This window comes from Leopardus geoffroyi, chromosome D4, assembly GCF_018350155.1.
Source record: "Leopardus geoffroyi isolate Oge1 chromosome D4, O.geoffroyi_Oge1_pat1.0, whole genome shotgun sequence".
Classification (NCBI taxonomy): Eukaryota; Metazoa; Chordata; class Mammalia; order Carnivora; family Felidae; genus Leopardus; species Leopardus geoffroyi.
In genome coordinates, this window is record NC_059342.1 from 55,189,016 (window position 1) to 55,390,873 (window position 201,858).

A 201,858-nucleotide genomic window follows, 5' to 3' on the forward strand; every position below is an offset into this window, starting at 1 on the left:
CTATTGGACCCCTGGCTCTGCCATAGGAAAAGCCTGGTGGCAAACCTAATAGGGGATGATGGACCACGTGAAGAAGAAAGAAGGGGGTCTAGCTGACAGACCGCCAACCTCCATAGACTTAGCCACTTAGCAAACCTGCAGCTTACCACAGACACATGCAGCCCAGCAAAACCAAAAACCTGACCAACTTAATCTAGCTCAAATTGCCAAGCCACAGAATCATGAGCTCAGTAGTCATTCTTTTTTTAAGCCATTACGTTTTGGAGTAGTTTGTTTTGCAGCAATAACAAATACATCCTTCCATTAATGATATAAAAAATATCATTGTGATATTTAAAAAAATAGCTATGAAGTCATGAGTCTGATATGCTACTAATATATTTTCCTAACATATAATAAAATGAATATGTAGTTATTAAATACTCTCACAAATTAAAGAAGTTGGGAAAAAGAAGATACTATTCCAGGCAAGGCAGATGGTCAAGAGGACATTTAGAGAGGAGAGGAAATTTAACTAGATTTGGAAGAATACGTAGGATGTGACTGCATAGAGATCAGCCAGGACAAAAAATTGGATTAGGGAGGAAGAGGATATGCTACAAATATACGGTGCATTTGTGGGACAGTGAATAATTCAGCTTGGTTAAGACACTGTTTTGTAAAGTTCTAAATCTGGAAAAAAGAATTTGGTTTTGAGAAAAACTTTAATGGAAACTAATGCTTTAAGCTGAAAGCCAAAAAAAAAAAAAAATAGCCATCTGTTCTTTCAAGCTGAGACCAATGTATTTCAACACATTCTAACCTCACTTTTAACCTAAAGGAGTTGATTTTTAAGGATCACCACTCTCTTTTAGTCTTTTTTCATCGTAAGGAACAGAGAATGACTTGCCATTCCTACATTAAATGATTTAGACCCAGTATAAGGTAGATTCTAGAGCCGGTAATAAGGTAAACGGAAAATGCCAGGGACCAAAAGTTTGGGCACCAGCTGATGCTCTTATGCAGCAGCTAATGAGCTGTGTTACTTTGAGCAAGTGATATGTCTCTGGATCTCAGCCTCCTTATTCATCAAACTCATAGGGTTAAACCAGATGATCTCTAAGATCCTTTCCAGCTCTAAAATTCTGTCATTCTCTGTCACAGCTCCAGCAAGACAAGCAGTCATCAAGAGATGCTCAAATTCATGGCTGATTCAGCCCATTGGCAGGAAGGGCTTCTGAGTTCTTAAGGACAGAACATAATGTGGTCTCGGTTTACCAAGCCCCAAGTGATGCTCAGTGTAAACAGCACAGTGTAACTCAGGATCTTGTGTGTGTGTGTGTGTGTGTGTGTGTGTGTGTGTGTGTGTGTGTGTTGAAGTGAGGGTGAATAATCATAAAGTTAGGGTCTTATGACTCTATTAAAATTAGTCAGTCTGTAAGATTGTCAGGTCTCTAAGAAGCACTTAGATATTACTGGCGATTGATTCACACTTTGCCTGCAAATACTGTGGTCAGGGTCAGCAAATTTCCAAAGCCAGAACATCCTTAAAGGTCCTGGTGACCTTGTCTTGGCAATTCAAAACAGCATTCTGTCACAGCACTCAAAACAAAGTCCAGTGTCACTGGAATGAATGATAAATGGGAAAGGAGGAGGAGAAAAGAAACCATCTTAAAATCACCACTTATTCAGTATCTATTCATTCAATCTAACCCTTTCTTGATTCTAGGCGCTGTTGTAGGCGTTGGGGATATAGCAAGGAACAAAACCAACAAAAATCCCCACCCTTATGGATCATACAATCTGTTCCCAACTATTCCTTCTTGAAAAAGCCACGACATGTATATTATGCACACATCTGTTTGTGATCTGTTTGTTGTTTGCTGTCTTTTGCTTTCTTTGAGACAGTTAAGAGTTGGCAGAGTTGGAGATCATTTTCTGGTGGGGATGATTGGGGGACTGAGAACATCTGAAGGATACTTGCTTGGTTCTAAAACCTTGACTTAACTCATTTGGGCATTCAGTCACTAATAGAGTGAAAGAACCAGATACAGAGAACCAACAAAAGCTAGGCTCTGCAGTTTTAAAACAAGTAAATAAACCAGATTCTCTGCTCCAAAAATACTCACAGCTTAGCTTTCCCTAGTAAGATAAAGAGACATGAAAATACATATTTACACTTATATGATCTATCTACAGGAGGGTACACAAAGAGGGGAGTAGGTAACTCTGCTGGGGGAAGCTTCAGGGACCTCTTCCCAAAAGAGGTTCTATAACCTGGATTTTGAAGAATAAGTATAAGTCTTGTTGCAGACTAAGAGGACAGCAAGTGCACAGGGAGGGTGGATGTATTATGTTTGGAAAGTGGTGGTGGTTCTGTGTGGCTGGAGCAGTCATTCTCTACCTTGTTGCACATGAAGATCACCAAGAGAGCCTTTCCAACTACAGATATCTTGACCCTACCACTAGATTCATTAAATCAGAATCTTTAGGGGTAGAGCACAGGCTTCCATTAAAGTTTAAAATTTAAATTTTAAAGCTCTTCAGGCTCTAAACAACTCTAAACCACAGCCAAGGGAGAGACCTATTAGGCCAAAATAGCACTTCTCAAATTTTAATGAAAATTAAAATAGGTTGTTAGTCCCTTTGACTTGACTTCTCCTCGGGCCATGGCCTCCTGGGTCTTCCCTCCTTGAGTTTGAGCACTGCATTCCAGCATCATCTCCATTTCCATGCCACACCCTATGCCCGCCTCAAGCAGGATACAATCCTCTGGTCCTTAGCTTGTCCAGAAGGAGGTACTAGAAAGAAAGAGCTGAGAGTCTGTAAGTCTGGCTGATAGTGACTTGTTAGGTGACCAAAACAAACTCACCTCTGTAGGCTTCAGTTGTCTCATTTATTTAATCCAGTCTCAGGAATTGGATTAAACAATCACTAGGAAACCCAATATAAAATTCTATAATTGCTATAACCGAAAGCATTTACTGAACATGATTACTTTATTGAAAATATATTGTGCAAGATTAATCCTTTTTTCCCCTGGATATAGAAGTTTATTATTTATTTATTTATTTTTAAATGTTTTTATTTATTCTTGAGAGAGAGAGAGAGAGCCGGGGAAGGGTAGAGAGACAAGGAAATAGAGGATCTAAAGCAGGATCTGTGCTGACAGCAGAGAGCGGATACGGGGCTTGAACTCACAAAGCATCAGATCATGACCTGAACCAAAGTCATCCATTTAACTGACTGAGCCACCCAGGCACCCCATGAAGTTTGTTTTTTAAAACACAGAACCTGTCTTTATAAGCTCTAATATCAAAGTGTAGAAAGATAAGACTTTTGAAATGTTAACTAATGCTTTGCCCCCAGATCTCTCCCCTCTGCCCTTCTCTCCTATTCCAGTAGGTAGGCAATCCTGTGCTTACTGCCTTGGGGAGTTGTGACACATTTGAAAGCAGAAATATGGTGTCTTCCCTGTTTTGATTTCCTTAAGTCTAAGCCTTTAGGGCAGAGGCTGCAAAATGGTGGCCCGAGGGGCAAAACTAGGCCATGGAAAGGTGTTTGTTTTTTGTGGTGTTTTTTTTTTTTTTTCATCCTCAGTGGCTTGCTTTCAAAACGAATTAACTGCCAACATTTAAAATCAGAAAGGTTTACAAAAAGTGAAAATGTCCAGCTTCTTCTTGAAAAACAAATCAGAAGACCTGGTAAATTTGGATCTCAAAGAGAGGTCCAAAGCATCCTCTTTCCTAGATCAAAGGGTCCTGGAAAGAAGCAAGACCACAGAGCCTTAGCTCTGGCAGGCAGAGCCACACACAGCCCCAGGGACTCACCAAGAAGATAGCAGGGAGGTCTGCCAGGACCTGGACCAGAAGATAGAAAGCTCAGTGGTAACACATGTGGTCCCACAGCCAAAGACTCAATGGGATCAAGGATGGATCTCAGCATATGACTTTGTATACAAGTGACATAAAAGACAGATATCTCCCATTACACCCATCTCAGTCCCAGGTAGGTGCCTTGGTTCTAGGTAAGCACCCCAGAATTGACACACAGTCAGTCCCCTAGGACAGAGAGAGAAACAGAAAATCCCAAACACAGAGATTAAGTCTCTGCCATATGGAAGAAATAGGGGTTCAAAATAGAAAATAATTTGCATTTTAGAAAAGTAAAAGAAATGCATATTTCATGCATATCTGTTTGGGACTGAGTTATGTGCCCATTATAAAAGACAGTAAAGACAGTAGGATTTTACTTATATACTTGTTTTCTTTTACCATATACTTGTTTTAAAAGATGTACACACACCCTTTAAAAAATGACATCAGATATGGATGAGAATACTGGTAAGAGAAAAGAACAACTATGGCTGAATCTTCTTTTCTAGAATGAGACAAAAATATGGTTCATTTCAAAGAGTTTGGAGATGGATTTGCTCTGTACACTGGTGGTCCTTCATATGATTGGATCATAGACTCCTTTGAGTAGCTTACAAAAGATAGAGACCTTTTGTCCAAAAAACATACATAGACACCAAATTGTGTGTACAATTCCAGGGCTTCAGAACTCATCCCCCTTTGGAAGCTCACCATGGACCCTAGGATACAAAACCCTCCCCACAGGGGCTACCTATGCCTACCACTCTCCCTGTCCCCATTTTCCTCCAGAAAGTTTCAGTGAATAAAAGAAAATCCTCAGCCTATTTGGAATACAAAGAAAACTGCCACCCACAGTCTGCCACCCTGACACCCTCACCATCTGCAGCCATTTAAAGCGCTTGCCCATTCTCAACCCCTGTGGAGCCATCCTGCACGGGCCTCCTTTTGGAGGTCAAGTGGGTTCTGAGCTCTGCCCTGAGCACCCTTTTTGGGACTGCCTGACCAACACATGTTATAAATAGAAGGGGATGAGTGCTCACCTCACTTCTGGCAGGGGATGCTTAGATTTGCTGCCTGTCAGGAAATTTACTCTGAACACAAAAGTATCCTGGGCAAGAGATGCTCAACCAGAAAGGGTGCAGAAGCATGTGGCTCGAAGGTGAGGCAGAGAGCACACTGTGCCAACTGGAAGGCATGGCACACTTCAGTTGACTCAGCTAATGCAGGCCTCAATCCAGCCACCAACACCACATTGATGAAGCCTCCTTTGTGGGAAAACTGCTTTGGCTTGATGGCACCATGGAGAAAGACAAAGAGGCTAGTGACACGAGTCTGGTCACGGAGGACCCACTCACCCATCACACACATACAGCAGGCGCTACTGTGCATCAGGCCCTGGGCCAGGTACTCTGGAACCCCAAGTGCACCCACCTCCCTGCCCTCCAGGAGCACATCCACCCTGCAAGAGGGTAGGGCCAGACAATCCCCATGTCATGTACTCAGTGTGGTCAAGGGTGCCCCTGCCTCCTCCAGCGAGTTGCTTTCCCCTCTAGAGCCCATTTTCTTACTTGCAACATGAGAGTGTCAGACGTGAAGATCCAGAAGGATCTCTTCCAGGTTGTAAAAATTCTCTGGTTCCTTTGGCCTACATACAAAGCTTTTGCAGAGAATTTTATTGCTATCTTTGAACCACTAGATGGCAATTGTACTTAGTTGAGGAGGAATGCTGACTTAGAAGGATCACTGTTTTAAAAAAATGGGTTGCTTAAGGAAGCAAGGAATTATATAGGGTTAAACAGATGAAATCGAAATGTAAAGCAGCTAATAGTGTCTGCTATCTGTATGATAAAATATGCTTAAGCAGTTATCAAACCAATATATCTAACTGGTCTGTGCTGATTCAGCAGGCACTTGTTTCGAGGCTGTGGTTTGGGAGCCGGCAGCACAGTGCTCTGCACTGATGTCAAGAGACCTACTTCCAGTCCCAGCTGCTCTTCTATGAGGCTGTTGGACTTCGGTGAACTGCTCATCCTCCCTCTGCCTTGGTTTCTGCATCTTTAAAAAATGTTCTTATATATTTTTTATGTTTATTTTTTATTTTTGAGAGAGACAGATAGACAAACCCAGCATGAATGGGGGAGGAGCAGAGAGAGAGAAAGAGAGAGAGACAGAGACAGAGACAGAATCTGAAGCAGGCTCCAGGCTCTGAGCTGTCAGCACAGAGCCCAACGCGGGGCTCAAACCCATGAACCGTGAGACGATCTGAGCTGAAGTTGGATGCTCAACTGATGGAACCACCCAGGCACCCCTTTCAAAAAATTTTTTTTAAGTTTATTTATTTATTTTGAGAGAGACAGAGATAGCACAAGTGGGGGAGGGGCAGAGAGAGGGAGACAGAGAATCCCAAGCAGGCTCCGCACTGTCAACTTGGAGCCTGATGTGGGGCTCGAACTCACAAAACCGTGAGATCATGATCTGAGCCGAAACCAAGAGTCAGACACTTAACAGACTGAGCCACTCAGGCGCCTCTCTGCATCTTTAAAAGGAGGAGAAGATCAGCCATACTCCGTGAATTAAGCCCTAGGTCTAGCAGTCTATGATCCTCCAGATAAGATATGCCAGTTAATAAAAGATTTCCAGCACTAAATACGGATGAGAAATTCCAATATTGTTGACCCCTAGGACAAGAGAAAGAAGTCTTACAACCACATACACATTTTGAACACAACATGCTGCCACCATCATTTGAGGCAGCCTGGGGAGTATATGCCCCTGGCTGGTCAAAGCGGTCTTTGCCAAACTAAGGTAAGCACCCCTTCAAACCTGAAATTGGCTTCTGCTCGAGGGAGTGTGCAACAGACCCAACTTGTGTGGCAGACAAACCACCTCATTCATGAGCAGTCAAACAGCTTCCATTGGAAGTGGCAACGGAAAGCCTTCCGGCCTCTTTCCCAGGCTGCTGCCATTTTGTTTCTCTCATTTGTTACTCCACACTGGCTTTGTTTCATCCCACACCCCTTCCCTGGGGTGCATCAAGGTTCACTCTGGTGGAGGGAGGCACCCAAGGCTCCCAAGAACAGAAAATATCCCTTGTTAGTGCCCATAGCCACAAACGAGTTAGCACCCCCAGTCTAAAGCCCTTTCTCCTGATGTGGTCTATTGACTGTGTATCAGAATCAGTCATGTTAAAAATGCACATTCTGACCCTACCTAGATCTGCTGTGGGGAAGCCTAGAATAAGCATTTTCACAAGCATCTGGATGAGACTGAAGTTTAAACCTCATTGCCTCACAACAAAGCCCTTCATCAAGATCAAGGTTACCTGAACTACAGACAACTTAGTGGAATTCTAGGCACAGAAACTGGAATAAGGGCTAACAGAGCGTGATTGCAGAAGGCATATGTGGTATTTGTTGAAACAGAAAAGATGTCAGAGAGAGGTTTGCCATGTGGGGCTTCTCTGAGAGGCAGTGCTTTTGTAGAGTCTGGGCCTGCTTGCTTTCTTTAAATGTGAAATTCACATTTTCCTTCCCAAATTCATCACAATGAGGGGCAGCAACTCACCCTAATTAGCCATCTCACAAGAGACTGGTAAATAAACTAGAATGTTATGTCATTAATTACAAGGAAAGACAGAACTGCTAAGCAAACTGGAATATTCATGTCAGCAAGCCAGGGAGTTGCTCTTTTTTAGAAAAGTCTACATAGGAAGGCAAATTACCATTAGCAGGTGGTTTGATGAGCGTGGACTAAAAGCATAGGAATTAGATGACATTAATGTCAGGAGACACAACCTTCACCAAAGGAAGGGAGATAAGGAAGGGAGATAACAGGCCTTCCTGCCATTTAACTACGTCCATTTAAAACCGACGAGACACTGTCCCTATTTTTAATCTTGTAGGAATACACTTGGCAAAGGAACTAGAATCTTCTGTGTGGATAGCCCCAATGATAAATCCTTGCTCTTTTTTGAGGGGTGCTATTTTTCCTGAGACCTTGGTGGCCATCATATGTGTCAACTCCATCTTTATTCCGTTTAGTTATAAGACAACTGAATAGGATTCTTGAGAAGCACTTTAGTCCTCCTGACTAATAAAATGTCTTAGGGCAATTTTCTCTGCAAATAGGATTCTAATTCATTACCCATATTTTTGTTTGCATCTTCAACCCAATCTTCAAACTTCCTAAACACATACTTGAGCAAAATGAGGCATAACAAATGAAATATTTTTGTTCTTACTGAACTATGTTCAAATTACTCACACACCTGATACTTAACATCTCTTCTAATTTACAGCAGAAGCAGCCTTAGATGGAATGGAGGCCACCTATGCCTTATTTCCATGCAATGCTCATCTAACCTAACCTGTACAGATCTAACTGAGTTTCGGACTCAGTTTCCAGTCTAGGTCACAGTGGTATGCACAGCCTCTCCAGCATTCCATGGGTCCACTTTGTTGCCATTAGTCACTTGTCATGTCGGATCTACTGATGTGATCTGTCCTCTCGAGGTTTATAGGTTAAATTTTTCCAAAATCAACTTATATTTAGGGGAAAGTACAAAGCCAGAGAAAACACACATACTAAAGGCTTGATTATGCTTGTAACAGCTGCTGTGACTGCTGAAATAGAAAACACTGGCGTCTTTCCCAAGATCCTGTATTTAAAATAAAAATATAATATCACTGTACATATAAAATGATTAAAGTATTAGAGAAATAATACTCTTAGACCTGGTTCACATTTTCCTATTTCAATGAAGAGAATGGGATTATCACATAGAAGAGAGCCTAAGGCATAGATAATACGAAATAAATAATTTACCAGACATTTGTATTTTCATTTGTAATGCACTTTTAAATTTTACACTACAATGTGGAAATAGAAGTAAAGTGTTTTGAAAAACAATTTTTAATGGAAGCATTCTCTGACCATACTATCCTGTCTTTCCAGATCTTTCCAACCCTCCTCTGACTCTATCTATTCTCTGATCTTCACAAGATCTTCAGCAACATGCATATTTAATTTTATCTCAGCCTTTCACTTTACATCAGTCCTTTCCTGCTTCATCTTTCCCTCTCCTGCCCAGATCCCATGGTTCATCACTTCAGCTACTTTCTACCTAGAAAACCCAACTTCTTCATCCCTTTGCCCTGCTGTTATTTCTGTTTTATAATCCCCAACCCTGGATTAACCCAAACATATTTAACTTCTCCAGCTCTGCACACTGGTAGCAAAGCATTAAAGAAATACACATGGCTGGGTGGATTGGTTCTACTGTAGGTTTAGGATTTCCAGTCTCATCTGGTCTCCAGTGCTTCTGGTCAAACTTGTCTGTTTCCCTAGTCAGTTTCCTTTTTCTCTTCTTCTCCATGGTACATCCAAACTTTTGCCACTTTTCTAATGCTCCTTAGCCCACCTCAAGTATCCCCCACTTTATTTTTTTGTAATTTTTTAAAGTTTATTTATTTATTTTGGGGGCACCTGGGTGGCTCAGTTGGTTAAGTGTCTGACTTTGGCTCAGATCGTGATCTTGTGGTTTGTGAGTTCGAGCCCCACATCGGGCTCTGTACTGACAAGCTCAGAGCCTGGAGCCTACTTCAGATTCTGTGTCTCCCTCTCTCTGCCCTTCCCCCACTTGTGCTCTGTCTCTCCTCTCTCTCTCAAAAATAAGTCAACATTAAAAAAATTAAAAGTTTATTTATTTTGAAAGAGAGAGAGAGAGTGAGAGAGGAAGAGAGCAAGCCAGTGGGGGGAGGGCAGGGAGAGAGGGGGACAGAGGATCCGAAGCAGGCTCTGTGCTGACAGCAGAGGGCCAGATGCAGGGCTCAAATTCATAAACCATGAGATCACGACATGAGGCAAAGTTGGACATTAACCTACTGAGCCACCCGGGTGCCCCGTGCCCTACTTTCTTTAACTGATGAGATTGAAATGACCAGTATGAGGTCCCTCAGGTCTCCACCCCCCACTCACAAGTTTATCTGCACCTATATCCATCCTTCCCTAATGACTTGGAGGATGTGTGCTTCAAGGCCAATATTCACCACAGTTCTCTTGAATTTACTCTTCCCCATTTCCATCCAGGAATTTGTTCCACCAATGATTCATTTGTTCTATTTCTTCAACTTCTTCCTTCTGGTTTCATCATATCATCACTTAACCATGTTCAAGTCTCTTCTAAAAAATAATAAATAAAATTCCCACCATCCTGCCTGCTTTCTCCAGGTATCACTGTATATATTTTTCTCTTCACCTCCAGGCCTCTAGAGTCATCTCCATTCAGCTTTGCCACTTCTTTGCTGTCCATACTATCCTGCATCAAATATGATTTGGCTTCCGTCCCAAAAATCCACAGGAACTTCTTATCCTAAAGTCATCAGTGACTTTCCCATTGCTAAAGCCAGTGGGGTAGCTCATTCTTTCATACTTGACTTCTCTGAAATATTTGGCAACACTGTCTGCTTTCATTTTTGAAATTCTTTTCTCTAATTTCCTGTAGGTATATAGGCTATAGATATTCTGATGATTCTCAAACCATATCTCCAGCCCAACCCCCTGCCTAGAGGTTCAGACTCCCATGTTGAACTGAACACTAAATTCCTCACCTTGATCCAGAGGCAACATATCCAAAATGGGTCTCATTTATTTCTCCCAAAAGCCCTTCCTTCTGTGTGTCCCCAGTGGCCAAGTCAGAAGCCTGGCAGTCATTCTTAATCTCCCCCCTCCAAAGACCATCCTTACAGCCAATGGTTGCCAAGTTATTTCTATTCTACTTTTTAAAAAGAAGGCCTCATTTCTGACCTACCTGTTAAAAGAATCAACTGACGGGGCGCCTGGGTGGCTCAGTTGGTTGAGCGTCCGACTTCGCTCAGGTCACGATCTCACTGTCCGTGAGTTCGAGCCCCGCATCAGGCTCTGTGCTGACAGCTCAGAGCCTGGAGCCTGCTTCGGATTCTGTGTCTCCCTCTCTCTCTGGCCCTCCCCCCGTTCATGCTCTGTCTCTCTCTGTCTCAAAAATAAATAAATGTTAAAAAAAAATAAATAAAAAATAAGTAAAAAAAATAAAAGAATCAACTGACTATTCTCCTGCTTCCCATCTCACCCTAGATCAATCTTGTGTGGAAATTAGAATTCTGCAGCTTTCAATCTGCTCTTCATCTATAACTTCCATTCACTGCACGAAAACATTGGGCTTGGGGAGAATGAACCCAGCTGTAGTGAAGGGTGCCAAGTGTCAAGCTGATTCCTTTTTCAATATTTGTGTTGAACAGATGAGATTTTTTTTTCCAACTATAATCATCTTGAATTATGCATCTGTGAGCTGCTTTAAGCAGAAAAGTAAAAGAAATAAATGTGTAAATGTTCAGGAGAAGATTGCGCCATGAAAATCACCATAGTGAAATCATTTGGTGGGAATATGCCAGGTTCTTATAGTAAGAATAAAGCTCATCAGTTCTCTCTGAAACGGAGGGACTTGAGGTACTAAACCACAAAACCCCATCTTTGTGCTCCAATGAGAAATGAAGATAAATCAGAGGACAACAATGTGTCTGCCACTCCTTCATCAGTCTTTCTGACACATATGGATAGGTAGTCACTCCACCACTCAGAGCCCTACTCTGGGTCATCATGATGCATTTTCCAAGAACTGGGTCATCATCATGCATTTTCCAAGAACCATCTGGAAGGTGTTTTGGAAGAGAAAGGCCTAGAAGTCTTCAATGTTTATGAAACATCACATGTTAATTAGATTCAAATTATTATCTCTGAAAAATTAAAAGAGGGGCAAAAATGAACTAAATACCATCCAAGATTCATTCCAGCTCAAAATTCTGAAATCTCCTTAAGTCACTGTTTTTTAACTTTGGTGACAGTGGGGGTGGAGGAGGTGCTACAAATTCCTTTGAGAAGCCAGCAGAAAAGAGGGATTCTCTTTTCTGGAAGATATTTACATACACTCACACACACACGCACACATGCACACATACACAACTTTATGTATAATTGCAGAGATTTCATACAACCCAGTTTAAGACCTCCTGTCTATCTCTGTGCACTGATTAGGCATGAATTTGAATATGACCAAAAGATTTTCTTATGTAATCAGATAAATATAAGATTGCTACCCAGTACCCTCCCCCCCAACTCAAAGTGCCCAGCCTATCAAACCGATTCCTCTTCCATTTCTAGAGGACTCTTGCCATGGATTTCCCTGGGGTGCCCAGCTCTCAGCTCAGCAGAGAATACTGCTCCTCAGCTAGGCCTATGTGTCTCAGACAAGAGCCTTTGAAAGATTTGGTCCTTCTCCTATCGTCATGCCCACATCCATGGGCCTGGCTGCATTGTGGCACTGGTGGGCTTTCCTTTCCAGTCAGACCAGTTGAAACTGGATGAGAAGTGGGACATAGAAGGTCAAGATGGTTCAAGCTGCCCATTTCCTACAGACACAAGAAAAAATTGGTCTGGTTTGCCAGCAGTTTGAGTCAGAGATGGGTGCCTAGATAAAGAGAGAATTGGTGCCATTAAAATGAAGGTTTTAAGGGTTTTAGAGGTGCTGGCCATTGGGCTGTATGAGCAAGACCTATAGAACTGGAGCTTGTATCATGAGGCGAACACTGTAGTTAAACGTTTCTCACAATTAAATGTTCTTGGTACTCAGATCACTCCACATCTTTGAAAATGTGGGATGGTACTTGGTATTTGGAAAAGCATCATTTTCACTACTTTATTATCACCATTGCCATGTAGGCTCCTATCTCTCTGTCACCAATACCCACTCTGATTTCCCCACATCCTTCACTTTCTGGGAACTCCCCTCTACATGATTTCCTAATGGCTGTTTATTTACCACTTGCATTTCCCTACCATTTAAAAGCTTTTTCAAGAACTTCAACAAATAGTCACAATTTCATCTGACTCCCTTCTAATTCCAAGCCATGAGAAAATGTTTTGCATGTCATAACGACTAGATAAACATGAGCTGCAATTTCCCCAACTGATGAGAAAGTCCAATTTTGTTTCATGTTATTTCTGCAGAATCACAGAAAACAAAAGGCTGGCAGAGTTCCATGGGGGAAAATAAGAATTTCAGCAGTTTTATCTAATTCCATTACATCATCATTTTCCAAACTCACCAGTTGTCATACCATATTGCAAAATGTCACCAGCAATTTCACTATCTCATATATTATGGAGAAAAGAGAATTTTGTTGGGTGCCTGGAGAGAAAGCAGAAAAGGAACTTGTACAAGAGAAGTGTCACATACGGTCATGCATACACTTGCCTCCAACAAATTCTGATAGGTGCAGAGAAGATTTTGACAAAGTGTTTTCATTCATAACATTTATTTTTTAAAAAGAACAAAACTGCCAACTTGAGTTTGCATTATTGAGCTACCACATGTGTTTGGTATATTGTGTAGAATACAATACTCATAAAATAGACACTTCTTATGGATCTCAAGAGTAGGGCCTATCTGCCTGGAGCTCCCTACCTCCCCGCCCACACACACACACACACACACACATACATTTTCCTTACCTGGTTCATCTGAGGGCATTCTTCATGTTTCACCAGATTGGACAAGTGATTATAAGCCCAATGTGGGTGGAGAAGAGACTCCACAACTGAGGTTGTGCCAACCTGTTTTGAAAAGAGGAGGAATAGTGAGAAATTAGCAAGCAAAAGTTTTCAACAAAAACTATGTCTTTCTCTTCCTGTTCTAATCCCCAGGATGCTGAACACTAAACCATTACTTATATATGTAAGCGGTAAAGCCATATAGGAGTTGAGAACACAGAATGCTTGGATTTGGGACCCCTAGTCCCAAAGGTTACTACCTATTACTATCTCACAGATTTCAGGTAAATCATTTAATTTCTTTTTGTATCAGTTTCTTCATTCCTAAAAAGGAGAATCATAATCATCATCATTATCATCATCTCTGAGGAATAAATAAGATGCATAATAAAGGAGTTATATGGGCACTACCTTGTGTCTAGAACATAGTATGTACTATACAATTACTTGCTATTCTTGCCTCATATGTGTTTTTTTTTAATGTTTATTTTTGAGAGAGAGCATGCGCGAGGGAGGAGCAGAGAGAGAGGGGGACAGAGTATCTGAAGTGGGCTCTGTGCTGACAGCAGACAGCCCGATGTGGGGCTTGAATCCACTGTGAGGTCGTGACCTGAGCAGAAGTCAGATGCTTAACCGACTGAGCCACCCAGGTGCTCCTCTTGCCTTATATGTTTAAACTGTTTTACTGGAACAGGATAAGCTTTTGAATTATAATCGCCATCTCTTACAAATATACTTCATTCTAATCTGGGACTCCTTCCCCTTTCAGTCACTGGACCAACACTATCAAGAGGGGAAAATGACACTGGGAATAATCCCTTGGGAAGAACACTTACAGAACCAGCTTTCTCCCCCTGATGCCTGAGAAAGGATTAAAAAACTTATCTGGTTGGGGCGAGTGGGTGGCTCAGTTGGTTAAGTGTCTTACTTCAGCTCAGGTCATGATCTCACAGTTCATGAGTTTGAGCCCCATGCCAGTCTCTGGGCTGACAGCTCAGAGCCTGGACTCTGCTTTGGATTCTGTGTCTCCGTCTCTCTCTGTCCCTCCCCAGCTCAATCTCTTTCTCTCTCTCTCTCTTTCAAAGACAAATAAACATTAAAAAAATAAACTTATCTGGTCTGAGGTTGGAGGGAAGAATTAGAAGGAAAGCAAAAGAGAAGAGTTTGATGATGGCATCTGAAGAGGGTCCTTGGACTTTAACATGATCCCCCAAGACTTCCTATAAATGAAGAAACAGTAGAACCCCCAAACAAGAGTGAGGACCTGAGAGCAGAAAAGATTCTGCCCTGAATCCCAACTGAACTTAGTAGTGCTATCTTCACAGAACAACCTACCATGGCATAGCAGTAGCTGAGCAGAGATGGTTGCAGATGGTGTTGAAACAGGGAAGACCTAAAATATCCCCATTGGGTTTGCCACTGATCAGAAAGGTGTGGGAGCAATAAAGTTCCAGTGTGCCACAGAGGAGTGTGGGAAAGTTTCACTGGGGAAAAGAGAAAGCCAAATTAAAGGGACATACAGTCCTGCTGCAAGGACGCCCCAGTAGAAGTAGAGAGGAAAGTATGGCTAGACGTTCAGTTAGGAACTTGGTATTTCAATAGATGCCTGCATGGCAGGATAGCAGTACCTGAGCATAAGGGGAAGTTTTGTACATTCAGTGGCTATCAGTGTGGAAAGGTGCCAATAGCCAGATGTCTGATTCTCTTCCCGTAGATGCTGTGATGCTACATAAGGCCCCTGGATCTTAGATGCCAACTCTGAGTTTAAGGGTGGGATCAGAGAGGACAAAATCCTGGATTAACTCAAGTATAAGCCTGAAATGAATGGTTTTACCTAAGAGTAATCAAGATTAAATTTTCTGCCAGGTAGTAAAATGGAGCTTGAAATAGAGAATAACCTAAGTTGCAGAAAAACGAAGAACACAAGGACTGAAAATTCATACTTGCTAACTTATCAAAGTTAAAACAGCTAGGATGTATGTTCTAGATCCCTGTAAATTGAGTAACCAATGCCCCACATTCCAAGATGACATTGGTAATTCTGCTTAGGCAGTCTGAAATTTTGCTACTTTCTTTCTGAAAGAAGTCCCCTGTGTTGATAGCCTGCTAGAAATGGCAGGAAAAAAAAATAACAAAGCAAGATATAATATGGTAACAGAGAAAGTAAGTCTATGCTACTTATATGAAATTAATGAGTGACTATATGGGTCCCATTGCAATTAAGAAAAAGGCAAACAGCCTGGTGGATAGAGCCCTGATTTCAGGTCAGGGGTCCTAGCTTCAAATCCCAGCCCTCCCCTTTTACTTAACTGTGTAATCCTGGGCAAGCAGTTTAGTGCCTCAGAACCTCAGTCTCCTCATTAAAGGTGTCTCTCCAGATTGACATGAAATGAAAGCAGATACAGAAAGTACTCTTGCATAGCCAGAGTCATGGTAGATGCTCAGTGAGTATCTGCTAAAGAAAAAAAGCCCTTCCTCCAACTCCTTTATTTCCAAACCTGAACAGATTCTTCCCACAAGTTTATAGTCCTGTGTACCAGGCATACTTCCACCTCTGGCTGGGGTCTTACCCTGAGCAGATGGATGACCCAGAACTAGTTGCCCCACACTAATTTGACTAATTTGACTGTTATTTGATCTTTAGATTCTGGGAGCCCTGCTCCCTAACCCTGAGAACCCAACACCACCAGCACCCTCACACATGCACTCACTCACTCTTCACCCCTCCCTCAACAGCTGTGCCAGGGAGGTAGCAGCATGCCAGGGGTGAAACCTGTCCTATGTGGCTGGCGCAGCTGCAGATGTCTCACCCCCAGGGACATCTCGTGACCAAGAAGGGACAAACTAGCTAAAATAAACAGACCAAGAAGGGACAAACTAGCTAAAATAAACAGACAGGTTTGGCTTTATAATTAAGCCTGAGCAAAATTGTGCAGCAACATCCTCTTGTTCAGTTTAAGTGGTGTTCCAGGACCAGGGGACTCTGTGGAAGAAGCAGAGACAATGAACTCCACCTTCCATAATAAAAGGAGCAGAATCTTGGAAAGGAAGTAGCACTTTTAAAAGGGTGGCTCTTTGCAAACATCCTACGGCTGGTGGAAAGGAAAGAGGGGGTGCAAAGGGAAAGAGCCAGAGATGGAGAGGGGCCCTAAGGGCTTTACCGGTGGGAGGCTTCAGTGCCTTCCTGACAGCTTGATGTATTTCAGTGCCAGAAACTGCTGACCATACCCTTTCTGTTTAAGTTAGCACATTTTGTTGGCTTCCTTGTAGGCATTAAGTGATTCTTTTCTAGCTCCCATCTGTATTCACTTTACTCCCTTTAATACACTTATGTCTCGGTCCATTCTTATTAATGAAGTCAAAATGTCCTGTTGTCAAGGATTTCAGGGTGGGCTAAAAAACAAACAAACAAACAAACAACCCAACTGACTACAAAGAAGCAGTGAGGGCAGCTGGAGTTGCACCAGGAGGGAGGGATAAATTCAAGCTGCACTCCATGAAACCTGGAAAACTCCATCAGCTTTTCCAGATTCTCTCCAGCCTCCACATCCCCAAGGACCTCATTGTCCCTAAAGAAAGCTATTAGTGTGCATAGACTAATGAGACCCTTCAGTCACTGGAACGGGAGAGACACAACAGGGAGTCCATTTCTGCACACTTGGCAATAGGCTGCTGGAAACACCTGGTCCTTCTCTCCACCCCCCGGGCTCCAGTCAGGGCAGTGCTGGCTCCTTCAATCTTGGCTGCCCCAGGGCTTCTCCTAGAAGAGACACTCCTGAGGAGTCAGAAGACTCCTTTGGTGGGTCCTAGCTGCCATCTGGGACTCCTGCTCCTATCCAGGGGACACTGTATCACAGTTTCACCCTTGACAATGGCTTTGGGGGAGGTCTTCTTGGAAGTGAAAAGGAGTTATTCATGAAAACCAAGGTAAAGACACTAATGGGGATCCATTGTTTACTTTGGAAATGAGGAATTATTCTCAGGTTATGGTGGTGGGGAAGGACACATAACTGTTAGGGCAGCCCTTGTTTAAACATGGATTCACTTTCATAGACTAAACACATTTAGTGGCTACTCACACTTCCTCTGATAGAAACCAATCCTGTGCACAGGAAAGAAGCTATGTAGCAGCCCCTCATCTCTCTGTGGGACCTCACTCCCCAGAAAGCACCACAAGGCACCACTTGGCAGTTTCCTCTCGGGATAGCACCAGGTCATCTCCACCTCCACAGAACATGCACCATGAGTTCTAGTCAAGACTTTGTAAGTCTCAGGAGTCACGGCATCCACACAGTGATGCTATGATTCCAGAGTGACTATCTCACAATTCTGGGCAGGGCAGAGGGACTTACAAAAACAACACAACTTTAGTCTCTCCAGGAGCATCCTGCTCTATTACAGTTTTTACTATGATTAATCAAAGGGTATTCAAGGCTTGTTTATAGCTTCTGTTAGCTGGGATAGTGAGAGTCTCTCCCTGAGGAAGCATCCATCCTTGGCTGAAGATTAGCTCCTGGACTGGCATAGATTCTCCCAGGTAATTGTGTGCATACAGCCAGCCTTCTGCAGTGAGGCCCAGCTCCTCTGTTCTCCTCTTTGTCCTAAATCATAGCACAGGCTTAAAAACAACCAAAAAAAGAGGCTTAGACTACACAGCACACACAACAGACATGCACATGCTGTAGGTGGCATATAGAAACCAGGGTCCTGCTGGGCTGCTTCAGCTGTACTCATGTACCCCAAGAAGGGACAGCAATCTCCCTGAGCTTCACCGGTGAGGAGAGACTCAGGCACCCAGCTCTCCAGCTCGCCCAGAACTCTGCTAACTGCTCCAGTGTGTCACCTGTTCAAGAACAATGCTTGCCCCCTCCTCCTTTGGGTGCTTTGTTTACTGGTTTCCCCGAGGTCAGCTGACATAGAGCAAAACTTCCATCTCAGAGGAGGCAAACCTGCTAAGTGCGTCCAACTAGAATGCCCAGGGTCTTTTTTCTCCACCCACAGCGTCTTTCCTCTGAGGGCTAGGAAAAGCCACCCTCCACTGGCTGCTATCTGATGTCCACACCAGCTTCCTACTCCAGGTTCTTCCATTCTAAGGTGGGTTTAGTACTTTCCCTGTCATGGACGAAAGGTGTCTGAATGTAGCCATTCAGGGTTATATCACACTTCATTTGTTTCTGCATTCACTCTTTCATCAAATGTAGTAGGGTTCCTAGTTAGAAGCAGGGCAGTGGTGGTAGAAGTAAGACCACAGATTCAGAAATTTTTGAATGTTGGCTTTTGCACTTACTTAAATTACATGCTGCAAAAAATGGGAGAAGCATGTATCAGCCTGAAGCTGGGTGCCTGCTTCACTTCAGCTCAGTTCTGCACACACCAGTGTTTCCTGGGTTCCCTGTTTACATTGAGCCTTTTCTCCTTTCTAGAAATTGTTTTGGAATTCACAGGGGAGAGAGGCCCTTGTGTTCATAAGTAAACAAACTTACGCATTGCACTTGAAAAGTAACCCAAGGGTATATTTTTGTAGCCGGGGAAATAACAGTAAACAAAGACAAAATATACATCTGAAAAGAGATTCAGATACACATTTGGAAAGAAAAGGAGACACTCCATTCCTTCAGAAGAAGGATGGGGATATGGCAGAGGTGGTAAAATACTACACATACTTGTATTCATTGAGTTTCTAACTTTTAGAATACATGACACAGACTTCTTCCAAATTTTGGAGTGTTGGGGTCCCTGTTACAGCATGGGAGGCACTCCGGGGGGGAGATACAGTTCTGGACCTGGGGTCAGGCTCCAGCTGACTACAATAATGATGCTGAACACAGAGAGCAAGACCCTACCATCAATAGGCTCACAGCCCAGAAAGGCAAATTCTCAAAACAGAAGCACAAATGTCTGACAGGACATTTGACGCTTGCTGTGCATCAGAATCACTGGAGACACTGTAAAAACAAAAACAAAAACAAAAACAAAAACAAAAACAAAAATAAAAACAAAACGGTCATGCCTGAGAGGCACCCAGTCTCCTGAATCTGAATCTTAAGTTTGGTTATCATCTCTACTGCCAAGATTTGCTAAAGCCTCCACACAACACAACTCCCTCACCCATGTGCCTGTACGTGCTTCCATGCTAGATTTTATCACACTCCTCCTTACCTATGCGTCCACCTGCACTCCAGGTCCTGCTGGACTCCGATCCTGGCAAGTCACATAAATACCTATCATATGACTAGAAGGTGCTTTTTTTTTTTTTTCCTGAAAATGGTTGGATATTCAAAATTAAACTTAATAGTTAAGTTTTTACATTAATGATTGGAATCATATGTGATATTTCCTTATTAATTGGGATCCGGGCATCCCATTTATCACTCCAGAATTTAGAAGGAAATTTCCTGAGACAGACTCATTAGTTTAGGTAGTGACCGTGGCCTAAATCTTTTTCAGCAGTGGGATTGAAAGGTGAGTCTGGGAAGGGGAGAGCTGTCAGGCTCTGACTTTCTTTCTTGGCCAGTGACTCACATGCACCTGCCTCATGACAAGGGGGCCAGAGAGTACATGGGACACTGTAAGCGTCACCCAATTACCAATTTTCACATTTCAGAAAGACCTAGAAATAGGAAAACAACAGACTATGATAAGCCCTAAAACCATATCACATCTCTTTCCATACAGTTTATTCTCAATTGCCAATGTCATCAGCTGTGTCACCAGACAGTGACATATACTAGTTCTCCTCAAAACCCCTCTAGTAGAAAATGTCCCACGGGGTCACCTTCTCAGTCAGCTGAGTCAGAATCACAGAATTCTGGAAATGCAAACCTGACAGTGATCTTCCTAATAAGAGGGGAACTGTTAATATTTCTTGAGTACCTACTATGGGCCAGCCACTTCATGTATTTTATTTCATTTAATCCTCACATTAACCCTGATGTGTAGGTTTTGTTGTTCTCACACATTGGATGAAAAAACAGGCCTGGGAAGGTGAAGTGATCTGTACAAGGTCACGTATCTAGTGACCCAGATCCATGTAACCTATAAGCCCCAGTTTCTCAAAGTGGAGACTGTATACAAGACAGTGTGCCTACAGTCAAAAGAATCCACATAAAAACAACACATCCTCTGAAGTTCCAGTTTTATTCAATGGTAAATAATTTAAAAGGCCATTTTCATTAAAGCAAACATGCATTTATGATGGAGGGGGAATACAGATTTGCACAAAATGCAAAGATAAAACATGAAACTTTAGGAAAATTCTTACTTGTGGCAAGCTACTTCCGCTTCTGCCTCCCAGACCCCAAGGACTCTTACCATATGCCCCAGCCAGGAGGAAGATTCCCAAAGATTTAAAAGCAGAGTCATAAGCCCAGACAGAATTTAGGAAAGGCACCCTCAAGGAAAAGATGGGGGAATGGCTTGTCATTAAAGAGCAAAGAGTAGTGACTCCATTTTGTAGGGAGATTCAATTTCAATATCCATCACTAAAGGAATATAAATCAGATAAGGCCATTTGTTGTCAAGACCCTACCCACCTGAGTGATGTTCTCAAGAGGCTTCCAAAGGTGTCCAGTCAGGAAACAAGAATCTACACTCAATGAATGAGCCAGTGACAACCCCTATCTTCCCCAAACTCCCCCAACAGGCACACACACACATCACTTCTTGTCTCCATCTCTCTCACACCCAGACCTTCCTGCCCCTAAATCCTAGGGATCTTTTTTTCAAACACACACAGAATCATCTTTGAGGTGGTTGCAATCATCAAGGATCTGATTTTAAGCTAGGTAGGCCAGCCTATGCTCTGTTGAGGCTTGAATTCTTCCAGAGAAGTTAATCAGTGAATTTTGAAAAGGATGAAAGGATGGACTCTAGCCAGGCCCTCAGCCCAGTAGAGCTGGGCACAACTTCCTGGCATCCTGACATTAGTTGAAGTTAATAGGCTTAACTAAGAAAACCACTGACAAAGGCAAAACAGAGCATTGCCTGGCTGAGTTGGAAAGGAGACCTGACCCAAGGAAAGAGTAGTGGCACCACATCTACAAACCCATTGCAGCTAGTCTGCAGCTAACCCATGCTCAGCTCCCTAAATTCATCTGCTCCCTGATTCTACCGACCTACTGGTCTTTGCCATTCCCTTTGACTGGGAGGCTCTCTTCCTCACCCATTGCCTGACTAATTCCTACTTACCCTTTAGGCCTCAGCTTCAATGCCACTTCTTCCAGGCAGATTTCCCTGATTCACTCCAGCCTAGCAACTTCTTGTTTACTCCCATAACACCCTGTATTTCCCCCATCCTAGTGGTTATCAGACTGCATTATACTTGTCTATGTACTTACTTGTGAATGCCACAAGGGCATGAATCCTAAAAGACAATGCCCCGCACATGGTTAAGTGCTCGATGAATGCTTTTTAAATCAATGAATGTTAAAGATACACTACAAGTCCTCAAGGATGCCCATTGGGTCACAGGAATACACTTTTCTAACAACCCAGCCACCTTGAAAGCAGACAGCAGTAAGAGGGTGCTTTGGAAAGGGCTGACAAAGGAGAGGAGCCCAGCAATTGAGTATCTCCCATGTGTACTGAGGACACAGAGATAAAACAGAAATGGTCTTTGCACTGGAGACACTCACTCTAATGCAGGAAACTATTAGGGACACAATAGTAAGGACAGATTGTTTTTGGTACAAAGCTGAAATGGAGACAAATATGAAAACCAAACTGGGTGAGCAATGCCTTTGCTTACATACTAATCTTACTTCTTAGAATGTCTCACTAGACAAATATTTTAGAAGGAAATATTAATGAGAACTCTGATATATGTAAAATGCTGTTTATTCGTAAAATAGTTGAGAGTCAACAAAACTCTTTCATATGTATCATTTTATTTCATTTTACTCATGTGTCAAATATTTCAGGGATGCTTCTTTATACTACACTAACATCTACTATTTGGCTACTTGGGAGGGTTCAAAGATAACTACCTTTAAGGAGCTTGGAGTCACATGGAGGAGATAACTTATAACTGTAATTTAAGGCAGATAGAGACAAGAGCTGGGTAAATCAGGATTATTTCTGTTGTAAGTGACTCAATCTGGCTGAACTAACAAAGGAATTATACTTCTCACATAATGAAAATCCCCAGGGATATCTTTATCCAGGGGCTGGAATAATGTATACCAGTCCCTTCTCTCAATCTGTTGGCTTTGCCGTATGCTGGGCTGGCATCACTCTCAGGCTCCATCATGGTAGCTACTCACAATTTCTGGCTCAAATCTTCTAAAACCTGATTTGACCTAACAATAGAGCTTCTCTTCTCCCACAGGTGCTAATGAAAATCATGGCCTGATTATCCTTGGCCTGAGTCATGATCATGTACCCTCTCATGAGCCAATCACTGAGCCATGGAACAGAATTAGCTAACTGATAACCCTAGGTCACATGTCCCTCCTGTAAGCAGGTGTGGGGTCAGGCCCAAACAATGGGCTGAAAGGAGAATAAATCTTGAGTAGTCAAGTGTCATTAACAACAGTCTGATCAAATGCTTGAGACTTAGTCCTAACAACAGCTTTGTGTTTTCACGCATTTTACAAATGAGAGAGGTGAGACTAGTAAAAGCAAGAACAGGACTGGGATCTGGTCTTTTGGCTTAGTTCTGTGTCCCCTCCATTTGTGTTTGTTGGAATGTGAGATGTGACAATACTTCTTTGGGTGAGACATTACAAAACATTCACAAACATCATAAAACATTTCACATCCATGGCTCTAATACCAGTGACACCTGCCTCCCATCACTATGACAACTAAAACTGCTCACACACATTTTCAAAGGTCCCCTTAGGGGGCAGCACCTCTCTCGCTTGAGAAAAACTGAATGTTACCCAAGTGAACCTTATTTATTATCAGGAGTTTCATCTTTCTCAAAGTTCCTAAATGGAAACTCTAACATTTGGCTTCAGAGATAGACTGAGCTTTTTATTGAACATCCCTTAAAAATTCTCTAGTCTAACCCTGTAGGCCAGCGGTTCTGGTCTAGAGGACAAGGGATGAGTAAGGATGGCAGGAAAAGGATGGGCAAAGAATGTGCTCCAGGAAGGTGAGTGGAAAGGATTGGAGGTGGTAGGTCTTGGTTTCCCATTAATGCTCCTCTGCTTCAGATACTAAAACCATAGAATTAACACATTTTTATCATCAGGATTCAAGCAGTTTCTTAGGAAAGACAGTATTATCTTCCCTTAAGATAAGAAATTATGGGCTTGTGGGAAGTAGAGTGTTCAATTCTGAATAGTACCCACTAAAAAAGATATTGCCAAATTGATCTGCACTTTGATGGAGCAAACAGGATAGGTGGGAATTTGAAGCCAGCTCTTCACACAGAGAACACCTTCAGGAATAGGCAAAGTTACACCTGGGAAACACTCAAAATGTGACAAGAAAATTGGCCTCCTGAGATACTGAAGACAATCACCCAGGAATAGACTTGGAATCACCTTATACAGCCCAAATAGGCAGAACCAGGTCTGATAGAGGAACAGAAAACACATGAGCAATGGGAGATGTCTAATAGCAAAGTGAGTCATCTGGTAAGGTAGTAAGTTCTCCACTGCTGGAGGCATCCAACCACACCCTGAGATGATGAAGTGGGTTTGAAGTTTAGCCTCTTAAATGTACTCAAGAAACACAAAATGGATAAAGTTTTAGTGCCCCACACACTGCTAACAGAGACTACATAGAGCGTGTGGGTTTTAAGTTATGCTCAGTTTCTACTAGAATAATAGTACCTCTTCTCCCCTATCCAAAAAGCCTATCAGAACGTAAGTGTGAGAGACATTATTATGGGATAATTTTTTAGTCTGTTCTAATTAACAAAGGCAAAAAGGACATCTTTAACAAACTTGCATTCTTTATTGATAATGTAATACTTTTATCCAAGCAAGTAATCACTTGGTAACTACTGGCCTCAGCAGTCGCACTAGATGATCTCTAAGGTTTGTCCAACCAAAAGTTGAGTCTAAACCTAAAACTCCATGGGCTAGAGCACCTACAGGGTGTTTGGTAACCCTTACCCACAGGACTTCTGGCAGGTATGACATGTACTATTGTGCTTCTGGGTATCTCATGGGTAACTAGAGGCCCACAAACACACAAAGGTTAAAATGACTTTACACGTCCCCCTAGAATTGCCAGGGAAAGTGGTAGCAAGTTTTAGAAAGAAATTGTGACCTCTCTGTGTCACTCCTTTGTCTGAAGAAATACCAGTCGAGACAGCTCTCTTTGTAAAGGGTCATCTCTGTCCATTGGCTGGGCTCTGAGACAGAAAAGATGTTTGGCATTACCAGCTTCCAGCAGTGAAGCCATTTTAAATAAGAAATGCTATGAGATTGTGGGGTGCCAGATCAGATATTACAGAGGCTGGAAAACTCGCAGTTTACCTGGAAATTCCAACATAAGGACCTTTCCCAATCTTTGATCTTTGAAGCCACTGGAGCCGAGATACCTGGCCATTGCATACTTTCATGACATCAAGTCCCTATGAGTGGAAACATTCTTCTATTGGGGCGCCTGGGTGGCGCAGTCGATTAAGCGTCCGACTTCAGCCAGGTCACGATCTCGCGGTCCGTGAGTTCGAGCCCCGCATCAGGCTCTGGGCTGATGGCTCAGAGCCTGGAGCCTGTTTCCGATTCTGTGTCTCCCTCTCTCTCTGCCCCTCCCCCGTTCATGCTCTGTCTCTCTCTGTCCCAAAAATAAATAAACGTTGAAAAAAAAATTAAAAAAAAAAAAAAAAGAAACATTCTTCTATTTTGTACTATAGGATTTGACACGAATTCTAGGTTGCTGCTTTGGTGAAATTACAAAAATGGATATTTCTGGGGGACCCCAGGGACATTAGAGATTGTTGGAATCAATGCATAGAAATGTGGAAAAGTGGGTCTTAGTCTTTGTCAAGAGGCTCAGAGAGTAACTGTGCCTTATTCTCTTTGTTCTCACCAAGAAACAAGTAAATACGTTACTGCCACCATTGTCCCTTCCATCACATCACCAAGGTCATTTTTTCTGCTATTCAGAATAAAGTGGCTTCATTGTTGCCTAGTTGCAAGGGCTCATGGGAGGAAACATTCCTCCAAAGAGATCTATAACCTTCTAGGTGGTGTTATCCCCATTCTTATTACCGTGGTTAGACTATGTGCTGCTCTTCTTTTCAAACCTCTGCTGCAGCACCACCATCATCAACATGTATTTTGTGCCTACTCATCCTCATGCAAATTAAAGCAGAGGTATTGCCTGGCTCTCATGGTGCTTACCAAAAGGCTGAGCAAAATGAATATTCGCCGTCATGCATTCAGAAAAAATATTTACTGAACACAATATGTGCTTGCTTGGTATCTCAAGTTGATTCTACTTGTCTTGTTTCCAGATGAATTACCTTTCTATTATGTTAGTTACCAAATATTCCAAATAAATGTAGAGGCAGAAGCTTCATAAAAATTATAAAAATAAGGTGACATATCTCAGGATCCTATAGTCAACTCTTTCTCCCTTCTTTATTCACTCTATACTTCTTGGAGTGTAAAATGTCCTTTCATGATCATAATGATCACTTAAAGTCTACACCATCAGTCCATGTACCAATGCTGAATTTCAGACCTGAATATCCAACTACTAGCCAATCATCTTCAGAAGTCTGGCAAGAAATCAGATTCATGATGTCCCCAAACCAGAATTCAACATTTGACAACTGCTGACCTCTCCTCACTTCCCCCTCACTTCCCTTACCAACAAACCAGTTTTCCTCCATGTACTTCCAGTCTCAGCAGGTGGTACCAGCATTGGTCCCTCAGAAACATCACTGTCCAACTGGACTCCTTTTCCTTCACCTTCCACCTTAAATCAGACAACATCTCCTACATTTGAACTACCAAAAGAGTCCTCACAACTCTTTTTCCCTTTCATTCCCACAGTCGCCACTGAGGTCCCAGCAATTCTCACCCACACTATTTCTCTGACTGGTATCTTGGCCTCTAGTGAAAAAACCTCTGCATGATTTTTCTAATACACCAATCTGATCATGTCAGCCTCCACCTGTCTCCCCCATCAAATACTTCCAAGTTTCCTCATCCCTTAAGGAGTAACATCCAGGAGGGATCTAACCTTGCATTTTCTCCCATTCTCCCTGCATTTAATCTCTGTTTTGGATTCATTCATCTTTACTCATCTCCATATTGCATATTAGCTCTTGCCACTATATCTTTGCTCTTGTTTCCTCTGCCTGATTCTTCTCCCACTTCATCCATCTGGTAAATTCTTGTTTGTGATTTAAAATCCATGTTGTGCCACCTTTTCCTGGAATCCTTTCCTGACTCTCCTCTCCTTTTTGTCTCTGCATCATACACCTGCAGTGTCTATTCTTATCCCACCATTGTCACTGTAAATCCTCTAGTAAGCCATGAGCTTCTTGAGAGCAGGGATTGTGCCTTAGTTCTCCCTGCCTGCTTGGTTCTGGGTACTGAGCCTGGCAAACACTAGAAGCAAATGTCTCTTTGTAAGTATAAAGGAGATGCTCTCAAGTAGACTCCAAAGGGGAGGGAGGGAGAGAGAAGTATGGGTTTTTGTTTTTTTAAGCCATCAACAATGTTTCTCATCCTTTAAAGATCAAAGTTTAGATTTATCCATGAGGGCACACTATTCCTTTATTTCTGGAAAACTTTAATGATCCTTTATGCAAAAGTGAGCTGTGATCCTCAATTGCAATGGGAGAGCTTCCAGAGACAATGTGGATCTAACCTGTTCTACACGAAAATAATAAGTGGTAGTCTTATGAAGAGGCATCCCTCAGATTATCATGCTACTGAGATACTGACCATAAACTGAGAGTGAGGATGAAATGGGGTGTTTCCCTGAGTCAGTGGAGTAGGGATCTGGATCATATAGGCAGGAACTCGGCAAGAGCACTCATTTTGTAGGGATGCAAACTGGCTTAGCAGCACGGGCACAGGCTGGTTGTAAGGGCAGAGATAACCAGGAAGGGATCCCTGTAGGAGAGCATGGCCAAAGGACTTGATAAAAGACGCCTATGGTGTCCAGTTGTTGTTTTTTTCCTGTGGTATCTATCCATTGTTAAGGCATCCCTAACTCCCTGTATCATTCTATCACCCTAGTCTCCTATAAAGTTTTGTGAAATGTCACAGCCCCATCTTAACTAAACTCTGGGGGAATTAATATAGTGGCCAATGTCTACTGTCATAGAATAAACACAAAGACCTCCAAAATAGTCTAAAATAGAGACAGAGTGTATTACCCACCAGGTAAAGAAGAATCACATTCCTTAAGAAAAGTCAGTGAGTCTCCTGCAAGCTGAAAGTGAAAGGGACAGGTACAATATGGAGACAGGGAAGTTTTTTCAAATTTCTGATTAGTTCAAAAGTGGATTGTACAGTCTCTCTTCAGACTGGCTACTTTTCTGGTTTAGAATTATTGAGACACAGGTATGGTTCGAAACAGGTTTGGAATGGGCTGCATTAGGCTCTTAGGGGTTCCAGTGTTGCTCACTGGGCAAATTTGAATAGGCATGCTTGAGGCTTGGTGAAATTTTTATTTAATGTTTTTGTTGGAGTAAAACAGTACACAGATAGTTTATAACAGTCTGAGTTTTGACACAGAAAGTGGCCACAGTTCAAGGTCAGATGTCAGTCCAAGGTGACAAGCAACAACCAGGGTAAATTACGAAATGTTTCAGTGTTCCTGAGAAATTCCTACGGCACCCTGGAGAGGCTTACCTGGTAGAATATTAGGGACTCAGATGATGGATATTTGGCTATTAAAAGAGAGAGACTTCTGAACTTGGAGCGACTAGGGCTACCAGGGTTCCTGAGTATCACCCCCAATTAAATTACCTTGAAACCCAGTTCCTCCCTACAATTAATAATATTGACTCTTACCTTTGTATCAGTTGAACTCAGGGAAAACATCACAGCAGAGTTAAAGGTGGGAAACTGGATCTATTCTGCATAAAGACAATCATGCTCTGAGTTACACACCAACACCCACAGATGCCGGTTTTGTCTACTTAAGCAATGCAAGGCTTCCATAATTTTCTTTAAAAAATATTATCATTTCCTTTCCTTGAAAAATTACCAGAGGTATTGTTCATTTTTTTTTTTCAACACAATTGAAATCGTACATGGTAGGGAAGTTTTTAATTAGTCCATTCCGAGCAGGAACTGTGTGTGCTCACTGCAGTAGAAGCCTAATAAATTACTTCATAATCTCAACTGGAGGCTTTGTGTTGGAAAAGACTCATTAGTTTGCACCAGCAGCCAGCACCTTCCTGTGAAAGGTCTTAGAAACATGCTGCAGTAGGTGTAGAACTTCTGGGGCAGTGAAAACAAACAGGCCTGCATAGTAAGGGAAGCCATGCACATCCAAACTTCAGTGTCTGGGGACAAAAGAACTTTTGGAAATTGCATGCCAGCCCCTTCTGTCCAGTCCACATTTTCCTGCTCATAAAGCTTTTCTCCCCCATCCTCCCCACGAAAGGCTTGTTTACTTGCCTCTCCGATCATCCATATGTGTGTATATATATATATATATATATTAGTGTGGAGAAATCAAATGCTTGGAAATATTTGTCCCAGACTAGTAAGGCAATGCTTATACAGTTCTGTTGAGATACACACACACACACACACACACACACACACCACAGATAGATACATAACACCAGTGGGCAAAATGTTATTAGCCCAGCTGATTATAATAGTTCCTCTCAGGGGGAGCATAGGATTTGATATGTTAGTAAGTCACTTGGAGGAAAGGTTGAGACCCCAAGAGGCATGTTCTAATGATAAAAGATGTTCTCTAAATTGCTTTCTAAGGAGAGAGGGTTTTGCTGATCTCAGGGTTCTAATATTGTTACACCCTGGTGGTTTCGTAAAGAACTTTGGTTGATTGTTGGGGTAGAATTGCTCTACAAAATAAAGACGTGAGAATTTGAAACTGCAGGTGGAGGGTTCAGGGAGAGAGGTGTGAACCAAGAAAGCCAAGCTTCCTAAGCAAGAAAGGAAAGAATGAAAAATGTACTTCTTAGCAGAGCAGGAGAGGTGAGGTGTCTTAGGGGGATTTTGAAGTTATTTGCTATGGCATGTACATGATAAACTCCTCCCTCCATTTACCCTAGAAAACAGTTTCCCAGAAGCAGACCCTGAGGCTAGGATTCCTGTGCAAGGGGCTTATTAAGGAGGTGCTCCCAAGGGAGATGAAGAAGGGAACAGAGAAAATGAGACAGGGAAGAGGGAAAAGTCAAGCTAAAATATGATCCAGGCAAAATCCAGCAGCCTGACTCCACAGGGGAACTCTGGAGTGTAAGTACAGCTCAGTGTTGTCCCCAGTGGTTGTAAGGGAGCTGGGCTCTCACACTCCTGTACCTGTCAGTCATTGGTTAAGGGTGGGGTAGAGGAAGGGATAAATTCCCAAGCACTTCTGGAGACAGTGTCCACTGAAGAAGAATTGCACAAGGTGTTGCATGCAAGAAGCCCTAAAGGGGTAGGGAAGGCAGAGCACAAAATTGTAAAAGAGGAACTGAGGAGATCTGATACAACATTGATAGTGTCCACAACATAAATCTATAATAAAGTCTACATTTGCTCATCATTGATAGTGTATGAATCCATTCTTTGTGGTAATTTAAAAAAAAAAAAACCCAATACATGCATTCAGGTCAAAATCTTTAGGGAATGAAAGCAGACTGTCCTTGTAGGTGCAGAGAATGAGAAACATCTGACATCTAGGTCTACAGGCTTTGGGAACCAATCTTACAATTGCATCCAAATATATTATGTATACTCATGAAGCTATACTGCTAATGCTATATTGAGGGAATTCCTGTTATCAAAATGTGATTTCTATGTGGGAGGTGCATGTATTCACATCTCTAATCATTTCTGTTAGTAAAATGTCCATTGCTCCTGCTTGCCCACCTAACACAGACCAGCTCCAGCCCCTGGCTCCAGCTTTATCTCAGCCAAACTCCTGCCATGAGCTGATCCTCATCCACACTCCATGCCACTCTGGCACAGTGCCCACAACTAAACCTTAACATGCACCAGGCACGGAGCCAATATTGGTTATGGGTGACACTTAATCCTAACAATAATTCCATGCCTTAGGTATTACTTTATTTCACAAGTGAGAATTCTGCGCTTGACTAGGTAAAGTCCAAGTTCTCCAAATGGGTAAGGGGGTAGGGCTGTATTTGGACACATGACCTGGTGACTGAAGAGTCAGTACTTTTAGCTGCTGTTCTCCCTTCTCCACGGATATTGCCTCCCCTTCTAAAGCCCTTTCCCCATTTCAGAATGTCAAGACAAAATTCCAATGCTATATCTTCCATAAAGCCTTTTAAATTAGGCAGAATTCTTGGAGGGAAGGGATAGAAATCCAACAAACAAGAAAAGGAAAATTATTGGTTTGAACATTTGGGAAAAATACTGGCATGGTCTACATGTTCAAAGGGATTGCCATAGGAACCAGGGCTTAATAGGGACTTAATGCAGGTAGAATCTTCATTCTGCCTGTATAGTTTATTCAACACCTCTCTCCCAGCCCAATAACTCCAGGAATATGAGATACCTGTCTCTGTCATTATCCATTTATCAACCCAGAAAGGTCCCTGATTGCCCCTATTTGGGTCATATGCTTAACCCCTGCCTTAATCTCAAAGTTCAAGGGAATGGAGTATTATGGTCAGTGAGACCAAGGAGATTGGTTTGTTACATGAGGAAGGGGGTGGGAGAAAACCACTCTGACCAGTTCACAACAATTGCTCCTACACTTCATTATATTTCTATAAAGATCCAGACAGAATTACTCTGTTCCACTTTCACTGGCATAAAACAACCATTTATCTCACTCACAGACTCTATGGGTCAGGAATTTGGATGGGATACAGCAGGGATGGCTTCCCTCTGTTTCACAGCATATTAGGCTGTAGATAAAAGACTTGAAGCCAGGGGTTGGATTCATCTGAAGGTTCATTCACTCACGTGTCTGGCAGTTGATGCTGGCACTCAGCTTGAGGTTCAGTTCCTTTCCACATGGCCTCTCCATGTGGTCTCTCTGTGTGAGATAGTTCAGGTTTTCTCACAGAAAGGTGGCTGGTTTCCAAAGCTGAACATCCTGTGAGAGAAAGCCAGGTGTGAACTGTATTGCCTTTTCTAACCTAGCTTCAACCTGCCGCTTTCAATTTGTTGGAGCCTCACAAGCTTGCCCAGATTCAGGGATTGGGGAAGAGACTCTACCCCTTGATGAGATGTGGCAAAATTCTGGAAGAGAATGTGGGACCTGAATTATTGCTGTAGACATTTTTGGAAAATACAGACTGCCACACATTTTTCCCTGTGAATTCTCTTTGTCACATCTTCCCTAAATTATTATAAACTCTATGAGATATTCATTTTTGTATTTCTATGCAGTGCCTTGAGCAAGACCCTACACACAATAGGTCTTCAAAATATGTTGGTTGGCTAAATATACCTAACATAATGGCATCAAAGTTTTCCCACCAACTAACTGTGACTGTGAGAAGAAATACAGCAACATCTCTGAGACGGTTCATAAGCTGAGAACATTTCACTAAGTTATGGTTTCTAAACATTCTGGCTTAGCAGAAAATTACAAATAATTTTATTCAAATTATATCTAATGCAGAATCCCAGTATGTAAAACACATTTGGGGCGGGGGAAGACAGGTGTGGAGAAGAGGGAACCCTGGTGCACTATTGGTGGTAATGTAAATCAATACAGCCACTATAGGAAACAGTATGGAGATTCCTCAAAGACTCAAAAGTAGGGGCACCTGGATGGCTCAGTTGGTTAAGCATCTGACTCTTGATTTTCGCTCAGGTCATGATCCCCCAGGGTTGTCGGATCAAGCCCCATGTTGGGCTCTGTGCTGAGCATGGAGCCTGCTTAAGATTCTCTCTCTCTCTCTCTCTCTCTCTCTCTCTCTCTCTCTCTCTCTCTCGTAAAAAAAAAAAAAAAAACTCAAAAGCAATACTACCATATGATCCAACAATCCCACTTTTGGGTATATATCCAATGGAAATGAAGACAAGCTCTTGAAGAGATAGCTGCATTCCCATGTTAATTGCAGCACTATTCGAATACCCAAGATATGGAAATAACCTAAGTATATGTCAACAGATAAATGGATAAATAAGATGTTGTATGCATATACAGTGGATTTTTATTCAACGATAAGAAAGAAGGAAATGCTGCCTTTTTTGACAACATGGATGAACCTTGAAAGCAGCATGCTAAGTAAAGTAAGTCAGACAGAGATAGATAAATACTGAATGGTATCATTTATATGTGGAATCTGAAAAAAACAAACTAATAGAAACTGAGACTAGAATGGTGGTTACCAGGGGCTGAGGAGGAGAGAAGGGTCAGTGGGGGAACTGGGGAGACGGTCAAAGAGTACAAACTTCCAGTTACGAGATAAATAAGTTCTGGGGATCTAATGCATCTAATGCATGGTGATTATAGTTAATAATACTGTACTATATATTTGAAAATAGCTAAGAGAATAGATCTTAAATGTTCTGAACACACACACACACAAATGGTATTTATGTGATGTGGTAGAGGTGTTGGCTAAAACTGTGGTGGTAATCATTTACAATATGTAAGTAAATCAACATATGGTACAATGTTATATGCCAATTATATTTCAATAAAGCTGGTGGAGAAGGAAAAAAAATAGAAATGCTCTTTTTGAAGCAGGTATAAGAGGACTGGAGACCTCCCCACTTTTCTCTCCTCCCCCCCCCCCCACCTGGCTGCCATCTCTTTTGATATTTTTAATCTTCTAGAATCTCTTCTAGAGTCTATCCCTTTTCTGAAGAACCTCAACCTCCTCCCCTTCACCACCACTCTCCCAGTCCATTTGGTTCACACAGAACTGACCCCAGTGTTCTAAAGATGGCAATGTGACCCAGACCTTCCCAAGAAGAGTCACCAAGATTGGTTTGAAAAGGAGCACATGACCCATTCAGGGTCAATGAGACCCAATTGTAAGACTTCTTACTGAAAATATCAGGAAGGAAGATCGTCTTTGTTCTGGAGTTGCTCAGCCAATAGAATAAAAGCCTAAAGCTCTTGCTAGCCATCTTTGTGGCTTGAGAGGAGTCTGAGAATGAAGTTGTAAAACAGAGGGAAGATGAAACTAAGAGACAAGAATGAAAAGATTAGAGCATCTGAATCCAGGCATGTCTGTTGCTAATATTAACCCTGGATTTTTCCAATTTGAATTGTGTTTGTGTCACTTCTGAATGAAAGAATTACAGCAAATACCCAGAACTGAAGGTTCTATGGAACACAGTTTTAAAAGCACTACAGTAGATTATCTCTAAGGCCCCTTGCCTTGCATGAGCCTCTGGAGGTATAGATCTTTCAGCATTTCACCTTTTGTCACTATAGCACTATAGCATGGGAAATGCATTAGTTTCTCAGAAATTATAGACACGAGGACACCAGGAAAATGCTTGTGGACACACACAAGGCTCACTTATGATCCCATCTGGCATTTGCTCTAAGGCAACCCAAACTTTCTGTTTCTAGGATTGAACTTAGTAGATACAGAAGCGTTTAATCATACATAAATTCTATATTAAAAAGCCATATATCTTCTGTAGGAAGAACTGCATCAATGGACCTCCAAAATTTTGTTAACTGTGGAATCAGGAGAGCAGAACATGTACTTAAATGTCCATTTTAGCAGAAGAAAAGGAAGAGACTCACCAACCAAATCTGACTGGCTAAATGTGCTGGTTTCTGCCACGCCCTTAGCAAAGACTGGTTCACTCATCCATGGGGGATGAGGGGGTGGTAGTCTCTCACACACACTCTTAGACATGCTTTAGGAGTTGAAAGCAAACCCTGGTGCTTTTTAGTACTTCTATTAAGATTCCTGGAATATGTCTTTGAATTTTTCGCACCCTACAGGGGGCCATTTATAGTTCTATATCAAAAACATGGAACCACATCAAAACCACAAATGAATCTTGCAACCCAGTCAATGTTGACCACTGCAGGATCTGATGTCTTTGGCAAAGGGTGTTATTCCAGCCTATCTTAGGGCTCAAAGGAGTTTTGGTGCTGAGTCACGCAGTTAGTCAAGTTGGATGCTTTGCCTGTGCACGATACCGTCTCTACTCGTTTTCCTGTACTTATTTCAAAGACACTTCATAATACAGGAAGATTACCACGAAGATGATTTCTAAATGGCATTTAAATAGGAGCCCATACTCTTTTTCTGTGCTTTTCCTAAGTTACCTTTGTACCGTTTCTATCTGCAAACGGTATCGCAGAAACATCTGTGTTTTAAATTGAGTCCCTATCACTTGCAAGAATTCCTCTCTTTTTTCTCTGCTGCCTCATCTTGCCTGGAGTCAGACTCAGTTATGTCACAGTCATTTTCAGGAATGCAGAGAATGCTGCCAGAGGCTCAGGATTAGAACTTTCCCATACAGAACAATATCATTTTCAGGGCAATTGCTGTTAGAATCATACACCTCAAAGTGAACATGAGGAGGAAGTGATGAGGCAAGAAAGGTCCAGAGGCTCAGCTTCAGGAGCCTGGTATAGAGGCTCCTCTCACTCATGAAAAGGGACTAGGCAGGGCCCAACACATAACAGGTACTCAATAAGTGCCAAATGCATGAATGAATTGGTGACTAGAAGGATGACATAAAACGTGCAATTTTACCCTCTTTGGTGATTTCACATAGAAGTCCAATAGTGGAAGAGGGAGAAATGATATTTGATCACCTGTTGTCTCTGTGGGGATAAATGTGAGGATACAGAAATAATTTCCTAAAGATTATTATCCCAGATCATTACCTTACTGATGCTTAGAATCAAAGAACATCAACATTGGAAAGGACCTTATGTGAAAAAATTTTCTTTTAAATATCTACAATTGGCCCTGAAATTCTCTAAACTGCGTTTTTATGAGCATATTGTAGAATATTAAGAGGCATTTTTTTATTTTATTGTATTTTCAATATATGAAGTTTATTGTCAGATTGGTTTCCATACAACACCCAGTGCTCATGCCAAAAGGTGACCTCCTCAATACCCATCTCCCACCCCCCATCAACCCTCAGTTTGTTCTGTTTTTAAGAGTCTCTTATGCTTTGGCTCTCTTCTACTCTAACAAGAGGTATTTTTTGGAGAAAGAACTACAAGTTTTGGAAGCAACATGGAAAACAAGAAAATAGGCATCTTACTGCCAGATTCTCATTGTTTGTTTTTTTTTTTTTACAAACAATATTTATCATTTAAAAAGTAGAGGTCTGCATCTTCCCTCCCCTCAGGCACAACTTGTCTCTCTCATAGGCTTTATTGGCTATTGTTTATTATAAATCTCCAAGGGGCAATAAAGTGAATAATGTCTATCAAACTTTTTTTTAATGTTTATTTATTCTTGAGAGAGGGAGACAGAGCATGAGTGGGGCAGAGGCAGAGCAAGAGAGGGACACAGAAAGGCTCCAGGCTCTGAGCTGTCAGCCCAGAGCCCAATGTGGGGCTCGAACTCATGAGCCGTGAGATCATGACCTGAGCCTAAGTCAAACACTTAACCGACTGAGTCACCAAGGTGCCCCTATCAAACATTTTTAACACAGAATCACTTCTTTTAAAATTTCTCCTATTGCTATTACAAGAGTCTTTGATACATGCTTTTGGAAAGGCTATCCTACAACAAAATTCCGATTATATATTTCTTTTTATTTCATCTATGGATATATTCAGCAAAGGAATAATCTATTCTCTTCCTCTTCTTTTTCAAGCTCTTTCCTTCCTAATAACATAATACTAAGACTGTATTAAAATATTTTGGCTCTCCCTGAGTTATTTAATTAAATATGAATATATACAATGGACTACTACTTGGCATGAGAAAGAATGAAATCATGCCATTTGTAGCAACGTGGACGGAACTGGAAGGTATTATGTTGAGTGAAATAAGGCAGTCAGAGAAGGACAGAATCATATGTTTTCACTCATATGTGGACCTTGAGAAACTTAACAGAAGGCCATGGGGGAAGAGAAGGGGGAAAAATAGTTACAAACAGAGAGGGAGGGAGGCAAGCCACAAGAGACTCTTAAATACAGAGAACAAACTGAGGGTGGATGGATGGGTGGGGGTGAGGGAAAAATGGGTGATGGGCATTGAGGAGGGCACTTGTTGGGATGAGCACTGGGTGTTGTATGAAAGCCAATTTGACAATAAATTATATTCATTAAAAAAAGAAATATGAATAAAAATACCATCAGCTTTTTTTAACTAGCAAAGATTATTCTAATGTTCATATGGAAGAACAAACAAAAACAATGATGAGATAAAGAAGATAGGGGTTGTCACCATCACATGTCAAAACATATTATAAAGATAAAATAATTAAAACTATGTTGAACCCACAAACGTATGGCCAACTAATCTTTGACAAAGCAGGAAAGAATATCCAATGGAATAAAGACAGTCTCTTCAGCAAGTGGTGCTGGGAAAACTGGACAGCAACATGCAGGAGAATGAACCTGGACCACTTTCTTACACCATACACAAAAATAAACTCAAAATGGATGAAAGACCTAAACGTAAGACAGGAAGTCATCAAAATCCTCGAGGAGAAAGCAGGCAAAAACCTCTTTGATCTTGGCCGCAGCAACTTCTTACTCAACACGTCTCCAGAGGCAAGGGAAACAAAACCAAATAATGAACTACTGAGACCTCATCAAAATAAAAAGCTTCTGCACAGTGAAGGAAGCAATCACAAAACTAAAAGGCAACTGACAGAATGGGAGAAGATATTTGCAAATGACATATCAGATAAAGGATTTGTATCCAAAATCCATAAGTAACTTATCAAACTCAACACCCAAAAAACAAATAATCCAGTGAAGAAATGGGCAAAAGACATGAATAGACACTTCTCCAAAGAAGACATCCAGATGACCAACCGACACATGAAAAAATGCTCACCATTACTCATCACCAGGAAAATGCAAATCAAAACCACAATGAGATACCACCTTACACCTGTCAGAATGGCTAACATTAACAACTCAGGCAACAACAGATGTTGGCGAGGATGAGGAGAAAGAGGATCTCTTTTGCATTGTTGGTGGCAATGCAAGCTAGTGCAGCCACTCTGGAAAACAGTATGGAGGTTCCTCAAAAAACTAAAAATAGAACTACCCTACGACGCAGCAATTGCACTACTAGGTATTTATCCAAGGGATACAGCTATGCTGTTTTGAAGGGACACATGCACCCCCAAGTTTATAGCAACACTATCAACAATAGCCAAAGTCTGGAAAGAGCTCAAATGTCCATCGATGGATGAATGGATAAAGAAGATGTGGTATATACATATATGTATACAATGGAGTATTACTCGGCAATCAAAAAGAATGAAATATTGCCATTTGCAACTATGTGGATGGAACTGGAGGGTATTATGCTAAATGAAATTAGTCAGAGAAAGACAAAAATCATATGACTTCACTCATGTGAGGACTTTAAGAGACAAAACAGATGAACATAAGGGAAGGGAAACAAAAATAATATAAAAACAGGGAGGGGGACAAAACAGAAGAGACTCATAAATATGGAGAACAAACATAGGGTGACAGGAAGGGGTGTCAGAGGGGGGATGGGCTAAATGGGTAAGGGGCATTAAGGAACCTACTCCTGAAATCATTGTTGTACTATATGCTAACTAATTTGGATGTAAATTTAAAAATAAATAGATAAATAAAATTAAAAAATTAAAAAAAAAAAAAACCAAGTTGATGCTGGCACATGACCACATCAGCAGATAATAGTGGAACAGAGTAAAAAGCCCAGAAATGGACCAAATATGCAGGACACGCACCTGAAATCAGTGGGGAAAATGTGAGTCACGCACTATACAGAATTGGGACACTGAGTAGCCATTAAGACAAAAATAAAGTTGGATCCATACTTAACATTTTATGCCAGAATAAATTCCAAATGTTCCTAATGGGCAAAAGATTTAAGTGTAACAAATGAAATCATAAAAGCACTGAAGGGAATTATGGAATAATTGTTTTATAATCTTAGAGTGAGAAAGACCTGACTATCATAAAAACCCAAAAGCCATAAAAGAAATGAATGAAAAATTTGACTACAAAAAAAAAAAAAAAAAATTGAAGGTTCTACATGGCAAAACCCAACAAACTGGGAAAAAAGTTTGACAGAGGAAGAGTCAATTCCCTAGTGTAGATGAGCTCCAACCAATCAAAAAAAAAAAGACTAAAACTGCAATAGAAAAAATAAACAAAGGATATGATCACTCCACAGGGAAGGAAATATACATCTCTTAAAACATCAGAAAACACAATCAACCTCCTCCATAATAAGAGATTCAATATAAACTATAGTGAGATATCATTTATCATAGTATGTATACTAAACTCTATGTAGAGAAAAAGGTTAGAGGGGAGAACGCAGTAGGTGCTGGCATATACATAAAATACATCCGCAGGGGCACCTGGGTGGCTCGGTGGGTTAAGCTCTTGATTCTTAATTTTGGCTCAGGTCATAATTTCACAGTCGTGGGATGGAGTCCCATATCGGGCCCATGCTAAGCACTCTCTCTGCCCTTCTTTCCTGCTAGCATTCTCTCTCTCTCGCAAAATAAATAAACACTAAAAAAAAAGAAAGAAAGAAATCTTAAAAAAAAAAACAAAACATAAATCTGCATATTTGCCCAAGAAAATCTTAACACTGTTGCTTGTAGGGAAACCTGGTAGGTGAGAGACAAGGAAAGAAGAGAGACTTCACTGTCTTTTTTTTTTTTTTTTTTGTACCTTTAGAATTTTGAATCATGAATGACTTTGAAATGTGAAAACAATAAAGAAAGAAAATTGGAGCTTAAAAAAAAATCTATTTTTATTCTCTTTTTTCTACTCCAGGTTCAGCTATGGTTGACCTCTGCCACTGTCCTCCTCTGGCTTCCCTGGCTCCTTTAAGAACTGTAAGGGCAGCTCAGTCTTCATGATACCCAGGGCTGGTTTCATAGCTCACAAAATGAAAGTTGTTCTCAGAACATCTCCACGTGATTTCAGAACACATTTTAATGTGATGTTTCTGACAGAGCAGCTTTGGCTTCATTTAGCAGAATATTTGAGCATTTTAGTCTAAATACAGCAGTTGGATTCCTAGAATAAAGAGTAGTGAAGGGATGCAAGTATGGAAAATGTGGGAAGAGACTGGTTTTCTAGGTGCACATATTAAGTTTAAAAATTGTAAATTTAATTTCATTTTATTTTTTTTAATGTTTATTTATTTTTGAGAGAGAAAGAGACAGAGTGTGAGAGCAGGGGGGGGGCAGAGAGAGAGGGAGACATAGAATCTGAAACAGGCTCCAGGCTCTCAGCTATCAGCATAGAGCCTGTCGCGGGGTTCAGACTTGGGAATGGCAAGATCATGACCTGAACCGAAGTCAGACGCTTAACCAACTGAGCCATCCAGGTGCCTCTGTAAATTTTATTTTTTACATAATTCTTCTGATTAGACTTTACAACATAAGTCATATTTATCTCAACTCAGATTATATGCTTTGCTTTTTGTTTCTTAACTTTTATCTGATAAAATCTGATTACTTTCCTCACAGCACTGGGTGAAGAGCGTAGGATGTTAGAGTGAAGGGTATTGTTTGGCATAAATAATCTGCTTGCTAGGTATTGAAGGAATACCAGGTGACCTCCTTCCCTCTGTATTTGACCCCGTTGCCCATTTCTGGTAGGATTCAATACAACAGTCCATTTCAGACTCTGAAAAGACATGTGGGATCAGGATAGTTTCTAGTAACATATATTAAGCCCCCCAGGAGGTAAAGAGAACTAAGGGGAGACTCAGAATAGCAGAGGCCAAACTGGCTTATAGTCTTAGGAAATAACATGAGAGCTTGCCAGCATAATGAGGGCAAGTAATCCAAACTCAGTTCAACCAAACAAAATTACAAAAAGCTATACAGGTTAAGCCTCCCTCCACAATACACAATTATGTTGTAGTTCAACCTCCCATTTTAAAAAGCAAAACACATCATTTAACGGCCATTCTCACCTCCCAGTCCAACTCTCCCTGCATAACTATAATAATCCCCAATCTTTCAAGCAACAAGGAACCAAGAGAGAAAAGAGATTTAAAACAGCAAGCACAAGCTTTGTTTCCAATGTGAAGGAAACACATCTAATCATTCTTCTTGTGGACATCTCACATCCTGTGCTATTCAGTACCTGCCTTTGACATTGGAAGTGTCCTCAGGTGGATCCAGACTTTCCTGACATTTTGAAACATATCAAATAGGTCCATATCAACTATGGTATTTCTTCTTTTATCCAATGTTCACATCTCATTTGCAAATCACAACTGTTTGAGAAAAAAATCCTCCAAAAAAAAAAAAAAGACAGTTTGGAGTCCACCGATCTAGACTATACAAGCACTATAACGGGAAGGCAGATAATGACAGAATGGCCTCACCCACAGGTAGGGTCCTGTGGGACTTAGAGAGCTCCAAGCCCTGAGGATGGAAGAACATAATCTGCTAAGAGTTTGAGATAGTTGGTGACCTCAGATCCCCTGCTCTCACCACTATCCCCCTATTGAGTCTCCCCTCAAGTATTTGAAGTATTCCCAACAGGATGAACACTGTTAGTACTGATGAGAATTCTACTCTCTTTTTCTCTTGTTCCCAGGTAAAGGATCTTCCCCCAAAGGAAGCCATTTTGGAGCAAATACCACCAGTTCTCTCCCTCCTTACTCTAGTTCTTCCATATGGGAAAGTCACTTATCTGATTGATGAAATGGGGATATCCTGACTTCAACTGGTTCACATTCCCCAGAGAGTGGGGCCCTGATGTAGAATGAGAACAGTGGGGGCCTTTGCCTTCTTGTTTTCTCTGTTTCAGACTTGCTCTGAGCCCATGCACAGTGGGTACCTGTGCTTCTGATCTGCATCCAGGAAGCAACCAAGTGCATCTCTGTTCTCTGGCTCCAGGTTTCCAGCTTGCCTCCCCCATTCTGCTCTTCCCTTTTTTCTGGGATGCTCTCTCTTTCTCTTGCATTTGATAAGATATGAAGTAGGCTCCCTTCAGGCACCTGGCAGGGTATGTGGACCTGGAGTTCTCTGCGTAGATTCATCCTTTCCGTCAAATGAGTCCTCAGGTCTAGGCTGAGGTGGAAGGGAAGTAGCAGGAAGTTTCACTCTGCCCCAAGTCCAAGCTGTGTTCTCCAATGTGATGGATTAGAAGCCCTTTATCTTGGACAATACATCTGATATTATACTTTAAGTTAAGACACTAAAAAAGTGTCTATTTCTAGAATTGTTAGCATACAAAATGGGAAAGAGGTTAGTCTCCCGATAATCTCCAGCACTCACCATAAAGTTTGCACACTTGTGAGATCCTTTTGCCTTAAATGGATCATGGTGCTCTCCTGTCCACCTAGCAAGGGTATATGGGTATATTAACTGCCCCAGAATTATTGGAAAGAGAAAAATTATGGTCATTATATTATAGTTTAGTGCTTCCAGCAGGAGGCCTGTGTGAGTATCAATAACCTAACCCGGGAAGAAGGTAGGCATTGGAGTCAGCCATACTTCAGTTTGAATTTTAACTCTTCTATTTACTCTATAACTCTGGACAAGTTATTTAAGTTCTCTGATCTCATTTCCTCATCAACAAATGGGAATAGTAATTCTTTTCCTGTGGTTTTTTTTTTTTGTGTGTGTGTGTGAATTAAATTAAATCATATACATTATCATATCATATGAATTAAATTAAATCATATACATCAAGTGCTTAGCATATAGCCAGTGCCCCCCAAATTAAGCCTATTAATATTTCTATGTAGCTATAACTGGTAACACATGGGGTTCTCCTTGGGTCTGCTCCTCTATATTTATTCCAATAGTAATATCTGCAATCTCAAATACAGAGCTGTAAACCCAGAAGACCCAGCCTCTGCTTGCTAAGCATGTGGGGCTATAACCCATCCCCAATAAAGAAGAGGGTTTCTCCTAACAGCAGGGGATGGGGAATGTAGCAAGTAAGCTTGAAATCTATGGGTCTTTGGGTGGTGGTGTAACTCCTGAGAGAGCCTGGCACAGTGAGGAGGGGTTGCTGAGCCAGGGACAGCCTTTGGCAACAGCATCAAGGAAGAAAGACAGCTGAGGGGGTAGTCACTGGCAGCTGTAAGGTGTGGGAGGGCAGGTTGGCCATTGCTAAAGCACCAGCAGTAATTTCTGAAGCAGTTGTGGTGTGGCCTATTTGCCAACTAAGGCTATGCTTCTGGAGCAGCTCAGCATGGCCTTGGCCTGGACCCTTTTCAGATGGCAACAGCTACAGCAGTGAGATCCGAACTACTTCAGAACCAGTGATGGGTACCACTGATAGGAGTTCTGTCTGTGTGGACCACAGGGAGGACAGCTCGGGGATAGGGGTGTGGTAGTGGTGGTTAGCAGCCTCACAGTTTGTTTCACAAGTGTATTCATTTTTTAGCACTGCTGTAACAAAGTACCACAAACAGGGTAGCTTAAAAAACAACAAAAATGTATTTCTTCACAGTTTTAGAGACTAAACGTCCAAGTTTAAGGTAACAGCAGGGTTGTTTCCTCCCAAGAGCCAGGAGGGAAAAATCTATTCCCTCTCCTGGCTTCTGGTGGTTTGTCGTCAATCTTTGGTGTTTTTTGGCTTATAGTTGCATTACCATGATCTCTGCCTTCATCATCACATGACATTCACCCTATGTGCATGTCTATTTCTGTGTACAAATTTCCCCTTGTTATAAGGACTCTAGTCATACTGGATTACAGCTCACCCAAATGACCTTATTCTAACTTGATTACTTCTAGAAAGATCTTATTTGCAAATAAGGTCATATTCTGAGGTACTGGTAGTTAGGACTTCAACATATCTCTTTGAGGGTCACAGCTCAACCCATAACAATAAGATAGCCTCAGAGGCATCAATGGGGTCCTTCTTGGAATTCTGTGGAGTTATCCCTTAGACCAGAGAATTACATTCTTGGGGGTTCTATTCCCATCCCATTGGGGAGATAGTGTACCCAGGCATTTAGACAGGCATGTACCTGTGCACTGTAGGATCAGCATCTCTGGCTTCTATCCATCTGATATTAATAGAGGCCCCTCCTCAGCTGTGACAACCCAAAATGTCTCTAGATATTGCCCCCAGTTGAGAACCACTGCTTTGGATAATGAGATAGTTGAGCTATTTCAACCATCAAAACTTAAGAACCATCTGAAACAGATAAAAAGAGTAACACTCAATGAAGCTATCTTCAGATGGTCACCAACTCTAATTCTAAAAAGGTTTTTTGGGGGAGATAAATTCCTATGCAAGGGGTTAATCTGATTATCAATTATGTCTACAATCATAGCAGCCTTGGACAAAATAGACTCTGCTCTAGGGATAAGACAGGAAATTTTGTGGAGACCTCCCATCTTTAGACTATAATTGGTTGATAAACCACATGTCAAGAACCATACAGGTAAGAGTACAGAGATGTGGAGGGTTTGTGGGGTCTTGTTAATGGTTCCTTTATCACAGGTCTGCCCAGGTTACTCCACAGTAAAGTCCTGGAAGCTTGGAGGAATAGTTACTAACAAAACAACCTAGCATTTACTGAGAACCCCACTGGCACAAGGCATTTTATATATAGTCATTTTACTTCCATTATCTTATTTTTAAAAAGATTTTAAATAATCTCTACACCCAACGTGGGGCTCTAACTTTCAACCCTGAGATCAAAAGTTGCAATTTCCATCAAATGAGCCAGCCAGGCACCCCCATTATCTTATTTAATCCTCACAAAAATCTTAGGAAGGATTATTATTATCTTCATCTCACAGATAAGAAAACTGAGACTCAGAGAGATTAAATACACAAGTTCCCACAGCTAGTAAGCAGCAGATCCTAGGTATGAATCCAGATGTGTTAGCTCCAAATCTCATGCTCTTTCTGCTACATGAAACCTTCAGGAAAAGTGGACGTCCTGGGACCACTCATTTCATGATAGTCTCAATCGAGCCTTACCCAGCTACATGATTCCTCCAAGATGGCAGAGAGTCCATTCCCCTAGGCAGACTCTAGGTCAGAAAACCACACGTCCCCAGGTTCGATAAGCCTCAGCAAGGTCCTAATATCTCTATCCGGGAAAGGGGATTGGAACAGTCTTCTTAGAACTGATTCCTTAAGGGATCTGGGCCAACAGAACTGCTAGAAACATTCTTAAGGGAAGATGCAAGAACCTCCTGCTCTCCAGCTCCTTTTTCTGGCTTCTAAGGGATAGGAATTTTTCAACTTTATAAACCAATCATCACTCACCTGGACAGTGAATCACCTAGCAGATAAATCACATTCCATCTGTGTTTTTAATTAGACCAGTGTTCTCACCTTATAGAGTAAGTACATCAGAATCACCTGGAGGCTTTGCAAAACACAAATTACTGAGCCCCACACCTGTAATTTCTGATTTAGTAGCTCTGGGATTGGACCTGATAATTTGAATTTCTAACAAGTTCTTGGTGGTGTTGATGCTACTGATCCAAAGGACCATACTTTGATAATTACCTTATTAACTCATGGATAGAGAAGACCACTTCATGGTACTTAGAGACAAAGTTCCTCTACCCTTTCTTCATGCCAAGGCACATATTCAGACAAGTTTACTTTATGAATCCAAGTTACGTCTTCACAGCCCAATAGAACTTAGGAATTCAACAGAACAGGATGAGGAGAGCTTAGGGCAGGGAATCCATCCTACAGGAATGACCTCCTCCTTACAGTGGGGTTCTTCTATTTCCTTTGGGGGATCCAGAAAAACCAAGACATTCTTGTCCAGCCATGTAGCAGCATTTCCCACTTGCAGAGCTGAAAGGCCATCCGTCATGATTGCCCCCTTCCCAACTCCCTGCCAGCACCCCTCCCCAGAACAACTCTCCTTCAACAACTTTCTAGTTAGGAACAGGGTGTTGTTCTAGCTTGCTGCCCATCTTGAAAACACACAGGGACCCATGAAGGGACACATGGATCAAGAAGCAAAGTTATAACTACTGTTATATAGTCTGTAGGCAGAGGGCCAGTAACTCTTGCTGGAAAGAAAATCATTCAGAGAGGCCAGCAAAGCAAGTGTCAATACATGGGTCAGAGACCCAGGAGTCAAGGATGATATTGACATATGGCATTTAAATGCCCCTGTGTTGAGTCCTTTGGAAATCCTAGGACTAGTCCTCTGCCATCTCTCTTCCTGATAAATAGGGACAAGATGCTAAGCTGACACTAAAGGTGTCCAAACAGGGATTCAAGTTTTCAGGACTGATAAAAGGCCCAGTCTTTTATTTCAGTTGGACATCAAAGGTACACCCACAATGACACATCATAACCTGCTTGGCTTGTTAAAGGTATTTTCATCATGTCATCAGAGATTCTGAATTTGCTCTGCTGGAAAATGGCTTGCAGACAAATTTAAGTAAAAATCTCTGTTATCTAGATATCCATAACCAGTCTACCCATAAGCCAGGGAATTCTTCCTTCAAGTGGTATCTTGAGGTATGAAGAACCAGGTGAAAATGCCAGAGGCTACGGTATAAAACTTTGAAAGGATGGAGCAGAAAGCAAATCCACAGACTGAAACAGACATGCGTGTGCCAAGGGCATAGGTTAATATTACCATCATTGAAAGCAGTGTGGAAAATCAGAGAGATGATTTAATCATACTCTGGCCCACTGGTATTGAGAACAGAGGCAAGGCAAGAAGAGTGTCAGCTTTGGGGAGCCTGGGTGGCTCAATGGGTTAAGCATCCCACTTCGGCTCAGGCCATGATCTCACGGCTCATGGGTTCAAACCCCACATAGGGTTCTGTGCTGACAGGTCAGAGCCTGGAGCCTGCTTTGGATTCTGTGTCTCCCTCTCTCTCTGTCTCCCCGCCCCCCCCCCCCCACCCCCAGTTGCACTCTGTCTCTATCTCTCTCTCATAAATAAATAAACATTAAAAAAAATTTTTTTTTAAGAATAGTGTCAGCTTTAATACTGGTCAAGCTGGATTTAAAAGTAAAGCTGTTTAAAGAAGATGCCTCCCACTACATACTTCCAGGTCTGTTTGTGGGGTTCTGATGTGAGACAGCTGGGTCTGCAGAATAGGTACCTCCCCAACCTACAGTGTGGAGTGTCACAGAGCATCTAACACCCACAGATTGCAGGAAGAATCACAGAGAGAAAAAGTCTCTAGGCTGCCACTAAAACAGTGATATCCAACCAGGCTGCAGGTTAGAATTATGTGAGCTTTTAAAACCTCTGGTATCTAGGCAATACCGATTGCCTCGGAATCTTGAGGTCAGACCAGGCACTAGTACATACTTAAAAGCTCCCAGGTAATCCCAGTGTGCAAGTGAGGCTGAGAAACAGTGCTCTGGGGCTAGCCCTTAACCCAGGTGTGTTTACAAAAAGGAAAGTTGAAGCAGAAAAAGAGAATGTGCATGGTCTTGGGTAGGCAGTCCTCACAGATTGGGTCAAGATCAGCAGAAACTTTTCCTCTGTGAGTCTCTTCAATCCGGTAAGTCACCCTTGCCAGAAGAGGAAAGTGAGGGGGAAGAGACAGGCAGGGGCCTTCTCCCCATGATGTCTGTCAGCAAAATGCCTACTCTGCAGGCCAAGGCAAAAGTATGGAGAGACAAAGAGTATGCCAGCCCACCTAACAACAGTCACAACAGCTACGTTGACTCAACTCCCACTGTGCACCAGGAGCAGTTCCATCTACTTTTGTACATTTAAACTTTGGAACAATCCTGTGAGGTAGGTCTAATTATCCCCATTTTACCAATGAGGAAATGGAGGCTTGGAGAGGTTAAGTCACTTGCCAAGTTGAGGGAAGTAACTGAATCACAGTGCCGGTTCGTCTGGCTGTGGAGTCTATACTTGTCCTGTCATACACAGCTAGTTATTCTTCTACAGAACAGAGAGAGAAACAGAATCTCCAGAGAGTTCAAACTGTGTGTGTGTGCGTGCGTGCGTGTGTGTGCACGTGCGTGCACACGTGCACGTAGCAGGGTGAGGATCTGTACTTCATTTGGGTACTTCAAATGCTGTAATTCTTCTTTTAAACACCCATACATATACCCATAAAATATTGTCTTTCCACTAGACAAGGCACACAAAATTTGGGTGTAGTAGTCTACCTAGGTAACTGGAGTGATGTTCTGTGTGTAGAAAAGTCTATGATGTCAAATGATGGGCTAAGTCTTCCTAGTGCCAGGAATTTACCCAACCAGAACTCCATTAATATTGGTGGTTTTCCTCTTGCTTTTAGGGGCTGCAAAAGAAATGCTGGGTTTTTTGTTTGTTTTCTTCTGTTTTGTTTTGATTTTTTAAATATTTAATTTTGAGAGAGAGAGAGAGAGAGAGAGAGAGAATGGTAAGGAGCAGAGAGAGAGGGAGACAGAGAATGTGAAGCAGGTTCCAGGCTCTCAGCCATCAGTGCAGAGCCTGATGTGGGGCTTTGAATTCACGAGCCGCGAGATCATGACCTGGGCCAAAGCTGGACGCTTAACTGACTGAGCTACCCAGGTGCCCCTAGAAAATGGTATTTGAAACCAAGTTGTGGGCACCAGGGTGGTATTGATATACATTTTTTTTGGTAATCTCTTTAATATCTACTTTAAAAGAACACAGGTGTATTCTCATACCTGCTTTTGTATTCAATTTGTTATGATACAATCTTTTTTTAAAAAATTTTTGGGGCGCCTGGGTGGCTCAGTCAGTTGAGCATCCGACTTCAGCTCAGGTCATGATCCATGAGTTCGAGCCCCATGTGGGGCTTTGTGCTGAAAGCTCAGAGCCTGGAACCTGCTTCAGATTCTGTGTCTCCCTCTCTCTCTGCTCCTCCCCTGTTCATGCTCTTCTCTCCCTGTCTCGAAAATAAATGAAAACATTAAAAATTTTTTTAATGTTTAAATGTTTATTTATTTTTGAGAGAGAGAGACAGACAGAACATGAGTGGGGGAGGGGCAGAGAGAGAGGGAGACACAGAATCTGAAGCAGGCTTCAGCAGCTGTCAGCACAGAGTTCGATGTGGGGCTCAAACCCACAAGCTGTGAGATTGTGACCTGAGCCGATGTCAGACGCTCAACAGACTGAACCACCCAGGTGCCCCAAGAAATGCCATGTTATATAGATTTTCCCTGAATCTCTTCTCGGCTTTTTGGCTAAGATCAAGTGTATATATATTTTCCCTGAAGCTTCCTCGAGTGTGAGAGTCTTGCCATTTGGGTAGAGATTTCATCATCTGGGCCCCCTGCCAACTACAATGGAATCGCTCAAACCTCCAGGCTGTTGAAAGCTCCTTGTCAAGGACCTGTGGACACTCTGTTTTGCCAAAGGGTATGCTGTTTGCAAGTCAGCAAAAGGAAGGTTTCTGTACTTCTCAAATGTCCTAGCAGAAATACAATATCTGTGAAGGAGACCCTGCGCAGGATGACTTGAGACACCCACTTGGCTTTCTCACAGAAGAGTCAATGTGTATAATATCTGTGTCACTAATCACATCATCATAACATAACTTGTGCATCTGACGAGATAGAAGGCAAAGAAAGAGCAAGAAGCAGTACAGGATGCCATGGCCCCAGAGTTTAGGGAGACGAGTTTAGGACCAGGATGTCCACAGGTTTTCGGCACTTGTCCCGAGTTCTAAAATCCATAATAATGTTGCAGTGAGAGGGTATAAGCTTGGATGTGATTCAAGCATGAGTTAATAACCAAGGAGTCTTCCATCAAAACAATTTTTCTTTTTGTCAGAATCCTTCATAATGCCCCAGTTTCATTGATGTCATTTTTGATGTCAAAATGATGTCATTTTGGTGGAATCAAATTTCAAACAGTTCAGAATTAGAGAATTGGTTACATTATGCTTCAGTTACAAGGCCAGTCACTACAGAGGCAAGCTTGTTAGTTTCCCTAGAGGTAACCAGGGTAACAGCAGGAAGCAGGTTAGGAACTTCCAGCCTCTTGGTTCACAGTCTTGAACATAAAGTGACGAAGCAGCAAGCCCTGAAGTTAGTCAGGGGTATGTCCAGTACTTTTAAAATTTAATTCCAAATATTGTCTGTAAAAAACAATTGTAGAGCCTCTGGATAAGGCTTTCACTTCTGGCAGACAGACTAGGGTAGATCACTTTAACTCGGGCCTGCGCTGCAGTTTTGTAGAGCCTGATCCATTTCTGGTTTGTTCTTACTCCATGGATATGGTACTTGAAGATCCCAGCTAGCATCTTGGACTGTTTATCAGGGTCTCTTCTCCTTGGAAGACCCTGAAATCCGATTTGCATCTCCCCAACACTGTGAGAAAGCTCTACTGAGGAACTTTACCACTTTCCAATCAGTGAATACCTCAAGGGGAGAAGTGGTTCAGATGGTCTCACTTCCCTGCAGGATTTCGGCCTCTTGAATTACTGTGGTCTCTGTAGCCCTAAACTCCCATTTTCATCCCCCACCCCACCACCACCATGAGAAACTTATGAAAGTTCTGCTCAAATTCTCTGCCCCTTACAAGTGCCTTGATGCTTGGTTTCTCAAGCTCTCTGTCCTTGCTGCTCCAGAATCAAGAAGAAATGCCTTGAAGAGAAAAGCACTTTAGAATATCAGGCTCATCTCAGTGAGTTCCCCTTCTATCCAGAATTTCGTCCAGCCCTGGCTATCTTCATACCTCTCCAAAGCCTTCAAATGCTCTTTTTTTGTTCAAAGGAAATATTTTTTTTTTCCAAAGGGAAATTTGGTTGGCAATACACTAGTCTACTATTACCAGAATCCCAAACTAAGTCTTTTATAGTACATTTCACAACTGTTTTAAACTGTAGGATCCTGTAGAGCAAAGGTTCTTGACCTAGAGGATGACAGGAGTTCTACAAACTTGTGAAGTCCTGAAATTGTATGTAAAATTGCATCAATGTGTGTAGATATCTCCAAAGGGACACATGACCCTAAGAGTTAAGGACCACTGCTATAGAGTATCCACAAATACTTAGCTGGTATTAAATATAAATCTCTTTGTATTAAGTAAACTTATTAATTACCTATATTGGATATCTAATTTATTAAATACCTAATTTAACATAGGTCTTGTCCAAGAAAATGGCTCTCTATACCTAAATACTTGATTTCAAACCAATAAATATTTTTCTATTATAATTTTCTTTTTCTACCATTAAATAACACCATCATAATAATGCCATAGACCTCTTTAGCACTTGAATGAAGCTCATTTCTAGAATTGCAGTCTAAATTTAGAGAAACCTACCCATAAGACTGAGGTTTGTCTTTTTTCTTTTTTAAGTTTATTCATTTATTTTGAGAGAGAGAGTGCACACATGTAAAGGAGAGGCAGAGAGAGAGAGAGAGAATCCCAAACAGGTTCTGCAATGGCAGTGTGGAGCCTGATGCAGGGCTTGAACCCACAAACAGTGAGATCATAACCTGAGCTGAAACCAAGAGTCAGATGTTTAAACCACTGAGCTACCCAGGTGCCCCAAGACAGGTTTTTCTGCAGGGCTGTCGGACATAATAATATCCAGTACAGGACTATCGTGGTGGTAGTCCATTATGCATCTATGTTTCCTTTATGAATCAGGTAAAGGTTGTTTTCTCTTGATAAGTGAACTATGCTTTATTTTCATAGCTTAAGATAATAAATCTTTTGCATTATTACTGTGTATCCACTTTAAACTCATTGGACTTCTTTTGGATAGGCTCTTTAGAGATTTGTTGTAGAAAACATAACTGCACACAAGTCTCTCCTCATCTTCTTTACTTGCTTGGAAATCACCAAATAAGATTAAGTTATGAGGTTGTGAGTCCACTGAAGATCAGCAGATTCACACAAAAGACAAACTGAAAACAAGCAGAACATTTCCATAGACTGTGTCCTGAAGAAAAATGCACTCTGGAGAACAAGGCTAAGAGGAGAACACATTTTTCCCCCTTAGGTCCTTGAAAGTTTCAAAATGCTATAATGTCTCATACCCTTGCCTTGCTCTGAGCACTCTGCCTTCCAAGGACCCCTGGCCTAGTGTAGGGCTCAGCTGGTAGCCGGGGTCCTGCTGCATTGGACAGATTCACCTCTTCCCCACTCAGCTCCACCTCCCCCACCACAAAATGACTGCCTGCCCTTCCTCAACCCCTTGTCGCATTCAGACCATCTCACTGGAACCTCAAAGAATCTCATCCCTCAATCAGGGATAAAAAGAAGAGCCAGGAAGCTATCGTGGCAGCACTGGAATAGCACCTGGCACATAATAGTTACTTGAAGAGCATCTGAATGAAGGAAGGAAACAAATGAATGTGCAAAGAGACCAAGAAGAAAGTGAAACTCAGGAGCTGGTTACTTGGACAGTGGCTCCTACTCCCCCTCCATCCCCAACCTCCTCTCTGCTAAAAATCCTTCAGACCTAGGTGAGTTCTCATCCTAGGATTTGGTTCCCTTATAAATGCCATGATCTCCTTGCCTCCTTGGTCTGGAAGAACGTCAGGCTTCTAGTTTTCTAGGTCTAGCTCTCAACTGTTCTCTTAGCTTGGCTCTGATCCTATTCAGGGTTTACCCTGCATGCTCACTAGTAATTCCAGATCTAGATTTCTGAAGGCATTTCTTAAATATAAAATGTTTCCTGGAATTATACTAAATTCTCTAGGATATTTCACTATGTAGTTTTTCCCTTATAGATCTGGATATAGGCATTCAACATACATTTGGGGCCTGGAATCATAGAGACTAAATCTATATTTTAAAATATATTCCTCTGGGATTACTCAGAGAAAATCACTGAGTGACACTAGACATTGGAGAGTTTAAAATGAATAATATGTGAAGCTTATTTTCAAGAAATTAACCATTTTTATGCCACAACAGAATTACTCATATTCTTTTAGTTGCAAGTGACAAATGCAATTTTTTTTAATTTATAGGACTGAATCATTGACATTCCTGGCTGAAAGTCAACTAAAACCAGGAAGAAACTGCTACTAGGACATCCCCTTGAGTTCTCAGCTCAGCCTCTCTCAGTATGCCAGCTTTCTTCTCTTAGTCTTCTCCAAGTCACTGGAAACATGACTATTAGCAGCACCCAACCAACTTTGTCACCACACATGACCAAAAAACAATCCCAGGAAAGGGTTCTAATTGATCCATCTTGGGTCAAGAGCCCATTCCCAGAAAAATCAGTGGGTGTGGCAGTGGGACAGGTAGTATGTTTGGCTCCACTTGGATCAAATGTCTAGCTCTGGCCATCGAGCAGTGACCAGAAGACTGAGAACTATAAGAATGCAGCATATCTCATTCAAATTGTATGTCTGAAGTAACTCTTGGCATATAAAACAAACATCCACTGCTACTTCCATAGGACCAAGTTCCTTTCACCCTTAGAACATTCTAAGATGGGTACATTTCCTAGAATTCTAGTGCTATTTATTTTTCAATGGGCTATGACATTTTTCAAATATAGATGCTTCTGATTGCAGAGAAAAGTCTGGATCTTTTCACTGTGAGGACTCCTCTGTTCTCTAAACTTGCTCACTATCTGTCTAGAACCCTCCTGGTCTAGGATGCTAACCACTGACTGGTCAAATCTCAGTTTTCTGGTCTTAGGAATGAAAATGTAAAAGCAAGTGTTCTTTTATCTGGTGGGCAAAGTTCCATCTTCAAGCCCCTGAGGTGTCTCATGGATGCTGGTGCAGTGGCAGCCTGTGAATGACAAGGAGATAGCAGCTCTGAGCTCTGGCCAGATGCCACTGGCCAGGTTACTTCTCAAGAAGTACTTACACTTCAGAGAACACAGGTAGGATCATGGGATGAGAATGCACACTTGAGTTGTGAAATGCCATGTAGACATAGGATGGCTGTTAATAGAAGTCTACCTGTGGTCTTTTCTAGAGCTTTATAGGTTAGCCAATTGGCCTCATACCCAGGAGTTCTCTCCATTTTTAGGCCCCACACTAACCTGTTATGCCCATAGCTGACTTAAATCCCTGTGATCTTTGGGGTTAGGGGTAGGGAGTAGATGGCCACTTTTGCCCTTAATCTGAAGTGGGCTAAGCCTAGTCATGCCCACTGTTCCCATGGTGTAGGACTTGGTCCGTGCCATTTCAGGACTTACTGCCTTAGAATGAGCAGGGAGTGGGAGGGTGAGGAGAGAAAGGAAATGTTTCCCATCTGCTCAATCTGGAGGACACTGAGAGATCAAAATTTTGGCACAAAATGTTACCTTAGGAGAATGACAATTTTTAATTTTTAGTAACAGAAAAAGCTCTAGACTGGGAGACAAGGGACCCAAGTTTTACTGTTGACTCAGCCACTAACTAGCTATTTGAAATCTTGAGATTGTAATTTCACCCTCATTTTCTTGCCTGTAAAATAGTGATTGGATTCAGTAAATTGTATATTCTTCTTCCAGCTCTAACATTCAGTGATTTGGATGCCTGTGCACAGGAAGGAATGCGGTACCAAAAAGGAGGGATATGGAGACTCTGCCTAGACCTATGGTTCTTGAGCTTGACCATGGACCCCTCAGAGAGAAGGCACAGAATTTTTTCAAGTGATTCTTAAATCCATACATAAGCCAAGCATCATCTGTTGACTGAATAAAAGCATTTCACACATATGTGTACTATTTTTAACTTTACATAGGTGCTACTGGGATTAATTAAATGCCAATTCATTTTAAAGGTAAGTGTTCTGCATTATAAAATATAAAACTGTTTCAAATAACAAACACCAAAAGAACAGCTATCATTATTCTTGGGGAATTTTGTTTGTTTGTTTATAAGAGTCCTTCCTAACAAATAGAGAATCTCTGATGAGAAGTAAAACTTATAGTATGGAGAGATTGTGCCTGGGGATGTATTAACTACTGCCTTTTGATTGTAAAATATTAAAGCTAACTTACCATTAGATAAAATTCTATTTAGCTTTTAAATCCTAACTTCAATATTACCTCCTTTATCAAGTCTCCTGGCTGGGTCCCACATACTGCCCCATCCCAACAAGATTAGATATATCAGCCATGGACCTAGAAAGAAATACTGACACAGTCAAATAAAGATGATTTGACAAAGACTTAATAGAGGATTATTTACTCAGGGATGAGCAATTTATAGGGAAAATACAAGGGCTACTGCAGCACACAGGGTATTAAGAGCAGGACTGTTACCACCAGAGGTGTGACAGGCTAAGGGAGGAGTGGTTGTTGCAAATGGTGTGAGAGAGTCCTAAGGAGAGGGCAGCCTTGAGTGGAGCTGTAAGTCTTGTTGGAGGGATGCAGCCAGCCCAAAGCCACAGTGCAGGGAGGAAGCTAGGGGAATAAATACCCAACTCGTTCTCCTTCTCTAACCCTGTCATCTACTGCTGCCTGTAATAGACCAATGCAACCAGAGGCTGGAAGACAAGGGAATCTATTGATATGGCTCATTCAGGTCAGCATCCCAGGGCAAAGCGTAGAGTAAAGAAGAGCACAAAAGTGGACCTGTAGAAGCACATAGGAGAGACCCCACTCAGTTACTCTTTTCTGACCTCTCACAGGACTCTGCACTTACCCTCTTTCTAGCACTTTCATATTCAGTGGTAATTATCTGTTGACATTTCTATCTCCCTCCCATACTGTGGTTTCCCTATGGGCAGGAACCATGTCCTGCTCACTTCCACAGTGACAAAACCAAGCACAATGTACATCCCTAAGAAATATTTGTTGAGTTTCAATTTGAGGCAATGGTTTTGAAAAACAAGTGCCATATGGCTGGTATAGGTGGCATCTGCTGATGCTGCTGGGTGTTCCTGGGACCCGTGGGTCCTGGAACACAGCTCCATTCCCAGAGCACTACATGAGATGAATGGAGAAAATCACACTATTCATGTGTTTGTGAAGCTGAGGCCAGTGAAGGAATATGTCAAACCTCTTGACTGAAGCTTTTATAATTTTAACACAAGTGATTAAGTCTCTAACCTCATGGAAATGATCTGAATTTTCTGAAAGTTTTTGCAGGGCAACTTTTTTTTTCTTATTTCAAAGTGTCTCCTATTAAATTACCCTCTCTCATTTCCAGAGTCACAGAACATTGGAGGGACTGGGGATAGCACATGTGAGAAAGTCTTTGTGCCAAGTTGTCTCAGATTCTGGAACAGGAAGGCCCTGCTCCAAACACGGTTCCCACAAGATACAGTGCTCCAGAAGAAGCTCCAAGAGGTTGAGGAACAATGGGATTCTGTGGACAGAGCTCTGCCCATCACAGGTCTATTCACACCGACTGATGAATTCACACCGGCCTTCTTTTCCTAAACCCTTTTCCACACATTCAGGTTGGGGAAGTTTGTAAATGGGATGCAGATTTCCGGTACAATGATTTCTCCCTGGTTTCTGGCCCAGAACTTCAGCTGAGAGAAATGAGTCAGTGCCCTTCTGTAACCCAGACCCCAGCCATAAGCTGGGAGCACAAGCCCCACACATATATTCTCAAGAATAATATTTCAAAATGCTTTAAATTCCTAAGATTAATATTTGGTCACATGGCAGGAAGTGTCATATAAAGGTAAGAAAGAATCCATAATTATTCGGTGGTTCTGTGAGATGATGGAGGGAAAATGTTTGATGTAGGTGGTTCACGAGCTCCTTATGGATGGGTGTTGCCCAGAAGTGAAGAGAGAGCTGCTCAGTCTTTCCTTTTGTAGATCACAGCTAATATACCCACACAAAGCCTTCTTCTCTAGTCTACCAGACACTGGAGTCATGGTTATAGTGGTCAAATTAGCAATACTCTGATCAAAGTATACTATGATCAATTGCCAAAATGCAAAGGACAAGCCGAAAATGAGATAGTTGTGTGCACAGAAGATGGAGGGATAGACTGTTACATATAGCATCAGAATATTAGCCAGTGGCCAGAAAATACAGAAAGAAACTCCAGACATAAATTCTTTTCCCATCTAGGTGCAGAGGGGCACAAGCTCTATGCCCTTCTAAACAGAGGGAAGAGGGGCACCTGGGTGGCTCAGTCGGTTAAGCGTCCAACTTCAGCTCAGCTCATGATCTCACGGTTCGTGAGTTCAAGCCTCACGTCAGGCTCTGTGCTGACAGCTCAGAGCCTGGAGCCTGCTTCGGATTCTGTGTCTCCCTCTCTCTCTGCCCCTCCCCTGCTCATGCTCTGTCTCTCTCTGTCTCAAAAATAAATAAAACATTAAAAAAGTTTTTTTTAATAAAATAAAATAAACAGAGGGAAGAATCAAGCCCAAACCTGAAAAAGAATCTGAAGGGGAAAGTTCATAACTGCTTTCTTTGAGGCACTGCAGAATCTAAGTAGTTAGAACCCAGATGCCCACCTAAAATTAAGAAGGTAGAAAAAAAGAAAACAGAAAGATAACAGTGGGAAAAAATGTACTGGAGAAGATGAGCCAAGAAAAACAGTGGTTCTTAGAAAAGATTAATAACATTGATAAGCTTTGATAAGATGATTAAGATGAAAAATGAGAAAGCACAAACAAGCAATATGAGTAATGAAAAGTGGGGCATAATTATGATGTTGTGGACCTTGAAAAGGTAATAGGAGTATATTTTTAACTATATCATGCCAGCAAATTTGAAAACGTATATGAAATAGACAACTCCTTGAAAAATATAACTTACCAAACTAACTCAAGAAGAGCTAGGGGTGCTTGGGTAGCTCCTTTGGTGCAGCATCCTACTTAGCCTCAGGTCATGATCTCACAGTTTGTGGGTTCAAACCCTACGTCAGGCTCTGTGCTGACAGCTCAGAGCCTAGAGCCTGCTTCAGATTCTGAGTCTCCCTCTCTCTCTGTCCCTTCCTCACTTGCGTTCTGTCTCTCTCTCTCAAAAATAAATAGTTACAAACAGAGAGGAAGGGAGGCAAACCATAAGAGACTCTTAAATACAGAGAACAAACTGAGGGTTGATGGGGAGGCAGGGGAGAGGGGAAAATGGGTGATGCACATTGAGGAGGGCACTTGTTGTAATGAACACTGGGTGTTGTATGTAAGCAATGAATCACAGGAATCTACCCCCAAAACCAAGAGCACACTGTATACACCGTATGTTAGCCAAGTTGACAATAAAGTATATAAAAAAAAAAAACATTTAAAAAATATACATTAAAAAAAGAAAAGAAAAGCTAGAACACGTCCTATAACCTTTAAGAAATTAAATCAGAAGTCAAAAATCTCTCTTTCTCAAATCCCAGATCTATTAACTTTACTGGCAAGTTTTATTGAACTTTTGGTAAAGTCAATAATATCATCATGCCCCAAAATTTTCAGAGTATATAATAAGACTTATATAACCATGATTCTGAAACCTGAGAAGAATAATGAGAGAAAAAAAACTTTCTGGTTAATATCATTCATGGACATGTATGCAAACTTTTTAAATGAAATATTAGCAAAATAAATCCAGCAGGTTATATTTAATCCAGGAATATGAAATTGATTTGTCATTAGAAAATCAATTAAAATAACATCACATTAATAAAGTGGAAAAAATTCACAATGATTATTTCAATAGTTGCACAAAAAAAGCATTTGACAAAATTCAATGTCATTTTATGACCAAAAAAAAAAAAAATACTCTTTGCAAAATAAAAATAGAAGGATACTCTATTGATCTGAAAAGTTTATTTGAAAAAAAAAAACTACAGTAAATATTTTTCTACATGTGAACTATTGAATGCATTCCTTTTGAAATGGGAACAAGAAGACAAGGAAGCCAGCAACTACAGCATCTATTCAACATTATACCAGTGTGGAAGGTTCTAGCCAGTGTGGAAAAGCAGGGAAATCAAAATAACAAGTATTGGGCAAAGAAAAACAAAACTGTCATTATTCACAGATAAGGTAATTGTGTCTTAGAAATTCAAACAATTCTATAAATCTTTTTAACTAATACAGATGTTAGGAAACATCAGACACAAAATCAATTCATAGAAATCAATGATGTTTTGATACATTCAAAGAAACAGAAAAGAATTAAATATAATTTACAATGGGATTTTAAGTCCCTCGCAAAAATGTGTGAGACTTTAACAGAGACAACTACACAAACTTAATTAAAATACATTAAGAGTATCTAAATAAATGGAGAGATAGAGAAGATTCATGGATTGAAAGACTGTATATTGTAAATATGTAAATTCCTCAAATTTATCAATAGATTTAATGCAAATTCTGATTAAAAATTCTATATGTATTTGGTAGGACTTGACAAGCTGATGCTCAAATTCATGTAAAAATGCAAAAAATAGCCAAAACATTCTTGAAGATCAAGGTGAAAGAATTTGCTCCACCAGAGATATCAAGATATTAAGCAAGAAGAGACAATGTCACCAGGGAATTAACAAAGCACCTAGAAGCAGACCTACTTATACATGGATATCTGATATATGATAAAAGTAGTATTATGATGGAGAAACGATAAGTTTTACAATAAGCGGTGCTGGGATAACTTAGTATCCATGGGGAAAAACATGAAATTGAATTCCTATCTCTTACTATATACAAAAATAAATTCCTGGTATATTAAGACCATAAATGTCAAAGTCACTTAGAAGAATAATTTGAAAAGAAAATATAGGACTATCTCATGACTTTGGACTAGAAAACAACTTCTTTTTTTTTTTTTTTTTTTAATTTTTTTTTCAACGTTTATTTATTTTTGGGACAGAGAGAGACAGAGCATGAACGGGGGAGGGGCAGAGAGAGAGGGAGACACAGAATCGGAAACAGGCTCCAGGCTCTGAGCCATCAGCCCAGAGCCTGACGCGGGGCTCGAACTCACGGACCGCAAGATCGTGACCTGGCTGAAGTCGGCCGCTTAACCGACTGCGCCACCCAGGCGCCCCAAAAACAACTTCTTAATAAAAAGCACTAACCATAGGGTGCCTGGGGGGCTCGGTTGGTTGAGCGTCGGACTCTTGATTTTGGCTCAGGTCATGATCCCAGGGTTGTGGAATTGAGCCCTGCTGCAGGCTCTGCACTGAGCATAGATCCTGTCTAAGATTGTCTCTCTCTTCCTCTGCCCCTCTCCCCTGCTCTCTCTCTCTCTATCAAAATTAAAAAAAAATTTTTTTTTAAGCACTAAGCATAAAATAAAATACTGACAGATTTGCTGACATTATAATTAAGTGCCCCACATCTGGATGGCTCAGTTGTTTAAGCAGCCAACTTGGGCTCAGGTCATGACCTCGTGGTTTGTGGGTTATGACCCACATCCGGCTCTGTGCTGACAGCTCAGAGCCTGGAGCCTGCTTCGAATTCTGTGTCTCCCTCTCTCTAAAAACTGGATAATAGGGGCGCCTGGGTGGCTCAGTCGGTTAAGCGTCCGACTTCAGCTCAGGTCACGATCTCGCGGTCCGTGGGTTCGAGCCCCGCGTCGGGCTCTGGGCTGATGGCCTGGAGCCTGCTTCCGATTCTGTGTCTCCCTCTCTCTCTGCCCCTCCCCCGTTCATGCTCTGTCTCTCTCTGTCTCAAAAATAAAAATAAAAGATTAAAAAAAATTTTTTTTTAATAATAAAAAAAATAAAAACTGGATAATAAAACATTTTTTAAAAATTTACATTTGCATACTTGCAAATACTTTACAATGCAATGTTCATGTTATATTATTAAATAAAAAACTGGGAAATATATATGTTTATTACAAATATCCCAACTGTATACCACAGCTGTTGAAGACCTGGAAATAAATAAATCTCTATGCCTCAGTGGCTTCTCAGCATAGTAGCAGAACCATGATCAATGTACATTTTCTTATTATATTTTTCAATGCTTATGAAATCATTCAAACTTTATGGGAGTAAAAATAAGAATGACACCTCCCACAAAATGAGGAATTCTAGTAATCCCTGCACTTTCCTTGACTGGCTTCACTTTATCATTCCTGTTCTTTTCATCATAGCTACCAGAAGTTAATTTCTGTAGCACACGGTATCCCAGGCTTTTCAGAATAGACTCTGATAAAAATTAAATCAGAACCACTTGAATTAGTTCTCAGACATGAATAGTATTGCCAAGCCCTCGGTTTTGGTGCTCAAATGGGAACTGTCAGTCAGAGAGGGAAAGGGGCAGAGGAGACAGAGAGTGATGAATTGAGGTGTCTTGCAGCCTCTCTACTTTGAATCACAAGATACTAAGAATTTGGCAGTGTGGACTTTTTCTTCAGGTCATCTACAAATGTTCCTTCTCTTCTGATTCATAATTGGAGGAAGTTAATTCTAAGACCCATGGGAAGTTATAGAGGGGGAGGGAAAGGCAAACTGCTGTATAACCTAATAGATTAAGAGCTTGGGCTCTGGTATCAAACTTTTTCACTGTGTGACCTTGTACAAGTTCCTTCATCTCTCCATGCCTCAGTTTCCTCATCTCCAAAATGGGGACATAATAGTGCTACCTCACAGGGTTGTTATGAGAATTAAATGAAATAATATATGTAAGGTGCTTAAGCACAGAGCCTAGCTCATCAAAAGCACTCAGTGAACAACAGCCATCTCCATTGCCATCTGCATGAGGCATTCACACGTGCCATAGCAGATGCTGCTATGGGCCAGCACTCTCTTAAGAGTTTTACATACATTGACTATTTAATACCACACCTAATCCTCATGATACCTGCGAATTAGATATTATTATCCCCATTTACAGATGGGGGGAAAAAGTCTGAAGTCTGCAGCGTGCCCAAAGCCACAGAGTTCCTGGAGATCAGAGCAGATTGTCCCCAAACCTATGACTTTAAGCTCCCTCAAGACCTTCTTCTTAGTGGGTGTGCTTTGGGGATGGTTGGAGCTGATGATGGTTAAATTGCCTCACCCTAAGGGGCCTGAGTGACCTACCGCACAATCTGGTGAAAGAGAGGAAACAGAAATTGGAGAAAGGCATTTTCCCCAAGGCTTACAGAAAATCTGCCCCCCCCCCCAAATCACTCCAACTAGGATATGAATCCTCCAAAAACTTCATTTTATACCTGTAAGGAATGTCATTTCCCCCAGTGCCCTCACCCAGACTCAAGCACATCCTCAAATCCCTGGAGTATTTATGCAAAAGACTCAGGAGTTCAGGGGGGTTCTCCTGGGCTGCCTTTTCCCCCAAGGAGCAGACATTGCACAATAGAATTAATAGGCTGCAGGTTTCATGAGCAGCGAGACTAACATCTTCTGCTAATAATCCCGTGAGTGATTTGAGTTCCCATTGGGCTATTACTCATAGCGAGACATAGTCTCAAAAGCACTTGGCTGATCTGAATTAATTAAGCCATATAAACCTCCTGAGAGGCAGAGAGAAAACCTAGGAAGAAAAAGAATTGGGAGAAGAATGGCAAAGTGTTGCCTGATACTGAGATGAGCCTCCCTAGTGGACTGATAATATTATAGCAAGTAAACCTCACCAGCATAGCCAGTGAAACCCCAGGAAAAATTACAAGTCATTTGTAACAACAGAAATTACCATTGACAGTGATTAGAATACTAGGAACTTAAAACACTCAGAGCTCAAAGGGTCCTTAGAGGTCATCTGGCACAATACCGCACTGTACGACTGAAAAAGCCAGCCACTTAGATGGATGAGAACGGCAAGCAGACCTGCTGATTCTCAGGACTCTTTCCTGCTGCTGGTGATGAGCCTTCCGGGACCTTTGACTGATACTCCCTGCAGCAGGGGGGAGCTGTGCTCAAACCAACTCCCCCCAGGGCCAGGGGCCTCAAAGACTCCAGGTGCTTCACAGAGATGTCTTTAAAGAGCCGCCCCAAATGACAGACTACTCTGCACTCAAATACAAAGTATTTGTCACCCAATGACAAAGCCACTCCCTTTGGTCCATTAAAAAGGAGAGCAAGAGGGGGGTGAGGTGAGGTCCCTCTGCTATAGCACAGTCCACAAGGGCGTCTAGCTGCACCTTGGCCGAAATACACTTCTCGATAGGATGCCAGAAGACTGAGAGACCACTGTGTCTTCTGACCCTGCTTCTGGAGAGCCCCAGCCCTTCCAGCAATTTCTGCTGGCATTCACCCACATCCTTCATGTGATACCCATTAACACATTAACCTTTCTAGACCTTCCCTGTGGTTATTTTTCACCAAATACATAAAAACTATCTTTCCCTGTAAGTATACAGAGATAAACATTATCTTTTCTAATGACTGCATGGTATTTTCCTGCAGAGGTACATCAGGATGTAATCAGCCAACCTTTCTTTGTTGTTTCTGATTTAGGTCCTTCTAATTTTTCACAATTAAAAACAATAGAGCAGTGACCAATTATACAAACACCTTTGCACACTTGCCTGATTATTTCTTTAGGCCAAATTTTTATAAATGGAATTGCCAAGTCAAAGAATATGGACTTTTAAAAGATTTTTTATATAATCTGCCAATTTTTTTCCCAAAAAAGTGGTGTCAGAATAGGTTCCCACAAGATTTCTGAGGTGATCATTAATAATTTCAGATAGTTTTCTTGCTTTTCATTCAGCTGCATTCCAATAGAAGCTAATAGCCAAGTCAAATGCCAAACAGTACATTTACCAGAAGTCTGAAAAGGTTGGACAACTTTCTGTAAATGGTGATAGTTTTAAAGAAATGAGGAGAGGTCATCCCTAGAAGCATTGAGATAAACGGGCTTTTTCCTTTTCTTTATTTGAGAGCGTGCACGAGCGAGGGAGAGGGGCAAAGGGAGAGAGAGAGAGGGAGAATCTTAAGCAGGCTCCATGTTCAGCACAGAGCCCAACACAGAGTTCAATCCCAAGATCCTGGGATCATGACCTGAGCCAAAATCAAGAGTCAGACACTCAACCATCTGAGCCACCCAGGTGCCCCAAGGAGCTTTTTCTTTATTATGCATCTTAATTTTGATAAAGATGTCATTTTGTTTTTATAAATTTTCAGTTTGGGATACTGATCATTTCTGCATGGCAAAATTATGAGATATTATTATTCTTTATTTTCCTTATCTATATTTTCTAATATTTTTACAATGTCCTCATAATATTAGCACCGGTTTCTCACCTTTGGCACCCTTGACATTTAGGCCAGATAGTTCTTTGTTATCGAGGGCTATCTTACAAGGCATGGGACATTTTGTAGCTTCCCTGGCCTCTACCCACTAGATGCCAATAGTACCCCCTGGTCATGAAAACCAAAAATGCCTCTAGAGATTTCCATAAATCTCCTGGGAGTCAAAATTTACCCCAGTTGAGAACTGTTGCACTCATGTAATAGACAATACCAAAAATAATAATAAACATATATATTATGTTTATGTATACTACTCTGTGCCAGATGCCATTCCCAGTGCTTCAGGAGTATTATCATGTTAATTATTTTCAACAATCCTTTGAGGTGGATACTATTATTATATCCAATTTACCAATAAGGAAATTCAAAATGGAGAGGTTGAATAACATGCCCAAGTTCACACAGCTAGAAAGACTGGAATCCAGTTGACTCCAGAGCCTGTGCTCATAATCATTTTTCTAAAGCTGCTTCCCACTGAAACACTTTTTTAAATAAATTTTTTAAAGTTTATTTATTTATTTTTGAGAGAAAGAGTGCACACAAGCAGGGGAAGGGCAGAGAGAAGAAGAGACAGAATCCCAAGCATGCTTCACAACATCAGCACAGACCCTGATGTGGGGCTCAAACTCCTGAACAATGAGATCATGACCTGAGCCAAAATCAAGAGTTGGACACTTAACCAACTGTGCCACCCAGGCACCCCCCCACCACACTGAAACACTTTTAAAGACTTTTTAGCCATTTAATTTTGTCCAGAAAATCTTATAAAATGTTCTCAAACACATACAATAATACAATGAACATTCATAAAATTATGACCTAAATTTAATAATGATCAAGATTTTGCCATACTTGATTCATTTGCTTCTTCCTTATTTCCATCTTTCCTTTCTTCTTCTCGTCTTTTCTCTCTCCCTCCCTTTTTCCTTCTCTCTCTTTTTCCTTTATCCCTTTCTATTATATCATTTAATCCTTTATATAGTTCTAAAAAAGATGGATATTTTCTTACATAGCCATAATGCCCATCACACCTAACAAGGTTAACAACAATTCTTTCGAATCAATCCATATTCACATTTCCCCATTATCTCAAAAATGTCATTTTAATTCTTAAAAATGTCCGGCTTTGGATACTGACTGAGAAGGGATGAAGCAGTGCTTCTCTACATATTGTGTACCAAAACTAAAAGGAAAGCGTAGTCATACCAGTACATTTCATAGGAACTCTCTACATGGTTTGGGCTGAAAATGAGAGGAAAACACCCAGCCACAACTACAATAACGATCTTATTGCTGGTTTTGGGATATGAGTCCTGCCATGAGAAAGAACATAGTTGATTATTAAAGTTAATTTTAATAACAGCAGGAAACTGGGGCTAGCCTTCAGAGTTTCTCTACTCAGCTTTCTCAATGCATATTTATGATTTAATTTTAGTGCTTGTTGATTTACTTCCATTAGCCCCTAAAACCCTGACTCTTTCTTTCTGTTGTCCTTGAAACACAGTAGAAATTCCTCACAAGTCCGTGGTTAAGGACCAGCCTCCAAGAGGGTGAAGACAGCACAAATTGGTCTTATTTTATCTGAAGGCTGGAGGTTGAAGAGGGAACAGGATTCTTTGGAGACCAGTGGGAATCACTGCTACTCCTTCACCCCACACTGCCACCTGCTGGAATGTGTTAGGGGCAACAAGAAGAACCTTCCTTAAAGTAGTTTCTTATGGCTGCTGGGACAGATTGCCATGAATTTGGTGACTTAAAAGAGTATATATATACATACACACACACACACACACACACACACACACACACACACACAGCACACATTTATTCTTTGTTACAATTATGGAGGTCAGAAGTAAAAAAAAAAATCACTGGTCTAAAATCTAGGTGTTGGCAAGGCAGCACTCAGGGAAGAATCTACTTTCTTGCCTTTTCTAGCTTCTAAAGCTGCATTCCTTGTGCATCTTGGTTCCTGGACCCTTCCTCCATCTTCAAAGCCAGCATAAAATATCTGCCCTGGTGGTTACATTGCCCTATTCTGTCACAGGCTCCTTCTGCCTCCTTCTTATAACTTTTGTGATTACATTTGGAGCCCATCAGAATAATCCATGATAATTTCCTCATCTCACAATCCAGAATTAAACACATTTGCAAAGCCCTTCTGCTATATAAGGTAACATTCACAGGTTCAGGAACTAGGACCTGGATATCTTTGGAGGCCATTATTCAACCTATCACATTCCTCGTAAGCACAACTCATTCCAGTAGTAACATCACATATATTTTGAGACCACAAAGCCTTTTACATGTGTTTTTCATTTGATTACCACAAAAATATTTCAAGCTGGGCAAAGTTTGGGTTCTCCCAGAAGCAAACACTGAGGCAGGGAATTAAGTGTATGTGGTTTATTTAAGAGATGATCCTAGAAGCACAGGAAGAGAATGGAGAAGTGAGAAAGAGAGGGTAAGGTAGCCAATAAAAGCTGTGGAATCAAGCCAGTTACTACTGTGGAAAACTGGAGCTCTGTCCCTTGGAAGACAGTATAGAGACCTCAATTATCCAGCCAGGGGCTGAAGAAGCTGGAGCTTACCCAACTCCGCCATGCAGCCTTGACTGAGGGCAATTCTAGAGCATTAACTCTCTGGCACTTCCAGCTTTCCCTGCCTTTAAGGCTGGTATTCTCCTAATGCCAGAAGAAGACCTCAGGATCACAGATATCTTCAGAAAGCAGCCTAAGGGGGGAGATGGATGCCCAGAACATTGGCCAAGGCACTAGCAGTATTTGCTATGATCTCATTTACCAGTGAGACTCATTTATTCTTTTCACCAAACATGTTCTGACTGCTTGCTTACTCTGGGCCAGACAGCATGCCAGGTGTTGGAGCTCACAAATAAATGTACAGTGTGTACAGATATGTAAAAAGACAAATTAACATACACTATGGTAAGTGCTATGCCAGAACTATAAGTATTTGTTCCTGGCACATAGGAGCTTATAATAAAAATTGATTTTTTTTATTAACTTGTTTTATTTCTTATTTTTTAAAATTTACACCCAAATTAGTTAGCATATAGTGCAACAATGATTTCAGGAGTAGATTCCTTAGGGACCCTTACCCATGTAGCCCATCGCCCCTCCCACAACCCCTCTAGTAACCCTCAGTTTGTTCTCCATATTTATGAGTCTCTTCTGTTTTGTCCCCCTCCTTGTTTTTATACTATTTTTGTTTCCCTTCCCTGATGTTCATCTGTTTTGTCTCTTAAAGTCCTCATATGAGTGAAGTCATACGATTTTTGTCTTTCTCTGACTGACTAATTTCACTTAGCATAACACCCTCCAGTTCCATCCACATAGTTGCAAATGGCAAGATTTCATTCTTTTTGATTGCCGAATAATATTCCATTGTATATATATACCACATCTTCTTTATCCATTCATCCATTGATGGACATTTGGGCTCTTTCCATACTTTGGCTATTGTTGATAGTGCTGCTATAAACATGGGGGTGCATGTGTCCCTTCGAAACAGCACACCTGTATCCCATGGATAAATGCCTAGTAGTGCAATTGCTGGGTCGTAGGGTAGTTCTATTTTCAGTTTTTTGAGGAACCTCCATACTGTTTTCCAGAGTGGCTGCACCAGCTTGCATTCCAAAAAAATTGATTTTTAGAAATAAAGTATTAAAAGCACAGGGGGCACCTGGGTGGCTCAGTGAGTTAAGCGTCTGACTTTGGTTCAGGTCATGATCTCACTGCTTGTGAGTTGAAGCTCTGTGTTGGGCTCTATGCTGACAGCTTGCAGCTCAAAGCCTGCAGCCTGCTTCAGATTCTGTCTCTGTCTTTCTGCCCCTCTCCAGCTTGTGCTCTGTCTCTTTCTCTCTCAAATACAAATAAATGTTAAAAAAAAAAAAATTTTAAAAGATAAACAAAAGCACAGAAGACCTGTGTCTGGAGGACAAATGTCCCTCTCCATCATTAGAGCCAAGCACTCAAATAAGGCACTGACATAAAATAGGATTAAAAACAAAACAAAAACAAAAACAACAACCAAGTGACTGAGCCAAGGTAATCTGGCCTGTGAACAGCCGAACCAGGACAAGAATTCACATTTTCTGACTCCAAGGCCAGAATTTCTTTCACTCCACCCAATGGTCTCTAGGAGATAAGACTTCACACGTATCAGAAAGCCCAGTACACAGTAATTACCCAATGTCCTGGTAAAATGGAAACAGCGCATTTTATTAACCATGAGAAAGGGAAAACATAATCCACCACAGGAATGGGAAGGGACTTTTCTTAAGAAGAAAGCCTAAAATTTTTGGTAAAATATTTTAATCACCTCCCAAAGGCCCCACCTCCTAATACAATCACACTGGGGCTTAGGTTTCAACATTTGAACTTGGGGAGAGAGATGGGGACATAAACATTCAGTCTGTGGTACCACTTCATTCCAAACTTGCCAAACCAGCAGAACATGCTTCCTGTGAGAAGGGCCAGAGCTGAATCCTTATTCCTATGGGCAGCTTGCTTCCAAGAAGAAGAACAAGCCAAGCATGCTCAGTTATTCTTCCCAAACTTACCATGTAGATAAGGAACTCACCTCTTGGATGTGGTGCGAGGCCAAGATTATATTAGGAAAAATGCCTCACTATGGAAACCAGGAGTAGGGGGAAAACCCTTCCTCTCTAACTCTGTGATTGGGAAATGGAAAACCATCAGGCTGAGGTTATTCCTTTCTCTCAAGGTATGGTGTTATTTCATCTCAACTTCTCTCAGGGCATCTGCTTCAGTCCCTTCATGTTCCCCTGGCTCCTCTTCTTAGTTTCTTCCTCACAGCCTGACATGGTGGCCTCGCTCCTTAAGTTCACTATTCAGTTCCCCAAAACTGACACACTTACTCTCTCAGTATCCCCCTTCCAAACTTAAAGAAGATCAGAATGGCTCAGCCCACTGATTTTTTTTTTTTTTTTTTTTTAGAATTTTCTCTTTTCTCTTCTCCTGAGTTGATCTTAATTCCACTCTTCTCTTTTGTCCTTATCATCTCCATGTACCTGGTCTCAGTTCCTGTTTTGAGTTTGCCCTACTCCTGTGGCCCCTAACTCAAGCTTTATAAGAGTTATCAAACCCCCTCTACTCTCTCCTTGTCCCCCTCAATGTGGACTCAGTTCTTCCTGAGGCGGGGGGGTGGGGTGGTTTTACCAAAGGTCTCATCTTATGACTCTTTCTTCCCTATCCAAATTGCCTTGGGCACCTGCTCACCCCCACCCCTCCTCCTCCTCTGGCCTGGCTTGACTCATCATTTTTTTTAAGTTTATTTATTTATTTTTGAGAGAAAGAGAGAGCAAGTAGGGGAGGAGCAGAGAGAGAGAGGGAGAGAGAGAGAATCCCAAGCAGGCTCTGCATTGTCAGCATAGAGCCCAATGTAGGGCTCAAACCCATGGACCATGAGGCCATGATCTGAGCCAAAATCAAGAGTCTGATGCTTAACTGACTGAGCCACCTGGCTGCCCCTTGACTCATCTTGTAAAGCCAGGCTGCCCAAGATTCAAGCCAGTAGTTGGTCAACATATTCAGCAACTAAATTAGGAAAGCCCACTCATACCAACAAGACTCACGGGAGGCTATCTATAACCAGAAAGCCACTTTGCTGACTTACAAATGGAGATGTTACTTTCCACTCACTCAAATATTCATGTCTATAGAAAGATCATAGTGGAAATTTGAATTAGTGATAATAAGGAATTATTGACAATTTTTAGGTTGGCAAAGTGATACATCTTAAGACTTATAATTTACTTTAAAATAATTCAGGATGAAAAGTAAAGTATAAAAATTAAAGGAGGCAACCATTTTGGAAAATAGCTTGGCAGCTTCTTATAAAGTTAGAGTTACCATATGACTCGGTAAATCTACTCCTAAGTATTTAGGAAAGTATATGTGCACATAAAAATACATACATAAATATTCATAGCAGCATTGTTTGTAATGACCAAAAAGTTGAAATAACTCAAATGTCCGTGAACTGACAAATAGATAAAATGTGGTATAACCATACAGTGGAATACTACTTGGCAATAAAAAGGAACAAAGTACTAATACTTACTAAAACATGGATGAACCTCAAAAACATTATGCTCAGTGGAAGAAGCCAGACACAAATGAACACATATGGTATGATTCCATCTGTACAAAATATTCAGAATCTATAGAGACAGAAAGTAGGTTAGTGGTTGCCTAGAAGCGGGGGTGGGAATAAGGAGTGACTGTAAATGAGCATCAGGTTTCTTTTTAGGGTGATGGGAATGTTCTAAAATCAGATTGTGGTGAAGACTGTACAACTCTGTAAATATACTAAAATTTCTTTGAGTTGTATGCTTTAAATGGGCAACTATATGGAGTATGAATTATATCTCAATAAAGCTATTTTTAAATAAGGAAGGAAGGAAGGAAGGAAGGAAGAAAAGGAGAGAGGGAAAGAGGGAGGGAGAGAGGGAGAGAGAAAGGAAAGAAGGAAAGATTTTTGTCAGCCATGATGGTCTAGCCTTCATAGTACCAGAATGTCAGAGAAGCCAAAATCATCAGAATGTTGCTATGTGAGAGAAAGGTGGAGGTCTTGAGAAAATTTTAGATGCAAGAGATCCTGTGAAACCTGATAAACCACCCCTTCCCTGTAGCCCCCAGCTTTCCTCTGAATAGTGCTGGATAAACATAGCAAATGTCTGACCTGTTGGTTCTCTCTTTTCTTTGGTTGATGGTGAATATCGCTCTCTAGTTACTCTCTGTGTAACAAGGAAATATGATGGGAGCTGCTAGTATTTTTTCTCTAAAAATATATCCAAACTGCCCAAATTATTTTATTTATTTATTTATTTATTTATTTATTTATTTATTTATTTAGAGAGATGTAGAGGCAAAGAGAGAGAAGCAGAGAAAGAATCCCAAACAGGCTCCACACCCCCAGCGCAGAGCCCAGTGCTGGGCTCAAACGCATGAACCACGAGAACATGACCTGATCCGAAAACAAGAATAGGACACTCAACTGACTGAACCACCCAGGCACCCCTAAACTGCCCTAATTATGAATTTTAGTGTTTTCAAAACTCTTCAGTCACAAATATTCAGACAAGCTCTTAGTATTATCTCATAGCTGAATACTTTTTCATTGGGTATGAATTCTTTAACACTTAAAGGGTAATCTTATTTCTGAAGTGTTGGAGAACCATCACTCTCAGGCCTGCTTATCTCTTGCAGCATATTGAGGTGCAGCATTATCAGGGATTTTTGGCAAGTCTAGGTAGACTATATGCATTTCTTCATCAGTTAGATTTCACCATTTTTCTGTCTCTCTGTCTTGCCTGGCTTTCTTCTTATTTTCCAGGACTGTGGTAGAATTAATCTCAAATTAATTCACACAAATTTCTAAACTCATTTCTAGACTTTGGAGGCCTGAGGAAGAATAGGTATATGTGCCAACTTGATCCCATTTGCAACTTAATTTATCATGACTGTATAACATCCCAGTGTGTTGATGTAACATTATTTTTATAACCATTTCATATTTTCCCATATTAAAATTAACATCGTAGTCCACATCCATATATATAAATCTTGGCATATGACTCTAATCAGTTCTAAAGAAATCAATTTAATGTATGTTGAATAAAATAACAAAATGAGTTGGTGATCTCTGGGTTTTTAGAAATACACATATTATCAAAAGTTTAAACATGTCAGTGTATTATGTTTAATCTGAGGACACGAGAATAAGAAAATCAGACCAATCTTTAGTTTGGGTATCAAACCACATCAAAATTCTCTACTCTCAGCTCTTCATGATTAATTTTCTAATCCTTTCTTTATTCCTTTACCAAAGACTCTGAACAGAATCAAAAGAAGGACAATATGGAGAAAGATCTAAGCTGTTGAATAAGCTCTGTCCTGGAGAGCAAATGGATGTTTGGCTGGAACCACTCAGATACCTAAAAGGTTTTCATCTTTGGAACCATTAATCTAACACTTTAATTTGCACCAGCTTTATTTTTTAACTTAAGAAAAGATTTGTGTAAATTCTAGGCTCTCTTTGTACTTTGAACTGTGTTCTGCACAATCTAATGAACTTTAATGAGCTGCCAGAGTTTTTAAAACTCTGTTAATTTAGCAATGGAAAAACAAATGAAGCTACTTTACATCTTTGAAAGTCCCAAGTGAAATAAAGAAAGTTAGAGGTATAAATGTAGGCTTTAACATGAATAGATACTTCTCTAAAGAAGACATCCAGATGGCCAACAGGCACATGAAAAGATGCTCAATGTCGCTCCTCATCAGGGAAATACAAATCAAAACCACATTCAGATATCACCTCACGCCAGTCAGAGTGGCCAAAATGAACAAATCAGGAGACTATAGATGCTAGAGAGGATGTGGAGAAACGGGAACCCTCTTGCACTGTTGGTGGGAATGCAAATTGGTGCAGCCGCTCTGGAAAACAGTGTGCAAGTTCCTCAAAAAATTAAAAATAGACCTATCCTATGACCCAGCAGTAGCACTGCTAAGAATTTACCCAAGGGATACAGGAGTACTGATGCACAGGGGCACTTGTACCCCAATGTTTATAGCAGCACTCTCAACAATAGCCAAATTATGGAAAGAGCCTAAATGTCCATCAACTGATGAATGGATAAAGAAATTATGGTTTATATACACAATGGAGTACTACGTGGCAATGAGAAAGAATGAAATATGGCCCTTTGTAGCAACATGGATGGAACTGGAGAGTGTGATGCTAAGTGAAATAAGCCATACAGAGAAAGACAGATCCCATATGTTTTCACTCTTATGTGGATCCTGAGAAACTTAACAGAAACCCATGGGGGAGGTGAAGGAAAAAAAAAAAAAAAAAGAGGTTAGAGTGGGAGAGAGCCAAAGCATAAGAGACTCTTAAAAACTGAGAACAAACTGAGCGTTGATGGGGGGTGGGAGGGAGGGGAGGGTGGGTGGTGAGTATTAAGGAGGGCACCTTTTGGGATGAGCACTGGGTGTTGTATGGAAACCAATTTGACAATAAACTTCATATATTGAAAAATAAAAAAATTAGAAAATAATTAAAAAATAAATAAATAAATAAATAAATAAATAAATAAATAAATGTAGCCTTTAATAAAGATCTTAGTTACTTCCCAAGAGGTAGAAAAGATGGGAGGAGTTAAGGAGGAAATGTGAACACAACCAGATAAGTCAGAAGTTCTCAATAAATATTTGTTAAATAAATGAGTCAGAATTATAGCCAAGAAGTAGGAGATGCAGGGAATCAGGCCTCTAACCAGGTGCATCAAAACAATCATGTGTAAGTCAAAAGGGGGATAAATAGTATATTTTTTATTTTCTAGGCCAAAAACAGGGTTATAAGAAATCTTAAAAGTGATTAGTATAAATTTGAAAGAAACTTCAAAGTTCAACCCCAATTCAACATGAAAATCTATTTGCTTTCTTTCAGTTTCATCTTTTCCCAATTTACTCCATATCCTTTCCCTCCTGTGAGGAAGTACTAGAATGAGGAAGGGGCAGGATGAATTTAGGGACAACTTAGAGTTAAGAAAATTTGAATTTGTTCACTTAGTCTTTCAAGTCTTCATGAATCAACAACCATTTATTCAGTGCTTAATATCTGTAGGAGACTATTCTTTTATTCTTAAAATTACTTTTTCTTATTAATAAGAGTAGAAATTTTGAAAAATTCATACATAAAGAAAGAATATAATAACAATTATTAAACATTCCACCACCTAGAAATAGCCACTGTTCATATTTTGAGAATATTTCCTTTTGTTTTTTTTTCTATTCTGATTTCTTTAGCAATCAGGATCCTATTAAATATAGATTTTTTTCAAGTTATTTCAACAGAATTTTTTTATTAGTAGTTTTTTTCATTAGCCTTATATTGAGATCATTTTCATGGGTCACTAAAAAATCTTTAAAATATAATTTTATGGATGAATAATATTCCCTCAACTGAATACGCAATATTTCCTCTGGATGCACTGTACTATACATAACCTTTCCTCTGTTATTGGACACTTCAATGCTTTCCAGTGTTTTACTACTAATGTACATAAATAGTTTTTATACCACTGATTATTCCCACAGGAAAGACTGCTAGAATCATAATGCCTGAGCCAAACAGATCATGAGAAGCCCTACAAGCACTATCCAATAGAATGCTCTGTGATGATGAAATGCTTTATATATTTGCACTGTCTGGTATGGTAGCCAATCACCACACATGACTACTGAGCACCTAAAATGTGGTTAGCACAACTGAGAAACTGGATTTTTAATTTCATTTCATTTTAATTAATTTAAAATTAAATAACCTCCTGTGGCTAATGGCTATGGTATTGGACAATGAGCTGGTCTAAAGTCGTAATTTGTTTGACTTTCAGAGATTTCCACAAAGTAGCCTCTATTCTGTTTCCATAGTATGGAGTTCAAGAAAGTACTCACCAGTTGTGTGGGTGAGTAGAGTACAAGGATAATAATGATTTCGTTCATGCTTCATGAACTGTACTCTGCTGTCATATCAGGTGGTCTCAGCAGACTTGAGGCCAGGTTATGATCATGCCTGGATCTGATTCATGAAAATAAGCCTTATGTATATATGGTAAACCTAGAGAGAAACTCTTTTGCTTCTAGAGAGTCAGATGTGACCCTCCCTTACTCAGACACCACCATCCCCACCTGTGTGCCCCCTAGTGAAGCTGTGGGGACCTCCTTATACACCTTGAGATAAGTAAATACCAATTAATTTATTTAGATAGTGCCTGGGTCTGTTCTCCCCATCAATACACACCAATTATTGACATTTTTCAACATAATGATCTTGTAAAAGGTATGAACTTTTTTAAGGCTCTTGCCATATCTGGACACGTTTCTTCCACTCCAAAATTACCAGGGCGCCTGGGTGGCTCATTTGGTTAAGCGTGGGATTCATGGTTTCAGCTCAGGTCATGATCTCACAGTTTCGTGAGTTCGAGCCCTACATCAGGCTGTGCACTGATAGCACAGAGCTTGCTTGGGATTTCTTCTTTCTCACTTTCTCTCTCTACCTCTCCCCAACTTGCACTGTCTCTGTGTCTCTCAAATAAATAAATAAACTTAAAAAAAAAAAAAGAATTATTACCAATACATTCCCACCATCAACATACACAAGTGCTCATCTTAGCACACCGTCCCCTAGTATTGGTATTATTTTTTATATTTACAAAATTAATGGATAAAAAAGGTCATTTAAATTTACATCTTACATCTTTACAGGAAAAATGCTAAGAGACCTCCCATCTCTTAAAAAGTTTTCTCTTAACGCAGCGTGTGGGTGGCTCAGTTGGTTAAGCATCTGACTCCTGATTTCGACTCAGGGCATGATCTCGCTGTGAGTTCGAGGCCCACATGCTTGGGCCACGATATGCTAGCCATATCCCAGCAGCTCCAGAAATTATTATCTCCAGCTCAGATTTCTCTCCCAAAATCCAGACTTGCACACCAACTCTATCAACATTGTCAAAGTTCGACATATCAGGTTAACATGTCCAAATCCAAGTTCTTGATTTCCCACTTCAAATCTCAAGTATTGGAATCATCCTTGATTGCTCAGTTTCCCTCACATCCCAAATCTATCAGTAAATACTGTCAGCTTAGGTTAAGATACATCCAGAATCTGACCCACTTCTTGCCACGTGTTATGACCCTGGTCTGAGTCACTATCATCTCTCACCTGGACAGTTGTAAAGCATCCCAACTGGTCTCCCTGCTCTTGAACTGCCTTAAGTCTATTTTCTATGCACAGCTAGGAGCCTGTCAAACAGTTGGGACTTCTCCTTCCTTTCCCCAAAACCTCCAACCGGCCTGTTTCTAACATGTGTGAGTTTCTAGGCAAAAATAAAGTGAATGCTGCCTTTCTCTTCCCATCCCTGGTTCTATTCTAAACCATGAAAGGGCTGACAGACAGAGTCTAGACATCCCATCTTGCATACCAGAGCTTTATCCATACTCAAAACACAGTGGTCCCTTAGCTATCCCACAGGCCTAGGGATGTGCACACCTTCACAACACTTGGGAGGATGGACTTAGCAAAGAACTATGCACAAGCTCTGGAAGCAGGTATGGACTGTTTGGGCAGGGGATTCTAGGTTTCCGGGTACCTATCACATGGTCTAGAAAGGGCAGGAAGGTGTGCGGGTATGGCACATCACTTTGGTCTATAAAGAAGGGCATAGCGAAAGGAGCCAAGGGAGTATCTTCACTACAGTGAAGGCCCAGTGCAGGGCCTCTAGCTGAGTTGCGTGGATTCAATGAATGGGGAATGTCCTAAATAGAGGCTACCTTATCAGCCTGGATCCCAGAGTGAAGACAACATGGAGCAAGGCTGCAGCCGACCCATCATAAACATGCAGTATGAGAATACAGCCCTTGAGGTCTGGAAGTCTTTCGTTGCCACGGCACAATCTATCCTGTCCTGCTAATACACCCATCTCAACTCTGTGAATGTGAGTTCTATAAAGGCAGACCGTATCCTGTTTGACTTGTATCCACAGCACAGTGCCAAGCACATAATACTCAAGTAATACTGCATAGACACAACCTTTCTGGATTTCACCTGTACGATAAAGGTGGTTAGAGTAGATATTTTACAAAGTATCTTCAAATTCCAGCATCCCATGATTTCTATAATTTCAGAAATAAAAGGTTCTGTATTTCCTTCTCAAATACCCACATGCCAAAGCCTCATTCCAACCTGAATTTCCTTTCTTTTCTGATGAAAAGCTTTTGTACATAGCTGTATATGGTTACAGCATTACAAGAACTGCTTAAGGCTTTAAAATCCTAGTCCAATCAGCCTGTACAGGCAAGGAATTAAATACTAGGAATGCTGTTTCTGGCTCTGAATATTGTGACCCTGAGTGATGTCACACACACACACACACACACACACACACACACACTCACTCACTTTTGCTGCTGGGCTTGGGCAAGTATACCTGCTGTTCAAAGACCATCTGAAATTACTTCTAAGAAGGAACTGCTTCAAGAATCAGGCTTATAATTAAACAGTAATTGAAGTTTCCTGTGGTTTTATGCATGGCTCTTATCTAATGCTTAAGTAGATAAACTGCATGGCTTAAAAGTCAGAATGGAATTAGATGATTGTACAAGTAAATAGAGGTCTCTGTTCAGCAACATTGCTTATTTAAAATCCAACTTGGGGGGAGGGTGGTCCAGTTAGTTGAGCATCTGACTTTCGGCTCAGGTCATGATCTCACGGCTTGTGGGTTTGAGACCCACGTCAGGTTCTGTGCTGACAGCTCAGAGCTCGAAGCCTGCTTGGGATTCTGTGTCTCCTTCTCTCTCTGCCCCTCCCCTGCTCATGCTATGTCTCTCAAAAATAAATAAATGTTGAAATAAAAAATAAAAAAAGTAAAATCCAACTGGCTTCCAGCACTATTGTCAGAGCACCTACACAACAAAGACATCAGTCCGACCCTGCAGAAGTGACTCTCAGAGAAGCATGGATTGGTAGAGCTGAAACGAACCTCAGCTAGCCCCTCATCCAAAGCCTTTGTTTCACAGGAAATTAAAACCCAGGGAGGTAAAGTGATTTGCGTCAGGCCACAGGTAGAAGAGGAGAAGATCAAGGGATTTAGGAGGTAAGACTATGATGACTTGGGTGACTTACAGGGTGCAGGTTGTTAGGGAGAGGAAGGAGGAGAGGACAGGTGCAAACATCTCAGCTGGGGTCAAATGAGAACAAGCAAGTTTCAAGGAAATTCGATGAGCTCAACTGGGGTCATGTTGAGTTTGAGGTGTCTGTGTACCATATAGACAGATATCAAGCAGACAGCTAGGTATTACAAATCTGAAACTTAAGAAAAAGGACAAAGTTAATGAGATAAATTTAGGGGTTGTCATCCTATCCACTTGGTGTTTAAAACTATTATAAAGTGGGAAAAGAAGTCAAGAAGGAAGCAACAGGGACATAGCCAACAGAAGATCAGCATCCCAGGACTCTGTTAAAAATAAAAATAAATAAAATAAAGATGACATTACCAAGTAGCTGACGAATAAGGGGCCAAGAAGATAGAAGGGAAATTGGGATAGAATGGTGTCAGTAAAGGCAAGACAAGAAAGGGTTTCAAGAAGGTAAGTGTTCAATAACTGTGGCACACCCTGCAAGATGCTCCTTAATTAATATTCATTCTCCTCTTTTTCCTTGCTAACGAAATCCTTATTGTTTTTCAGAGTGGCAGTGCACCTGGTTAAAAATTAAACTGTGATCTCCCAAGCTCTTTTGCATCTAGAGGTGGCCCATATGGCATCCCTCTGGCCAAGGGATATAAGCAGAAGTCTATCTACTTGGTAAGGCTGTCAAGAAAAAGTGATACAAATGGTCAAACAGTTGGCATCTCACTCTAACCCTTTGCCTTTTCCCCTTTCTTTCCCAAAATAATGATTCTATATCCACAGATATAGCAGCTATCGAATGAACATGAGTACAAAAGACACACACAATAGATGACATGGAAAATTAGGAGTCTGATTCCTGATCTACTCAGCTGAATGAGTGAGAAACATGGGAGTCAACACTGACTCCTACTACCATCTTACTTCCTCAGATCCAAGACACTTGACTCTCCCCTTAACTATGCTTCAAATTCACTTTCTTCTAACCTCCTCTAGTCCCACATTGTTCAGCCCCCTATCATGCCTTGCCTGGCTGACTGCACTGTCCTCCTGGAAGGTCTCCCTGCTTCTACCCTTACCCCTTGCAACCTGCCCTCTACTCTGCTGTCACCATGTCAAAAATGGAATACTTTTGTGTTGATCCTTGCTGAACATATTTCCATAGTTCTCATCACCTACTGGATAAAACTGAAGGTCCTTAGCCCCACAGTTAGGCCCTTTATGATTTGGCTCATGCCTTACATTGATTATGACATAATATGTAAATATATATTTCAACCACGTTGTGAATAAGGACCACTTACCAAGCATGTGCTAAGAGTTTTACATTTTCTTAGTCCTCATGATGCTTCCCCACATATTTGGTAGTACTATTCTCATTTTGCAGATGAGTCCACTGACTCTCAGGAAGGTTAAGTCACTTTCCCTAGAACACACAGCTTGTTTAAGCAGGGGAAGGCCTGGATGTCACAGCTCTTTCAAAGTTCTTTCCACCACAGTGCCTTGACATGAAAGAGTATACACCCTTCTCTATTCTCTTCCTTACTTACTATTCCCCATCTAGCTTAAATGAACATCCTTGTTGAAGAACCACAGCCAAACCAGTCTTGCCCCTGGGGCCAGAAGAATCCGTCCCCCCACTGCAGTGGGAAGAGACAGGCAGCTTCAGCAAGGGAGGAGAGAATCCCCCAAAGCTGGAGCTGCAGGACGGACTGTTCGGCCTGACCTACCCAGTCAAGGCCCCTACTTCTCCTCGCTAGCTAGGTGTCAGGTGCCACTCGCAGGGATAGGGATCCGGGGTCAGAGAGCCCTTCCTCCTCGGCCCAGACAGCCTGGCTGGCACCACCGCAGTGTTGGAGTAGGATCCCAGCTCCAAAACCACTCCCACCAGGGTCCAGAGCTGGAAGACCAGGGGGAAAGGCTCTGCTGACTCCCCAGAAGTCTCGAGCAAGACCTGACACCCACTCCTCACCACTGTGTCAGCCTGGGAGCCGGTCCTGTGGGCTCCGGAGGCGCAGCCCGCGCTGCTGCTGGAGCGCCTTTGCACGCCGCTGCCGCCCAGTGCCCGGACCCAGAGCAGCCCGCGGGCGGCGGGACCCTGGAGGAGTGCAGCCCTCTGAGAGCCCCGAGAGCCTCAGCCTCGAGGTTGAGAGACGGGCAGTCGGAGAACCTCTTGGGAGCTGCTGCCAGTCGGGTTGGATCACCTAGATTTGTAACTCGATAAAGGTCCAGGTCCCCGAGGGATATCTCCAGCTAGCATCTCTGGCCCTCGGACGGTGAACTCCGAGTCCAGGCTGCCCCGTGGGCAAACCGACTGGAGTTCCGTTCTCTCGCCCCGCGACAGCCTCGCACCCCCCGGCCCTCCCCAAGCACGGAGGCCTTTGCAGCCAGCCGTCCTGCACAGCCCTCCTGGGCAGCGGCGGAACGGACTCCAGCTGCTCCAAGCGCCCCGACTGGGCTCTGGGCAACCTCGTCTGCCCGGGTGGCTCTCCCTGGGGTCTGGACCCCTCGCGCCCCCGCGCGTCCTTTTTTGTTTTTGAGCTTGCTCTGAAAGTGATGTAACGAGGCCAGACTCGCGCGCCGTTTTCCCTCTTTTCGCAGACTAAGTCCTTCCTCCCCCCAGCACCCGATGCTCTGCGCGCAGAGCCGGGCGCTGGGCTGTGCTGTCACTCCATTCCCAGAGCTCTGGAGACCGACGGGCACTGTTGGGAGAGACGCACTCTCACGTCCCACCTCCTGGATGCAGAGTCAGTGGGGAAAGCTAGGCTTTCCTTCCAGAAACAAGGGAGAGAGCCGAGGGGACAGCTGTTGTGGAGGTTTCTAAGGAGACTCAGACTGGCTTCTTTCCCTGCTCCTGGGAGACGGCAGGAAACCTCAGGTATCTCAGTGACCCCAGTGGGTGGATGTTTATATGAAAGAGACAGAAGCTGCAATAATAAGAGATAGATAGACTGAGAGAACGAGAGAGAGCAAGAGAGCATGCAACAGAAACAGAGGAAGAAATAGAGACCCAGAGACTGCGATTGACAGACAAGTGGAGAGAGACAAAGAGTAAGAGAGATAGAGAGTTGGTGGGTGGGAAATTGACGGTTTTCTTTTCTTTTCTGTTTTTGGTTTTTTGTTTTTGTTTTTTTTTTTTAACCCACTGTGGTTTTGCCTCTGACAGAAGGGAGGACCACTGCTCCCTAGCCAGCAAGCAGCCCCCAACCTGGATGGAGTGAAAGATGCGGCCTGATGACATTAACCCGAGGACTGGGCTAGTGGTAGCCCTGGTCAGTGTCTTTCTGGTCTTTGGCTTCATGTTCACCGTCTCTGGGATGAAAGGAGAGACTCTGGGAAACATACCCCTCCTGGCCATCGGGCCAGCCATCTGCCTGCCAGGCATTGCAGCCATTGCCCTGGCCAGGAAAACTGAGGGATGCACTAAGTGGCCAGAAAATGAGCTGCTGTGGGCCCGCAAGTTGCCCTGCTTCCGGAAACCCAGGGACAAGGAGGTGGTGGAACTGCTGAGGACCCCTTCAGACCTGGAGTCAGGCAAGGGAAGCTCAGATGAGCTGGCTAAGAAGGCGGGCCTCAGAGGAAAGCCTCCCCGCCAGGGGCAGACCGAGGTGCCTGTGGCCAGTTCCATCACCACCCCCACACCCACGGAAGAAGGAGAATGCCAGAGCCTGGTCCACAGTGGGCATCAGGAGGAGACATCCAGATACCTGGACGGCTACTGTCCCTCAGGCAGTTCCTTAGCCTACAGTGCCTTGGATGCCAAATGCTCAGCCTGGGACAGATCTGAGTGCCCTGAGCCTGAGGACAGCATCTTCTTTGTGCCCCAGGACAGTATCATCGTTTGCTCCTACAAGCAGAACAGTCCCTATGACAGATACTGTTGTTACATCAATCAGAGTCAAGGCAGGTGGGACCACGAGACAATAGTCTGAGCTTTGCATACAAGAGTCGCTTTGTTGATAGAAACGTGGCTACACTCAGCTTCCAGGGGAAGGAAACTGCCCTGTTCCAACAGCCTTCACACTGTTAGAAATTGACTTGGTATGTGATGGATATGCAAACCTGGGGTTCCTGAGAGCCATGTAAATAGGCATGTTGGGGACATATTTTAGGGAAGGGTGATAAGGGTTAAGGACACTGGAAGAGGCATCTGGTAGGAGGGGAAGCAATTCCAGTTGCTTTTTAACAACTAAATCATGCTGGATGTTTTGTAAACATCCAGAAAGTGGATGTTTCTGGTAACCCAGAAAGTGCTACCCAGCACCTGCTAAAAGAAAAATCTAGAGTGGGCTGCAGATATCAGCCATGAAACGATACATGGGCTTGCCATAGGGAAACTGAGCTGCTTTCAGTCTGAATAAATTGAAAGACAAAACAATTTAGTGCTTCATTATATGAAATGATTTTTCTCTGGTGAAAGCTCTTCACACTTAATATTTATTTGCTGAAGGAAAAAAAGTCAAGATAGAAAAGCTACATCCCTCTTTAGGTGGGATGGATTTTGGAGAAAGGGGAGTTAAAAACAGTTGAATTATGTAACTGAGTTTTATGACATTATCCTCTGACAAGATCAGAGATTTCAAATGAAGTAAAATAAGTGTGAACAGCTAAGTAAAAAAACTAACAATTTTAGATGGCTATGTTAGTTCTCAAACTCTTCATTTAAATTGATTTACTGGGTCTTTATCTTAAGTGTTTTTTAACATTTACTATCATTCATGTATAATTTCCTCATCAGGTGCAAAATGACTTGACATAATATTTTCATAGATTAGAATTGTGTTCATCAAGTCAAAATGGGTTTTACATATGTATACAAGTGTCTTTAACCTTTCTGGGAGATATGTACTGGTAATTACTATTCCTATATGCCTTTTAAAACCTGGAAACTATGAAGTCAATACATTAGTCTTGAACTTTATGCAGAATTTACATAAAATGCCATGGTTAAACTTCTGGAAGTGTCATTATTTGTACATTTATTCAACATTCACAAAGACTATAAATGCCAATGAAACAAGAGTTAATATACTAGATTTAACTAAAGCTCAGTTTTTATGAAGTTCATCTAATCAGTGAACATTGCATGACAAAGGTCTGTTTTATTTTACACTTAATTTTTTGCTACTGAGGAAAAAAAATCACAATAGGATCCTAACATGTATTTTCTATTTCACTTACATAATTGTAATAGACAAGAAGGCAATCAGCCAGAATACTATTTAGTCCCTGTTGAAATTATGTAGAGAAATCGTGGTATATTTCATCTTGAATATCAGAATATTTTGCATCTTTCAAAGAATGATGATTTATTTTTAATGATCAGATAGTTTAAGTGACTTTCTCCTAAAAGGGAAATTGAGGACAAAAATTCTGGACAAAACTCTTTTGTGTATTTCAGGTCCAATTCTGCAAGTCTTTAAGTGTAGCAATTATTCAGTCTTAAGAATCATGGCTTTAAAAATCACAATTTCCAAATCAAGTGCAGCATCAAAAGTATATAATTTTTTTTTTTAAGTAGGGCTTAAATGTCAGAAAATGAGATGTGTGATCCTGGGCAAATTTTGTCTTCTTGTACTTCAGTTCTTGCTCCTCAGAAATCAAGGAGGAGTGGGACCGACTTACACTAGAGTATGTCTGTCGCTCCTTCCCAGTTTGAATGTTCTGTGGCATTATGTCAATGACACTTTATATAATGCCAGGAAATGAGTTACAGCAAAATTCATGCCAAAGTTATGCAATTCATGATAAAAATTGTATGACATGGATTGAATTCTTGCTACTACTTAAAAGAATTTTGTAGATGTATGAAAGCAGATTTGTTTTATTACCAAATACTATTTATTCAACAAATACATTTCTGGAAACAAAATGAAGATGTTAATTAAGGGTAAAATTTTTTCAATATTGGTATAGCCCCAAATAATGTAATGCATACCTTTGCACTAAATGTAATTTACTTTGGATTTGGCATGGAGGGAAAAGAGTTTCCTAAAATCACAATACATCTTAATAATTCTAGTGCATTTTGAAAGATGGAAATCATGTTTCAATGAAGGTGAAAATTATTGGATAACTGTCTTAGGGATAAAAACTTCTAATTTGCTTGTTTTTTGTGGACATCTTTAGAGATGAAGAGATAGCAAGACATTGGAAAGAGATGTTCACAGACACTCAGCAAATCCTACACAGGGTCTGAAAAGAGATGCTTATAGTGTTAGGTATGGCTTAAGGAGTGGAAAAGTTACTTTTTGATTTCTTGGAATCAGCACAAACTCCTTGATATCACATACACATTCCAATGTCCAATCCAAAGTCAATTACTAGTTTAGAAATCTAAGATATTTTATCACATTTTCAAGTTCTTTTTCAGAAGAAACTTCCTTCAGTCTTCATCTTCTATCCACCTACTTAAGACACATAAGGTATCTAAATATGCATTTGAGGGCATTTTCTGCAATGCTAAAACAATGGTTTGCAAATGTTAACTGGGTGACTGAACTTTGATCAGAGAGAATAAAATGTGTGATTGTGTGTGTGATTTATTTTTAACATCTTCTATTAAGCAACCCCCTCCTAATATACAGCAAGGTAGCCTAGTGCCCCAAACCAATACCTGTTAAGTAGTATTCAGGAAAAACAGCCATTCTATTGAAAAGATTTGGAAGAAAAGGAAAGCAAGGTGAGAAAAGTGTCTGAGCTTGTTAGAGGAAACACAGCAGCTTATTCCAGTCAACTGTTTCAGCAAACTGTTAATATTAACTCAATAGACATGAGGATTGTTCCCTGTTCCCTTCAAGAGCTTTCAGAAAGACATAAATGTAAGTATGCACCAGTTATTTTTTTCACTCGTTGTTAATCCAAATAGTCATTTCAACTTGATTTAAATAGGCATTTTATTTTTGAAATGTTTTCTATTGACTTTTTCTTGTTCGACACTCTTATCTATTATGCACATGGGTTCTTTTTCCAAAATGTTTCTTGAATTTAAGTGTGAATTCAGCCAAGATACCCAAGCTGGAGCACGTTTAGACAACCGTTTCAAGATTTAGTTTCTATTACAATCACAGCAAACAAAATCCAGATATGGTGAAGCTCAGACTCTCTTCCAAACCCTACTAACCAGCTTCTTTGAAAATGTTTCCAATACTCAGTGGGTCTTATAACCCACTGAGCTGGCACATGTAGGGAAGGAAGATTCATTCTTTTAAATGTTTTGCCCTTTTGTAATATCCAACCTCTATTTATTTATTAATATCTCCCCTCTGGACCTATAGCACCATTTACTTGGTGAATTCACTGTTACTATTACTTTATAATGTTAGAGAAAAAATAAGTGTTCTTAATCCACAGCTCCACTATCCTAATAGAACTACTGTATTTCCATTTTAGCATATTATCTTCTATGACTCCCCTGTATGCACCTTATGTATTATAATTGTGTGTTTTTCTTTTCTATTTGATTTATATCCTAAGTATGTTTTCATGTTTCTATGCAGTGTTCCTGATTACCATTTAACAATTGCATATTATGCCATTTTTGAGAGGTACCATAATTTAACATGCCATTTCTTATTGCTAGCCAGATAGCATGCTTTATGGATGGTTTTGTATTTTTTTTTCCTATTTTTGGTAACACAACTACATTATTTGTACTTTTCCCAAAGAAGTCTACAGTCGAAAAGCTGCCTCCTTATAGATGAGAGTGAGGGGACAGAAATGTGTAAAAGGATCAAACACTTGACATTGTTGGTTTTCTCTTGACTCATGGGCAAGACATAGGGCAAGAGACAAAATAATGCTTCTATAAAAAGATCCCCCCCTTGGGACCAGAGTCAGTATTTTTAAGAATGAGATGAGATGGGGCACCTGGGTGGCTCAGTCAGTTGAGCGTCCAACTTCAGCTCAGGTCATGATCTTGCGGTCCATGAGTTAAAGCCCCATGTCCGGCTCTGTGCTGACAGCTCAGAGCCTAGAGCCTGTTTCAGATTCTGTGTCTCCCTCTTTCTCTCTGTCTCTCTCTTTTGCTCTCTCTCTCTTCTCAAAAATAAATACATGTTAAAAAAATTTAGAAAAAAAAAAAAAGAATGAGATGAGATGGAGCCCATATTGTTAAGGGTAAGATGGGACATTTTCCCAGTTAAGATGCTGCTAGTGCATATCTCAAAATCAGATTACAATGGTGTCCATCTTCAAGAGCATAATGTTGAACAGGTAAAATAAAAACTAAATATAAACAATAATTAGTTTGTAATATTTCAACAGCATATCTTTAAAGTATCTTACCATATATTTTATAATATATTTAACATGTATGTATATATATATTGCTACCTATTAGTGACTTGCAAGTGAACTGGAATTTCAGGAATTCAATAGACTACTCATGAGTTTTCTGTTTCAATTCCTCAATGGAAAAATTGAACTGAAGACAGAGATATGGACAAGTGCTTGGCTCAAGCAGGTACCTCAATAAAGGACTAAATTCCATTCAGCCTCTTGTCTAGGTAATATGAAATCATGGAAACACCACTAAGTCAGACTTTGATTTCTCACCACCTACCACAGGTTCCTTACTCCATGAACACCCAAAAGAAAAATGTTTATACATGATGCTGTCCAGATACTCACAAACAGGTGGACATTAAAATAAGATCTCCACAATCTTTTGCAAATTATTCCTGAGCCTGACCCTTCTTAGAGACCCTTTCTTTATTTTTCCCTCTACTTCTCCTCCTGACTGCATGTTAGAACCTGTAGACTTGGTATCCTCAACGATAGTGCAAGGCTTTACATGCTTTATCCATCACAAAGTACAGTGTTACAGAATGGACCAGTTACAAAACAGGACATAAGGCTATTAAAACATCTCTTGTGCTGCTCTTTGAAAAATCTATCCCAAGAAAGTTAAATACAACAAATGTTTTTGCAATTAATCACTTTCTTACTCTCTGTGGTAATAAATTATTATATATGAGACAACCCTTCAGGCTGAGGCCAGACCACATCTGTTTAGAAAAAATAGACTTTTGAACATCACCTGCCTGTAATTCAACATGAAAAGTGTGAACACACCTTCGGACCAACTCAAAAAGGCCCACCTGCCCCTATGCTCTTCCCTCCCACTTCTGATACTCTGTGGCAGCTTCTTGGCTATGCCCTGATTTTGCCCTGCAGCTGACCACCCTGAGCCTTTGCCCAGTCCTTTCCTCTGCCTCAAACGTCCACCCTTTCCTCACCCTTCTGCTGTTTAACACCCTAACATCCTTCAAAGGGCAGTGGCCACATCTTCCACAATCTTTTAGATGTTCCCACCTAGAACTAATAATTCTACTGTTCTCTGGTGTGACATTACCTCCACCATTATCATTGCACATATTAGCTGAGTGTGTGTTTGTCTCTCCAACTACAGTGTGAGTTCTTTGAGGGCAGGGGTCACATTTTATTCGTCTTTCCACTCCACCCTCCCCACACACACTTTGCCCTGCTCAATGAAAACTCTAAATTGCACCATTTGGGTCACTCTCACAGCCTTCCTTCTTCCCCATTCTTGCAGGGGAAAAAAAAAATCTACCTTCTTGATTTGAACTAAATTAAATTTAATATAGTCAGCAAAAACATGGGTTAAAATAGGCTTCTGTGGGTTGGGACCCTAACTTTTATTTAGCATATTGTTTCTTTGGGAAAACCACATCTTACATAACAAAGAGAAGAAAGAAATAAACCATTCCAGAATATTTTCTCCTCCCTCCATGCCTGACCTAACTCCCACTCCCTGCCTCCCGATGAGTCAGTGACCATACTACACATGCAACAAGAACTAGTGGTTCTAGAAGCACCTGAAAACCAAGCTTTTGAATTCCTGACCAGAAAGAAGGTGAATCAATGTACTCGGGTTAATTCTGTAAGTAGGTCAACAAAATATAATTCCCCAGCCTGGCTATTGTCCTTCTATTATGCTTCCATCCAATAATCCTTAACAGGACTTTCTAGGCCACCTGGGTATTCTTTCAGGACACTCTCAGGGGGCTGAGTTGCAGACCCTCACTCCCCACCCTCAGTGAAGCTTTTCTTCTCCACAAAGACTGTGAGATGCTCAGAGACTGGTTTGTTGTTTAGAGAAGGCTCTGGTTTGTTCTGGAACAAGATGATGGCACTGCTCAGCAATTCCTCTGAGTAGTAGTGAGACCATTCTTAATAAATTTCCAACTCATATAACTTACCCTGTGAATTTCCCAAACTATCTGACTGGGTAAAAGTGGCATTTAATTTGAGTAAGTCTTTTTCTTGACCATGGCGATTATCCTTCAGCAACAGCAAAAAGGATCTCATTTGAGTATGAGTAGGGAAGGGTATAGCAAAAGAAGAATGTGTCTGTATGGAACTGTCAGCACAGGGAGAAGAGCCAACAATCCCTCATTAAGCCAGTCACTGTTGTGACATACTCCCCTGACATCACCACCTTAGCATCTCAAACTTAGCACCAAATGCTAGAAAATGGACTGAGAGGATAAACCAAACAGAAAAATGTTTTAAAACTGAAAAGAATAAAAGGAAAATACTAGAGAATTTTGATACATTTTTTTAAATGGCTAAGAAAAGAAATATAAACAATTTAAGAATATCTTCCAATAAGGGCAAAATTTAGCTAAAAATATCTTACTGGCTGGACAGAGTCAAAAGGAATGTAAAATAGCATCCACTAAATAAGATAAAACTGGCTTAAAAATTATTCAGTAGAGGGATGCCTAGGTGGTTCAGTGGCTTATGCATCCTACTCTTGATCTCAGCTTAGGTCCTGATCAGGTGGTGAGTTCAAGCCCCAAGTTGGGCTTGAGCCTACTTTAAAAAAAAAAAAAAAATTACTCAAAAGACTAAAAAGCACAATAAAAACTAGAAAGTTAAAGGAGTATAAGTAAATACTATTAGGAGAGGTATTCAAAGTTAAATCATTTAAATGCATAAATTCAACAAAAATGTCCCACTGAAAGAACAGGGTGTGGGATATGAGCAGTAATACCAAGACCAGGACCGAGAGCCCATCAGTGTGTGCCTGGCAGAGGCAAGGACAGACAAGGAACAGGGCTAGGCTGAGTTCTCCTCCCTGGAGATTCCCAGCCCCCAAAAGGCTCTCACCCTTCAGGTAGGAAAAACATGGAGCCCAGAACTGTTGCTCCCCCACAAGCCTAAAGTCCCTCCAAAGCTCACCACTCACCCTCCTGTGTTAGAATAGAGGCCAGCAGCAAACACAATGAAGGGCAATGTGCAATCATGGCCTCATGGAGGTCCTCACACAGGAGAAGAGTCACTGATTACACCTTTGTCAGCCTTGCCTGGTCTCTGTCCTCTGTATCCCCTCTTTCCACAAGCAGCCTAGCATGCATTCCTTCACTCAACAAGTCCTGGTTAAGCAGTGCTGGGTGTTGTGCTGGTCTGAGATACCACAACGAATAGACAAAGGTCCTGTTTTTATGGAGCTCACAGCCTAGCAGGGGGAGGCTGCTGAGTAAAATAATATGCCAGGGTGGCTCAGTTGGTTAAGTGTCCAACTTCAGCATGGTCTCACAGTTTGTGAGTTCCAGCCCCACATGGGGCTCTCTGCTGTCAACTCAGAGTCAGCTTTGGATCCTCTGTCCCCCTTTCACTCTGCCCTTCCCCTGCTCGCACTGTATCCCTCTCTCCCTCTCTCTCAAAAATAAACATTTAAAAATTAAAAAAAAAAAAAGGGACAGAGCTTCCATACCCTCTCAGATCACACCACTCTCACTGAATCTCAGCCTGTTCATCAACCTGAAAAGTCTCCTGGTCCAACCTCTTGGGTTTTTATAGAGAGGCCTCATCATATAGGCATAATTGATCAAATCATTGGCCATTGGTGACTGACTCAATCTCCAGTCCCACTCCCCTCCCCAGAGATCAGTGGGTGGGACTGAAATTTCCAACCCTCTAATCAAGAGGTTGATTCCCCTGGCAACCAGCCCCCATCTGGTGACCCAGGGGTTTTCCAAAAGTCACCTCACTGACATAACAAAAGACACCTTCATGGTGGTCACCACCTAGGAAATTTCCACAGTTTTAGGAGCTTTATGCCAGAAACTGGACAAAGACCAAATACACATTCCTTAATATGAATCACAATATCACAGTGTCATGGGAGAAAATGTCTGATATGAGACCTGAAGAATGCGTAGGAAGTAGCTGACTAAAGAGGGAAGAAAGTGTTCCAAGCCAAGAAAACACTGTTTATGAAGGCAAAGAAAGAAGAGAAAGCACAACACATATTTATTTGGAGAAATGCACAGCATCATTAGATGGCTGGAGAGGGGGCCAGGTAGAGAAGGGCCAAGCCATGCCTTGAGCCTCTCCCCCCATCACATTTAGGCTTTGCTAGGCCAAGGGACCCTGTACCAGACTGTCAGAGATGGAAGGAAGCTTAGAAATAATCCCATTGGCCTCTTATTATACAGAGGAAGAAGGCCTGGCCAGCCTGCTTGTCTGCAGCACAACCATAAGGAAGGAAGATTAGACTCATCTTGACTAGAGTTCACAGGTTTAACAGAATTCTACTTTAAGAAGAATTGATTCAACAAGCAACTGTTTGATTTGGTTGCATTTCAGGGGCAAGGTTCCTTTCCACTTGGAGACAAATAACTAATCAAATTAAGCAGTCCACCTTTCAAACAATTGTTTTGCTCTTAGATGCACTAAAATAATTTGGAGCTCTTTTTTTTTTATTATTGGCAACTTAGAATGCAAAGTATTTTATCTTCAAACTTCTAAATTTGAAAAAAAAACAGCCTCGGCTAAATAATAGTTTTCCAAAGCTGAATGTGCTCATTTGGAGCTCCATTTTTCTGCCTGCAGTACAAAACAACTTCCTACAACTCCTAGGCAGGAACACTACTGTCTTGACGATCTGTGGTTGGATGAACGGATCAATCTCAGTTGGTAAAATCCCTTTTTTCCTTAGTAAGGGCTTAAAAAAATTCTAGAACAGGGGCGCCTGGGTGGCGCAGTCGGTTAAGCGTCTGACTTCAGCCAGGTCACGATCTCGCGGTCTGTGAGTTCGAGCCCCGCGTCAGGCTCTTGGGCTGATGGCTCAGAGCCTGGAGCCTGTTTCCGATTCTGTGTCCCCCTCTCTCTCTGCCCCTCCCCCATTCATGCTCTGTCTCTCTGTCCCAAATATAAATAAATGTTGAAAAAAATTATAAAAAAAAAAAAAATTCTAGAACAGATGTACTTTTCTAGTCTTACACAGACACTTTGATTCCAAATGTCTCCTGAGTGTATACCATATACAGGAATCTATCTTCATCCTCCTCACTTTCATATACTTCAGAAATGTGCGTGGACACACTCACCACACTGTGTCCATTCACTAACAGGAAGAATGCTGTGCCTCCTAAAGATCTTGATGAGCTCACTCATGTTGACGTGATCAGGTACAAGAAACTTGGTTTTGTCCAGGACAGGAAGTAGCTCTCACCCTTGTACTGTTCTATTATCACTGGGATTTTCATAGGATGTGGGAGTTCTTGGATAAGTCGGACATCTTCTATTCTTTGTTGGAAGGTGTGGCGCTGCTTGAAGATCTTCTCCGAAGGCATGGTGAGGAAGGTGAGGCAGAGAGGCAAGGTCCCGTCTGTTCCAGGCAGCTGTGGGAGTGGCGGAGGCTCCGACTGTGTCTAAAATAATTTAGAGCTTGTGAAGCACCTGGCTGGTTCAGTCAGTTAAGCATCCAACCTTGGCTCAGGTCATGATCTCACTGTTTCTGGGTTGCAGCCCCACATTGGGCTCTGTGCTGACAGCTCAGAGCCCAGAGCCTGCTTCCGATTCTGTGTCTCCCTCACCTGCCCTCTCTCTCTGCTCCCACACTTGCTCTCTGTCCCTCTCAAAAATAAATATAAATAAATAACATTAAAAAAATAAATAATTAAATAAAATAATTTAGAGCTCTTAAGTGATATTAAGAGATATTAAGTGAAAATATTTGATATAAACAGCTAAAATCACCATTACTGTGATACTTATAATTATTACAGACAGGTTGATATAAGGGAAAACTTTTTTCCATCATGGAGTAGCCAACAATGATTGTGAGATTAACTGGATATATATCTCTGTGGTCAACATTTTCTGTGTTTCAAAATGTCCCTAATTTCTCCCTTACTTCAGCTGCCTGGAACTCATGTCTCTTGTACAGATATATCTATTCCTGCACAGATACATCTATCATTCTCAAAGAGTGTCCCGTGCTATGTTAGTTCCTTTATATGTGAATATATGTTACACAATAAAAAATTTTAACACTCAAATAAGTTTGGGAATTACTGGGCTAAACCAAGATAAACATATTTTTTTTAACAGTATGTATCCCCAACATCCAGAACAGGACCTAGTACAGAGTATGCACTAAATAAGTACTTGTTGAATTAATAAATGTAGAATTCCATAAAGCCATTTATTTATTCACATGCTTTGTGATATATAAGAAGGGAACTGAGTTTGCAGCATTCTGTAGGGCTGTCCTCAGGACTAGCATTGTGAAATCTTGCCCTAATCTCTAAATCTAGAAGCACTAATCATGAAAAAGAAGACAAATTTCCAGAAATCAAAATAAAGAGTCAAAGGAAAGAGAAGGAAGTTACATAATCTCCAGAATTACCCTCATGTTCATGGCCCTTGCCATTCACCCAAGAACAGTCCTCTAACAAACTACTCTTCCCTTAGCAGGGAGAATTTGGGTGATCAGAGCAAAGATATATCTGCCAGATATATTTTGCCTCCAGACGCTAATTTCCTAGGTATCCAAGTTTTGCTCAAAAAAGGTTGCCAGGTCCTGCCTTCAACTCAGAAATTAAATTAGTCCTAGATACCAGAAATTGGTGATGAGTGTTTGTAAGAGTTCTAAGAAGCTTTATGATACAGAAGAAGTAAGTTATGGCACCAGCAACCCATGGGAAATTGGAATCCCTGCCTTCCCTAGTCCCATCCCCATAAGACTAGCATTCTCAGCCTCATTCAAGACCTGAGAAAATATCATCAAGGTAGTCCAGTGGTTACCAAACTCTAAGATACATCAGAATCACCCATAGCGCCTGTTAAAATACAGATTGCTGGAACTCACCCCCAGAGTCTCTGATTCAGTGGAATTTACATTACTGTGAAATTCTCAGATGATGCCAATGGTGATGGCTCCTGGTTGCTTCCTCACCACTACTTGAGCTTTCAATTGGTTGTATAGCCATAAGTCTAGTATAGACCCCTAGGTCCAATCATGCAGTAGCATTTGGATCTAATGACTGGTGTATAATAGGCACTCAGTAAATAATTTGAATTAATAAATAATTATTTGTCTAATCCCTAAGATCTACTTTTAGAAAGTGTTCCCCCCCTTCCTTGATGAAACTGGAGCCCAATTTGCTCAACTGGGCTCATGACCCTTTCTGCCTGCCTCCAAGTCCTACAGAGACCATGTGCCCCAAAGCCAGACCTTTTGACTAGTGACAAGGGATATGATGGAGCCCAAGAGGGACAGGCCCTCTTTAGACTCCTGGCCTGCCTGGTAAAAGCCAATTCCATCATGATCTAGTTTGTTCCAACCATTCCTGGTTGATTCCTCTCCCTGCCAGGCCACTCCTGAGCTCCCAGCAGGATACTTCACAGCTGTGTTGGGACATGGGACAGGTATCTGAACCAGGTTCCAATGATGACTTTGAAATAGAGACTTCACAAGAGATCTTGAAAGCCTGACCAATCAGCTAGAATAAACAGTGGTTTACTTTATTATTTTCTTTTGTACTATTTTAGCCATGCTGTAAGTGCACAGACCCCAATGGCTAATTTTATTCTTCCCTACCTGTGACTGAGATACGTGAACTGTGTAGAAGAGAAAAACATACTATGCCCTTGAAAGAGCAATATACTTGGGCTTTGATAGATTATGGGAAAAGTGAATTCCAAGAAAAAAGGTTTTTCTAAGAAATTCATAAATAAAAATTAAAATCTGTTGTTTATCACTATTCAAACATTTTAATATTCTCCACAATCCTGTGTCACTGAGGAAGTCCAGGTAACCACTTATGTATAAACACCTGATAGAATGGCCCATCTGTGCTAAACCACAGCCTTCCCACTCCTTTTCTGATGCAGCTTCTACCACTGTTTCCCTTGGAAACCGAAGAAGCAGCTGTCTGCAAAAACATCTCTCTCCCTCCTCACTCATCAGTCCAAAGGACTAGCAGCTTGTTTTCTTGCTCATTGAAAACATCTGATGTTGGGGGATGGCTTGCATGTGGGGGGCAATACAAAAGAAATTACCACAGTGGGTCAGACACATTGTGCATTCTGTCTAGTATTCTTTCTTAGATAGTTTCATATTCCTCTTCATTTTATGTGATACACCATCAATTTCTTCTCTGTGTTGTAATAATTTGTGTACACCTCTCTACTAGATCTCAGGTTATTTAAAGTCCAGGGAAGACATAAATCTTCTGTTTGGCATTCACTACATATTTATTAATATATTATAATAATAGCATATAATTATAACCTGATTATAATCCAATGACGAAAGTTCTAGCATCCACTGAGGATTCCTGCCTAATTGACTATTACCATAATGGCTGTTAAATATTCACTTTTCTTCATTCATTCTACTTTTATCAGTTGGAATTCTACTCTCAGAAAGAACTTTTCCTTCTCCATTTATTTGTTCACTTACTTATTTATAAACAAATATGGACTCATGGATTATTACTTTATGAGTTCTAATCTGTTTCTATCAATTTTTAATTATCAAATTGTCATGGATTATTTCATGCATGGGTTATAATCTGTTACTATCATTGTTTAAAGCTCAAATTGTCCCAGATTTGGCCAGGGGGAAATTCCTTGAAGCTTGCTCCTGTCCCTGTGGCATATCTCTATCCTATTTCAAACACTACTTCCTATCTCATGATGTTTCCATAAAACACTTATTAATTACAAAAAGAGAAACAGTAATTATACAGTAGATAAGCCTGGTAGACATAATCTTAACTAGTGACCAAAGTTCATATCACCAGCAATGGTGCCTCCTGATACTCTGCAGTGAGAAGGACAAATCATTACTTTGATGGTATTTCTGCCAAAAAATGAATAACCCCAATCTGATCATAAGGAGACATCAGAAAAATCTACCAAGGGACATTCTACAAAAGAACTGGCCAGTACTCTTCAAAAATGTCAAGTTCATGAAAGACTAAGAAATGGTCTTGGATTAAAGACTAGAGACATGATACCAAATGCAATGTGTGATCCTGGATAGGGTACTAGATCAGAGGGAAAAAAACAGCTGTTAAATATTATTGGGAAACTTAGAAAAATTTTAATAAAGTTTGGAGATAATAGTATTATATCCATGTTAATTTTCTGATTTTGATAATTGTATTATGGTCATACAAAAGAATGTTTCATTCTTAGGGATTTAGACACTGAAGTGCTAGAGGGAAAGAAGTATCATGCCTGCACATTACTCCCAAAAGGTTCAGAAGACTAATAAAGCAGATGTGGCAACCTGGTTGAAGGGTACATGGGAAAGTGGGTGAAAGTATGTTGGTATTTTTTGTGCTGCTCTTGCAACTTTTCAGTATGCTTGAAATTATTTCAAAACTAAAAGTTATAAAAACTGAGTTACATAAAAGTCAACACTACCATTTACTTATTTTTTATTCATTTATACTTCACTACATTCTATAGAGGATTAAAGGCAATTTATAACTCTTTCTATCCAACAGGATTTTTTTTTTTCAATTAGCTGTCTTCAGCTGAGTTCCCCTAGAAGCAGACCAGAGCCAAGTATTTGAGTACAAATAGTTGATTTGGGACATGATCCTAAAAAGCATCTTGTCTTGCAAGAAATGTAAAAGAAATTCTTCAGAGAGAAGGAAAATGATTAGGATCTTGGTTAGGAACTTGGATGTACATAAAGGAACTTAGATCTAATAAAGAAAGGAAGAACATTAGAGAAGGAATAAGTGAAGATCAAATAAAAAACTTTCTTATTCTTACTCTTAATTGCTCTAACAAATAACAATTTATTCAAAATAACAATATCAACAATGTACTTGATTATTATAACCCATAGTTAAGAAAAATGAATGACAACAATGACACAAAGGACAAGAGAGAGAAATTAGGAATATTTTGTTAAAAGGTACTTGCACTGCGAGTGAAGTGATGTAGTGTTATTAGAAAGTAGGCTTGGGTAAGTCATAAATGTGTGTTGCAAACTCTAGGCCAACCACTAAAAATGTTGTTGTTGTTGTTTTTTAAAGTATAACCAATATGCTAAGAGAAAGGAGAAAAATGAAAATGCTCAGTTAAAACTACAAACAGCAGGAATGCCTGAGTGGCTCAGTTGGTTGAGTGTCCAACTCTTGATTTCAGCTCAGGTCATGATCTCATTGTTCGTGAGTTTGAACCCCGCATCAGGCTCCGTGCTAATGGCACGGAGCCAGCCTGGGATTCTCTCTGTCTCTGCCCCTCCCCTCTCTCAAAATAAATACACTTTAAAAAATAAAAAAATAAAAATAAAACCACAAATGGCAGAAAAAGAGTGGAAGACAGAATTAGGAATAAAGAATGAGAGCAACAAATAGAAAACAGTAACAAATATGATAGATATTAATCCAACTATATCAACCACTTTAAACAATGGCCTAAACACACCAATTAAAAGACAAAGATAGGCAAAGTGGATCAGAAAATAAGACTCAACTATATGTTGTGTATAAAAAATCCACTATAAATACAAAGTAGATTAAAAGTAGAGGAATAGAGAAAAATATACCATGCTAACACTAATCAAAAGAAAACTGGAGGGGCACCTGGGTAGCTCAGTCAGTTGAGCATCTGACTTCAGCTCACGTCATGATCTCGAAGTTCATGAGTTCAGGCCCCGCGTCAGGCTCTGTGCTGACAGCTCAGAACCTGGAGCCCTCTCTCTGTCTCTCCCCCACTCACACTTTGTCTCTCTCTCTCTCAAAAATAAAGATTAAAAATTTTTTTTTCTAAAAAGACAGCTGGAGTAACTATATTAATTTCAGACAGAGCAGACTTCAGAGCAAAGAAAATTTTCAGGGATAAAGAGGGTTCTATGAACTGAATTCTGTCCTCCCAAATTCATATGTTGACTCCCTATGTCCCAATTTGACTACATTTGGGAATAGGGCTTATAAGGAGGGAAGTAAAGCGAAATGAGGTCCTAATAGTGGGTCACTGATATAGTAGGATTAGTGTCCTAAGAAGAGACACAGAGAGCTTGTTCTCTCTTTCTCCAAATGTGCTCAAAGAAGAGAGCAAGTGAGCACCCAGTGAGATGGCAGCCACCTACAAGCCAGAAAGAGAGGCCCTACCAGAAACTAACCATGCGGGCACCCTTATCTCAGACTCCCAGCCTGATATAAAAACTGAGAAAATGAGTGTCTGTTGTTTAAGCCAACTGGTCAATGGTATTGCATTACGGCATCCCATACTAAGACAGAGAGACATTACATAATGATAAAGGGATCAATTCACCAAGGAGATACAGCAACCTTTGATGTGGATGCAACTAACAACATAGTGCAAAATAACATGAGTTAAAAACCAACAGAACTGCAAGGAGAAATAGTTGGAGACATGAATACCCTTCTATCAAAAAGAGGCAGATCCAGCAGGCAGAATATATCAGATGTGAAAAAGGGGTTATCACTACAGATCCCATGAGCATTAAAAGGATAGTAAATGAATACTGTGAACAACTCTATCACAAATTTGATAATTGGAATGAAAAGGACCAATTCCTTGAAAGACACAATTTGCCAAAACTCACATAAGAAGAAATAGACAATCTGAATAGGCCAATATCTATTAAATAAATTGAATCAATGATTAATAACCTTCCAAAATTGAAAGCACCAAATCCACATGGGTTCACTGATAAGTTCTTACCAACATTTAGGAAAGGAATTAAACCAATTCTCTACAATCTCTTTCTGATGGGAGGGAATGTTTCCTAAATCATTCTATGACTCAGAATTACCATAATACCAAAACCAGACAAAGACTTCAAAAGGAAAGAAAACTATAGACCAATATCTCTCACAAACATAGATGCAAAAATCCTTGACAAAATATTAGCAAATCTAATCCAACAACATATAAAAAGAATCGCACAACACAACCAAGTGGTATTTACCCCAGGTAGGCATAGTTGCTTCAACATTCAAAAAGCAATTAATGTAATCCTTCATATCAACAAGCTAAAGAAGAAAAACCAGGTGATCATATTAAAAGGTACAGAGAGGCACCTGGGTGATACATCGGATTGAGCGTCTTACTCTTGGTTTTGCCTCAGCTCATGATCCCAGGGTCATGGGGTCGAGCCCCTAGTCTGGCTTCACACTGAACATGAAAACTCTCTCCCTCTGCCCCTCCCCCTTTCCTCCACTTGTGCTTCTCTCTTTCTCTAAAGTAAAAAAAAAAAAAAATTAAAATTAAAAAAAAGAAATCTAAAACACTGACCACACCAAATGCTGAGAAGTTTGCGGAGCAATAGAAACTCTCATTCGTTGTTGATAGAAATGCAAAATGGTACAGCACTTTGGAAAACAGTTTGCAGATTTCCTAAAAAACTAACATACTCTTACTATATATTGCACTCCTTGGTATTTACTTGAAAAAGTTGAAATGTATGACCCAAAAACCTATGCGCAGATATTTGTAACAACTTTATTCATAATTGCCAAAACTCGGAAGAAATCAGGATATACTTCAGTGGGTGAATGGAAAAATAAACTGCGGTACATCTAGACTATGGCATATTATTCAGCGCTAAAAAGAAATGAGCTATTAAACCATGAAAATACATGGAAGAATCTTAAGTGCACATCACTAAGTGAAAGAAGTCATTCTGAAAAGACTACATACTGTCTGATTCCAACTATACAATATTCTGGAGAAGGCAAAACTATAGATATAGACAGTAAAAGGATCAGTCTTTGCTAGGGGTTAGGAGGAAAGAAGGATGAATAGATGAAACATAGAGGATTTTTAGGGCAGTGAAACTACTCTGCATGATGCTTTAATGAAAGATACATGTCATTATACATTTGTCCAAACCCATAGAAGGTACGACAGCAAAAGTGGACCCTAAGGTAAACTACAGACTCTGGGTTATATAATAATGTGTCAGTATAGGTTCATCAACTGTAACAAGTGTACCACTTTGGTGGGGGATGCTGATAATGCAGGAGGTTATGTATGTGTAGGGGCGGAGGTATATGGGAAATCTGTGTAACTTCTGCTCAATTTTGCTGGGAACCTAAAATTGTTCTAAAAAATAAAGTTCAAAAATAAATAAATAAAATGTTTAAAAAACAAAGTCTATTTAAAAGGAAAAGGAAATTACCTTTTTTAGCTAAATGGAGATTATTACAAAGCATTTCTCTCCTCCGAAAGCTAATAAGAATCCATACAACTCTAGAAAGTGTATCATACATAATGAGTTCTCAAGTTGGAATCCATGACCAAACTCCATAAAAGTGTGTGTGTGTGTGTGTGTGTGTGTGTGTGTGTGTGTTCATATACATGCATCTTTTACTCTGGAAAAAAATTCCAAAACTTTCATGCTTAGTCACTTAATGTTTAATTACTATCCCCTTCCCAAAATCTTAAGGATCTCAACCTATGACAGTCAGCTCTGAGTACATGCTTCTGACACCTTCATCTTTTCTCCAGTGGCTGATATAGACGGCAAATAGTGCAGTCACTAGGTCCTTCACCAGCCTCACACGAGATGCCAATCTGTAGGTTGCCTGCCATACTCAAAAGTCGGCTGATTATCCCCAACAGAAAATCAGCTCATATCCCTTCACAGGTACTGTCAGTCTAGAAACATCCCCAGCAGAAGAAACATATTATGACACTCAGGAGTAGCATCTTCACAGTATCTTATATAGCCAGTTAGATATTGTTCCCCCAGGAGAAATAAGGAAGCAGAGAAAAATGTATAGCGTATCTTCATAATTATCAATATTGTTACAGCTATCACTGTCTCTCCTCAAACTGCTTGACCTTCCCATCTGATGTCTAACTGAAAACTATTTTTTGTAACATTTCTTTATTTTGGGGGGAGGGAGGGAGGGGGAGAGAGAGAGAGAGAGAGAGAGAGAGAGATCATGAGTGGGGCAGGGGCAGAGAGAGGGAAACACAGAATCCAAAGCCGGCTCCAGGCTCTGAGCTGTCTGCACAGAGCCCGACGCAGGGCTCAAAATCACAAACCACAAGATCATGACCTGAGCCAAAGTCAGATGCTTAAGTGACTGAGCCACCAGGCACCCCTGAAAACTATTTTTTAACCCACATATCTCAATAAACTTGCATGGCTTCCTCTTCCTGCTACAAAGTAAATATGGATTAAAGAAAATTCTGAGGGAAAATCACAGTTCTCTCCTACTCTCCGCCTTGGAATGGGCATCCACTTTCTTCCCAACATGTGTCACCAGACCTCCTAACCCCACAGCCCTGGGTCAACACTTCCAGCATTTGTGGAAACTTCAGTTCTCTTGTTACCTTTAATGTCTCCATTCTCTTCATGCTTCCTCATCCGACCAATCCTCAAATCCTCTCCATTTTCCCACCACAACAATTCTCACATCTGGTTATTCCTTTCTCCTAGCCCTTGCATGGCCCAATAATGCTGACATTTGCCAACCCCATTAGTTTACACTTATCACTTGCCCTGATAATAATGATATTCCTCTTTTACTCAGAAATAAAATACTAATTGATTCATGTGTACTTCAGTGAGGTATGGGAACTCTAACACAATTCTATGAGATAAACATTATCTCCCTTCTCAAAAGAGGTGGATGGTGAAGCTCCCTATACAAAAATTGTAAATTATTAGGACCACCAGAGATAAGATGATTAGAAAAAGAGATGTGCAGAATTCTAGGTAGAACCCCTCATGAGTTTCCTTAGGTGCTGGCTTCATATTAATGTATGGCAGGGGGTCTGAATGGGCCCCAGAACATCTGCCAGTTAACAACCCTCCAATACTGGCACATTTAGACAGACAAGGCATAAACCTTGGTGAAGACAGGATACAGCCCAGAAGTCCATTTGATTTTTACTTGGGTCAGGCTTCCAAAATATTGACAAGCCCTCTACCCAACTTGACCAGTGGTCTGTATATAAGTGAGGGGTTAGAACTATTTCATTCTATATTAAAACTTGATGACAAAAGGTACACTCTTCTCAATAAACCCACATTGGCTAACTAAAGTGCTTTTGTCTTTGTTGGAGTTAACCCAGCTCCATGAGGTAGTGGCATTTGTTCCTGCTGATCAGAGCCTCAGGTTGGCAGTTACATACTATTTGATTAATGAAAGATTAGGGAACAAATTAAGCACACTTAGTACAGTTTTACAGGGAAAAATATTTTTTCAGAAAAAAAAATATTTCAGGGGTGCCTGGGTGGCTCAGCCGGTTAAGCGGCCGACTTTGGCTCAGGTCTTGATCTCACCATTCGTGAGTTCGAGCTCTGCATCAGGCTCTGTGCTGACAGCTCAGAGCCTGGAGCCTGCTTCGGATTCTGTGTCTCCCTCTCTCTCTCTGACTACCCCCCCCCCACCCCGTTCACACTCTGTCTGTCTGTCTCTCTCTCAAAAATAAATAAACATTAAAAAAAAACCTTTTAATATTTATTTTGTATGGTATACATATTATATCCTGTATTCTTATATTAAGTAAGCTAGAGAAAAGAAAATGTCAGCACAGAGCCTCATGCAGGGCTCAAACTCACAAACTGTGAGATCATGACCTGAGCTGAAGTCAGCTGCTTAACCGACTGAGCCATCCAGGTGCCCCCCCCTCTACAAAATATGTATTAATCAACTATTTATGTTATAGGTAAAGCTTCCGGTCAACAGTAGGCTATTAATAGTTAATTTTGGGGAGAGTCAAAAGTTATGCTCAAATTTTTTACTGTGTTGGGGCTTGAGCGCCTACTGTTGTTCAAGGTCAGTGCCTGCTGTTGACTACCTGGCAAGGTGACCAAAACTGAGTATTTAGTAAGAAGCACCTCTGATGGTGGTGTTGGGTTCAAAGAAAGGTGGTGTTGGGTTCAGGTTTCATGGAGGGGCTGGTGTTTTAAGAAATTGAACCAACAGAGCTAAGGAGAGTATAGTGACTGAAGGGAAGAGCAAAGGCAAAGGTGTGACTCCCAGGAAGCAAGGGCAGGTGTTCTGGAAACAATGAGCCATTTTGTTCCATCGGAGGTACAGTGAGCAAGCCGTGAGAAAGGTACGTGGAGAGGTATGTAGGGTCCACCATACTATGGTACTAAAGGGTATGCACTCCCAGGGCCATACTGCATGGGTTCAAGTCCCCACTCTGCTTCTTATTAGGTTTGTGACTTTAAGGATAACTTCTCTGTACCTCAGTTTCTTAAGCTGTAAAATACGGAGAATAATAGTGGCCTGCTTCAGAGGGTTGTGAGAATGAAATCAATTAATATGTGTAAACTGCTTAGAACAATGCATGGCACATAGCAAATGCAGCACTTTATTACCATGGAGGGTCTAAGATGCCAGAGTAAAGTGTCTGTATTCAATTAGCACAAAGAGCTAGGGGAGCTTCTCTGAGGTCAGAAGTGACAAGATTAGAACCAGATTGTAAGTCTGGCAAGCTATAAGGGATGGAACAAAGTGGAGGTGGAGAAGTGGGTGTGGGAGGTAAACACAGTGTAAGCCCAGGGCTCTGGGCTGTGAAAGAGGGACCTCTATCCCTGAAGATAAGTGTGGTGGTTCTGAGGGGGTCCCAGAACATGTGAATAGGTGCATTCCTTCTGATTCCTCCTCCTTATTCAAATTGCCTAATTAAAATGTAGAGGAAGTTGAAAAGGATTTAATACCTATGGCAAGAAACTCTACCAGCCTGAACCAAAAACTAGAAAGCAACTCTCAATATATCAAAAGGAAAACTGACCTCTAAAAGCTTCTAGTTTTCCTTCTATATCCTGAATTAAGACTAAGACTGAAAGGAAACCAACGATCTTGTTTAAAAGGACATACAATTCTTTTTTTTTTTTTAATATTTATTTATCTTTGAGACAGGGAGAGACAGCATGAACGGGGGAGGGTCAGAGAGAGAGGGAGACACAGAATCTGAAACAGGCTCCAGGCTCTGAGCTGTCAGCACAGAGCCTGACGTGGGGCTCCAGCTCACGGACCGCAAGATCATGACCTGAGCCGAAGTCGGATGCTTAACCGACTGAGCCACCCAGGCGCCCCAAAAGGATGTACAATTCTTTTTTTTTTTTTTTTTTTAATTTTTTTTTTTTTAACGTTTATTTATTTTTGAGACAGAGAGAGACAGAGCATGAACGGGGGAGGGGCAGAGAGAGAGGGAGACACAGAATCGGAAGCAGGCTCCAGGCTCTGAGCCATCAGCCCAGAGCCCGACGCGGGGCTCGAACTCACGGACCGTGAGATCGTGACCTGAGCCGAAGTCGGACGCTCAACCGACTGAGCCACCCAGGCGCCCCAGGATGTACAATTCTTAATAAGGACAGACAAACACTTTCCTCTTTGGAAGTCATTGAAGATTGATTGCTAAAAATCCCCTTCTATGGGGCTTGCCCCCAAACCTAGGTTCTCACTATGTGTTACTTCTAAGATATAAAACAATGGTGATCCCTATTAAAATGCAAAAGAGATCACTTTTCCTATCCAAATTTAATATCTCAACAAGAATAATTCATTCAATTAACAATAAGCCAGTCACTAATGAGTTTCCACAGAATAGTTGGGTTTGACTGGGAGCATGGAGGGGATATGATCTAGAACTCTGGATGAGAGAGTGGCCATGAGTGGGAGGCAAGGAAAAGTACATGGTGGGGAAGGAGTGGGGGTAGGGACCACATTAAAAAAGGAAGCAGATATAGAAAAGGAGTAAAGGGGCTTAGGGAATAAATTTGCCAATCTCAAAATCTTGAAGATCAGCCCTGACCATGCTTAATGAAACCAACATCTACCACCCAAACAGTATAACCTTGATCCTCACTGCCACCGGAGTTGGTGCTCTCTCCTTTTGCCTGAATGTACACCCCTACCCTCTCTTCATTCATTCCCCACCCCCCAAAAAAAGGAAAGAGAAAAAGAAACAGAGAGAAATAAACCATTTTCAATTTTAATTCTCTGTGGTTTCTGATGATCTGAAGTGTGTAGATGTCTCCCTTCCCTTTGGCCCAAGATGCCACTAAAATTCTAAAACTCTAAGCCCCTCTATGTTTCATGAAAAGACTGTGATGGGCTACATGGCTAGAAAGAGTCAAAAACCACATGTATAACAGAGAAATTACTTTAAGCTGAGTTATAGAGATATTTGTTGTTAATGATTCCAGGAATTAAATTAAAAGAGTTTCACTCTGGTCCTTAAATGGGGACAGAAGTGCCACAGACGTCTTTGGGGACTGCAGCAAATGTCTTTCCTTCCAGCCAGTAGGTGACCATTCCCCCTTTCCCCTGGGGAGGAAAAACACAAATGTTTCATTAGGGAAGAAATAGCCAGCTCAGACAGAAAGAAGCCATCCAGTGATAGACTGACCAACTCATTGGACATGACAGAGCACATTTTCAGCCAGGCCAGGGAACCCTGGAGTCCCTGGGGCCTGGCATACCCAAGAGACTGTTCTTTAATTGGCTCCCCACATTGCTGCAGAGAGCACTCCCTGCATTCAGGGCAGAGACAACTGCTTCTTGGGCACCATGACACGCTGGCTGACTAATGAGTCACGGTCACCCGCACAAACTCACTGAGGCTGCTACGGCTAACAAATCCCACGTGTGCTGCCAACCCAGGAGGAGAGAGACAACTTGAGCTCTGCAGCTACTTGGCCCTTCCAGCATAGCTAAAAGAAGATGATAACCCAGTAACTCTGAGGACTGTCATCTTCTTTTTAGATGGTCACTAAGCAGACAGTATCCCCATGTGAAAAATTAGTGTCCTTCCATCAACTGCGGATCAATTATACCTTCCCAACCCAGGGGTCAGAGCCCCAGCCTCTCATTTACATAAAAACTGGTCTTCAGAAGCTTTCATTCAAGATTCACATTTATAGACTCTGCAAAAGAAACGTTATCTGCCTATATTTGCTGATCAAATCCAACTGAACTAATCGTGATTCACTTCAATAGAGAAACACTCATGTAGGCAATACTCTGTGCAAAATTAATTTCAGAGATAAGCCACAGGAATGAGTTGCTTTTCCTTGGGCTTTTCCATGTGGGTTACCATGGCATTCCTTCTGAATATATTCATAGTTAAATATACAAAACTACCACAGAAACTATTTGGACAATGTCTGGAGGAAACCCAAATAATGCACATACATCTCACATTATTGTATAGCAGGTTAAATTTTGTGATTTTCTAAGTCACACAATCATTATTCTTGTGACTCTCCATCTGGGGATGCTGGAGGAGAGTAAAGTGTCTCAGGTCACACCACAGCTGATGTGAACAGATAACAAATCTGGCTCTGGTGAAGTATCCCTTCCCCAGGCTCATCTCCCCCATGGATGGAGTCAAGGATTTGGGAACTGAAAATCTTTCTCCCCCTTAAGCTAGCCCCACCTTCTGCCCCAGGTATAACCATAGCTAAACTAATTTCAATGACTTTAATACAATTAATTTCATTGCCTTTTCTAGGAATAAATTCTTTTTTTAAATATAACATTCCTTAGAAGGGAAGTATCCTGGGAGTATCTCAGTGGGAATAAGTTCATGAATGGACTTCTATTATAAAGAGGAACCCCAGGCAATAGAAGAGGACTGAGTCTAGTGGCTGGGAGCCAGAAGGATGATAAAATCATGGGAAAGGACCTGGAAAGGAAATGTGTGAAAAACCAGACATAGTTTGGCTGTTTCACAATTTTGGCAAAGATATCTCACTCTCTCCAATTTAACCCCAAAGAAGGAGTGTCCCAAGAAAGGTCTGATCAGCTCATAATGGGTCAGGAATGAAGAAAACGTCTACTGTATGAGCCAAAAGAAACATATGTGGCCCTTAAGTAGATGCACAATCCAAAAACCTAGGATCTTGATCAAAAGTCAAAGGATTTCCAAGTTTGTTTGCGACTTTTCCCCCTATGGCAGGGACAGCATGTGCAATGTTGCAAATTCTACCAATGAGTTTACTGACAGTAGTGACTGACAGGGTTTTAATGACTAGTTTCCTTGTCGTGCTCCCCTTACCCATATGCCTCTATAGATACAAGTAGCTGATAGATACCTTGACTTGAAAATTCCCACAGCACACCAGCATATCATCTCCAGTTTGTTCCAGGGGTTGGTATGCACCTGAACTACAGTGGATTTTCAGAGGTAAAGGACAGAAGAGGAAGTAACACAGTTACATTAACCCAGTCAACATCCCCTGCTTTTGCTTTGCCCTGAAAAATCAAGCAACTCTAAAGCTTGACTAAGGAAATTCAACTCCAAGAATCACCCACCAAAGAGGTGCCTCAGGGCACATCCCAGCAAACATCCTGAAGTGCTTCACATAGTATCTTACACATGACTAGCTTTTCCCACAGTAGTTATGTGGCAGGGGCTGCTGACCTGGGAAAACCTTGCCTATTCTAGACGAAAGTTGATGTCTACTCTTTTTGGACAGTTATCCAGGAATATCTGCCCTTTATCTCATCATACCTCCTTCTAGCAGCCAGCTTTTGACTACCTGAGGTGGGTGCTCATCAAGAATAAAGATATAAAATTCCCTGAAAACCCTCTCATCTAACGATTCCTTACATCCAAAATGGTAGGAATTTACCTTATCAGGTGCATTCCAAATCATGATTTTTTTTTTTTTTGGTCACAACCTATACTATTATTGAGTTAACATTTTTCTTTGAATGGATTCACTTAATTGTTTTAATGAAGAGGCGCAAGGGTTTATAGAGTTAAAAGCATCCCAGTACAAAAATGAATCCTCTTTCTCCTTGACTTAATCAGAATGGCTGTGAGAAAAACTGAAACTTTCTCATGATAACTTTCTCATATGTGATTTAACTATATTGAAATCCTTGTCCTTTGACCACCTAAGATCACCTAGTAGAATGACCCTACAGGTGGAGATGAGGGGCTATAAGGAAAGCCCATGGACCTCCCCCATACCTCTACACACACACACGCATAACCACACACACACCACCTTCTACACACATATCACCAAGAAGGAGCTCTGATTCAAGTGCTCCAAACTGGGCCACAGCAGTCAATAGAGGCTGGAACTTTAGATGGTTAAACCAAAGGGGTTACATCTAGATATGAAGTGACCCCTTTTCTAGATCTCTCACAGATTGTTTCTGCTCCCTCTCTTCTCTCCCACTGTACCAAGTGGTCATATAGGCCAGAGGCTGCCTCCCATTTATCAGGATCCACATTTACCCTTGGTCTTCATAAACAAACGAAAAAACAGGGAGAACCTAGAGAAGTCATGGAGAGGACACGGAGGCCAGACTGATCGAGGCTTTACAAAAAAGGATTCTGTTCCCATTTGTGGTCTTTTGGGATCTTCTCTTACCTACAGTCTTAGAATCCTGTACTGGGGGAAAGGATCCAAGGAGGCCTCACTATGCCTTTACCTCATCTAAGCCTTGAGCTATGGGACAAAGGAGTCCTCCTGGCTCAGAAGTGGTTCTCCTCAGTCAGTAGGATCTAGACATCATTTTTTCCTCTGACTCAGTCAACCCTAAACTCTGATAGTGAGTTATAATACTGAGTGGCCCCAACTTGTGTTTTTATTACCCTGCCCACCTGATTAAGTTTCATTAAGCTGGAAGAGAAGCAAAATTTAGATAATGCCAACTAGAATAATTGGTCCCTGAATAATTGTGTTAATTGTGCAACCCAATCTTGAATAAATAAAAATGAAAACTTTCCATAAAGCAGATAATAAACTTGAAACAGCACTTATTGTTTTTTATTTTTACATTAAAACTCCCTTTTGAAGCCCCATAACTGTGCAAAATATTAATAATTATTATCATTTGTTGGCATTTGTGCCAAGATTTTAATAGCATCTCTAAGAGGTAAATAGACTTTCCCCCCATTTTATAGATTAGATAACTGAGGCTAAGGATGTTAAAAGCATGCCCAAGAGAACACAGTTTATAAATTTCAAAGCCAGAATCCAAAAGCTAATGCATTAAACACTTCAATAATATTATCCTAAATCCTAAATTACCTCCCCCCATAAAGACAAGTCATGGGAAGTAGAAAATGAAGTTGCTGAAATGCTACAGTCTGTATAGAGTAGAGAATACATTTTCCTAAAAGGAAGGCTTTATTTTGAGCTTTTACTAACCCAGTAGAAGATTGGAAAGAAGGTTTTTAGTAGAATTCTAATCTTTTGCTACAGAGTCTTCTAAAGAGCCTCCATGAATAAAGGAAAGTGGTTTGGAAAAGAACACAGGCCCTTGAGTATCTTTCTTCTTCTTTTTTCTCTTTTCTTTTTTCTTTTCTTTTCTTTCTTTCTTTCTTTCTTTCTTTCTTTCTTTTTTTAGAAACTGGAATAACCTGGGTGGTAATGCATTGTAACATTCCAACTGGAAAATTTCCAATTGGTGTTTCTCTTTTTACCAAGTTGGCCTTAAATAAACTTCCCCTTGGGGCGCCTGGGTGGCTCAGTCAGTTAAGTGGCCGACTTCGGCTCAGGTCATGATCTCGCACTCCGTGAGTTCGAGCCCTGCGTCGGGCTCTGTGCTGACAGCTCAGAGCCTGGAGCCTGTTTCAGATTCTGTGTCTCCCTCTCTCTGACCCTCCCCCGTTCATGCTCTGTCTCTCTCTGTCTCAAAAATAAATAAACGTTAAAAAAAAATTAAAAAAAAAAAAAACTTCCCCTCAGCTTGATTAAACTTTAGATAGGCTTCTACCTGACCTCCCTTTTCTTAAAGGATTTACTTTAGAAAACTTGTAATTATAAATTCTTTCTCTGAGAAGATGTACATCTTCTCACAGCCTCTTGCCACTTATACAACCCAGGGAAGTCTTTATCATGGACCTGGGAGCCATTCCTTTGAAATGTAATCATCCAGAAAGATAATGCCCCTATCTCCCAGTCTATGGGAGAGTCAGAGTCTAACTTCCTTGAGCACCAACTAGCAAACACCATCACATTGAACCAACTTCCCTTCGAACACCCTCAGTACTCCTACATTAGCTCATCCCAGAACTAAAAACTCTCCTCCTTTTGTTTCAGCAGAGTTGAGTTCTCTCTCTCTCTACTCTACAGTCATTTTGAATAAAGTCTTCCTTGTCTGTCTAACTCCATCTGGTGCAATTTTCTTTCACATTTTTGATTCACAATAACCTATGCTAACCCATCCTTTCTACATTGGCAATGGCTTTGCACTTGCAGTGACCCAGCGACTGCAGTTTCTCTTATAAGATGAGGAGCTAGAAGTGAGTGCTTGGTGGTTATTACAGGTACTATACATTATACACCCTTGTCTTCCACTTCCTTGTGACCAGCTGTTGCAGAGACTGTAATGAAAGCATCCCAACATAGGAAAAAGCACCACATTCAGCTTTGGCCAGACATCCATCCCACCCCAACACCATCACCAGGACTTTCTACTCATTGGAGGATCACTTGGTTTGATATGCAAACACCCTCTGCACTGAACTCAAATACAACATACCTGGAAATGTTTGGGACCCTACTATCTTTAAGACCATGAAAAACATACAGATCACAATCAGCTCACTAAAACAACAACCTTACATTTCACAAAATTTCCATCCAACTTGCATTGGCTTCTGTACACCCCAGTGAACATTCTCTACCCCCCAAGTCCCACTCCACCCCATTGAGCTACACTGATTATCATTTGAGCAGTTGTGACATCAATGTACTGAACTAGACCCATTTAGATTTAACATGGAAAGTTAAAAGGAAAGAGTTTCAAAGAGTTGTTTTACAAGGCAGCAGGCAAAGGAATTACCATGTAACTTGATGTGTAAGAAAACACACTAATTAATCCCTTAGAAAATGTGCCAATGGGGGTATCTCACCTTGGCTGGTTAACTCCATTCAAGAGGCTGTGTTCACAGTTGTCTCCAAATAGACAATAATTAGACATTTTGGTGCCAACAACTCCATCAACCACTGGCCCTGGTCAGAGAAAATTTATGAACTCAAAATACATAAGCATATGAAGCAGGTTGTAAGTCTAAAGTAAGAAAACATGAAGCTACCACTTGATGTATATCTATTATGTATCAAGTGCTTTGCACTCTCATTTTATTTGCTCATCCTAACAACCTTGAGAGGTAAGCACTATCATCCCCATTTTAAATCGCACAGCTTGTAAAGGTTAGAGCTAAGACTAAAACTAGTGTCTATTTAATTCCAAAGTCTGTTCACTTTCCACTGTACAATACTATACTTAATTGGGGGAGGGGGAGGTAATTAATAACCTTCAACTCTTGTTCTTTTGTTCCTAAAAGAAATGCAGCCATTTGTTTAGCATTCAGAGAATTTGCTTTATGGTTCAGAGAGCAAACATCTTACAGGAAGTATTGAGATAGAAATTGAAGGAGACTGTGCTGACAAGTTAAGGTGTTTGGTTTAGATATGGAGAATCTGACATCCATGTAGGACATCCAAATGGAGGTGCCTCAGGGACACTTGTCACTACTGGTCTGTAGCTCAGGAGAAAGGTTGGGGTAAAGGTAATGATTTAAAAGTTTTCATCAGCAAAGACTTGTTTGTAAACCATGGAAGTGGACAAAACTGCCCAAGGACAATGCAAAAGGTGAAAAGACAAGAAGATTGAGGACAAAGCTCTGGAGTCAAGAAACGAGAAGAAATGAGTGAAGAAACCTGGGGAAGGGGCATTCAGAAAGGTGGGAGTAAGGAAAAGCAAGTTGTAAGCAGAGAAAGGGGGAAAGATGGTGGCAATGCTCAATAGAGTCCTCTGCCTCAACCAGATCAAGTGAAGTGAGAATTAGATAATGCTGCAGGACAAAGAATAATTTAAATGGTTTGAGGGGTTCCAGAAAGTTGGAGATGGTAGAAACAGTCAATGGAGATGATGACTCTAAGGAATCCAGAGTTGTAATAATAATGGCTAATATTTACAGAGTGCTTACTAGAACCCAAGTGAGATATACAGTACCTCACTTAATCCTGATAGCAACTCCTTGGGAAAAGTACTATTACTATCTCTATTTGATGGATAAGAAAAATGAGGCACAAGGAAGTGAAGGAACTTTCCCAGGACCTCAAATCTAGTAGGTAACATCAGGATTTGAATCCAGGCAATCTGATTTCAGACCCCAACTTTCCAGTCCTCAGGCTAAATTTCCTCTCTTCGTAGAAGAAAAAAGAAAAGACTAAAGTTAAGTAAAGAGGGGTGCCAAGACAAATTTCCTATACATGTTTAATTTTGGATGGAAAGGTTTTGAGTATGTTTTTATACTGAGAAAATGGATCAGTGGAGAAAACCTAAAGATCCTAGAAAGAAAAGAAAATCAATGGTACAAGCCCCCATAAGAAGGCAGGATCAGAAGCAATTCCTTACCTATTATTAATTCCTCACATCCTTAGTGAATGCAAATATGTCAGACTCTGCTTGGCTTTAGGGATTCAGTGGTGAACTACAGAGATGGTGCTCTCACCCCAGGAAGCTTCCAGCCTAGCAGTAGGAAGACAGGTAGAAAAAACAAGGAAACAGTCCAACAACATAAACCGTAGTATGTATCATGAACGAAGCAAATGGGGTGCTGGGGCAGAAAACAACCTCCAATAGACAGTGACATTTGAACTGAAACCTGAAGTTTGGAAAAGAGGTAGACTTCTGAAGATTGGAGAGTAGAAGTGAAAGTGCAGAGCAAGGAGGAGAACAGAATGAAGTGCCATAAAAGACACAGCAAATCACCTGGGTGTTTTTTTTAAAAATATAATTTATTGTCAAATTGGCTAACATACAGTGTGTACAGTGTGTTTCACCTGGGTGGTTTTTAAAAAATACTGTTGACCAAGAAATCAGAATGTCTAGTCAGACAGAGAAATGACATCATCACATTTACATTTTTAAACAATTAAGAAAACTAAATGGGACAGGGGAAGGAATCAGCTTTATAGGGGTGAGAGGGCAGCTCTTTTTTTAAAACAGGAAAGAAGGAAAGAAATACTTTTATACACAAGTTTAAAGGTGAAAGGGAGAGTTCACATCTAAGGACTTCTATTGCCTCTGAAAAAGGAAAGATCTAGTCCTCCCTGCAGTGACTGAAGGGCATGGGGATGGGGCTCAAAGAAGAGATGAGAAGTCAGTAAACAGCCAACAATGGGAATTTGGAAAGGAAGGTATCTGGGAAAAAAGACCTCAAGGGTAGCACTGAGAAACTTAGAAGATGCTGGAAACCAGCTCTTTCCGTGGAGCCATGGTCATTGGACAAGGTTATATAAGAGTCTCCACTGTGCAGAAGAGAGTGGAAACTGTTAGACTAACAGAGAGATGTGAACTGTACAGCAAGTACAGGAGAAAAACCAGGCAGTTGAGAATTGTTGGTAAGAAACCATCTTAGAGATTGACCATGGATCTAAGGCTGTATCAGAAAGTAAGCCAGGCAATGAGAAAGAATGAAATATGGCCCTTTGTAGCAACATGGATGGAACTGGAGAGTGTTATGCTAAGTGAAATAAGCCATACAGAGAAAGACACATACCATATGTTTTCACTCTTATGTGGTTCCTGAGAAACTTAACAAAAATCCATGGGGGAGGGGAAGGAAAAAAAAAAAAAAAAAAGATGTTAGAGTGGGAGAAAGCCAAAGCATAAGAGACTCTTAAAAACTGAGAACAAACTGAGGGTTGATGGGGGGTGGGAGGAAGGGGAGGGTGGGTGATGGGTATTCAGGAGGGCACCATTTGGGATGAGCACTGGGTGTTGTAGGGAAACCAATTTGAAAATAAATTTCATGTATTGAAAAAAAAGCAATAAAAATAGATGAAAAGTAAAAAAAAAAAAAAAAAAGAAAGAAAAGAAAGAAAGTAAGCCAGGAAAGCTAGTTAGACTGGAACAGTTACACTGGAGCCTTGATGCAGCTGAAGAACAAAGAGATTTAGTGAGGGGAGAGAGGAGGGTTGTAGTATGTGGACGCTAATGGGATTTCATAAAAGAAGCAGTTTCAAGCAATGACAAGGTCTGGGCTGTGATTATAAAGCAGCATTGGCAGCATCCAGTGTGCCCATTGCCCTCTTCAGGGAGCCTTGCAAATAGACAGGCTTTTGTGTATGGACATTATCTAGATTCCACATTAGAAGCCACCACTCTACAACCACCAAGTATTAGAGCATTATTGTGAAGGGATGCTGGGGAGATGGCTTCAGGTCATATGTTTGATGGTTGGCTGGCACCTTCCCTACAGCACTTAAACCCTGAATACACTTACTGACCATATTATCCCAGCAGGTGGAAAAGTTCTATTTAAGAACAATTTCCACCATTATGTCATCAAGAAACTAAAATCACTGTCTCAATTCAAAATATCACTGTTGCTGACACCCAGTTCTTACAACCCTCGTTATTTCTCAATCTTGGATGAAATGCCTGTCAAGATCTCGGTTAGCCTAATGCAAGATTATTATTCATGGGTGGTGGTTGATTTTTCCAATCAACTAGAGGGTTAGCTGTGAGATTCAGCCAAAAACCCAGGGACAGCTTTGGAAAAATGAGGGTGAGAAATATGAACTGAAGCTCCAGGCACCAGCTGTGAAACGCTGAGCAGAGGGGAGTTGAGATCACTGGCTCAGTGGTCAGCTCTGGCATCCAACTCCATCTCGACTTGCCAGCTGAGTGGATAAATCTCACTCTCAGTGTCCTCTTTTGTAGAGTGGGCTAATAATATCCACTTTGCCTGCTTTGTTACAAAGACTGAACAAGATTGAGTACGTAAAGTACTAAGCACAGGGTTTCGTACACAGTACCATACAATTCATTAAATGGTCATTAAATGGTAGTTGTTAGGAACACCTGGGTGGCTCAGTCACTTAGGTGTCCAACTCTTGATTTCGGCTCAGGTCACAAACTCATGGTTCATAAGATCCAGCCCCGAGTTGGGCTTGTGCTGACAGCTCAGAGCCTGCTTAGGATTCTCTCTCTGCCCCTCCCTGGTGTGCACACATACACACACACACCAATACTCTCTCTGTGTCTCTCTCTCTCAAAATAAATAAAATTTAAAAATAAAAAAATAAAAAATAAATGGTATTTGTTATTATTATTATTATTATTATTATTACTAAATTGTCAAATTGTATGTTTGGGACAATGAATCACTTCCAAGCCATTGCTAAGGGGTTCTAAAGCAATATATATATATATCTCTCTAAAGCCATATATATAGCAGTATGCCAGTAAACCCATTAGGGACAGGGTGAGGAGGAGAGTAGAGCCCTGATTTATAATGGTTACCAATTTTCATGGTATAAATACATCCACCATGATTAACTTCAAGCTACCAATGTGACATCACCAAAAGCACATTTGGCTTTCAGGAATCAATACACCACTGGACATTTATCCGAGAATGTCACTCAAGAGTTCTTGGGAATTTATTTGTTAATACATACACACACACACACACACACACACACACACACACACACACACACATCAAACACCTAATCTAGGGGCGCCTAGGTGGCTCAGTCAGTTGAGTCTGCCTCTTGACTTCAGCTCAGGTCATGATCTCATAGTTCATGGGTTCAAGCCCACATCAGTGTCTGCATTGATAGTACAGACCCTGCTTAGGATTCTCTCTTCCTCTCTCTGCCCCCTCCCCCAACTTGTGTGCTCTCTCTCTCTCTCTCTCTCTCTCTCAAAATAAATAAACTTAAAAAAAAAAAAAAAAAAACCTAGTCTACTCTATTATGGGCCAAGCATCTACTGTAGAAAGGGGATTTTAAAAAATGAACAGAGACATGGCTCTTCCTTCCTTGAAGCTTATAATCTAGGAGGGGAATGGACAGTTAAACAGCCATTACAACACTGTAAGGGAGGAGCCATGTGGGGAGAGCAGTATGACAAGGAAGGCCAGGGAGGACACCTCACATCAGAGATTTCTCCTAGTCAATAGGATAAGCAGAAGCCAGCCAGGTAAAGTGAGAGCCAGGAAAGTGTTGAATGGAGGAAGAGGCACAATGGCCTAGAGGTCTAAGAAAGCAGAAATTACGAGGAGGTTAGTATGGGTGGGCCTGGCATAGAGGATGGAGACCGGCTGGAGAGGCTAACCCCCGACCAGGCTATCCTGGGCCTTGTAAACCATGTTAGGAGAGACAGCACAGAGTTTTAAGGAAAAGAGCGAGATGGTTGGATTTGATTTTTGTTACAGTTTCTCTGATACAAGTTTATATAATTAAATATATATATATATATATATATATATATATGAAGAAAATAAAGGTAAAGGTCAACCTAGTTACAGTATTGATAAAGGAGTGGTGAGGAGGGGTGGACGAATTAGAGGAAGAGGATCCTACTTGGAGGCTATTGCTATAATCTGGGCAAGAGATGATGGTGACCTTCCCCAGAGTCTTATCAGGATGGGGAAAGGGGGAGAGATCTGAAAGATGGTTGGGAGATAGAGTCACAGAACCTGGTGACTGATAGGAGAGGGATGTGAAGGAGAAGGAGTCAAGAATGATTTTCAGGTCTCTGAGTTCAGCCACCAGGTAGATAGGGGTGCCATTCTCTGAAAACCAGAGGAAGAAGAGCAGTTCTGGAAGAGGAAAAGTATGGGGTTCAGTATTGGACATGTTGAGGTGCAGGTGCCTGAGGGAGTGGGATAATCCCCCTGGAGTTCAGGAGAGAAATCTGAGCTAGTGATTAAACCATCAGAGCCTCTAGCATATAGGTCACAGCATAAGCCAGGGGAGTAAGTTGAGATCATCCATGGAGGTGTGTAGAGTTAGAAGAGAAGGAGGCTTAGAACTCTGACAGTCATCAGTATTAAGCCCCCAGAAGAAGAAACACCAAAGGAGCCTGAGAATGAGCAATCAGAGAAGTCAAAGGAAAACTAGGTAAATGAAGAAGGAAGAATTAATCAACAAAGTCAATGACACTGAAAGATCAAGACAAGAAGGCCTGGGAAATATCTTTGGCAATCCCTGATGACCTTGGCAAAATTCATATCAGAGGTGTGATAGGGATGAATGCCAAATTTCAGGGGTCAATAGAGGAAGGATGTGTAGGTAGCAAGTGTAGACAGTCCTTCAAGAAGATTGATGATGAAGGGTGCAAAGAGCTTGGACCATAGCTGGATAGGAATGTGGGGTTTGATGGAGGGTGTTTTACTTTGTTTTAAGTTTAGAGAGACATAAGCATGTTTCAAGGCTGGTAGGGAAAAGCCATCAGAGAGAGGAGGCCAAGGGAGCAGGAAAAAGATATAATGTGGGCCAGGCTATGCCTGAAATGGACCACAGGCTTCCAGTCACCTCTGGGGTAGGAACTAAACCCTAAGGGTCTCAGAGCATGCCAGAGTTCACCATCCCAGTGAGGAGGAAAGGGAAGAGAAGGAAAGGGGTGTGGGCACTAAGGAAAATGCGTAAGTTCAACAAATGGGGCCATACCAGTTTGTGAGCTCCTAGTACCAAGCCCCATTTCTAGTGAAAGCACCACCACTTGGGGGAAATGTGATTAAAACTTATTTTAAGTTATTCTATGAAACAAGCTTTTGGTTTTTGACCAAAATAAATCTTTAGATCCTTTAAATACTTAGAAAGGAGTCCAAGCTGGCAGCCTTTAAGTCCAATTCAGCTGGTAGACAAATATTTTGCCTGAATAGCATAACATAATTCAAGAAATTTCACATAAAAATTTAGACTCCTGAATTCTCTCAAAAACTTGAAATGTAGAAGTGCCAGGACCACGTGGCATCCATCAGATGACGTAAGTGGTTGCTGCCACATTGAAAAGGGGCAAACACTCCCCAGGCTGTCCAAGTCTCAGCTGGCCTCTTTCCTTTCCTGCCCAGCCCATACAGGAGGACACTTCCCCTCTGGCACCAAGTTGGGTTAGATGGCTTTATTTGGGGGCACCTTCTATGTGCAGGACAGAGAGCTAAGGCACCAGGGATACAATAGCAACTGTGACACTGTCCCTGCTCATGGAGCATGGAAGCTGAAAGGCTGGCGGACCCTTAATCTCAACAATATGAGGCTGCTGGCACTTTTTGACAGTACAGATTTAACTTTGCATTTAGAAAATATTCCAGCTGTCTGCTCGTCCCACACGCCCACTGATGAACAAAAGCACATTCAGAACGGATGCTCAACTAGCTATAGAAATTTTGACATGAATTTCCTGGAGTTGACACTGTATTGTAGTGCACTGCTTTAGGAGTGAGGCCAGACCACTGACTGAAGAGGGCAGGGGAGAATAGCGTAATACCAGAGAATTTAAAAGAGCATTGGAATGTTTTTGGCAATGGCAGTCTCACTGCATTCCTTCCTTTTTCTTTACAAGTTGAAGTCATTTCCAATATTGTGCCAATATCTGACCTTGTCTTTGCCAGATTCAACTGAAGAGAGATTAAAGCAAAAGAACAGGTATGACCCATAGGGCTCAGAAGATTTATTTGTTTTGCTAAAACTCTTGCAGCTGATCTTTTGGCCAATGTAAGCGTATCTGCCTGCCTGTGTCCCTTGAGGGTACTATTTTAAGGAGAAGGTGCTCCTTGGAACAGAAGAGCTTTTTCATTATTGAACTTTCCCCTATTCCTGCTGCAGAGAGTGGGGAAAATAAATTTGATATAGTTTTAATGTAGACTGAAAAAGACATTTCACACATAAGTAAGACCTTTATTTTTTGCAGTAGAATTAATTTTCATTGAATAAGAAACAAAGATGAAAACAGCTGACACCCCAAGGAATTTCATATAATAAGACTAAATTAAAATATTCCTGTTTTGAGAACTAGTACTAATCAAAGAATCTGAAGGGGAGTGGAGTAAAGATAGAAGAGGTCAAGTTGTTCTGAGTTTCAGCTGAAACAACTATAGGATTTAACGTTTATTTATTTTTGAGACAGAGAGAGACACAGCATGAACGGGGGAGGGGCAGAGAGAGAGGGAGACACAGAATCGGAAGCAAGCTCCAGGCTCTGAGCCATCAGCCCAGAGCCCGACGCGGGGCTCGAACTCGCGGACCGCGAGATCGTGACCAGAGCTGAAGTCGGACGCTCAACCGACTGAGCCACCCAGGCGCCCCAACAACTATAGGATTTAGAAAGGAGATCACACAGACTACTCTGTTGACCCAGTGGATCCTCCTTCCATCTCACCCTTCCAAATCAAGACAGCAGCATTGCTCAGTGTGTTATGGATTGTGAACTTTGTGTTTGCCTGTGACAGATCTGGATTTGAACCCCAGCTCTGCCCCTTACTGGCTGGGTAACCTTATATATTCACTAGCTGGTAACATTTTTACTTATATGTGTCTAGGCTGCAGTTTCCTCATTTATCAAACAAGGATATTAATACACATTTCAGAGGGTTGTGGTGACAATGGAATGAGAAGCCTTGCAAAAAATGGCTTTTCCATAGCAAGCATTCAGTAAGGGGCACCAAGAAACAGACTGGCCTTCTCAGCCTATGGTCAAATAATATTGGGAACCTCTTTATGATGTCAGTAATCAAAATTTGACATCTGAATTCTGATATTCTTAGCCTAATTTTCAAATTACCCAGGAACCCATTATGTAAATCTAAAGAACCACTACAAAAGGTAAACAAGGTTGGGTAGGTGGGGATACATAGACTAAGGGACAAAGGAGTTAAAAGACAGCTGTGGAGGGAGAATTACTTTTCATTGTTTATACCATTTTGCATGGTTGTAAATTTTTACAGATTTATTGAGGTATGCTTTATATACACTGAAATTCTCCCATTTTCAGCTACATAGTTTAATGAATTTGGGTAATGTATATAATAATGTAATCATGTAACTACTAAACCAAGATATACAACAGTTCTAACACCCTACAAATTTCCTTTTGCTCCTTCCCAGTCAACCCCACCTTCTACCAGGGCCCCAGGCAACCACTCATCTACTCTCTGTCACGATTGTTTTGTGTTTTCTAGAATGTCATACAAATAAAACCATATAGTAATTAGCATTTGACCTTTATGTTTAGTATCTGTTTAATTCACCCATGTTATTGCATGAATTAATATTTTATTCCTTCTTATTGCTGAGTAATAATTCATAGTATAGATATAACACAATTTATTTATCCATTCACCAGTTGATGGATATTTGGGTTGTTCCTAGTTCAGAGCTATTATAAATAACCATGTTGTTAACACTTGCAGACAAACCTTAGTATCCTTTAAATTTTGTCCTAAATGCATGTATTCCCATTTTCAAATTAGGGTTTGGGAACAATCACTTCTTTAAGTAACTGGAACCCAGAATAAATGAATATCATTACAGTTTGAATGACCAAGACTTATATAGCTTCTCTCCACGTGCAATACTCAATTGTATTTTTATGTACTATCTTCTAATGTACTATATATATAAATATACAAGAACTATTTGGCTTTCTCTAAGCAGTACATCTAGTTGATTTCCCCAGCAGACAAGATCAATCAAATCACTATCATGATGTAGAATGTTTCACTGTAGCCTGAAGGATGTTTGATTTTCTTTAAAAAAATAATCTTTTACAGCTACAGGCAATAACACATAGGGGATGGAAACACATGCATTTGGAACAAAAGTATATATAAATTCAAATACAGCCAAAACTAATCTCGGGAGATAAAAGTCAGATAAGTGGTTACCTCTAGCAGGGGTCAGTGGTATTGACAGATATAAGGAGGCAGAGGTGGGGGAAAGATATGATCCAGTCTTAGGATGCTGCAACTGTTCTCTGTCTTCATCTGGGAGCTGGTTCCATGAATGTATGCGTAAATAAAAATTCATCAAACTATGTAATTAACATTAGCACATGTTGCTATATGTATGTTTACCTCAATAAAAAAAAAAAGGAAAAAGTGGGATGCTTGAGTGGCTCAGTTGGTTAAGCGTCTGACTCTTGATTTCAGCTCAGGCATGGTCTCACGGTTTGTGAGATCAAGCCCTACGATGGCTCTGTGCTGACAGTGTGGAGCCTGCTTGGGATTCTCTCTCTCTATCTCTCTCTCTCTGCCCCTCCCCTGCTCACTCTCTCTCTCTCTCAAAGTAAACAAATAAACTTTTTTTAAGTAAAAGCAAATAATAATTTTTCAACCTTGAGTCAAATGAGGTTATATAAATGTATGGCTGCTGGCATTATACCTAGCACATAATAAATGGTGCTTAATAAATGTTTCTCATCTACTTCCCTTGCTTTTATTTCCAAGGGAAATGTTTGGCAGAATGTAAACATTACAATCATGGAGTTTAAATATTATTATTTTTTCCTGAATAGATGGGTCATTGTCTCCCCCAAAAACTGATACATAATGAGGTATGGGAAGAAGTACAGGGTAAGCTCTTTGACATCCTATCTTCCTAACCTGAGTGGATCCCATCACACATTTTTAGCTGGACATTGGGTTTGTGTGGAATTTCAAAGGTTTTACACACAACAACCTGGTCTAGGGCTGTGCTTACTACTTCCCCAGTGTGGAGGATCCCAGTGGGCATGGGCACCTCAGATACTACCCTCTCTGAAAACACATGAAATAATGACAAACTTGAGTTAACTAAAGCATACTGAGTTTTTAAGGCTACTAATTGAGGCTTGCCATCTCAAACCTTTACGTGGACCTTCCTTGTAGCTTGGAAAGTTCATGTAGGGCACAGGGTCCAGAAAAACTCCCAGAAATGGGTCTTTAAGAGCAAAAGTCACCAAGCTTGTGTGGACTGGACATGAACTGATCCAAAAAATATTTCTGGTCCACAATGTGAATAGATTGCCTCTTGGCAACTGTTGGTCAATGCTTCTTATATTCAAGTAGCATTGGTTTTCTCTGTCTCTCTGAAATAGCCTTGTCCTCTCATACTCAGTTTCACAACAAACAAGAGAAATAGTTTGGGTCAACCAGCCATAGTTGAGTTAATTGTTTATATCTACCTTTCACACCAAGAACAGGAACTCAGGGAAAAAGCTACTGAGGGCCATGAGAAATAATGAAATGATGTATCAAACATTAATTCTTAGACTTCCACAAGACCATTTATATCATCAGAAGGGTACTTATGGAATAGCAGCCCAGTAGCTTGGAAGAGTCAGTGGAGCTTCCAAAGATATAGAAAACTCATAAAGATCAAGTCCTAGGCTCAACGTGAATAAAGTAGATTTCCTGGATCAAAGATGAATGACCTCTCTTGAAAAAGCTGACCCTCTTTAGAGAAATGTGACCAAATCTCAGAAGCTCCAAACAGTATAATCTATAAGTGGATCTCCGTTCTGGGGGAATTAGAGATTCCTCCAAGAGATGAGGATGGAGAAATTGGAGGAGAGAAGGTTGATAAAGAAGGGTCAGTAGGATCAGAACATGGTGGAATCATTAATAGGCATTGATATAATAAAGAATGAGAACTTAGACATTGACATTTAATGTATGATTGTTCTGCTCTGCTGGAGAGAATAGCTGATTGTTTAGAATTTTAATTTAAGAGGTGATGCTAAACGATGTTTTTAACCTTTTCTAACATTATTGTTTGAATAGGTAAGGAGACACTCTCTGCTCAGCACACCCACTTTATTTCTGCCTGGATGTTGAGGTGCTGCTTCCAGATACCATTCAGTAGACACACATATACACACACACACATGGTTGTCATGACAATCGAGGCATGGTCTAAAGAAAAACACATCGAGACCATATCTGGATGAAGCCAGTAATTCAGACATTTTGGTAAAGCCTTTTTGTTTTGATGGGAGTGAGGGAATTTGTCCACACAGCAACAACAACAACAACATCAAAAAAAAAAAAAAAAAAACCCTCCATCTGTCTACCCAGAAGACAGTGGTCCTGCCTAACTAAGTGCTACTCCTGGGATCTTGTGATTAATTAATTAATAAATTAAGAATTAATTTAATTTAAATTAAAGCATTGGCATTTAAGGCATCAATTATTTTTCAAAAGGGCTCTCTGAATGGGGCTTGTCTGCCTCTTCTAGGTCCTTACCCACCAGGGGTCATAAGGACTAAGCTACAGTAAAAATAACCACTGAACCAGACTAGCACAAAGTTCTGGTTTCCAGGAAACATTTTTGGTCATTTTGTTTTGGGGAAAACATTAAGGTCCACAAGTGTCAATCTACCACTTGTTTTTTCACTTGCAAACATTCTGAAGTTCAATTTGAATTTGATTATCTTAGGATCTAATGATTCACTTAGGTAGCAACATATCTAAATTGGAGCCCAAGTAATCAGAAATAATGAGAAACAGCTAATAATGGTGCCTGATTTCATTGAATGCCTTAGATACCAGGAAAATCATTATTATTAATAAGCAATTACTTTATGGTGGACAGTTGGGCTCAGGGAAGTCTATAAATATAAGCCAGCCTACAGGGCCACACAAGACAAACAACCAACTAGTTAGACAAATGGGTGATTAGGAAAGTTTGGGGCAAACAGTTTCAGGGGGCAAGTAAGACTTGAGCTGAGCCTCATAAAAAGCATAACATTTAAGCACACTGGAAGTAAAGAACTAGTACAGTAAAGGAAGTAAAGGGAAGTAAAAAAAAACCTGCAGGAAAGTATGGGATGGTTTGGGTGTTACATTGTTTGGCCAACCATGTGCCACAGAAGAGCAATGGGAAATAAGGCTGTGTAGTGAAGAATTAACCTTACCCAAAGAGAGGTCTGGCCTTTGCCCTCAGCTACTAGGAGTTGATCTCTAGGCCTCTGGAATGTCTTGCCTAATAGGTGAGTCTTTGTTGTTTGGGAGCTTTGGCCACTGACAGTCTAATAAGATTTGTGATGGAGCCCCCGGGGCATGCAGTATGTCATGACCTCCATTGGAAATGAGACTAAAGATATTAGCCAACCTCTAGGAGTACTTGGAGACTGAAAGCCACACAAGCAGTATGTGATGGAGCCCCAATAAAAACTCTAGACACCAAAGGTTGAAGTAAGCTTCCCTGGCTAGCAATACTTTGTGTGTATTATCACATATGGTTATGGGAGGAGGTGCTGCCATCCATGAGTCAATGGGAAGAGAATGCAGGAAGTTCTGCCATTGAACCCCTCTTGGACTCTACTCTATGTGTCTCTTCCTTGGCTGATTTTAATTTGTATCTTTTTGCTAGAATAAGGCTATAACAGCAAGTATAACATTCCTGAGTTTTGTAGTCATCCCAGCAAATTATCAAAACTGAGGGTAGTTATGGGGACCCTCAGATATATAGCAAGCTAGTCTGAAGTGCAGGTGGTCCTGGGACCACCAAACTTGTACCTGATATCTGAAGTAACAACAGTCTTGTGGGAATTATGCCCTCAAGCTGTACAGTTGGTGAAACTCGGCAAAGGCTGAAGAATTTAGTTATGTGCAGCATTGCCCACAAGCTTGCAGTTTTGACACAATGCTGTAGGCAATTAAGTTCTTGAACAAGAGAACATGATAAGCAAAGTATAGTTTCATCTCACAGTAGTGCAAAAGACAGAGGCAAAGAGACTAGTGAGGGGACTCTTTCTCGTTCAGATGTAGGAAGATGAAGATCTGGACCAGGGCTGAGGCTAAGAAAGGGAAATGGAATAATAACACTTATTGAGAGTATATGCTGCACCAGGCATCATGAATACTTCATACACAATTTTTTGGTGTGTGTGTGTGTGTGTTGAGAAAAAGAGAGCAAGTGGTGGAGGGGCAGGGGGAAAGGGAGAAAGAGAATCTTAAGCAGGCTCTATGCCCAGCGTGGAACCCAACACAGGGCTTGATCTCACAACCATGAGATCATGACCCGAGCTGAAATCAAGAGATGGACGCTTAATGGACTGAGCCACACAAGCGTCCCCATTTTTTCTCTTAATGTTCATGGTCCCTGCTTTATTTTCATTTGGTCACAGACACTTTAAAACATACAATACCCAAACATCTAGAATTAGAAGGGCATGAAACAAGGGGTTTACAGGTTGAAAGAATATCCTGGGCTTCAGAACAAAACAATACCAATCGACTACTGGAAATTCCTTTGGTGAACACACAAAGATGTTTTGTTTTCAATGGGAAAGAAAGCTTGAAAGATTCAAGCTTCTTGTGCTCCCTGAGGCAGGGCCTGACTACTTTCCACATGTTTTTAATCCTAAAAACCATCTTAAAAGATAGACACAATATTATTTCCATTTTACAGTTGAAAAAACCGATGCACAGAGAGATTAATTAATTTGCCCCCAGTCACCCAGCCAGCAAGTGGCAGAGCTGAGATTTAAAACCAGCTCAAATCTGACTGCAGAGCCTGACTCATAACCATTCTATCAAATGAGCTCTACCTCATGTAAGACATTATGTTAAAAGGATTAACAGTATTTGCTGGCCAACTGGATATAAGAGAAAAAAAGTCAGGAAAAATACAGGGTGACTTCAGAGTTTAGCACATTGATAAAAGAAAAGGCCCCTACAGCCCAATTCTTCTATTTCATCATGAGCAAAAACGGCATGAAGAGATCCAGGTCATGGCCCCAAATGTGGCACTAACAAGAGGACCTTGGCTAAAGTCAATTGTCCTAGGCCTCCGGTTCTTCAGTTGGAGTAAACCACTAAATTCTCTGCCAGCCACGAGAAGAAGCATAGCAGCTTCTTCTGAATGGCCAGCAGCATGAGCTCTAGAATCAAACAGATTTGGGTCCTGGCTTTTGCTAGCTATGTGACCTTGGGCACGTAACTGAGCCTCAGCATTCTCATCTGGGAAATGGGGATTATAATATATAGGTCATAGGGATGTTGTGAGGATATCTACTGTAATAAAATAATCCATGTGGGGGCACCTGGGTGGCTCAGTCAGTTAAGTGTCCGACTCTGGCTCAGGTCATGATCTCGCGGTTCCTGAGTTCGAGCCCCACATGGGGTTCTGTGCTGACAGCTCAGAGTGTGGAGCCTGCTTTCGATTCTGTGTCTTCCTCTCTCTCTCTCTCTCTGCCCCTCCCCTGCTCGAACTCGTTCTCTCTCTCTCTCTCAAAAATAATAAACATTTAAAAAATAATTAAAATTTTAAAAATAGGGGCGCCTGGGTGGCGCAGTCGGTTAAGCGTCCGACTTCAGCCAGGTCACGATCTCGCGGCCCGTGAGTTCGAGCCCCACGTCGGGCTCTGGGCTGATGGCTCAGAGCCTGGAGCCTGTTTCCGATTCTGTGTCTCCCTCTCTCTCTGTCCCTCCCCCGTTCATGCTGTGTCTCTCTCTGTCCCAAAAAAAATAAATAAACGTTGAAAAAAAAAATTTTTTTTTAAATAATAAAATAAAATAAAATAAAATAAAATAAAATAAAATAATCCATGTGAAGCCCTTAGCATAATGCCTGGCATATGGTTAAGCATTAGATACATGGTGGTTTTACTGTTAGTATTCCAGCTCTAACATGTTGTGAGATAATGCAGAATTTATTAGCCCCAAGACCACCATTCCAAATAATTCCACTGGCCAAACTCAAAGGTGAATAATTTGTCAATCCTTATTAATAAATATATGAGAGAATCTAATACTTTTAAGCTACCCTTGTGTAGATGTATATTCTGTATTCTACTGTGTGGCATTCACTGCTGTCTGGTGCTGGGGTAATACATGCGAAAAGCGTACAAGTTCACGCTGACACATAACCAAATAGAAAATATTATAGTATGAAGATTCAGCATCACATCAGACCTTGATCAACACACAAATGAATCAGCACCTCTCTAAAGCAGAACAGAGCAGAACCTAGATTCCTAAATACTTAATCCATTTTTTTATCAACTCCAAGCAAAATCGACTTCAAATTCAGCCTGAAGATTATTTCCACTTTCTCTTTTTTTTCTTGAGTAGGGCCATCAGACATAGTATTATGACCTCACTCACATTTCTGTATAATGAGCTTACCCTTGGTGAATGAAGGAAAATCCTTTAAATATAGGGATTAGTGAAAATCAGCATCCCTGCTTACTAAGTATCTAGTGCCCCATATTTACCCATAAACAGATCTGTTAAATATCCTCATCATTTACTGGGAGTATGTTTGGGTCTAAACACTTGCTCATTGATTCTGAATTAGAGGCACAGGGAAGAGAAGCCCAACCAGAGATAAAATTAAATGCAAAGCAAATGTGAGTTAATGGCATAGACTTGTATGAAAACAGCTTTAATTCCATAATGCAGTGTTTTACAGTAATGAAAAAAAACAATTGTACGAGCATAATAGTTTCATCAACATTAACTCCATAATGCAGTATTTTTCAGTAATGAGTGGAAATAAAAGGCATGTGTGAGTCACAGTGAAGCATGCAGTGAACTACATGAGCTGTAGGCCAAGTAATGAAGGTAAAATGGGAGAAGCATCACTCTTTCTGCAGTGTGGTTACTGATCTCAGTCTTTCTATTTATCACTAGACTATAAGTTCCCTGAGGGTAGAAGTCCTGTCTTCATGTTCAGCCTTATAACCTCCAGAACTGCAGTCTAACATGGAGTCTGGCACATACTGGATTCTTAACAATTATGAACTGAATAGATGAATTGTACATATTTTTTAATGAGAAATATTTTAAAATTTATTTTCAGTTTGTCTGATGGCTAATGAAACATTTCATTGTTCTTGTTTCAATTTGTAAAATTAAAATTGAAATTTGAAATTGTAATCATTATTTTTTTTTTTTTAATTTTTTTTTTTCAACGTTTATTTATTTTTGGGACACAGAGAGACAGAGCATGAACGGGGGAGGGGCAGAGAGAGAGGGAGACACAGAATCGGAAACAGGCTCCAGGCTCTGAGCCATCAGCCCAGAGCCGGATGCGGGGCTCAAACCCACGGACCGCGAGATCGTGACCTGGCTGAAGTCGGACGCCCAACCGACTGCGCCACCCAGGTGCCCCTGAAATTGTAATCATTATTGATATCACTGTATCTAATTGCTATTCTATGTTTGATACCCCCTTTAAAGATTCTCCTCCTTCCCTCACTAGCTAAGGGGAAAGGGGAAATACCAGTGTGAACAAATGGGGGATTAGAGGTCAATGAGCTAGGTGCCTGAGAGTCTGACCCCAAAAATAAAAGTATAAAACCAGTTTGTTTCCATTATTATTGAATAAAAATGGTTCTTGAACCAAATCAATAGACATTTTCTAGGTGTCCACTATGAAAAAGTCAAAGGCACAATGGAGGCTACTAAGATTTGCTTCCTAGGAGATTATGACTCAGGAAAGTTAGAATTTTTATATAAACTATTCACTTCCATTAATTCCTAACTTTGTTCCACTGCAATTTAATATCGTTCTATGTCTAAGGGACTGCCCATTCATCAACAGCTACTCACACACAACTCTGATTGTCCCTATTTTGTAGACATCATAATGATCTATAATTGTATCAAAGGTAGTGTGCAGCTTGTTCAGGAACAAGTGTATCCACTTGTCCAGTGCAGCCTGTCCACTCCCTTATACTGAGGGCTGGTGCTAGAAAGCTGAGTGAAGCCCACAATGCCACAGAAAGGGGCAGTGAGGTAGAAAAAAGTTAAATCAGGCAAAATAATTGGCAAGACCTGATTAAGCAATGGTACCTCCTTATTCAGCACAATTTTGTGAAGCTCTCAGAATTCTAAGCCAGGGAGACTGGATAGTGATGGGCCAGTTAATTGCTTTAGAAAATATTCTTAGTTGCTTTTGATATGTCTGGTTGGTTTTTTGTTTTGTTTTGGTTTAGGGGAGACTTTTGCTTTTGTTTTTTGTGTTGCTTGGCGTTGCTTCAGACTGTGTTGGTATATTCAAAGCTAGGGCAGCTTGTTTGATTGGAACACCATCCCCTAACATCTGGACTCTCCCTGTTTCTGTTGATCAAGTGAGTGGGTTTACATAACAAGAGATTTACAAGGATTGAGAAGGCTGTGCAAAACTCATTTAGAGAAGTCCCAGGCTGAGGTTAATTTGCTTGCCAGTTATCCTGATTCCTACATGCATTCTAGATCGTTCATTTCTTGGATGTCAGGGGTGTTTTCATTTCTTCAGATAAATTACTTTGAGTTTATACCAGATTCTTTGCTAGAAAGAGGCTTTCTGCCTCTGCCTCCCACTCCCCACCCCAGAAGAGCATCTTCAGTAGTGACAGGGCATGACTCTAAGCCTTTCTGAAATCTCTGCTCACTTTCTCCATCTGTAAAACACAGAGGATCCCTTGGCCACCAGTTAGGGACTGACTGCTTTGACTGCCTGCACCAAACTGCTCTTGTGCAAAATGTTTAGAATGTTTCAACCTTAAAATTTACAACTTTGACTTAGGGGTTTTTCATTGTACTTTCAAAGCTTGACCCCAGGCAAGATGACCTTAGTTCTGCCTCATTGCTGATGTGGCCACTGTATCCTTCAATATGGAAGGGAAGAACATATATATATGGCCTATTTACTTCAGGTTTTAAAACACATTCCCTAAGATGAAGAAGTATATCTTTCTAAAGCAATTTCCTGCTGTTTTTGCTAAACTGGATGCCTTTTAGTTCTAAGAAACTGATTTAAGTTAAAAAAAGAAAAGTGGTGGGGGTGGAGGGACTTAACCAAATCACAGCAACATACCGTATTAACAGCATGCCTAAGTGCTAAGCTCACTGCCACTTTACTCAAACACCTGCATTTTCTTCTTTTGCGGATATGAGTTGCTCTCCACCTACTAAAAGTCATGCACAACTTGTGTAATACTGTACATTGCTCCATCTTTCTGCCTTTTGAGTTGAAATCCTAACTCCAGGTATGCTAATTTACCTGAAAAAGATGGACGCACCCAGGTTACTCTGAGTCTGGCAAGGTTGGCTTTGTCTTAGGTCCTCAGCAACTTGTTCTGGTAATGTGCCTGTTTTCAGCTATGAATTAGAACAGTTAATTATCCTCAAAGGAAAGGACACACAGAGCCCAATCTTCCTGTCTGGACCTTCCTTTGTCACCACTCACACTCTCTGTTGTTCTGTGCTCCATATACAGAGGAGGGTATTGTTTGCATTGTTTGGCTGGCTTTGAAGGATTTACACCAAGCCAGGCACATTCCCTAACCTGGAGCCCTTGGAGCTCCTGGAGCCCCTGGTACCAGTGTGGAGATGAGGTCATGGGTGCTGTGAGGGACAGAGAAACCAGGAGAGTTAATTGGAGGAACGGAAGTTCTGCCTGTGATCTCATTCACACTCAGCTTTACTCAATTGGTCATTGAGATCGATGCCTCCCCTAACTAGAGACACTCTTATGGGATCCTGGACCTGTCAAGGTGAGTTAAGCAGGCCCAGCTGCTACCTTGCAGGGATTTGCAATTTAGCTGGTACAAGCAGTGAGTATTGTTAGAGACCTCTAGGACTTTGAACTTTGGGTGGGATTGGGGGATGGGGGTGTTCAGGAAGATCAGGCTATTACCTTCGTCACAAGGAGTTTGGTGTCACATGGACAATTTACCCTGACTCCTCCAGGTTTGGGAGATTAAAAAATCTAACATTACTTGAATCTTTAAGCTGTTGGAAGAAACAACCAACTAAGATATCCATTCTGGCTACGGGGTAGAAATAATCGAGTGATTTACTAGGCAAATTTAGTGCTCATTTCACTTGCAGAAAGCTTGGGACCCCCCCGGAGGGATAAAGGATGAATATTTATTGGAGGCTAATAATAGTTGTGGAATCAAATCTGTATTTTTTCAGTGAAAGAAATAGGGTGATATTTTTGTATTTCCCTCAGGAATTCTGTCTCAATCGTCCATTTTTGATACATATTCACAATCTACCCTGGTAATATGGTAAATACTTATAAATGCAGCATGACCTGGCTATATTGTTATTTCTTGTATTCGTTGTTAATTGAGGAATACAACATGCAGTCAGGCAATCAATACAGAGTACCTCCCATGACCCAGGCACTGGGCTAGGTACTGGGGACCCAAAGATGAACAAAATTCCATCCCCACACATAAGTAACATGTAATCCTGCTAGAATAAGGTACTGTTTGTATTGTGTGTCTGGCCATAAGCCTGCCCCTATTTTTACTTTCTATTTTATCTTTTACTTTTCTGCCTCACTGTCCCACTCTACTGATCCCCATGCTGTCCCTCCAACTCCAAGCACGTGCCTGTCTATGTACCTCCTGTTTCCTCTATCCCCAGATGCCCATCACTTCATTCAGGGTTCTGACTACACCACAAAAAACTGCAGTCCCCTTCAGTCTCTCATTCCCCACCTGGCTTTATTTTTCTTCTAGCATTTATCACCACCTGATACATCATATAACATTTGTTACTTTGTACATTTTCTACCTTTCTCCACTAGACTATGAGCTCCACACAAGCAGAGACTCCATCTTACACACTGCTGTATTACCTACCTAGTACAATGCCTAGCACATAGTAAATAATAAGTATTGATTCAATGTCTAAATGAAAAGAGCAAAATGGGATCCAGAACCCAAATGAAGAGGTTGGCCTTGGAAAAACAAACAGCACAGCCCTTCCTCTGAGAAAAGAAGAAACAAGGTAAAGATGGGCCTTTAATTGATAAGTTTAGTAATAGTTGGAAATGGGGGGACATTGGTCAATTTCACACTTTAGAGCCTATAACTGGGGAGGCGGGATAGTAGAACAAGGTGATCCACCTGGATCAGGTGGATGAAAGGACAGATGAAATTAAGGAGGACAGATGAAATTAAGAAGGAATGTAAAGTGGGGCACCTGGGTGGCTCAGTCGGTTAAGCCTCCGACTTCAGCTCAGGTCATGATCTCACGGTCTGTGAGTTTGAGCCCTGCGTCGGGCTCTGTGCTGACAGCTCAGAGCCTGGAGCCTGTTTCCGATTCTGTGTCTCCCTCTCTCTCAGACCCTCCCCCGTTCATGCTCTGTCTCTCTCTGTCTCAAAAATAAATAAACGTTAAAAAAAATTTTTTTTAAAAAGAAGGAATGTAAAGAAAATAGTAAAAGTTAGGAATTGCCTTCAAGGCAGTTAGGGATAAGTAAAAAGACTGCAACACAGCTGTAATGTAGGTAGCCCAGGACATCCAGGCCAATGGCTAGAACTTACACACCTGGATCTCAAGACAGATGGAGAGTTAAAACTCTGGGACTAGGAATCATTGGCATACAGGTATGGTGGCAGCTGGGAGTGGGAGCTATATCACAAAGTGTTTAGAACAAGTGAAAAGCATGCCAAGGATAGACTCCAGGAAACTACAAACATTCAATGTGTGTGTGAAGGTTGCAATGCTGCTGAAAGACTGAGAGGGAGCGGGGTGGGCAGTAGGAGGTGAAGAGGAAAGAGGGAGTAGGGAAATCCAGTAAGGAAAGAGCTTCAGAAGAAGGGAGGAGTAGGTGGTGTAAATGCTGGAAAGAGGTCAGAGGAAGAACCAATTACTCCAATTAGTTATTAAAGAATTATGGGTTTGGCAATTATCTTGCTGCTAGGTGTTTACTGATTCCATTGCATTAAAACAATGCTTAGTTTACTTTTTAAACTGCTAAGTCAGTAGTTTCCAAGCAGCACTGCACATTAGAATCCACCAGTGAGCTTTTAAAATACTAATGCCTGAGTTTTCCTCCTGAATAATTATAGCAGAATGTCCAAGAGGTGGGGCCCAGGCATCAGTTTATTATGAAAGCCCCAGAGGATTATAATATGCAGCCACAATTGAGAAGGGCTGTGCTAGAGGGAACTGAGCTTTCCACAAATAATCACGTGGGGAACCTCCATGTTTGGCACATATTGGACAACCAGTAGGGTAGAGGACAGAAAACTTTGGTCCTTGAGGTAATGAGAACAATATGTTGGGATGATGGTGGACCTTGCCCAGGTACCTAAACTAGGGGATATTAATGGTCACCCTCTCTGCCAGTTATTTGCTTCCTTGGTTTGGCAGATCCCTCAAATAAAGATCCTAGTCTATTTACATCATCATCACCATCATCATTATATCTATCAAGCTCTTTATTGTACCAGGCACTTGCTAAGAGCATTATATGCATTAAGTCACTTAATATGACACTCCTGTGAAGTTGGTACAGTTTTTAAACCCTATTTCATGGGACAAAGAAACTGAAGCTCATAAAGTGACTTTCCCAAGGATCATGAAGCTTGAAAACTGCAGAGCTGGGACACTAATCCACTTCTGTCTCACTCCAGAGCTGAAGCTCTGAACCACGTCTACCTCATACTGCATTACTGGAGTTGGAATCCTCTACCTGCCCGAGTACCTCCCTTGCAACTTCTGAGGAGGACTACTCTCTCAACTCCACTTCCCCCTAGGCTGGACACTTCCTTGCAAGATTCATGCACAGCTGCCCAAGATCCAGTATGGACATTTAACCCTTTCCTTGGTATTACAGGTAAAAATTTGTCTTCTACCTTCAATGCACATTTACTTCTGTTAAAGACACTTAGAGTTACCAAAATCCTAGTGCAAATGAAAACTGACCCTTAAAAATCCATGCAAGCAGAACACAGAATTCAAAATCAAAGATGTAAAAGTGTGATTTCCTTGCCTTCAGCAATTAGTTCTCAAGAAAGAGAAACAAGTTAAATAGAAATGCATGAGCTAATCAAATCAGCTTTTATAACTGACATTGTATTTCAATTAGGCATTACTTACTATAGAGCAAGTGGTGGTTTTTTTGTTTATCACGCATTAGGTCTTGGATCCTTTCTGCCATAAGTACTTCCATATTCGCTGTACTTCTCCATTTAAGCATCCCTCATAAAGAGAAGTTATTTCATGGGAATACTTTGCTCCCTGTGTATTAATCTCTGACTCTTTGAAAGCACCTAGAAGGCAGGGGGATTTCCACAGGGGGTTCTTCATTTATAATTATCATCCCCTTAGGATCCAGTAACCACACCAGCTATGAAAGGGTGCACCAGTGAGATCTGCCCTTGGTGCTGTGATAAATAGATACCTAAACAGGTGCAATTAGCGAGGACTGGGAAGTCACCCAAACTTGCCAAAGACATCGTCAATTCTATCAGACTTTGTTAGGAAATTCATCTTGTCTAAAAGCTTGTTCAAAGGTGGGTCTTTGAGATGGGTTGTTTTCTTGTTCCTCCTACTCAACTCTAGTGATCAAGAGTAACAGTCATGCAGTGATTTACTGATATTCTGAAGAGAACTGCAGAATTGAACAATTTAGAATCATCTATTCCCAGGTTTACCCATCTTTGTTAATGTTAGGAAGATTAGCAGCCAGGAAGATTTAATTGAGGTTTACATTCAGTAGCATGAACTACTAAATTTATACATGCGAATTTTGTAAATTTTACAAATGTGAACTTTGATGATAAAATTCAATATACTTTTTCAGATCACATACCAAACTCGTTCTTACAGGGGAACCATCCCAGTTCTGATATGCAACCTGTGTCTACCCCCTTGTATCCACTGATGTAGTGTCCATTTTTATTTTTAAAGATAAGAAAACTAAAGCCCAGATATACTAGGATGCCAGAGGCTTGGAGTTTCAAGCACAGGAGAGCAATAACGCTGTGGCTTGGGCTAGATCAAAGGACTCTGTAACATCACTGGCAGAACATTTCCATTCCACCACTGTCCTGTGAAAACTTTCAAAGTCACAATTCTCATTTTTTGTTTTAGTAAATTATTTGCACAAATTATCATAAACCCATATACATGTCTAAATTCCAAAGTGATGGGTATTGTGGCTCCATAGCTGTACCTGTGGATGGGGCATGTTGCATATGAACACGCTTGCCATGTTTTCATCAACATATGTATCACTTTGTCATAGTGTTTTTAATGGCACCAGAAGTCTACAGAAATAAAGTTGAGCTGCCATCTCAGGATTCTGCTCTCTCTTCTCTCCCCACATCTCCCTATAAGGTTTCCTCTCCATCTATAGCTACATTACAGCCTTAGATAGTGGTGGGCCCCAAATTTCCATCTCCATATAAGCATCTGTTCCAAGTTCCCAACACATATTCCAATTGCCTACTGTATCATCTCTATTTGGAAGTAGAATGGGAAAGGCCAGAAAAATGCCAAGAAGTTGTTACGTGATGCAATAGATTACTCATTGATATATCTCTTTCCAAGACATAACATGGACTCGTGCTTAGTTGATGTGATGGCTTCAGATGATGATCAAGTCCCCTTTCTCTCCTCACCCCTTACCTCTGCATACTCTGAAGGGCAAAGATGGCGATTCTCAGGCTTCCCTGTAATTAGCTCCTCAAGAGACACTGGAATGCCTAACAGAAGAAGCCTCTTCCTTCTGTGGGAGGAGAGAAAAGAATTGAAGAAAAATAAAAACAACCTAGCGTTAGAAATAATCAAAACAGAAGCATGTGCCACACTCTGTAGAGGAAAATATAATTTAACCCTCTGAAAATTACCCTCACTTTCACAGATTTATTTATTCATTCATTCAACTAATATTTACTGAGAACCTACCATGTACCAACCATGTTCTAAGCACTTGGAATATAGCAGGGAGCAGAGCAGACAAAGACTCTGCCCTCAAGGAACATATATCCAGAGGTAAAAGATAGCAATCCACCAAATATATGTAATTTGTCAGTTTGTGATAAGACAGCAGAAGAGTCTAGGCAAATGAATCTTTATCAGTGATGGACCATGGAATCTAAGCCAGGTGAGGAGGAAATGGGGTATGAGAGAAAGTGAAGTACAGTGAGATCATGAGATCAGTGGATTGGATGTCCCAACTAGTACACTGGTAGAGTTGGGAAACTAAAGGGAATTCACTAAAAAAAATAGGGGGTGGAGGTCAAAGAGTAAGATATTCACATGGAGATTATGGAAGGGATCCAGTTATAGGTAATGATATAGAAATGGGCAGCTGAAGCAGGTGAAGAATATAAGATCATGGGAGAAGATGAAGGTCAAAGAACTGACAGGGTAGGACACATCTTCCTAATGGATACTAAGGTCACCCAAATTCTAATGGAAATAGGATTGGAGAGGAACAGAGAGCCCAGGACTGAACCTGTGTCCTTCTACCAGAGAACTATATGGGAATAAGAGAGCAAGCTTGAGCCTTAAACAGGTTTATCAATCTCTCTGGTCTCAGTTGCCTCTGTGAAAATGAATTGGCACAAATAAATAATCTATAAGGTGACTTCCACCTAATAGCTCCAGTTTGGGACAAACTGAGATGGTTGATTCAACCCCTTGGCCTCCATCTGACAAGTAAAAAGGGTCAAATTAACTCGTGTACCAATTCATCTGTTAAACAATATTTGGAATTACACGGTGAGTTATTCATTCCTTATAAGATCTAGTCTTGAGCCCTTATTAACTGCCCTAATTAATCATGAAGGAAAGAAAATTCAATTTTGCCACCAATACCTGTCTCTCTCTTCATTCTATTATGTCATTCCCACCATTTAAGAGCTGCTTCTTTCTGATCAAGTGTGACTTTCTCCACCAAAGAGCCCATCCTAGTCATCCAGTCATTCCCAGTGCTCCCCAACATGGGGTGACCGGCTCTAACAATGCTGCTTAGGCCCTTTATTCCCCTTTGCCCTGCACAACCCACACCCTCTCTCCCACACACACATCTTCGGCTCACTTCTGCAGAGGACAGTGACGTCAGCCTAGCCCCTGGCATAGACAAGTTCCATATATGGTTAGTGCTCATTATAGAAAAGACCTTGCTCATTTGCACTTGTCTAAGAGAGTCCACTTTTAGATATTTATGAATCTAGTGACTAGTATGAGCCAATTCCCATGAAGAACAGTAGTTTGTTGTTTGGTTTCGTTTTTAGTCTCTGTAGGATTACACTTAAATTGCATGGTTGTTGTTGAAAATTAGCTTACTTACACATATATCAAAGCTGGGTAGTAACGAGATAATTGGGGGAAATGGGAATAGTGTATGAAGTCAAACGGTGTAGTTATTGGTATAAAGTAAATTCTCCATTACCATCAAAATTTCATGATTCCTCTGATCTGAGAATTGAGGCAGATTTTCTCATTATATACTGTAATCTTTCCCTCTGCTCTTCTTTCCGTTTATTTAAACATACCAAGAACAGTCAGTAATGTTCGATCATTTTGGTTGAAATTCCCTTGTCCCTTGATTTGTTAAGCAGCATTCAGAATAACATGAAACTATTGGTCAATATATACAATTCCCAAGGGTTTTACATTTAAAATTGTGAAATGAAAAATAATTTCAAGGAACCACACCCCACCCTCACTCATCTCCTATTTCTCTTATAGACTGTATCTTTATGACAGTTTTAATCTCTGCTGAAAATATGTATAATTTTTTTGATCTATTGAAATGTATAAACCTGGAGGGAAATTTTTTAAAATAAATAAACAAATCCTAGGGTGAGAAGAATTTATTTAAGGACTCAACATCCTGGGGAACAAAATCCACACTCAACATCATTATGATTGGAATATGGTCAAATGAAACAAATCCCAGAGGATCCCTGTGTTCCAGATGCAGCCAGAGTATTTTTAGTTCTGCTGTCCTTCAACTCAATATGCCTAGATTTGGATGGGGAAACTCACCCTAATATCCAGAACACTTTACAGTATGGAATTTTTGTTCAGTGCTTTTTCAAAACCATAAGCTATTCAAACATAGATAGATAGATAGATAGATAGATAGATAGATAGATAGACAGACAGTATTCATCTTATTCTTTCTTATATATATGAGCAAATCAGACACAACATTGTTCTCTGCTAGGGTAGGATACACTGTTCATTGCTGAGCAACGGAGAAGCAAATTCCCTGATTGTTCACTTGAAAATATGTTCAGTAGAATCTTACCCAAGCTTGGGTCACTTCATGAGGCAATCAAAATGATGGCATACCTGCAAAAAGACACACAGGTCATTTTGATGTGAAATCCCTCATCTAGAGCAAATTAAAAATCCACACAGATTGCAGAGCCACTGTTTTCAGGGACAGTGGGGATAATATTTCAGATAAGCTCAGCTATACCCATATTTGTGAATGCTCTGAGGTCATAATTATCCAGAAAATGGTGAATATTTCTTCCAAATAAATCTGATTCACATGTACATATCATGTTTTAAAATAAATGTAAATGTTCATAGACTTATCTATAATTAACAGACAAGAAGTTATGTGTTATGCTATTTACATTGCTGATATCCACGAGTCTATGGATATCAACCTTTTGTTAGTTATACTTAGTAAGAGATATATTAGAAATACTTTTCCCAATTACTCATATGCCTGTTAATTTTCACTATGGTATTATATAATCACATAAAAGTGCTTCCTTCTAGTACTTTTTTCTTTTTTTGAGAGAAAGAGAGAAGGAGAGTACAAGCCACGGAGGGGCAGAGAGAGGGGGACAGGGGATCCAAAGCAGGCTCTGTGCTGACAGCAGAGATCATGACCTGGGCCAAAGTCAGACGCTTAACCAACTGAGCCATCCAGGTGCCCCTTCTTCTAGTACTTTTAAAGTTTCAGTTTTCATACTGAAAATTAAAGCTAACCCCAAATTAATTTTGGTTAAAGGTGTGCACTGGGGGTCTAATATTATTTTTGCCAAGTGGTTAGACAGTCATCCTGAATCCTTTATTCCAACAATCTCTCCTTTCTTCACTTACTTGAAACTCCATTTTTTTTTCATATACTAAATTATCTTATTTACTTTGGCCCATTTCAGGACTACCTACTTATCTTTCTTGTCTCATTTCTCACCACTCCTACCACTCACCTCTGCCGTCATCTCAGAGCTCTGGCCATACTAACCTATTAACAATCCTAGATGGGACCATCTTCTCTTAGATTTTACACACACACTATTCCCTCTCTTTGCAATTACCTCTGTTGGCCCTTTTTCCTAGCAAACTTGTACTCTTTCTCAGCTCATCTCCACATGGCCCATTCCCCATACCCAATCTGGACTAGATGCTACTCCCATGCACATGACACTCTTAAGACTTCTATCAACTGTTCTATAACTCGGCTTATTTGTCTTTCCCACCAGAACAAGATGTTCTTAAAGGCAGGGAATATTTCTTTTTTATTTTTGTAGCCTTAAATGTCCAGCACAGTAGTTGTTAGGTAAATTAATTAGACCTAGAATGTGCCTACTACTTGGAAAGACTCCTTGCTCTTGCTTGTAGGTGTACTCTTTAGATACAAAACAGGATTTTCTACTAGCATCTCCAGCTACATCTTTTCTAGCACCATTGGATGCGCCTAGTTAAAAATCCTTCCTACCCCTCCCTGTCTAGATATAATGACCCACCCATTCCCATCCATGCCCCAAGACATAACATAAATCCTCCTTCAAGATAATGCATTCAGATGACAGTAGATCCTTGGGAACAATGATGGAAATAGGGTTTGTTGTAGAATTTCACTAGTTTATGTTTCCTACCACTCAAATGCCTGGCTCTTACTGGAAACTCCAGTTGACAGGAATGTCATTGTTGAGCAGAACATCCACCAAGCTTCGCTTTGGGCAGTATTTTGTCACAATAACCATATCTGGCACTGTAATGCAGACTTCAATGAATTGCAAACGTTTGGATGATCTAATTCTCTGGGAAAATCAATAACACAAACCAGAAAGGATTTATCTGGAACATGGTCTCCTAATTCCCACTTTAAAATCTGATCTAGTATTTCTGAGCACATAAAAGAACAAATATCCTCCTGGATTTAGTGTTGTATACAAATAAAGCTTGCAAATCCACCTGTTGTGATGCAAAATTAAGTATTTAGAAAAAATATATACCATCATCATCACAATTCATTTGTGCACATATTCATAATCTGCACAACAACCCTGACTGTTAGGTATGATTATCTCCATTCTAAAGGAGGAAACTGAGGCTCAGAGAAATTAAGTAAATTGGCCCAGGTCCCCCATAGATAAGAGACCAGATGCTAAGCCTGATTCTGCAATTTCCAAAATTCATTCATGGTTTTTTAACATTGCCATAGTGTATTCCAATAGAAAATACAAAAACAAAGAGAAAATTCTCAAATTGAGGAAAGTTTTGTTTTTCCCAAAAACGTTGCTTTGGAAGCAAAGGCAATTTTCTCAAGCCAGGTAGTCACAGACTTTTCAGTCTTCCCACACCTGTCTCTCATACATTTGTTTCTCTTTAAGTTGGAGTCCCCAACCCCCCACTACTGGAGAGGAAGAAGGTTCTCCCCAAATCCCAGTTGTGGCTGGCATTTCTGTGTGGTTAATTACTACATTTGCACCATCAGCACAGAGGCACACGTGCTGCTTTGCATAAACCAAGGATTGACATACAGATGTTCCGTGGGGAGTTTTCCAAACATAACATTTTTCTCCAATCAAAATTTCACCATCTTCTCAGCTTAAAGTTTGTTTCCCCAATCATTAATCCTTGGATTAGATCACAAATGAAACATCTTCTAAGGGATAGCACGAGAACATTACTTTTCTTTTTTTTTTTTTTTTTTTTTTTTTTAAATTTTTTTTTTAACGTTTATTTATTTTTGGGACAGAGAGAGACAGAGCATGAACGGGGGAGGGGCAGAGAGAGAGGGAGACACAGAATCGGAAACAGGCTCCAGGCTCTGAGCCATCAGCCCAGAGCCCGACGCGGGGCTCGAACTCGCGGACCGCGAGATCGTGACCTGGCTGAAGTCGGACGCTTAACCGACTGCGCCACCCAGGCGCCCCTTGAGAACATTACTTTTCAAAACTGATACTGTTGAAGAGAGGAATATTTAGGCTTGTTGTATCAGCTGGTAGCTGAAGGGACTTCCATCCCCTTTCCCCTCTTTTAGGAGGATTGAATGGAATGTTCTAGACTTTCCCACCCCTGATTCACTTTCCACTGACTGAGTGGACTATCTGATGGGTTACACAGTGTGTGCTGCAATTACTTGTGGGCAGCATTACTGTATCAAAGACCACTGTTCCATTTCTGCTTCACATGGCAAGCACCTCTGGGCAGACCTTCGTAGGTGGGTCAAGTCTGCCACTCTTCTTGTTCAACCCCTTGACGGGGTGAATGTGGCAGGCTTGTGATCCTGCTATGCAGATGCTTAGATAAGTGACTTTAAAATTTTTTTTTTTAACGTTTATTTATTTTTGAGACAGAGAGAGACAGAGCATGAACGGGGGAGGGGCAGAGAGAGAGAGAGACACAGAATCAGAAGCAGGCTCCAGGCTCTGAGCCATCAGCCCAGAGCCCGATGCGGGGCTCGAACTCACAGACCGCGAGATCGTGACCTGAGCTGAAGTCGGACGCTTAACCGACTGCGCCACCCAGGCGCCCCAGATAAGTGACTTTATATCTTCTCTGCAGGCCCTTGCTCGCTGACTCACTCTGTCATGTGGCTGAGCACGTGAATCTAATGACTGAGATTCGGGCTGAGTGGTAGACCATGCACTTCAACTTCACACCAGAGTCAGGTTCTCCAATCCAGATTTTGCCAAAGTTTACTGTGGGTATCAGGAGCTTGTCTACCTATGAAACAAGTGGTACTTGTCCCTCTGACTCTCATTCCTTATGTGTGTTCCCCATTAGTCAGAATCAGAAAGAGAAGAACAGGTGAATAGCAACCTGAACGTCTAACAATTGAGAGTTCTCAGAAACCAGGTTCTGAAAATATCCTCTATCAACATAAGAATGGCCCCAAGTCAAGGGCACATAGGAAACCCTGTTTCCTGCAAGATGCAAGATGAGATATTTTTAAAGAACAACGGTGTACTAAAACAACGATGGTGTATTAAAAGAAGATCATTTTTGCACTGCTTTATAATTCACAATTTGCTTTTTATATACATATAAGAAGTCAGTGATGCTTTGGTTTGTTGAACCTGGCAAGCCACAGAGCCCCTTGCAAAGGTGAAACATTAGGACTTAATCAGTATGTGAATGCCAGATGTGCAGGCTACTTTGTACGGAAAAGATGAGTTTCACTGTCAGGACTATTCTGCAAAACTGCCAATGTCATCCCAACCCAGTGTCTCCCCATGTGATCCCTACTTTTCTTTATTTGAAGAGGGAAACAAAGACAAACATATTTTCCCATTAGTCTTGGGAGTAAGAAAAGGGGAAAAAGCAGTGTGCCTATTCCCCTAACTTCTCCTGAATCTAAAGTCAACTATACAGAGTAGGGAGGAGTGGCAGGGATTAAAAAGAAGCTAAGTTACTGAGGGGAAATGCAATCATGACTTTTGCAAATTGACTAAATTTCTGGCATAACCTGTTGACAAGATAAGACCTTAAAGACACCTGGGTGGCTCAGTCTGTTGACCTTCTGACTCTTGATTTCAGCTCAGCTTGTGATCCCAGGGTTGTGGGATCAAGCCCCATGTCAGGCTCTGCACTGAGCATGGAGTGTGATTAAGATTGTTTTTCTCTCTCTCCCTCTGCCCCTCTTCCCCACTCGTTCACTCTCAAAAACTAAATAAATAAAATAAGTCCTTAGATATGTTAAAAATAATGAAGGCTTTTTAAATAATAAAAGCTATTCCAAAAAACAAATAATGCAGTGAAGAAATGGGCAGAAGACATGAAAAGACGCTTTTCCAAAGAACACATCCAGATGGCCAACAGACACATGAAAAAATGCTCAACATCACTCATCATCAGGGAAATACAAATCAAAACCACACTCAGATACCACCTCACACTGATCAGAGTGCCTAAAATTAACAACTCAGGCAACAACAGATGTTGGTGAAGATGTGGAGAAAGAAGAATCCTTTTGAACTAGCTGGTGGGAATGCAAACTGGTACAGCCACGGTACAGCCACTCTGGAAAACAGTATGGAGGTTCCTCAAAAAACTAAAAATAGAACTACCCTATGACCCAGCAATTGCACTACTAGGCATTTATCCAAAGTATGTAGGTGTGCTGTTTTGAAGGGGCACATGCACCCCCATGTTTATAGCAGCACTATCAACAATAGCCAAAGTCTAGAAAGAGCCCAAATGTCCATCAATGGATGAATGGATAAAGAAGATGTGGTATATATACACAATGGAGTATTACTTGGCACTAAAAAGAATGAATTCTTCCCATTTGCAACAACGTGGATGAAACTACAGTGTATTATGCTAAGTGAAATTAGTCACAGAAAGACAAATATCATATGACTCCACTCATATGTGAAATTTAAGATACAAAACAGATGTACATAAGGGAGGGAAGCAAAAATAATACAGAGGGGGACAAAAGAGAAGAGACTCTTGGGGCGCCTGGGTGGCTCAGTTGGTTGAGTGACCAACTTCGGCTCAGGTCATGATCTCATGATCTATGAGTTCGAGCCCCGCATCAAGCTCTTTGCTGACAGCTCAGAGCCTGGAGCCTGCTTCAGATTCTGTGTCTCCCTCTCTCTCTGTCCCTCCCCCGCTCATACTCTGTCTCTTTCTCTAAGACTAAATAAACATTAAATAAATAAATAAATAAATAAATAAATAAATAAATACAGAAGAGACTCTTAAATACAGAGAACTGAGGGGTGCTGGAGGGGTTTTGGGGTGGAGGGATGGGCTTAATGGGCGACATTAAAGAGGACACTTGGGGGGGAGCCAAGATGGCAGAACAGCATGGAAGTTTTTGTGTGTCTCGCATCCATGAAATACAGCCAGCCCAACACTAAACCATCTTGCACACCTAGAAAACTGATGTGAGGATTAACACAACAATCTGCACAACCTAAGCCACAGAATCCAGCAGGTACGTGGCACAGAGAGGTGAACTTGGGAAGCAAGAAGCCGCAGCAGGCAGGGAGCCACTTTTGCAGGTGGAGAGAGGACAGAGACGGTGGAGAGAATACAGGAAAAGCACCCCTCCCCAAAAGCAGCTGGAGAGAAAGTGGGAAAATTGGAAACAGCCGCAGGGACTCAACTAAAAAGGGAGAAAGGAGAAAGGAGAGAGTTTAAATTCCATTAAGACTGTAAACAGGGGGAGCACAGAGTCTGCAACTCCGCAGCTCAATAACTGGTGGTGCTCTGGTGGGAAGGGCGAATCCCCAGGAGCACAGTGGGGTCTGGGAGGTTTTTGGGCCACACACAGAAAAGCGGTTCCACTGCTGGAACAACATTTGGTAGAGACTGTTGAGGCCCAGCAGACCCCAGAGAACGGCCTCATTTGCTAGTGCTGGAACAAGGTCATCAAGGGTGAAGCCTGGTGCCAGATGTGTGTTGTGATTTTCAAATAATCCCTGAAAAGCTGCTGCTACACTATCTCATAAACTTTCTTGGGCGGGCTGGCACCTGGCCACAGGCTCAGGGCAGCAGCAGCAGCAGGGTCCAGCAAGCGTTCCTGGGTGCAGCTGACATTCGGCCATTGATCGGTGAGACCCTCCTGCAGAGGGGCAGAATGGGTCAAAGTCGCAGTCCTTCAGAAGTAAGGAGCCGGGGAAAACAGCCGCATCTGAGACAAAACTCAGGAGCGAGGTGCTGCCTGGAGCTTGGTCACGGACAGTGAAAAAGTGGGAACTGGACGAAAGCTGAAGACAGAGTATGGGTGCATGACTGCTGATCGGGAAAAGCAGAGTTCCAATACTAGAGACTGGGTACCTGGGTGACGCCATGTTCACTGCTCCCCCGCATGAGCATACGCACCTACGAGCGCCACAACAATCCACCCCAGTAGGCTAGCAGCGCCATCTAGTGGAGAATGGAGCCATTACACTAAGCCCCGCCCAACTGGGCCAACCTCACTCTTCAAGAACACAAGCCTCACCACCTGCTTAGTTTATGGACTATAAAGCACTTCATAGTCTGACTTCTAGGGGAAAACGAGGTAATTTCAGTCGTATTTCAATCTATCAGCAGGTCCATCTATTCAATTTTTTTTTCTCTTTTTCACTCCTTTCTTTTTCTTGAATACAGAAAGAGAAAAAATTCATTTTTATTTTCAATTTTTATTAAAAATGTTTTCCTTTAATTTTTGTTTACCCAGGCCAAAACACACCTAGGATCATTTATTCGATTTTTTATGTGTGTTTTTAATTTTTTAATTTTAATATTTTTTAAATTTTAATATTTTAATTTTAATTTTTCTACATTATTAATTTCTTTTCTCCCTTCAAAATGATGAAATGAAGGAATTAACCCCAAAAGAAAGACCACAAATAAATGACAGCCAAGGATTTAACCAACACAGATACAAGCAAGATGTCTGAACCAGAATTTAGAATCACGATAATAAGAATATTAGTTGGAGTCAAAAATAGACTAGAATCCCTTTCTGTGGAGATAAAAGAAGTAAAACTAGTCAGGATGAAATAAAATATGTTATAACTGAGCTGCAATCACAGATGGATTCCGTGGTGGCAAGGATGGATGAGGCAGAACAGAGAATCAGCGATATAGAGGACAAACTTATGGAGAATAATGAAGCAGAAAAAAAGAGAAAGATTAAGGCAAAAGAGCATGATTTAAGAATTAGAGAAATCAGTGACTCATTAAAAAGGAACAACATCGGAATCATAGGGGTCCCAGAATAGGAACAGAGAGAAATAGGAGTAAAAGGGTTATGTGAGCATATCATAGCGGAAAACTTTCCTAACCTGGGGAAAGATGCAGACATCAAAATCCAGGAAGCACAGAGGACCCCCATTAGGTTCAACAAAACCGACCATCAAGGTACATGATAGGCAAATTCACAAATTCTCAGGCAAGGAGAGGATCATGAAAGCATCAAGGGGAAAAAAGTCCCTAACCTACAAGGGAAGACAGATCAGGTTTGCAACAGCCTTATCCACAGAAACTTGGCAGGCCAGAAAGGAGTGACAGGATATATTCAATGTGCTAAATCAGAAAAATATGCACCCAAGAATTCTTTATCCAGAAAGGCTGTCACTCAAAATAGAAGGAGGGATCAAAAGTTTCCCGACAAACAAAAATTAAAGGAGTTTGTGACCATTAAACCAGCCCTGCAAGAAATTTTAAAGGGGACTCTCTGAGGGGAGAAAAGATGAAAAAAAAAAAAAAAAAAAAAAAAAAAAAAAAAAATATATATATATATATATATATATATATATATATATACCAAAAGCAACAAAGATTAGAAAGGACCAGAGAGGGGCACCTGGGTGGCTCAGTCGGCTGGGCGTCTGACTTCGACTTGGGTCATGATCTCACGGCTTGTGAGTTCGAGCCCTGCATCGGGCTCTGTGCTGACAGCTCAGAGCCTGGAACCTGCTTCTGCTTCTGCTTCTGTGTCTCTCTCTCTGCCCCTAACCCACTCGCATTCTATCTCTGTCTCTCTCAAAAATAAATAAACATTAAAAAAAAAATTTAGAAAGGACCAGAGAACACCACCAGAAACTCCAACTCTACAAGCATCATAATGGCAATAAATTCACATCTTTCAGTACTCACTCTAGACGTCAATGGACTCAATGCTCCAACTAAAAGACATAGGGTAACAGAATGGATAAGAAAACAAGATCCATCTATATGCTGTTTACAAGAGACCCACTTTAGACCTAAAGACACCTTCAGATTGAAAGTAAGGGGATGGAAAACCATCTATCATGCTAATGGTCAACAAAAGAAAGCCAGAGTAGCCAAACTTATATCAGACAATCTAGACTTTAAAATAAAGACTGTATCAAGAGATGCAGAAGGACATTATATCATAATCAAGGGGTGTGTCCACCAAGAAGACCTAACAATTGTAAACATTTATGCACCAAATGTGGAACACCCAAATATATAAATCAATTAATCACAAACATAAAGAAACTCATCAATAGTAATGCCATAATAGTAGGAGACTTCAACACCCACTCACAGTAACAGACAGATCATCTAATCAAAAAATCAACAAGGAAACAATGGCTTTGAATGACACACTAGACCAGATGGACTTAACAGATATATTCAGAACGTTTCATCCTAAAGCAGCAGAATATACATTCTTCTCCAGTACACATGCAACATTCTCCAGAATAGACCATATACTGGGACACAAATCAGCCCTCAGCAAGTACAAAAAGATCGAGATCATACCGTGCATATTTTCAAACCACAACACTATGAAACTCGAAATCAACCACAAGAAAAAATTTGGAAAGGTAACAAATACTTGGAGACTAAAGAACATCCTACTAAAGAATGAATGGGCTAACCAAGTAGTTAAAGAAGAAATTAAAAAGTATATGGAAGTTAATGACAATGATAACACCACAACCCAAAATCTCTGGGACGCAGCAAAGGTGGTCATAAAAGGAAAGTATATAGCAATCCAGGCCTTCCTAAAGAAGGAAGAAAGATCTCAGATACACAACCTAACCTTATGCCTTAAAGAGCTGGAAAAAGAACAGCAAGTAAAAACCAAAACCAGCAGAAGACAGGAAATGATAAAGATTGGAGCAAAAATTAATGCCACCAAAACCAAAAAAAAAAACAGTAGAACAGATCAATGAAACTAGAAGCTGGTTCTTTGAAAGAATTAACAAAATTGATAAACCACTAGCCAGTTTGATCACAACGAAAAAGGAAAGGACCCAAATAAATAAAATCAAGAATGAAAGGGGAGAGATCACAACCAACACAGCAGAAATAAAAACAATAATAAGAGAATATTATGAGCAATTATACGCCAACAAAATGGGCAATATGGAAGAAATGGACAAATTCCTAGAAACCTACACTACCAAAACTGAAACAGGAAGAAATAGAAAATTTGAACAGACCCATAACCAGTAAGGAAATCAAATTAGTAATCAAAAATTTCCCAAGAAACAAGAGTTCAAGGCCAGATGGCTTTCAGGGGAATCCTACCAAACATTTAAGGAAGAGTTAACACCTATTCTCTTGAAACTGTTCCAAAAAGTAGAAATGGAAGGAAAACTTCCAAACTCTTTCTATGAAGCCAGCATTACCTTGATTCCAAAACCAGACAGAGACCCCACTAAAAAGCAGAACTATAGACCAATTTCCCTGATGAACGTGGATGCAAGAATCCTCAACAAGATATTAGCCAACCGGATCCAACAATACATTAAAAAATTATTCACCACAAACAAGTGGGATTTATACCTGGGATGCAGGGCTAGTTCAATATCCGCAAAACAATTAATGTGATTCATCACATCAATAAAAGAAAGGACAAGAACCATATGATCCTCTCAATAGGTGCAGAGAAAGCATTTGACAAAATACAGCATCCTTTCTTGATAAAAACCTTCAAGAAGTAGGGATAGAAGGAGCATACCTGGAGATCATAAAAGGTATATATGAATGACCCAACACTAATATCATCCTCAATGGGGAAAAACTGACAGCTTCCCCCTAAGGTCAGGAACAAAACAGGGATGTCCACTCTCACCATTGGAAGTTTTAGCCTCTGCAATCAGACAACACAAAGAAATAAAAGGCATCCAAATCAGCCAGGAGGAGGTCAAATGTACACTCTTTGCAGATGACATGATACTCTATATGGAAAACCTGAAAGATTCCACCAAAAAACTGCTAGAACTGATTCATGAATTCAGAAAAGTTGCAGGATATAAAATCAATGCACAGAAATTGGTTGCATTCCTATACATGAACAATGAAGCGACAGAAAGAGAAATCAAGGAATCGATCCCATTTACTGTTGCACCAAAAACCATTAAATACCTCGGAATAAATCTAACCAAAGAGGTGAAAAATCTACTGACACTGAAAACTACAGAAAGCTTATGAAAGAAATTAAAGAAGACACACAAAAAAAATGGAAAAAGATTCCATGCTCCTGGATACGAAGAACAGATATTGTTAAAATGTCAATACTACCCAAAGCAATCTACATATTCAATGCAATCCCTATCAAAGTAACACCAGGATTCTTCACAGAGCTAGAACAAATAATCCTAAAATCCTATGGAACCAGAAAAGACCCTGAATAGCCAAAGCAATCTTGAAAAAGAAAACCAAAGCAGGAGGCATCACAATCCCAGACTTCAAGCTATACTACAAAGCTGTAGTCATCAAGACAGTATGGTACTGGCACAAGAACAGACACTCAGGTCAATGGAACACAATAGAGAACCCAGAAATGGACCCACAAACATATGTCCAACTAATCTTTGACAAAGCAGGAAAGAATATCCAATGGAATAAAGACAGTATCTTCAGCAAGTGGTGCTGGGAAAACTGGACAGCAACATGCAGAACAATGAACCTGGACCACTTTCTTACACCATTCACAAAAATAAACTCAAAATGGATGAAAAACCTAAATGTAAGACAGGAAGCCATCAAAATCCTTGAGGAGAAAGCAGGCAAAAACCTCTTTGATCTTGGCCGCAGCAACTTCTTACTCAACACGTCTCTGGAGGCAAGGGAAACGAAAGCAAAAATGAACTATTGGGACCTCATCAATATAAAAAGTTTCTGCACAGCAAAGGAAACATTCAGCAAAACTAAAAGGCAACAGACAGAATGGGAGAAGATATTTGCAAACGATATATCAGATAAAGGGATAGTATCCAGAATCTATAAAGAACTTCTCAAACTCAACACCCAAAAAACAAATAATCTAGTGAAGAAATGGGCAAAAGACATGAAAAGACACTTCTCCAAAGAAGACATCCAGATGGTCAACTGACACATGAAAAAATGCTCAACTTCACTCATCATCAGGGAAATACAAATCAAAACCACAATGAGATACCACCTTACACCTGTCAGAATGGCTAACATTAACAATTCAGGCAACAACAGATGTTGGCGAGGATGTGGAAAAAGAGGATCTCTTTTGCATTGTTGGTGGCAATGCAAGCTGGTGCAGCCACTCTGGAAAACAGTATGGAGGTTCCTCAAAAACTAAAAATAGAACTACCCTACGACCCAGCAATTGCACTACTAGGCATTTATACAAGGGATGCAGGTGTGCTGTTTCGAAGGGACACATGCACCCCCATGTTTATAGCAGCACTATCAACAATAGCCAAAGTATGGAAAGAGCCCAAATGTCCATCAATGGATGAATGGATAAAGAAGATGTGTGTAATGGAGTATTACTCAGCAATCAAAAAGAATGAAATCTTGCCATTTGCAACTACGTGGATGGAACTGGAGGGTATTATGCTAAGTGAAATTAGTCGGTCAGAGAAAGACAAAAATCATATGACTTCACTCATATGAGGACTTTAAGAGACAAAACAGATGAACATCAGGGAAGGGAAACAAAAATAATATAAAAACAGGAAGGGGAACAAAACAGAAGAGACTCATAAATATGGAGAACAAACTGAGAGTTACTGGAGGGGTTGTGGAGGGGGGATGGGCTAAATGGGTAAGGGGCACTGAGGAATCTACTCCTGAAATCATTGTTACACTATATGCTAACTAATTTGGATGTAAATTATAAAAAAAAAAAAAATTAAAAGAAAAGAAAAAATATTTTAAAAAAAGAGGACACTTGCTGGGATGAGCACTGGGTGTTATACATAGGGGATGAATCACTGGATTCTACTCCTGAAATCATTATTGTACTATATGCTAACTTGGATAGAAATGTATAAATAAATAAATAAATAAATAAATAAATACTATTATAGTTTTGCTGCAATCAATGTTCTAGTCTTCTACACATTTGTAATATTAATTCTATCAAGCTCTATTACATTGGTCATCACCTTAGTCTAGTATTCCTAAATGTTTCCTGATTTATCATCTGCCATGATGGGTTAAATATGAAATACAACATAATATGAATCCATACAAAGTAAGAAGGACTATTAGGTTCATACCTGTGTACCAACTCTGAGAGATGATTAGTAATTACTAACTGAAGCATTTGGTTTAGACACAATGGTGTCTTTAAACACAAAGGATTCTGAGACCAGAAAGAGGATGCCTGAGGAAGAACTCACCTTATCTGGGGCAAAAAAAAGTCCTTCTCCTTTTCCTAACCCAGGAAACCCCAATAAACCCTTTGAGAATCATGAAAAAATAAATTGAATTCTGAGGCCTATCAGGTTCAGGGGAAAAAGTGCTAATAAAAAGATCTTCAGGTGGCTCAGTTGGTTAAACATCTGATTCTTGATTTGGCTCAGGTCATGAACTCACGGTGGTGAGATTAAGCCCTACATCGGGCTCTGTGCTAGGCATAAAGCCTGTTTAGGATTCTCTCTCCCCCTCCCTCTGCCTCTCCCCCGCCAGGGTGGAATGCACCTTCTCTCTCTCTGTCAAAAAAAAAAAAAAAAAAAAAGATCCTTGGATGTAAACAAGGTCCACATGCATGGGCATTGCACATATTTTCCACTCTTGATAAAATAAAGTCTTATCCTTGAGTCCAAAAGGCCAACTCACAAGGACATAGGTAGGGAGGTCTAGTATCACAATAATATATACGAAGAAGGTTTGGAATTTGAACTAACTATAAGCTTAACATAAGCCAGCAACATGAAGCCACCAACAGGGAGGAGGTGGCATGGATGGAGACCTGTTGTCCAGAGTTAGGCAGGTGTGTTCCACTCTGCACAGGCAGGATCAGGATAGAAGTGATAGGTTCCATTCCAGAAACCACACTTGGAAAGAAATGTTAGTCAACAGGCTGGAAAGTGGTACACTCAGGAAAGGGCTTTGGACTCTGTGTTGTACAAGTAAAAACAAGGATGTTCATCCTGGTCAGAGAAAACTTAGAGGAATCCTGATACCCATCCTTCACAGAAATCCAGCATGCTGCAGTGGCCAAAGTGGACCATCTGAGGTCTTTAGCACCACTAATTTGTCCAATTAGGTAACCCACATAAGTTCATTTACCTGTCTGCCACTGCTGTGGTATGCCTGCTACACCCAGATGTCAAACTAGTAGGCTGGGATCACTTAGCAATTGTAATTAAAGCTGAATGTAATTAACAACATAATAGTGAGATATTCTTGTTTAATTTCCTGAAGTTGGGAACTATGATTCCTGACAGAAGATAATAAATATAAATAAAGTTCCAAAATGCGGATGAGCATTTGAGTCACATCCAAATAACTATTCACCAAGCCATTGCCTTAATTAATGATCTTGTGGCCCACTGTGAATAGACATGGATGCCCCTGCTGTCTTTAAATGCTTAAAAAATAGCTGATGATTACACAACAATTGGAATATACTTAATACCACTGAGCTTTACACTTACAAATGGTTAAAATAGCACATTTTATGCCGTGTATATTTTACTACCATAAAGAAAAATGTTTTTAAAAAATAGCATAGAGCATGGTGTAGTGGTAAAAGTATAGGCTTTTGAGTTAGTTGGAAAGGAGCATAAATTCTGACTGAGCCACTTACTGGCTCTGTGATCTCAAGGAAGTTGATAAACCTCTCTGAATCCCAGTCCTCTGCAAACTTGAGTAATAATGTCTATTCATCAAATGAGGTAAGTAGTTGGACATAAGGAGTAGAAACAACACATAGAGGAATGCATGGGTGGCTCCGTCAGTTAAGCATCCAACTTCAGCTCAGGTCATAATCTCACAGTTTGTGAGTTCAGGCCCCATGTCGGGCTCTGTACTGACCGCTCAGAGCCTAGAGTCTGCTTTGGATTCTGTGTCCCCTCTCTCTGCCTGCCCCTCCCCTGCTCATGTTCTGTCTCTGTCTCTGTCTCTCTCTGTCTCTCTCTCTCTCTCTCAAATAAACATTAAAATTTTTAAAAAAATGACACATAGAAAGCACCCACTGGGTGACATGGCAGCTAAGGATGGATTAGATTCAGCATAAGGCCCAGTGAGTAGAAGTTTCAGGAAGATCCACTGGCATTCAGGATAAGGAAGATTTGCCAATTTAAGAGTTTCTGACAATGGAAGAGGCACCTCCACGGAAAGACCACAGCTATGCAAAACCATAGCCCTGAAAACCACAGCTATGGAGAAACGTTAACCCAAGAGCCAGAGGTTCAAAAACAGTGGTTCACTCCCCAAGGCTGAAGCTTCTAATCCATTCCATAGGATGAAAGGGCCATCTGTTAACAGCAGACAACGACTGTATAACATTCAATTATCAGTAAAGGAAGATGGAATTATTCAGTAAGTTGCACTGGAATAATAAACTAGTTGTATGAGAAAAATTAAATTATAGACTCACCTCATTCTATTTACTAAATTAATTCTAGATACTTTAAATAATCCATCATAAAAACTCAAAGTGATATAAATTTTTAGAAAGGAGTTTATAAGCTTGGGATAAACTCACAAAATAATGGATAAACTCAAAAGGAAAATACTTATAGATTTGTCTGCATTAAAAGATGAAAATATCTAATGCATTTGATCCTCCTGGGAAGATCCAATTAGATTGACATGTATTAAAATATTCTACACACCATACAGTGGAATAATTTAAAAATATTTGGAGTCACTGATAGGGGGATATACTCTATTCATTTGGTGATCCCAATTCAAATTTTATCTTTATCCCAATTTTCACTGGAGCACACTAGGTTCATGTTTTAATTTCTTTGGCTTTCTTTTTTTTTTTAATTTTTAATGTTTATTTATTTTTGAGAGAGAGAGAGAGAGAGCATGAGCAGGGGAGGGGCAGAGAGACAGGGAGACACAGAATCCGAAGCAGGCTCCAGGCTGCAGGGCTCGAACTCACGGACTACAAGATCATGACTGAGCCAAAGTTGGACACCCAACCAACTGAGCCACCCAGGAGCCCAAGAGCAAAAATTGCTCCCCATTGCTACTATTTTTTTAATGTCCCTGGATATTCTTATCTGTTGATTTTTCCAAAGGTAACTGAAAATTGTTTTGTTAGCATGGCCCTGAGGCCTCTGAGGCAGGGACCAGGCAATGGGAGAACAATGCACCTTCCACCCTTCTTTGAGGCAAGCAGTGCTGCCCTTTTATGTAAGGTGAAACAAAGGTAGTCTATGAATGGTTTTTCTCACTCCACCTTTACTGTTCCTACAACTTTTGGAAATCTGTATTTTCAGAAGCTTTTTTCACATCAAGTAGAATCTAGCTAACCCTGTGCTAACTATACTTATCTGAGACCAGTTAGAATGGGTTGGATGGTTATGATAAGTGCTGGGCTTTCTGAGAAATGGTACTACTTAATCATAATGCCTGTGATGCTTGTAGCAGACAATCTCAAAATTACTTAGAAATCTTAAGGGAAAAATTTGTCAAATTTAGGTGGTTTCACTATAAAAGACTGACTGCCTTGTATGGGGGTAAGAGAATATTTTTAAATAGACTTCCTCCTGCAATAATTGGTAGAACAGTGACCAAATAAAATAGTCTCTATAGCAGATTTAAATCATACCAAAAACTGTGAATTTGCATTTTGAGTATTCATCCTTTTGTTTTTTAGGTATTTTCTTGAGAAGCTAGGTAAAGATGCATCAGGGGCTGTTAATCAAATGCCATTAAACCATTATAATTGTTATTACAATGGAAAGTTGGAAGGAAGTGTACTAGGGGCTCTACTGAGTAATCTACCACTATGTGGCCCAGAAATCCAGATATTTTCTAAGTTAAATTTGTGCTACTTTTAACCAGCACTAGGAAATGTCTGGCTTAATAGTAAAGGAATGTGCTTAGAATTCAACAAACTTCAGGGTGCTTTGGGTGGCTCAGTCAGTTAAGTGTCAGATTCTTGATTTCAGCTCAGGTCATGATATCATGGTTCGTTGAGATGGAGCCCTGCATTGGGCTCAGCATGGAGCCTGCTTGGGACTCTCTCCCTCTCTGTCCCTCCCCCTGAACATACTCTCTCTCTCTCTCTCTCTTTCTCAAAATAAAGAAATAAACATAAAAAAAATAAAAATAAATAGAAACTTAAAAAAAAGAATCCAAGAAACTTAGGTGTTAATTTTGGCTCCACTTTATACTTTTTGAAAGCCCTGGGCAAGTTTATTTACCAGTCTGTGCCTCAGTTTCCTTGTAGATAACATTGGGGAAATAAAAATGACCTTGTAGGATTCAAGATTAGGGGTAATGCACATAAAGGGACTTGCACAATAGTTGGCACAAAGTGGGTCCTTAATAAATATTAGTTATTAATGCATCAATAATATGAATATTCTACATTTCTTTATTATTTCTAGTCTAAGAGCTCACCTAGAAAAAATAAGAGGATATCAACTATGATGACTGGAAAGAAAAGATTATAAATGATTCTCCTAGTCTGCAGTTATTGCCTAGGAAACCAAGTTGTTGCCGCTGACTTGAATAGCATCCAAGGAGCCTACCGGCTGTAGCTCAAGCTTAGCACAATAATGGGTACATGTCCCTGCCTGGCACTGAACACACCCTCAGGAACCAGCTTACTAGATCCCAGTCTGGGTGAAGTACTGCTTCCTACAAGTACACAAATGTTGTCCCTGGGGTCCCAGGTACCATAGGATTCCATGGCCCCACTGACCCACTGCCCAGGCTCCCCATCATGGCCCAGCAAGCCACATCTGAGTGGAAGAAACGAAACAGTGACATCAGTTTGTGCAACCAACAAAGGGAACAAACCAATCAGCCGACACTCATTAAACAAGTATCCTTAGTAATAATAATAGCTACCCCCACCTGGCACTTTACAGGCTTATTCTTATTAGTTATCACAATAACCCTGTGAGATAGGTTTTGATATCATCATTTTACAGAGGAGGAAACAAGGCTCAGAGAAATTCCAAGTAACTTGCCCAACATCCCATAGCTGGTAAGAGAGATAGGTTTCCAATCCAAATCTGTACAACTACAAAACTCATTGTCATTCTACCACACCATGTTGACTCTCCAAGAACCCACAGAGTTCTTCATGGGCTTCAGAACCTGACCCACAGACTCTAGCCTGGAAGGAACCTTAAAGATTATACCAGTGGGATGCCTGGGTAGCTCAGTCGGTTGAGCATCCGACTTTGGCTCAGGTCATGATCTCACAGCTCATGAGTCCGAGCCCTATGTCGGGGTCTGTGCTGACGGCTCAGTGCCTGGAGCCTGCTTCAGATTCTGTGTCTCCCTCTCTCTCTCTGCCCCTCTCCCACTCACTCTGTCTCTCGCTCTCAAAAATAAATAAAAACATTTTAAAAATTAAAAAAAAAAAGATTATACCAGTTATTAAGCTGATGCCTCTCAGCTCTAAGCCCACCCTTTCACATTCAGCTTTGTGATGCTAGGGATGAGACCTGCACACGCCCACTCTTTATTGCCAGTTGCTTCCGGTGAGGCTTTTCCAACGGAGGTTGTGGGGAACAGTGTGCTAGAGGAAGACCTAAAAAAGGGAGGGTTAGCCTACGACTTCCTGCCTGCTTCCCATTAGATCTGCAGGTCCTCAGCAGCTTATTCCTATAGCACAGAGATTCTGTTTGCAATTTTCTCAGCACCAGCCACATTGTACCACCCTCCCCTCTCCAGAAATACCAGAACCTACTGGAACTGAGAAGTATGGTCTCTATCTCTAACCTTCTAAGTTTTAACAGTCTCAACTTCTTCCCTCTCTTCCCCCAGCCTTAAGGGTGATAGCTGCTTTCTGCAGTTGCTACTGCTGTGTTCACTGTTTTTCCAGTTCTCTACTACCTGGTTAAAAATTACTTATAGTAATTTCTCTGTTAAAATAACTGACATGGTTTCTATCTCCTGACTGGACACTGGCTGACATAAGGAATCATCTACTCTAATGCCTTTTGAATATAGAAACTGAGACCCAAACAAGTTAAGACTTGCTTAAGTTTGCACAGCTAGTTAGTACTAGAATTCATAATAATGTTGCCACCATCTATACACTTAGAATGTACTACAATCCAGTGAAGTACTTAGACCATCAGCACTATAAAACAAATGTGAAAACTAAAGCTCAAAAGTTATGGGATTTCGATGTCATCCACCTAATGAGCAACAGAGGCATAATTTGAACTGAATTAGCCTAACTGCAAAATCAGGGCTCCTCAAAACTATTCTGTGCCTGGCATCTTGTCTCCCTCACTGAGAGATACAGGGATGTAAATGTCTCTGCATCTTCAAAGGCTGGTAGAGCTTCTAGCTGTGACCACTCACTCTACTCCTAGAACTGTTCACTTGACGTCAGTAATCTTTTCTTAGCACTCCTGGCACAAAATAAAAATCTAAATATCATTCCATCTACTAACACTTCTTTCACCAAGTCCCCAAACCAAGAAGTGTGTGTGTGTGTGTGTGTGTGTGTGTGTGTGTGTGTGTGTAGAAGAAAACAGCTCTTTTACATCCTATAATTTTCTCCCAAGCTATCCAGGAATCTTTAGGATGACTGAAGCCCCTCTCATAGCCAATCACAATGACTCCAAGTCCTGGGTGATTCACAGACAAAATCAGAGGAGGATTATTTGGCAATAAGGAAGGAGTAAGAGCATAGTTATGAAAGCTATAAATACCTTTCATAACCCTGCTGTAGACTGGGCTGCAAAATGAGAGAGCTCTGATATGCTATTTACCTTATCAAAAAGTTGCACTTCAAAAATATCAGTAAGTCTCTCTCTATTACCTCCTGACAGGTGGAGCCCAATTAGAAGCTTCCAAGATCTGGGTTTGGAGTCTAGCCACTCCCTGGACTGGAAGTTCTGCTGATCATCACCAAGCTACAGTAGGTTAATCACAAAAGGAGACTGCATGGCTGCCATGCCAGGGATAGTGCCAGCTTGTTGTCTACTAATGACTCAACCTGGATGACCAGAGCTCTTATTGGGCTTAATACCATTGTTTGTAGGAAGCATCCTCAGAAAAATTCATCTTCAGGGCGCCTGGGTGCCTCCGTCAGTTGAGCATCTCACTCTTGATTTTGGCTCAGGTCATGATCTCACAGTTCATTAGATCAAGCCCTGCATCAGGCTCTGTGAGGACAGCATGGAGCCTGCTTGAGATTGTCTCTCTCCCTCTCTCTCTGCCCCTACCCACTCTCTCTCCCTTTCTCTCTTTCTCTCTCAAAATAAACATTTTTTAAAAAAAAAGAAAAGAAAAATTCATCTTCATTCAAGCCCAGAATGGAAGTTAAGACCAGAGGCCTCAGAGTATGCAGGAAGCCTTGCTACCATCCCAGGGCTGAAACTACCCACAATTATAGGAGTAGAAAATATGAAAATAAGCCATGGGCATTTTCATGTGTCCTGAACTTTGATGGTTAATTCCATTAAGCCATTAAAGGTTGTGTTGCTTTCATTCAATAACCATTTATGGAGTACTAACTTGGTGCCAGGCACTGACAGGATTACTTTGTTTAATTCAAGAAAAATCTGCAGAGCACCTACAACATACAAGCGCCTTACCAGAGAGGAAGGGCTTATGCCTAAAGGCTGCCTTCTTGGCTGTATGTTACTTCTGCTCAGCTCAGTACCCTGGTTTTCATAGCTTTCTTAATGCCCACAGCAGGAACAATCTGGTTTACCAGAAAGAGCAATATATCAGGAGCCAGAAGGTTTAGGTCTGGGCCCTGCTGCTCATCCCCTATAAAATGTAGGCAAGTCACTTAATTATCCCTCAGTTTTCTAATATGCCAAAAGGAATCTGACAGGTTAAGATCCAGTGAAATGAATCTATTATTGAAATTGGGGGGAGAATGAAAATAATTTTATTTTAGTCCTATTTTGCTTTTTTTTTTTAAATTCTTTTTATCTTTATTTATTTTTGAGAGACAGAGACAGAGTGTGAGCAGGAGAGGGGCAGAGAGAGAGGGAGACACAGAATCTGAAGCAGGCTCCAGGCTCTGAGCTGTCAGCACAGAGCCAGACGTGGGGCTCAATCTCACAAACTGTGAGATCATGACCTGAGCTGAAGTCGAATACTTAACCAACTGAGCCACCCAGGCACCCCTAGTCCTATTTTGTTTAACCATTATAGCAGACAAATGAAATTCCTGATTAAAAAAAGACATGGGTCTACACAGCAAAGGAAACCATCAACAAAATGAAGAGGGAATCTACTAAATAAGAAAAAATATTTGCAAATCATGTATCTGATAAGACTTACATATCCAAAATATGAATAGAACTCATACAACTCAATAGCAAAAACACACAAACAATCCAACTAAAAAAATGGGCAGAAGATATGAACAGATATTTTTCCAAAGGCATACATATGGTCCAAAAGGTACATGAAAAGATGTTCAACATCACTAATCATCAGGAAAATACAAATCAAAACCACAGTGAGATACCACCTCATACCAGTCAGAACAGCTCGTATCGAAAAGCCAAGAAATAAGTGTTGGCAAGGATGTGGAGAAAAGAAAACACTTGAGCACTGTTGGTGGGAACATAAATTGGTGCAAATGTAAATTGGTATGGCCACTATGGAAAACAGTTGGATGTTCCTCAAAAATTTAAAAATAGAACTACTCTATGATCCAGGAATTCTGCTTCTCAGTATTTATCCGAAGAAAATGAAAAACACTAACTCAAAAAGATATTGGCACCTCCATGTTCATTGTAGCATTATTTATAATATCCAAGATATGGAAACAACCTAAGTGTTCATTGATGGTTGAACGGATAAAGAAAATTTGGTACACACACACACACCACACACACACTGGATTATTATTTGGCCATAAAAAAGAAGGAAATCTTGTCATTGCGACAATGTGGTTGGACCTCGAGGACATTAGGCTAAGTAAAATTAAGTCAGAGAAAGATACTGTATGATTTCACTTATATGTGGAATCTAAAAACAAAAAACACACAAGCTCATAGATACAGAGATCAGATTTGTGGTTGCCAGAGACAGTGGATAGGGGATAGGAGTGAAGGGGGTCAAAAGACACAAACTTCCAGTTATAAAATAAATTAGTTACGGGGACGTAATACACAGCATGATGTCTATAGTTAATAATACTATATTGCATATTTGAAAGTTGCTAAGAGAGTAGATTTTAAAAGGTCTCATCATAAGGAAAAAAATGTTTGTAACTATGCAAGGTGATGGGTGTTAAACTTGTGGTGACCATTTTGTAATATATAAAAATATCAAATTACTATGTTGTACACCTGAAAATAATATAATGTTACATATCAATTATATGATATATAGATAGGTAGATAGATAATAGATAGATAGATAGATAGATAGATAGATAGATAGATAGATAGAAGTAAAAAAAAAAAAATACCAGAAATGAAAAAGAGGACATAACTCTAGAAGAAGTAAATACTAAAAATCATAAGAAATATACAACTTTATGCAAATACATTTTTAAATGATACTCTTATAAAAATATTACTTACCAAAATTGACTTAAGGAAAGAAATTTTTTAAAACCTAAATAAACCAGGGGTGCCTGGGTGGCTCAGTCAGTTGAGCATCCAACCTTGATTTCGACCCAGGTCATGATCTCACAGTTTGTGAGATCAAGTCCCATGTCAGGCTGTATGCTGGCGATGGGGAGGCTGCTTGGGATTCTCTCTCCTTCTCTCTCTGTCCCTCCCACACTTGCACGTGTGCATTCTCACTCTCTCTCTCTCTCAAAATAAATAAATAAACTTTAAAAAAAAAAACTAAATAAGCCAATAACCATTAAAAAACAAATAGACAAGGGAAAAGTGAAATACAAAATCACTGTCAGGAAAATGTGGCCACAAATAGGTTTACTTTCAAGGCTGCTGTACTATATATATATATATATATATATATATATATATATATATATATTTATTTATTTTAGTATCCACTTTATTCAGTGTCCAGACCCAACATGCAGAAAAGCTCTCCCCCTCAGCGCTCCAGAATCACTGAATCTCAGCAGTGGAAGGGCCCTCAGTCCATCTCATCCAGTCACCTGCTCTCACAGGACTCCAGCCACCAACATCCTGGTTGAGGCCTTCCAGTCTTTGCTTCAGTGAATACATGCAAGGGCGACGCCCTCCCTGTCAATGTGCTGCTCCATACCTACACAGCTCTGGTAAGTAGAAAACATGGTACCCAAAACCTCTCCCTATATTTATCTCTCAATGGTCCTAGTTCAGCCCCTCTGTAGCTACCTCAGTTTACCTAACCCCTCCTCTCCAGGGCACTCTTTGACACCCTCACTCTCCTCCTTCACAAGAACTTCTATAAACTGCTTTGGGGTTTACAAAGCACTTTCCTTACATGTCAATAGCAAAATCACATTCCAAATGGGTTGGGGGGAACCAACAACCTGACATTGCTTGGGCCATTTTAACAGAAATGAGTTCACCCTATTTATTCAGAAGCTGACATTAGGCATAAAAAGATAGGCATGACCTTTTCAGCCAGACTCTAGGGAGAAGACACTAAAAATATATCTATGTCCTCAGGCACATGGTCAGAGCCACTATGAATAACCCTCCATGCTCCCTGGAAATTCAGGCAGGCAACAAGAAGGGGCCTGCAGGGCAATTTGTATGTGGAGACACAAGGGGAGGCCTTTGTCCTCTAAGAGATAAGACATAGCCCAGAGCAATGGAGGCCTTGTCCATTTCTGAACTGTGAGATGGTCCAGAGGAGGAGAACAAGTGGATCAGGAGAATGGGGGGATTTGGCTATTTTATAATCATAATAATTTCCTCAAATCTTTAAGAATTCTGAACAAGAACTTAGACTCAAACTGACATATGATTAAACTCAAATAATGGTATGGTACTGTTGATTAAAATGAAATATCTGGCTATACATAGTCCAAGTCACTGGGTAGTGGAAAGACTTAATCCCACATAAGTATTATCATGTAATAAGAACAATAATTACATTTATTGAGCCAGTCACTGTGCTTTGCCTATATTATCTCATTTAATCTGCATAACAACCCTATAAAGAGACACCATTATTATCCTCATTTTACTGTTGAGTAGACTAAAGCTGATAGCAAGTAAGTAACTTGCCTAAGATCACACAACTAGTGAAAAATTTACTCTGGGTCCATGTGACTTGGATTCTGAGCTCTTAACCAAGAGACAGAAATAGAGAAAGAATGAAGCCACCTTCCATAGCCAATCAGTTAGAAAGCCATTCAGACCAAACCAGGGTCTCTAGATCCCAAGCACTCCCACATGCAGAATTCTCCTAAGAAGCAAGCAGGGCAGGCCTTCGACTGATGTGGACTCCCTGGGGCCTCTGGGCCCAAGACTCTGCCATCTGCAATCTAGGCTTTACCTCAGATGTCTGGTCACATCATACCTGGATCCCCAGGCTCTCCTGCTGCCACCTGTGCCAGTTTGACTGAGCACAGGCACTTGTTCCCCAAGCCTGTGCTGAGCCCATGGACCCTTAAACCCAGCAAGTCTACCAGGAAAAACATGACTCATCTATTCTTCCTCATCAGTCACTCCTTTCTGCCAGTGTTGAGTTCAGCCTGCTTAGAAGGTCTTCCACAGCTGACTGCTTTTTGTCCCCTGCACTAAACTTACAGGATTCTGACCCCAGATCTGCAGACTGCACTCCCATGCTATTTAAAACCTTAAGAGGAAATAAAGCATAGTGATTACCACCCATCAGACTTGAATTCAGTCTCAAGTCTGCCATTTAGGAGATGGGTGACCTTATGCAAGTTTCTTAAACTGAGTCTCAATTTTCTTTCTCTCTTTCTTTTTTTTTTTATTTTAAAATTTTTTAATGTTTTTTTTCCCAACAGGTGCACTCCTCAATACCCATCACCCACTCTCCCCTCCCTCCCACCCCCATTCTTTCTTCTTTTTTTTTTTTTTTATTTTATTTTTTTTTTTTAAATATTTTTTTTTCAACGTTTATTTATTTTTGGGACAGAGAGAGACAGAGCATGAACGGGGGAGGGGCAGAGAGAGAGGGAGACACAGAATCGGAAACAGGCTCCAGGCTCTGAGCCATCAGCCCAGAGCCTGACGCGGGGCTCGAACTCAGGGACCGCGAGATCGTGACCTGGCTGAAGTCGGACGCTTAACCGACTGCGCCACCCAGGCGCCCCTCTTTCTTCTTTTTTTAAATTGAGATATAACTGACATGACATTATATTAGTTTCAGGTATACAATGTAATCGTTCAATATTTGTATTAGTCTCAATCTCCTTATCCATAAAAACGATTTTGAGGATTCAGTGAGGTAGGATACAAAGTGCCTTGAATAGACTTAGTGTTCAGTAAACATATATTCCTGTCTCCTAAATCATTTAAACATTACTGCCTAACCCAATCCTAACTTGAGTATTTCTTAGCTGCCTCCTACCCAGATGCTACCCAAAATGTAGCTCTGAGTTCCTGATTTGTTTTCAAATCAGAGGGCTTCTCTGAAAACCAATAAGTCATCAAAGCACACTGAAGCATAGGTATGACCTGTTGTTCACAAAGCTCTGGAGAGGGAAAGTATCTTTAAAAACAAGCCTCCCACCCCCACCCTAAGATCACACACCTGGTTGATGATGGAACTGGGACTGGACTGGAACCTGAGTTCAAATAATTTTCTGTCACTGCCTAAAATGAATTAAAAAGAAATACAGTTTCTTGGCAAACAGATGCCATTTATACAGTTATTTATAATAACCGTCATCCTCAGCATCCCAAATGTTGGGCCATCTAAAAATCCTTTTCTTTCACTTTTGTTTTATTACATTTTTCTGCATAATTAGATTTTGGACAGGCTAAGGCTCAAATTAATTTGAATTCCCTGCTTTCATATGAGCTGGCAGTGGAATGTGGTGCCCCAAGAATGGGCTGGGTAGCAGACAAAGCTAGTTAGGGATTCTATTTTGTAGAACATAATCTCTGGGTAATTACACAGTGACAACAGGCTATTTAGGCTCACTGTCCCTCAGTGTTGGGAGAAACATTAACATTATTTGGTCATTCCTAATTGTGATGATTCCCAAACATCATCAGACACATGCTACCATCACAATTTTTTATCTGGGGCCACTATTACCTACTTCATGTATTTCTGTAAAATAGCTTATTTATTTTCTTTAACCATGTCTAAACAATATCTATGAAATCACAAGCTGCCTTCTGGCTATTGTTTTTCTAATATGCATTAAAATAAATACACAACTGTTAAAGTGTGTGTTTTTTTTTGTTTTTTTTGTTTTTAATTTCTCATCGGCAATACACAAACCACTACTGGCACATACTGCCTTATCAGATGCACAAATACCTTCTACAACAGAGTAAACATTTGATTAACCAACATCCCTTTCAATAACTCCAGTGAGGTTTCCAACTGTTACCTAAAGAGTTAGTTCCTAGCTAAACAGACAACTCTGGAATGACACCAGGCAGCACCAAAGTGACCAATGGTATATTTTACAATTTTTACTTTTTAAAATTTATTTATTTATTTATTTATTTATTTATTTATTTATTTATTTATATTTTTTTCCAGAAAGAACCTCTTAAGAGAGAATAAGGCTTTAAGGTCAGAGGTGGTTAGAATTTCAACTCCACAACTCCAACTGTAAGTTCCTGAGCAAGTGACAACTTCTGAGCCTCAGTTTCTTCTTTCTAAAAGGGGACAATGATACCCCATGACACCCTCTGATAGGGTTATGCTATGGGTTAAAATGCATACATGAAGCATCTAGCACAGCACCTGGTACAAAGTAGTCACCTACTGAATATGAGTTCCCTTTCTTGTCCATAAGAATATAGGGTAAAATAACCTGGAAATACTGACTAATGACTTTCCTTGGTAAAAACTCAACTAGTTTATCTTTTAGAGGCACTCCAATCACTCTGTTTTGCATATGAATCAGGGATAGGATTTTTCTTCCACCTTAGCTAGGAGCCTGATTATCTTTCCAAAGATAACTGGGGACATGATCATTCTGAATATCAAGACAGAATTTGTGCCTGAAATGTCAGAGCCCTCACTGTTTTGGTTTCCTAGGTACAACAGGTTTCCATGATCCCAAGGGGAAATCTGATCTGCCTTTGGGGAAGGGCGGGGGGAGGAGACCCACTGGGGTGGGGGTGTGGATCGAGGGACAGAGGGGAAGCTGTAACCTGGAGGCACCAATCCTGAATCTGGTTGCTTAAGCCAACAGAATTTCAGCAGAAAAGCACCAACCATCCTTGTCAAAAGTGCTGGGCCCTTTGAACTAAGGCTACACACCTCCCAGAAAAAGTAGGAAAAGTAGAGCTGGAGCACAGATAGTCCTAATGAGGTGGGGGGGTGGTCAAAACCTCATTTGCATTCGTTTTGCTCATTATTATGTGGTATTAGGGAAATTTTCTGCTGAGCAGAGTGACCTTGACATGTGATTTCCTGTGCTCTCTGGGTATTTGCAGAGCATTATAAGAAGTAATGATTCCCAAAGAGCCCATCTAATCTGACAATTTTCATCAGCCTCCAAAGGGAGATTTTATCTTTTGTCCATTTCTCCTGGGGTTTTTTTTCTATTTTTTATTTTTTGTGTGTGTTACTATTAAAAAAGAAAGAGAGAGAACAAGATCTATAACCTTCAACAGTGTCCTTGCAAAAGTTAGAAGTGTGACATAAATGTGATCTTTCGCTCATCTTAACCACCAGTCAGCATTTCTCAGAAGGTGAATTAAATACTCACTGGCCCAACTCTCCTCTTTGTCTAAATCATGGTAATCTCCAGTTACCCCTGTGAGTTTGGCCTAAGAACCAGAGGCACCAGACTATCAGAACCAAATGGCATGAACCTAGGCAGTCAGATCCTAACTACTCTAATGTCAGTCAATTTTGATCCACATTTGTGAACATGAGTTATGAGAGACATGGGGGGAAAACTCTGATTCTGGCTGTTTACAAACTTTGTGTGATATGAGTGAAATCTACTCTCCAACTTTTATCTAAAAACATCTTTTGAAACCACTTTTCAAAAGAAAAGATACCTAAACGACTAAAAAAAAAATTGAAATATGACTGAAATGTTTTACAGTAAAAATTAATCAAAACTGTAAAATTCAGCACAAAATCAATACTTAATTATTCATCATTTGCAATAATAAGACTACCAATAAGATGATGGTACGAGGGCAAAATACAAACTAGCACCCACCCACCCCCTCCCAGGTGAGACATGTATGGTATTCCTTGGACACTCCTGGCTACCCAAAAACAAGAAAGAACAAAAAACAAATGGTTAAACTGACAAGAGTCTCCACCAGTTGACCAGAAAAAGGCAACCCCATCAATAGCCTCAAGTCCAAGAACTCCCTAGCTGTCTCAATGTTAATGCCTTGCTAGAGGGAAAAACAACCTTAGCTTGACAACAGCTAGGCCTCCAGTAAGTCTTTAGCATGTGAAAGCCTCTTTGCAAATTCCCTCTTGACTTTATCTCCCCGGACATAAAACGGTCACCCCCAACACTTACAGTGCAGCTCTTCCTGCCATTGGGTCCTGTCCCCATGCTTTAATAAAATCACCTTTTTGCACCAAAGACGTCTTTAAGAATTCTTTCTTGGTTGTCAGCTCCAGACCCCACAAATCCCCCATCACCCCAAAACTTCATCAGTATCCATTAGCATAGTCAGTCACAATGGATTTAAGAAGGATTTAAATTAAAAAGCCATATAAATGAGAACAAAAAAATTGAGAATTCAATATAATTTTTAAATATCACATGACTTTATTTCAGATTTATCACAATCTTTCATTTTGACAGATTGTATTTTCCGGCTTCAAAATAAACTATTCTGTTTTCTAGCCCTTCAAAAGCTATTGTTATTCTTCCTCCTAATTTGTCCCTACTTCTTTATAATCATGCTTTAGCAATCTTGTGAATTCCTTTCCATTCTCTTATTAAAGCTTCAAGGAACTGAAAGGGCGGGCCTACGCCGGCTGACTCCATCTTGTTCTGTGTCCTTCACCTAGACCACGCCTCCTCCCCTTGAGTAGCCTCCCGCTCACCCGTTCAAACTTCCTGATCAAAACACGCCCAGCGACCTGCGTAACAGGACTCCGACCCTTCCCCAGCCAATCGGCTGAGGCCACAGCCATTACCTCACCAACTGCCCCTAGGCCCCAATAAAACCTTTGTGCTTTTGAAACTCGCTCTTTCCCTGGTATCTCACCACTGCGGCAGTGCAGGTAGGGGATTGAACTCGAGCTAGCTCGAATAAAGGCTCTTTTGCTTTTACATCGGACTCGGCTCCCTGGCGGTATTTGGGGATCACGAATTCTGGGCATAACAGAACTATTCCTGTCACACACACCCCCATACACACTTTGCCTCCATGTCAACAAGCTCTGTTATCTATCCCAGGGAGGAAAACATCAGCATCCACAATCCAAAACAATAGAAAATGCCAAACCATTGACTTTTAGAATATACTATATAGGTTTTGGGGGTAACTGATACTTCCTAATAATAGTTTCGTTGTCAGTTTTATAGATAACACACCAAGTGACAGGAGGAGCCCACACATTTCACCATGAGCTGGTAAGAATTTGAGATGTTAAATTTGCTACAGTGGATGCATGTGAAGTTGATTTGTCAGGGGACAAAAAAAATGCAGAAGTAGCCCCAGTGTCTTCCCCAAACCACTCCCCCACTCCCATGTAAGGAGGAAGTTACCTTAATTTCCTGATCCATTCCTAGACCTTTATTGCACAGAACCAAGATAATGGGGGAGAAGGAAAATTAAAGTTTCCAAAAAGCTACACTGACCTATATAATGAAGAGCTGAACAAAGAAGGGAGAATGAAGAGATAAGCAACTTTATGTAGGTTCAGCTGGGTAAAGACCTGGGCAGGAGCTTATACTGGGAGAAAAGAGAAACCTTGGAGCAGCTACAGTGTTGGGGAGATACTTTGAAATGGAAAAAATAGGATTTTTAAGAAGCCCTGCATTTTCAGGAAAAACAACAATGCTTTGATTTGTTTGTAATTATTATTTGCTGGTCTGTTATGCATTGAACTGGATTCCATGTTGGACTGAACCATGAGGTGATTATCCCCTTATCTGCATAATATCAAGTGTCAACAAAGATTCAAGTAACCAATTAACTGACAATCATTGATATAGATGTGTGTATGTGTTGTCCTTTTAACATCACTTGCTCTGCTCTCTCCCATTAGACATATTCTGCCTTTTGTAAAATAAGAATAGGAAAGTACAGTGCTCTACACAATGTGGAAAGATATACTCATTAAAGTTCACTGCTTGAGGCAGATATAGTATTGGGACCATTTAGCTACAATGCCCTCAATACAGAATGTACTGCATGCCCTTGTCCCTTCACAGAGACTCTGAGAGAGGCAAAGAAGCCCCAGCCGCCAACTCTGCAATCCCTAGGTGCACCAGTCTCAGATTAGTTTAACTATTATTAATTACTGGCACCTCACGACTCATTATCCCATACCAGTGCATCCTAATAGCATGGCTGAGAACCATACATATAAATCATTTGCTTTAGGCCACCAAAGACTCCATTTGAAAAACAGAAAGTTCTGTAAAGACTGATTCCATTGGCCAAAGAAACAATCCCCCAAAAAGCAGGGCCAGACAGTGATAATCAAGCTCAGTGATAATCAAGTTCAGTGCAAACCTTTCCAAATTCCAAGATTAGTCTTGCACACCTCTTTAGCCTAAGGGGAATTTAAGGTCCAATACTGTCTTCTCTAAAATGTGACAGAAAGAGCATGAGACTCAGAGAACTGGATTCAATGCAAGCTCTGTCATCATCTTAAGAGGCAACCCTGGGTGGGAGGTTGTACAAAGAAATAAACTTGGAAACTAGACAGACTGGGTTCAAATCCTAGCTCCCTTGATTACTCTTGTGACCTTGGGCAAAGCACTTCACCTTTTGTGCTTCATTTCCTTCATCTGTAAAAAAGGATCATAGTTACTTATCAGGGTTTGCTGTGAGAAATAAGACATATGTAGACAGTCAGTAAAGGTTAGTTGCTGCTACGTGGCCTTGGGCAAGACACTTAACATACCTGGATCTCAGTTTCCTCATTTTTAAGTAATGGGGATGGATTATATAACTTCAAAGACTCTTGACAATAGGGAACTCTGAGAAGATAGATATCAAATCCTGACAGAGAATAATAGACATAAAGAACAAATAACCAAGGAAAACTTGTCATGAGATGTTGGTTGATTCCTACCAGAATGGTCAAGGCAGGGGCAGTAGAGACCAAGCAGATTAGAAGGGTAATCATCACCCAGGCATCTACAGGAATTAGACATTTCCCATAGTCAGCTAGACACATGGAGCAGCTCTCACTCTCCTCACAAAGGCCATCCCCACAAACTGAACCAATGGAGAGAAGAAAGAGAATGCCAAACAAAAAATATTTTAAAACCTAAAGAAATAAATTCAATAAAAAACAATTTTTTTTTTTTAAATTTTTTTTTCAACGTTTATTTATTTTTGGGACAGAGAGAGACAGAGCATGAACGGGGGAGGGGCAGAGAGAGAGGGAGACACAGAATCGGAAACAGGCTCCAGGCTCCGAGCCATCAGCCCAGAGCCCGACGCGGGGCTCGAACTCACGGACCGCGAGATCGTGACCTGGCTGAAGTCGGACGCTTAACCGACTGCGCCACCTACTTCCCTTATATCTTTAAAAACCAACTTTGGGGGCCCTCCCTTATATCTTTAAAAACCAATTTTGGGGGCGCCTGGGTGGCGCAGTCGGTTAAGCGTCCGACTTCAGCCAGGTCACGATCTCGCGGTCCGTGAGTTCGAGCCCCGCGTCGGGCTCTGGGCTGATGGCTCGGAGCCTGGAGCCTGTTTCCGATTCTGTGTCTCCCTCTCTCTCTGCCCCTCCCCCGTTCATGCTCTGTCTCTCTCTGTCCCAAAAATAAATAAACGTTGAAAAAAAAAAATAAATCTTATAAAAAAAAAACAAAAAAAAAAAAAAACAATTTTTAAATGGAACAAAAAACAAACCGGTCTAAGGTGGGGTTCTGATGCTGGTTCCATCACTGGCTTGATTTCCAGTTTTGCTTTGGCTAACGAGCAAACTCAGCCAAACTTATTGTTAATTTTTAATAACTCTATGAAAGTTATATATTACCACCATAAGTCCACTTTCCCTTTCCTTTGGTCATTATACTTCATCTTATTTTCCATGGTCACGGCATTGGTTGTACTTTAGATTTTCCTATTTCATTGTACCTATTCTTATAATCCACTTGAAATTCTTTATGAAACCAGGCAGGGTATTAAATAAGTTGAAATCATTTTGCAAGTCACTCAATTACTTTATACATCATCTTTCTATGCATAAAATAAGAGTTTGGGTCTCAATGTCCAGTATCTTTTAGCTCTAATCCTGTTAATTCTAATCTTTTCATTTCTAAAACTCAAAGTGCATATTAGGTTACCTTTATAGAGCTTTGACTTACTGTATATAAGTAGGAGTGGGTTCTCCAAAGTGTTTTAAGTTTTGTTTTTTGATGTCTGATCTTATTTGTTACTCTTAGAAAAATCTCATTTTTTCACTGGATGCAGACTTGCAGGTACAAATTCTCAGAGAAGACAGCCTCCGTCTCTTGGCAATCTGTTCCTGGCATTTTTCTTTAGCATTTTCATTACTTGAGCAGAAATCAAGAGTAGTCAGATGTTTAACCAACTGAGCCATCCATGAACCCCTTCTTCTACTTTTATGCTAAGATTATTGTCAGTAGCAATAACAAATTTTAAATGACTCATTTTGAAGATTCCTTCCCATCCTACTAGGTGTTCCATTTGTATCCTAGAATTGGATTTATAATTCTAACTAACATTTGAATGAAGCTTAACATTTGTATAGAATTTATAACCTTGTCTAAAAGTTTGAAATTATCTCATTTTGATCTTCAGCAAACCTTTGTGATAAGTGAAGCAGGAATACATCTCCACTTAATAGGTGAGGGACAATAACAGATGAAATAAATATTATTCCTTTTTACAGATGAAGAAACAAAAATACAAAGAGATTAAGTGACTTGCTCAAAATCACACAGGTAATGACTGGCACAGGGACTTAAAGTCAAATCCTCTGACCCTAACCCCTTGACCCTCTCCATCCTTGCAGCCTCTATGAAAAGATCTTCCAGCTCATGCTGAACACTTCCAGGTCCCATATCTCCTAGGACAGCCTCTTTGATGTGCTGTTGTGAAGATTTATTCACTCCCATCCTACGGAGTACCACAGAATTTGTCTTATTCCTCTTTGACATGACAGAGCTAACCTTTGAAACAACAATCCTGTACCCTTAAAACTTTATTTCTGAGCCAAACATTAGAATCATTCCCTCAGGGCTACTTTATCTGTTGAACCAAAAGGTCCTGTGCCTGAGGCCCACAGCTTTCCAGGGGCCTGTAAAAAATAAAAACAAAATAACAAAAAAAATAAAAAATGAATTGGCTCCAAGCTACAGAAAAGCAAACTGAAATTAATAAGCATTTAATTAACTGCCTACAAAATGTAACATTATGTCAACTTTGTTGTTAAATTTATAATTCATAAAAAATTTCATTACATATGCAAATAAATTGTGGATTAGATTCTCTTGTTTTACAAGAATTTCTGAGTAGGCACAATGAGTGATAAGACATAGTCAACTGTAAATTTAATAAGTCATTCATAAGCAAATAATTTCAAAAGCAGAATTATAAAAATCCTTTCAATACTTTATGGAAATTTTTACATTTAATTGAGATGTGGGTACATTTTAATATGTTTGGCATAAGTGATGAAGTCTCTAGGAGGGTCTACGAAAAGCTTAAAAAGGTCCTGAGTCTTCCATTGCCAAAATTTCTCCATGTGGGTCAACAAGGTACCTTTTAGTAAGATTGCTCCCTGTGGCTTATGTAGTTTCTTCTAGTTACTGGATTTGCCCACTGAGTTGAACCTTGCTGATTTGGATGAAAATGAAGTTGTTGGGGAGTACTTGGGCTCTGTCACAACATTGCCAACGTGGCCTATAGCCAAAGATAGTATGTAACTAAAAATTCAAAAGGACCCCCACTGGAAGCTTTCTCTCTCTGCACCCCATCTCTTCCAGACAGGATGAGAAAGTGCTCTTAAAAAACTCAAACTCTGGTGAAGTAGGCAAGGCAGTCTGCATATTGCCATGGGCCTGGTTTAATTGCCTCAAGGAGCCTGAGGATACACTGGCAGGATCCTAAAAATATTGTAGGTTAAAAACCATCTTGCATCAGACAAAGAAGACTGCTGCTAATTCTGTTAAACTCCTTGTATTCAAGTGATACGCTTGGCATCAAAAATGGCAATTCTTTAAAGGCTCAAAGGCTCTGTGAGTGCTGCCTTCACGGAGCCTAAGGTAAGACTATCTAGCATGAAGTCTTTACCCCCATGCCCTCAGAAGCCACCAAGGGGAAAAGCTGTGGGGATCAGCTTATGAATCCCAAGAGTTAGTAATAACAACAAACCTGCTTCCTGGAGGGCTCAGCCTATGACTGTTGGCTTCAATCCCAAGCCTTCTGGGAGTCCTGGGGAGCTAGAATTACTGAAGCAACATTTTGATGGTACCTGCTGAAGCCATAGTCAATTCTAGAATTTGCTGCTCTGCTTGGGAAAGGAAAGTCTGAACCTTATTTGGATTCCTGGGGGACTCCCTGGGTCTTGTTGCCTGAGGCAGGAAATAAAGCAAATTCCTGAGAGGATTGGGGCAGGGATGAGCACATCAAGAAGTTATGAGTAAAAAGCTTCAACCCAAACATACTCCATGTCCTCAGAATCTGGGTGTCCTGGATGAGGATGAATTTGCCTCATGAAAGCCCCCTGTCCATCTACCACTTCAAGAGTCTGTCCAGGGTTGTCTCCTAGTCAATCTTAGTCCACTGCTCCATCTCTGTGCCTCCAACCTGAGTTTCCTCTCACCCAGGCCCTTCAGATTGGTAGTGAAATCAGATTGGTCCTTGACCCTGGCTTCCTCTAAAACCATCTGCAGATGTCCCCTGTCTGTATTCCCAAAGCCAGCCAGTAGAGCCACACCTCTGGTCGGCCAGGCAAAGACTGAATGCTCTAATATAGAGATCTCTAAAGGTTCTACATAGAGATTCAGCAAGGACCCTCAAGGAAGGGGATAAGTTTGGTCATGGAGTGATCAACACTTTTAGTCACTCAATAGTAAACTTGACCCTTGAAACAACACAGGTTTGAACGGCACAGGTCCACTTACATGCAGATTTTTTTTTATACATACAGTACAGTATTGTAAATGTATATTCTCCTTACGATTTTCTTTTTTTTTCTCTTTTTTTTTGTTTTATTATATGAAATTTATTGTCAAATTGGTTTCCATACAACACCCAGTGCTCATCCCAAAAGGTGCCCTCCTCAATACCCATCACCCACCCTCTCCTCCCTCCCACCCCCCATCAACCCTCAGTTTGTTCTCAGTTTTTAACAGTCTCTTATGCTTTGGCTCTCTCCCACTACCTTACGATTTTCTTAATAACTTTTTCTTCTCTAGCTTTCTTTACTATAAGCATATATATATATAATGTGTATATATATAAAACACATAATATATATAAAACACATTATATATAATTATGTATTATTTATATATATATAATTTATATATAAATATATACCTATTTATATATTTTATATATTTATATATTTATTTATTATTAAATATAATTTATTTCTATAAATTTATTATATTAAATATATTTATAATTAAATATATATATTTATATATAATTATATATACAATTTTTCATAATTATATATAATGTGTTTTATATATATTTTGTGTTTTATATATATATACTATATATATATATATATATATATATATAATATGTGTTAAAATATGTGTTGATCAACTCTTCATGTTATGGGTAAGGTTTTCAGTCAATAGTAGGCTATTAGTAGTTAAGTTTTGGGCAAGTCAAAAGTTATACACAGGTTTTCAGCTGGGGGGAGGGTTGGCGCCCCTAACCCTCACATTGTTCAAGGGGTCAACTGTACTTACTGAGTGCCGGTGCTGTGACAGAACTAGGCCAGGTACTTGGGGTACAGCAAAGAACAAGGCCTACCTGGGCCCTATCCTCACAGAACTCAGTCACCTTCTGACCTGCTGATATTCTGCTTCCTTACCCACTTTCAGCAGCACACTTTTAGGCTTGAGAGCAGCTTACATCTTTCCAATTCTGACATGGGCAAAAAAGAGAGCTATACCCTCACGGACCAACACCACTGAATAGCAATAAAGCAAGGAATGAGTAGAAGCAAGTTTCATTCCAACCCTTCTACCTGATTCTCACTCTAGTTCATGCATTGTTGCCCTGGGATATCCATGATCTATGGGGACCTCTAGCATATATCCATCAGTAACTTCAAGTTGCTTCTCTTGTGCAAAGGAAGAAAATATGATAGACGATAAATACCCTATGGCTATCCGGTGTAGTACATGTTGAACCTCATTTTTCCACTTGAATATGTGGAGGTAATTTAGCTCAATGGAGTATATATGACAGCAGGAAAAATGTAACTCATGAAACCATATTTATTTTCTATTCATCTTATAACATCTCTCACCAGATTAAAGTACTCAAAACGAAGAATCATAGTCCCCTGCAGGGCACATAACTGATTAGAAAGATACGTCCCTGAATTATAATGTTGATTCCTTAAAGGGTAAAACAAGGAGACAGACTACTCACTTATTAACAGATCCCAAGATAAGGCTCCTCTCATCTGTGACCATGGATACTGGTTTCTCTGAATTCTGCAAAGCTTCTAATGTCTAACTTAAATCCCTCCAAATACCATTTAATCCTTACTCTCTTATGCTAACCTCAGTGATTTTAAATTTTGAAGATCAAATGGACATCATTTAGGTAATAAAACTTAATAACCAAGAGTTTGATTCAGCATTCTTAAATTCTAAAATTATTTTTTAATTGTTTATTTCATGGTTTTTATATTTATTGCAATCAAATGTATCTCATTTTGTGGAATAAGCACATTCCACATGGCTCACTTTTAAAGTGCCTCTTTCCCCTGACATTCATATAAAACCAGTTCCAAGACAAAAGAAAATCACCTTTAATGATGCAGAGATCTTTTTTTAATCATACATTTAAAGGAGAATTTTTTAGGAAATAATAATAATACACACATGAAGACTAAAGTTTCTTTTGTTTGACAGAATCACTTTGAGAGTTAAATGGAAAACAGCAATTATAGCTTAAGAACAGAACATCCTAGACTAAAAATTCATTCAGCTTTTATCAAATCTCCTTGCCATCATTTTACAAAAGAATAACAGGAAACTCTCCTTGGGTGCTCAGACCTTGTTTCCTAGCAATTGATAGAGGCTGCAGGCACTCAGGAATAAACAATTGAGCTAAGACTGAGGAGAGTAGAAACTGAAATTCCAAATATCACAGGAAGTGGATCAATAGACAATTATTGAAAAGTGGACCACCCTCTTATTATCTGTTAGCCAATATTAAATTAGGCTTTGGACACCATACAATAATTCCTTTAATCAACCAGAATCCACATATATCTATAAAGGTTGAGAAGGGGGGCAGAACAGGTAAGAACAAAATAACTGTCTAGTAAAAGGAGGCCAAAACATAGTGTTGTGTGTCAGGTTGTAGAGTGTCCCAGGGTTCAGCACCTGACCCAAAGACACCAGTTATGGTGTGTGTGTGTGTGTGTGTGTGTGTGTGCATGTGGGCATGTATGTACATACACAAACATGCACACACAAATAACAAAGCAGTAACAACATCATGACTTTGCTAGGGGTTGTTATAGACTAAATCAGAAGAAAAGATAAGGAAAAAGAATACAGATCTGAATATTCAGCTTATTTGCAATTACATAAAAGCAAAGTAAATTCACCAAACTTTATGTTTATTTCTATGACAGTGGATGGTTTATCTTTGCACTTTTCTGTATTTTCCTAATTTCCATGGTGAGCATGCATCTTTGACTTCCATATATAATGAGGAAATGTTTTGTTTTTAAAAAGAAAGAAAAGAGGGGCGCCTGGGTGGCGCAGTCGGTTAAGTGTCCGACTTTAGCCAGGTCACGATCTCGCGGTCCGTGAGTTCGAGCCCCGCGTCAGGCTCTGGGCTGATAGCTCAGAGCCTGGAGCCTGTTTCTGATTCTGTGTCTCCCTCTTTCTCTGCCCCTCCCCCGTTCGTGCTCTGTCTGTCTCTGTCCCAAAAATAAATAAACGTTGAAAAAAAAAAATTTAAAAAAAAAAAAAAAAAAAAAAAAGAAAGAAAAGATTTGAGATCAAGGAAAGGCATGCAAAGGGAAATTCTCCTGGGAAGACTAATAAAAGGAAGATTCAGTCAAGAAGGTAGAAATGAAGGTAGAAGAGAAAATATTAAAATCCACCTGAGAGGCTGCATGTAAAGTGAGGTCAGGGTTGGGCTTAAAGGCAGCTCTAGGAATGACACAAAGGAGAGACTGTAAAAGTGATGGACTACTTAGTAAGGTTCTATAGCTGTAATTTACCCCCTTGTGTACCCCCAAATTGCCTCACACTGTAATAAAATAGACTCTGGAGCTAAATTACCAAATGAATGTGCAACTCAAGACCCACTTTGGAAGAGGACATAGAGGAGTAGAAAGGAAAGACCAGCTGTCTCAAAAGGTGCCATCTAGAGGGGACATCCCTCAATGCCAATGGGGAACAGGCCATCATCTCAGGAGCAGACTGGTGGGTACGCAGAGCAGTATCTCTTAACCCTCAGAGACATAGCAGGAAACAATGGCATCCCAAAGGCAGACCCGGGTGAGAGGTATGAAAGATTATAGAGTGCTCAGTGTGAAAGGTGTCATCCAAGCCTTCTTTCCCATCATCCAGGATTTGACAACCTGACAGTGAATTTCTAAGGAATGTACATTAAGTACATGATAAGAGGGAAATAGTTCATGTATGTTGGTTCTCAACCTTTCTCTTCCTCTGATGCTTAAGAGAATTCTGTCTTGACCCTTCTCACCTCACCTCCCAGTCCTGCTTGGCTAAATAAGCTCTTTTCGGGGCACCCGGGTGGCTCAGTCGGTTAAGCGTCCAACTTCAGCTCGGGTCATGATCTCGCGGTCCGTGAGTCGAGCCCTGCATCGGGCTCTGTGCTGACAGCTCAGGGCCCAGAGCCTGTTTCAGATTCTGTCTGTTTCAGATTCTCTCTGACCCTTCCCCATTCATGCTCTGTCTTTGTCTGTCTCAAATATAAATAAACGTTAAAAAAAAAATTATAAATAAATAAATAAATAAATAAGCAAGCTCTTTTGGACCTTGTAATGCAGAGGAAAGGTGCTGGTGAGGATGCAGAAGGGCAAGAACTGGTGGGGTGGGTGCAAGGCTGTTGGTGGGAGGGTGAGGTAAAGGAGATAGGGGAGCTGCTTCAGAATAAGGGAAATGGATGGAAGAGAAAAGGAGATGTTAAAGATATATTACTATGGTCTCCTTATCTCCCCTTTCAGAGTTCAAGAAAGTCAAGAGAAGGGCTGAGACCTTTGGAAATTATTTTTAAATGATGGACTGTATTATTTTAACCACAATAGTGTTCTGAGACTGTCCCAAGAGAGTGCAGGCTTTAAAAAGATTACATGTTGATGAGGCACACCTCATTCCCATAGGGACCTTGGGGATCAGGGGTGAAGCTAACTAGAGTCCAATAAAACCACAGCAAAAATTTACTTCCTAATGTTCTTGTGTGTGTTGGCTAAAATGAGGGTCTATAGCCCTTACTGTTTCCCCCCGGGTTTTTTTTTTTTTTCCTAACAGAATTGTTCCTGAAGCTTCTAACTCTGTAAGCTGCTCAAATTCCTCTGACAGTACAGAAGGTATAAAAGCTCATCATGTTGGAAGTGACAGGGTAAAAAAATGATAATATCTTCCATAAGCTTGAGTTGCACAGAAATGTCTACTCTGGGTATGTTTTAAAGGATGAACAACCAAATCTGAAATATTCGTTGTATCTAGAGCATGATGCTTGACAATTTCATACCTTGGTGCTCTCTAATGAAAGAAAGACTCCCTTTAATGAAATCATCTGTATTTAGCATAAGTAGAAATAATGGGCCATTCTGTGTACATCAAGATGGTGCTACTAGTCTTATATGCACAGTCATAGGCATATACACAAGATGCACACTAGGACCTGCTGGGGGTCATGAGAACTTAATGGTAAACCCTGAGCCTTGGTAAATACTAAAGAACTAAATGGTAACAAATGACCTCTGTGACATGGTGCAGAAATATTCACTGCCATGGTACAATCTAGGACAAAGTTAGGAAGAATGGGTGTGTATGCTACCACCCCACCTCCAGTGACCAGGGCAGACATCATTAATTAATCGATACAGTCTTTCCTGCTGAACCAGACATGATCCCAGAAAACTTTTCATTGTAGCTCTCCAGGAGTCACTCTCAATGGATTGGAGCTGACGCATGAGATGAAATCTATTTGCCATTCCTAGTCTCTGGGATGGTTAGGGCCAAAGTGTCAATGTGGGCATGAGTGTGCAAAGATCCCACCCCAGGGGCACACAAAGGTATTGGAGTTGACAGTGCAGAGATAAAGAGACAGTGGAACTGTCTTTATGCAAAGGGCAACAGGAGGCAGAAAAGGTCCCCCTGTTTATAATCCCCAAACCTCTCCTATTTCACCTCTTGGTTTTAGGTACTGAGGGCTACTATTTGAACAAAGTTATTTTCAGAAAAGAGCAATTTTTGAGTTGTTGTCTTTTATAAACAGCTTGGCTCAAATTAATTTTTCACATCAACAAATCAGACACCCAGAAAGACTGTGAAGGATTAGGGTTCAAGATGGATTAGGTATGAATTGGCAAATGATTAGCAATTAGCTAAAGAAGGTGCAAAGGGGTAGGTACAAAACACTACTTCCCACCCACAGCTCTCAGGAGGTCAGCCCTATAGCCGGTAAACTGAGCATTAGATCCTCAAATAAGAAACAAAATCCCATAGTAAATAAGCGGGAGGAAACATTGGATTAGGGCTTTATCTTCAATAAATGAAATTAAAATTTAAGAAAATAAGTTTGTTTTATCTTACTTTTTAATTAGGTTCTAATTGGCACACTATATACTAAGTCTGAAGAACTGAAATATTTGAGTTTGAACAACTAAAATATTTATATTAGGAGACATAACTTTTCCAACAAAAAGAGTATAATAACATTGTATAATATCCTTCACTTCATGATCAACTTTTGTAGTAAGATTATAAAGAGGATAACTTCTCAGAATACTTAAGGACATATTAATTTACCAATATCAACACCTACCTTTGCTATTCATATCATTTGCTTTGAACATCTATAACCTTATACATCATAACCCTTACTAGTTTTCTCTTCAGTTGTTAACTTATCTGACTTTCCCAAACTTCATTTGTATGTGATCTGAGCAATGTTCCAACATCATTTTCTTTAACCTCATGAAATCCTTAAATGTTGCAAAAGTGACAATTTCACTTCACAATCTATTTACATTGAGTTTGCATTTTCACCATCAAAGTTTACAATATTCATCAGTAAAAATGACTGGGAAAATATGTTGTAAGGTGAGAAGAGTCAGGCTGGTATTAAGCAAGATAGATATATGAGAGGGGACAAATTTGACAATATCTCATGTGATAATAAATGTTGCTTCCCCATGAAATCTTGTAATTGTTATGACTGGACTCCCGACCACCCAGCTATTCTGGATGTGTATGTAATTATGCTACCTTCCTCCCTGGGCCACAGATGATTGGATCAGAGATGGACATCTGACCCAACTAAACCAATCATCTCTTTCCTGGGAATCTGGGATTGAGACTCAGTTATATGTATAGAACAGTGATCTCTCAACTTTTTTTGATTGCATATCTCTAATAGTAAAAATATTTAACTACACTTTCCATAAATAATTTTTTATTTATAAATTACATTCACAATTATATTTATAAATTATATGAATGTAACATTTTAATCTTTCAAACATTTTATATGAGTTTAAATATTTTAATATTTTAAATTTATGACTAATTTTAAAATCTCTTCATTAAAAAAAATTTTTTTCATGTTTACTTATATTTGAGAGACAGACAGAGCATGAACAGGGGCAGAGAGAGAGGGAGACACAGAATCCAAAGCAGGCTCCAGGCTCTGAGCTGTTGTCAGCACTGAGCCTGATGTGGGGCTCAAATTCAAGAGCTGTGAGATCATGACCTGAGCCAAAGTCGGTCGCTTAACCGACTGAGCCACCCAGGCGCCCCTTTTTGTTCTTTATTAAAAATTATTAATAAAATATTTAAAATTTTTGAATGGTATTCATTTATTATTCATTGTTTTAAGAAACTTCAATTCTATGACACAAAAATTCATGTTGGATCCTATGTTCACATATAATACTTGGTTTTAATGGCTGCATAGCTGAAAACCTAACTCTAATGACAACAGATCCCAATGGATAAAAAGACACTTTCGACATTACAATTTTTCAGGGTGCCTGGGTGGCTCTCGGTTAAGCAACTGATTTCATGTCAGGTCATGATCTTGTGGTTTGTGGGTTCAAGCCCTGAGTTGGGCTCTGTGCTGACAGCTCAGAGCCTGGAGCCTGCTTCAGATTCTGTGTCTCCTTCCCTCTCTGCCCCTCCCCCTCCCACACTCTGTGTCTCTCTCCTTCAAAAATAAATTAAACATTAACATTTAATATAATTTAATTAACATTAAAAAGAAGTGTTTGGCTTTCACTTTTAAAAAAATTATGATTTTTGGGGCGCCTGGGTGGCGCAGTCGGTTAAGCATCCGACTTCAGCCAGGTCACGATCTCGCGGTCCGGGAGTTTGAGCCCCGCGTCAGGCTCTGGGCTGATGGCTCAGAGCCTGGAGCCTGTTTCCGATTCTGTGTCTCCCTCTCTCTCTGCCCCTCCCCCGTTCATGCTCTGTCTCTCTCTGTCCCAAAAATAAATAAACGTTGAAAAAAAAATTAAAAAAAAAAAATTATGATTTTTTTAATCCCACCCTCCAATTATGCAAAGGCTTTTGTTGAAATTAGGCTCATAAATTCCCAGCATCTCTGATGTCAATTAGTTCTTACAAACTAATCAAACCCACTGACTTTCTCTTCTGGAAACTTTTATACCAGTTAGAAAATTCTGGTTTTTGAAGTACAGAACTGTCAAGGTTTTTGTGGTTGAGATACATTGTTTTCGACAACAAAATCATATAATGATAGGAACATTTCCAAACACCCATTTTCAAGATGTTTCTCCATAGCAAGGGGTCTTTTGAAAAGCAGATATTTTCTCTCTCGTTGATAAAATATCACCTTTGCCTTGAAGAAGGAGATAAACTTTTATTTTAAATAGCTGCTAGTGTCACAGAAAAGGCCAGTGAATTTAGAATCATTATTGAAAAACAAAAATGTGTTATACATCTTTAAAAAGGACCATTCTTTTGTCACAAGATGACTAGAAAACATCTTTTCTCATGGCCATGTACTTTCTTTTTACAAAGTTTGGGATGATTCTACTATTGAAGTCCTTGTTTGTATCAATTAACCACTTAAATGACCTCCTGTGGCACTTTGTACCCTTCTGGCTTCAATTCTTTCCTACACAAAATTGAATATGAATAGCAGAGAATGGATTTCACATGTGCAGCTAATACTCTAGTCTTACCTCAGAATTATTTTTCATTCTAATGAAAGCAACTGCTCCATTAGTGGTTACACATAGATATAAACCATTATATTTTATTGAAGTATTCATTTCCCATGTGACTGTGGCTGACAGTTTCATGTCCTGTGCAGTGTGTTCAAACACAGATGCCTCATACCTTGGATGTTCAGTTTCACTGGGTTATTTTGCCAGCAGTAGACAGCATGTGTGAATATTTGTCCATCATCAGGAATCCAGAGGCCACATATCTAACCTTTCCCCTTCACCAAAAGAAAGAAGCTGTTTTATTAACAATAGATACAAGCAAGAAATCATCAATTATAATGACAAGAAAGTACAAGAAAAAGCAAGCGAGAAAAAAGATGATCATTGGTGGGATTATTTAACCCCTTTCTCCTGATCACAGCTACTCTGCAGAAAATGCAGAGCATAATCACTTTGAAGAGCCCTGAATATGGGTTATTTTAGCTCCCTAGTCAGGATCTAATGCACCTGAATGAAATGCACTTTTTTTTTTTTAATCCCTTTTCTGAGTCCTTTGTTCTCAAGGAATATCACAGTAATGAGCTGGATACCCAAAGTACAGTTATTATTTCTAAATGCTCCAATGGCTTGGCCTACATATGCTCTCGAAATATTTGAGTCACTGGAGGAAATTAAGAAAACCTACCAGAGGATTAGAAGGGATTTCCAAAGAAATCATATTTTCACCTCAAATCAAAAACTCTTAGTCTGCCTTGACTACAAGCCTTGGCTCTTATTCTCACCATATGTGCAATATTTTGGATGTTTCTCACTGATATAAAGAACTGAAATTTAATTTCAAAAGGCTGAATAGACATTACATTTACCAAATTAAAAGAAAGCACAATCTCCATCCATACACTCTTCATACAAATACCTTTCAGTCTTAAAATTTAACAAAGCTCCTCTGATCGCACATGGAATTTACACCTGAACCTAGTGTGACATCTCTAGTGGGTGGGTCTTTCCTTGCCATTGGTAAGTGAGTGGAGTCTTTGGTAAAGGTTATCAATCTTATGTATGTATTTATTAGCAGTATTGCTTTCTGTTCCTTAGGGTAGGGTGCCTGGACATCTTTACTTCTCAAGCCTATTTGGAGGTGAGAGTATTTGATTCAGCAGACATGTGCTGAGCTCCTGCTTTGTACAAAGACTCAGTTTCAGTTTTGTGAGGGTTTCAAAAATGAAGAGGTTTCTACCTACAAGAACTTCCTCAGGGAAGATGAGATACATTCATTTTTTTTTTTTTTTTTTAATGCTGGGAAAGTCAACAATATAAGAGTTACTAAATGTTAAAAGGGCTCAGTTCCAAAATTCTAAACTATTACATTGTAATAATTAATTAGCTGAAAATCCAGGCTAAAAGCTAAATCTTCTCTTCTCCTTAGATCAAAACTAAAGTTTCTATAGGTTTAAAGTACAGAAGTAAAATGTATAAGGAGGCAGAAGAGACAAATGGGATAAGTATACTGAAGCATAACTGGGCTTTTAACCCCTGAATAAATATGATCTAACTCTGTGCTTGCCAGTGTAAAAAGGCACAAAGTAGAGAAGGGGCTGGATTTTTTAATGACAGGATCTCATGGATAGCACTGAGTCTGAATCATCAGGATCCACTGTCTAGTTATGGATCAGTCAAATGCAGATACTGGACCCAAGATGAGTGAACTCTCAGTGACAAGGTAATACTAAATGGACTGGACCAGTTCCTAAACCCAGAAAGCTAATCCCTCATTCTTCATTCAAACCATGATTTATTCTGAAACAAATTTTAAGCTACTTAGAAATATGCAAACATGTTACAAGAGAAGATAAATCCAAAATAAAAACATAACGCAGGGGCGCCTGGGTGGCTCAGTTGGTTAAGCATCCAACTTTGGCTCAGGTCGTGATCTCATGGTTTGTGAGTTTGAGCCCTGCATCGGGCTCTGTGCTAACAGCTCAGAGCCTGGAGCCTGCTTCAAATTCTGTGTCTCCTCCTCTCTCTGCCCCTCCCATGCTCATGCTCTGTCTCTCTCTGTCTCTCAATAATAAATAAACATTTAAAAAAAATTTTTAAACAAAACAAAACATAAGGCAAAGAGCAAATAAAACTAAGAAAGCAAGATGGCATTGGGAGTGAAGTCAGCCCACAGAGTAGAGCAGGAGTCCCTGTGTTCTTTCTTGAGTAGCCTCCTCATTGCTGGAATAAAGAGGCAAACCCAGTTAGTTACATGATGCACTGCCACCATCCTGGTTATTAAGAAAATAAAGAAGCCAAACAATGATCAGAAGATTATCCAGAGAGTGCCTGGGTGGCTCAGTGGGTTAAGCGTCTAACTCTTGATTTCAGCTCAGGTCATGATCTCACAGTAGTGAGACTGAACCCCGTGTTGGACTCTGTGCTGACAGTGGGAAGCTTGCTTGGGATTCTCTATCTCCATCTCTCTCTCTGCCCCTCCCCTGCTCTTGTGCTTTCTCTCTCTCTCTCAAAATAAATAAATAAATATTTTTTCTTAAAGTGTGGAGTAATTAAATCATGCTTTCTTTATCAGTTTGTGAGATCCACTCTGAGAGAATCAAAGGTCAGTTACAAGATCAGTTTAGGGCCCAGCAAAAAGGATCTGAGAGCTCATGGCACCACTTCATGAGCCTAGATTCAGAAACACAAAGTCATGACTCTACGAACTCCTTTGTAACATGATTAATGACGTGATTCAGACTGTATAAGGTAAAACGAGTAATACCAGTGCTAATTCCACCCCAAGCATCACATTTCAGTGCTTTTTTAATTTGGTTTTGTTCATTTATGTTAGTTTATGTTTCAGATGAAAAGTTTCTAGAAAACAGGTTACAGGGCAGTTATAGGCTGAACTGTGACCCCCTAATTCATATGTTGAAATCCTAATCCCCAGCACCTCAGAATGTGAATGTATTTGGATATAGGACCTTTTAAAGATGTACTTAAGGAAAAATGAAGACATATGGGTGGGCCCTAATCCAAATATGACTGATGTTCTTATAAGAAGAGATTAGGACATGAACATGCATGGAGGAGTTTCATGTGAAAACACCAGAAAAAGATGGCCATCTGCAAGTCAAGGAGAGAGGTTTCAGAATAAAACTAACCTAGCTGACATGTTGATCTTGAACTTCTAGCTTCTAGAACTGTGAAGAAATAAATTTCTGTTGTTCAAGCCATCTAGTCTGTGGTGTTTGTTATGACAGCCCTAGAAAATGAATACAAGAGCTATTTAAATTTCTCTGAATAGGGTCAAGTCTCAAGACTATATGTAAAATAGGTGCCTTTAGTGGCACAGGCAGAAACGCAACAGATGGACAGGACTTTGGGGTTGTAGGTATGGCATTTAAAAATCAGGAATCGAATCAGGCATGGTCAGAGAGGATAAAAGATTTGTTATCTCTTATTTTACATATTAAGATTTCTCAATGTTCTCAAAAGTAAGTCTATGGTGGGAGGTAAGAGGCAGAAAGGACTTCTGGGCCACTTTGATACCATTGGGGGTTTAGGAGAGATTATGTTGAGAAATTACTTTGGAGAGAGATTTGGACTACTGTCTAGTCTAAAAGCAGTGATTTTAAATAACACAGTCCATTGCTATACCTTGGTCTTAACAATGTTCAAGGAGAAATAAGGTTGTAATAATAGAATGCTCCATATGTATCTGTTTTTGCCCCCACCCACTATTGCAGGACTTCTTACCCTGCCGTTGGTCTCTTACCCCTCCTCTTTGTTTCAAGGGATTCCCAGGGAGAGATTCTTCCATGAACACAGGCTTCTCATGATCTCTATCACTGTCTATCTAATTGTCTATTATTTATAACATTTTAAAGACCTGTTTAGGGGCCCCTGGGTGGCTCAGGTCATGATCTCACAGCTTGTGAGTTTGAACCCTGTGTTGGGCTCTGAGCTGTCACAGCACAGCTGTGCTGACAGCTCAGAGCCTGGAGCCTGCTTCAGATTCTGTGTCTCCCTCTCTCTGCGTCCCTCCTCTGCTCACGCTCTGTCTCTCTGTCTCTCAAAAAATCAATAAACATTAAAAATGAAATTGAAAAAAAAGACCTGTTTAATATGTTTCATAAGTTTTAAGGTAGTTTGGATGTCTAAATTTTATATATATTTCATAATAAGAGTAATATAATCACAATAAAAGAAAATTTGAAAAGAGATAAAAGAAAAAAAATCACCCATAGTCTCATCATTCTAAGGTAATTGCTAGCATTTGATTGATTTTCCTTTCAACTTTTTTACTCCATGCATAAGAACTTTTCACCAAAAGTTGTAATTTTAATATATACACAACCTTCTATACTCCTTAAAAAAATAAACTTAATATTGTATCATAAGCCTTTGTCAATGGTGCAACAGAATTTTCTTAAACATCATTTTAATGATATAAAATATAGCATAGAGCTGACACAATAGTTTACTTATCAGTTTCCCAATTCCCAATTAGGTTATTTCAAATTCTTTAAAAATAAAGAACTATAAACAACATGGATGTCTTTGACAATGGATATGTTTGAACATATTTCTTTTCTTCCTATTTTGCATTTCTCCCTTGGAACACATTCCCATTGTCTGAATTACTGTGTGAAAGGGCAGGCTAATTTTTGTGCAGATGCTTAGAGAATGTCCTACTGTTGGCGATAGGATATGCTATAGAGAATTTGTATAGAGGCCACTATTTTCATTTTAACCTATGCCAAGATCCGCAGTGGCTTGGGAATACTACCATTGCCTTTTGGGGGAATCATCTATCTGGTTCACAGATAGTGCATTTTGCTTGATAAATTTGCAGGATCAGTCTGGTGAAATTCAAGATAAAGATGGGATCAGAGTACGTCTAAGACTCACACAAAGGGTTGATAGAAGTCTACTTCATATCCTCACGGACACTTCATGTATCAGTGAATGAGAGAGTGAGCTCAGGAAAGCAGGCCTCAGAGAAGCAGCTCTGTTGCACTAGTCAGGGAGGAGACCCTGGGACTCGGTAACTGTGTCACTGGCTGTGGGTCTTGCTTGGGGCACAATATATCAAGTTTTCACCCACCTGGGGCTCGATTTCATGAACTGTGAGAGCATGACCTGAGTCAAAATCAAAAGTCAGGTGCTTAACCAACTGAGCCACTCAAGTGTCCCCATGAACACTTCTAGATACCCACTGTGTCCACGTTGCCTTCTCTGCTAGGAGCTATTGGAAACAAAGACAAGACTACCCAGTGGATTTGGTCCGTACCTTCAAACAGCCCTTTAGGCTGTTTTAGAAATAACAGCAGAAGTGAAAAGGCTACCCTCACTACATACACACTTAAGTGTCTACTGGATTCACAGTTATCATAGATGAGACAAAATGATAAGAAAAATCACCCAAACTTTCAATAAGTAGCAGGACTTGACAGCCTGACTACAAGTATATCTCCAGAAGAAATTTCCATTAGCCTTTACGCTTTTCCCCTTGAGAGAACAAGTTATAACACCTTCTTCGAAGTCTCATAGCCTTTCCTTTTTAAATACTAATCCTTTATTCTGACTGCAAAAGTTTTTCACTAATGATAGCTATCACATCTAAGCGAACATTTAAAATATGGACTTAAAAAAAAAGACATTTTTGCCTGCAAACCACTCATTTTCAAAACCATCAGCAGAAAGATGTATGAATTGGTCACTGCTAGGAAGATCCACCTTAACAATCTCAAAGCAAGTTTTCTTCCCCTCCTGCCAATCCAGCATCATGTCTCCCTTTCCAATCTCAAAAAACTAATTTTCAGAAATAAATTCATGTGTAAATCAAAGTATGCCTGTAGCTTGTCATTTCAACAAATAAAGTGACAAACATTTGTTAGATGCTTTCTATGTGCCTAGCCATGTTCTAAGTGCTCAGAGGCACAAAAGAACCACAAGGAATCTCTGGTTCCATTGAAAACTTATTCTGTCACATTGAAAATGCCTCAAAGTTTCCAAAGAGAAAAAAGAGACAGAACCTCTTCAGGAAACTTTTTTTCCATTGTGAGCCTTTGAAGCTCATGTTAAATACTAAAGAAGAGTTTTTGAAATGTAGATTCTTTTTTTTTTTTTTGCATTTATTTTTATTTTTTAATATATGAAATTTATTGTCAAATTGGTTTCCATACAACACCCAGTGCTCATCCCAAAAAATGCCCTCTTCAATGCCCATCACCTACCCTCCCTTCCCTCCCACCCCCATCAACACTCAGTTTGTTCTCAGTTTTTAAGAGTCTCTTATGCTTTGGCTCTCTCCCACTCTAACCGCCCCCCTTTTTTTTCCTTCCCCTCCCCCATGGGTTTCTGTTAAGTTTCTCAGGATCCACATAAGAGTGAAAACATATGGGATCTGTCTTTCTCTGTATGGCTTATTTCACTTAGCATCACACTCTCCAGTTCCATCCACGTTGCTACAAAGGGCCATATTTCATTCTTTCTCATTGCCACGTAGTACTCCATTGTGTATATAAACCACAATTTCTTTATCCATTCATCAGTTGATGGACATTTAGGCTGTTTCCACAATTTGGCTATTGTTGAGAGTGCTGCTATAAACATTGGGGTACAAGTGCCCCTATGCATCAGTACTCCTGTATCCCTTGGGTAAATTCCTAGCAGTGCTACTGCTGGGTCACAGTGTAGGTCTATTTTTAATTTTTTGAGGAACCTCCACACTGTTTTCCAGAATGGCTGCACCAATTTGCATTCCCACCAACAGTGCAAGAGGGTTCCCATTTCTCCACATCCTCTCTAGCATCTATAGTCTCCTGATTTGTTCATTTTGGCCACTCTGACTGGCGTGAGGTGATATCTGAGTGTGGTTTTGATTTGTATTTCCCTGATGAGGAGCGATGTTGAGCATCTTTTCATGTGCCTGTTGGCCATCGGATGTCTTCTTTAGAGAAGTGTCTATTCATGTTTTCTGCCCATTTCTTCACTGGATTATTTGTTTTTTGGGTGTGGAGTTTGGTGAGCTCTTTATAGATTTTGGATACTAGCCCTTTGTCCGATATGTCATGAAATATAGATTCTTAAAGGGGAAAATAAAAGGTTGGCCTGAGGTTTGAAAGAGAGGTTGTCACAGCCACCATGAGGCATTCTTCAGGGAAAACAGTGCTTTCAGTGTTTATGAGTTATTCATTAGAGAGGCAGGGTCGAGCTGGCTGACACTGTGGGTGCTAAGGCAAAACTTTCATCCTGGCTGCAAGGTAAGAGCTATAAAGCCAGGTAAGGGCTGCCATGCATTTCTGGAGGGCAATTCTAAATCTCAAAAATGTAGAGAAACAGACAGGGAACAGGAGACATCAGAGACAGAGAAGGCTTTGCTGTTTTGTCCACAAAAGGAAATGGCATGTGCCAGAGGCAGAGCTGCTCAAGGCTTCATTAGGCAAAGAGGAGACCACATTTTGAGAAGACAATCACAGGGATCAGAGCAGCTGCCATAATTTTTTTAATGTTTATTTCTTTTGAGAGAGAGAGAGAGGAGCAGAGAGAGAGGGGGACAGAGGACCTGTGCTGACAGCAGAGAGCCTGACGAGGGGCTTGAACTCATGAACTGTAAGATCATGACCCGAGCAGAAGTACGACACTTAACTAACTGACAGCCACCCAGGCACCCCGCAGCTACCATAATTTTTAAAACTCAAAGGCTAGAATGGTAGAGCCTCAAGATTCTGCCTCAAATAAAATAAAATATTCAGGGGCACCTGGGTGGCGCAGTCGGTTAAGCGTCCGGCTTCAGCCAGGTCACGATCTTGTAGTCCGTGAGTTCGAGCCCCGCGTCGGGCTCTGGGCTGATGGCTCGGAGCCTGGAGCCTGTTTCTGATTCTGTGTCTCCCTCTCTCTCTGGCCCTCCCCCGTTCATGCTCTGTCTCTCTCTGTCCCAAAAATAAATAAACGTTGAAAAAAAAAATTTTTTTTTAAATAAAATAAAATAAAATATTCAGAGTTAGTTTGAGACCCAAGTTTATTAAGCAGATGAGGCTGAAAGATACGTGATTAATTGAAATATGTTATAGGCACCCCTCACTTTGCACTGTTCCAACATGTACAAATTTCATTTACCATGCTTATGTTAAACCATTCAACAAAACAGTTGAACACCATTCAACAAAACAGTTCAAATTTTAGTTAACACCGTACATTAATTGTGAGTAATCACATAAAGTGCAAACTTTGCTACTAACCTTCAGCCCACAAATCACTATATAACAGATGGGTATCATGATCAGTGACCAATGACATCACTTCTTTCCAGGTCTGTCAGTGACTGACCACTACACCTTTGTTATTCATTTCTTGCACAGACAGTAAAGAGTACAGTTGTGGTGCCTCCTTGTCTCCCTGTGATAAATTCACACAGTATTTTATAACAAGGATTAAAGGGCAACAAAGAGACAAAAAGTGATAATGCTAGAAGTGAAAGTTGGATGCAATTAGATGTGAAAAAATGGCAACAGAGAAGCAAAGATAAGATGAGATCTAGGCTTTCATGAAGCTATGATATAAACTATGTTGACAAAATTCAATGAATATAAAAAACAGCGTACAGTTGCTCCAACACATTTCAGTTTAAATGGCAGTAGAAGCAGAAAGCCAATCGCGGTTGAAATGGAGCATGTCTACTTTGGATTGCAGGCTGCAATCAAAGATAATCCAGATCGGTTCGGATCGCATTCAAGCCAAAGTGTTAAAGTTAGCTGCCAGATTGAAAGAAAAATGTAATTACAGGGAGACTGAAAAAGAACCTTTTACTGCCAGTAAAGGTTGTTGTCATTGTTGCAGATGTTGGCATAAATTGATTAATGTTAAACTATCTGATGAAGCGGCTAGTACAGATAAGGACGCTGCTGTGAAATTTGGACCCAGATTGCAAGGATTAGTTAAGGCAGGTAGTTAAGATGCTCTCATATATGAAAGTGGCTGTGACAAAAGCATGAGGAGGTACCAGAGGAAGTGACATCAGCAAAAGACACCCTCAAGTTAAAGGAACTCTCAAAGATATTTCACAACATTGAAAACAAAAAGAATAAAATATTGAAAGCTGATTCAAACTTGGAAAGGATTATGACCATTTGCAGGCGTAATATACTGATACATGCTACAACATGAATATACCTTGAAACATTATGCTAAGTGAAAGAAGCCAGTCACAGAAGACTACATACTTTATGATTCCATTAATATGAAATGTCTAGAATAAACAAATCTATAGATACAAAAAGTAGGGGCACCTGGGTGACTCAGTCAGTTGAACGCCCCACTTCAGCTCAGGTCAGCTCAGGGGTGGTGAGTTGGAGCCCACATCAGACTCTCTGCTGTGAAGTGGGAGCCCTTTTCAGCTTCAGATTCTCTGTCCCCTCCCCCCTTTCTCTGTTCCCCTGCCCCCTCTCTCGGCTCCCCCCCACCTCCCCTCCAGTGTACGTGCATTCTTTCTCTCAAAAATAAGTAAACATTTAAAGGGCCAAGTTCCAAAGAAAAGGAACCCTTAATAACGTGAGTCTAGTATTCTGTTTATCTCTTTCCCCCTCAAGCAAATGATGATTCTTAGCATGGTAGGGGTTATAGTGGGTCGGGGAGTGGGAATGCTGAGAAGTCAGGCCAAGAACACATACTACAGGCAGAGAAGCCAGTACTTACTCATGGAGATAGAGAGGAAACACAGGAGTCAGGGCCTGCAGAAGAAATCAGGCCTTAAATAGCCAAGACCCTTAAGTGGGGAGGCCTAGGAAAGAAAGCCTGAAATTCAGGAATTTCCCTTCAAGACTAATAAAACCGAAGATACTTTATATTTAGCAAAACTAATCAAGAAAAATGAGAAAAGGCACAGATTACCAATAACAAAAATTAAAATGGAGACCTCACCACAGAAGCTGCAGACCTCAAAGAGATACCAATGGAATATTAGAACAACTCTGTGCCATAAATTGGAAAGTTTAGATGAAATGGACGAATCCCTAAAAAAATAAGACTGACTACCACTGATGCAGGAAGAAACATAAAATCCAAATAAAGCTGTAGCTATTAAAGACACTAAATCAATCATTTAAAAATATTTCCACAGAAAAATCTCCAGATACAGCTGGCTTCACTGATGAATTCTTCCTTTAAGGAAAAACAAACACCAGTACTAAGAAAACCTATCTCAGAGAAAACAATCTATAAATAAGAGAATGTGTCAAATTTACCAGTAAACAAGGTCAATATACAACAAAAATAAAATACCAAAATAAACTATTAGAAAATGAGAGTTGAAAAAGGACACAACAGGAATTCCCACCTCTCCCTTCCCTAGTGGAGCTCAGACTTTATTTATTTATTTATACATACATAATCATCTGATGCTGAATTTAACACTTCGAAGGAAGTCATAAGAGAAATCTGTACGTAAATGGTTGGACTTTAGTTTATCCAACAAACACGAATATATGCATGTTTTCCATTTACAGAGGCCTTCAGAACTACTCTCCAGGCCTTCAACTGCAAGGAAACACATCTCAGGTGCTACAATAGTTCCAGATATGTCTGCCTGAGCTCTAGGGGAGGAAAAAGGAAGTTAAATCATACAGCTAATACGATTCACAGGCTCATCCTCACTTTATTTTCAAGGGGAACCCTTGTTTTAAAGGGGCACTGATTCTGTAAGGAGACCTTTGTGAGGCCCAGGTGGACAACTCCCCAAAAATGTAGATGGAGGAGTAAAGGCCAGAGGCCAAGAAGCCAGGTTGGTAAGCCTCTGAATTTGGTGGAAAGCCTGTTTTAAAAACGGTTAACATTTCCCTCCCACCACTGCGTCAATGACTGGAAAAATGATTATTGACAAAAATAACAAAAGGTTATTAATGCCATTAATATCTAAGGAATATACAAATATCAGTTCAAGACCTCTAAGACCCAAAATACAAATGGACATCAATCCTTAACAAAATTTCCTGAAAAAAAAATATTAACACACATGTCCAATAACCATCTCAAAAGTGTTTCCCTGGGGTAGAAATCAAAATTAAAATTAAAACGAGTTACCTACCTATGTGGAATTTAAGATACAAAACAGATGAACATAAGGGAAGGGAAGCAAAAATAGATAAAACCAGAGAGGGAGACAAACCATAAGAGACTCCTAAATACAGAGAACAAACTGAGGGGTGCTGGTGGGATGTTGGCAGGGCGAAGGGCTAATGGGGAGATGGGCATTAGCAAGGACACTGGTTGGGATGAGCACTGGGTGTTATATGTAAGTGATGAATCACTAAATTCTATTCCTAAAAAAAAAAAAAAATACTTTTCAAGTAAATCAAAAATTTGTAAAGTACTTTGTAAACTATTTACAATTCCATGTAGTGTAGGTTAGGGGAATATCATGTGCATTTCTCTATTTCTTCTGTACATCTATACAAACTTGGAACTGAATAGCACAAGCCTACTCCTTATGTGCCTCTCTCATGATGTAAGAGCAATAATGACAAATTTCTCTTCCATGAATATAGAATTTCCATGGAATGTTCCAACAGTTGGGCTGCCTCACAGTGTAAGTCACAGGACTCATTTTTATCAAACCTGACTGTAGCAAATTTCTGGCAGATTTAGCTGGTATGTCATATTATTTAAAATGTATAGCATGTGTTTATACATATACATATATTCCATGTCAGCCCCTGATTTGTCATCTTTTTGTCACTTTAGTTTTGCAGTATAAGGATGTTGGTAACATTTCACATTTTCATCTTCATGTAAATCAAGTTTCTCTGGTATTATGTGAACCAATGTATTTACCACTTTTGTGTTTGGCTGTTACAAATATTTCATAAAATAGAATATAAATATAAATATAAATATAAATATAAATATAAATATAAATATAAATATAAATATAAATAAATAAATTGGGGCGCCTGGATGGCTCAGTCCGTTAAATGTCCGGCTTCAGCTCATATCATGATCTCACAGTTAGTGAGTTCAAGCCCTGCGCTGTGCTCTGTGCTGACAGCTCATAGCCTGGAGCCTGCTTCAGATTCTGTGTCTCCCTCTCTCTGCCACTCCCCTGCTCGTGCTCTCTCTCTCTAAGAATAAATAAACATTACAAAAAATTAAAATAAATTAAATTTAATTAAATTTAAATTTAATTAAATTCAAAAATAAGTTAAACGAGTTACCTGTTTCGCCAAACATATTAGTAGAGATTTTTTTTAACAATCTCTTTTAAATTTTTTTTAAATAAGAGGAGCACTGTCATGTCTACTGGTGGGTGGACTGATGTAGCTTCAAAATCTGTAGAAACTTAACAGAAAAGAGACAATTCTATAACAAGGCTAATTCTAATCTAAATGCTAAAAAGAAATAAATGCTGTGGGGATGGGTGGTTAATATGTCCTAGCCAACCTCATGTCTAAATAAGTTAAAATACCTGTTTCTTGAGATAAGTACTGCCTTCCCGCTAGCAAATACTACTATCTTCCTTATGTTGTTGACCTACCTGGCTTTTCTATCATGATTCAGGGATGACCTTAAGAGAGAGCTAAGTCTGGCAAACTGCAGTTAATCCTTGAATAACACAGGTTTAAACTGCATGGGTCCAGAACTACTGGGACCTTATGAAGATAAAAAGTTTCTGCACAGCACAGGAAACAACCAACAAAACTAAAAGGCAACCAACAGAATGGGAAAAGATATTTGCAAATGACATATCAGGCAAAGGGCTAGTATCCAAAATGTATAAAGATCTCACCAAACTCCACACCCAAAAAACAAATAACCCAGTGAAGACAGAAAACATGAATAGACACTTCTCTAAAGAAGACATCCGATGGCCAACAGGCACATGAAAAGATGCTCAACATCGCTCCTCATCAGGGAAATACAAATCAAAACCACACTCAGATATCACCTCACACCAGTCAGAGTGATAACAGTTTCTATAATTACATTTTAAAATTATACAGACATTAAGTTTGTATTTGTGGCAAATGCGAAACATCCAAACTTTATTTTTTTTTTCAATGTTTATTTATTTTTGGGACAGAGAGAGACAGAGCATGAACAGGGGAGGGGCAGAGAGAGAGGGAGACACAGAATCGGAAACAGGCTCCAGGCTCTGAGCCATCAGCCCAGAGCCTGACACGGGGCTCGAACTCACGGACCGCGAGATCGTGACCTGGCTGAAGTCCGACGCTTAACTGACTGCGCCACCCAGGCGCCCCCAAAAAAATTTTTTTAAATAAATAAATAAAATAAAATAAATTTTTTTAAATAAAATGCAATTTTCCTTTCTGACTCCATCTCACCTACTTTTCCCATATTTATTCACCCATTCATTCAACACATAGTTACCAAGTGCCAGCCATTATTGATGACACATTCTTCCAAGGTAGACACTTGGGAACCAACATTCATTCTTCTCATCCCTTCTTCTGCTCGGGTAAACTGTGAATCGTAACTCAGAGAGGTCTCTTAGATTCAGCCCATTTCTTTATCCCTACTAACATTTTAGCCCCAGTCATCATAATCTCTCACCAGGATGCCTGCTGCTGCAACTTCCTATACATTTTTCCCTGCCAGTGAAGTCAGTCTGTTTTCCACACAGTTGGCAGAATTATCTTCCTAAAAATAAATCAGGTCATGTCACTCCCTTTTCTGAAAAGCTTTCACAGCACATAGTGGTGGTAGGGTCTTTGAACCAACTGCATTGGAATCAGCTGGGGAGTTCATTAAGCTGTCACTTCCTGAGCCCCAGACGAACTGCATCCATCTCCTTAGAGAGAAGGCCTAGGAATCCCCATTTTTAACAAGTTACCAGGTGATTCTTGTTTCTACTAAAGGTAGAGGAGACCTACTGGCCTGCAGGAGAGAACCCAAACTCCTTAGGCAGAAATACAAGGTACTTCACCCTCTGGGCCCAAATGGTCTCAGTTCCCTCCACTCAATACCGTGCATCCTACACATCTCTCCTATCTAGACACCTCAGGCCCTCCCATACCTCCACACCATTCTCTATACACAACTCCTCTGCCTCCTTCTTCACCTAGCAAAACCCTGGTCTACCTTCTTCAGTGAATCCTTCCCTAACCACCAACTCTTTCTCCATTAGTATTGTCTCTTCCTCCTTTGTTCTTCTTTCTTCATACCTTCATTGTGGCCAGGCACTAGCCCCACTGAAACATAATTTACCTGTTCATGTGGTGGCCTCCCAAATAGACTGTGACCTAATGGTATTATCCAGCAAGTTAAAAAATCTTCATACATGTCTAATGGGTTAATTAATTACTTGATTCACTGGGTCAACCAATTTATTTATCTAGTATTCATTTTGGGTCTATAAGAAAAAGCTAAAATTCTTGTACAATAAGGAAAACAACCATTGCCATGCAAGCCAGGCCTGCCTCTGGAATTTACAGGTTCTAACCTTATAACAAGTTAGATCATCAAGAAACTCCCTGTTTTAGCTGCACACACTCCTCATAGAATTATCATTTCATGTAATGCTCTATTGTAATGATTAATTTTATGTGTCAACTTACCTGGGTCATGGGGTACCCAGACTTTTGGACAAATATCATTTTTGGTATATCTTAGTGTTTCTGGATGAGATTAACATTTGAATTAGAAGACTGAGTAAAGTAGATTGCCCTCCTCGGGGTGGGTGGGTCTCACTCAATCTACTGAAGAACAGAGTAGAACAAGACTGAATAAGAGGAAACTCCTCTTTATACCATCAGCTTCCCTTGTTCTCAGGCCTTTAGACTCAAACTGGAACTACATACATATTGGCTCTCCTGGGTCTCCAGCTTGCCAAATTGCAGATTTTGGGACCCCTCAGCCTCCATAATCACTTGACCCAATTCCTTGTAATAAATCTTATTTGTTGATTTCTTTAAATACACATCCTATTCTGTTTCTCTGGAGAACCGTGGCCAATATAGTCACGAAGTAGCCATTTGAAAACTATTTCTATTATCAATCCCCATTGAAAACCTTGTCAATTAATTTAAGTGCTCCATTGAAATAGTAATAGATACAACTTGAGTGTGCTGCTGATGCCCAAATGTATATCACATCCCTGAGTTCCATACTTACGGATTCAAGTGTCCACTTTACATCTCAACTGAATTATCTCATAAGTAACTCAATTTGACCATGTCCAAAATAAAACTCCTGATCTTGCTCTCCAAACCAGCTTATGCCCAGTCTTTGCTATCTTAAAAGATGGATCATCATTCATCCATTTGTTCAAACCAAAAACCTACAACAATCTCAATTCTCTCTTGTTCTCTTCATGCAGCTAATCAGCAAGTCATATTGATTCTGCTTCAGTCCAAACACTTAATCCCACCTCCACCAACTTCATCCTGGACCAAGTCAGCATTTTCTGTCACTCAGACTTTTGCAATAGTCCCAATAGGGACTCCAGTAGAAGACCCAATTGTTCTCCCTGCTTCCACTTTTGCCTCCTGCTGGCTGTTTTCCATATAATAGCTAGTGGGAATCAGAATTAGATACTACAAAAGATAACAAAACTTTGCCCCTTCAAAATTTCCAAAAGCTCCCCAATCACACTTGGGGAAAACAATCCAAATCTCTACAAAGCCAAACATGGCTACCTTCTCTAGCTTCATCTCCTACCAGTCCCCTGCCACTCACACAACTGCTATATCCCTCTCCAAGTTTCCTCCAGTCTTACTGGTTGATTCTCAAATATCTAAAGTTTTTTCCTATCCCCGGTCCTTGGACCTTGCTGTTTCCTTACCTGAAATGCTCTTTGCATGGCTCTTGTTATCATTCATGGTAAGTGCTCATATGTCACCTCCCCAGAGAGACCTTCCCCCTGCCTCCCCAGCACTCTCTATCCCATTAATCCACTTTGCCTTCACAGCACTCATCACTATCTAATGAGTTCTTGACTCTCTCTCTTCACTAAAAACCTCATGAAGAGAGAGAATTTGTTTTTCTTATACACTTCATATCCATGGTGTCTGGAACACAGCACTTGCACAATAAGTAACTGAATGGACAGATTCTTCCAGTATGTAATACCTAAAAAAATTCAATGTTTGCAAACTGATATGTATCCTATGATGAGACATGGAAATTATATAATTCATCATGTTTCTCTTTTTTCTTAACTTCTAGGAAGCCCAATTCCAAATTTTGTATTTAAGCCCAATAATTTACCTTAAGTTGGGTTTCCTTTTCAATTATCTATTACATGTTCTTGATCTTTTATCATTACTGTAACATTCTTTTACATAACCACCTTTTATTATAAACCACCTTAATTCCTTCGTAAAGGCAGACTATAACAACTAATGCATACTTACTCATTTATTGATGCATGGATATTAAAATTGTTTCTCTAACATGACTAAGCTTCTTGAAAGCAAGCCTATATACAATAGCCCTTTATATGACCTCAAGCATATATCAAAGGGCAGGACTTATATTTGCTCAATAACATTCTTAACGTACTGATTTCTTTATTGTTTGATCAAAAGTAAAACCACATTTTGTCTACAAGTGAATAAACTAAGGTATAGAGAAAATTGTCATCTCCCTTTCAAAAAGTGGAAGGATTTGTTAGAAGTAAGAAAGCAAGAGTTATCTACATAAAAAAGAGAAATTGATTTGGTGAGCTGGACACGGAGAACCCACAGGCAGAGCTAAGCCTGACATAAAACTTAGTGGGAGAAAATCTAGAAGGGATGAAATGTTGTCCAAGAAAAGTCTCCTGGAAAAACTGGTAGAGAGAAAGTGACTCAAGAAGAAAATAATTTTAGGATGTCTGAGGAGGCCTAGAAGAAAGGTTAAGGTATGGATTTAAATCTTGCTGGAGAAATAATGAAGAACCCTTGGCAAGGTGGATGGGATTGAGGGGAGGTGGGATAAACTTGGGATTAAAGGGATGGGTGCAATAGATGACTTTGTCATTAACAATGACTGAGGACTGGAGGTGGGGATGCTAAAGACATCCCTTCCATCTGCCTGTGGGCCCCAGACTGAGGGGAGAGACACAAGACAGGGGAAAAGACAGGGAGAGCTAAGTTCTGATAGAAACCTGGCAGGACTGCCCTTCTCTGTTAGTTCCTGACACTCAGCCTAATGTCCAGCAGACATGTTAAAGACCAGCACTAACTGTGAAGGCCAGGGGCAGGAGTAGATGCTGGCATGGTGGATATAGCGGTTGTTCCCAGGGGCATCTTTCCAGCTGGCTGGGTACTTCACAAAACTCTTTGGCAGTGGCTACAGTACTAGACAAGTGCAATGTTTTAGATTTCTGTAGGTATTTCCCCATCCCCACATGCCCTTTGATTCCACAATTTGCCTCCCTCACACCAAGAGAGGGCCTTGAGATCCTCCTTATTAAACAAAATGGACAAGCACAATCGAAGGAACACAGTAGACATCCCACATCCACAGCCTGTTTCAGCACCCAGAGCCTTCTAATGGACACTTTACTCAGACATTAATGTCTACATAGGAGCCCAGAAATAGCAAGGACCAAATGTGAAGTTTCCCCTGAAAATTCTGCCAAATGACTGCATGTTAGTCAGAGTGACTCATATAATATGTTAGGGTCTTTGTAGGGGTTTTTTATGCTGAATACAGTTTTCCATCGCTGAGACATTTACCTATTCTAGAGCAGGGAATAGATAGATGGTAGAGCCAGTTTTTCAACATGCAGGGGAGAGCACTTTTGCTCAAATGACTTTTGCCCTATTTGGGGCCAGACCTAGAACCACTGACATGTCATTTAAAACCCCTCATAAGCATTCTTTAAGAGACACATTATTAACCCTACCAAGAAATCAGGCTACACTGATGCAAGACCTAAGAGGTCATTCATAAATCTAATTGGTATAGACAAACCAAATGGAATACATTCATGGTAAATCTTGAAAAAAATGGTCCACTAACAGCTTCCATTACCTTCCATATGGCACGGCCATATGCATGGATGGAGGATCCCCTCCATCCTCAACGCACATGCTCATTCTATACTTACCACACATACATACATTACATTTCATACTTACTATCTTCCAAGCACCATGTTTACAGCATCATCTCATAAAAGCCTCCCAACAACCCTGTGAGGCAAATACCACTATTACCCCATTTCACAGATGAGGTAACTCATCAAGGTTAAGCCCTCACCTGGTTGGTAGAGCCAGCATTCAGATCCAAGTGTTCTGACTCAGGAGTTCCCATTCTCAGTCTCTAGGCTATGCTGTCTCCCATTGGATGGCATAGGGCCATTAGTAGAAATGCCAACACGCAACTGCCTCTGAAGAGAAAGAAATGTTCCAACTGACCAGGATGGATTATGCGTCAGAAGCAGAGGAGATGGGTCATCTTGAAGCTCTGAGTATACTAACTCTGTATACAAGTGGTTTTGTTTGCTAAATTAAATCATATTGTCAGCTAAACTTACAGTAATGCAGCACTTTCACTTTCTTCTAGTTTATAATATTTGAAGTTTCCTCCTAAAAAACAAACACTTAAGCTTAAGAAAACACCTTCTAAATGATTTCTGAAGAGATGAAACAATTGTAAAGACTTTGCTAACTGATCCCAATGCAGAGAGACTCTTAAACCAAAAACACTTTTTAATATTTTTTTATTTATTTTTGAGAGAGAGAGAGCCCATGAGCAGGGAGGGGAGGGGGCAGAGAGAGAGGAAGACAGAGAATTCAAAGCAGGGACCATGCTGTCAGCACAAAGCCTGATGTGGAACTCAAACCCACAAACTGTGAGATCATGACCTGAGCCGAAGTTGGATACTCAACCAATTGAGCCACCCAGGTGCCCCTTAAACCAAAAAGTTTAAGCTCTGGGTCTCAAATCCCTGCAGAACACCACACACAGACACACACAGACATGCACACATACACACCCCACATATTCATCACACAAACATAAAATGCACATACTACACAAACAACACACACATACCACACACTCCACTCACACACCACAGCACACATTTATTCGTCACAAAAAATATACCATAAATAGCACACATACACCAAAAACATGTACATAAACATATATGCCCAACACACAAACCACACACCCATCATATATACACACATATACCACACACACAACACACACTCAGCATGTACACACGGCACACATACACGCTAACAGTAGAGTTGCACCTGCTGCCTATGCTTGTGATACTTAATTGTGGTGTGATATTTATGATGGAATTCATTTTCAATTTGAAGAGTACAGCTCCATAGGGGCAATTGTTTAAACTTGAGAATAAATTAAATGACAATTTGAGTTAATTTTTATAGTCAAAAATGCAGTTTATATTAGCAAAAAAAAAAAAAAAGTATGAGGCTTCAAAAATCATACTCTTAAGCCTACTGAATCACTGTAATTTTAAAATCTTGAATCTGCTATTAGTGGGGGGAAGGAAATCTATTTTGCAATCTGGCACATTCTTATGATGAGTTTCTTACTGTGACTCATGCCATAGATGCCTTGTGCAAATGTATAAGAAAATAACCAGACTGGTATGTGAGGAGAATTTCAATGATGAGAGAAAAGCTGTTTGGGTGCATCAAACCCTTCCCAGCCTTCTCAGCCTTCCCAGCCTTGGGGCTACTCAGGCTGCACACATCATGCCAAAAAAAAAAAAAAGTATTCTCACAGAGTGGGGAAGAACTTCATAGGACACCAGTAGGGAAAAAAAGGGGGAAGAATTTTTAGACTTGCCCTACGTCCACTGACAACCACTCTTAAATCTAATAGCTTATATTCTAGCTCTTTTCTTCTCCTAATTCAAAATCTTTTAGCTAAATAGAGCCCCTCAACTGCCTTCAAGCTTAGAGCTAGGGAGAGTGAATGGAGGTGAAGCAAAAGAAGAAAGTTGAGGAAGTTAATGGGAGATTAGGCTTAGTGGCTTCTTCCATGAGTGGGCTTCTCAAGAGGGAGAAAAGAAAGGTTGAAGCGCACAGGGCTGAGGAAAGTGCAAGATGCACATAACTCAGAAGTTCTTGCCTAATTCTTGACATAGTATGTGCCAAAGAAGTTTATTAAATCCATGATGTACATTCCTTAGTGATTTGGGGTTACACTGCAATTTGGGGCTATCCATGACCATGTAACTATCTCACCCTATTACTTATTGCATTGTGTTTAAGTTTCAGGGGGCAAACTGTCAAGAATTCTTTTATCTTTTTAGGGGCGCCTGGGTGGCGCAGTCGGTTAAGCGTCCAACTTCAGCCAGGTCACGATCTCGCGGTCTGTGAGTTCGAGCCCCGCATCGGGCTCTGGGCTGATGGCTCAGAGCCTGGAGCCTGTTTCCGATTCTGTGTCTCCCTCTCTCTCTGCCCCTCCCCCGTTCATGCTCTGTCTCTCTCTGTCCCAAAAATAAATAAACGTTGGAAAAAAAAAAATTTTTTTTTAAAGAATTCTTTTATCTTTTTAAATCTACTATATTGAAGAAATCAGGTGTATTTTTTTTTAGTTTTTTTAATGTTTATTTTTGAGAGAGAGAGAGACGGAGACAGAAGCAAGTGGCGAAAGGGCAGAGAGAGAGGGAGACACAGAAATCAAAGCAGGATCCAGGCTCTGAGCTGTCAGCACAGAGCATAATGCAGGGCTCAAACCCATGAACTGCAAGATCACGACCTGAGCCGAAATCCAAAGCCTAACTGACTGAGCCACCCAGGCACCCCTCGGGTGCATATTTTTATATAAATGTTGATTACAACCAGTCTTTAAAGAAGATCCTAGTTTACTGTGAATCATTTACAACAAACAACATTTGAGACATTCATTATTCTCTTTAATAAAAACCACTATTAACATAATACAATTTGTTTAAATAATATTTCAGAAGTGTTAGAGACAGCAAATTAAACAATGGGTTTATTATGTGCTACAGGAAAGGAACAGATATTTTAGTACTAGAAAAATTCTTATCTTCTCCTTGGGTGTCAGGAGCTTCAAAACAGTTAGTTCAATGAAAAGAAATGCATTTGTCTTAGATACTTTTCTTGAACCTTCAAAATCCAACTAACAAGTACTTTACTGATAAGTTGATCTGTTCTTAAAGTGAAAAATCATATTTCTGTTCATATAATTTTCTTTCTTTCTAAAGAAGGATTTATGTGATTTTCTTCCATACCCCAGTTGACATAATTTGAAAACACATTTTCATGGTCCAGGTAATTTTCATGTTCTAATAATCCATTACAGAGCATTAAACTTAGGGAACAATTCCCTTCATTTAATAAAATATACATATGCCTCGGGCACCTGGCTGATTCAGTCAGTGGAGCTTTGTGACTCTTGATCTTGGGGTTGTGGGTTCAAGCCCATGTTGGGTGTAGAGATTACGTAAAAATAAAAATCTGTAAAGTATACATAGAGATACATATACATATGCCTGAATAGAAAAACAGAAAATGAGAAACCAAGCCCCTTAAAACATAGACATAAGTTTTAGGATCAAAACTGAAATATCCAATATTACAGCTATATTTATTTTTTTATTTTTTTTTCAACGTTTATTTATTTTTGGGACAGAGAGAGACAGAGCATGAACGGGGGAGGGGCAGAGAGAGAGGGAGACACAGAATCGGAAACAGGCTCCAGGCTCTGAGCCATCAGCCCAGAGCCTGACGCGGGGCTCGAACTCACGGACCGCGAGATCGTGACCTGGCTGAAGTCCGACGCTTAACCGACTGCGCCACCCAGGCGCCCCTTTTACAGCTATATTTAAAAGTTCCTTGAATATTTTGGCAAATGGGGGTAGGGAGAAGGCAATAAAAAAAAAGCATAACTATCAGAAAAGAGAAAGAATTCTCACATGAGGGTCTATTTAAAAGCTTCAGGATATCAACTAATCATAATTCATCAGAATATTCACTGAGGGGCTAGTTATGAAACAAATT

At 40.5% G+C, this 201,858-nt stretch overlaps 1 protein-coding gene, 1 long non-coding RNA gene and 1 pseudogene across 3 annotated transcripts; 1 reads left to right on the forward strand and 2 right to left on the reverse strand.

Moving 5' to 3' along the window:
• Positions 1-12,929: 12,929 nt before the first annotated feature.
• Positions 12,930-198,608, reverse strand: LOC123593157. The gene is made up of 8 exons (XR_006710155.1): positions 198,101-198,608; positions 180,084-180,186; positions 136,290-136,333; positions 133,655-133,754; positions 31,475-31,607; positions 28,373-28,437; positions 13,398-13,499; positions 12,930-13,074 (listed from the first exon to the last, which is right to left on the reverse strand). It is a non-coding gene; the product is annotated as an uncharacterized LOC123593157 (long non-coding RNA).
• TMEM215 (transmembrane protein 215) lies at positions 78,679-83,842 on the forward strand. 2 transcript variants are annotated; one of them, XM_045468700.1, is made up of 2 exons: positions 78,679-80,186; positions 80,475-83,842. In XM_045468700.1, the coding sequence occupies exon 2, from the start codon at positions 80,533-80,535 to the stop codon at positions 81,238-81,240; it is 708 nt and encodes a 235-aa protein (XP_045324656.1). In that variant the 5' UTR covers positions 78,679-80,186; positions 80,475-80,532; the 3' UTR covers positions 81,241-83,842. The 2 variants fall into 2 exon arrangements, with proteins under 2 accessions (XP_045324656.1, XP_045324657.1); XM_045468701.1 differs by lacking the exon at positions 78,679-80,186 and adding an exon at positions 80,200-80,359.
• LOC123593156 lies at positions 90,531-105,703 on the reverse strand (annotated as a pseudogene).
• Positions 198,609-201,858: the final 3,250 nt, after the last annotated feature.

Excerpts from the sequence above, each read along its gene's own strand:
- TMEM215 (XM_045468700.1), top strand. The coding sequence starts at position 80,533 with ATGCGGCCTGATGACATTAACCCGAGGACTGGGCTAGTGGTAGCCCTG.